The sequence below is a fragment of the Martes martes genome (assembly GCF_963455335.1).
Source record: "Martes martes genome assembly, chromosome: 1".
Classification (NCBI taxonomy): Eukaryota; Metazoa; Chordata; class Mammalia; order Carnivora; family Mustelidae; genus Martes; species Martes martes.
This window is the reverse complement of record NC_137888.1, coordinates 116,324,812-116,598,637: the sequence shown is the minus strand read 5'-3', so window position 1 is coordinate 116,598,637 and position 273,826 is coordinate 116,324,812. Positions and strand designations below refer to the sequence as shown.

The window sequence follows — 273,826 nt, the reverse complement described above, 5'->3', positions numbered from 1 at the left end:
TTTCAGAAGAATAGGAATTAATTCTTTAAATGTTTGGTAGAATTCCCCTGGGAAGCCATCTGGCCCTGGGCTCTTGTTCATTGGGAGATTTTTGATAATTGCAATCTCTTTGCTGGTTATGGGTCTGTTCGGGTTTTCTATTTCTTCCTGGCTCAGTTTTGGTAGCTTATATGTCTCTAGAAATGTATCCATTTCTTCCAGATTGTCAAATTTGCTGGCGTGTAGTTGCTCATAATATGTTCTTATAATTGTATTTCTTTGGTGTTGGTTGTGATCTCTCCTCTTTCATTCATGATTTTATTTATTTGGGTCCTTTCTCTTTTCTTTTTGATAAGTCTGGCCAGGGGTTTATCAATCTTATTAATTCTTTCAGCTCCTAGTTTCGTAGATTTATTCTATTGGTTTTGTTTGTTTGTTTGTTTGTTTGTTTCTATTTCATTGATTTCTGCTCTGATCTTTATGATTTCTCTTCCCCTGTTGGGTTTAGGCTTTCTTTGTTGTTCTTTCTCCAGCTCCTTTAGGTGTAGGGTTAGGTTGTGTGTTTGAGATCTTTCTTGTTTCTTGAGAAAGGCTTGTATCACTACATATTTTCCTCTCAGGACCACCTTTGCTGTGTCCCACAGATTTTGAACAGTTGTTTTTTCATTATCATTTGTTTCCATGAGTTTTTTCAATTCTTCTTTAATTTCCTGGTTGACCCATTCATTCTTTTTTTTTTTTTTTAAGATTTTATTTATTTATTTGACAGAGAGAAATCACAAGTAGGCAGAGAGGCAGGCAGAGGGGGGGGGGGGGAAGCAGGCTCCCTCCTGAGCAGAGAGCCCGATGCGGGACCCGATCCCAGGACCCTGAGATCATGACCCGAGCTGAAGGCAGTGGCTTAACCCACTGACCCACGCAGGCACCCCAGACCCATTCATTCTTTAGTAGGATGCTCTTTAGCCTCCATGTATTTGGGTTCTTTCCAAATTTCCTCCTGTGATTGAGTTCTAGCTTCAGAGCATTGTGGTCTGAAAACATGCAGGGAATGATCCCAATCTTTTGGTACTGGTTGAGACCTGAGTTGTGACCCAGGATGTGATCTATTCTGGAGAATGTTCCGTGTGCACTAGAGAAGAATGTGTATTCTGTTGCTTTGGGATGGAATGTTCTGAATAGATGTGTGATGTCCATCTGGTCCAGTGTGTCATTTAAGACCTTTATTTCCGGGGCGCCTGGGTGGCTCAGTGGGTTAAAATCTCTGCCTTTGACTCGGGTCATGATCCTAGGGTCCTGGGATCCAGCCCTGCATCGGGCTCTCTGCTTGGCCAGAAGCCTGCTTCCTCCTCTCTCTCTGCCTGCCTGCCTGCCTGCCTGCTTGTGATCTCTGTCTGTCAAATAAATAAATAAAATCTTAAAAAAAAAAAAAAAAGACCTTTATTTCCTTGTTGATCTTTTGCTTGGATGACCTGTCCATTTCAGTGAGGGGGCGGTGTTAACGTCCCCTACTATTATTGTATTATTGTCGATGTGTTTCTTTGATTTTGTTATTAATTGGTTTATGTAGTTGGCTGCTCCTATGTTAGGGGCATAGATATTTAAAATTGTTATATATTCTTGTTGGACGGACTCTTTGAGTATGATATAGTGTCCTTCCTCATCTCTTATTATAGTCTTTGGTTTAAAATCTAATTTATCTGATATAAGGATTGCCACCCCAGCTTTTTTTTTATGTCCATTAGCATGGTAAATTGTTTTCCACCCCCTCACTTTAAATCTGGTGGTGTCTTTGGGTCTAAAATGAGTTTCTTGTAGACAGCATATTGATGGGTTTTGTTTTTTTCATCCATTCTGATATCCTGTGTCTTTTGATTGGGACATTTAGCCCATTTACATTCAGGGTAACTATTGAGAGATATGAATTGAGTGCCACTGTATTGCCTGTAAGGTGTCTGTTACTGTATATTGTCTCTGGTCTACTACTTTTAGGCTCTCTCTTTGCTTAAAAGATGCCTTTCAATATTTCCTGTAGAGTTGGTTTGTTGTTTACAACTCTTTTAGTTTTTGTTTGTCCTGGAAGCTTTTTATCTCTCCTTCTATTTTCAATGATAACCTAGCTGGATATAGTATTCTTGGCTGCATGTTTTTCTCATTTAGTGCTCTGAATATATCATGCCAGTTCTTTCTGGCCTGCCAGGTCTCTGTGGATAAGTATGCTGAATGACGTAATTTTTAAAACTTTTTTTCTTTTTTTTTTTTTTTTTTTTTTTTTTTTAAAGATTTTATTTATTTATTTGACAGAGATCACAAGTAGGCAGAGAGGCAGGCAGAGAGAGGGAGAGGGGAGCAGGCTCTCCGCTGAGCAGAGAGTCCGATGCGGGGCTCGATCCCAGGACCCTGAGATCATGACCTGAGCCGAAGGCAGCGGCCCAACCCACTGAGCCACCCAGGCGCCCCTAAAACTTTTTTTCTTTTTCATTAAATGCTTCTTAATGAATGTGTAGTCCTTTGAACAGTGAAAAAAAAAAAAGCCCATCATTTTTTTCCAGTTTTATTGAGGTATAGCTGACAACGCAAAATTGCATATATTTAGGGAGTACAATTTGATATACATATACACTGTGAGATAGTTTCCACAATTAAGCTACTTAACATATCTCTCTCCTCCCGTAGTTGCCATCATCTTCTGGTAGTGAGAATACTTCTGTTCTACCCTCTTAGCAAATCTCAAATATATGAAACAATCTTACTAACCGTAGTCATATTGCTGTACATTAGATCTCCAGGTCTTATTCATCTTGCAGAACTGAAATTCTGTACCCCTTGACCAACATTTTCCTGTTTCCCTCCACCACATTTTTTAAACCATGAAAAAAGAAAGTGATTATTTATTTAAAAACAAACCCTGGCTTTCTCACTTCCATATTATGTCTATTTCTGCTACACAATGAGGCATATCATTCTCTTATGCTGATCACAATGCAGATTATAGATTCTTGCAAATAACCAACTCGTGCTCAACACATACACTCTGTCATGGACTGCGTGTACATTGTTTCAGTCAATTCTCACAACGACGCAGTAAGTTAAGTACTCATGTAATCATCACGCCCAACATACAGCTGAGAAAACTTAGAGTGGTTAGGAATTTGCCCAATGAGTAAGGTGTACAAGGTAGAATTTGAATCCAGGTCAACTGACTCCAGAGTCCACGCTGGCTTGGGCTCAGAGGAAGCACAAGACCTGAGAGCTGCATGGTTGACCAGCTGGCTAATACTCAAGGTTCACAGGGATGGCAGAAGAGTAGGTTAGCAGGTCTGGAGTGTCTCTGCCTGGCAACCACACAGGCCACAGCCTACTTGGGGGCTTCTTGGTCCTCTCCCACCCACTCCACCATGGCACAACCACTGTGGAGCTATGGATTGGAGTGGAGCCTTTCCTTCCTCCTCAGCCAAAAGTCCCCTGCTTCCACAGAGAGAGAGAGAGAATGGGGAAGAGGAGCCTTGGCTGACGGGTTCTGTGCTTTTTACAACATTGTGGGTGGGTCTCCCTGGAGCTGAGCTACCTGCAGGTCTGGTGGCTGGTAGCACTGTCACTAAATTTTTAGCATCATGCCCCTGCCTTCACTGAGGGACAATAATGGAAAATCACATGAAACAATACTGATTGAGCTTATCGTAGGAGATGTGAAGGAAGACGGCCTTCAACACTTCTCACACAATGGCTATCTTTTGAGGCTCTGGGAATTTTTCTAGGGCTTTAGGACCAGAAAAGACTGACTTTGTTCTGATCAACTGGGTCAATCAGATTTTTTTTTTTAAGATTTTATTTATTTATTTGACAGACACAAGTAGGCAGAGAGGCAGGCAGAGAGAGAGGAGGAAGCAGGCTCCCTGCTGAGCAGAGAGCCCGATGCGGGGCTCGATCCCAGGACCCTGGGATCATGACCCGAGCTGAAGGCAGAGGCTTTAACCACTGAGCCACCCAGGCGCCCCAATCAGATTTTTGATCTTGTTTTTTGTTGTTTTTTTTTTACTCAAGTATAACATACATATACTAAAGTTAACAGACCTTCAGTGTAGGACTATTAAAATGCTCATGCATACTTAAACTTGTGTAATCAGCTTCTGATTCACAACACAGAACATTGCCAGCACCCGGGAGCCTCCTGCCCACCACCTCTCAGTCAGGAAGTAGCCGTCCCACAAACATAACCACTCTTCTGACTTCTTCCATTGTGGGTTTGCTTTTACCGCAGGGGAGCTGCTGGGAATCTGGTGCCTGATTGTGTTTCTTTCTCTGACATAGCCCCAGAAAGTTAGAATCAATTCTGGGGCGCTCTGCCAGTGACTGTGCAGGACTGTAGGGCGTACATTTTTTAGATAGGGGCCCTATCCATCTGGTTTTGTCTTATGTCCACCTCATTCTCCATAGGACCAAATGGTTAAAACAACAGACTCGGAACCAGTCCAACCTTCTGTGTTGCGGTTCACCAGTCTCTCCCCATCCTGCTGCCCGACCCCTGCAGGTAGTAATCCCAAGGACCTTTTCAATAAACTTCCTGTGTGCAAATCTCCCTCTTGGTCTGTTTCCCCAACAGCCTACATGCAACAGTTGTCCTCACCTATAAGATAATAGGACCTACTTCACAGGGTTGTTCTGAGGGTTAATAAAATATGTGAAATAATTAGCTTGGTACACAGCCTAGAGTAGGACTAAATAAATGGTAGCTAATATAGTAATTTAAAAGTTGTATTTACCTCCATGGCCACCTCAAATCCTTGTTTTGGAAGGACATAGAGGTAAAACAAGTATAAAGATAAAACTCTGAGGTAGTCCAGACCTTTCCCTGTGCAGTTACGCGGGGCATTCTTTTCCTATCAAAACACAAGCAAACAAACAAACAAAAAACACTACAGAGGTAATGGAAATGTAATCAGAAGGGTGCTCGGTAGAATGGACTCAGGACAAGGGAAGTCTCTCTCTAGAGATTACCCACACCTGAAGAGACCTGCCTCATGTCATCCCCATGGAAAGGGTCACCCAGCTCCAGAAGCTTCTCATTGTAGGACTGGCTGAAGCCTGTGCTCCAGCTGTGGGCCCCAGGCCAACCTCTTCAACCCTGCTGCCTTCCCCTTCCCTGCAGATGTTAGTTGTGAGGACATCTTTAATGACGTCCTGTGTGCAAATCTTCATCTTAGTCTTCTTCCCAGACCCCCTTCCTGCAACAACTGCATGGTTTGATTATTAAATGTCCCCGTCTCTGACAGTTTAAGAGGTTTGTCTTCACACTGGCCATGTACCCTCCTGGGTCCCTTATAGGACACCATCTCCTTCAGACTTGGTAATCTGTAGAAAATGACCAAAGCTAGAGACGGGGAGAAAATACAAAATAAGTCCTAATGTTTCCTCCGCTCCTACCCAAGTGAAAAAAATTTTTTAACAATCCCACAAACCACAGAAGAGGAACAATCCAAATCACACTTCTCAGAAGTATTTGCCATTAAAGTTGCTTCATTCTGTAAGGCTCCTTAGTAAAAACTGAGTTTTTGTTTTTGCCCTGACATCTCAAGTTAAGCAAAGAGGAAAAACCCACTGGCTGTGCTGAGCAAAAAAAGGGGCAAAAATCTTCAAGACTAATCAAAATTTTAAAATATTTTTTAAAGATTATTTGTTTATTTATTTATCTTTATTTTTATTTTTATTTTTTTAAGATTTTCTTTATTTATTTGACAGAGAGAAAGACACAGCAAAAGCCAGAACACAAGTAGGAGGAGCGGGAGGAGCAGGGTTTCTGCTGAGCAGGGAGCAGATCCCAGGACCGTGGGATCATGACCTGAGCCGAAGGCAGATGCTTAACCACTGAGCCACCCAGACACATGGATTTTTTTATTTTTAAGTAATCTGTACACCCAATGTGGGGCTTGAACTCACAACCCTGAGACCAAGTCATGTGCTCCACCTACTGAGCCAGCCAGGTGCACCCAAATTTTAAATTTTAGTAATAATGAGTTCCTTAATGGAGCCCTAACTGCAGGGATTTAAGGAAAGAGGGAAACACACAGGGGTAAAATTCCAGGTTGCAAAGTGAAGCTCAGGCCTTGAAAACACTAGGAGAACTAATGCCCATATGCCTGGGTAACTTGCAGGTCACTGATTCAGCTGCAGAGATTAGAGAGAATGCATGTAAATCTATGGAACTCAGGAAGGACTATTCTACATTTCCAAGGAGGGTCCTCAGAAGTCCTTGACGCAGTTTGTAACTGTGTACACATACAAAGTGCCAACACATCTTTTAAATGTGTACTTTAGGGGCAGCCTGGGAGGCCCAGTTGGTTAAGCAACTGCTGTCGGCTCAGGTCATGATCCCAGGGTCCTGGGATCAAGCCCTGCATCAGGCTCCCTGCTCAAAGAGTGGGGTGGGGGGTGCTTCTCCCCCTTCCTCTGCCTACTGCTCCTCCTGCCTGTGCTCTCCTGCTCTCTCTCTCTGTCAAATAAATAAATAAAATCTTTTTAAAAAAATAAATAAATGTGTGTTTTACCACTTTGGGGGCCATAGTCATATTAATAGTAATTCAATTGGGCAAAATTCTCTCCAGTGTGTATTATTGGGGTGCAGAGCAGGTGCTGGTAAGTGGAGGAGCAGCCGAGAGAAGCTCTCTTCTCATTGGGAACGGCTGTTTCCTCTGGTCCTGTAGTCTACGTGGCCAGTTTTAGCTTTCTTTATTTTTAGAGAGACATGGTCTTGGGTCTGTTGTTTAAAAAAATTTTTTTTTATTTACGTATTTGAGAGAGAGACTGAGCATGAGCAGGGAAAGGGGCAGAAATAGAGGAAGGGAAGAAGTAGTCTCCCCACTTAGCAGGGAGACTGACTCGGAGCCCGATCCCAAGACCATGAGAGAATGACCTGAGCTGCTGGCAGCCACTTAACCAACTGAGCCACCCAGGTGTCCTGGTCTTGGGTCTGTTGACCAAGCTTGTCACGATAATCTGTTGTCAGATAAGAGATGTTCTAGATTTCCAACTGACACTGTTCATGACAGACACAAAGTTTCATGCATAAAACTACTCTAGTTATCAAGATCACATTGGTTTTATTTTGACATAATTTAACGTTATTATTTGCTTTGACTCTTACCAGGAGCAAATATTCATTCACTCTTGTATATGCTCCCAAATGTGTTACTCCTTAAGTAGAAGAGCATATCAGTCATTCCTCTGCACTACATACTTTATTACATATCAACATGGGCTTTCTTTTTTAAGAATTTATTGGTCAGCATTGCCTCTATCTCACTTTGTTTTTGTTGGTTGTTTAAAAAAAAAAAAACCTTCAGGCATGCCTGGGTGGCTCAGGGGATTAAAGCCTCTGCCTTCAGGTCAGGTCATGATCCCAGGGTCCTGGGATGGAGCCTTGAGTCATGTTCCCTGCTCAGCGGGGAGCCTGCTTCCCTGCCTCTCTGCCTGCTTGGGATCTCTGTCAAATAAATAAATTAAATCTTTAAAAAAAAAACACCCTTCAGATTTATGCCCATAATTATATTCATTTGCCCACTTAGGAAGAAAGATCCTTAGTGCTCAATCTTATCCCTCCCCATAATGTAAAAATGCACGAACTGAGGTCCAGTGAGTTCCCTTGAAGAGGGGTAGTTCCTGTTATGAGATTTTTAGAAATATTGTGTTTATTGGTAGGATTAATAGTGTCTACTTTTTTTTCCTGGTGATGACTTTTAAATAATAGCATCATCTTACATAGATAAAGCGGGACTTGGGATTTCACTGAATGGAGCAGAGATTGCAAACACAACCCAAGGAAGGGAAAGACCAGGGATCCCTATTGAGAACCCTGGGGCTTCATGCTGTGAGACTGTCTTGCTGTCACTTAGAATTTATGCACTGCATTGATAATTATTTGTACTTTTTTTTTTTAAGATTTTATTTATTTATTTGACAGAGAGAAATCACAAGTAGGCAGAGAGGCAGGCAAAGAGAGAGGGAGAAGCAGGCTGCCCGCTGAACAGAGAGCCCGATGCGGGGCTCGATCCCAGGACCCTGAGATCATGACCTGAGCCGAACGAAGGCAGAGGCTCAACCCACTGAGCCACCCAGGCACCCCTGTTTGTACTTTTTTTTTTTAATGGCAACATTCCTAATGTCTATCTATAAGGAATGCATCCACATCATGCATACTATATATAACTATATATATACACTATATATATAGTGTGTATGTGTATATATATGTATATATAGTATATATATACACTATATATAGTGTATATGTATATATATATACACTATATATAGTGTATATATACTATATATAGTATATATATACTATATATACACTATATATAGTGTATATATAGTATATATATACTATATATAGTATATATACACTATATACTATATATATACACTATATACTATATATATAGTGTATATATAGTATATATATACTATATATACTATATATATATACTATATAACTATATAACTATTCAAGAGAATAAGGTAGAACTCAAAGCACTCCAAATCACATCCAAGATAGATGTATTCAAAAAAGCAAGTTGCAACATGGTTGCCTTGTTGGGGGGGTGGTGTTCAGGAAGTGGGGATAGTGGGAACTGACTGGAAAGGGACATGAGAAACCTTCTGGGGGATGGAAATGTTACTATCTCATTTTGAGTGGTGGTTGTATGGATGTGTCCATTTGTGTTCTAAAAGAGGAAATAGAAATATTTTTTCCTTACACATACTTAAAAATAATTTCTGAAAGGACACATAAGAGATTATGGATAATGATCAGCTCTAGGGAATGGGTCAAGTTAGAAAAGAGGGAAAGAGAAATTTGTTTTTCAATTTGTAGCTTTCTGTACTGTTGGAGATGTTTTCTTTCCCTTTGTAAGTGCCATTTGTTTTGTATGAAGAGTCTGGCTGCAAAGGCCTTCCAGAAGCCTTTGCTGAAACCCTCATTATAGTGACTTTATAATAAAAGGAATTTTTCATAATGGATGAGAAAGATCTCCCCTAACTATCACCCTTCCACAAATTCAAACATAATGGACTATTGGCTTTGAGTGGTTAATCTAGAGTGGCAATGGTAGGTTGACGGTAAGCCAATTATTTGGACCTAATGACTGAAACATGGTTTCATGTTTTCATGTTTAAAATCCAATTGATTTTAACCATGTTTATCCCGAGGTTTGGCAGCATCTAGGCATGTGAAGCATTTAGTTGTTCATAGACGCTTCTCTCTGCTTGTGGAAAAGTAGAGGATCATTGTAGGATCTTAAGAAAAATTTCTGGACCATAGCATAGAAAGGTAAGTTACCAAATAGGACGTGAATGAGAACACAAGGCTCATCACACTGTGCTTACCAGACTCATTCCACACTCGATCTTAGCCAAAAGGCCAAGAAGCGATTACGACTCATTTCAAAGGAAATGAGTTTGGGAGTCCCCAGTGGCCCACAGAACCTACATGAACTATATATATATATATATATATATATATATATATACCCATGTGAAAACAATCAATCAGGAAGCTAAAAAATATGTGGTGTTCTCCTTAACAGTAAATTCTTAATTAATTACTCAGAACTTTAGTAATTTGCAGTTTCCTTCTTTTTTTTCCTATACAGGACCTACTTCTATCTAGATAGACCCACAGTAGATGCTAAATAAAATCTTGTAAAATTTAACTGGAAGAAGTAAACCTGGTTTGTATAGTTCCTATGTGTGTTTAGAGACCACACACATACAATGTCTACAACTTAGTATACCTTATATCATGCTCAAAAAAACCCAAAAACAAACCCCCCCCAAAACCAAAAAACCCATACAAAAGACCTTTAGCTTGATTAAAGATATAAACATAAAAGGCCAAACTAGAAAGCAATATCAGAAACCATCTTTATGACTTTGGAATAGGAAATGAGTTTTTAAATATGCTGTGGAAAAGGGCAAATCATAAAAGAAAATATTGCTAAATTCTATTCCATTAAAATTAAGAATTTACTTTTATTAAAAAATTCCATAAAGAAAGCAAAAAACAAACCACAGATATATCGCTAAACTATATAGCCAACAGAAGGGCCTGGGTGGCTCAATGGGTTAAGCATCAGCCTTTGGTTCAGGTCATGAATCTGGGGTCCTGCGATCGAGCCTCATGTCAGGCTCCCCCTGCTCATGTGCTCTCTCTCTTTTTCTCTCTCTCAAACAAATAAATAAAATCTTAAAAAAAATAAACTGTGTAACCAACATATTTTATTTTATTTATTTATTTATTTTAAAGATTTTATTTATTTATTTGACAGACAGAAATCACAAGTAGGCAGAGAGGCAGGCAGAGAGAGAGGAGGAAGCAGGCTGCCCGCCAAGCAGAGAACCCGATGTGGGGCTCGATCCCAGGACCCCGAGATCATGACCTGAGCCGAAGGCAGAGGCCTCAACCCACTGAGCCACCCAGGCACCCCTGTAACCAACATATTATTTGTATATAAAAATATATATGTTGTAATGCATTAAATCATTTATATGTGTGTAGATACTATTTTAAGAACATATTTTACAGTTAAAAAAATCAAGAAAGACAAAATGCAGACTTGGAGCTGGAGGGAACCTGGCCTAGGTCTGAGTCCCTGAATCTCCTCAGCCTCAGTTTCGTCATGTTCTACGTGACCTTCATAGTTCTGCCCTTGTAGGGCTCCCAGAGCTTGCTTGCTTTCTTCTCCTGGAGTTTTAAATGTCAGTATCTGTAGAGCAGCTGACACATGGCAAGAGTGCAACAAATGGTTAATGATTACAACTATAAATAAATAATAGTGTCAGAGTAGGACTGGAATCAAATTCAGCTCCTGATCCAAAACAGGATCGTTCCCGAACCCATGGCTGGAGTTAAGTGGCCTTGGCTGCGGAGGGAAGGAGTAAGCGGGGACTGATGGATGGAACTTGCCCACTAGGCTGCCTCTTGCGTAGCCGATGCCGTCTGCTCCCGACTTACAGCTCCAGACGACACCTCACAGTGAGTCTCCTCAGAAAGCCACCATCTGGGCCAGGCCTGGAGTGGGGGGAGGGGAGGCAGGAGGGCTGGATCCTGAGGGTGGACTCCAGCAAAAACATTCAGGGCAGAGAGTCACCTTACATTTTTACATTGGAGCAACCAAATGTAAAACTCAAGAGCCCCTGACTCAGCTGCACGGAGACCAGGAGCTCTTCCTCTTATTCTAAACCGGTTTAGGTCCTGAGAGAAACTCTTGGCCTATTCTTAAATTGTCTATTTTGCTAATAACACAGCAAACTGCCAAGATAATGCAAAAATGAAAAACAAGGGACTGATGGAAGGAAGAAAGGAAAGAAGGAAGGAAAAAAGAAAGGGAAAGGAAGGAAGGAAGAAAGAAAGAAAGAAAGAAAGAAAAGAGAGGGAGAGAGAAAGGAAGGAAGGAAGGGAGGAGAGAGAGGGAAAGAGAAAGAGAAAGAAAGAGAGAGAAAGTAAGTAAGGAAGAAAGAAAGAGAAAGAAAGAAAGAAAGGAAGAAAGAAAAAGAAAGAAAGAGGAAGGAAGGAGGAAAAGAAAAGGGGGGGGGAGGGAGGAAGAAAGAGGGAGGAAGGAAGGCAGGTGGGCTTGAATGACTCTTGTTTCAATCCTGATAGAGGAGACAATCAGGGCCAGACCAGCTGGGAAAGCCCAGGGCCCCAGGGGCACCTGGCTCTGGAAGGACCAGAATCAAAAATGCCCCCTCCCTGCGGGGACTGTGGAGCCAGGGGTCCCTCCTCTGGATCCTTGTCATAGGAAGCTCAGTGTTTCGTGGCTGGGGTGGACGGAGAGGATGCACGGTGGAGGCTGGAGCAAGTGGCTTCCATGAAATGAGCAGCTAGCTCCGTTCACACCACAAATAAGCCCGTTCTTATCTGATCCTCTATCTGTACTGTTTATTCCAAAAGTATAGTCACTATGACCCTTTCATTCTAGGGCTGTTTGAGGAATCCTTTGTTTGTACAATGAGAGCTTAGGTCAAGGGAGTTTGGTTCCTCTCCAAAACACTGAGAGAAAAATGGGCTTATTGTACGTGGCCCAAGCAACTGGCCCAAAGGGCACAGGCCATACAGTCCTAGTGCCCCATGGAACATGGTTCTTGGTGGTGGGAGGGGGAGGAGGTGCAGTGGCCCCATTCACATTGTCCCATGCTTAACAGTCAAGGGCTCAGAGAATCAGGTAGAGTCCGTAGAAACCAGGAGTGGGAGCCACTCTGGATCTGCTGGCTGTTGCTTGGCAGCAGGCTTCAGCTGGAACCAAGAGAGGCCCAGAGCTGACACTCAAGCAGACGCTCTTCCTCTCTTGTGCCCATGCAACCCTCACTCTGACTGCCCCCTTGGCCCCCAGCCTAGGCAGCCCCTGCGCAGAGCAAGGTCAGACATGTGCAAGGGGGAAGAGGCATCCAGACCAGGCCTCCTGAAATGGCAGCTGGTCAAAAAGTCAGGAAGCCAGAAGGCAAAGGAAGGAAAGCATCAGTTTCTCAAAGTCTGCATGGCAAAATGAGTACAGGGCCGCTTGGGGGAATTTCATGAGAGGAAGTTGATCCATAGGGGCATGATCTGGTAATTTCCTTCCTGTAAGCTGCTATTTTTATTTTTTAGATTTTATTTATTTATTTGAGAGAGAGAGAAAGAGAGAGTGCGCAAGTGGGGGGAGGGGCAGAGGGAGAGGGAGGGAGAAGCAGACTCTCCACTGAGCAGGGAGCCCGATGCAGGGCTGGATCCCAGGACCCCACCCCAATCATGACCTGAGCCAAGGGCAGATGCTTAACTGACTGAGTCACCCAGGCGCCCGTTCTTCTAGTCTTTATCCAAACCACAAAGCATTGCCTCATGTGCCTGGGAAGAACTTGCTGTATCAGGGAAATACACGGCAATATCATTCCCAGCATTTAAAGGTCTTTTTTTTTTTTTAAGATTTTATTTATTTATTTGACAGACAGAGAGATCTCAAGTAGGCAGAGAGGCAGGCAGAGAGAGATGGGGGAGCAGGCTCCCTGCTGAGCAGAGAGCCCGATGCGGGGCTCGATCCCAGAACCCTGAGATCATGACCTGAGCCGAAGGCAGAGGCTCAACCCACTGAGCCACCCAGGCGCCCCTAAAGGTCTTTTCATTTCAGATCTTCATTTATCTCTTCCAGGTCATTAAAGTAGGACCTAAAGAATTATCCTCCCCCTCCAGAGACCCGTCCCTGGTTCCCAGTCAGCTGAGCACTAATGTCAAGCCCCAAAGACAAAACAATAGGTTACACATTCAAATGGATATTTTGGGGAGGTACAACAAAAATCTGGAACTTTCATTAGAATATCTGTAGAATTATTTCTCATTTTGCTCACAATGAATAATTTCCATGATGGTTAAATTTAGAAGTGATTCCCACGGGGCACTATTCAAAGATAAACTCATCTTTACTTGGAGAAGTTAGGTAGCTCTGGAACGGTGTTGTTCAACAGATGTATTGTATAATTTAATATGTAATTTTACAGCTTCCAGTAGCCACATTTACAATAAAATTAAAAAACACAGAATGGGTGAAATTAATTGTAGTAAAGTATGCTATTTCACCCAACACACCTAAAATATTATAATTTCAACATGTATCCACATAATAATAATGAAATATTTTGCATTCTTTTTGTCATACAAAGTCTCAGAATCTTTTTTTAAATTTTTAAAAATTTTTTAAAGATTTTATTGATTTATTTTGAGAGAGAGAGAGAGCATGAGCAGAGGGAGAGGGAGAAGCAGGCTCCCTGCTCAGCAAGGAGCCTGATGCAGGACTCTACCCCAGGACCCCGGGATCATGAACTGAGTCAAAGGCAGACACTTAACTGACTGAGCCACCCAGGCGTCCCAAAGTCTCAAAATCCGGTAAGTATTTTACACTTGCAGCATATGTCAACTCAGAGTAGCCATATCGCAAAGGTTCACAGCCACAGCAGCTGGCTAGCGGTAACCGTATCAGACGGCGTCGGTTTAGTATAGTTTGACCTTCCTGGTCCTTTCTTTCTTTCTTTTTTTTTTTTTTTAAAGATTTTATTTATTTGACAGAGATCACAAGTAGGCAGAGAGGCAGGCAGAGAGAGAGAGGAAGGGAAGCAGACTCCCTGCTGAGCAGAGAGCCCGACTGGGGGCTCGACCCCAAAACCTTGAGATTATGACCTGAGCCGAAGGCAGAGGCTTTAACCCACTGATCCACCCAGGCGCCCCTTCCTGGTCCTTTCTAACTGAACCCCCGTTTGGTGAATCAGGAATATATATTTTACTGAGCAGAGAGAATTCATCCTAGAGAACTTCCCTCATTTGACAACTAATCCTTTGTGAACCCAGACATAGAAAATGAGCTGTTTGAGCTACACAAATATTTAGTGGCAGCGTCAAGGATTTCCTGGCTCCTAGAGCAAGTGGAACCATTTGAGCCAATTAAGTAAAGTACAGTCATCTATTTTAAAAATGTTACTGGGGAAAATAAATAAATAAATAAATAAATAATGTTACTGGAGAGAATGAATGAGTGAATGATTCCCATTCCCGCTCGCTTGGCTGAGGGTTTTAGTTGCCTTCAACTTCTCAGAATTACTCACCCCTGCAGCCTGTCCCGTGACTGTCTCCGAGGCAGGGTGGGCAGCCCTGAAGATGGCCTTTAGGGGAAGGTGCCTTGAACTCTGTGTGAAAGAGGAATTTGTGGCAGGTCACCCTCGGGCTAAGCTAAAGGTTCTACAAAGAGGCACCACCCATTCCCTGTTCCAGGCAAATTCAACACAAGACCACGGTCTCCCATGTGCCCCCAACTGTTGGATTCAACCCTGAGAATGAGAAACTGAAGTCACATCCACACAGACTTGCAGGAAGCAGGAGGCAGGCTGGGCAGGCCCTGGGGCCAGGCATCCCCAGTGGCTCCAGAAGCCCTGGCCTCAAGACCAAGAGGGCCAGCAGATCCTGGCTGCAAAGGGGCGAAACCCCTCCACTTGGGGATGTCCTTGGTACTCATTTCAGGGGCCCGTCTCAGTGCTCCTCAAACTTTAGTGCTCACCTGAATCCTGAGGATCTTGCTAAAACGAAGATTCTGCCTCAGTAGGCTAAGGGTCAGGCCTTGGGTTCAGCCTTCCTAACCATTTCCCACGTGACAGTTACTGTTAGTCCAAAGACCACACATAATAGCCAGTGCCTGAGGAGGCCCAGACAGGCTGCACACGGCTGGGTTATTTCTCCCCACCGAGATCTCTGGAACCAGTGCTAATGAATGCCAACAAAGCGCAACCATTGCTCTCAGTCTTAACACTAACTCATTCCATCTTCACAGCAGCGCGATGAGCTGGTGACGATTATTCTCATTGTTTTTATTTGTGGAAAAGGAAACCAAAGCACAGAGAGAGAGGAAGGGGAGGCGAGGACACTGGGGCTTGAACCCATGGCCTGGGCTGCCCTGCATGTAAGGGCCCGGTAACGCAAGCAAGTCTTGACAGACTCTGAGGCCGCGGAACGTTCTCTCAGCTAGGAGCTGACAAATACGTCTGCAGTCTCGCAGCAGAATCCTGTCAAACTGCGACGAGCTCGCCAGAGTTTGTTTCAAAATACACAGAAGCCATCCCCTCACCAGCCTGGGCCCACGAAATACTTATCTTCAAATGACTTCAAAGCTTGTTTGTTGTTGTTATTTTTTTTTAAATAAAAGTTTAGTTTCTTAGGAATTCTGAAAGGGTATTAAAAGTAATCAGTGTGGGCTTAAGGAATTTTATCTTTAACTTCCTCACTCTGGGGGGACGGCCCTATTCATATGCTTCAAACGTTGATCCCTCTTCTCTTTGTTTAAGGGGAGGCAGGGCTTTGTCATCCTGTTGGGCCTGGGTTCTCCTTTGTTCTCTGTTGAATCCATGGCCATTTATGGTTATGACTGGAGTTGAGGATGGCGGGGCTGAGCGCTAGTCCTAGGAACAGGCTTACTGCATTCCAGGTGGCCGTGTGGCCTGTCGGCTAATACCTCTTCTCAGGGCTCAGTTTCCTCATTCGTGCCACGAAGTGTCTGGCTGGATGCTCTGACATGCTAGCACGAGAGACATGTTCTTTCTCGATTAGCAACAATTGTGCCTTGGATAAACCACATTGCCTATGATACTGCCGCTGCCTCCTCACGTCTCAGCCTCTGTGTGAGTGACCCCTCTGACCTGCGTCTTCCTTCTTGCCTCCATGCCTTTTACATGCGTATCTTCCTGCCTGGCATGCCCCCGCCTTCCCGGCCTGCCTAGCAGACTCCTATTCATCTTCAAGACCCTCCTCAGTGGTGTCTTCTAAGAAGCTTGTTAGGACCCATTTGGGTAAAACAAGTCACCCACCCTCTGTGCTTCCTGCTGACCACAAGGAGCTTTCTTTTTTTTTTTTTTTAATTTTTTTTAGATTTTATTTATTTATTTGACAGACAGAGATCACAAGTAGGCAGAGAAGCAGGCAGAGAGAGAGGGGGAAACAGGCTCCCCGCCGAGCAGAGAGCCCGATGCGGGGCTCGATTCCAGGACCCTGGGATCATGACCTGAGCCGAAGGGAGAGGCTTCAACCCACTGAGCCACCCAGGTGCCCCGACAAGGAGCTTTCATTTAATCCATTTGTAGACACTCAATTGCAAGTAACAGAACATCTGACTAATGGTGGCTTACACAATAGAAACATTTCATCAGCTCTCAGACAAGAGATGGTGGGCTCTTCAGGGTTGGTTCAGCAGTTCCACGCTGTCCTCCAGGACCTAGGCTCCTTCCCTTCTGTCATCCTTGGGACACTGGGTGTGTCTCACCTCATGGCCACAAGATAGCGGCTGGAGCTCCAAGCCTCACGTCTTCACACCTCGGCATCCAAGAAGGAAGAATGAGGGGTGGGATAAAATGGGTCTTTGAGTTCCCCGCTTGCTCTTGGCCAGCTAATGGCTGTTCTTTCCTCCGCCTGATTCCTGTACTCATCAGACGCTCCACTCCTAACTGCTCAACCAGACCAGGCACACTTAAATACCTACTCTCAAGACCTGACCCTGCAAGTACCTCAGCTGAAAGACCTCTTTTGTCCTTTTAAAAAAAAAAGTCACTGGGACGCCTGGGTGGCTCAGTTGGTTAAGCGGCTGCCTTCGGCTCAGGTCATGATCCCAGAGTCCTGGGATCGAGTCCCACATCGGGCTCCTTGCTCCGCGGGGAGCCTGCTTCTCCCTCTCCCTCTGCCTCTGCCTACCACTCTGTCTGCCTGTGCTCGCTCGCTCACTCTAACAAATAAATAAATTAAAAAAAAAAAATCACTCCCACAGTTTGAAAATCTTGAAAAGTTCTGACTGGTCATTTATTCCCTTTTGAATAGCTCTGTTGTACGTGTGGCTTTTACTGTGAGCCACCTCAAATAGGTTTTGGAAGTGGGTGTGGTATAAATAATAAATACGTGAATGAATATCTGGAAGTGTGGCTGTTTTTATTTTGTCTTGGGAGAAGGTGGTTACCTCTGCGATAAGTCCCTCTGGCTAAGCGTCAACAGGATGGCTTGGTCCCTGTCTAGAAGCTGCCCGCTGGTGCAGGGCATAGGGCCAGTAGTGGGCGGAGGTGGGGGGGGCCACCTGGGACTTGAGCTTCCTTTGGCATGCCCCTCGTTGGGCGCAGAGCGTGGATTTTGGAGAGAGAGAAAGTCTGAGGCCTCATTGCTGACTTCAGAGTAACCGCCTCCGTGATGCAAGGATCCGTCTCTGTGGGCCTCAGTTTCCCAAGTGTATGACAGGGGTTTGGACCATTTGGCCTCAAGAAGCTCTTCCCACTTGGCTGACAAATACACGTTGGGGAGGAGATCTGGGAAGTACTTCCCGGAGAGGTGGAACTGTGCATTAGGGGGTTGTAGGAACAGGCAGCGGGGTCCTTGACCCCTTTTCCTCTCAACCTCTGTGGCCTTGGCTTCCCACAGGAGCTGTTAAGAGGGTTCCCTGCCCTCTTGCCTGTTTTAGAAGGATGGGCTTCCTCCTCCCTGCATTGAAGGACTCAGTGACAGAGTCCATGCCACTCTTGCTCTGTGCTCCCAACTTGGGGACTGCCCCTTCCAGCCTCAACCAAGACAGGACAGGCAGAGAGGGAGGGAAGGAGCACCCAGTGGGAACGCCAGGGGCGATGGATACCTCCCAGGTGCCTTGGGCTCCCCAGGGGACTCCTAAGGCAGAGAGAACAGCAGCGGAGGCCAGAACCAGGTGCCCTAGTAGAGGTGGGGAGGGCCTCACATTTCCCGGGAGTCTCTGTCCTTGCCTCCCCATCCCGCATGGCAGGGCCAGACTTGCTGAATCATACTGAAGCAGGATGGGAAGGGAAGGGCTCTGAGAAGTGTCCATTATAAAAGTTTTGTCTCCCCACCTCGTCTGCCTGGCCTCTCCTCCCCTGGGGTGTGGCTTGTGGTGGCCTGGCTTTTCGGGGCAGCCAGGGATGGGCACCTCACTCCCTCTGACCCTGGGCCCTGCCTCCCCTGCTGCTTTGGCCACAGCCCAAGAGGAAAGAGCCTCACCCAGGACTAGCATATCCAGGAATCCAGGCCCTTCACCAGCGTTCTTGAACACGGCTGGTCTTTACCAGTTTACCAGTTTACCAGTTCTGGTCTTTACCAAGTAGTGGGCGAGCTTCCCTCTCTGTCTCTCTCCAGGCTGAGAGGAAAGCCCCGGATTCCTGAGGGGTGGATTACTCAGTTTTGGAACAACTTAGAGCCTTCGATCATAGAATACGCTCCAGTCTCCCCAGCACCTCCATACTTAACCATTTCATTTAGTCTCTTGAGCAAGTCAGTGAGAGGCATACTATCATCACTGTCCCCATTTTATAGCTGAGCATATCCAGGCTCCAAGAGAATATTCATTTTCTGTTGTTGCTGTAACACGTCAACACAAATTTAGGGGCACCTGGGTGGCTCAGTCGGTTAAGCGTCTGCCTTCGGCTCAGGTCATGATCCCAGGGTCCTGGTATTGAGTCCCACATCAGGCTCAGTGGAAGGCCTGCTTCTCCCTCTCCCACTCCCCCTGCTTGTGTTCCTGCTCTTGCTATCTCTGTCAAATAAATAAATAATAAAATCTTAAACACACACACACAGAGGTAACAGCTCAAAACCACACAAATGCATTATCTCAGCGTTCTGTGGGTCAGATGTCGGGGTAGAGCTTGGCTCAGCTTGTTCTCAGCTTTGGGCTTCGCAATACTGAAGTCAGCTGTCAGCAGGGCTGTGTTCCTTTCTGGAGGTTTGGAAGATGAATCTGTGTCCAAGCTCAGGCCAGCAGTTGGCAGAATTGGGTCCCATGTGGTGTTGGATGAGGGACTGGTTGGTGTCCCTACAGGCTGTCAGCTCCGGGTCCTTCTCAGCCTCTGGAGTGGCCTGTGTTCCTTGGTTTGTAGCTCTCTTCCTCCATCTCCAAAACCAGCAACCATGGTGGAGCCCCTCTCTGACCCCGCCTCAGGCCTCATCTGCCTTCCTCCTTCAGTCAGAGAAAGTTCTCTGTGTTTGAGGGCTCATGTGATTAGATTGGGCCCACCAGGATGGTCCAGGACAATGTCCCCACATCAGGGCCTGTAGCTGTTCTTTTTTTTTTTTTTTTAAGATTGTATTCATTTATGTGACACGAGAGAGAGAGACAGAGCAAGCACATGCGCACAAGAAGGGGGAGCGGGAGGCAGAGGGTGAGCAGGCTTCCCGAGGAGCAGGGAGCTAGGGCCTGTAGCCTTCATCACATCAGCAAAGTCTCCCTTGCCAAATCAGGTAGCGCATTCCCAGTTCTGGGGATTAGGGCCTGTGTATCTTTGGGGATCATTTTCTTCCTACCACAAAAAAGTTTCCAAAGCTATTGCTCAGCTAAGCATTGGCAGCTGTGGAACCTGAACCCACATCCTCTGTCTACAAAACATTTACTTTTCCCACCACATCCCAGCTGTCTTGGGAACTTCCAGAGCATCGTTGAATTCATCCCATTTCTTCCAGGTGAGACACACCCAACTGGGCCCAAGAAGAAAAATATCACCAGAGAGAAGGATTCTCTCCCTCCGCCCTCCACCCACTGGACTCTTGTCAGGGGTACCTCACTCCCTGAGATTGTCCTGGATTGTCTGAGAAGTTCTCAGAGATCACACCTAGCTGGCCTAAGATGGGGCCTAAGGCAAGCCGAGGGCATCTCTGCCTGTTTATCTTAGAAGTCTCCAGAAGGGCCCTGCATACATAGAGTGTGTGTGCACAGCACACACTTCCTCCCCACTGCAGACCAGGAAGAGTGAGAAAATGAGCTGGAGATTCCAAAACAAACCGGGAGCTCAGGCTTTGGTGGACATTTTCCACCCTACTTCTGCCTCTGGCCTCAAGTAAAAGTATACTCATTCTTCCCCATCAGTAATTTCCTCCTAGAAACAGAAATCTTTTGTTTATTCATTCCATGCCTATTTTTGCATACCTGCTAAGTGCAGGGCACCGTTCTAGAGATCCATTCGTAAGCAAAAGGGACAGAGATCTCTGCTCTCCTGGAGCCTACACTCTGGGTGGTAGGCTCTGGACAGTTAAAAAAATAATAATAATAATAAATGAGCTCATTACGTAGCACATTAGAAGGCCATAGAGCTATTGAAAAAGGAGCATAGAGCAGAAACAGGGGTGCTGGTGGGAATGCAGATCGCAGTATTAAGTATGGCTACAAAGTGGGCCTCACTGAGAAGGGGAAGTTTGAGCTTGAGGTAAGAGAGGTGACTTGAGGTAAGAGAGGTGGCCAAATAGGTACCTGAGTTGAGAGTGTTCCAGGTAGAGGACACAGTTATGCAAAGGCCTAGCATACTTGATGTATTGGAAGAACGGTAAGGAGCCCAGTGGAGCCGTAGAAGATGGCCTTGTAAGGAATGGATTTAACTTTTTTTTTTTTTTAAAGATTTTACTTATTTGAGAAAGAGAGAGAGAGAGAGCACAAACTGTTGGGGGGGAGGGGGCGGGTGGTGCCCAGGGAGAAGAAGACTCCTAGCTGAGCAGGTATCTCAGTGATACAGGGCTCTATCCCAGGACCCTGGGATCATGACCTGAGCTGAAGTCAGATGCTGAACCCACTGAGCCACCCAGGCACCCCAGAATGGGTTTAATTTTGAGTGAAGTAGGAAACCACCCAGAGGTTTTTGATCAGGGGAACATCTTATAGAAAGAGTTTGCATTTCCATGGAGGGCTGATGCAGGGAGCCAATTAGAAGGTAAAGGTTTGGGGATTATGATAATAAACCAGAGGCAAATGGCTGCCATGGGAGGAGAGGTTTTATGCTCTGTGTAGTGTAGCCTCGGGGGAAGTAAGGGAAGCTGAGGAAGGTGGGTGTTGGCCTCAGGCTAGCTCAGTGGGATAAGGTAGGTGGGTTTGGGCCTGTGTAGACTTCACTAGTGGAGCCCGTCTAGGGCCCTGTGTCAACCTGAAGGCCTTGGCAGTTACCTCAAGCTGACTGGCGAGGACAGAGATGGAGACTCTCCAGGGTCTCACCGTCTGAGAGGGCCACATAAATGGCTCAGCATCCAAGCCAAAAGGTGGGAACCACCTGGTCCCAACTCAGAGAATCGGCAACAGGTCAACCTGTGTAAGGGGTATCCCTCCAGCTTTTCCTGTGTGGGTTACCAGCAACAAAGCCAAGCAAAATCACAACTGTCTCTCTGAAGCTGTGGGAGAGATCCCACAGAGCCAGACCCGGACAGTGGAAATGGTGAGGAGCCTGTCCTGTGAAATGAAGGATGTGGCCTCATGAAGCGGGTCGTGGCGTTCCTTCCTGCAGGGCGCTGTCTTGATTATGTTAATAAACAAGGAAACATAGTTACGGGGGATTTTATGGTTTGTTTTTTGTTTTGTTTTTAGTTTTTTTTTTTTTTTTTTTTTTTTTACAGAGAGGGAAAGAGAGAGAGCACAGGGAGGGGGAGCGGCAGGCAGAGGGAGAAGCAGGCTCCCCCATGAGCAGGGAGCCCGGCATGGGACTCAACTCTAGGACCCTGGGATCATGACCTGAGCCAAAGGCAGACGCTTAACCCACTGAGCCACCCAGGCCCCTGGATTTTACATTCTTAATCCCAACTCTGTGCCTTTCCCCTCCATGTGTTGTTCACCAGGATAATTCAGGCACTGTTGAGAGACTGGTTCCTTGAGGGTTTTCAGGACAGAGGAGACCAGGGGAAAGAGGTATCTACATTCCAGTCAGCAGTCATCTTGGGGGGGCCAAGCCCTGTCTGGGGACCTGGGCCCAAACGACGAGACCAGGAGGCCTTTCTCTAGGGACTCTGGGGGTGTTGTACTCTTGATGGCAAATGAAGAGATCAGGATCCCACGGACAGGACATGGCGTGATGCCAGTATGCCAATGAAGATGAACTGAAGTATAGAAGGAAAATTAACTAAAAAACAATATTTCAGGCATGCGAGTTTATTGACCATATTTTTCTTCCTCACATATACATTTATATTTATTTACTTTTTAAGGGCAGAAAAACTTTATTTATTTTTTACATTTATTTATTTCTAAGTAATCTCTATACCCAGTGTGGGGCTCAGACTCATGACCCTGAGATCAAGAGTCACATGAACCAGCCAGGCACTCCGATACATTTTTATACCTTTTGAGTATTTTATAATCAGAGGAAAACAATGAAAATATTATATTTATAATTATAGTGGCAGAACACTTAACTTGATGTAAGGAAGAACTCCCTAGAGGGGGACTGATAGAAAGGGGGTCCCTAGGGAGGAGGCTCTGCCACCCGTCTGTCCCTGTGAGGGTCAGACACCCTAGTGCCTAGAAGGCCTGGCACTTGCTCCGAGGCCTGGAGCAGAGCTGTTGACCTCTACCCAAAGCTGGCACCCTCCGACGTCCCCTGGGGTCCTGAAATCAATTTTGCATTTCTAATCCCATTATCCCTCCACCTGGCAGGCTATGCCTTGAGTTGAGTGTAAGGAACAAACACTGAACTGATTAGAGTCAGTTGACTGGGTTTCAATAACCTGCTGTGTTTGGAGAGGATTTTATTTCCTCTGAGGATACATGGGGACTGAGGTTTCTCCCCTGGGAATATTGCTCCCTGGGGATCCCATGTGCTTTTTTTTTCTCTTTAGTCAACTCACATCTGTCAGATCACACTACTAAACTCCAGCTCTAGAGGATAGTCTAGATCTTATTTATTCTTATTTGCTTTATATTTTTATTATCCACACCAGTTGTATTTATTGCAGAAAATTTTTCAAAAATAAGCAGAAAAAAAAAGACACAAATTATCTGTAGGCTCACCAGTGAGAGAAAAACCAATCTATTTTTGTCTCATACTTAAATATAAAATAGTCAAAATTAAATAATATCAAACACATTGGTAATTTTTTTATAAGATATTATTTATTTATTTGTCTCAGAGAAAGCGTAAGACCACAAGCAGGGGGAAAGGCAGGCAGAAGGAAAAGCAGGCTCCTTGGACTTGATCCCAGGACCCTAGGATCATGACCTGAGCCAAAGCAGACACTAACAGACTGAGCCACCCAGTTGTCCCTGGAAATGCAGGTCCCCACATGCATGTTAATGAGTACATACTATTGTATCATGTGACTCAGTCACTGGGGACCATTCCCCTGTGGTTGGGCAGGCTTTTACAGCTGCCGTCCTCATCAACACCGCTGTGTTTGATACCCTTGGACTCACCTTTGCTCTCACTTGCCATTATTTGCTGAGGCCAAATTATACTTCTCTGTTGATATGTCTTCCTTCCTTTGTTACATGGAGACCCTGGGTTGTTATGCATATCACAAGATAGAACAGTGCCTGGTGCATACAGAGAGCTCAGTAGATGTGTGTGGAATGAATGAATGAATGAGTGAATCAATAGAGGTAAGGGTCTCACCATCCTCAGCACTGTTCAGATCCATGGGGAGCTCTGAGCCCATATCCAGGAAGGTGGGTTTCTCCCCAGGCACTTCAATTTGCTACCTAGGAGGGAATAGGAGACTAGAGAAGTTAGGGAGCTCACTCTGCCACACAGCAAGCCGCCTGGCAGAGCTACCCAGAGACCCAGCCCAGAGGCACAGCACACAGGTTTAGAGCAGAGTCCTGCCTTTGGCTCTGCCCTTGACCCACTCTGCGACCTTGGCCAAGTTATCCAAAGCTCTACGAGTCAGGTGTTTTTTTTTTGTTTTTAAGATTTTATTTATTTATTTGACACACAGAAAGAGAGATCACAAGCAGGCGGCAGAGCAGCAGTCAGAGAGGGGGAAGCAGGCTCCCCGACGATCAGAGAGCTCCCACGTGGGACTCGATTCTAGGACCCTGAGATCATGACCTGAGCTGAAGGCAGAGACCTAACCCACTGAGCCACCCGGGTGCCCTTGAGTCAGGTTTTAAATCTAGGAAATGGAAATAGTAGCACCGCCTGGCTGACTCGCGAGGATTACGTTGAGATAGTGTATAAGAGCTGCATAAGAGCTGGGCGGGAAGGCAGGCTCCGCCCAGGGGAGCTGCTGGCCAGGACCGCCGTTCCTGCGGAGCCTTGAGCGTCAGGGCCGCCCTGGGCTGGGTGAGCTGTGGTTCACCTGGCTGCCTGGCAGGGCTCCCCCAGGGCGCCGGGCGGGAGGCGGAGGCCGGGCAGGAGGGCAGGAGAGGGAGGAGTCGCACGTGGGTGTGTTTTCCACGTTGTTTCACATGTCTACCCACATCCTGACTTCTCTTTAAAAAGAACAGTTGTAAAAACAATATAGAGACATTAAAGGAAATTTTAAAGTAAAAGCAAACACCTATGATCTCAGCGTTCTAACTCGAAATTGTTGTTTTCTTTCTGTCCAGTCCTTCCTGTTTGGCTAAACGCAGGCATACCTGATATTGCTGTGCCTCTGGTGATTTAGGTTGTGTTATGCATGTCACTTAACATTTTAAATATAAATGCTCCTTCATTATCCTATAGTCTTCATATATGGAATTATTTTCATAGATTTTATTTGTCAGGGAGAGAGAGCACAAGCAGAGGCAGAGGGAGAAGCAGGCTCCCCGCTGAGCAGGAAGCCCCAAGTGGGACTCGATCCGATGACCCCAGGATCATGACCTGAGCGGAAGACAGATGCCTAACGACTGAGCCACCCAGGTGCCCCTTCATATACAGAATTTTTTTTTTTTTAAGATTTTATTTATTTATTTATTTGACAGACAGAAATCACAAGTAGGCAGAGAGGCAGGCAGAGGGAGAGAGAGAAGGAAGCAGGCCCCCCGCTGAGCAGAGAGCCCAATATGGGGCTTGATCCCAGGACCCTGGGATCATGACCTGAGCCGAAGGCAGAGGCTTTAACCCACCGAGCCACCCAGGCGCCCCCATATACAGAATTTTTAATGGCAGCCTGATCTTCCACCAGGTTGATGAAGCTACATTTAGTTATTCATTTTCTTTTCACAATTTTATTTTTCAGTCATCTTTTTACCCAAAGTGGGGCTTGAACTCACAACCCCGAGATCCCCTCCACTGAGAGTCACATACTCCACTCACTGAGCCAGCCAGGTGCCCCTAGTTGCTCATTTTCTTAATGCTGGATATTTAGTTTGCTTATTTTTTCCTCTTAAAGAGAAACCTATATTTGTTTATAGCTTTTTAATGCTTTATGGTTATATTCCTCCCCAGTGGAACCATTTACACTGTGCTAGGAGTATGTAAGCACACTTTTACCAACTCTGCAGAGAGATTTTGGGGTGTTGGTAATATGATTGACTCTTGTTAGATTAATCTGGTGTGGTGAGGTATTTATATTTAAATTCCCCTTGAATGAAATTTAGTTCGTATTCCTTGCTCATAATCATTCTCAATTAGCTGTTTATGAACCTACTCTTGTGTCTTTGCTGCATCCTTTTTCTCCAGTCTGTCTTTTCTTTTTTTTTATTATGTTTTTAATAAATGATAAAAGCAATACATGCTCATGGTGGAAAATTTGAAAAATAGAGTATTAAAATGAAAGTCTTCATTTAGAATTAACCTTTGTTATCCTATTTCAAAACCAAATGTAAAATATATTTCTGAGTCATTTGGGAAGTAAGAGCATGGACTGGTTGTTAGATGATGTTAAGGGATGGTTATTAATTTGGGTGGGCATGTAATAACAAGACACATATGTAGCTTTATCTTTATTTTTACTAGTCTTTTTAGGAACTTTAAAAAAATTATTTATTTATTTATTTGCTGGAGAGGGAGAGAACACAAGCAGGCGGAGAGCAGGCAGAGGGAGAAGCAGGCTTTCCACTGAACAAGGAGCCGGACGTGGGACTTGATTCCAGAATCCTGGGATCATAATCGGAGCCAAAGGCAGACAAAAACCACCTGAGCCACCCAGGTGTCCCTAAGTATATAATTAAAAAAATTAGCTTAACAGTTCAGATGCTTCCTGGGGCACTGACAGGAAATTGCGTGTGAACTCTCAGATTTGCTTTTAAACACCCCAGAACCAAACAAACAAACAAAAGACTGGAGAAAATTAGATAAAACCGAATGGGCAGAATGTTAATATTTGTTGAGACCGGGTGATGGATGCATAGGCATTCATTTCATTGTTCCCTCTGCCTTTGACTATCTCTGAAATCTTGTGGGATGAAAAGTCTAAGGACCTATTTTCTCAGGAGGTCTTGCAGGCTCCCCTACCTAAAATTCTCACCCCATATCAGTGACTCTCATTTTGTATTTTTCATCCCCGATTTTTGTTTTCTTTCCATAGTCCCCAGTGACTGGCTCCTCAAGTAACTGTGGAACAAAAAACAAAATCACTGCTAACAGTTTAAAATTACAGATATTCATTTTAACTTAAATTTAACAGAAGGAAGAAAGATACTGTAGTAGGATGAGGGAGTTGCTGAACATCAGGTCGTGGTTCCTCAAGGACCCTTTTAAAATTAAAAAAAAAAAAAAAATTTGGGCGCCTGGGTGGCTTAGTTGGTTGGGCGACTGCCTTCAGTTCAGGTCATGATCCCAGAGTCCTGGGATCGAGTCCCACATCGGGCTCCCTGCTCCATGGAGAGTCTGCTTCTCCCTCTGACCTCCTCTCTCATATTGTCTTCTCTGTCAAATAAATAAATAAAATCTTTAAAAAAAATTTTTTTTTAAATCTGTAAAAATCATCGAGGTTGGAGATGTTAGATCTTTTTCCTTTTCTCTCTGCTCATTTACTTTTTTAAAAAGATTTTATTTACTTATTTGACAGAGAGAGAGATCACAAGTAGTCAGAGAGGCAGGCAGAGAGAAAGGGGGGAAGCAGGCTCCCTGCTGAGCAGGGAGCCCGATGCGGGGTTTGATCCCAGGACCCTGAGACCATGACCTGAGCCATAGGCAGAGGCTTAAACCCACTAAGCCACCCAGGCATCCCCTCTGTTCATTTATTTTTACTTTTCATTTTTTTAAAGTAATCTCTACGCCTACAATGGGGCTTGAACTCACAACCTCAAGATCAAGTGTCAGAAGCTCAGCGGCACCTGGGTGGCTCAGTTGTTAAGCATCTGCCTTTGGCTCAGGTCATGATCTCAGGGTCCTGGGATTGAGCCCCTGCATCCGGCTTCCTGCTCAGTGGGAAGCCTGCTTCTTCCTCTCCCACTGCCCTCTCCGCCTTGTGTTTCCTCTCTCTCTCTCTCTGTCAAATAAATAAATAAATAAAGTAAAGTAAAAAGAGTCACATGCTCTACCGACCCAGCCACCCAGGGACCCCTCTGCTCATGGCTGGCTTTCTTTCTTTCTTTCTTTCAAGATTTATTTATTTATTTATTTATTTGAGAGAGAGAGCAAGCGCGCGCACACAGAGGGAGAGGGAGAGAAAGAAGCAGACTCCCTGCTCAGCAGGGAGCCCCACGCAGGGCTGGATCCCAGGACTCTAAGATCATGACCCGAGCTAAAAGCAGATGCTTAATGGAGTGAGCCACCCAGGCATCCTTCTGCTCCTTTCTTAATGGGCCTATATTTAGATTTCCAGGCAGTAAGACTTAATAACTGCTTCATCAACATCAGAATAAATATCACTAATATATTTTTTGAATATTTATTTATTTATTTGGCAGACTGAAAGAGAACACAAGCAGCGGGAGTGGCAGGCAGAGGGAAAAGCAGGCTCCCCACTGAGCAGGGAACCTGGTGCGGTGCGGAACTTGATCCCAGGACACTGAGATCATGACCTGAGCCGAAGGCAGACCCTTAACTGACTGAGCCACCCAGGCACCCAATACCACTAATATTTAAAGAAACAAACACATCTTACTATATATATTTTGTTTTTACTTTCACATATACCAAGAACAAAGTGGAAAACAATGCCTACTTTTAGAATGAACTCTCAGGGCACCTGGCTAGCACAGTCAGTGAAGTATGTGACTTTCTTGATCTTGGGGTTGTAAGTCTGAGCCCCACTTTGGGTGTAGAGATCACTTAAAAATAAGATCGGGGGACACCTGGGTGGCTCAGTTGGTTGAGCGGCTGCCTTCGGCTCGGGTCATGATCCCAGCGTCCTGGGATCGAGTCCCACATTGGGCTCCTTGCTCGGCAGGGAGCCTGCTTCTCCCTCTGCCTCTGCCTGCCACTCTGTCTGCTTGTGCTCACTCGCTCTCTCTCCCTCTCTCTCTCTGACAAGTAAATAAATAAAATCTTTAAAAAAAAAAAAAAAAAGATCGGGGCCCCTGGGTGGCTCAGTTGGTTAAGCGTCTGCTTTTGGCTCAGGTCGTGATCCCAGGGTGCTAGGATGGAGCCCCACGTCAGGCTCCTTGCTCAGCAGGGGGCCTGCTTCTCCCTCTCCCTCTCCTGCTCCCCCTGCCTGTGTGTTCTCTCTCTGTCAAATAACTAAACAAAATCTTTAAAATAAATAAATAATTAGTTAATTTTAAAAAATAAGATCTTAAAAAAAGGAATAGACTCTCTAGACAAAACAAATATGGAAAGGCTGATCTATGAACAAAATATTCTATCAAATACCCTAGTTGAGGGGAGAAAGCCACCTGTTGTGAAGAAATGATTAGAGCTACTGTATTTCCTTTGCGGTTCTTTTTATGTCTTTTTAAAAGACTCTATTATAGGCTATCAGTCGCCAGCCAGCCTGGAAACAGACGTACATGGGCAGACCTCGTCAAGAAGCAGGAGGAAAATGCCCTCTTGTTCCTACCTTGGACCAGCTTCCTCCACCTTCTTTCCCACCTTGGTGATCTGAGTCTTCCCAAAGGGACTTCTGGCTTCGCCCTCCCTCCTCTGCTCCCTCCGCTCCTTCCCTCATCAACACACTGGTTTCCAGCTCTGGGGGTCAGGCTCACCCAAGAAGCTATAAAAACAGACACTACCCCTGCCTCCCGGGGCCTCGTCTTTGCAGATTCTGACCCTGTCGGTCTGCATGGAAGTTGGGGGTTTGTCTTTTGCGAAGCCCTCTCTGTAATTCTGAGGACATCATCCCATCAGTGTCTTTCATGCCTCATTCCGCACCCCAGGATGTACCACGGCATCTGGCAAATGGTAGGTGCTTAATAATTCGTGACAAATGAACTGAAGAACCAATGTTTTAAGGTCCTTGTACATGTGTGTGGAAGCCAGCGTCTCCTCTTTGGATTTCCACAACCATCTTGTGAGGCGGAGAATGCGGTGGGCGGTTCCCGTTGCACAGAGGCTGAGAAGTGAAGGAGGCTCCGGAGGGTCACCCATGGAGGGACGGGAGGCTTAGGGTGAGGGGCAGAGTTTAAGGAGGGGAGAAAGGAATTCCGGTCCCCATTTCTTGGTGGGTAGAGGGGAGCAGAGGCAAGGGGGGGAAAAGGAAAACGAAGAGAAGGGACCAGAAAAGAAGTAGAGGAAGGTTAGAGGAGCCTGAAAGTATGGAAATGGAACAAGATGACCCCCCCCCCACCAAAAAACAAAAAAAACAACAAAAAAAACACAGGAGAAGTAAGACTTCAGTGTAGGCACAGGTGGAGACCAGACAGGATTATGAGGAGGCGGGCCGGAGCCACTTTCTCATGGGGCGGGGCCGGCGGTGGGGGGGCGAGGGGGGGCAGAAGGAGACTGAGTAGCTCCAGAGAAAAGGGCTCAGAGGGTGTGAGGCCACAAAACCTATTTCTGGGGTAGGCATGTCCCCCAGTGTGATGTTTTCCTTGGGGTTAAAGCTCTTGGGCCCAATGTCACCATGGGAAACACATCCTTCTGCTGACTATGGCCTCTGCCCTCTGGCCGCCTCCTCTAGGACTGTGTGTTTAGGCAGCCGCAGTGCATTTTTAGAACAATTTTTAACTTGCAGGCTGTACCTGTGGAACCAGAATGTCTGGTCAAGACCAGTTACATAATACCCTCGGCCCTGCTGGGTGCCAAGGGCAACAGCAGCTTGGCCCCATGCAGGTGTCGGCTATGCCTCGTCAGAGAGCGCAGGAGACAAAAGCAAGGGATCCCCTTCCCACCTGGAGATCTGAGCCCCCATTCCTGGAGCAGGAAAGCTGAGTGGGACAGGACCCTGTGTGAATTTTCTATCCAGGAGCCCTGAGAATGCAGCTCTGTTCTGGTCTAAGGCTTCCTGAAGGATTTAGGTTAAATAGAAGAAAGAACTTTGCCATTGAGGTCGGCAAAATATGCGTCACATGGAGGTTTCTTCTGTCCCTAACTAAAGATAATCTGTGATGAATAAAGTAGGCATGCCCCGAGCAGAGGGGTGGACTATATGACTTCTGGAAGACCATCCCACCGAGAGTTCACGTCGTGCTGGTTAAAACCGCGGGCCAGGACACCCAGATCTTAGTACCTAATGCCCAGCTGGCAAAAAGATCACATTTCAAAAAAAGATGTGCAGAATTAAGTTGAGGAACTAAGCTCATTGCCACCTCCCCAGGACAGGCCTGAGCAGAGGGAAGGAGGAAATGCAGACAGCCATCAGGACGGCTGGAATGCACGTTCCAGAAACAGCCTGGGGCCCACAGAAGCCAGAGAGGTGGGTGGGAGATGGAATCCCAGCAAGCCAGGGCACACTCTGCCCAGCAGCTGGCCCAACCTCCTCATTTCATAGGTAGAAGACTGAAAAGTGAATCATTTGCTCAAAATCACGTAGAGAGGGAGAAGGTGATGACGCTGGCAGATCAGTGACAGTTAGGTCAAGGCTTTCATGAACTTCAGAAGGGCGAAGGTGAGTCTCACTCTGACAGCTGCTGGAGTGGGTTCGGGGGAAGATTTGAGAAACCCCTGGAGAGTTCTCAGCCCTGGGTCTGGAGCTGAGCCTTGGCTGCAAGTCACAGATGGGGAGGCAAGAACAAGCAAGAAGAACAACCAACAGGACTCAGACATGCACCTTCTGGGGCCAAAGAAGGGGCCCAGAGGGCTGGTGGACATCTCTACCCCGACCTCTCTTCCTAGGCTCCCAAGGTTACTGGCCAGCCCCGCCAACTCCACCACGAAGCAGGAGCAAGGCACATCTGGCTCACCACTAGCCAATCAACAGACATCCGTGGGGTCCCCTCCCTCCACTCACTCCTCTTTCCCCGTCATTTCCTCCCCTCCATTCATGCAGACAGGCTGGATCAGTTTCCACTGACACTGTAAAGGCCCCCTTGGTCACGTTTACCTCACTCCAGATGTGGCCCACATTCATCTGGGCACCTGCCACAGCCTCCTCACTGGTCCCCTGCTTCCCACCTCTGCCCTGCCATCCTCCTCCACGTAGCCAGCAACTAGAGGGTGCTCAAACACAAATCCGGTCATCGCACTCTCCTGAAAAGCTGGGCCTGGCTCCCCAGAGCCTCCAGGATAAAGCACCAGCTCCCTGGGAGAGCAGGCAAGTCCTTCGGGAATGGGTCTTTCCCCTGTTAGCCTTGCATCATACCCTCAGCTGTGTTGTTTCCAGAACCCACCAAGACTTTTCACACATCTGACTTTTATACATACTTTTCCTTTGCCTGGGATGCTCTAATACCTCCTGGTCCACCTGGGATATCTCCCACTCATCTTTCAAGTCTCAATCCAAAGCTGCTGCTTCTGGGAAGCCCTCCCTGATCTCCTCAGGCAGAGGCTGGCATTTCTTCTCTGCAGCTCCTGCGACAGCCCGCACTGGCCTCTCCCAGTACTCGGTGCATATGTGCTAATTACCCATTTGCCTATTGTGGTAGACGGGCTCTGGTAGGATGGTTTGCCATGATCCTTGCCTCTTGGGGTCTCTCCTGTGTAATGCCCTCCCCTCGAGTGTGAGCTCAGCTCAGTAACCTCCGTGTAACGACGAGAATCCAGCAAAAGTTAAGAGATATCTTTTCGGAGATTGGTTTCAAAGGACTGTCTGTGGCTTTTGACTTGGTTGCCTTCCCTCCATCTCTCTCTCTGTCTCTTAGAGACCTCTCATTCTGGAGGAAGCCAACTGCCACTTGGCATAGTCCGAGGGTGGGGCCCATGAGGTAAGGAACAGAGGTCTCTAGCCAACAGTCAGTAAGGACTTGAGGTGAGTCCATGGCCACCTGAGTGATGTGGAAGCAGATTCTTCCTCAGTCAAGCCTCTGAGGTGACTTTGGTGCCTCGTGACACTTGGCTGGTTTTACTGTGGGACACTCTGAGTCAGAGGCACCTGGCTGAGTTGTCCCCAGGGGCCTGCCCCATAGAAACTGACATAACAAATGATTGTTGTTTTAAGCTTTTAACTTTTGGGGAAATTTGTTACACAGATACCCAATATACGTCTTCTCCACTGGCCTTAGATGTCCTTGGGACTGATGTATTCATCTTTGGATCAGCTAGGGCAGCTCACTGGGGACAACGAAAAGATACTACAAGTTTTGAGGATGAAAAAAAAATTGAAATAATTTAAATAAAGGTTACATAAGAAAGGCTCCTGAATCAGAACAGCATCAGCCTTCTCCACAGCAATCCTGGAAGTTAGAATGTAATGGAACCAGGTCTTCAAAATTCTGAGGGAAATGATATCCGGCCCCCAGTGATGAAGTGGGAGAGTGAAACATTGTCAGAAAAGATCTAAAAAATTTACCTTCTGTGCGCCCATCCGTTGTCTCAGGAAGCTACGCAAGGGTGTGCTCTGACAAAACAAAGATGTAAACCAAGAAAGAAGAAAGAATGGGATTCAGGAGCTGAGAGCCAATAAAGGGAGGAGCAAAGGGACTGTCGAGCTGATGGTGAGGGAAGAGCCCAGAAAAGCAGCTGTGGCTGAGGCCTGGAGGGGGAAGTGTCCAGACCCAAGTAGGTCATCCCCCTGACCAAGGGATGGTTCTGCTCAGGAAGACACAACTCTGAGACCAGCTAGTGTAACGGGCATATTGATTGGAGATTTATACAGAGATCGGGGAGTGGTTGGGATTGAATGGGTAACAGATATATGGAATACTAAGCAAATGAGAAAAGCAAGGTCATTATTAACTCCAGCAAAAACAATATGTTGTACAGGAAAAAGTAATCATAGTATACTAGGTAAGCCGTGAATAGAGTTTACAAAGTGAAAGTTGATCTAAAGATCTAAAGAAAATTACAACGTAACTAAATTGGGAGGAAGGGGGGATGGGAAGTGTATTGTGTGGTGGGGACAGGGAAAGCCAAATAAGCTAAATCCTAATCTTCCATAATGGGAAGTCAATTAGCTGGAATTAGCTGGAGAAGTGGTAAGTGATTGCCTCTGAGGAGTTGGAAATGGGGTCTGAGTTGCAAGAGATAACTTCTGCGTAACAAGTCTTACAGAACTACTTAACTCATCAAACTATGCGTAAGTATAATGCTTTTAAAAATTAAACTTAAAGTCTGCCGGGGCGCCCGGGTGGCTCAGATGGTTAGGCATCTGCCTTCAACTCGGGTCAAGATCTCCAGATACTGGGATGGAGCTCTGGTCACTGCTTGGCAGGGAGTTGGCTTCTCCCTCTCCCTCTGCCCACTCATGCTTGCACACTCTCTCACTCTCTGGTGAAAAAATAAAATCTTTAAAAATTAAAAAAAAAAAAGTCTACCACAATTTCTACATATAGAAGATGCTCTGTAAGCATCAACCATTACTATCTCCTCCATATGATGTCTTCATCAGACAGCTTGCCTTACTCACAGGTGGATGTGATGTGTTAGGACACTTGGCTGCAGATGATGAAGCCTAATCTCAAACTGGTGAACTCATACAAGGGGATTGTATTGCATCATGTCACAAATAAGCTTCAGTCATGGCTGGATCCAGGTGTTTACATGGCGCCAGCAGATATCTTTCTGTCTCCATTTCTTGGCTCTCTGTCCGTGTTGACCTCATTCTCAAGCTAGCTCCTCTCACACCTTGTTAAGCTGGTCTCCCGCACCAGCTCTCCAGGTTTAGATCCTGCCAGCTTCGTGAGCCTAGCAGAAAGAGAGGGTCTCTTCCTGGTAGTTGCAACAAAATGCCTGGGATGGACACTCACTGATCTGGCTTGGGTCACATGCCCATCCCTAAACAGATTAGTATGGCCGAAGGGATAGCACATTGTGGCCAAGCCTGAGCCATATGCCCACCCCTCGAACCATGGACAAAGCGAGGTTGAAATGGTCTCGAAAAGGAAATCTAGGTGTTGCTACTAGAAAAAGGATGAATGCTGTAAAACAAACAGTTGTGCCCTCACCTGAAGCCTGGGGACCCCTGCTTGCCATCACCAGTGAGGAGCTGTGAGTTAGGAACCTCCTCCTAGAATACTATATAACTAACTGGCCTGGGTCCCTCTGCTTCACAAGAGCCATTCGGTATTTAAAGACATGTCCCATGTTCCCACATCTTCCTGTCTCCAGGGAAACAAGCCAAGATCACCCAGTTTTCCTTGCATGACCGTTTCTAGACGCCTCACCTTCCTGGCTCTCTTTCCCTGGATGCTGAGTGTGTCAAATACTAAAACATGGTACCCAGACTTGAATGAAGCTCCTGACCAGCCCAAATGTCCATGGGCGACCCGTGCATTAGCTTTTGCCTTGACTGCAATGCATTGTTGGCTCACAGTCAGCTTCGGCCAATGCCTTTCAGTACGTGAGCTGGGAGCTGTCGTTAAGCCAGGGGTTCCTCATTCTGCATTCGTGCAGCTGGTTCTTTGAACCTAATGAAGCGAATTTGTCTTTGCTAAATCCCAGCTTATAAAGTTTGGCTCATTATTGTAGTTTGTTGACATGTTTTTGAATACAGATCCTATCTTCGACACTGAGCATCTCTCCAGGTTTTGCAAAATCCACCTATTTGACTGGCAGACCCATTCTTGATTTTCATCCCAGAGGATAGATAATAGGATAAATCAGGGTCAGGGATAAAGCCCTCTGTCCTACTACCCAAGTCCACATGATATCTTGTGGTTTTGCAATCAGCTATGGAGCAACCAAGTTGTTTCAGTTGTTTTAGTTTCCTAGGGCTACCAAAACACATTACCACAAACTGGGTAGCTTCAAACAACAGAAATTCATTCACGCACAGTTCTGGAGGCCAGAGGTCCTAAGTTGTGTCAGTAGGGCCACGCTTCCTCTGAAGACTCTAGAGAAGAACCCTTCCTTGCCTCTTGCTAGCCTTCCTTGGTTGTTGGCAATCCTTCACATTCCTTGGCTTTCGCCGCATCCCTCCATCTCTGCCTCCATCTTTATGTGCCATTCTTCCCTCCGTGTGTGTCTTCTGTGTGTTTCTGTGTCCAAATTTGCCTCTTCTTGTATGATACGAGTCAGTGGATTTAGTGCTCACCCTGTTCCAGTATGAGTTCATCCTGACTAGATTACATCCACAAAGACCCTATTTCCAAATAATGTCACACTCACAGGTACCAGGGTGAGGACTCCCAACATATCTTTTTGGGGGACCCAGTTCAACCTATGACACAAGTGGTATCAGGCTTCATCTCCCACATCTCCATCTTGACCTCCAAGCTCTATAGAGCATCACTATCAGAAGCTTTGCCCCAATCCAGATGGCCACGGGAGGCCATGCGCCCAACCCCCATAAGCAGTCAACCTGATCTACTCACACTGTCTGGGGTGGTGGTTGCCGCCCGGAGCTGTGTATGGGCTATCCGGTCCCTTTCCACTTTTTCAGAGATTCTGATTGACTCTCCATCTGGAGAAGGCCAAGATCTCCTGGGGGGCAGGGGTAGAAAGAGGTAGTTGGAGGAGGGAGGCCATAGAGTGGCAAGATGAGGAGCTTGGATTTTGGAAAGAGACAGACCTGCGACTTTGGGCCAGCTTATTCATTCCGTTGCAATCCATTTTGCTCACCTGTAACATGTGAGTGATAAAATTTACCATCCTTAGGAGGATGAAATGACAGCCCAGGATAGAAGTTCCTGCCGCTGCTGTTGCTCCTGTTAACTGCTGGGGATCTGGGCCGATCTAAATCCAGATCTTCGGTTTCCCCTGAGGCATGTTCCTTGACCGGCTAAACCCTTTTCAGGCTTCCGCACCTGAAAAAATGAGAAACCTGACTCTCAGGGTGTTGTGAGCTCTGAGCAGACCCAGGGCAGAGCCCGGGGCACAGTCAAAGTGGTACTGATCTTTGCTGCTTTCCCTTCCCCTCTTCTCCTGTGAACAAAGGAAGCAATGTTCGTCTGACATGACCTATTCTCAGGAAACTCAGGTGGCTCCCTTACAATCACTCTGTTTTCTCTGCCCTTGGGGATAGAGACCTTGGATTTTATTTTGAGCCTATCTTTGTAAAGGCTCTAAATTGTTTTTAGAGGGGTGCCTGGGTGGCTCAGTGGGCTAAGCCTCTGCATTCGGCTCAGGTCATGATCTCAGGGTCCTGGAATCGAGCCCCGCATCAGGCTTTCTGCTCAGCGGGAAGCCTGCTTTCCCCTCTCTCTCTGCCTGCCTCTGCCTACTACTGATCTCTGCCATATAAATAAATAAAATCTTAAGAAAAAAAGTTTTTAGAAACAAAATGATAATATTATATAGATAGATAGCCAGATAGATAGATACACATATACCTATATTTCTCCACCAGGCCACTTGGTTCTTTAGGAAGCCGTCTTGAGTTACTATTTTTATCTTCATGCCCATTTTCCCCAGGCAGCAAGTGAAGGCAGGGGGTTCAAAATGGCTCTGGTGGCCAGGTCCTTTCTAGGGGTGATAGGGGTTGAACAGGGCTTCGACCCACACCCTCAGACTCCAAGTCCTATCCTTTGCCTTTACACACAAAAGATTAGATTTCTTTTTTCTTTTCTTTAATTTTTTTTAAAGATTTTATTTATTTATTTGACAGACAGAGATCACAAGTAGGCAGAGAGGGAGAGAGGAGGAAGCAGGCTCCCTGCTGTGCAGAGAGCCCGATGCTGGGCTGGATCCCAGGACCCCGAGATCATGACCTGAGCCGAAGGCAGAGACTTTAACCCACTGAGCCACCCAGGCGCCCCAAAAGATTAGATTTCTAAAAAAGAATTACATATGTAATTAAATAAGCTGAATTACATATGTAAACTAATTTTCTTAAAAAAAAAATCTGAACATTACTGGTAAACCTGAAGTTTCTTTTTCTGTCACTTTCCACCAGAACTTGTCCTTGTCTCCACATCCCCAGGGGTAACTATTATTTATGGGTTTGATGTGCATGGCCCAGAACTTCAGAAAACAGAGACATTTCCATTCCTTTATTTCTATACAAACCTATACAAAATATATTGTATTGTGTTTGGGGGGGTTGTTTTCACGGAGATGGTATCGTGTATCACACATGGTTTGGCAACTTGGATTTTTTTACCCCACAGCACATTTTGAGAGTTCTCCCGTTGAAATACCTACATCTGGTTTGTTCCTTTGGCCTGTGGTATTCCGCTCAAAGGAGCTATGCTTAGTGGACTGACCCTTCTCCACCAGGTGGTAACCTTCTGCCCCACCCCATTTCCCACTGCTTCTGAAGCCTGGAGGCTTTGTGGATAAGTCCTGAGGCACTTTTCAGGAAGGCTCTTGGGCTCACACTGGAAAGGTCAGAATCCTGGGGCATTCACTTTGAAAGCAGGACCACCTGCAGACCGTAACTGTCTGGGTTCAAGATCAAGGACTTCCCCCACAGGCCACCTGCTGCAGAAGTAGGAATGCCCGGGCAGAGCCCAGGGAGCTTGCTGCAAACTTCGGGCCAGGCTTCCACAGCTCAGCTTGCCAACAGGACCTGCTAACAGTGGGAGATAAAAAGAGAAGTACAATAAACACGATAACTAGGCTGTTATTGAGTGAAACCCCGCAGTAAAATAATAAAAACAAACTAACTGACTACAGTGCAAACAGAAAAACAAAGAGAGATTAGAGAGGCTTTTTTGACGAGGCCTTGATCTAAATTAGGACTCACCAAAAACAAGGCCTGAGGTGGGTGGCAGGGAGCACCTCCCCATGGGAGTACTTCCTTTATCCTGCAAGAATTCATCCTTCCTCCTGGAATCAAGGCTGGGGTCCTACTGAGCCATCGTCCTTCTTAGGGCCCACTGCAGTGAACTCCCAGCCCAAACTTCTTCCAGTTCGGTGGCTGTATATTTGAATCACCCAGAAAGATTTAAAAAACAAAGAAACAAACAATTTCCCAGTGGTTGGGGGCAAATGGCTTGGGGGCGTGGGGACTGTGAATTCACACCACATTAACTGAGAGTTCTTGCAGATTTCCATGGTGTAAATACCCCTCCCATGGCCCATTTAAGTGGCCAAGCTGGTTGACCAACAGGCTTGGAAATTCATTCATTCAGTTTAGTGGCATCAACTGAGAACTCTTTGCAGCTTTTCTTGCTTTCTAAGAATTTCCAATATACATTATGATCACTGAAAAATCACCAATCAAATTTCAATGTTATTTATAGCCAAATAATTTGTAAAGCAACTTTCTTAAATCCCTTGCAGAAAGTTTACAGCAGAAAATATTCAACGTGGGCTGTAGGCACGTCTTATTCTGTTTGATATGATACGTGGGGGCTTCCACAAGAAAGTATTTCCAGGGCCTACAGAAAGAACACAAGAGAGAAGGGAGTCCCCACTGCAGGGAGGTGGACTAGAGAAGAAGCAGCTCTCTGGCTACAGGAATCCTCACAAGACCCTTTCACACTGAAGGAAGCTTCCAAGATTCTGAGATTCTAAAGTAACCTGCTCAAGGTCAAATGGTCAGGTCTTTCTCAACTCAGGACTCCTGAGCCCAAAAGGAAGCCTCTTTCCAAAACATACTGGGGCCTTCCTCATGGAGTCTGAGACCTCGACTCAGGTCTGGGAGCTTTAAAGTTGGGGTATTCCCTCCCTTTGCCCCTTTCTTGACCTTCAGCCCTTCCCTGCAGGGGTTGACCTGGCAGACTGCAAGTTCATCCCACCTGAGCCATGAGTGCACAAGGTGGGGACAGTGAGCCCATAGCCTCCTGCCACCCAGAAGAAAATCTTAATTACCCATTTCCCAGCCACACCCCTGCAAGGCTTTCCAGAGCAGGAGAGGTGTAAGGACCTATTTTATGTTTATATTTTGTCAAGAGGCTTTCCTTGAGGTTAAACAAAACCTTGTTGTTTAGCCCTTAAACTGTCCTTGCTTCCCTTCCCCCAGGGGATTCACTTAAAGGCGGTCTGGAAACCAGCTCCAGGTAACAATGCCCAGATACAAAGGTGGGTCAGGCCAAGTGGAGACATCCCATCAGTAGGGGGTTGCATACTGTCTCCCTAGCTACCAAGGAGTATGGGCCCCCGCCCTTTGGGAACCCTTTTGGCGCCAATCCTAATCAAGATGTAATAGGCTGATTCAAATGTCTACTAGGGTAAATTATAATTCAATTGGTCACCTAGCATCACTGTGGAGTTTCCTGTGTGTGTTACAATCTCATTGGTCACCTGTGCGTGGCCAGGCCCAACCGCATGGCCTTTGCCCTTAAAAGCTAGACTGTGAAACAGAGAAAGGTCGCCCTCTCTTGCAAGAGGTGTGGCCCCGAACGTTCGGTTAGATTCTTGATGCTTGGCGCGAAATAAAGCTTTGCTTGACCTTCGCTTTGTATCAGTCTCGCTCCTTTAATCACGGACCCGTTATTGGGGCATAACAGAGGTACCTGCGGGGCAGGGGTCAGGGAAGCCGGGAAAGCTTTCAGACCATCTATAAGGGTGAGGAGACAAGCCTGTGTGGTTGGGAGCCTGAGCTGCTGATCCCCAGGGCTCCCAGGTCATATAACCCGGTCGGTCGGCCAGGCAGGTAGCTGTTCCTACAAAGATGGGGGGATTCCCCACACCTTGCAATGAGCTATGCCCCCCAGGAGCTCCTTACGGACCCCCCCCCCCTTTCAGTGGCAAAACTACCGTCCAGGGCCTTTTCCTGCGCGGGGGAAGGTTGGGGACTCCCTGCATGGTCAAGGTCTCCTCAGACAAAGTGCAGCATTGTCTCAGTAGGAGTGAGCCGAGCAGAGAAAACAGTTGATTCCCTTGGGTATCAACTACTCTGGCCAGTTCTGCACTTGCTCAAGGCAGGGTGGGGCCCAGAGAGGTAGCCCCAAATAGCCCTCAGGGTGGCCTGGGAGTTCTGGCTTCCAAGGTCAGCGTTGCAGCTGAGAATCCTGGAGAGGCTCTGCTCTGTGCCCTCCTTGGCATGTGTCCCCGGGGAAGGCCAGCTGGGCTTAGCGAGGAGGAAGAAAGGGCAGGCTTCTGGGGCCCTGGTGAGGGTGTCTGCTCCCCGAGGCAGCCTCTCCTGACTCTAAAATTCTATGTGGATTAAGAACACTCCATCTGGCAGGAGCAGATGGAATCAGGCGGGAGCATAATCAGGACACTGGATTTCAGATCTGGGGCTCTCCCTATATCAAGAAGAAAAATATAAAAGACAAAAAGGCCAGGAGAGAGGTGTATGATGAGCGTGTGTGTGTTTGCGTGTGTGTGTGTGTGTGTGTGTGTGTGTGTGTGTGTGGTGTTTATGTGCCACATGATGTGGGGAGGGGATGCTGACTCAGTGCATGTGATAGGAAGGTGATTTTGCAAGGAGCAGATTCATTAAGGGAAATGGGAAATTGAAGTCAGGAGATGAGGGAACCTAACAGTGGTGCAAAAGAGGAGCAGAGAAAGATAGCGATGCCCTCCAGGCTCCCAGAGCACAACCCAGTCTGACAAAAGTCTGCATAAGGAGCGGAGAGATCCTGCTGATGCAGAGTTCCTTGAAGGCCTAAGGGCGTCCCCTCCCTCCCTGACCAAGAGTGAGAGCAGCCGGAAGTGCCCTCAGTCAGTCAGTCAGTCAGTCGAGAACAGGGCTTCGAGCAACACAAAACCTGACTTGCAGGTACTTGAACAAATAGGGTTTCTTTGTTTCACAGAGGGAAATAGCTGAAAGCGGCTGGGTCTGGTGCTCAGTAGCGTTGGGGCTGGCGTCTCTATGGTTCTCTTGGCTCTTCCTGTGGAAATAGTTACTCCGGTTTCAAATATCAGGAACCTTTTCGAAGTAGAGAGAAAGAAGGGAACGGAGCCAGGTAGCCTGTCCCAGGAGGCTCCTTCCATTTGTGTCCCACTGGCCGGAACTGGTCACATGGTCACCCCCAGTCACAGGCACACTGGGAACACAGAGCGCAGGCTTGTCAAGGGTGAGCCAAGGCAGGGAGCCGCTCCTAGGGAAGAAGGGGAAATGGATATTGGGCAGGTAGGCACGCCCAGACCTGAGACCCTGAATGGCAAACATTTTCAGAAAAGACTAAATTAATATTCCCGAGCAGAGCTGAAAGAGTCTCCAGAAAACAGTGAGGCCCCTCATCGAGAATGGCCGTGTAAGACCCTGGAGGCCATCACTTCAGTCATCACTAACTGTCTCTTTTAATCTACACAGTAACCACCTGAAGTAACTGCTCTTACTGCTCCCACACTGCAGACCAGGAGGGAGAGTTTCCTGCTTTGCACATCAACACTTTGCAGGAATACATCTGAGCCAAGCTCTCACAGGCTCTAATGCAACTACTCCTCAGCCTTAGGGTCCTAAACTGTTTGCTCCTATTAGAAGCTGTACTCCTTCACTAAATTACTGACCTCCAACCCTTCCCCAGGATCAAAACACCAGGAACGAGGCCTTTGAAGTCAAACAGACCCGTGTGCAAATCTGCCCTCCTCTATTTATCGTCATGGGGCTCTGGGCAAGCTACTGGGCTCTCCAGTCCTCCCAAACCTTGAGAGGCCACAGGATTAAACAGATGGTAGCTTAGGGCACCCAGTGCAGTGCCAGGTTTTAATAATATCCACGCCTTGCTAGATAGACACACAGCCATGTGGAAATTCAGCCATGGACCCCCTCTGGTTTCTCCTATTTCCCCCACTCTTTCCTGACAAAATCAAACTCTGTCATCGGAATCTTCTGTTTGGGTTTCCTTTGCCACTAAACACGGACTTGGCTCGAAGTCCCCCGCAGCTCCTTCAGTTGACACTCACCGAGCACCTACCACACGCCGGGCCCTCTGGCGGGTGGGAGGCCTGGTCCTGACCCACGGGGAGTTTCTGGTCCAGCTGCAGGCTGGCATGTGCAGGCGAATAATTCTAAAACAAGGCAGGACATAGTGAGAGATGTGCCGTGATCATTCAGGACACAGGGAATTTAGAGGTGGCAGAGGCCATCCCGGCGTGGTGTGGTCTTACCATTCCTTCCCTAAGGAACAGCTCTCCAGGGCTGCTGTGGAAAAGGGGCCACCAGAGCTGGCTGTATAACTTGCAGGGCCCTTATAAAAAAAAAATAAATAAATAAAGTTTCACCAACAGCGGGGCCTTAAAGTGAGTGTGGGGCTATTTGGAACACAGGGCCCTTTGTGGCATACGGGTCACAGGACCATGGGGCCAGCCCTTGGGGCCACCATTCCATGACCCCCATGCTGGCCTGTCAGATGCCACAGAGACAGCAGCTGCCGCCTCTGGGAGAGGTGGGCACAGGGTAGACCCTGTGGGAGATGGGCCCGCAGACCTCCTCCAAGCTAGTGACCATGTGTCATGGCTCCTTACTTCTGCCTGAGGAGACTCATTTCTGTCTGATAGGAGTCACTGGGGGTGACGAAGGGTTTCCACAAGCTGAAATGGACAGCAGTTTCCCCTCCATGAGAAAGAGGTGCCCTGTGATTGTCTCAGGGTGGTTGACAATGGCCTGTCCTTCGCCGTGTCTCCTGCCTCACCACAAACCACCGGCAGAAGGTTCAGGAGCCAGGAAAAGGGATAGGAGCCCTTGATACTAGCAATCCCAAATAAAGAAAGTTCCAGAGACACTCTGTTCTCAGAGACAAATGCCATGGGCAGAAACTGAAATAGGGCATGTAATGAACAATATTGTACACATAAATATTCATTTGGTACCAGCATAAAAGTGAGGAAGCAAGTGATGTCCTTGGACTGGTTGGGCTCTCCAGAGGTCAACTAGGCCTTCCCTCTGCCTCCAGCTATTCCAGGGCAAAAACAGAAAGTTCTGTGATGCTCCCCATCACTAGGACGTCAGTCACCTGGGAGGCCATCTCACAGGTGTGGGGATGCCCAGGGCTGACATGGCTGCTTCCTGCCCACTGCTCTGCTGCCCACTTATGACTTATTCTGACCCTCCTCTGAGCCTAGGAACAGATCCTTGTCAATGCCCAGTTTGGCTGAGGACCTCTATTTCCGTGCACTGCCTTTGGGAGCAGCTCTGAATGGGGGGCATCCCAGCCCCACTCCTTTTGCTTCAGCCCTAGACGTTAGGCCAGAAGGACACAAGGCTAGGCCTGGGATTCTCCTGGCACTGATGCCAGAAGTAAGGAAACCAGAAGTGTGTGCTGGTGAACCGTGCTGCACTTGCCCGGTTAGGCCCGAATTCAGCCCTTTAAACACCACGGAAACTGGGGCTTTGTAATGAGCCTCTATGTATCCCCTATGTGCCAAGCCCAGGAATCAGCATCTAGCACTCAGAGGGTAGAGGCAGAATTCCAGCTTGGCCTGCACTCTTTAAAAATACTTTGGGGCTACTATCCAAAAACTGGAAAATAACACGTGCCAGAATGGAGAGAAATTGGAAGCCTTGTGTACTGTTGGTGGAAAGTAAGATGGTGCAGCCACTGTGGAAAACAGCATGGTGGTTCCTTGGAACATGAAAATTGCCATGTGATCCATCAATCCCACTTCTGGGTACGTATCCCAACGAACTGAAACTGGGGTCTTGAAGAGATACGCGTATATCCATGTTCATAGCGGTAATATTCACAATAGCCAAAAGTTGCAAGCAACTCAAACATCCATTTACAGACAAGTGGATAAACCAAATGTTGCAGACACATACAATGGAATATTATTCAGCCTTAAAAAGGAATTTTGATATATGCTATGCTACAACAAAGAAGAGCCTGGGGGACATTATGCTAAGTGAAATACACCAGTCACGAAAGGGCAAATATTGTATGAATCCATTTAGATGAGGTACCTGGAGGAGTCAAGTTTATAGACAGTAGAACAGTGGTTGTCAGATGTGGGAATGAAATGTTCTTGTTTACTGGGCACAGGGTTTCAGTTTTGCAAGATGAAAGTGTTCTAGAGATTGTTTACACAACAATGTGAATGTACTTAACACTGCTGAACTAAACCAACAATCTTAAAATTTATATGGAACCACGAAAGACCTTGAAGAGCCAAAGCAACCTTGAAAAAGAAAAACAAAACTGGAGGTATCACAATTCCAGATTTTAAGTTACAATACCAGGCAGTAGTAATTAAAACAGTATAGTACTGGCATAAAAATAGACACATAGATCAATAAAATAGAACAGAAAAAAGAATTAAACCCACAATTATATGGTCAGTTAATCTTCAAGTAAAGAAGAATGAATACCCAATGGGAAAAAGATAGTCTCTTCATCAAATGGTGCTGGGAAAACTGGACAACCACGTGCAAAAGAATGAAACTGGACCATTTTCTTGCACCATACATGAAAAGAAACTCAGAAAGGACTAAAGATCTAAATGTGAAACCTGAAACCATAAAAATCCTTGAAGAGAGCACAAGCAGTAATTTCTCTGTTATTGGTCCTAGCAACACTTTTCTAGATATGTCTCCCGAGGCAAGGGAAATAAAAGCAAAAATAGACTATTGGGACTACATCAAAATAAAAAGTTCCTGCACAGCAAAGGAAACCATCAACAAAACTAGAAGGCAACCTATGGAATGGGAGAAGATATTTGGAAATGACATTTTTTAAAAGATTTATTTATTTATTTTAAAGAGAGAGAGAGAGCACGCACAGGAGCACAAATGGGGGAGGGCCACTAGGAGAGGGAGAAAGAGAATCCTCAAGCAGACTCCCAACTGAGTGAGGAGCCCAGTGCAGGGTTTGACTCGGTGCTCAATCTCAGAAGCCCAAGATCATGACCTGAGCCAAAACCAAGTCAGCTGCCTAACTGATTCAGGTACCCAGGTACCCCTGCAAATGACATTCCTGATAAAGGGTTAGTATCCAAAGTATATAAAGAACTGCTACAATTCAACACCCCCCCCAAAAATAATCCAATTTAAAAATGGGCAGATGATATGAACAGACACACCTCCAAAAAAGACGTACAGATGGCCAACAGACACATGAAAAGTTGCTCATCATCCCTAATCATCAGGGAAATGCAAATTAAAATTATCTATGAGATATCACCTCACATCTGTCAGACTGGCTAAAATAAAAACCACAAGAAACAAGTGTTGGTGAGGACATGGAGAAGAAGGAACGCTGTGCACCATTGGACAGAATGCAAATTGGTGCAGCCACAGTGGAAAACAGTATGACGATTCCTCAAAAAATTTAAAAATTAGAGCTAACTTACGATCCAGAAATAACACTGCTGGGTATTTGCCCCCCAAAAAGGAAAACACTAATTCAAAGAGATACATGCACTATGTTTATAGCACCGTTATTTACAATGGAAGCATGGGTAAAGAAGATGTGGTACATATGTACAATGGAATATTTTTCAGCAATAAAAAAGAACAAAATCTTGCGATTTGCAACAACATGGATGGAGTTAGAAAGAATAATAGTAAGAGAAAGAAGTCAGTCAGAGAAAGACAAATACCATATGATCTCACTCATATGTGAAGTTTATGAAACAAAACAAACGAGCCAAGGGAAAAAAGAGACAAACCAAGAAACAGACTCGAACCTGTAGAAAATAAACTGATGGCTACCAGAGGGAACGTGGAGTGGGGATGGGGGTTGGAGGAAAGAAAGGATGGGGTAAAGAGTGCACCTATCATGATAAAAAATAAAGTAAAATAAACGTAACAACAGCAAAACAAACAAAGAAACAAAAAAACCCACTACTGAACCCTACCCTGAGAAGTGGTTTAGATGATAGATTTTATGTTATGTGTGTTTTATCACTATTAAAAGTATTTGACACTTATTAAAAAGAAAAAATCTTAACAACATTTTGTTGTTTTTCTGCATATAAATGAAATATTCATTAAAATTCTTGAACTTATAGAAAAGTCTAAAAAGGGAGTCCCTGGGTGGCTCAGTCGTTGGGCCTCTGCCTTCGGTTCAGGTCATGATGCTAGGGTCCCGGGATCGAGCCCCAAGTCGGGTTCTTTACTTAGCAGGGAGTCTGCTTCTCCCTCTCCCTCTCCCCCTGCTTGTGTTCCCTCTCTCACTATGTCTCTCTTTGTCAAATAAATAAATAAAATCTTAAAAAAAAAGGTCTAAAGAGACAAAGATGTAATATATCCCATACATTATGTGAAAACACTCAGAATGAAATAAAAATTACCATAGCCCCACTCCCCAGAGACAATTGCTGCTAATAACATGATCTACTTCCTTCTGTATGTTGACTATATACATGTGCATACACCTGTTTGTCCATCTACAACTTATTATCATTCAACAAGTATAACTCTATATGCTACCTTTACACTTGATGCATTATAAATACTTCCAAAATCTTCTATAACATGACTTTCATTTATTTTTAAAAAAGATTTTATTTATTTATTTGAGAGAGAAAGAGAATGAGAGAGAGCGAGCACAAGGGGGGAAGGGAGAAACAGACCCCACTCCCACCCCAAGCAGGGAGCCCGATGTGGGACTCGATCCCCGGACTCCAGGATCATGACCTGAGCTGAAGGCTGTCGCTCAACCAACTGAGCCATCCAGGTGCCCTAACACGACTTTTAATGGCTTCCTGATATTTAATCATATGGACAAAACAAAATTTATTCAATAATGTTCTATTTCTGAACATTTAGGTTGTTTGTAGTTCTTTAATATTTTAAGCAATACTGTGATAAACATCTTTATCCGTGTACTGTTGTCCATATTTCCGGTCATTTCCTTAGAATCATTCCACATAGGTGAAGTTACTGAGTTAAAGACTGGGAGTGTCGAGAGCGGTGGTGGTGCCCACTCCCTGGGCCGCCTCAGACAGCCCTGTGTGGGCTCACAGCATGAGGGCTGGCCCGGGGTTCCACCCTGTGCTTCCCGGGCTCCTAAGACCGGAGAAGTTCTCTCCTGGCACTTCTGCTAGATTTGACTCCTGCAGGTGCTGGGGAACTAGGTGCTCTGGGATTTCAGCGAAGTAAAGCAGGACCTCTGTGTCTCTATGGGCTAACTTTGTAGGTTCAAATGACATCTGACAACAAATCCAGAATCTGTGTGGGAAGGAACTTAGAGATGGCCTCATCCAGCCCTGTCGTTTTACACAGCAAGGAAATTAGGTGCACAAGGAAGATAATACTCCCTTTGCTTGATGGACGAACTGAGTTAAAACTGAACTTGGTCTATCACCCAGGGGAGGTTTCGGGTCACAGCAGAGAGTAAATTCTCCAGCTCTCTGCACTGAGTGCCAGGTTCCACAACAGCTGTGGGGTCAGCTGGGGCCATCTTTTGACAGCCTGAGTGACAACCGCCTCATGAGCACTCAGGAGGAGCTAGTAAAACTCTCCAGGACAGTGGCTCAGACCCTTCTACAGTCAGCTCAGAAAACCGGGTCTCCGGTTTATAACAAAGGCCGCCCTTTCGTGGGCGGGCACGTGGGTACGTGATCTGCCCTTGGCCGGGGAGAGGCAGACAGGACCCCTGTGTGAGACATGGAGTGGGGAAGGAGAAGGACAGGAGGCCACCTTCGCTGAGCACCTGTGTGTGTGCCGGGCCCTGTGCTGGGCACCCACCTTATTTCCCCAGTCCTTATTACCACCCTAGGAAGTGGGCATGAGCCTCGTTTTGCAGATGAGTCTCAGTAATGGTAAAGAACTTGACTGAAGGTCAAACTGATAGCAAATGCAGTCAGGAGTCCAGCCCACGTTGACCATCCAACAACTGCAGTGTTCTTTTTTTTCTTCAAAGGCTTGTTTACTTATTTTATTTATTTTTGTTTTTTAAATTATAATAATTTTTTAAATTGAAATACAGTCGACACACCATAGTACATTTGTTTCAGGTGTACAGCATAGTCCTCTGACAACTCCATACGTTATGTTCTATTCACCACGAGTATAGCCACCGTCTGTCACCGTACGGTGCTGTCACAAAACCCTGAGTATATTCCATATGCTGGACCTTTCCTCCTCGTGAGACATTCATTCCATAACAGCTGCAGTGTTCGGACCACACCACTCATTACTCGTGAGGACCTTGAATACACTTCGGCATATAATAGACACGTGACCACACACGTGTCTGGAAACTGGTTTCATATCGCAGCAAGAGGGCAAGTGAGAGGGGAGGACAGTCGAGTACGTCAAGAGGTAGCAGTGAGGTCTCTTCTAGCTCCAAGCTCCAGGAATCACAGAATTCTGGTAGTAGAAGGACCAGCCTCTAGCACCCAAGGGCCCCAAGGACGACCACAAGAAACAGGCCGCCAGTGGGGAAGGACAAAGCATGGTGCTGGCGTTCGGGGACCTTGGTGCCACTGCCAGCTGAGCCGGGCCAGCTGCATCAGCCTGGCTGAACCACTTCATCTCTCTGAACCCAGCTCTTCCCAGGTAAGCTGGAGAAACCACCCTCATTGTCCCCCAGACACCATCCCATTCCACTACAGCAAAAGTCCTCCAAAGTGTAGTCGACACTGTCCTCCAAGTCCTTTCTTTCTGATTCTATTTAAAACTGTGCGCTTATTATGAATTACTTCCCAAATAAAAACCACATATATAACCTGTTTTCAAGAATATTCAAACAAACTTATGCACCTGCCAGTCAACTTAAGACGTGGAGGATCCCGAGGTATCTGAGGTCCCAAGGCACCCCAGGATGCCTACTGCTCCAGATGTAGCAGATGTCATTCTCTTTTCTCCATTGAACTTTTTTTTTTTTTAAGATTTTATTTATTTATTTGACAGAGCGAGATGACAAGTAGGCAAAGAAGCAAGCAGAGAGGAGGAAGCAGGCTCCCCGCTGAGCAGAGAGCCCGATGCAGGGCTCGATCCCAGGACTCTGAGATCATGACCTGAGCCAAAGGCAGAGACTTTAACCCACTGAGCCACCTAGGTGCCCCTCTCCATTGAACTTTTAAGTATTTATGTTTCCCTCAACTTTTCATAAATGGTCTCTCGTTATATGTATTCTGCTGCTTTTTATTTGGCATGGATTGAATTGTGCCTCCCCTGCAAAAGACCGTGGTGAGTCCTATCCCCAATACTGCAGAATGTGACCTTTTCCGGGAGATATGGCCTTGATGGAGGTCTTCAGGGCGGCCCTACTCCCAACATGAAGGGTGTCCTTATAAAAAGGGGACATTTGGACCCCGAGGCACGCATACGGGGAGAACGTCCCGTGAAGCCTGGAGTTTTGGCTGCCACAAGCCAAGGACCGTGGGACGCGTCAGTCCCTGGGGTCTTCAGAGCGAACATGGCCCCACCAGCGCCTTGATCTTGAACTTCTGGCCTCCAGGACTGGGAGAGAATATGTTTCTGGGTCTAAGCCACCCTGTCTGCAGTGCTTTGTTACGGCAGCCCCAGGAAACGAATACGCCATTCAGTACAATATTCTAGAAATGCGCTTGTTAGTGAATGAGGCTGAGGGTTCTTCATTCTCTCTCGTTCCATTGGATGACAGACCGCAATTTATCCATGGACTTTGAAAAGCTATAGCGCTTGCTTGTAGGCTTTCTGACATGGCAAACGGTGGCCGCCTGGAAACTCCCGCACCTCGTGCCCTACCAGAAGTGCCACTTGGGTCTTGACCCAACAGCAGCAATCAGAGCAGCAGCATGCCCAGCAAGACTATCCTCACCATTAAAAATCCTTTGCCGATTCAGAGGGTGTAAAACGGTATTTCCTAGTGTCTTCAATTTGCATTTTCCTGATTCCTAAGGAAGTTGAGCATCTCTTTATATGTTTTCTGACCATGTTTTCTCTTGCATACCCCTGGTGGTGGATGTGTTCCTTGTCTTCTTTTCTTACTTATTTCCAGTGCTAGGTGTATTCTGGACTCTGATCCTGCATGGATTTATGTGTTGCAAATACAGTCTCTTATTTTGCAACTTTTTGCTTTATGTATAGCATCTTTTTTTTTAATTATTTAATTTTTTATTTGACAGAGAGAGAAATCACAAGTAGGCAGAGAGGCAGGCAGATAGGAAGGGAGAAGCAGGCTCCCCGCTGAGCAGAGAGCCCGACGTGGGGCTCGATCCCAGGACCCTGGGATCATGACCTGAGCCGAAGGCAGAGGCTTAACCCACTGAGCCACCCAGGCGCCCCTATGTACAGCATCTTTTGAGGAACAGAAGCTATATTCACTTTATATTTTTCCTTTTAAAGAGGCTTTTTTTTCTTTTTAAGCTGCAGACCTTTATTATATGTATATTTTGAGAGAGAGAGAGTATGTTCAGGTTGGAGCAGGCAGAGGGAGAGGGAGAGAGAATCATAAGAAGGCTCCATGCACAGTGCAAAGCCCAATGTGGGGCTCGATCTCATGACCTTGAGATCATGACCTGAGCCAAAAAGCAAGAGTCAGACACTTAACTGACTGAGCCACCCAGGCACACCTAAACAGACTATTTTTAAGGGCAGTTTTAAGTTTACAGCAAAAGTACAGAGTAGAAAGCGGAGACAGTTCCCATACAGCTGAGGCCCTTACACACTGAGAGCCCCCTCTCCCCTGCTACCAACAGCTCTGCCAGAGTGGTACATTTGTTACAATCCTTTTACCTACATGGACACATCATTATCAGCTTTTTGTTGTAATGGAGTAGAATGAATTCATCTTTTTTTTTTTTTAAGATTTTTTTTATTTTTTATTTTTGCTACAGGGAGAGAGAGAGCCCACGGGAGCATGATGCGGGGGAGGAGCAGAGGGAGAAGCAGATTCCCCACTGAGCAAGGAGCCCAATGTGGGGCTCCATCCCAGGATCCTGGGATCATGACCCAAGCTGAAGGTAGATGCTTAATCGGCTGAGCCACCCAGGCGCCCCCCTATCTTTTTCTTAACAGTGCTTCCAAGAAATTCTTTGCACCCCAACGCCCCAGATGTATTCTCCTACACTCCCTGCTTGAGGGTGTATCTTTGCTTGCCGTGTCGGTAGTGGAGCTGGGACTGATTTTTTTTTTTTTTTTTTTTTTTTTTTTAGCTGGGACTGATTTTTGAGGCAACTGTGGGGCAGAGGTCTGAAATGGACAGGAGCCCCTGCCCTGCTTTTCTCCCAAGGTCATTGTGAAGGTCAGAGGATGCGTGTGTGAGAGGGCTCTGAGGACCTTGAAATAATGTACGCATATGGGTATCATCATGCTAATTTGATGGAGGGGGGGAGCCATTGACAGAAGGCTCCCGCCCTCAATTTGCTAATACATTGGTGGCACATTAGACTGCTGCCAATAGGCCGGCAGAAACCCAGCTGCTGTCCCCCTTCTGAGGCTGGAGGACACGTGTGGCCTTTGCAAGAAAGCAAATTCCAGTAAAATGGCCCCGTTGGTCTCCCCCTCCACCCACACTGCCCGCTGCATCTGCCACCGTCCATTACCGAACGAGGTTGCAAATACAGCCTGAGTCATAGAGAAAAGATTAAATTACACTCAGGAAATCCTGCTCACCAAAGCGCTGGAGTAATGAGATTCAGAAAGACCTTTGTCAAAAGAAGCACGAAGCAAGCGTGGGTGCCCACAGGGAGCCTGCTGCACCTCCCTCACCATCCGGCCACTCCACCCCAGCTCCTGCTCCACCTGCAGAAGCAACAAGAGCTCCAGACAGGGCTGTGGCACTTGCCACCGGGGACCCCTGCAGCCTTCCCAGAAGAGGCTACAGAACCCCAGGAGGGCTGAGGCCAACTTCAGAGAGCTGGAAGGTTCTGGAGGAGGCAGATCTGTGTGAGGGAGGGCGGTGGAGGCAGAGGGCTGAGAGCTGGAGGGAGGAAAGGAGCAGGCTCCCTGGGGAGCCGGCCCTGCCTGAGAGCGGAAGCCCAGCGGCTGGAGGAAACTGACAAGATCAAGCGCAGCGTTTGGCCTAGAGTAGGTGGTACTATTCGCGCTCCTTGAAGAGCACGGCGACAGAGCCGGAGCGTAGGCGGCGCTCGGGCGGGGTGCCGCCGCGCAGGCCCGGGACACTGGCCGGAAATCCCCAGTTCCAGGCAGCACTGGCGATAGGACCGCAGGCAGGGAAGGACAGGAACAGGGCCCGGGGAAATGTTTGTGGGCAGTGAACCGAACCTTGATTGCGTGGTGGTTTCCTAGATGTACACGTGTGGCAAAACTCATCAGATTGTACACTTCAAATATGTCCCGTTTAGTCAGTTGTATCTCTAAATAGGTGTTCAAAATTACATGGAGCACCTGGGTGGCTCAGTGGGTTAAAGCCTCTGCCTTTGGCTCAGGTCATGATCTCAGGGTCCTGGGATCAAGCCCCGCAGCCAGCTCTCTGCTTGGTAGGGCGCCTGCTTCTCTCTCTCTCTCTGCCTGCCTCTCTGCCTACTTGTGATCTCTGTCAAATAAATAAATAAAATCTTAGATTAAAAAACAAAAAATTACACAGCGAGGGGGTGCCCTGGGTGGCTCAGGTCATGATCTCAGGGTTGTGAGATGGAGCCCCAGCAACAGGCTCCCCTTCCCTCTGCCCCCACCCCTACTATTTCTCGTGTCTTTGCACGCGGAATCTCTCTAAATAAATAAATAGGTTTCTTTTTAAAAATTACAAAACAGGGGCGCCTGGGTGGCTCAGTGGGTTAAAGCCTCTGCTTTCGGCTCAGGTCATGATCCCAGGGTCCTGGGATCGAGGCCCGCATCGGGCTCTCTGCTCAGCAGGAAGCCTGCTTCCTCCTTTCTCTCTGCCTGCCTCTCTGCCTACTTGTGGTCTCTGTCTGTCAAATAAATAAATAAAATCTTTTAAAAAAATTACAAAACAGTGGGGTGGTAATTTTTATTACATGTGCATATGGATAGACACAAGAAAAATTGGAAGGCTATTCCCCAAAATGTTAACAGTGGTTCGTTCTGGACGGTGGGATGACAGAGGACTTTCATTTTTCGCTTTTGTGTTTTTCTATACTTAACAAATTTTCCAAAATAGATACATTTCACTTTTGTAGTCAGGAGGAAAACGTGTTTACTTCGAAATAAGAGCAATCTCTAAATTGCAGGGACCTTGAGGAGACTGGCAGCAGGGGAGCCAAAGAATGGGTGTGGGGGGGCGGGAGTGCTTCCTGGCAGGAACCAACAACCAGCCTTGGGCTGAAAAAGCCAGTCCCGGGTCGGGGAGGTGGCACCTGGGTCACAGCTCTGCCACGTGCTTGCTGAGTGGCCCAGAGCTATGTACTGGACCAATGGTGCCTCAGTTTCCCCAGTGATGTTATGCAGAAGACTGTGAGGTGTCCAAAGGTGGCTGAGGGATTCGGTGGCCCCTACAGGTGGCCCCCGGCAGCCTCTCCACGGCACAGCCAGCCGAGACTGGGTGAACTGCAGCTACTATTCTCCCCCAACCCCATCTCAGCTTGCAGATATTAAAAAGAATAGAACTGACTTAAGAAAAGCTTGCTTGCTTGCTTTCTTTCTTTCTTACTTTCCTTCTTTCTTACTTAAGACAAAAATAAACAGAGTTGAGTAATCTCTGAAACCAAAAGCTAGTTCTGGAATTAAAGGTTTTTTGAGGTTTCTCTTAACTGGTACCAGAAATCTTTATCTCTTAGCCAACAGTAACCACCATTGTGCCCTCCTCCCACCCGCCCACAAGTGTGCCCCTCCCGTCCCACCTGCACATGTCCCCTCCCTGGTCCTCGCATGAAATAAGCCGGGTCACTCCTCCTAGAGCTGCTTTTCCAGGACTGCTTACCCTGCCCTTCTCTTACCTGTTCCTTCCCTGCAGACCCCAGGAGTAACCTGTGCCCTCCCCGCCTCCAGGCCCAGGCCGCTCTCTGGCATGGCCTCCCCTTCAGGGGTCCAGATGCTATCCTTAACTGCCTAGTCTTGTGCACTGGACGCCCAGAGCCTCAGGTGCCTCATCTGTCTACGCGGACTGACGCCCGCTGCAACCCCCCAGCGCCAGCTGTGCCCACAGCCTCCCCGGGAAGAGGAAGCCCTCCCTGACACTGTCCTCCACCTGACAGTGGCTCCAGCCCCTGGGAACAGTCATGCACTGGTTATGACCATCCCTCCATGGCCAGTCATCTTCAAATCTTACTGGAAGTGGCTTACAGCTGACTGGTCACTTCGGTTCCTCAAGCAAGCTTTCCCTGTCCTGCCCCTCAGGGGCTGCAGGTCCCTTGAGGCCAAGGCCGCCTCATTCATCTTTCGTCCCCTCCCTGTTCCTTTTCGCCCAAAAGATCCCATTCCTTGCATAGCGCTGGGTCAAGTGTGCTCAGTACTTGTTTGTTCCTTTCACTTGAACCTGTGTTTACGTCTCGGGAAACTGTGGCCACGAGTCACAGCTATTAAGCACTTGGTGACAACAACAAAGGTGGACAGGTCAGCTACATGTCATTCCAAAGGTGAGGGCACATCCTAAGAGTTTTGTTTTTTGGGTTTTTTTTGTTTTCGTTTTTGTTTTTGTTTTTTTTTTAAGATTTTATTTACTTATTTGGCAGACAGAAATCACAAGTAGGCACAGAGGCAGGCAGAGGAGGAGGGGGAAGCAGGCTCCCTGCTGAGCAGAAAGCCCGATGCAGGCCTCGATCCCAGGACCCTGAGATCATGACCTGAGCCGAAGGTAGATGCTTATCCCGCTGAGCCACCCAGGCACCCACCCCCACTTTTTAAAAAAAAAGATTTTATTTATTATTTATTTGACAGAGAGAGACACACAGTGGGAGAGGGAGAAGCAGGTTTCCTGCGGAGAAGGGAGCCCGATGTGGGGCTCAATCCCAGGACCCCAGAATCATGACCTGAGCTGAAGGCAGACACTTAACTGAGCCACCCCGGCGCCCTACATCCTAGGAGTTTTTTAAGAGGCACTGGGACAAAAGGTCTGTGATGGTTCTTCAAGCAGGAAGGTCCCTGACCCTGAGTCACTCATGGTGTGTGTGTGGGGGGGGCTGTGTAAGTACAGTGTCTGTGTGTCTGGGTGGGTGGGTGTGTTGGATGCATTTGCACAGTTTGTAGCTGTCCTTTGACTCAAATTCTTCTCACCTACCACCATTTCTGGTTTTAGAAGCCTGCTGGAGGCCAATTGGAGGCCACACCAGTGGTAAAAGAACTCAGTGTGTGTTACTTTGTTCCTCCTCCTCACTCTGGGTTCGGAATTCTGGTGGTGGCCAGCCCGGCAGGTCTCTGCCTGCCTTTTGTCTCTGCCTGGTTCTCCTTCGGATCGTCCCCCCTCCCTAAGCCCCAATCAACCTCTCTATCTGTCTTGCCACAGGCATGAGGTCAGCCAGTCTGATGCAACCGTTTCTGGTTGGAGGATGAGCCCCTGCCGGGCATAGCTCACCATTGCAGTGGCGCACTCTGAACTGTCAAGAACCATCTGCCCGGGCTCCGCGGCCCCTGGCTCAATGGTCCTGTGGGGAGCCCTCTCCCCAGGCCCTGCAACCCCACTGAAGCTCACCTCACCTCTGTGCACCTGTTTCTGTCTCTGGAAAAGGAGTCAAGAATGCATCCTCTCAGGACAGTTGTGAGCATCAGAGGGAAAAGAGCATTTCCCAGACTTGAGTCAGTTTCCCGTCACAGGTGTTTCCATACCACACATTACCTGCTCTACTTCCTACTTGGTATTAGTCACCAAATCAACTTTAAATCACCTCACTTTGTAAAAAAAAAAATGTACTCTGCTAAAGAACACAGAGCCTGGGAGGGGGTGAGGGGATGGGGTAACTGGGTGATTTAATGAGCACTGGGTGTTATATAAGATTGATGAATCACGGACCTCTATCTCTGAAACTAATAACACACTATATGTTAATTAATTGAATTTAAATTTAAAAAACATTTTTAAAAAAAGAACACAGAGCCCATGGAATAGGTTAATATATGTAGCCTCGCTTATTCCTTTTAAATGATCCTTTTTTTTTTTTTTTTTTTAAAGATTTTGCTCTGGGAGACCTTAAGCTAACAGATGGGCCGCCGAAGACCACACCCACTCTGGGCAGGTGTGCAGTGGCTGTGGGCATGGGGACCTATGCCTAGAGGAGTCACTGCCCCCCCTGGAGAGCAAGGACCAGGCCCTCACTGCTCTGCTGGGAGAGAGGGACCACGCAGGGGACAAGGACCCCGAGGGCCTCACTGTGAAGGGAGAGGTCAGCTCATCCTGGCAGTCCCGCAGTGAAGCCACTGCCCGAGCACATACCTTCTGACAATCAGTGCCTGGGAAACAAGGGCTGGTTGCTGAGAGCAGACAAGAGGGTGAGGGCAGATTTGCCCTTCATTATAGCTCTTGTCTCTAGCGCTGTGTGGCCAGGCAAAGCCCAACTCTATGACTCCTGAGATCGGTGTGGCCTGTCCTAACCAGGACTTAAGTAAGCGTCTGGGGACTGTGGCCCACCTGGGTGGCTCAGTTGGTTCAACATCTGACTTCAGCTCAGGTCATGAACTCAGGGTCATGGGATCAAGTCGCACATAGGGTTCCCTGCCCAGCGGGGAGTCTGCTCCTCCCTCTGCCTCTGCTCCTCCCCCTGCTTGGGCTCTCTCCCTCTCTTTCAAATAAATAAATAAAATCTTAAAAAAAAAAAGTTTGGGGACTGGAGCTTTATCTCTTTAAAAACAAGTCAATTAAGTGGTGCAATGGGGGCATGCATGTAATAATTTCTTAACTGTGCTCTGTGCCTTCAGCCTAGAAAGTACTTTCACACTTTCTGCTTGGTACCTCCCTGACACCTTCTGAAGTAGTCAAAGCAACTCCAGGACGGATGCCCCAGTTCACACATGAAAATTCTGGGGTTCAGAGAGGCTAACACCTGATCCCCCAGGACAGTATGCAGTGGTGAACAGTGTGGGATGTTTACAAAGCTCCCATTATGGGCTGGCACATTTCCACACCTTACCTCATTTAATCCTTAGAACATTCCTATGAAGTATGGACTATGAGCCAAGTAAGGTTAGGAATCCCACCCAAGATGTCGCAGATTTGAATTTGTTAAGAATTACAGGCAATGTCCAACTAGATTATATTCCAAGATGTGGTCTAAAGGCACTTTCCCACTGAAACAGGATTCTTATGGTATTTAAGGACTCAGGCCAGTCCAAGGAGGGCCAATTAACCCACAGTCCTCCAGATTCCCGAACAAATGCAATGAATATTCATTCAAAAACTATTACTATAGTGCCAGTAGTCAAAACAAAAAAGTGATGGCATTTGATAAGAAAGTACTTTTAATTTATCTTGAATGCCTGCCTAAAATCTGAGGCCAGAGAGGAGAATGGACATAATATCCCCTGCCCTCCTCTTTTATAATTTAAAGAAAGAATGGTGGTATGAGGGAGGGGGGCAAGGGAGCAGGCTGGGGGGAAAGGATAGTCAGTTGACCAAATAGGGAAGTTGTGAAAGGAAGAAGCAGGTCCCTAAAGCCAGGTCAGCATGAGGGGGATGGCAGGACGGTGGGGGACCTTAAATTCTCTCCCTTCAGGAGGCTGCTTTCATCACGGCAAGATGACAGAAGGTGCTGGACCTGCTGACTGCTGGGGAGTCTGGTGGACTCAGAGGCCTGAGAACAAAGAGGGGAACAGCAATTCTGCCTGTGGGATTTTCTAGGGGAGACAATCGGGTTTCCAATGGGTGTAATCAGAAAAGGATTTTACCCACTGCCACCACACACAACATTCTGGCAGGGAGTCAGGAGTGGGGTCCGACAGGCAGCTGGGGATCCCCCTCTGCCCTCAGAAGGACAGCCTGGGACTCTGGCTGCTGTCCACTCAGATGCGGGGACAGCCACTCACAGCTGCACAACCGGACCTGGTGCTCTACCCTCGAGCCTCACCTACGCCTCCAGGAAACAAAGGTGATACTCCAGCCTCCCCACCAGGGCTGCTGTGGAGAATGAATGACTCAGACAGTGAGTGTCTGGCACAACGGGGACACACAAACAATGCATTACCCCTGGTCTGGCTGAAGCCCTCATTTCCTGAGCAAGATTTCGGGGCCACTGAGGCTGTGAGGGCAGCTGCTCTGTCACAACCCCCTTTGTAGAAGTCAGGAGGCCATAGGTGGAGGGCCCGGGAGGCCCTTCGTGCTTCAGAATGGGTGTTAAAGAAATGAGAGGAGTGATTGTAATATGAGATCAGAGCCTGGCAGCTGAGCAGGCTGAGGGCCACTGCGTCCTATCTGTGGAGCCCTCCAGAAGAGGGGCCTGCATGGGGGTGGCTGCCGATCCTCCCGTAGAGCAGAGCGGCCCCAGCCAAATCAGCTAAACTACCCATAACCCTCCAGGCCCCTCAGGTAACAGCAGAGCTGGAAGGAGCCACGGACTTTCTGGTTCCACAGCCTCATTTCTCAGATGAGAGAAGAAGCTCAGAGAGGGGCAGTGCTTTCTGTAGTCACACAGCCCCACAGAGGAAGAGCTGGCTTGAGGTATCCAGGGTCCTAACCCCCAGACTGGCAGCCAGAACCCCCCAATGAGGAAATACTTGCTTGTTCACCACAAGCATTTGATGACCTTGCTTCTAGTCTCTTAAAAATACATATATAAAATTGAGGGGCGGGGCGCCTGGGTGGCTCAGTGGGTTAAAGCCTCTGCCTTCGGCTCTGGTCATGATCTCAGGGTCTTGGGATCGAGCCCCGAATCTGGCTCTCTGCTCGGTGGGGAACCTGCTTCCTCCTCTCTCTCTGCCTGCCTCTCTGCCTACTTGTGATCTCTATCTGTCAAATAAATAAAATAAATTAAAAAAAAAAATTGAGGGGCACTTGCGTGCCTCAGTCAGTTAGGCGTCTGCCTTTGGCTCAGGTCATGGCCCCAGGGTCCTGGGATTGAGCCCTATATTGGGCTCCCTGCTCAGCAGGGGAGTCTGCTTCTCCCTCTCCCTCTGCCCCTGCAATTGCTCTCTCTCTTTCTAAATAAATAAAAATTACATATATATATATATATATATATATAACATATGTATGTAAAATTGAAAATTAACAATTATACCATACATAAACACATTTTAAAATTTATTTTATTTTTCATTTTTTTAAAAAGATTTTATTTATCTATTTGAGAGAGAGAGAGAGACACAGCGAGAGAGGGAACACAAGCAGGGGGAGTGGGAGAGGGAGAAGCAGGCTTCCCGCTGAGCAGGGAGCCCTACTCGGGGCATGATCCCAGGACCCTGGGATCATGACTTGAGCCAAAGGCAGCCGCTTAACCGACTGAGCCACCCAGGGGCCCCACATGAACACATTCTTTTTTAAAATCAATTTCATTACCTCCTGGATACATTGTAGTTATTCAGTATTTGCTGGATAAATTTTTATCCCAGCTCTTCTCTAGATGACAACACTAACCACTTGATTGGTTTCCCCTCCAGAAGCTCCTTCACCCAGGGCCCTCCCTCCCCCACTCCACCCAGGCCTGTCATGGGGTCCCTATCACAGCAGGGACTCTGGGGGCATAAAGGGCCAATGAGGCTGCTCAGAGGTTTCCTCCCACTCTGCTCCTCTCTTGGTCGAGGGCAGGTATGGACTGGCCCAAAAGGGACACCTTTTGGATTAGGCTTGGGAAGAGGCTGGGACACCCAGACGCCCTCTCCCAGGATCCAGGCCCTCGAACCCGGCTCAGCTGTTCCCTCATCTAACAAAGTGCTCCCCTTACTCAATGGCTGATTTTGTCTTTGCTTTCTCTCCTTTCTCCGCTGTGCTGGCCATGCAAAGACCCGGAGCCTCTGGTAGGACCCCAAGGGAATCATTCCGTCAGAAAATTAAGGCCAATCCAATGAGGGAGAATCCTTTTACAATGTATACAGATGGTAAATTATTGTTTTATGCTTTAAATATCTTATCATTTTATCTGTCAACTATACCCCAGTAAAGCTGGAAAACAGAAAATAAATCAAGGCCAGAGCCTGGGGCATTGACAAGGCCCAGGACTGTTGAAGGCAAGGGCATGAGTTCTGCAAGAGGAGGGCACAGGACAGAGCCTGGTAGGAGGTGAGAGCAAGAGTCCTGGAGCAGGAGTCAGGAGGAGAGTCAGGAGTGTCTGATCCCTGACGTCAAGGATAGAGAGTTTTCAAGAAAGAGGGTATGATAACAGTGCCAGTGCAGCTGAGGACAGAGGTAAGTTACCTCCACTTCCTGAGCTGGATGGACACAGACCCTCCCTGGAACAAGCTTAGGGCCAGGCTGTGGCCAGAGGCCCTCTGGCTGGAACTGGTATTTCGGAAACCTCAGGGTGAGGCTAGATGGGTGAGCCTAGGAGGGTGTGTGCCCACCAGCAAAACCCAGGGACACGTGCCCGGGACCCTACTGGCCAGAAACAGGGTGGGACGGAAACTAACCAAATTGCTCCTTTAAAGCCACGTGAAATTTATGTCTCAGTAATGTTTGATTTTTGGCTTCTCTTTCCTGCAGCAGGATATTTAAAGAAAACAAATCTTTAAAAGCTTCAGCTCCAAAGCAAAGAGCCCTCTGTGTGCCTACTTCTGGTCTCTGCATTAGGAACAAACCTCCTTCACTCTTTGGTCTGAATTGTGTCTAAGGCAGATGGAGTCTCTTGGCCAAGATGTGTGCAGCCCAAGTCTCTGCCATGGCGTCAGAGTGAGCCTGGCGCAACCAGACCATGAGACCTTCCAGAGGCTTCCACTCCAGGGCACCCTGAAGCCAGGGGCCCAGAGGGACTGACAGATGGTACCAGCAGGAACAGAGAGGAGAGGGCCCCATCCCTGCCTCAAACCCATGTCGGGCCAGCTCTCTCCCTAGAGACAGACACTTGGTGGGGAAGTCACCTGAGGAAGGTGGCCCAGGCTTTGTCTGGGATTTAAAAAGAGGTGGCCCATTTTTGGCTTTGGTCATTTCCAAATGATCCAAATCCAGAGCAAGAAAAGGAGGCCCAAGGAGGGGAAAGGGAGACAATACTGGAGCCCAAGTGTGGCCCTCCTACTGTTCCGTTCCCAGTGACCCCATAACCACTCGGTTATGGCCTGTGCAAAGCAGTGAGCATCACAGAGCAAGCCCACAGTGCGGTCAGGTCGCTTTCATTGCCCTTTGGCAGATGTGGGAACGGGCTCTGAGAGGCCAGAGGCTTTCCACGGCCACGTGACCAGAAGCAGCAGGGCCTGCCTTCCAGCCCAGCTCTCCTAACGCCCAGTCTGTGTCCTCTCCACAGCGTACTACTGCCCAGCCAGCAAAAGGGCAGGAAGGACAGCCTTTCCATTTTTGTCAGTGGCTGAGGAACAGCTATCTAGTGAACACCAGGCAGGGGACTTTTCCAGAGCAGGTGGCCAAGGGTCCTGCCCAGGGCTCAGTACCCTTGGTGGGTGACCTAATGCACCCCCCCAGGAGTCATTCAGTAAGCCCTGCCAGGGGTCCTAGGCTTGTCCCCAGACCAGGGACCCCCCCTTTCTGGTCAGAGTTATTGACTTCTAGGAGGTCAGGGCAAGATTAGTTCTAAGGAGCCTCCAGAAAATTCTGTCCTGGCAGATAGGGAGATGGAAGCCCGAGGACCATCCAGGGTCATGTCCACAAAAGTAACAGCAGCACCTTCCACCCAAGCTGTTCTGAGGAGTAAATGAGATCATGCAAGCAAAGCACTTCCCCAACAGTGGGCACTCTGGGGGATACTGCGAGGGGTGCTGTCATTGTGATCTTGCCCACCAGAGCCGAGCTACTGGGCCTCCAGGAGAAGAAAGAGTGCCTCCCTGTTTATTGTCCGGGCCTCTAACCTACGGTGGGGTGGTGGAAAGGCTCAGAGGCAGGAGGTCTGGCACCCAGCCTCACCTGGCCTCTACCCCACTGTGTGATCTGGGGGAGGCCTTGCTGACCCCACTCCCCACCACCACCTAGTGCCTTGGTTTTCCTCTGAGAAATAAGCTGGATTTTCAGGAAGGACTCTTCCAGTTTGTGAACCTCCAGTTTGTGAACCTGAAGCAGCAAAACCACCCTGACCAGGAAGCTTCAAGAGCATGTGCCTGGCTGGGAGGAGGAAGACTGGGTTGGAGAGGGACAAAGCTGCCCTGTGCCTGCGAGGCCTCTGGCCTGGCCCAGAGCTCTGTGGGTGTCCACACCCAGACCCAGAGGTTTCCAAGAATCACAGTTAAAAGGTATTACTTGGAAGTTGCCAGACGGTTAACTTTGTGTTCCTGGAAGCTGTGGTCCAGGAACGACTGGGGGGTAGAGGGGTGGCGGGGACAGGGAGAGGGAAAGGGAGAAGAGAGAGGGGAAAGGAGTAGGCAGAGGAGGAACAAGGGAGAGAGCAGTGGGAGGGGAAAGGTGCGAAGTGGGAGCAGAGACTGAGGCGAGACAGAGAGGCTGCAGGGAGAGGGGAGAGCAGGCAGGAGCCGGAGGACTGGCTGGACCCAGGGCTCAGATGACCATGGCTTTTGACCACCTTCAGCCTGGGACCCTGGCCAGTCCCAAAATAGAAGCAACATTATGTTTTCTCTTTTTTCCAAATCTTTTTTTTTTAAAGATTTATTTATTTATTTATTTGGCAGAGAGAGTAGGAGCACAGAGACCTGTGGGCAGAACAGGCAGAGCGAGAAGCAGGTTCCCTGCTGAGCAAGGAGCCCGATGGGGACTCGATCCCAGGACTCTGGGATCGTGACCTGAGCCGAAGGCAGATGCTTAACCAACTGAGCCACCCAGGCGTCCCAACATTATGTTTTCTGAAGAGGAAACTCCCTCACCGTGTGGGAAGGCCAAACCTTTGGGTGGTCAGCCTCCTGTTCCCTTGAAGACCAGAGGAGCCTCCTTCTGAGGTAATGTCAGGAGGCCCACAGTAGCCTACCATGACGTCATGGGTCACGGTGTGATGTCATTCCCTCACCTTACCTCATCACGCAGGACTTTTATATCTCACACCGGAAGGCAGACAGAGACCACACTCATACCTTTGATTACAGGATGCAGCTAGAATTGTTCCAGTTTATTTTTAGTTGTTCATCTCTTACTGTAGCTCATTTACACATTAAACATCACTGTGGTGTATATGGGGCTCAGTGCTGACCATGGTCTCAGGCCTCCACTGGGGGGCTCAGAGCAGACCCCCGCAGATGAGGAGGACTTCTGGAACAAGCTGAAATCATAGAGAACCGCCTAGAGCAGCACAGTGCAATGGGAGAGGCTGACAGGGGTTTGGCTCGGCCACTTAGAAGAGGTGTCACCCCAAGGAGCTGGACTGTTGGCTCGGTGCTGGTTCCCTCATCTCTAGAACAAGCATGACGACTGCAGAGGGTTGTGGGGACCAGAGAAGCACGTGGGAACCCCCGCACAGGCCAGGCTGTGGGCGGTGCTGATGAAGGTTTCGTCCCCCACGACAGTACCCCTCAGATCTTCAGCCCCGCACACTCCAGGCACAGGAACTGAAGGACAGGATGTGGGCACAGGTGGAGTGTCCCCTGGGTGCTAGTCACTTCACCCAGGTACCCGGGAGGTCAGCCAGTGAGGGGTCTGGGCTCTGCGACGTGGTAGGATTCTGGGCCCTGATCCTACACTGTGGCAACCTACTCTGCCCCATCCGCCCCTACCGCACCCTTACCCACCAGCAGGGCCCTCTTGGGTGGGGTGGGGTGGGCAGGGCTGGGCTGGGCGGCATTATCACTCCCAGCACAGGGCTGGACACAGTTAAGCGGGGCCTTCTTATCGGCTCCCCAGGCCCTGTGCTGAAATGTGCTGCTGGGCTCTGGGGTTTGGGGGCTGGAAGGTGGGGCCCGGTGGTGGCTGCCCAGCTCCTTGCTCCTTTGGAATAGTCCCTGGGAGCAGGAACGGGAGAGGCAGCCCCGCAGGCAGACAGAATGCTGCCTGGCTTGGACGCCATGTCATCTTAGGCAATCCCGTCCTTCTCTAGTGCCCATCTGTGAAATTGGGGTGGAGGGGCAGCTGGATAAGGTGACCCCTGAGTCCCCTGCAGCTCTAAAGAGTTAGGATCTTGTGACCAAGCCCTGTGACGTAGCCATGATGATCATTCTATTTAAAGACCAGTCACAGGAAGCCAGGCAGAGGGAAAAGACTCACTCCCATAGGGTACTAGTTGATAGCAGAGCTGAGGGACACCCAGCCCAGTGCTCTTCCCACCCCACACACCCTGACCTTCTAGAAGGCCCATGGAGGAAAGGTTTGGAGATGAGGAAAGGTCGGCTGCTTCTGGACTCCCCATCCCAGGTCTGAACCCCTCCATCAGTTTCCAAGTGTAGAATGGGGACATCTCAGAGGGGCTCCAGACACACGGGTACCTGGCACCCTAAAGGGTGGGAGGTCACTCCTTGGCTCCTGTCCAGAGAAGGGAGGAATGGCAGGGCTTCTTGGGTGTGTGGAGAACTGGCCCCATAATTGGGCCCAGATAATACCCCTGCTCTTATCAGGGGGCCAAGGGCTCCAAGGGGTGTGTCTGAGAATCAAGGGCAATTTCAGCAAAAAATGGGGAGGGGGCAGAGAGGGAAGGTGGGTGCAGGGCAGCCAAGGTTTCCAGCCTGGAAGGAAAGACTCTGAGGGCAGGTCTAAGGTAGGGGAAAGGTGTGTGTGTGGGTGTGTGGGGGGGGTAGTCAGAAGAAGGGGAAACTAGGTCCACTTCCCTTGAGGAGCAGAGAAGCCTGATCCAAGAGGCTTCCCTAAGAAATCCTAAATATCTCAGATTAGGAGGGATGAGAAAGACCCAGAATCTATGTCCCAGGGTAGGAAGGGTTATGGCCACCTTTGAGAACCTGAGAAAAGTTATGTCCTTGCCCAATGGGGAAATTGAGGCCCAGGCTTTCCAGGAGATGACCCACACTTGGCTTAAGACTTGGAAGGCTCTGCCAGACAGTGGGTGAGTCCCCTGTACAGCTGGAGGCAGGGACCCAGCAGGTCCACTCCTTATGACCAGCCACCAGGCCCTGAACGGGGCAGAGCAGCAGAGAGACAGGCAGTGGGGTGAAGCAGGACCAGGCCTCCCCAGACTGTGGGGCCCAAACTTCTTAGCCCTCTGTGGACCTGGGGCTCTAGGCAGGCACCACTGGGTGCCCAACCAGCTCCCTGAATATCTCCCCATCCATGCCTTGGCCCAGGCTCCTGGTTTCTATTCCTCTCTGCCTCAGGCTCAGACCATCCTGAGAACTCCCATCTGGGAGCAGGGCTGTGCCTCTCCTCGCTGCTGGGCAGCCTGGGCTCAGCTGTGCCCTCTGGAACCACCCAGACAGGGGACAAACACAGATTTGGACTCACATCCACATCTGGGGTTGGGGGCTCACAAGGCCTCATGCCTTCTTCCCCTTACCGTGCAACAACCATGGACTGCGGGCCTCCCAGACAGACAAGTCTGCTCCAGCTTTACTTGCACAAGAGTTTTAAACATGGCCACAGGAGCCATTTACAACAGAGCCAAAGCCAGGCTGCCTTTTCATATGCCATTGAGTACCCTGCACCCCTCCCAAAGCCCAAGAACCAGAGTTAAGCAGGGGTGAGAGCTGAGAAAAGGCTTGAACACCGAGGGGGCTTGGAATGGAGAGACCCTAAGACCAGAGCAAAGGGAACAAGAAAGTGCCAGAGCCCCAAAGGTCGAGGAAAAACATTCCGGGTGGGAGCGAGAAGGAAGGGCAGCACTGAGAGAGACTCCACATACGGAGAACTGGAGTCATGACCTCTCCAGGCTGGGCTGACACCCCCAAAGGATGGGCTCCTGCCCACCCCCACCCCCAGGTATGAGCACGTGCACACAGGCACACCCTTCCACAGGCCCCTCAGGTGTTCATCTGATCCTTTGGTGACATTCCTTCCTCTCACCTTCCCTACACCCTGATTTCACCTGGATACAAGGTTGGCAGGAAGCAGTGGGGCTGGTGCCATTCCTCGACCTCCTCAGGTAACAGTTCTGAAACTTCCGGGGTGGGGGCAGGATCACATGGGGCACTTGACAAAAATTCAGGCTGAGATGCCTGCCCTCCCCCCCTCCCAGAGATTCTGAATCAGTGGTCTGGGGACCCAGGTAATCCTGAGAAAGTGGTCCTTGGAGAAATGCTGGGTGGTCTGTGAGCTGTTGGGTGGAGAAAACAGCCATAACCACACAGGCTGCATTCATTGTGTGCCTACTGTGTACCTGATGTTTGGCCTGAGCCCCCTCATTTTATCCTTTGAGAGCCTTCCAGGAAGTTAGCATCATTTCTATTCCCAAAGCCACACACTGGCCTCCAGAAAGAAACCACAGTTTGAGGTGGTTTCCTCTTCCCCCACCCACCCCTGCACCCCTTTACAACCCCCAGGGGCTTGCAGACTCACAGGGCCTGGGACCCATGCCAGGGACAGGACCAAAATCAGCATATGACTCCCCAACAGGAGAGAGCGACCAGGGTGACACCCGCTGGCAAGAAAGACTGCGGAATTGTACTGTGATGGAGAACACCGCTACCCCTCCACCCCTCAGGGATGAGGCAGCAAGTGGGGGGACCCACTCCCAGCCTGAGTGCCGCCCAACCCACGGGGGAGGCTTCAGTGTTCCCAGACGGGACGGGCCGGCTTGGCGAATTCCCAGGCGACGGGCGCCCCCTGCAGCCGGACAGGGGTGCGGCAGGGCAGAGGCAGGGGACGTCGCTGGGGCTGACATCCCTAGGACCTCTGGGGTCGCTGGGCTTTCTCTTACAACGCTCTGGTCCTTACGGTCCCCTCATTTTAAGGATGAGAGAAGTGTTGAGTGTCTTGCCCAAGGTCGCAGAACCAGCCAGTATGGGACCCTGGCTCCTCTCTCCCAGAGCCTTTGTCCCGGCCCCTCGGAGCCCCCCTGACCCTCAAGCTCCCTGGCCCCCAGGACAGACAGTGCAGGAGGGCCATCGTAGGAGGCAGGCAACGGATATTTAATGGGCTTTGGTGGGGCTCACAACACTCCCGCCAGGGGAGTGGACAAGGGCAGAGCACAGACAGGCCTCCATGCGGGACTCAGGAGATGAGGTTCAGGTGCAGGGGCTCCTGGGACCGCCGGGTATGAGGGGGCGAGCGAAAGACAGAGCCTCGTCTGGGGCAGTCCCGCAACAGGGGCAGCACTGGGCCTGGGTGGAGCTAAACACAGAGTGGAGGGATGGGGGCTCTCCCCAGGCCCCTGCCCCACAGCTCACGACCCACCAGGTGGGGAGCAAGAAAACAGTTCCAGCCACCCTCCCCCTAGACAGACCAAAGGGAGTGGGCTGGCACCCCAGAATGTCGCTGCAGGAGCCCTGGGGGAGGCTGGGGTTACCCACCCCCACTTCATTCCTAATGGTCGGCTTCCATGTGTTTCCTATGTTGGGCTTTGGAGTAAAAGTTGTCTTTAAGTAAAGGAATCCCCCCTCAGATTTATGAACCCCTGGACTAGTCTCAGTCCTTACTAATAGCTGAGGAAACGGACGCCTAGAAAGGGTAAGTGACAGGCCCAAGGCCTACTAGCAAGTGAGCGGTGTGGTCTTTTCCCTTCCTGTCTCCAGGGGTCCCTGCTGTATTCTGGAGGCCTGTGACTTGACTTCCAGCCCTGCTCAGGTCTCTGATGCCCCTCCCTCAAGTTCCGAGTGTTCCAGCTTCAGGGCCAGCCCAATATGGGGGGGATCCCCCCAACACCTGTAAAATCCACAGACACCCTCTCCCAACACGCACACACTCGAGCACACTCCTCACCTCCTGGAGGGCTGGAGCCTCACCACTCCCTGGGGGACCCTTCCCTGGTTTGTAGAGACTCAGAGGTTGGAGCTGGGGACCAGGCACAGGGGCTGGGGTGGCTGGGGGACTGAGCACCGAGGTGCACATTGGGAAGTGAAGGTTCTGCATGGGCGCCCAGTCAGACCCCACCATTCTCTGTAGCCAGACAGCTTTGGCCATGTACCTAGGGAGCAACAAGCCAGATGGAAGGGGTTGTGGCCCTCTTGGCCTGGTTCCCCTCAGCTTGGGGAGCACACAGCCCAAGGCTTGGCCCTGCAGAGAGCTGGGATCAGTCTCAGCCAGGCTGTAGTGTCCCTCCACCCCATTCCTTGGGTGAAGAACCCACAAAGGCGAGGAACTGGGGGGTTCCAGAGGCTCTCACAATGCCCTGGGTAAAAACCCCGAAAGAAGAACAGGGAGTATAAGGGCCTGGGAGCTGGGCTAAGGGGCCAGGGGTGATGACCAGGCTTTATCCTGCCCCCCCCCACCTCAGCCCCAGGAGCCACCCCTCAGGCCCCTAGTCTGCCAACTCACTTGGGTCCCAGCGGTGCACAAATTGTTAAATACCAGTTGCTGGCGCAGCCGTGGTCGAAGGGGTTGTATCCTTGCAGGTATCGGCACTGGAGGGAGGCAAGGGCCGGAAGAGGAACTCAGATCCTGCAGGACTGGGCAGGCAACCCCCCTGGCCCTTCCTGAACCGTCACGTCAGCTCAGCTTAGGGCGGCAGCAAGACTCCAAGGGCAGAGAAGCAGAGAGAGGGAGCCCCAGCCTCCTCCAGCCCACCCACCCCTGAGTAGCTCTCTCTAGGCAACCCGGGCACTGCGCCCCTTCTCCTGCCTTCTCAGGGGTCCTCCCTGATCAACCGTACCCCTTTTGCAGTATCCTCCCTTTTTCTGTTTCTTTTGTCCCCTGCACATCCCCCTGCTACCTCCCTCCAGATAATACTTTCTGATCTTCCTTTTGTTGCTAAACTGCTCTAAAGATAGTTCCATGTCCCTCCCCCACCTCCCTACTTTCCCACGTCTCATTTTTTTTCCCAAACTGGTGTCACGGCTGAATTTCACTATCTAGAAGAGCAGTTGCCTGGGGCACAATCAGATTTCCTTAACAAAATAACTTGGCCCTGGAAGTCTGCGCCAAAGTCCCAGAGCATCTGTACAGCAAAGGTCAAGCCCAAAGGTCAAGTCCTCCCCTGGACACTCTTTAACCAAGTCTTCCCCTTCCCTCCCTCTACCCATCAGCTTTGCCTTCCTCCTCCTCTTCCCCAGCACAAGCTGATTTTCATGCTAACTTCAAGAGCCTTCTCTACAAAATGTCTGTCATGACGGAAAGTGGCCCAGGGCCACCTTTGCCCACCACCAGCTCCCCTAAGTCCCATGTCCCTGTCACGATGATGTTGACCTTCAACACTATTTTCCACCAAAAGGAGCCAGGACTCCATGCAGGGCAGGTGACCCTATGGAAGGAAAAGTCCAGACACCTCCACAATGTCCCACTGTAGCCAAAAAGCAACACTAACCATCGCAATACTTTGAGTTCTTGCCTACTTTAATATGTTTAAAGCATTCAAGTAAGGGAAACTGGTATTCTATCTGCAATTTTAATTAAATGGTTAGAAGAGTTGGGTTACATTTACCATTAGAATTTTAAATTTAGAGAAATAAATTTTGATTTATTAGATATATATGAGGCATACAAACATGTTGACTTGTTCAATGCGTGAAGGAGGGATAGATAATTGCCTAATAAACTCATCAGAACTTGCTAACAAAGGGCAGCCCTTTCCTCTCCCCCAGAAGAGCCTCTCAGATGTGAACGGAATCCAGCAACTCAGAAGTTCCCTGACTATCCTCTCTCACTGGCTCCAGACCCAGTTCTCCTGCTCCAAATCCATGCCTCGAATGCTCTCCCACTCCACAGGATGGTAACCAAATTGGGCATCTTCTCGTCCGTCTCCTGCTCAGCTCCCTGCTGCCTCTGCTCTCTGCCCTTCTTCCCCAGGGATCAGGGCATCAGGCTTTCCTCGCTCTCTCGCTCCCTCCCTCCCTCTCTCCCAAAGCAGTATCAATTCCTTTGGGTGAAGATTCCCTCATTTGCTAATAACTGTTCTGGGGCCTCAGCAATGCCCTAGGCACTGCACTGGGCACTGAGGACACACCACCACCGACAAAGCCAGCCTTAACTTTCAGGCGGCTGGCGAGTGGTCAGGGCAGCCCAGAGAGGGGATAGGGGAGCAGAGCAGGCAGCTGATGCCAAGACTCCAGGGGGCAGGTAGAACAGCAGCAGCCCTGGAAAGCAGAGAGCCAGGACCTGAGAGGCTGGGCAAGGGCCACGGCGCATGCATGTGGGACCATGCTGGTGTGGGAAAAGATGAGTCTTAGGACTGCCACTGGCCACTTGGTGAGCATGATGTTAGTGAGACAGTGAGCAGAGGCAGGGCTGCAGTGGGCTGGGGAAGGGGAAAGTGAGCACAGCCAACTCGTTCAAGAAATACTCCTCTGCTGGAGGGGAGAGCACAGCAGCCGGAAGCGAGGCCTGTCATGTTAAGGACTGTTTGTTTTAAGATCAGAGAGACTCGAACATGTGTAAATGATGAAGGGAAGGAATGATAACAACAGCAATGCTCTATTGGGCATTTGCTTGTACCAGGCACTGTTGTATGTGTTGTACACAAATCAACCCGTGCTGCTCCCTTTTACAGATGGGGAAACTGAAGCACCAGGTGGCCAAGTGACAGACCCAAGATCTCCCTGCTGATAGAAAGCTGTGGTTTGAATTTATGTACACTGGCTGCAGAGCTCTTCCTATCAACCCCCAAGCAAGTAGCCGTGGGAGATGTGGTTTGTGGATGGAGGTAGTAAGGGAATGAATGCCTGAAATGGGTTCTGGAGGTAACGGGAAAGAGCCCTGAATGAATGAATCACATTCATTGCAGAGTGCAGTGACTCACAGAGTACAGACCACATATAGATTTCTTAAGACTAGAGATCATAGGTTGGGAGAGCCCCATTCTGAGCAGTGGTGCAAGGACGGGCCGATGGGCTGACTGGGGACTAGAAGAACCATGGGACGTGGGAAGGGAGAATGCTGCCCTGGAAAGGCTGAAATGATGGTCTGAAGTTGGGGAGAGAAGGCATGCAGACCACAGGAGGTAATGAGTAAGGGCTAATGGGTAAGAGCGGAGGAGTCACAGGTGGGCTGGGAGCCAAACGGGGATAGGCTTGAGTGATTGAGTGCTGACTGTAGGGATGGGAGGTGGTGGGCAAGCAGGGTTCCCCTGTCCTTTCAGCTGTCTCCCTGTTTCCAGCCCTCCCTCATCAATGTGGCCAACTACAGCCTTCCTAAAACAACCTTTAGTTGGGGTGCCTGGCTGGCTCAGTCGGAAGAGCATGTGACTCTTGATCGCAGAGTCTCAGGGTTGTGAGTTCAAACCCCACATATCATGTGGAGCCTACTTAAGGGAAAAAACAACACCCCAACATTTAGTCAGGTCATTGTTCTGCTAAAGGCATACTACGGCAAGGATCTTCACTTTTTTTTTTTTTTAAGATTGTATTTATTTATTTGACAGACAGAGATCACAAGTAGGCAGAGAGGCAGGCAGAAAGGGGGAAGCAGGCTGGGGGTTTGATCCCAGGACCCCGGGATCATGACCTGAGCCGAAGGCAGAGGCTTTAACCCACTGAGCCACCCAGGCACCCCAAGGATGTTCACTTTTATCACTCCTACTCAACACTGTACTGGAAATCCAAGACAGTGCAGTAAGAAGAAAAAAGAAAGAAAGCCATCCAAGTTGGACAGGAAGAAATAAAACTGTCCTTATTCATAGATGACATGATTTTCTATGTAGAATCAATAAAAAAAGCTATTTGGACAAGTGAATCCAGCAAAATCCAAGATTCAAGACCAATAAACAAAAATCTCCTGTATTTTCTTAAAATAATAAATAGAAATGAAATTTTAGAACACATTTATAATAGCACATGAATACTTAGAAAAGATCTAACACAAGATCTATATACTGAAAATTACTAAACACTGATGATAGAAATCAAATAAGTAAATATATGGAAAGGGGCTCCTGGGTTCAAAAAATCAATATTGTTAAGGTATCGATTTTCCTAATTGACTTATAGGTTCAATGTAATCCAAATAAAAGTCCCAGTGATCTTTTTTTTTTCTTTTTGAGAATTAAGCTGATTCTAAAAGTTATATGGCAAATAAAAGGAACTAGGATAACCAAAAGAACTCTGAAAAAGAACAAATCTGGAGAACTCACACTGTGTGATTTCAAGACGTAATGCAAACCTAATAATCAAGACAGTGTGGTATTGACAAAAGAATAGGGAGTCCAGAAATACACCCACAACTATTTAGTCAACTGATTTTTGACAAATGTTCAAAAGTAACTCAATGGAAGAAGGATATTCTTTTCAACAAATGATGCGGGAACAACCCTTATGCAAAAGTAATAAATCTTGACCCAACACTTGCCTCACATACAAAATTTAACCCAAAATGAATCCTAGGCCTAAATATAAAATTCAAAAACTATAAAACTTCTGGAAGAAATATGGGAAAACCTTTGTGACACTGGGTTAGGCAAAGCGTTCTTTCTTTCTTTCTTTCTTTTTTTAAAAGATTTTATTTATTTATTTGACAGAGCGAGAGAGAGAGAGACAACTGGAGAGGGAACACAAGCAGGGGGAGTGGGAGAGGGAGAAGCAGGTTTCCCTGCCAAGCAAGGAGCCCATGACCCTGGGATCATGACCTGAGTGGAAGGCAGACACTTAACAACTGAGCCACCCAGGCCCTTCTAGTCAAAGCTTTCTTAATTACAACACCAAAAGCACCGTCTATAGAAGAAAAAAACCTACAGTGCATTTCGTCCAAATATAAAACGTCTCATCTTTGGAAAACACTGCTTGAAAATTGAGATGACAAGCCACAGACTGGGAGAAAATATTTGCAAAACACTTATCTGAATCCCGAGTATATCAAGAATTCATAGAACTCAATAATTTCAAAAAACCCAATTTTTTTTTAAATGAGCAAAAGACTGGAACAGACATTTAATCAAAGATATGCAAGGGATATCCTTCAGTAGGGGAACAGATAAACAAAAGGTAGTCTATCCACAGGACGCAATAGGAGATAGCACTAAAAAGAAAGAAACTACTGGTATGGGCAGCAGCAGGGACGGTTCGCTATTGCCCAGTGGAAGAAGCCCGCTCAAAAGGCTCTGATTCCATGTATACCAATCTCTGGAAAAGGAAAAACTGCAGGGATAGAAAGATCAGTGGTTGCCAGGGTCTGCGGGCAGGGAGAGAAACTGACTACAAAAGACCAGGAGGGAGTTTTTGGGGGGTGATGGAACCGTTATAAACCTTGATCATGGTGGTGGTTACAGGACCAGACTGTATGCTTTTCAAAATTCACAGAAATGCACTGAAACGGATGAATTTTACTGTATTTAAGAAAAGGGGAAAAAATCCTTTCTTGGTTCCCAGGCTTCCCCTGAACCAAGACTCCATTCTCCACTTGACTTTCTGAGCCTTTTCATTCTGGCCAATCCCAAGCAGTACACTTTCCCACGGCACCTGCTCCAGCGGGCGCTGTGTCCTCACCATCCTACCCACATCCTATCCACATCCCACAGGCTTGCAGGCTCCCTTGCCTTCCTGCGGGCAGCACCCCTAACCTGCACTGTTCTCACCCGCCCCCACCCCCACCCCGATTTTCTGCACGTCCAAAACCATTGCACGCAGCGTCCTACTCCGCACGGTGGTCCTCACTGAACTTGAGTCCCTCTGTGAGTCTGTTACTCAACGTAGGGCAGGCCCTTCCTCGTGGCGTTCACCGCTGTCTGGCGGGTGTTATTCTGATTTCAGGGTCCTTTTCCACAGAAGCGCAGGATGTAGCCTTATTCACCTCCTCACCCGTCGCTCAAAATGAAGCCCACGAGGCCTAGCACACAGTAGGCCCCGGATGCAGTGCACCCGGGAGGTAGGGTGACCCCCGAGCAGCGGAGGAGGGAGGTGCATCTAGGTCTAGAAGGGTAACTGAGGCACCTTCGAGGGAGGTCAGCCGGTCAGGGACGGGGCGGTGGACAAGGAGCGTTAGGGGCAGAGGTTCCGAGGCACAAGTTGACCACCCACAACCCTGTATCCCGGCGCCCAGCTCGGCCTCGCGTACCTTGCCCTCGTAGGAGCGCTCGGCCGCGCTCACTGACTTGGCCTGGATCAGCAGCAGCAGGAAGAGCGGCACCAGGAAGCCGACGGCGGGTACAGCCACCAAGATGCTGCGCACCAGCTAAGGAGCAGCATCGCGGACCCTCCTCCCTGGCCACGCCCCCGCCCCGCCCCCGCCCCAACTCCGCCCTAACAGCCCCGCCCACTCCCAACGCTCCGTGCCCCCGTACACCTCAACCCACTCTGCTGTCTAGGCCCCGTGACACCGTCAGCACTTCCCACCATGACCCTGCTGTAGATTCTCGACTCTCCGCAGTCCCTCCTAGCCCCGCCCATCTCCCTGGCCCTACCCACCCCCGCCTATCCCAGTGGGTTCTTCAGCGCCAGTAGCTCTGCCCCCGTGACCCCGCCCCCGGTCAACCCCCCGCGCCCCCCACTGTTCTCTACGTGGGTACCCGGGGAGGATACGCCATGGCTTTGTCCATGGAGAAGGGCAGGTGGGTCGTGCGCACCAGGAAGATCAGGCAGGTCACCAGCATGGCACCCGAGTAGAGAAATAAGGACAGGACCAGCAGCATGAAGAAGCGGAAGTTGCGGTGACCAATGCAGTTATTGACCCATTTGCAGTGGTGGTCAAAGTCCTGGGTAAGAGGGAGGGGAGCAGGCCTCGAGGACCGGACCTCTGGACCAGTCTCCATCGCCCCCAAATCTGAGGCTTTACCCACCCCCCAACTCCCGTTCCCAAAGTCCACCTGCCGTGGCCCCTCAAACCAAACTGGGTCTCATCCCTAGGGAGAACCCCAGCCACAAAGTCCCTAGCGCTAGCATTTCTGTCAGAGCGCTGTTAGGTCTCTGTGGCTCACAAGATCATGCATCAAGAGGCCTTTAAGACAAAGCCTGTCTGATCTGGGGACACATCCTGGTGTAACTGTGGGCTGGACATAGGATATCTCTGGGCTTCTGTTTCCTACATCCACTGAGGATAATAATACCCTTGCTCAGCCCGCTTCCCAGGGTTGTGAGGACCAGACAAAACAGCACCTTTATAAACCTTTGCAGCTGTGCACATGACACAGACAAGCACTCAGAGCCCAGGAGACCCAGACAAGAAGAGGACAGGTGAAGCTTTCCTGGCCAGGCCTCCAGCTAGCCTGACGGCCTTGGGCAGCTAGAGTCAGCAAGCCTGGGGTAAGACAGTAGTGTCTTTTTCCCCCTGGCCTGACCAGGCCCAGCACAGGTGTGGATGCCTCTGTGGGTGTCTGCACCTGCTCAGGCAAAGGCCAGCCTCCCTGGGCAGGTGCATGTGCAGAGGAAGTGACCTGCATGAGTGACCCAAAGTGGTTGGGCTTTACTGCCCCTCTTGGCCTTTAGCAGTGCCAGAAGTGGTTTCAGGCTTTCCACTGGCCCCCGTGTGAGGGGGCGGGGTGGTGGGTTGCGGGTGGGCGAGTCAAGAGAGGCACTCACTTCTACACAGATGTTGCACCAAGGACAGTGGTAGGTCCGGGGCGGGCGGTGGAAGCAGCACTTTTGGCACCACTGCAGGCGGAAGGCCCTGTGGTTCACCCACACCACCTGCACCATCATGGGGCCCTGTTCGTTGGAGCCTGGCATGGGAAGAGGATTGGACAGCAGCAGGAGGCCCTTCCATCAGTCTGCTGCTCCGGGGGGTAGGGAGGCCAGCCCCAGGTCGTTACTGGGCTCCAGGAAGTGTGGGGAAGAGGTGGGTGAGGATATCCCTCGTCTCCATTGAGCAGGCCGCCCAAGCGCAGAGAGCCGGACATTCAAAGGCAAGGTAAGTTTCCAGCCAGAAGTGTTCTGTGAGGACTCAGCCCTTTGAAACTGTGACTGATGCTTTAATGGAGGGAGAACTGAGTTGTTTCAAAGAGCTGGCTTCTCTTCCTGGCCTGCCCGGGCCCTCCCACACAAGGTGGCTGGAAAACCTCCAGAAATTTTTTTCCACGTCTCCATGGCTGGAACAATGAAGTGCCATAGGCACTTGAGGGGCAAATGAGGAGGTGCGGTGAAAAGGTCCTGAGGCCTAAAGAGGGGAGACGGAGGGGCCCTTCAGGAGGGGCTGCCTCCTTCTCCCAGGGGCCAGCGTCTCACCTTGATGCAAGATGCCGGGGTCTGAGAAATTGAGCGAAACCAGACTGAAGATGGTGAGGACACAGAGGAGGCCTGTGACGAGGGGAAAGGCCCACTCCCCGTTCTGGGCCAGCCACCTGCAACTGAAACCAGAGCAGGGCTTGGCCCTGATCCACAGTGGCCTGAAGCTCCCCCCGAGACCCACTGATCCTGTCCACTTGGTCAGAACCCACATACCTTGAACCCCACTCTAAATCTCCTGGCTCGTGACAGATCCTTAGTGACTCCACAAAATGTCACCCAGTGTTGGGAGCGACCTGCAGCTCCCAGAGGCACCAAGCGCTGTACTGCCTGTGTGTTTGCACTTTTGGTTCCCTGGGCCCTGACTATCCTGCCTCCTCTCGCCCCTCTTGGGCACTTCCACTGCCTCCGCACTGTCATTATCTGTGTTCCTTTCTGTCTCTGTAGGAAACCTGCAGCTTGTGTGGGAGGGAGACTCACGGGAATGCGAAGAAGAGGCCACTGAAAACCACCAGCAGCACGACATTGAAGGCGGCAAACAGGCTGGGGAGGATCCATGGAAGAGGAGCCTGAGGCGGGGGATGGGGCTCCTTCAAGAGCGGCATGGCTGGACCTCCCGCGCCGGCAGGGGAGATCAGAGCCACTAGGCTCCCTCGCCCCTGCTGTCTCCAGGAGCCCCATGGCCACAGCAGCCTCGGAAGCTACAGCCCAGAGTGGAAGGAAAGAAGTCCCAGTGTGACATCACAGAGGTTGAGAAGGATGGAGGCCAGGGCCCCCCAGCAGAACTGTCTGTGGCCTGTGACGGGCACGGCCCACAACAAACCTACCTCCCACCCCTGCCCCATGCTTGTGCCAGGGACTGAGAGCTCCTGCCCCTGTGAGGTCTCCTGACATGAAAATGGAGAAACGTGTGGGGAGAAGGTGGGTGAGTCTGATCATCCTCTCAGGCTCGAGGCTAATTGGAGTAGACGGTGCCCATCGTACATCCTATCTCCATTTTCTTCCTTTCTGTTATTACAAAATTCCACTTTCAGTGGGGGAGGGGCAGCTAAATAATTTCCCAGCTTCCCTCATTTCCAGAGTTGGCTTCATGACACAATTCTGGTCAAAGAGATGTAAGTGGATGTCTGCTGAGGGTTTCTAGAAAAGCTTTGCTCAGTCCCTTTCTTCTGGTCTTGAGCCTGGATGTGTTGGCTGAAGGTATTATCTTGGACCTGTTAGGCAGCATGGCGACATGCTACACAGACGGCGTTGACATTGTTGAGTCACTGCCCAGACCTGAACTAGGCTCCCTCTGATCTGCTTATTATGTGAGAAGATAACTGAGTTTTCTGTTACGTACAGCTGACATTTGTCATTTGTTTTAGCTGTGGAGCATCTGAACCCCTCTGTGCAGAGAGGACACCCTGCACTGCACCTCTTCATGAAGGGCAAAGACCGTTCCCCATCCCAACTGGAGCTAAAACTGCCAGAAACTCACATTCAAAGCCTCTCCTGCAGCGAGGGCATAGCTCTGTGATCCGGCGCCACCAATTAGCCTCAGAACTGACACCAATCAAGTGGGAGTCTTCTGCACATATTTTCAGAGCCCCTGTGTGTTGAACGGCCATTTAAAATGTCACTTTAATTCCAACAGTGATTGTATTCTTCTTCAAAAAGTAATTCCGGGGCGCCTGGGTGGCTCAGTGGGTTAAGCCTGTGCATTCGGCTCAGGTCATGATCTCAGGGTCCTGGGATCGAGCCCCGCATCGGGCTTTCTGCTCGGCAGGGAGCCTGCTTCCCCCTCTCTCTCTGCCTGCCTCTCTGCCTACTTGTGATCTCTCTCTCTGTGTCAAATAAATAAATAAAATCTTTAAAAAAAAATAATTCTGGGGGCGCCTGGGTGGCACTGTTGGTTCAGCATCTGGCTCTTGGTTCCCGCATCCAGCTCTGCTGAGCGTGAAGTCGGCTTGCGATTCTCTCTCCCCCTCCTCCCGCCCCCTCCTGCTTCATGCTCTCTCCTCTCTCTCTAAAATAAGTAAATAAATCTTTAAAAAATAAATGTAATTCCAAAAGTCCTACTTTGAATTGTACTAAATAACTGGAACATTTTGAGGAAATTAATTTGGTTAAAATCAGAGCAATGCACAGTTATTGTTACATTTTCTTACCTATACAGTTTTTCTTCATGACTTTCAAATTAATGGGTAATAATTAGTGTTGTAAGTAAGAATACGATCTTATAAGGGGCACTTGGGCTGGCTCAGTCAAAAGAGCATGCAACTCTTGATCTCAGGGTCATGAGTTTGGGTCCCACTTGGGATGTAGAGATTATTTAAATAAATACAACATTTAAAAAAATACTATCTTATATTTGATTGTATTTCAAATATTAAGGTTTAGGGCACCTGGGTGGCTCAGTCGGTTAAACATCTGTCTTTGGCTCAGGTCATGATCCCAAAGCCATGGGATCGAGTCCCATATGGGGCTTCTTTCTCAGCAGGGAGCCTGCTTTTCCCTCTGCCTGCTGCTCCCCAGCTTGTGTGCGTGCGCTCTCTCTGACAAATAAATAAATAAAATCTTTTTTAAAAATTAAGGTTTAAAGTTTTAGAAATTTTCATTTGTCATAATTTAACTTTATATGTATGTACATTTAAAATTACTACATATTGATACATATTAGTGTTAGTTAATTTTTGGAGGTGCCTAGGTGGCTCAGTCGGTTAAGTGTCTGGCTTCAGCTCAAGTCATGACCCCAGGGTTCTGGGATTGAGTCCCACCTTGGGCTCCCTGCTCAGTAGAGAGCCTGCTTCTCCCTCTCCCTCTGCCCCTCCCCACTGCTTGTAATCTCTCTCTCAAATAAATAAACAAAATCTTTAAAAAAATTAAAAATAAAATTAATTTTTCCTTTTTGTTCTTTCTTTAAAGATTTTATTTATTTATTTGACAGAGAGAGAAACAGAGAGAGGGAATACAAGCAGAGGCAGAGCCCCAATAAAATTAATTTTTTAAAAGATTTTATTTATTTATTTGACAGAGAGAGATCACAAGTAGGCAGAGCAGCAGGCAGAGAGAAGGGGGGAAGCAGGCTCCCCGCTGAGCAGAGAGCCAGATTCGGGGCTGGATCCCAGGACCCTGAGATCATGACCTGAGCCAAAGGCAGAGTTTCAACCCACTGAGCCACCCAGGCGCCCCAATAAATAAAATCTTAAAAAAAAACAAAAAAAAAACCTCCCAACAAACAAGAGCCCAGGGCCAGACAGCTTCCCAGGGGAATTCTACCAAACATTTAAAGAAGAATTAATACTTTCTCTTCTGAAGCTGTTTCAAAGAATAGAAATGGAAGGAAAACTTCCAACCCCTTCTATGAGGCCAGCCATTATCTTGACCCCCAAAGCCAGACAAAGACCCCACCAAAAAGGAGAATTACAGTCCAGTCTCCTTGATGAACACAGATGCAAAAATTCTCACAAGATACTAGCCAATAGGATCCAACAGTACATTAAAAGGATTATTCACAGGGCGCCTGGGTGGCTCAGTGGGTTAATGCCTCTGCCTTCGGCTCAGGTCATGATCTCAGGGTCCTGGTATCAAGCCCCGCATCAGGCTCTCTGCTCAGGGGGGAGCCTGTTTTCCTTCCTCTCTCTCTGCCTGTCTCTCTGCCTACTTGTGATCTGCCTGTCAAATAAATAAATAAAATTAAAAAAAAAAAAGGATTATTCACCACGACCAAGTGGGATTTATTCCTGGGCTGCAAGGTTGTTGCAACACTCGCAAATCAATCAATGTGATGCACTACATTAATAAAAGAACAAGAACCATATGATACTCTCAATAGATGCTGAAAAAGCATTTGACAAAGTACAGCATCCTTTCTTGATTAAAACTCTCTACAGTGTAGGGACAGAGGGAACACACTTCAATATCATAAAAACTATATATGAAAAGCCCACAGCCCATTCTCAATAGGGAAAAACTGAGAGCTTTTCCCCTAAGGTCAGGAACACAACAGGGATGTCTACCAACACCACTGTTGTTCAACATAGTACTAGAAGTCCTAGCCTCAGTGATCAGACAACAAAAAGAAATAAAAGGCATCCGAATCAGTAAAGAAGAAGACAAACTCTCACTCTTTGCAGATGACATGATACTCTATGTGAAAAACTCAAAAGACTCCACTCCAAAACTGCTAGAACTCATACAGGAATTCAGCAAAGTGGCAGGATATAAAATCACTGCACAGAAATCAGTTGCATTTCTATACACCAACGAAGAGATAGAAGAAAGAGAAATTAAGGAGTCAGTCCCATCTACAATTGTACCCAAAACCATAAGATACTTAGGAATAAACCTAACCAAACAGGCAAAGGACCTGTAGTCAGAACACTATAGAGCGTTTATGAAAGAAATTGAGGAAGACACAAAGAAATGAAAAATGTTCCATGCTCATGGATTGGAAGAACAAATACTGTTAAAATGTCCATGCTACCCAGAGCAATATATACATTCAATGCAATCCCTATCAAAATGCCATCAATTTTTGCGACACCTGGGTGCCTTGGCCAGTAAAGCGTCTGCCTTCAGCTCAGGTCGTGATCCCAGTGTCCTGGGATCCAGCCCTACATTGGTCTCCCTGCTCAGTGGGGAGCCTGTTTCTCTCTCTCCCTCTGCAGCTCCCGCTGTTTGTACTCTCTCTCTCAAATAAATAAATATAATCTTTAAAAAAAATCATCAACTTTTTTCACAGAGCTAGAACAAATAATCCTAAAATTTGTGTGGAAATAGAAAAGACCCAAACAGCCAAAAGATTGTTAAAAAAGAAAACCAAAGTTGGTGACATCATAATTCTGGACTTCAAGCTCTATTAAAATGCTATAATTATCAAGACAGTGTGGTCCTGGCACAAAAACAGACCCATAGATCAATGGAACGGAATAGAGAACCCAGAAATGGACCCTCAACTCTATGGTCAACTAATCTTCAATGAAGCAGGAAAGAATGTCCATTGAAAAAAAGATAGTCTCTTCAACAAATGGTGTTGGGAAAATTGGACAGCACATGCAGAAGAATGAAACTGGACCAATTCCTTACACCACACAAAAAAATAGACTCAAAATGGATGAAAGACTTAAATGTGAAACATGAATCCATCAAAAAGAACTCCAGGCAGCAACCTCTGTGACCTCGGCCACAGCAATTTCTTGCTAGACACGTCTCCAAAGGTAAGGGAAGCAAAGGCAAAAATGAACTATTGGAACTTCACCAAGATCAAAAGCTTTTGCACAGCAAAGGAAACGGTCAACAAAACCAAAAGACAACTGACAGAATGGGAGAAGATATTTACAAATGTCTTATCAGATAAAGGGCTAGTATCCAAAATCTATAAAGAACTTTTAAAACTCAACACCCAAAAAATGAATAATCCAATCAAGAAATGGGCAGAAGACATGAACAGACATTTCTCCAAAGAAGACATCCAAATGGCCAACAGACACATGGAAAAATGTCTAACATCACTCGGCATCAGGGTAATACAAATCAAAGCCACAATGAGATACCACCTCACACTGGTCAGAATGGCTAAAATTAATGAGTCAGGAAATGACAGATGTTGGCGAGGATGTGGGGAAAGAGGAGCCCTCCTACACTGTTGGTGGGAATGCAAGCTGGTGCAGCCACTCTGGAAAACAGTATGGAGGTTCCTCAAATAGTTGAAAATAGAGCTACCCTACAACCCAGCAACTGCACTACTGGGTATTTACAACAAAAATAAAATGTAGTAATTTGAAGTGGCTCCTGGACCCCACTGTTTATTGCAGCAATGTCCACCAGAGCCAAACTATGGAAAGAGCCCAGATGTCCATTGACTAATGAATGGATAAAGAAGATGTGGTGTATATATACAATGGAATATTACTTAGCCACCAAAAAAAAGAGAGAGAGAAATCTTGCCATATGCAGCAACATGGATGGAACTAGAGGGTATTATTCTAAGCAAAATAAGTCAATTGGAGAAAGACAATTATCATATGATCTCACTGATATGTGGAATTTATGAAATAAAGCAGAGGACCATAGGGGAAGGTAGGGAAAAATAAAGCAAGACAAAATCAGAGAGGGAGACAAACCATAAGAGACTCTTTTTTTTTTTTTTTTTTAAGATTATATCCATTAGACAGACACACAGAGATCACAAGTAGGCAGAGAGGCAGGCAGAGAGAGAGGGGGAAGCAGGCTCCCTGCTGAGCAGAGAGCCCGATGCGGGACTTGATCCTAGGACCCTGAGATCATGACCTGAGCCGAAGGCAGAGGCTTAACCCACTGAACCACCCAGACGCCCTCCATAAGAGACTCTTAATCATAGGAAACAGAGGATTGCTGGAGGGGAGGTAGAGAGGGCGTTGGGGTAACTGTGTGATGGACATCAAGGAGGGCCCATGATGTCATGAGCACTGGATGTTATATAAGACTGATGAATCTCTGACCTCTATCTCTGAAACTAATAATACACTTTATGTATTATTATATATAATTAAGTGAATTTAAATAAAAAATAATTTTTTAAAAAATTAAGTATTCTTATACACCTGGAAGTCATTTTCTTGTAGCTGTTTCGTGAATTGCCCTTTTACATTTTGGTTCACTCACATCTCAATGTGGAAGTACTGGGGTATTTTTCTCTTTCTTCTAGAGTGATAACATAAATTTTACCATTTTAACCACTTTTTAGTATCCAGTTATGCAGCATTAAGTAAATTCACCATGTTGTGCAACCGTTACCACCATCCTTTCTAGGCTTTTTTTCATCATCCCAAACAGAAACTCTGTACCCACTGACCAGTAACTCCCCACTCCCCCAATTCCCAGCACCTGGTAACTACTGTCTCTATGAATTTGACTGTTTTAGGGACCACATATAAGAGGATTCACACAGTATCTGTCCTTTTACGTCTGGCTTCTTCCCCTCAGCATAATGTCCTCAGGTCCATTATTGGCCTCCAGCAGTCCTGAAAGTTGGTATGTTGTAGCAGGTGTCAGACTCCCCTTCTTTTTGGGGGCTGTGTAATATTTCATTGTATGTACTTGCCTCATTTGGTTTCTCTATACATCTACTGATGGACATTTAGGTTGTTTCCACCTTTGAGCTGTTGTGAATAATGCTTCTATGAACATGGGGGTGCAAATCTCTATTCAAGCCGCCATTTTCTTTAAGGTACATATCCAGAAGTGGAGTTGCTGGATCATAGGTAATCTTATATATAATTTGGGGAGGAACTGCTATACTATTTTCTACAGCAGCTGTACTGTTTTACATTCTCACCAAGGTACACTAGGTTCTAATTTCTCCAAACCTTGCTTAGACTTTTTTTTCTTTCTTTTTTTTTTTTTAAATAATATCCCTCCTACTATGTGTCAAGTGACATCTCATTTTGCTTTTGGTAGAAGCGTTGGGCTTTTCTTTCTGATTTGTAGGAGCTCCTTTATATTAAAAAATTTGACAGTGTTTCTGGTAAATATGTTTCCAGTCTGTTGTTTGCCTTTTGATTTTGTGTGTAATTTTTAAAAAGATTTATTTATTTATTTGGGAGAGGGAGAGTGTGAGCATGTGAGAGCAGGGGAAGGGCAGAGGGAGAGAGAGAGGATCTCAAGCAGACTTTGTGCTGAGTGTGGAGCCTGACGTGGGGCTCAATCTCATGACCCCAAGATCATGACTTGAGCCGAATCAAGAGTCAGGCACTTAACCTACTTAGCCACTCAGGCGCTCCTCTTGTGTGCAATTTTTGATGTAAAACTTTTTTTTTCTATGTAATCAAATCTATTCAGCATTTCCTTAGCACCACTTTACCTTACTTCAAAGTTTCCCCCTCTCCTTCTATCTGATGAATACTTAACTGCATTTCTCGTTTTCTTTTCCATTTCATTTTCTAATCTGAAATTAATGTAGGGGTAAGATAGAAGGTAAAGGCCTAAGGTGTCTTTTTCTCACATCATTGTCATCAATGATTCCAGCATTAGTTTTGAGTAAGCCTTCTTTTCTCTCTCACAGCAGATTCTGACTTCTTCATATATGCCCAAATCTGTGGGTGGCACTGTGAGGGGCCTCCCAGAGCCCTCTCAGGAATGAAGAACTTATCCCCCAGCTGCCAAAAGCTGGCTTCAGCTTTGGGCAGTGCCTCCCCTCACGAAAATTACCTCACCAAGGTCCCACCTCCTTCCATAGCAGTTTGCACCCAAGAAGTAATAGACACGAAGTAGAAAGGCCCAGACACTTTGCCCCAGTGCAGGAAAATTCTGAAGGGCTATCTGGCCCCTGTGTGACCTACAGGTTGGCTGACGCTGTTGTTGGGCCCTTTGCCACAGACTGACTTCTCTGCTCAGTTCTGCTTCCTTTCCTTCACTTTTGTAGGCATTGATGCCAAAATTATTCCCTAACAAGCATCCTGCATGCTGATCTCTAGAGTCTGTTGCAAACTTTTAAAAAAATTTATTTATTGAATTTAGCACCATATATTTTGATGTTGCTAGTTTTAGAATCCAGGGGCTTTTTGCATTCTCAGTTTCCATTATTTGCATCCCCAAATTTATGATGCTATGTAGTAAACAAAAAACCCCCACAGAAATGTTAACTAATAAATAAGAAATGAGGCCTCACTCAATCATCACCTTTCATTCAAACTAGCATCTTCCTTTTCCTCAACCGCAATGCAAAACAATGCCAAGCGCAGGTACAACGAAAGTTTATTACAAAGATTTAAAAATCTTGCAAAAGAAGCCAAATTTTATGAGGTAGATAGAAGTGATATTACAATACCTTTTTAGCCACCCCAAAAGTCACCAACCAAAAAGAAGCTAGTCTAAAACAGCTGAAAGTTGAAGGAGAGAAAATCAACAAGGCTGACAATCTAGTAGGCTCTTAAAAAAAAAAAAAAGGCCTATAACTTCACTGAAAAATCCTATCTGACATGAAAAAAATGAACACCAGCCCTTCCCAAACTCTTTCAAGACATAGAAGAGGAAAGAACACTTCTTAATTCATTCTATGGTGTTTTCACCATGAAACCAAAGCCAGTTGAAGACATCACAAAACCCCCCTACAGACCAATATCCTTTATGAGCACAGAGGCAAAATCCTCAGCAAAATACTGGCAAACTGACCCCAGCAGTATATTAAAAAGATTATACATCATGAGCAACTGGGATTTTTTTTTTTAAAGATTTTACTTTTTTTTTTTTTTTTTAATTTGACGGACAGAGATCACAAGTAGGCAGAGAGATAGGGGGAAGCAGGCTCCCCGCTGAGCAGAGAGCCCGACTCGGGGCTCAATCCCAGGACCCTGAGATCATGACCTAAGCCGAAGGCAGAGGCTTTAACCCACTGAGCCACCCAGGTGCCCCTAGCAACTGGGATTAATCCCAGGAACCTGAGAGCTGTTCAATGTATACAAATCAGCCAATGTACTCCCCCACAGTAATTGAGAGAAAGAAAAACATATATGGTTGTCTTAATGCAAAAAAGGCATTTGGCAAAATCTAATACTACTCCATGATTAAAACACTCCAATACTAGGAATAGAAAGGACCTTTCTCAAATAAAGGGCATTTATGAAAAACGCATAGCTAACATCATTCTTAATGGTGAAAGACTGAAAGCTTTCCTTGTAAGATCAGGAACAAGACAAGTATGCTTGCTTTTGTCACTTTTGTTTAACATTATACTGAAGTTCTAGCCATGAGCAATTAGGTTTAAAAAAAAAAAGTAATAAAAGCATCCACACTGCGGGCGCTTATGTGGCTCAGTTGGTTAAGCGCGCCCGCCTTCAGCTCAGGTCATGATCCCAGGTCTCTCTCACACACAAAATAAAATAAAAATAAATAAAATTATTTTTTAAAAAAAGCACCCACACTGCAAATCTCCATTTGCAGATGATACAATTTTGTATATAGTTAACAGAATACACACAGACACACATAATCAGAGCTAGTAAATTAGTTCAGGAAAGTAGTAGAATTATTCTAACAGCTAGAAAATGGAAACAACCCGAGTTCCCACAACTGATGAATGGCTAAACAAAATACGGCATATCCACACAATGGAATATTATTCAGCTATAAGAAGGAGTCAGGGACCAGTACACACTGCACCACAGACAAACCTTGAAAACATGCTGAATAAAAAAAGTCAGGGACGCCCGGGTGTCTCAGTGGGTTAAGCCTCTGTCTTCGGCCCAGGTCATGGTCTCAGGGTCCTGGGATCAAGCCCCGCATCCGGCTCTCTGCTCAGGGGGGAGCCTGTTTCCCCTTCTCCCTCTGCCTGCTTCTCTCCTTACTTGTGCTCTCTCTCTCTGTCAAATAAATAAATCTTAAAAAAAAAAAAAAAAAGTCAGGCATGAAACACCACGTATTGTAATGACAAGTGTCTGTTCAGGTACATGTTCGGAATTGGACCAAATCAATCAATAGAGAGAGAAGTAGATTAGTGGTTGCGGAGAATGGGAAGAAGGAAGAATTGGGAAGTAGGAGGTTTCTTTCTGGACTAATGGAAATATTCTGCAATTAGATAAATGGTGATAGTTACACAACATTATGAATACACTAAAATCACTGAATTATATACTTTACAATGACTAAAAAGGTGAGTTTTATGTTATGTGAATTTTATCTCAATGAGGCATTTTTTAAAAAAGAGAGAATGGCCTTTAAATATCAAATGATTGAGGATCTCTAAGGAAAACTGATTAAATTTATGGGTATTTTTATATTTGGATTTTTCAAAAATGGTCCTTACACTGAGAGAGCCAAAATTGAAGTGACAGGCGTCCTATCAGGCAATCATATAATTTGGTGAGAGTAATTAAGCCAAAAAAATGGAATGAAGAATGATTCATTCCTCTTGGGTCTAAAATTCAGTGTTTGACAGCAAGCTGTCCAAAATTAGCAAGAGAAGAATCTGATTGGCTAGTCCAGCTCATCTTCTCTGGCCATACCTTAGCTTGGGATGGGCTGGCTTTGAGTCAGGCCATCATTGCCCTCGACTAATCGTGGGTGACACTGCCCAGAAGATAGCCACCTAGCGACTCTGGGTGGGGCCGCAGTACTCCCTCAGAGCTATAAAATCCTCCCTCTCACGAACACACCATTATTTCTCTCTTCATCCTCATCCAACCTAAGAATCAGCCAGTCTCCCCCGGGCCTCCCAGCCCCTGCTGCCCAGAGTGTCCACCCAGCCGCCTTCCCTTCCTGACTCCCTCTCGCTCTTCATTCCCCCTTTTCTGCCTCCTGCAGTTCTGTCCTGAAGAAGTTTCAGAGAACATCCTCAGTGCCCAGTTACCTGCTCTGAGGAAGTCTAAAGTTCAGGGCTTGAGACAATTAAGCTCAAGGCCTCTCACCAGGCTAGAGATGAATGACCCAGGGGGCATTCCTGTCACATGACTGAGGCCGCTGAGTCAGCCTGTGTCTGTCAGGGTGGGACCAAGGCAAGTGACCCTGGTCAATGCCCTTGTATTCCTTGTGCCGTCACTTCCACCTCAGGAGATAACTGGGTCCCCGAGACTCCTGGATCCCTGCGCCGTCCTGTCCCGAGAGTTGTACTTTAGGAGGAGGATGGAAGAGGGACAGAACCGTGCTTGGCCCTGGGGAGACATTTTCAATGTACGGGGATAGCAGTAGAGAGTCCTCTTGGTACCACCAATAACTACTTCCTCTGACTGTAGCTCCTCACTATCCCAGAATCCATTCTGTTGACCCTCTCACGGGCCCTTTTCTTACTTTCAAAATTCTTACCTGAAGCTCAACAGACCTCCTGACCTAGGTCCCTTTTGCCTCTCTCCACACTCTCATGGCTTTCTATCCAACCTGGCGTCAGAACTTCTGTGAGCCTCAGTTTCTTCATCTGTAAAATGGGAATAAAGACAGTACTCACCTTCCAAGAGCAGTTATAAAATTTCAACAAGATAAGGTACATACTGCATTTTCTACAGCGCCTGGGGCACACATTTGCAGCAGCTGTCACTGAGCTTTCCTGAGTTTATCAGTCACGTGACCACTTCTAAAGCGCTCTCACTCCGTATGTATCAGGCCCTGGGCCAGGAACCCTGGGGTACTGTGCTTGGGCTCAAATGGCTTTAAATCTACTTGGAGAGAAGAGAGATCACTAATCAATTAAAAAGTTGAGAAACATATAATTTGGCACAGCTTTCTAGAAGCTGTCCAAATGCTTGGAAGTCTTACTCGGAAGCTCTTGTGTCTTAAGTGCCTCTGCATCTTTGCTGCATCTTTGGCTGCTGTTTGGTAGGATAAGCCCCTCACCAAGATGAGGAAGGCTGAGATTTGGGAAACCCACATGGGCCTCATCTGGCTTTTCCAGCTCATTCTCCCTTTTACACGCCAGACCAAAGTGTCAGCGCAGAGAGGGAGCTGGCCTTGACTCTCCCGTCTCCAGGGGACCAGAGATCAAGTTCCAGCCAGGTTCTGGGAGACCTGGGTTTGCTGACTGGTAGTATTGCAGGGAGGATAGAGAACTTTATTCGACCACCACCCTAGAAGACTCCTTAGAGGGGATGTGGGGTCAGGGCTGGCAGGTAGCAAAGGGTGTCCAAAGGCATTGGTGGGAGGGAGGAAGGAAGGACAACACCTAGGGAGAGGGAGGAGTCAGGAACCAGGGAACTCAGCCAGCCAAGAGGATCAAATTCCTCTGGGGTGAACTCTGAGATAAGCTCTAGGGACCTGTGGGCACGGGCAGCCTGAGAACAGAGAGGCAGAGGAGAAGATCCTGCCATTGTACCTACACGTGGCCGTGGTCCTTGCTCTGACAAAGGCCAGCGGGCAGAAAGCCTCGTGGGAGCCACCTCCCTCAGGGCCCCCACCTGCCTGCCCTTCCTTGCCCCTCAGTGCTTGCTGGGAAGGCCATAGAGGGAGAGAAGACGATGGATCCAGACAGGACTCAGATAAAACTTGACCCCAGGTGAGTGAGGGTGGCAGGCCCAGAGCCAGGAACCGGTTGCTAAGCAGTGGAGGCCCCTAGCATGCTGGCTTGGCCCTATCTCCCTCCCAGGGCCTTTGGCTCCCAGGACACAGAATGGGGCAGTTGAACAATGGTTTGGCTGGCCCTGAGGTCAGTGTGATCCTTCAGAGCCTTGGCTTTGCACTCAATGGGGAAGAGAAAAATCCCAAAGCTGGGAGCCGTGAGGGGCAGGCACAGAGCTGTGGACCCATCCCTGGTACTTAGGGTCCACTCTTTCTCTGAGGCCCTGCCCCTTTTCTCTTGTCAGTGCCCGACCTGCTGCCCCAGTGGAAGTGGAGAGAGTGGGCACCGAAGGCAGTCCTGCCTAGAGCCTTGGGACACTTGTCTTATACACTAGCCTGGGCTCATTTGCCATTTCCTCTAAGAATTGGGGCATCGAGGGGAAATGTACAAGCTCCCTGAACTCAGGAGTGTTTGAGGGAGTGTGAGATAATTGATATTCCTTCTGGTGCCTCCCCCCACCTGCCTCCCCAAGTCACCATGTTCTGAACACAGGCTGGTGTCTCTACAGGTACACAGCAGATCTTCTGGAGTTACTGAAAACCAATTACAGCATCTCGTCTGCCTGCTTCTCTCACGCTCCCACTGCAGCCCAGCTTCTAAGAGGTGAGTCAGGGGCCCTCCCCAGAGGGAGCTGAGAGGAGAAATGAGCATCCCAGCAGGGAGCCAGGACACCTGAGTGATGCTGATGAAAGGTGGTCCTGAGCCAGCCCGCCTGTAGAGCATCTATCTGTCATGGTTAAGGCCTTAGGGAAGAGCAACTCTTCAAGGATCCAAGATGCCAGAAAAGGGGCATGGTAGCCTAGCCAGGGAGAAAAAGATGCATGCTGGACCCCCGCACAGATCCCAGCCTCAAAGCTCATGCAAGTTGGGAACACCGGCCTGGAGTATTGTTCAAACCCCAGAGCCAACCAGGGATTCAAGATGGCGCCTGTATGATCCAAGCCCCAGAGAATCCCCCTTGGAGCCTGCACAAGAGCCTCTGGGAAAGGGTCTCTGTCATTCTAGAGGGGTGGTCGCTATGAATTATGTCCTTAAAACTTAGGCGAGCCTGTAGAAGTATTCCAACAATGTTGGCCAACTAGATCTTATACTGAATTGCTTTGAAAATGAAAAGCAGAAGACAGGTCTCAGTTTATTCCCTGGCCACCTATATGACAACCAAATGATCCTAGCTTTTTTATAGCAAATGTGGCTCCTATCCCTATTTCATTTTGTTTTCCTACTGCATGATTAACCACCTCTTAGACATTGATGAAGAGGAGTCTGTGTCTCTATGGTATCTTTTTTAATATAAAGATTTATTTATTCATTTGAGGGAGAGAGCATGAGTGTGGTGGTGAGGGGCAGAGGGAGAGGGAAAAGCAGACTCCCTACTGATCAGGGAGCCCAATTCGGGGCCTGATCCAATGACCTGGGGATCACAACCTGAGCCCAAGGAAGACACTTAACCAACTGAGCCCCCAGGGACCCCCTCTATGGTATCTTTAATGTTTTTGCCTAACCTCCTTCCTGATATGGTCACTTCAGTGAGTAGACTTTCTGACCACACAGGATGTGGTCAGCATGGATCAGGAGGCAGACAGACATGTGCTTGGACAATGTTCAGCCTGGTTTCAGAGCGAAAGACAACACTCTCCAGAGTGTCCAGAGAGACTTTGCAACTGCTCTGGGGTTCGTGCTGGTAGCCAGCTGCTCTGTCCAGCTCCAGGAACCTCTCGTTCAGAGTGCAGCTGGTGGGACAAGTGTTCCATTAGCAGTTTGCCAACCAGACGCAATTTTGTCCCCCAAGGAACTTCTGGTAATGCGCAGAGACTGTTTCAGTGGCCCCGACTAGAGGGCGCCACCGGCATCTAGTGGGGGAAAGGCCAGGGATGCTGCCCTGAACTCAAAGGCAAGTCCTCAACCACAAGGAGTTACTTTGAACAAAGTGTCCATGGTGCTGAGATTGAGAAACCCAGCTTCACACAGGAAAAATCGATCTCACATTGCTTTGCGACAGATGTGCAAATAGAAGCCCCAAGGATCTTCAAAGAAGGGAGACCGTGCTGGGTCTGGTAGCCCAGCGCTCTGCCTCGTTCCCAGGGGGAATGCCGGAGAGCGGAGAGCAGGCGGTGCGCGTTGCTGGGGTGGGATGGAGACAGAAGGGGCAGGCACGATCCGCGGACCCCGAGAACCTTGGTCCGGCAGGGTTCCAGGTCGCTGGTGGAGAAGCAGGGGACAACCGAGAGGGCTGGGCAGGTGAGGTGGGGCGTGATGAGTTCAGGCGGGGGAGTTGCACTTTATCCTGCGGACGGAAGGAGCGGGGGAGGGCTCCGAGATTGGGAGGGGCTGGACCCGGCTGCAAAATCATTAATCAGTAAACGGGATGGACTTCGGGGAAGAAGGGCCTCGAGAAGCCGGGCTGTGCGTTGGAGATTATCGCCCCAGCCCAGCATGGGGAACATGAGTCTGAGCCCGAACGGTGTCAGGGAAGGGAGCAGGGGTTGGAAAACGAAGGCAAGCCCAAGAAAGAGCGGGCTGCCTGGGAGATAGCTAGACCGGGCGAGTGAAGGAAAAGATCCCCCAACCACCCCGCTGGGGATCGGGACAGGGTGAGGGCAGCGGCGATGACCCCGAGAAACAGGAAAGCCCCAAAGAGGCTTTGCTCTGAGGACGTGGCAAAACCCTTCCTCCTTCGCCTGTAAACTGTTGCTCCTTAAACTTGGCTGCCAAGGAGCTCTTGGGGGAGAACTACCGAATCTGTTTTTGAAATGCCTGTGGTATGATTGCGATTTTTTTAAAAATTTTTTTTAAATTTTTTATTTACTTATTTGACAGACAGATCACAAGTAGGCAGAGAGGCAGGCAGAGATAGGAGGGGAAGCAGGCCTCCCGCTGAGCAGAGAGCCCGATGCGGGGCTCGACCCCAGCACCCTGGGATCATGACCCGAGCCAAAGGCAGAGGCTTCAACCCACTGGGCCACCCAGGCGCCCCCATGATTGCGATTTTTAAATGGACCGATCCAAACATTTCTGTGAAAGAGTGATGAGCCAGGAAAAGCCAAGCCAATTTTGAAAACATGTGTGGAGGGCACCTGCTCTACCAAGGGTTAAGACTTAGAATGAGGAGCGCCTTGGTGGCTCAGTGGGTTGAGCCTCTGCCTTCAGCTCGGGTCATGGTCCCAGGGTCCTGGGATCGAGCCCCGCATTGGGCTCTCTGCTCAGCGGGGAGCCTGCTTCCCCCTCTCTCTCTGCCTGCCTCTCTGCCTACTTGTGATCTCTGTCAAATGAATAAATAAAAAATCTTAAAAAAAAAAAAAAGACTTAGAATGAGACTAAGCAGTGAACAATAAAGTGCAAAGGGCCTAACAAGTAGAAACGTGGAACCGAACAGGCGCCCAGAAATAGCGCCTGCTTGGGCATGGGCTCTGTGAAGTGATGCCCCTGCCCACCCCCCACCCCCTCCGTGGGCAGAACGGAATCTTCAAGAAGTCATCTGGACAATGTATTTGTCCCTGGGGGGGGGGGGGGCTCCGTGTGAAAATAGCTCCAGTGTAGCTTTAATCCAGACAGCTTAAATACCTAAATGTAAAATACAAACGTTTTTTACAAAAGGCAATATAGAAAGATATCTTTCTGTTTGCTCTTTTATTTTTATTTTTGAAACTTTTGTGATTTTAAAATCATTTTTGATGGCTATGATGAAATGCTAGTTAAAAATGTACACAATTTTATAGTATAATTGCAGTAATACAATAGGTATGCACTTTAACCCGGGTGTTTTTTAAAGCTACCTTTTATTGAACAAATACTACGTGCGAGATGCTGTGCTAAGAGGTTAGTGAGAGGATGAATAAGCTGTCCAAGGTCAAGAGCAAGCACTAAGTGGGATTTTACTTGGAACTCAGGTGTCTCTGACTCCAGAGCCTATGCTCTTAACGCCCTTGAAGACAAACACGCAAAAATGAAAATAACTTCTGATTAGGAACTAGCTGGAATTATGGGGGATACTCTTTCAAGGTTTTAATGCTCGAATATTGTTTTCATTACTTTAAAAAAAAAAGTCATCCTCTTTATTGGAGACACGGTGGGAAATTTGCTAGTTGCTAAAGGTGTAAATGTATTCAAAATGGTCAGTTAGACAAGCTTTTCCCAAAGTGTGTTTCTTGGAATATGAATCTCAAGTAGTGCCTCATGAACACAGAATCTATTTAAAAAAAAAGTTTTATAAAAGTTATATTCTATAACCTCCACTAGGAAATTACAGTATAAAGCAGATTAAAAACTTGAGTATGGGAAGAAACAGGTTTAACTTTAAGGCATCTCCATAAAGCCTCTGGCCATAGAACATTTTTGTCCCATATCTATTAAGATGCAGAAAATAAGGTAGGGGACAATCTCCAAAGAAGATAAATGAGTTTCATGGAGAGCAGTAGTGTCAGAATCTATGGATGCTGAGAAACTTCTCTCTTTCTTAGCTTTTGGGCTGTGGCAGTGAATACAAGAGCCTAAAGATACTATAAGTAGGAGAAAGAATATAGACTGTCAAAGCCAGAAGTTACAAGAGACTGCAAATCATGTCTGTACTGAAGAGTCACATATGTCCCCAGCCCACCTTCACAAACTTAAACAAATTGTTAGGGTTGCGTCTCATTCTTCATATCGCTCCACATTCCCTCCCATAGCTGTGGGAACGCACACCAAGAGTCAGCCTGTGAAATGGTTAAGAGTATGGGCTTAGCCAGAAACCCCTGGGTTTCAATCCCAGCCTGGTAACTTCCAGGTTGTGTGACCATGGGTAAGGTGCTTAAACTCTAAGCTTAGTTTCCTGGAAAAGCCTATAAAATGGAGATGACAATAGGAATTCACATGGGTTATTTCTTTCATTCAACAAATAGCCAAAGTTGTTGTTCCACGCACTCGGGAGATGGAACAGAGAACAAAGCTTGACAAAGTCCCTGCCTTGCAGGACTTTACAAGGGTGGGGGGGGGGAGGGGTAGGCAGCAGAAAATAGGCAAGTAAATAAATATGTAAATAACCTCACTGTGGGAGAGAGATGGGGCACTCAGGGAAAGCTGGCGAAGGAGGGGCATTTGAACGGGGATCTCAGTGAGGAGAAGCCAGCCATTGGGAGCTAGGGAGAAAAACTGAATGGGCAGAAACCGAGCGCCACCAAGTTCTGGAGGTGGCACAGCTGACATGGTCATTGGGAGGCTGAAGGGGTGTAGGAGTGGTAGGGAAATCCCAAACCTCAGTAAACAGAGCCCAGCGAAGCTATGGTGTTTGACACATGGGGGAACACAGGGTGTGGGAGAGGGTGAGGGATCAGTGCCAGAGACCCAGGGTCAGAGGCCGTAAGGGGGACTGTGGTTCTGGGAGTCAAGGTGGACCAGATTTTCAAAGAGGAGGGAGCAGTTGAGTCAGTGAAGACTGGGATAGCCTTGAATAGCTTTTGAAAGGGCTCTTTTTACTCTCAGCTCTCCCTGAGCTGGGGGAAGACAAGGGACAAGCAGGGGTGGGCAAGTCTTGCCAACAGCGGCCTCTAGCAGTGACTCTGCCTTCCCACAATGGACATTGGTTTTGAGAAATCTACTGAATTGGGACACCTGGGTGGCTTAGTTGATTGAGTGTGGGACTCTTGATTTCGGGTCATGTCGTGATCTTGGGGTAGTGATCTCAGGGTTGTGAGATTGAGCCCTGGAGGGGTGGGGGGAGCTCCACATTCAGTGGAGGGGTGGGGAGAGGATTCTGCTTGGGATTCTTCTCTCTCTCTCCCTCTGCCCCTCCCCCTGCTCGTGTGCTCTCTGTCTCTCAGCCCTGAACTTCTTCCATTCTCCGTGTAATTATGTCAATATTTTTAGTTGGTTATCTTTATAGATTTATTATTCCTTTAGATAACTTCTTATTCCACCAACCAGGGGCAGTACTTCCTGACTTTGCACTTTGTAAGATAAAGATATTGTGCCCCACTCTTTCCTTCAATTCTTTTCTACCTTTCTCTCCCCAAACATGGTTTAATTTTATTTTATTTTATTTTTAAAGATTTATTTATTTATTTGACAGACAGAGATCACAAGTAGGCAGAGAGGCAGGCAGAGAGAGAGGAGGAAGCAGCCTCCCCGCTGAGTGGAGAGCCTGATGCAGGGATCGATACCAGGACCCTGGGACCATGACCCGAGCCGAAGGCAGAGGCTTTAACCCATTGAGTCACCCAGGTGCCCCAATTTTATAAATAACCAAACATGGTTATTAATTTTGCAATCTTCTTTGTCGACATGAGACCTTTTTTTTAGGTATAAATTATATACAGTAAAGGGTAATGATCCCAAATGATATTGTGATGCATTTTTGCTTGTGTGTACATCTGTGAAACCACCACCTAGACAAAAAAATAGAACATTTCCAGCAACCAGTAGCGTCTCTTGTACTCCCGCCCCAGTTACTATCCCTCCTGAGACCACTACTTAGATCTCTACCACCTCTATAGATCATTTTTCCCCATTCTTCAATTTGTAGAAACAAAATCAAACAGTATATACTCTTGTCTCTGGCTTCCATCACTTATCATTAAAGATTAATCTGTTTTGTTGCATGTATCAGTTTTTGTTGGTTTTTTTTTGTTTTTTGTTTTTTTGTTTTGTTTTTGTTTTTGTTTTTGTTTTTTTGCTGTGTGATACTCTATTGTGGGAATGTATCACAATTTACAGCATGGGTTTGGAGCACCTGGAATTGAGTCTGGTGTTGGGCTCCCTGCTCAGCTGGGAGCCTGCTTCTCCCTCTTCCTCTGCTGCTTGTGCTCTCTCTCTCTCTCTGTCAAATAAATAAAATAAAAAATCTTTTAAAAAATAAACAACATGGGTTTGAACTGTGCAGCTCCTCCACCTATATGAGGATTTTTTTCCCCAATAAATATAGGTACGGTGCTGTAAATATATATATTCTCTTCCTTGTGATTTTCTCTTTTTTAATAAAGATTTTATTTTTAAGTAATCTCTACACCCAGCGTAGGGCTCAAACTCACAACACAGAGACCAAAAGTTGCATGCTCCACCGACTGAGCCAGCCAGGTGTCCTTTATGATTTTTTATTTCATTTTTAAATTTATTTTTATTTTTTATTAACATATAATGTATTATTTGTTTCAGGGGTACAGGTCTGTGATTCATCAGTCGTACACAATTCACAGCGTTCACCATAGCATACCTTCTCCAATGTCCCAGACACCCCATCCCTCCTACCCCCCTCCATTCCAGCAACCCTCAGTTTATTTCCTATGGTTAAGAGTCTCTTATGATTTGTCTCCCTGTCTGGTTTCATCTTGTTTCATTTTTTTCCTCTCTTCCCCCATGATCCTCTGCCTTGTCTCTCATATTGCACGTATCAGGGAGATCATATGATAATTGTCTTTCTCTGACTGACTTATTTTGCTTAGTCTGAGCTTGTCTTTTCAATGGTTTCTTTTTTTTAAATTATTTTTTATTTTTATTTTATTTATTTTATATTTATTTCATTTTATTTTATTTATTTTATATTTATTTTATTTATTTCACAGACAGAGATCACAAGTCAGACAGAGATTGCAGGAGGCAGAGAGTCAGGCAGAGAGAGAGGGGGAAGCAGGGTCCCTGCCGAGCAGAGAGCCCGATGCGGGGCTCGATCCCAGGACCCTGGGATCATGACCTGAGCCGAAGGCAGAGGCTTTAACCCACTGAGCCACCCAGGCGCCCCCAATGGTTTCTTTTGACCAATGAAAATATTTAATTTTAAGAAAGTCCAATTTATCAATTTTTAAATTCATGGGTTATGCTTTTGTGTCCTATTTTAAAAGATCTTTGCCTATCTTTTTTTTTTTTTTTTTAAGATTTTACTTATTTATTTGACAGACAGAACATAAGTAGGCAGAGAGGCAGGCAGAGGGAGAGGAAGAAACAGGCTCCCCACTGAGCAGAGAGCCCGATGTGGGGCTCAATCCCAGGACCCTGAGATCATGATCTGAGCTGAAGGCAGCCACTTAACTGACTGAGCCACCCAGGCACCCCAGATCTTTGCCTATCTTAAAGTCATGAAGATCTACTTCTCTGTTTTCCTCTAAAAACGTTGTTTTAACTTTCACACTTAGGTGTTTTTGGATGATGTGAGGGAGGGGTCAATGTCTTTTTTTATCCACCAAAGGATATCCAGTTAACCCAGAAGACTTTCTTGAAAAAACATCCTTTTTCCCATAAATTGTAGTGGAGTCTTTTGTCATAAACCAGATGACCATACATTTGTGAATCTGTTAATACATTTTTTGTTTTTTTAATTGAGTGCTAATAAGTTTTTTAAAAATATTACACATTCTTCACTAAGATTTTGAAGAAGCATCTCCGAGGGTAGGATCTGGACAGCTAGTTTTTAACAACTACTCAAATGATTGCAGTAAACACTGAGGAAAGCTACTGAACTACATTTAATTTAAGACTAATTATGAGGCCAATACGAGTCAAATGTCCCTGGAGTCTTTAAGGGTATCCATTTCTCTTTTGTTAAAATCCCTCCCTAATGTCCCAGTTTTGTGACATAATTTTTGAAATCAAATTTAAACAGCCCTAAAGTATACCATTAATTACATTCTGCTTTAATTATGATGTTAATTGGTCCACATCTGCTAGCATGACACCTATCACGGGAAATAGTAAAGTTGACTAGGCACAACCAACCTCCTACTTCAAAATTTTTGCTAATAAAGTAAAAACTTGTTTGGTGTCTATATCCTGGTTGAGGTAAACCTAACCATACCTAGAATTATCTGGTCTAGTCTCTCATCCATGCAAAGGAATGACTACTTTTTAGCTACATGTTGGATACTTTAAGTCTAAGAAAATGCCGTTCTTCTGCATGAGTGGGAGCCTAGACCACATAATTCTAGATACATTAAAGCCATTTAGATCCAAATAAAGAAGCCCGTATCTTCTGCCCCTCAGTCCTTGACTTCAGCTCAGGAGAATCTGCGCTCTCTTTCCACTTTAGCACTGGGCCCTGCAGAAATTGCCCTCACAGTCATCATGACCTTGCTTGCCCTGGGCTCAGTCATCATCTTCCTGGAGGATGCTGTCTACCTGTACAAGAACACCCGGTGTCCCATCAAGAGGACCACCCTGCTCTGGAGCAGCTCTGCACCCACGGTGAGGGCCTTGTAGCTGCCCTTTGGGAGGGACTAAACAAGACTAAACAATTAGAGGAATTTTGAGAATTCCTCTAAACTCAGCAATCCAAGTCAGCAGACGGTTGCCTGCTTCTACGCACTTAGAATGGGGGGTTGTAATTTCTGACTGCAGTCAGGACCCCATGCTTGGAAAGCCAATAAGTAGTGGGACAGCGAGTTTGAATTCTTAGAGCCAGGAGACAGGTAGAGAAACTGCTCAGCCCACCAGCATCCCTACTCACTACTTCTGGCCACAGTATTACTGTTAAAAGAAATATCCCTTCCTGTAGAGGAAAGCAGTGGTTCCTCAGAGGGGAAAGAGGGAAACTATTTTTTCCCCATAGGGACATACTCAGCTCAACCCCTACATTGTAGACCTTTTTAACTCACCCTCACAGACATTATATAGGTCTCTGGCTTGCTCCCAGGCCCTAAGACTGGACTTCCATTTCTTTGTAAGGTTTGTGTGTGTGTGTGTCTGGGGTGCAGAATGGAGCCCTTGAGGTCCTTTTCTACCAGAGGACACCTGCCTGGGCCGTCTCAAGTCATTAGAGATGCTCTAGTAACATGCGATGTTGAAAAGGAAGGGTTGGAGCTTGACCCAATTCCTCCTAAGGATGAACTTACCTACACTACTCCAGGGGTATAGGATGAGATAATCTTCAAATGAGCACCAGACTTAATGCGACCTACTGTCTCTAACCCTAGATATAGAAGGAAATGACCACTGAATTTAAAAAAAAAAAAAAAAAGAACCTTAAAAAATTAGTTGCCTTTTATTTAAAATTAACTATTTTTCCAGCCAACCATTTGAAGTAATGACACCCCAACTGTTCAGGTTTTGCTTCCTTGAGCCCTTGCCATAAAATGTTTGAGAGAGTGAGCACAAAGACTCCCTTCTCGCCGCTAACAGCTTCTCGCTCCTCTCCAAGTAGGTCGTGTCTGTGTTCTGCTGTTTTGGTCTCTGGATCCCTCGTTCACTCATGCTCGTCGAAATGGCCATCACCTCGTGAGTGTCCTGCCCCACCTCCAGCTCTGAGCTGGTTACCCTTTTGCTCCCCACTCACCCAGGGCCCAGGACTCCAGGGTCCACATTTTCTTTTAACCCATATCCCTTCTATAAATCCCTGAAAACCAATTGATTGTGAATCTAGCCCCTTTCAACTTGTGCTCATCAGGTCCCTTGAACTTCTGGTTCTGTTCATCCTCAGTCAACCATTTTGTTCCTACAGGCCCCAATTCCCCTCTTCCTCAGCCCCGGACCCTCCCCTCTCTCTCCCTCTTGCCGGGCCACATATTCTGAATACCTGGTCCCTACTGTGTCCCCCTCAGTGAGCCCCACCTCTGTTGCACCCTTTGTAGTCTGGTATCCCCTCAGCAGGCTGCCACTTCCCCGCTGTGAGGCTCACCTCTGTTCCCACTCCAGGTTTTACGCAGTGTACTTTTACCTGCTGATGAGGGTCATGGTGGAAGGCTTTGGTGGGAAGGAGGCAGTAATGAGGACACTGAAGGACACTCCGATGATGGTCCACACAGGCCCATGCTGCTGCTGCTGCCCCTGCTGCCCCCCACTCATGCTCACCAGGTGAGGTGGGAGCAAGAGGCTTCCTCAAGGAACAGGTTAGCCTCTTCCTGCATTCTCCCAAGAGCCTCTCTGGCTCTCTCAGCCCTGCTTCAAGTCTCTTGGAATCAGGCAGGTATGGAACAAAGCCAGTGATGAGAGGGTGGGCATCTCATAACCACCACCCACACATTGGGCACCCACCCAGGGGTGAGGAGAGCAGAGGAAGGAGAACTCCAATTTCCATCCCTTAAGCTCACTGCTGCCCACAAACTTTAGCCACTTGGAGCAAAGTGGACTTTGGGCTACTTACTTGTCCCTTTTGCCCATTTTGGTTAATGAGATTGGGATCAACATTCTGATAGTTCTTGCCCAAAAGGCAGCATTCTGGTCTGGGGGATGAGTGGGAGACAAGAAGAGAGTTTCCAATGCTCTCAACATTCTGGCTTCTTCCCATGCCCCCATCCATCTAGCCATTTTGGTGTCTATTATGGCAGCCAAGCCTCAGCTCAGGAGCCTAGTGAAGGACCTGGAAGGTGTTCTTGAGGTAGGCAGTTTGTGGATTCATGTTCCTAACCCTCTTCTTCCTTCAGGAAGAAGCTTCAGCTGCTGATGTTGGGCCCGTTCCAGTATGCCTTCTTCAAGATAACACTGAGCCTCGTGGGCCTGTTTCTCATCCCCGATGGCATCTTTGACCCAGCAGACGTAAGCCAGGAGTAAGGGGCAGCAAAGTCTAAGACTCACTTAGTACCTCTGAGCTCTAGAAGGAAGAGCTGGAGCCAACATCCGCTGCAACAGGGCCCCACAGGCAGGGTAGCCCCAGCAATAGTGTGGCCATGGAAAAGTAGAGGCTTGGAGACTGGTGGGGAGAGGAGAGTGGAACAGGCCAAAGTTTTGGGGCTTTTTTTTTTTTTTTTTATTACCTTTCCCACTATGGAAGAGGAGAAATAAAAGGAGGAGAAAAGGCTCACCTCCCTCACTGACTACTTTTTGATCTGCCACCAGATTTCTGAGGAAAGCACAGCTCTGTGGATCAACACTTTCCTCGGTGTGTCTACCCTGTTGGCTCTCTGGGCCCTGGCCATCATTTTCCGTCAAGCCAAGATGCACCTGGGCGAGCAGAATATAGGAGCCAAATTTGTCCTCTTTCAGGTAACTACACCCTGGGAAAGAAAAGATGGTTAATATTAGAGCTACCAACAACTGGGGTTAGGAGGTGAGACTAATAAAAGACCGAAAGTGGGTCTGGGAATCTTCTTAAGGCTAGGTTTCCTATGAGATTTAGAAAATGATTCCTGTCCCTTCCCAGTTTTTGCTTTTCTGTGCTGTAATAGCTTCCTAGCACCACCCTCAAAAAGGATCACAAACTGGGTGGCTTAAAACAACAAAAATTTCTTGTCTCACAGTTCTGGAGGCTAGAAGTCCAAAATCAAGGGGTCAGCCAGGCCACGCTCCCTCTGAAACCTATAGGGGAGAATTCTTCCTTGCCTTTTCCTAACTTCTGGTGGTTGGCCAGCGATCACCAGCTAGCAGCTGCATCATGGATTTTGTCTCCATATGACATGGCACGTGTCATGTGTCTTCTGTCTCTTTTCTTCTTCTTAGAAGGACAACAGTATATGGGAATAAGGATCATCCAGCACAATGTCATCTTAATGATACCTAATCAGTTAACCAAAATGATGATGCTATTTCCAAATAAGATCACATTCTGAGATACTGGGGGTTGGGACTTCAAAATATTACTTTAGGGACCCACTTCAACTCATAAAACATGTATTATCAACCTTAAAATCTTCTACCTTTACTTTTTCCTACCCAATACTTTCTAAAGCTCTTTAATTCATCACTACCAGGAGCATCAGCGATATCATAGTTGTGAACTACTTTCACCACATGTTTGGGACTTTTCATACATTTACATCTAAATTCTCACAATAATCTTAGGAGTCATTATTATTCCTATTGTGCAAATGAGGCCCAGAGATGTCTTCGGGCTTGCTCGAAGGCATGTAGTTATGGGGCCAGAATTTAAGTCTAGATCTAACTCTCAAATCCACATTCTTTCTTCTCATCACGCCGCCTCTTCACCTGCACGCCTCTCTCGAAGTTCTCCGCAAGGCACATTTTTTCACTTTTACACTTTCCATTTTCTAAAGCCCAGAGCACTTCCACCAAATGCAATGATTTCTAGCCCAATCTTGTTTTCCTTCTCTCTCCACTCTTTCTGTCTCCTCGCTAGGCCCTTTTCCTATTCCCACAGTATAGTGACTGCTTTGTAGTTAACAGTGTGATTTCACATAAATTCTCACTTGATCTAAGCAGATGCCTCCAAGATGTGGATTTCTGGGCGAACAGTAGGTAGAATTGAAGACGAGATGGGCCAGAAGAGCCTGAAATGAGTCAGGAACTGAAAAGGCAGAAAGGATCTGGGCCGCAGAAGCATTTAGGGTCATGCCACAGGCTAAAAGCCCTGTGACTGCCGGGCCTGCCCGTGACTATCGGGGGATGCCTGCCCTGAAGAGGCTGATTCTTCAGGAAAGAGCACTCGGGGGGACAGGTGTTGATGAAGCCTCTGGACAGAGACTTTCTTTTTCTTCTTTTTTTCCTCATTGTATCAAAATATACATAAAACTTACCATTTTAACTATTTTTAAGTGTAGAGTTCAGTGGCATTATGTGCATTCACACTGTTGTGCAATCATCACCACCATCCATTTCCAGACTTTTTTCACCTTCCACGCAGACTCTGTACCTATTGAACATTAATTCCCCTTTCCCCCTTTCCCCCAGGGCCTGGCACTGTGGAGATTTTTCAAAGGGTGCTTTCCTTCATGGCCAATTGCCCATCATTTTAGGAGCAGGGAATCTCAGGTCCTTGAGCCAGATGGAAATAGTCTTCTCTAACCACCCACCCTGTTCATCCACTGAGTGCTCATTAGTAGCCATGGCTGAGATAGGGAAATAAACATGGACCCCTAATCAGTTCTTGTTTCTTGTCACAAATTCTCATAAAATATTGGGTAGAAGACAAGATTATAATTTGCCTAAGGATTACAAGTCCACAAAACTTTACTTAAGTGAGTTTCAACCCTCTGTAACTGCCAGATCAAAAGGTCAGCTGAATGCACCATGGAAGGCCAAGCACAGCAGTGCGCCGACTGGCCTCAGTGCCACGGGTGCTGGGCCTCTCCTGCCCTTGCTTCTCTTCTGTTCTGCAGGTGCTCCTCATCCTGACTGCCCTGCAGCCATCCATCTTCTCAGTCTTGGCCAACAGTGGGCAGATTGCTTGTTCACCTCCCTTTTCCTCTAAAATCAGGTCTCAAGGTGAGCACAGAAGAGTTCCTCTCTCATTCCAGAATGGGTGAGAAGGGAGGGTCAGGGAAGAGAGGACCTTAGAACAGAGGTTGGGCCAGCCTGGCTTCTGCTCAGAATACTCAGAATGGGATCTCCGAGAAGTCTTAGTGGGGTTTTAAGGAGATGGTGACTTCTCTGACCACACAGAGGAGAGCTGCAATCCCACAGCTTGAGGCCAACCCTGATGGCCAACCCAGGAAGCCATAGGTTCAATTCCCAGCTTCTGGGAGAGGAATGGGTGTGGTCTGAAAGCTGGTCATGCTGATGGGGCGCCTGGGTGGCTTAGTTGGTTAAGCACATCTGACTCTTGATGTCTGCTTGGGTCATGATCTCAGGGTTGAAGGCTCGAGCTCCACATCAGGCTCCATACTAAGCATGGAACCTGCTTGGGATTCTCTCTGTCCCTCTGCCCCTCCCCACTGCTTACTCTCTCTCTCTCAAAAAAAAAAAAAAAAAAAAAAAAAGGAACATCATGCTCATAAAACATGCAAAAGAAATGGGGTTTAATGCCAGCCTCAGACTGCAGAAGGTGGAGAGTCAAGTTCCGGTTTTGGCTTTACCATTAATCTGCTACATTATTTATGACAACTTACTATCTCTAGACATGGTTTGAGGACAAATTGGAGAAAGTTTTGCTGAACTCACATGCCAGGGCTGCTAGTGGGATACCATCTCTACAATTTAGGATAACTTACATTATATTTCACTCCATGCTGCAGTTATGAATTGCCACCTCCTCGTACTGGAGACTTTTCTAATGACTGTGCTGACACGCATGTACTACCGAAGGAAAGACAACAAGGTTGGATACGAACCTTTTTCTTCCTCAGACCTGGATTTGACTTCAAATTCCAAAGTGGACATTGAAAGAGACACTGTACACATTAAATGGGCACAAGATTTCCTCACTGCCCCTCAACCTTGACCACAGGGGGATGGATTCCATTTCCAGAACAAGCTGACAGATTACATTTGACTATAGGAGATGAAGAATTATGGAATAGAATGCAATTATTTTGGACCTTGCCTGGAGAAGGTATTTTAAGTTTTATAATAAACAGGATAGAGCTTAAAATTCTACTGTTGGGTACATTGCCTCTGTGGGTGACACTATTAGCCCGCGAAGCTTGTATATTGAAAGGTCACTCTGAGTTTTCCCAAAGCCAGTGAAAGGGGGGAAAGTATGTGGTAGTTTGCCTGTTATAAGAACAGGAGTAGAAATCAACCAGGCAAACCCTTACGATTATTGTGGCATTATTTACAATAACCAAAATATGGAAGCAACCTAAGTGTCCATCAACAGAAGAACGGATAAGGAAAATGTCATATAGCTATACTATGGAATATTATACAGCCATAAAAAGGAGACCATGCCATTTGAGACAACATGGATGGACCTAGAGGGTATTACGCTAAGTGAAATAAGTCAAACTGAAAAAGGCAAATACCATATGATTCCACTCATAAATGGAATCTAAAAGGAAATGAATAAACAAATGAAAAGCAGAATCAGAACTATAAATACAGAGAACTGATGGTCCAGAGATGGGGTGAGGGGTTGGGCAAAATGGGCCAAGAGGAGTGGGAGATATGGGCCTTCAGCTGTGGAAGGAGTTCGTCACAAGAACAAAAAGAGCATAAGGAATACAGTCAATGAGGGGCACCGAGGTGTCTCAGTTGATTAAGCATCTGACTCTTGAGTTTGGCTCAGGTCATGATCTCAAGCCCTGTGTCGGGCTCTGCGCTCAGTGCAAAGTCTACTTAAGATTCTTTCTCCCTCTCCCTCTGCCCATGCACACCTTCTCTCACTCTCTCTCTCAAATAAATAAATAAAATCTTTTAAAAAAAGGAATACAGTGAATGATATTGTAATAGCAATGTAATGGGACAGATGGTAGCAATACTTGTGGTGAACAAAGCATAATGTATAAACTTGCCAAACCACTAAGTTGTACACCTGAAACTAATGTAACAGGGTATGTCAACAACAACAACAACAACAACAAAAGAACTCAACCACGCAAAAATAGTACAAACCTGAAGTCTCAGAAGAAACCAGGCTTCTGAAGATCAGATGGAAGGTATTCTTTCCCTTACAGATGTGTCATTAGTGCACTGATGACATTAGACCTCATAGATCTGGATCAGCCTCCCTTAAAGGGACAATGGCTTTTTGAGCCTTCTATGCAAAGCTACAAAAGGATTTCCCTCATAATATGGTCATGGAACAATTTTGAGGAGACAAATTAGGATGCAAAAGCAAAAGAACTGCGGGTATAGGTAAAAGTCCCAAATACATCAAACATCTTATACACATGTATACCAGGTCATAAACACAGGAAATGGTACATTAGGTAAAACCACTTTGCCTTTATTTGGCTAAATGACAAAGGCCCAAATAACTGGAACAAATTAATAACACTCACATAGGAAAACAATATATTGAACACCGATTGAGGAAAACACCCTGTGGATGCTGGCACTGCGGATGGGGCTAACATTCATACCAAGGCCAGCGTTTCTTCCCAACATACCTTTTTCTTTTCAGGATCCTCCATACAAAGCAACTCAACCAATCAAGTCTCTGTGTTTAAAATAGTCAGTGCCCCCTGAAGAAGGGTGGGAAAGCTCTCTTTAAACCTAAAGGAACACAACCTGAGTCATCCTAGTGTTAAACCTAGCACTTTGTTTTCTACCCCAATCTGAGTATTAACATAAAACTTTGGCAGACAGAAAATCTTTCCTCTTTATTTTAGAGAAAATTAACATTTAATAGTATAATCCCAAGAATATGTTCTACTTATTTGGAAAAATAGAAGCTAGGGACCACTCTTTATCCCATGACAATTTATTCTATGAGAGAAAACAAGAACATCATTGTATGACTTTGAAAAATACAACCTTTAAAAATACTTACATTGGTAAGCTTAAAAAAAATACCATTAGTTAAAACCATTATTAAGGGAGCTTTTTTCCCTACCTGTTACTAGTTCAACTTCTGGTGAAAGGGTGTGCTGACAGAAAATGCAGAACCTATGGCTTTTAGGGAATTAAAGAAAAGCAGCAAAATATAATTGATTTGGAAAGATTTTAGATAGATCTAAAACACGGTCAAAAAGGCAATGAGCTCCAGAATAACAAAAGCTACCCACAAATCAAGATAATCCAGAGAAACCAAAGCACTGTGAAGAATCATCACAGGGAGAATATCCAGAGGCTGCCTGACCAGTTGTGTGGTCTACAAGTAAAATAAGAAAAATCTAACTCAGGTGCTACGTTATCGGCAATCAGATAAAGTCAAAAGTTCTCTTGACCTCCTTCATATTTTTTCTTATTTAGGATCTTCAACGTCCTCATATCCCCAACCTTCTTACCCAAGCCTCAGCGAAATAATGCTCTTTGGCTCTAATTATCAGAAACAGCGCAGCAGTACAAAGGATCTCTTTCCACTCCTCAAAAGTTTCAACCTCTCTTCCTTACTGCTACTGAGTCTAGTGTATGAAAACAGCAAACTTTCTGCCCAGACATCCCAAGATAACTAAAGTAGCACCTCCTCAGCATTCTGAGGAGCACGGAATGTCTCCGTTCTTCCCTCTTACAGACTGGGCTCTGAAGCCAACCAGTGTTTAAGGCTCACCCACCTCTGCTACATTTGGCTTATTGCTTAGTGTGTGGGATTCAGGGAAATAGCAATTAATATTAATATTAGAAATCAATCTTAACAGTTAATATTAAAATTAATAATAGCAGATTTACAGATCACAGGCACGGTCATGGTAGGCAAACCACTAACTTCATTTAATTAGGCACAAATGATCAAATAATACATCATCCCGACAGCTTCCCTCCACCCATCCTTGTCCAGCACCTAGGATCCCATTTACCCCAAAGTAGCTAATATGCCACACCATAAATTTTCATCTTCAAGTCAAAATTACTTCAAGATGCACTAGTGTTAGGAGACTGAGGCCACAGAGGCTCGTCAAAAGGGGTGAGAGGGCTTTCCAAGCACATGTGCATATGCTGGACCTGGCAGTCTCGGAGAACTTACCAGCAGAGCGGTTATATTCCAAGGGCAGGGAATGCCAAAAGTAACCCACTGACAGAGCAGAGGAAGAGATCCCAGACAGTATACTTGAGAGGAGTGACACACAGGGTACAAAACCACATTCTGAGCATCTCCCTTGCCAAATACACTTGGTCAGTATGTACCTTGAAGGAATAGGTAGGTGACCTTCAGTGATTTCATCATCTTTCTATACCAAGGAGAATAAGACAGAAGTAGGCAAATCCCCAAAGAAGGAAGACTAAAGCAGAAAAGTTAAAATACGTGATCCTATGAAGCTTGTTAATGGAGGAAAACAAGAACTTGAACTGTTGCAAAAAAAGGATTCCAAGCCAAAGCTCATGTAAACCATATCTGATAGCAAAAAGAGCACTTCATGAGAAGAGTCAGAAATGTAGTTTTTATAAGTCATCATGACAAGAGATTTCCCTCTCTTTGTCTCTACTCTGCTATACTCCGCCTCTCTGGGTGATCAGGAGTTATAAGAAACCAGGTAGTCCTGCTGTGCAAGCAGGCAGTGATTCTACCCTGATCCTCAGGCAGAAGAGCAGGTTTTACCAGAAAATATTTAGGGAGGAGACTATGAGATGCTCACAGCCTTAGCACTGGGGCAAGCAAAGATAAAATGTGGTTTTCTTAGCTGAAAACACCAAAACTCTACCCCCACAAGGGGTATTTATGAGTGACAGGGTGGGGCCTGGACATAAGCAATTTTCCCCTGAACCCAGCTACAGGATTACTGAAGATGATGGTCTCCTCGGTCACGTAGGGGTACAGTGCTAGAGGCTTAGAATGAGCTCACGCTCAACTGCAAGTGTTAAGCTTCAGCATCTCTGATGTGGGATGTAAGTGCTGAATCCTCCTGGGCAACCTAACAGGAGCAGTGGGACCATAACCAAGAGGCACACGTGGGAAAGGGAGAGAACCTGCCATTTTCTTGTAATGTTCTATGGCCTGCTGGAGGGGCAGCAGAAGGAAGTCCCAACCAGCTGCAACTCTCAGAGGAAAAGAAACACCACCTGGAGCATTAGTTCCAGTCAAGAACATTCTTAAGAAGGACAGAGTTCAAGATAAGGCTTTAGGAAGTGGGGGGGGTGTTTCTTTATGCTTTTGTGTTTAAATTCTGTGCAAATCTCTCTAAATATTCGGTATGGCTTTGAACAACATGGATTAACAGATCATGTTCAAACTGCAGACATTTACAAAGTATCCTCTGTAAAAAGCTAGGTAATAAGCATCGAAATAGCAGGGCCAGGGACTTACTCACAGATGGGAAAATTAACCTAACCTGACCCTATATAGGATTGAGTATTGTCCCACTGCCCTCCCCAATCACAATAAATCTGGAAGTGTTCCTGCCTTCAAAGGTAGACTGTAGGAAAGAGATTGACGAGAGCTCCCAAATAATTGGGTGAGAGTTTTCTGAGAAGATGAACACAGCAGGAAAACCGTAGCTGATGCCATGTGGTCTGGTTTCATCCCCATCAGTGTCTTCCATGGACCCCATTGGGTCCAACAAGAAACTCCTCAGGGAGTAAGAAAAGTTAGGCTCAGATCTCCTTCTTCTCACAGCCAGCCACATTAACACACGTGCCAGCAGTACATTTAGGGGATTTGTGACTGAGTTTACTTAGCTTTTAGCTTTTTTGTTAAGGACACCAAAATTGTGCTATTTCCCCTGCCCCCTGAAATCATTCATCAGCATGGCTCATTGCTTGAAGGGCTCGGCAAGCCACTCTGCCTCTGAACAGAAGGCAAACACTATAGTGTATCAGGAAGAAAAGGCCTCTGAGTAATATACCACTTCCTTCTGCCCACTCCTCAGGGGCAAAAAATTAGTTCTACTTACAACATTTGAAAGACTAATTTTTAAAAAATTAATAAAAATGACAATTTCCCTGTCAAAATCACATGAACATAAACAGTAAAGCAAAGTCTGTAGGGAGGGTATATGGATGCAGAACAGGTTTCTGAGGTGCAGTCAGCCTCCTTCTTGGTGTGGATGGGTGATGTCTCCTGGAGAATAGGCTGTCGGATCCCATCCTAGGTCCTCCTGCCCCAACTTTCTTTCCTTTGTAGCTGTCCTTAGGTTTAGTGTTGGAATCACAATTTGAAATTCAACAGAGAGCTTCTGAAGGTGATGGGACAGAGGGAGGGGACAGGAAAGAAGGGATGAAAACTTAGTCTTCTTCATCCTCACTGATATCATAGGCTGCAGCCTTGTGCCTGGAGAGGTTTGCTGGGGAGGAAGGCGGGGAAGTCTTGCCAGAGAAGGGCCATCGGAAAGACGGGGATGGGGAGCGTTCCCGAGTGGGGCTGCTGCTGGGACTCTGCTTTGGACTGATGGCCTGCAGCATCCGGCCTTTACCCTCTTTCAGCATGTGTTTCTGGGGAGACCAAAAGGAAGAATTAGAAGAAACCTAGGGATCCTACTAAATCACCACTGGAGGATCTGAGACTTTAAATTATCATGAGTGCCCTGTGCAATGCCAAAAGTGACCAAATACACTAAGGGAGGGATACACCTAAAATTTTAAGCAATTTCCTCCCTAAAATAGTCCATGCTATGCTTCTTATCTAAGGGTTCCTACCTGTTATCCACAGTCACCCAATTCTCGATGACTATGTCAAAGGAATTCTTAAATGGCTACTTGGTCCAGAGTCTAGGCTCCAGGCAAAAACAAAGGAACTCACTCAGACGAAAGGGTACCTATTCTAGTGTGAGAGCTCTCTGAAAAGGAAATTCTATATTCTCCCTAAATAATCTGTTCTGGTATCAAATACTTTCACAGTTACATGCTTCTTGATAACCTAAGGCTCACTTGCTAAACAACTACACTCACCATCTATTCGGCTTAAAGAGACCTTGTTACTCCTCAAGGACAGAACTCTCACCTCACCCAGCAGCTCTGCAGCAGCTGTTTGTACTGGAGGCAGCTTTCTTTCTACTGTTCTTTGTTCTTTCCTTTCCTTTTTATCTAAAACTATAATATAAAAGCAAACTGGGAAAGGTCATTTGCTTATCACCAGATTTGGAGGTTGACAGAGAGCTGGCAATATTATTTAGGAGAATGTGTAACCTCTTTCTGTAATGAGTTTAAACAACTTTTTGGGGACAGTTGAAATATAGTTCTGCCCAGTATCAGGAACAGATTAGATAACTACTTAATGTTGATGTCCCTTTCTATAATGCTATAATTCTTCACACAGCATGAATTTTCCTGAAATTTCCTAAACTGTCTACCAGGAAAGAACATACCAGAGCTCCTTCTGGACCAAACATTTCCAGGAAACTTCCAATGAATTCTCGGGATTTCTCCTCCCATTTCTGAATGAGATCAATGCTTTTTTCCTCCACCTTCTGAACAAATTCTTTTGACTTTTCTTCCACGTCTTTCACTTTCTTCTTTACTTTGTCAACCCGCTCCTGCAAGTGGTATTTCTTCTCCTAAGTAAAGAAATAATTGTTTTAAGATATAATACTCACTCTGACCTCCATTCCAAAGGGAGAAGAAAAAAAAAGTTTCAGCACGTTACTGACACGATTTCCAGTCGTCAGAATTTCACTTCACCCTAATCTCTTGTATCTCTAGCATAGTAACAGATTAAATATACTCTGGATGGTCATCTTATATGAAAGTGTGATAATTCAAACATTATAGAAGCCTGGATTAAACTAAAGATATAGAGTATGCTCAGTAACCACTGGGCATATAGCCAAATGAAGTCAGATTTTTTAAGACTATATTAAAACTGATGTACTATATGTTGGCTAACTGAACATAATAATTAAAAAAAAAACATAAACTTGGAATATAAACATGCCCAACATAACCCAAACCCCATTCTAGATGAAGATATGTAAGGAGCCACAGGATTACTGCACAATATTGCCAAGAATAAGACAACTCTCATAGGTTGAAGTAGTGGATCTTTTACTAAATTTGTTTATGGTATTGATGTTTTCCTGCTATCACTGGCTTATTCTATGATTTTAGAAGAGCTTTTTGTTCTATTTTTTAGTATTTAGAGGTCTGTTTGCTCATCTGCAAAATGAAGATACCCTATGGTCCTACCAGCTTCCCTGAACAGAAGGGAAAATGGTATGGGTCGAGGGGAGGTTTAGCCAAAGGAAAAGTATTTTCATAATTTCCAGATCATAAAGGGGAACGGGAATATGTTTAGTATTTTTAAACACCTGAAAAAGATTCTGTGGTAGGTGGTTAACAACAGCTAGGGTTTATCTGCAAAGCTAAACATATTTGATGAAGCCATTTCACCTATTCATTATTCACACAACTGGCAGCAGGTAAGGAAGCATGGTAAACTACTAGTACAGAAGATATATTAGCAGCTTTCTTTTTTTAAAATCAACTTTATTAAGATACAATTTATATACAAAATGTATAGCTCTTTGTTTCTAAAAGGCAATATTAAACTAAGTAAACTACGCTTTCATAAATCAAATTTTAAAACCGAGGTCCATATGCCCTGAGAAATTGCATGCAAAATGTTGTGTGTGCCACTATCCACACAGGGACAGGATCCATAGCTTTCATTAGATTTTCCAAAGACCATCCAATCAAAAAAAAAAAAAAAAGGTATGAACTGCGGTTTTAAATATATTTGATACAAATACTGTACTATGTTAAGTAACATATTCTTATTTAATTGGCTGTGTATTTTTATATCAATGTGTTGACTGATACTAGACCATAAAGGCAGAGAATGCCTCTGTTTTATTCTCTTTGTAAAGCTTAGCGCAGTGTAATCAGCAAAGAGGCACTCATTGAATTTTGGAGGCGACAGTTACAGCAGACAGAAAAGCAACTTTAGCTCAGATGAGGTAGGAGGTAAACGTGTGTCCTATAGGGCCAGGGAACTCTGGGATGAAGCTGGAACTCACATTGATAAAGCTGACATTGAGCTCCTTTGCCGTGTAGCCCCTCTGTAGATTCCGTCTGGCATACACATCATAGTCCCGGACAATTCGGGTGATGATGTCTGATGTGGAGATACCTTCTGTCCTCTGTGTTGGTGCAAACATACCTAATCCAAGAACACACACATACACTGTGACATTCTGGTTAACTCAGGCCATAGGACTAGATGGAAACTGTGAGCAACATTCTTTTTCTCAAAAAATGATCTTCTATTACTAAGTGAAGTCTGGAGATATTGACATACAGGAGGAAGACTGAATCAAAGGCTAGGGGTAAGGAAAGGAAGAACTATATAGTCCTAATATTAAAAAAATATATATATGGGCCTGGGAGTTTCCTAAAATTAAAATAGGTATCAAAAGTAGATGCTTAGGGACGCCTGGGTGGCTCAGTCTGTTAAGCCTCTTCTTTTGGCTCAGGTCATGATCCTAGGGTCCTGGGATCGAGTCCCACATTGGGCTCCTTGCTCAGCGGGGAGCCTACTTCTCCCTCTGCTGGCTGCTCCCCCTGCTTGTGCTCTTTCTCTCTCTCTCGGACAAACAAACAAAATCTTAAAAAAAAAAAAAAAAAAAAAAGTAGATGCTTAGACTGCGAATTGATGGATATCAGTGCTATGCTCACCTAAACCTCTTATCTGAAGTGTGACTGAAAGTAGATATTGAATTTCTAAGTGCATAAATTTTCCTTTGTTAACGTAGCAATGTCATTGATTCTCTGTTGCTGCCCCTGAGACTTCATAAAGTGAGGATGTAGATCAGCTTACTTACCTGCTTCCTTGATGTGCTTATAAACATCATCGCTCCCAGCAGAAGAATAAGGGATGTCATCATGGGCTACAAAATCAATCTGAAATAGGGAAACATCATTTAAAACTGAGGATCAATGACATCAGAAAGAACCAGTAAATATTCCCCCAGAAAATACTCTCCCAGATTCAGAATAAAGGACAAGGAGAGGCCAGGCCTCAAGTGGACTTTTTTTCTTTATCTCTCTTTGCCTTGCTTCATAAATTCTGTGATTCGTTCATAAACTATACAATTTAATTTTTTAATCTATTTTTCACTCATAAATATGAAGTTGACCAGTTTCTTTTTTTTTAGCTAACTCTCCTGGTCTACTGGAAGTGCTACCCTTACACTGCACACGAGTCACCATGCTGTAGTAAACACGACTGGAGGATTTGCTGGTGTGTTAGTGAGTGGAGCTGAGGAAATCTCCCCATCCTCCTGGGTCTATAAAGATTGGTCAAATAAGGTTTCTAAAAATATGCATAAGAGGTCACTTCTTCCTTAGCTGGTTTCTCTTTCAGACCATGAGATGAGTGGGAATATAAAAATAGCAACCAAGAGCCCTTTTACTAGAACAGATACATCTATACTCCTGAGGAATGTGAAACTCAAAGCCATAAAAGCCATAAAAGACATTTAGGTCTTGGGCTCTATCATTTTACTACTGTCAATACCTCTTTCAACAGTGAGAAGAGATCAATAGCATGGGATCAATAATCTTTCAGAGAGATATGCTAACCTTACTTATTTAGTCATTCCTACATAGGCCATATGCCCTTTACTAATGTAATTGCTAATACGACTATACCTAATTCCCAGAAGCCAGTAGTGTGAAGCATGCCTATCAGGACTGTGTCAGAGACTCTCAGCTAACATCCTGATTACCTATGAACAATTTGTCAGGGATTGATAGGCTGCAAAGTGAAAATAAGAATGGTGGGATCAGGAGTCAACATGACGGAGAAGTTACAGGCTGAGACGACATCAGGTAGCAGGAGATCAGCTAGATAGCTTATCTAACCATTGCAAACACCTACAAATCCAACGGGAAATCGAAGAGAAGAAGAGCAACAATTCTAGAAACAGAAAATTGATCACTTTCTGAAAGGTAGGACCTGCGGAGAAGTGAATCCAAAATGACGGGAAGATAGACCCCGAGGGGAGGGGCCAGCTCCCGGCAAGCGGCGGAGCAACGGAGAACAAAATCAGGACTTTTAAAAGTCTGCTCCACTGAGGGACATCGCTCCAGAGGCTAAACCGGGGAGAAGCCCACGCGGGGTCAGTGTAACCCCAGGTCCCGCGGGGTCACAGAAGGACCGGGGGTGTCTGAGTGTCGCAGAGCTTGCAGGTATTAGAGCAGGGAAGCCGGCTACAGCGACAAAGCCGAGGAGTGAGCTATCAGCTCAGGGTTACCTTGAACCGGGCATAGGCTGGGTAAGCTCGGAGCGCAGCCGGAGGCCAGGGAGATGGAGTGACTGAGCACTTTTCTCCAAGCGCGTGGTTGGAGGCCAAAGAGACGGAAGCGACCGAGCGCTTTTCTCCCAAGCACAACCGATTGAGCGCTTTTCTCCAAGCGCGACCAGAGGCCAGGGAGACAGGGGCGTTTGGGCGCTTTTCTCTGAGGGTGCACTGAGGAGCGGGACCCCGAGCTCTTGGCTCCTCTGGGCCAGAGATTGGGAGGCCGCCATTTTCATTCCCGTCCTCCGGAACTCTATGGAAAGCACTCAGGGAACAAAAGCTCCCAAAAGCAAACCCGAGCAGATTACTTAGCCCAGCCCCTGGTAAGGGCAGTGCAATTCCGCCTGGGGCAAAGACACTTGAGAACCACTACAACAGGCCCCTCCCCCAGAAGATCAACAAGAAACCCAGCCAAGACCAACTTCACTCACCAAGGAGAACAGTGGAATTCCAGAGGAGGAGAAAGCAAATCTTATCTGAACAAAATGACAAGGCAGAAAAACTCACCACAAAAAAAAGAACAAGAGGCAGTACCGAAGGCTGGGGACCTAATCAATACAGACATTGGTAACATGACAGATCTAGACTTCAGAATGACGATTCTCAAGGTTCTAGCCGGGCTCGAAAAAGGCATAGAAGATATCAGAGAAACCCTCTCCGGAGAGATAAAAGTCCTTTCTGGAGAAATAAAAGAACTAAAATCTAACCAAGTTGAAATCAAAAAAGCTATTAATGAGGTGCAATAAAAAATGGAAGCTCCTACTGCTAGGATAAATGAGGCAGAAGAAAGAATTAGTGACATAGAAGACCAAATGACAGAGAATAAAGAGCTGAGCAAAAGAGAGACAAACAAATACTGGACCACGAGGAGAGAATTCGAGAGATAAGTGACACCATAAGGCGACACAACATTAGAATAATTGGGATTCCAGATGAAGAATAAAGAGAGAGGGGAGCAGAAGGTATATTGGAGAGAATTACTGGAGAGAATTTCCCTAATATGGCAAAGGGAACAAACATCAAAATCCAGGAGATGCAAAGAACGCCCCTCAAAATCAATAAAAATAGGTCCACACCCCATCACCTGATAGTAAAATTTACAAGTCTTAGAGACAAAGAGAAAATCCTGAAAGCAGCCCGGGAAAAGAAGTCTGTAACATACAAGGGTAAAAACATTAGATTGGCAGCAGACTTATCCACAGAGACCTGGCAGGCCAGAAAGAACTGGCATGATATATTCAGAGCACTAAACGAGAAAAACATCCAGCCAAGAATACTATATCCAGCTAGGCCATCATTGAAAATAGAAGGAGAGATAAAGAGCTTCCAGGACAAACAAAAACTGAAAGAATTTGCAAACACCAAACCAGCTCTACAGGAAATATTGAAAGGGGTCCTCTAAGCAAAGAGAGACCCTAGAAGTAGTAGATCAGAAAGAAACAGAGACAATATACAGTAACAGTCACCTTACAGGCAAGACAATGGCAATAAATTCATATCTCTCCATAGTTACCCTGAATGTTAATGGGCTAAATGCCCCAATCAAAAGACACAGGGTATCAGAATGGATAAAAAAGCAAAACCCATCAATATGTTGCCTACAAGAAACTCATTTTAGACCCGAAGACACCTCCAGATTTAAAGTGATGGGGTGGAAAACAATGTACCATGCTAATGGACATCAGAAGAAAGCTGGGGTGGCAATCCTTATATCAGATCAATTAGATTTTAAGCCAAAGACTATAATAAGAAATGAGGAAGGACACTATATCATACTCAAAGGGTCTGTCCAACAAGAAGACCTAACAATTTTAAATATCTATGCCCCTAACATGGGAGCAGCGAACTATATAAACCAATTAATAACAAAATCAAAGAAATACATCGACAATAATACAATAAAAGTAGGGGACTTTAACACTCCCCTCAATGAAATGGACAGATCATCTAAGCAAAAGGTCAACAAGGAAATAAAGGCCTTAAATGACACACTGGATCAGATGGACATCACAGATATATTCAGAACATTCCATCCCAAAATAACAGAGTACACATTCTTCTCTAGTGCACACAGAACATTCTCTGGAATAGACCACATCCTGGGTCATAAATCAGGTCTCAACTGGTATCAAAAGGCTGGGATCATTCCCTGCATATTTTCAGACCACAATGCTCTGAAGCTAAAACTCAATCACAAGAGGAAATTTCGAAAGAACCCAAATACATGGAGACTAAACAGCATCCTTCTAAAAAATGAATGGGTTAACCAGGAAATTAAAGAAGAATTGAAAAAATTCATGGAAACAAATGATAATGAAAACACAACGGTTCAAAATCTGTGGGACACAGCAAAGGCAGTCCTGAGAGGAAAATATATAGCAGCACAAGCCTTTCTCAAGAAACAAGAAAGGTCTCAAATACACAACCTAACCCTACACCTAAAGGAGCTGGAGAAAAAACAACAAAGAAAGCCTAAACCCATCAGGAGAAGAGAAATCATAAAGATCAGAGCAGAAATCAATAAAATAGAAACCAAAAAAACAATAGAACAAATCAATGAAACCAGGAGCTGGTTCTTTGAAAGAATTAATAAGATTGATAAACCCCTGGCCAGACTTATCAAAAAGAAAAGAGAAAGGACCCAAATAAATAAAATCATGAATGAAAGAGGAGAGATCACAACCAACACCAAAGAAATACAAACAATTATAAGAACATACTATGAGCAACTCTACACCAACAAATTCGACAATCTGGAAGAAATGGATACATTTCTAGAGACATATAAACTACCACAACTGAACCAGGAAGAAACAGAAAACCTGAACAGACCCATAACCAATAGGGAGATTGAAACAGTCATCAAAAATATCCAAACAAACAAAAGTCCAGGGCTACACGGCTTCCCAGGGGAATTCTACCAAACATTTAAAGAAGAATTAATTCCTATTCTTCTGAAACTGTTCCAAAAAATAGAAATGGAAGGAAAACTTCCAAACTCATTTTATGAGGCCAGCATCACCTTGATCCCCAAACCAGACAAAGATCTCATCAAAAAAGAGAATTACAGACCAATATCCTTGATGAACACATGCGAAAATTCTCACCAAAATACTGGCCAATAGAATCCAACAGTACATTAAAAGGATTATTCACCACGACCAAGTGGGATTTATTCCAGGGCTGCAAGGTTGGTTCAACATCCACAAATCAATCAATGTGATACAATACATTAATAAAAGAAAGAACAAGAACCATATGATACTCTCAATAGATGCTGAAAGATCATTTGACAAAGTACAGCATCCCTTCCTGATTAAAACTCTTCAAAGTGTAGGGATAGAGGGCACATACCTCAATATTATCAAAGCCATCTATGAAAAACCCACTGCAAATATCATTCTCAATGGAGAAAAACTGAAAGCTTTTCCGCTAAGGTCAGGAACACAACAGGGATGTCCGTTATCACCACTGCTATTCAACATAGTACTAGAAGTCCTAGCTTCAGCAATCAGACAACAAAAAGAAATTAAAGGCATCCAAATCGGCAAAGAGGAAGTCAAACTATCACTCTTTGCAGATGATATGATACTGTATGTGGAAAACCCAAAAGGCTCCACTCCAAAACTGCTAGAACTTGTACAGGAATTCAGTAAAGTGTCAGAATATAAAGTCAATGCACAGAAATCAGTTGCATTTCTTTACACTAACAACAAGACAGAAGAAAGAGAAATTAAGGAGTCAATCCCATTTACAATTGCACCCAAAACCATAAGATACCTAGGAATAAACCTAACGAAAGAGGCAAAGAATCTATACTCAGAAAACTATAAAGTACTCATGAAAGAAATTGAGGAAGACACAAAGAAATGGAAAAATGTTCCATGCTAATGGATTGGAAGAACAAATATTGTGAAAATGTCTATGCTACCTAAAGCAATCTACACATTTAATGCAATCCCTATCAAAATCCCATCCATTTTTTTCAAAGAAATAGAACAAATAATCCTAAAATTTATGGAACCAGAAAAGACCTCGAATAGCTAGAGGAATATTGAAAAAGCAAGCCAAAGTTGGTGGCATCACAATTCCAGACTTCAAGCTCTATTACAAAGCTGTCATCATCAAGACAATATGGTACTGGCACAAAAACAGACACATATATCAATGGAACAGAACAGAGAGCCCAGATATAGACCCTCAACTCTATGGTCAACTAATCTTCAACAAAGCAGAAAGGAATGTCCAATGGAAAAAAGACAGCCTCTTCAACAAATGGTGTTGGGAAAATTGAACAACCACATGCAGAAAAATGAAATTGGACTATTTCTTCATACCACACACAAAAAGAGACTCAAAATGGATGAAGGACCTCAATGTGAGAAAGGAATCCATCAAAATCCTTGAGGAGAACACAGGCAGCAACCTCTTTGACCTCAACCACAGCAACTTCTTCCTAGAAACATCGCCAAAGGCAACAGAAGCACGGGCAAAAATGAACTACTGGGATTTCATCAAGATCAAAAGCTTTTGCACAGCAAAGGAAACAGTTAACAAAACCAAAAGACAACTGACAGAATGGGAGAAGATATTTGCAAACGACATATCAGATAAAGGACTAGTATCCAAAATCTATAAAGAGCTTAGCAAACTCAACCCCCAAAGAACAAATAATCCAATCAAGAAATGAGCAGAGGACATGAACAGACATTTCTGCAAAGAAGACATCCAAATAGCCAACAGACACATGAAAAAATGCTCCACATCTCCACAATGAGATACCACCTCACGCCAGCCAGAATGGCTAAAATTAACAAGTCAAGAAATGACAGATGCTGGCGAGGATGCGGAGAGAGGGGAACCCTCCTACACTGTTGGTGGGAATGCAACCTGGTGCAACCACTCTGGAAAACAGTGTGGAGGTTCCTCAAAAAACTGAAAATAGAGCTACCCTATGACCCAGAGATTGCACTACTGGGTATATATCCTAAAGATACAAATGTGGTGCTCCGAAGGGGCACGTGCACCCGAATGTTTATAGCAGCAATGTCCACAGTAGCCAAACTATGGAAAGAACCTAGATGTCCATCAACAGATGAATGGATAAAGAAGATGTGGTATATATATACAATGGAATACTATGCAGCCACCAAAAGAAATGAAATCTTGCCATTTGTGACAACGTGGATGGAACTAGAGGGTATTATGCTTAGTGAAATAAGTCAATCGGAGAAAGACATCTATCATATGATCTCCCTGATATGAGGAAGGGGAGATGTAACATGGGGAGTTTAGGGGGTAGGAAAAGAAAAAATGAAAGAAGATGGGATTGGGAGGGAGACAAACCATAAAAGACTCAATCTCAAAAAACAGACTGAGGGTTGCTGGGGGGAGGGTGGTGGGGATATGGACATGGGGAGGGTGTATGCTATGATGAGTGCTGTGAAATGTGTAAACCTGGCGATTCACAGACCTGTACCCCTGGGGATAAAAATACATTATATGTTTATTTAAAAATTTAAAAATTAAATTAAAAAAATTGAAAAAAAAAAAAAAAGAAAAGAAGGATCGTGGCCAAGTAAGACTGCTGGCTGAGGATTCACTGTTAACAAAGAGAAAAGGGAAGTTAAAAGTTCCTCTGACCTCTTCTGCCTGAACCTGCCTGGCTCTGGTTGCTGAAAATAATCTTATTCACCACCTTTAGTACCACACTGGCTTGCAAGTACTGATATAGAAAAGCTAGAGAACTATAAAAGGTCTGTCCTAATCCCAAATAGTTTTAACAGATACCCTTTAGCTTCAGGCCTACCCCCAAGTATTGCTTTTAAAGCACTTTGGCTACTTTTGTTCTTTTTGCCTCACTGAACAGCTCACCTTTGACATTCCACATACTCCTGCTGAGAACTGACAATATACTTGCTGGTTTCTCAAGCTTGGGGACCTCAACCTGACCTGATAAACTCTTCTCACCTTTTATACCCACCTTTTTATTTATTTATTTTTTATTCTATAGGACTGGTATATTAGGAGGATGGACACATTCATAGTGTGGGGGTATAAAAATCACTTAACTGAAGAGTTCAGTTTCTAGCCCTGCTACTGTGTATCCTGGACCAGGTTTTTTGGTTTCTCTGGCTCTATTCTCATATGTAAAGTAGAAAGAATAGCTACCCAATAAGATTGTTTTGGGGAGCAAATGAAATATTATGGATATAAAAGTGCTTATAAACCACCAAACGCCATACAAATGTCAGGGATGATCATTATTAGTAGTAATATCCTCTGTGTGAAATTTATATAGAGCACAGAAGTAAAAAAAGGCTAGTGGAAAACTACCCCAAATCCCAGAAGTCTTGAGAGTTGAGGGAATTCCAGAACAAGGGATGGGGACGTGTGTTCAGTTTCTTACCCGGTGTTCTGCCAGGAACTCTGGTGTCAAGGTCCAGGGGGCATTCCTCACCACCTCATCCACATAGCGGCAGTGCTGCACTGCATCATAGCGCTCATTTTCATTCATCACCGTGAAGCCTTTGAAGTTGTGCGTAAGCTCATCACTGCAAACTGAGTTCACCACACCACAGAGTTGTAAGTCAAAGTCCTCTTTTCTTAACCATTCCTCAGTCACCAACCTTTCCCATTTCCTATGACTATAACCAATCTTCCCACCAGAAAAGAATTTCCTGGGTACAGCTCAGTCTGAGTAACATTGCTTTTCCTAATCCAAGATACACCTTCAGGACCAAGTACTCACTAAAAAGTATGTTCACACTTTGGAGAGAAGATACAACAAGGGCCTAAAATCTTTGGCTTTGAAATTAACCTCCTGTGAATTTCTGCATCACTTAAGTTTTTAAAAATGTTTTCATGTATTTTCACAAGACTGTACTGGACCACATAACATTTGCTTAACAGACTTTTGCACTTCAGTTGATTCAAAATGATAAACAGGGCTGCCTGGGTGGCTCAGTCAGCTGAGCATTTGATGCTTGGTTTCAGCTTAGGTCATGGTCTCAGGGCTCTGGGATCAAGCCCTGTGTCAGGCACCATGCACAGCACAGGCTGCTTGTCCTGCTCCCTCCCTCACTGCTTACCCACCTCCCACCCCCCTCCCACACACTCTCTCTCAAATAAATAAATAAAACCTTAAAAAAAAAAAAAAAAGACAAACTGAAATCTAGAATAAATGCTGTTTTTAAGTAGGCAATAGGGGTCACTGTTGCTCCCAAAACTGCAGAAACTCAGCTAAAAACACTGAGATAAAAACTGGACCTCTCAGGTCAGAGTGCTTGGAGCTTTTCTCGCCAGATTTATATAACTCATATACTTCATGTTTTAGAGAAGCTGTTCCATATCTCTCATTTAAAAACCAAAACAAGGGGCCCCTGGGTGGCTCAGTGGGTTAAGCCTTTGCCTTTGGCTCAGGTCATGATCTTACGGTCTTGGAGTCAAGCCCCGCAACGGGCTCTCTGCTCAGCAGGAAGCCGGCTTCCCCCTCTCTCTCTGCCTGCCTCTCTGCCTACTTGTGACCTCTCTTTCTGTCAAATAAATAAATAAATAATCTTTAAAAAAATAAAAACAAATAAAAACCAAAACAAGAGCCAGTATTCATGTTACAATAGGAGAAAAAGGCAACTATAATTTTTTTTTTTCTCCTGGAAAGCACCTAAAGTCATCAGATGTTTTCTTACCTCCTACAATGAGGTATGTATTAGGGAAAAGGTTCTTTGCTTGCATCAGAGCCCGGGCATGACCACAGTGAAATAAGTCAAATATTCCATCAGCATAAACTCTCACAGGCCGATCACCTAAATCCAAAGGAAAGAATTTATCACAAAAACACACTGATTCAATACCTTATATTTGACGAATGGAAATAACACTGTGTTCCATCTTTGCATATCCCTCTCTCAAGGTGCTCTCTGGATATTCACTCTAATGGAAGGGTGGGTTGGGGCTGTGAGGAATAACATCACAGACTTCTTTGGCTCCAGAGACACTTTTGACATCACATCCATTGACTCTGTTAGTCTGATTTCATCAAACTGCTCATGGAACTGATTTCATGATTGCTTTTTCTTGAAGTTATTTTAGAAGTAAATGGGAAGGGGCGGCTGGGTGGCTCAGTCAGTTAAGTGTCTGTCTTTTGCTCAGGTCATTATCTTAGGGTCCTAGGATTGAGCCCCGCATGAGGTTCTGCCCAGCGGGGAGCCTGCTTCTCTCTCTCCCTCTGCCACTTGTGTTCTCTTGCTTGCTCTCTCATTTTCAGGCTGCTTGATTACTGATAACTAAGCTTTGCTTTGAAAATAAACCTCCCTCCAATTGCCCGGTGAGTAAGAAGTGATCCATAGGGGTGAGACAAAGAAGGTAAAAGGGGTGAAGGTAAGTATCAGTTACCAATTTATTGCTTCTCAGTCCTAGTCACCCTCAATACCCACTCTGTGATAACAGATGGGATTCCTTCAAGGGATTTCTCCCTGACAGTGAGCATGATATTATACTTTCTCAGTAGAGGGCGATATACTAAGTATTTGAGAGTCAAATATAAATCCTACAGGACTGGGACGCCTGGGTGGCTCAGTTGGTTAAGCGGCTGCCTTCGGCTCAGGTCATGATCCCAGGGTCCTGGGATCGAGTCCCACATCGGGCTCCTTGCTCGGCAGGGAGCCTGCTTCTCCCTCTGCCTCTGCCTGCCTCTCTCTCTGCCTGTGCTCACTCTCTCTGACAAATTAAAAAAAAAAAAAAAAAAAAAAAAATCTTTAAATCCTACAGGACTTTATATTAGTGCTTTTCCTTTTTTCTCCATTAGTGAGAATAACAGAGACCAGATTGTCAATTTATTTTTAGTGGTAGCGGACTATGAAAGAAATGCCAAGAAATGACTTCTTGGAGGTACAAGACTAATACCACACACACTGAGAATGGAATTGACATTAACAGTTCCTCATGCTTCAAATAATAAACCTAACAAGTCCTAGAAACATATTCCCATATGTGAATAAAAGAAGAGTATTTAACTATAGAGGCAGAAAATAACAGTAGGAACAGCTATATCATTCTGGGAAAGGGGGGGGGGCTCATCAGATATACCATACCGAAGGGAGGGGTAAGACACATCTGCCTCCTTGAGGACAATGAAACAAAGAGGAGAAAACTGGTTCTCAGGTTTGTGGACATTTCTTTCCAGATAGCTTTATCCATAAATAAGTAGCTTTTAAACTGAGAAATTATACACTGGTGATAGAAATATAAATTGGTACAACTTTTAAGGGCAATTAGAGGGGTGCCTCAGCAGGGAGTCTGCTTCTCCCTTCCCCTACTTGTGCATGTGCACAGTATATGCATGCTCTCTCTCAAATAAATAAATAAAATATTTTTTAAAAAGGCAATTAGACAATATCTATTAAAAGACAAATAAATGCTTTTACTTTTTTTCTGGAAAGCACCTAAAGTCATCAGATGTTTTCTTATCTCCTACAATGGCCCAGCTATTCCAATTCTAGAAATGTATTTCACAGATAGATTTGTAAATATGTATGTTACTCAATGCAGCATAGTATGTAATAATAAAATTTTGGAAACAGCCTAAATTTCAATGGAAGGACTGAATGTACCATGATATACCCACTAAAAGGGTGGGAGGAAGGGATACTGGGTGGCTGTGAGATAATGGTAATAGGAAGACATTTCATTCCATGCCCTGTTTGTACTTTATGAATGTTAGGCCATGGGAATGTACTGATTTTATAATACAGGAAATAAACTTTTTCAATAAAATAGATATGCCAGTACAATGAAAAACAAATAATATAATAGATTTAAGAGTCAGAAAAATTATAGCTCCAACTTAACTACCAGCCTCCTTCCTCTGCAATCTTAACCTTTTTAAGACTCAGTTTCCTCATCCCTAAAACAAAGCAAAAGAAAACATAATCTGAGGAGCATAATGTCTTCTACATCCTAGAAATCATAACCATGAAGTAACTAACAAAGCACAGAATACAAAAATTAAGAATATTTGTCGTTTCTTTGACATTAGCATACAGCTGGGTAAAGCAAGATGAGGGGGATTTAGCTCCATAAACACATTTCCAGGATGGTGCAAAGAGTAAAGAATGCTGTTGATCAACTGGCTGTTTGCCAGGGTTAATCATCCGGTTATCAAGCCAAGTCACCACCAAACCCTTTCTCAGACCAAACTCCAGATGTGCTTCTTGCCCTCTTCAGTCTTTCCCCAGCCTCCTAAACTCTCAATTCCCCATGACTTACCCCCAAGTCTTTGGCAAACCCAGACTAACAGAGTAACCAAATGGCCAGAAGAGACCACCGTTGAATGAGAAAATGTGGGAACAAAGCACAAGTTATTCATTCTTTTACCAAGTGCCTACTGGCCAGGATGACCAAATCCTGATTCATATGTTGTCTCAGCATATTATTAAGAGCAACCCCCTTTCACTTTCAAAATGGTCCTGATTTGTATTCTAAATTATAGTCCTTGCATCACTGTTGGCTAAATAAATACATGTTCTCCTTTAGGCAGAACCAACCTGTGTTTCAATTTTTTTATATATTTTTGATATATCCATCTTTTGATATATTCTCTCAAATACCTATCACCAAAACTTCTGTCCTGACACATTCCACTGCCCTTCAGACTTTGCCTTTTTTCCCCCTTTCTCTTAGAAAACATACTGCTGACTTTTTTCTTTCATCTTCCAAAAGAAATAAGCTTTTCATCTCTTCAGCCATATTTGTTTTTTCTCTGGGTAGTGAGTTTTCTCCTAGATTATACCAACGTCTTTCTTGTATTCCCTTAACCTCCCTAGTGAAAACATGGTATGTGGTGGGGAAGGATGCCCCTTGTACTAGTTATTGGTTGAAAATTCATTAATTGTGGCATGTGTAGATTCTTTATTGGTTTACTCCTTGTCCAACACTGGCATGAATAGTCACGTGGTTATTTCATATAAGACGTAACAGACGGAATGCGATATAGGAGAACTAGAGACCAAATTAGACCTGCAAACTTTATAGGCTAATTTGTGATTCTTTGTTCCACCTAAAATGCAATCAGATTGCCAATGGCCTTCTATTATTTATAACTAATGTCTACAAAGAGCAGCATCACTCCAGGGTGAAAAGAACACAAAGATGGAAAAACTTAGGCTTTAGTTTCAGTTCTATCACTAATTATTTGTTTTACTATAGGGGAACTTTCACTTCTTAGTTTCTGTGGACTTCAATTTCTTCATGTGTACAATGAAGAGATGATAAAGTAGATAATCTGAAAAAAATGACTTATAAAATTCTATTCTAAAATTGTTAAAAAATTAAATTAGTTGGTGCTTATTAATTATAAGCTTCAAAACTTGGGAATAGTACACATGCACACACAAACATTTTATGTACCACAGGTGGTTTGTGGACAGATTAGCAATAAGCAGGGTAATATAGCTAATGTAATCAGATCTGAGTGAGGTACCACATTCTGAATGTGTGTTATCAGAGAGAACATGAAAATATCTTGCCTTCAACAGGTCTACTATCACATCTGAATGTGATCCTTGAACTGTTTGATGGCATTTTGAAATTTGACCTGCTGCCACTACACCATTTTGTTGTCATTTTACCCTACCCCACTGGCCTGCTTATTACTCAAGGGGAGTATTAAGAGTTAAAAACAAGAGTAAAACAACAATATAATGAAACATTTACTTACAAGGAGTTCCTCTGCTGGCTTCTTCCATAGTTACCCTGACATAGGGCTTACTAAAGTCAACCTCAATTTCATCAGAAAAAGGAGCTGGCTGCTGTAAGCCCTTAAGAAGAGGAAAGTGAAGGAAAACAAAGTTAAGTTCCATGGTACAGACTGAAATACTCAAAAAATGGCAGATTTAAAGAACAATCAGTTGGGTCCCTGGGTGGCTGAGTGGGTTAAATAAGCCTCTGCCTTCGGCTCAGGTCATGATCCCAGGATCCTGGGATCGAGCCCCGCATCGGGCTCTCTGCTCAGCAGGGAGCCTGCTTCCCCCGCACCCCGCCCCTCTGCCTGCCTCTCTGCCTACTTGTGATCTCTGTCTGTCAAATAAATAAATAAAATCTTAAAAAAAAAAAAAAGAACAATCAGTTATTCAATATACTGGTGACTAAATTCCTCCTAAATCACGTAACAAAAGAAAAAAAAGGCATTTCAAAATGGCAAGTGATAGTTGCAACCTTTTATCAAATGGTTCATGATATGTAAATCATGATATGAAATCATGATATGAAAGATAAATGTCTTACTGGTGATTTCAGGGTAATATTGAGCGAGGTGGCTGGGAAACTAGGCACAGTCCCAACTAACTGGGTCCTAAATAACGGCTCCTCCACTATCTGGCAGAACACATGACCCTGTTCTATGTGATGAAACTGCCAAAGTTCTTAAGCACATTTTCATACCACTTCAACTAGAGGACTGGCTAGGCAAATAGCTCCTGTATGCTTTACCAATTATGATTATCACTGTATAATGCTTTACACTGTAAGTATGCTCTAATGCTCACAATAGCCCTGTGAGGCAAGAAGTACAGTAATTCTCAATTTAAAGATGAGGAAAACAGGTTCAAAGAAATTATATGAATTATATGCAATTACTCAGAGGCAAAGCTGAAATAAGAATACAGGAATGCTCTTTCCTCTACAGAGGAAAGTCTTACTTAAGAGTTTTTGTTAATACTCTTAAGTATTTTATTCTATTTGTTGCTATTGTGAAGGGAACTGTTTTTCTTAACTTTATTTTTGGATTGTTCCTTGCTAGTATATAAAAATGCAAATTGATTTATAAATGCAAATGTGTCTGTGTGTATAATTTCAGATGATTTTTGTATATTGATTGTGGCCCTGTGACTTTGCTAAACTCAATTATTAGTTGAAGCACTTTGGTAGATTCCTTAGGATTTTCTACATATGAGATCATGTCATCTATGACTAAAGATGTTCTACTTCTTTCCAATCTGGATGCCTTTAACTTCCTTTTTATTATCCCTTATTGCCTTAGGTGGAATCTCTAGCACAATGGTGAACAGAAGTAACAAGGACAAATATCTTAGGGGTGAAGTATGCAATCTTTTACCATTAAACATTATGTTAACTGTAGGTTTTTTTGTGGATGCCATTTATCAACTGAGGAATTGCCCTCCTTTTTGCAATTTGTTGAGAGTTTTTATAATAAATAGGTGTTGGATTTTATCATATACCTTTTCTGCATTACTGAAACAATCAAATTCTGGTTTTGTCTTTTGTTACTTATGGTGTATTAGATTAATTGATTTTAGGATGTCAAACCAACCTTGCATTCCAGAGTGAAATCCCCCTTGGTCTATATAAATCTTTTTACACGTTCCTAGATTTGTTAATATATTGTTAAGGATTTTTGCATTTAAGTTTGTGAGAAATTTTTAACTATGGTTTCCTTTTTCTGTGCTTTTTTCTCCCCTGGGTTTGATGTTTGGTTTCATAAAATGGGATAGAAAGTATTCTCTATTTTCTGAAACTGTTCAGAATAGGAAACTATTTCTTCCTTAAATATTTGGAAGAATTCATCAATCAAGCAGCTGGGACTGGTCTTGTCTTTGTGGGAAGATTTTTAAAAATTAATTCAATTTTTTTTTTAACTTGGGGTAAGTCCACTCAGATTTTCTATTTCATTTTGGGTTAGTCTTGATAATTTGTCTCTTTCTAGGAATGTCTATTTTATTTAAATTGTCAATTTTTTTGACATTCAGTTGTTTATAACATTCCCTTATAATTCTTTTAATTTCTGTTGGGCTATAGTAATGTTTGGTTAGAATTTTACATTCTAAATAGATTACATCATGATTGGGGTGAATCCAGGGACTGGGAAGACATTGTTTTGTTTTGTTTTCAGATAAGGACGGACTTTTTACAATTAGGTTTTAGATTTATTTATTTATTTGAGAGAGAGAGTATGAGGAGAGGGAGAGGGAGAGGGGTAGAATCCTCAAGTAGACTCCCGCCCTGGGTACAGAACCTGACTCAGGGTTCACCATGAGATCATAACCTAAGATAAACTAAGAGTTGGATGCTCAACTGACTGAGACACCCAAGTGGTGTCCTTTAAGACTAGGTTTTAAAATTAAAATGCATTTCTTTTTGAGGCACCTGGGTGGCTCAGTTGGTTGGGTGTCCAACTCTTGATTTCAGTTCAGGTCATGATCTCAGGATTGTAAGCAGGGAGCCTGCTTAAGATTCTCTCTCCTCCTCTTTCTCTGCCCCTCCCCACTGTATGTTTGCTCTCTCTCTCTAAAAATAAATAAATCTTTTTAAAAAAATGTCTTTTTACAAATCACTTCTATAATTAGCTTAGTTTAAGATATGCTAAAGCTGGGGTCCTGGGTGGCTCAGTGGGTTAAGCCTCTGCCTTCGGCTCAGGTCATGATCTCAGGGTCCTGGGATGGAGACTGCTCTGCTCTGCGGGGAGCCTGCTTCTCCCCTCTCTCTGCCTGCCTCTCTGCCTATTTGTGATCTCTCTCTCGGTGTCAAAAAAAAAAAAAAAAGATATGCTAAAGCTATAAAGATAAAACATTCATTTTTAGGGGACATGGGTACATATGTGTGCTATCCTTTTTAAGAACATTTTTTAAAGGAGATAAGAATAGACCAATGACCCAAATATACAATTTTCTGTAGTTAACACAGATTTCTCTAGGATTAAAGAAGACAATTTATCCTCTAGAAGTTACTACTCAAAGAGTTGCTTAACAGTAGTTTGTGTTTCTAAAAGCATATGCTGGGGCACCTGGGTGGCTCAGTGGGTTAAAGCCTCTACCTTCAGTTCAGGTCAGGATCCCAGAGTCCTGGGATTGAGCCCCGCATCAGGCCCTCTGCTCAGCGGGGAGCCTGCTTCCTCCTCTCTCTGCCTGTCTCTCTGCCTACTTGTGATCCCTGTCAAATAAATAAGTAAAATCTTTAAAAAAATTTTTTAAAAAAAGCATATGCTTTTCACAAAATAATACATAATTTATGATTCTATCTATATAAAGTTCAAAAACAGGTGAAGCTAATCTATAATGACTAGGAAGCCACAGGAAAAGGAGGAAATTTAGATAAAGTGGATACTGACAAGAAGGGATGTTAGAGTCTTCTGGGATTACTGCTGATTACGTGTGTGTGTGTGTGTATGTAGATATATATATGTAGATATCTATATATATATATATATAGATATATATATATATATAGATATCTACATATATATATAGATATATATATATCTGCAGAGAGAGAGAGATATATATATAAACATATTGAGCTGTACACTTAAGGTTTGTGCACTCTACTGTATGTAAGTTATACCTCAAGCAACAAAGGACATTTGGGCATAAAAAGGAATGCAGTACTGATACATGCTACAACAGGAATCCTGAAATCTTGAAAACATTATGCTAAGTGAAAGAAGCTCGCCACAAAAGACCACTAATTGTATGATTCCATTTATATATAATGTCCAGAATAAAAAAATTTATACAGAAAGTAAATTAGTGGTTATACAGGGCTTGGAGGATTAGGGAGAAAGGGAGAGTGACTGCTAATGGGTACTAGGCTTCTCTCTGGGGTGACAGAAATGTTCTAAAGTAGATTATATGATGGTTGTCCACTCTGAATATTCTAAAAACCATTCCTTGCACACTTTAAATGGGTATGTACATTACAATTGTATATGAATTATATCAATAGTTTATATATATTTATATATAAAAACAGGTAAAAATCTATAAAACAAATAGAAAAAAAGTGTTTATTAACAATAGTACATATAGATCAAAGACAAGCTTTACTGTGTCTCTTAAAGTTATTACCAGTGGTGTACTGGAGTTGGTTGTTAAATATTCAGGAATTTTGTGGGCCAGTTATTAAATCATTGTAATCTGATCTCAGCCACAGAAATCAGCAAATGTTACATATCAGAGGGTTTTTTCCCCCTCAGTGAGCCAGTTTACTAGGACACCACTGGTTATCTTGTATACTTAGAAAGAGACCAGTTCAGAGGTTATTATAGGGAGAAGAAAATAGACTTACAGATTTTTCCACTAATGTTGCAGTGGGAGTAGAAAGGGTGGCAGACTTTGTAAAGGAGGAATGGGTAGAATATGGTAAAAAGAAAAAATATTGTCACAAGAAAAAAGAGGCATTTACAATGAATTTTTGAACTGAAAATAAGATTGTAGTACCAGTAGTATAGTAGCAGGAATAGGGATTTTTTAAAAAAAGGAGCTGAGATCAAAGAAAATGAGAACTGAGATGTCTTTGAATTTGGAGATTCAAATGACTATTAGAGACCTTCTAGAATATATTAATAAAAGAACACCAGTGCCTTTAAGAAAATTGGAAGAAAAGGAAAAAAGTAGTAATAATCTCTCATTAGATATGGTATCTATAAAAGGAATGAGAAAAACTGAAAGATACCTAGAGGAGACAGAAAGAACAAGTGATTTTTTTTTTTTAAAGTTAAGGACATCTGTACATATCCAAGACAGAGGAAAAGAAGCCAGAGGCTGAAAATACTGGAGAAGGAAAAACAGAAGAGTCTAGAGAAATGGTACAGAATGGCTTCAAAGGAAAGCAGGGGGGAAAGTACTAGCTTTAGAAATAAGAAGTTTCATCCTTTTCTAAAAGCAGAAAGGAAGGTGATAAAAGGACAATGTTAGATGTAAAGAGGAAAGACACACAAATTTATATCCAATGTCCTCAACTGGTATAGTAAGGACACGAAATGTCCTTTAACAAATAGGGAGGTTGGAATGAGACTGAAAGCTTGAGGAAGGTAGAAAATACGTGGAATAGCTATTGTGGGAAATGTACCAGAGGATCGGCAAATGACTAATGGAACTATTGAGCACTTAACTAAACCCAGATCAAGCTAGAAACATTAATCTAGAGAAGGTCAAGTTAACAGGTCTAGGTAGAGAAACTGAAAAATCTATGGTTAGGCCATTGAAAATGGAAGGCAGGCAGAAGTGGGAAGTGAAGAAAAGGCAAAAGGATCTAGACATTTCTCCAAAGAAGATATATTAATGCTCAAAAAAACCCATGGAAAGATGCTCAACAATGTTAGTCATCATGGAAATGCAAATGAAAACCACAATGATACCACTTCACACCCACTAGGATGGCTATGAGCAAAAACACCGCAATAACAGTGATGGCAAGAATGTGGAGAAACCGGAACTTTCACACGCTGCTGCTGTGAATGTAAACTGGTGCCCAACTCTGGAAAACAGTTCTTCAAAATGTTAAACACAGAATACCATATGATCCAGAAATTACACTCCTGGGTATATAACCAAAAGGATGGAAACAAAGATTTTATTATTATTTCTTTAAGTAGGCTCTACGCCCAACATGGGGCTTGAATTCAGGACCTCAAGATCAAAAATCACAGTCCTGTGAGACTGACTGGGCCAGCCAGGTGCCCCTGAAAACATATATATATATGTCTTTGAATTTGGAGATTCAAATGACTATATATATATATATATATATATATATATATATATATTTAAAAACCTGTACATGAATAATGTTCATAAAAGCATTATTTATAATAGCCAAAAAGTGGAAACAATCCAAATGTGCATCAACTGATGAATGGATAAACAAAATGGTATGTCTATATGTAATATAAAAAGGAGTGCAGTATTAATACATGCTACCACCTGGATGGACCTTGAAAACAATGTTAAATATAAGAAGCCAGATAAAAAAGGCCACATGCTTCAAGATTCCATTTATATGAAATGTCCAAAACAGACAAAGACCTAGAGAAAAGTAGATTAGTGGTTGCCAGGGAATAGGCTGAGGGGATGGGGAGGTGATTGCTAATAGATATGGGGCTTCTCTTTGTGGTGATGAAAATGTTCTGGAATTAGATAGTGGTGATCGTTGTGTAACATTGTGAAGACACTAAAAAACCACTGAATTGTACATTTTTAATGGTTTAAACAGTGAATTTTATGTTATATTAATTTAATCTCAATTTAAAAAGATACATTAAAGTATCCTATATTTCAAGGCACCTGGGTGGCTGTCAATTAAGTGTCCAACCCTTGATTTTGGCTCAGCTTATGATCTCAGGGTCCTGGGATCAAGCCCTGTGTCAGGCTCCATGGTCAGCACAGAGTTCTGCTTGGGATTCTCTCTCTCCCTTTCCCTTTGCCCCTCCCCCCACTCAAGCATGCCCACACTCCTCTTTCTTTCTCTAAAACAAATAAAATAAAATCCTTAAAAAAAAAAAAAGTGTCCCTTTACAATTGTTTCTTAAATCTTCCCTGTATACTGTGTATGTACCAAGGCAGAAAGCAAATGCAGGTATCCCTCCTGGATGGGGTTTCAATTCTTCCTAAGTATAGAAAATGAAACCTAAAGTTCTTCAACTATAACAGACCAGCAAAATCTCTCTCTCCAGAATTGCCTCCAGTTAGATGAATAGTATTTCTAAAAATATCTGTCTAAAAACAGCATCTCTAGAAACTAAGCCTTATAAAAGTAGGACTAAGTATTTCTACCTTTATTCTCCTAAAACACACCTCCTTCATTTTAATCTTAATGGAATCCTACAGAATATTATTTTCAAGTCATTCTACTATCTGATCATGAAGCATAAGTGAAAGGGCATGGATTTAGAACTTGAAAAAACTTAGATCTAAATCCCTACTCTCGGCATGCCTGGGCGGCTCAGTAGGTTAAACGTCTGCTTTCAGCTCAGGTCATGATCCCAGGGTCCTGGGATTGAGTCCCACATCACGGGCTCCTTGCTCAGTGGAGAGCCTGCTGTTCCCCCTGCTTGTGGACTCTCTCTCTCTGTGACATAATAAGTAAATAAATAATTTAAAAAAAATTTTTTCAAATAAAATAAGTAAAAAAATAATAAATATTTATTTCAAAAAAAATAAATAAATCCTAACTCCATCACTTAATAGCTGTGAAATCACAGCTTTCATTTTCTCTTAAATGGAATATAATACCTGCCCCACAAGGTGGCTACAAGGATTAAATAAAAGAGCATATGTAAAGCAACTAGTGCAATGTTTCACCTATAGTGGCACTCAACAAATTTAGGTCGTCATCAACAATGTGAGCTCATTTTCTCTCCCATTCTATGGCACACAGGTTTCATTATGCCAACAAAATTAACTAAATTGTATTAATCTAAGAGATTAGATTCTAGGTGCCATATCACTTCTAATTCTATACAAATTATAACTAATACTATTATAATGATTAATAATCATCATCTCCAAATTGTGAATGATTTTCTGAATACAATACCGCTTTCATAGAAACTTTTTCCTGATTATATCTACATATATTAACTCACTATTCTTCAAAATTCCACTGAAAGAGATGACATTCTGGTGTCCTTAAGAATAAGGAATGGAGGGGTGCCTGGGTGGCTCAGTGGGTTAAGGCCTCCTGCCATCAGCTCAGGTCATGATCCCAGGGTCCTGGGATCGAGCCCTGCATCGGTCTCTCTGCTCAGTGGGGAGCCTGTTTCCTCCTCTCTCTCTGCCTGCCTTTCTGCCTACTTGTGATCTCTGTCAAATAAATAAATAAATAAATAAATCTTTAAAAAAAAAAAAGGAATGGAGATAAATCAGATTATGACTAGAACTTGATATTGGCTTCCCAGTACTCTGCTTCCAAGGATTCTTAAACATTTTTTAGCAGAAACTTTCACAATGACACAGAGAAACATTTCACTTTTACCCAAACATGCTGCACAAATGTTAACAGGTCTTATTGAGATCCATTCCCCCCCCCCATAATGCTAAGGGAAAGGCTGTGAAGTCAAGAGGAATACTATGTGGTGTGAGAAAGAAGGCATAAGGAACAAAGCAAAAAGATTCCACGCCCTGGGGATGGGAAGAAGGAAGGGAGGGAGGGAGGAGGAAGAAAGGAACAAACCAAAGAAAAGAAAAAAGGAGTAAGGGGGAAGGGGGGAGAGGGGGAGAGAAGGAAGGAAGGAAGAAGAAAAGAAAAGCAGTAATTCTCCAACTCCTACTGCCATTTCAGTGAAGGTAAACAATGAGTTCATGCATCTAATCACTATTTGGATGTCTCCTAGATCTTCTAAGTTGAACTTGTACTAAATTAAAATCATCTTTCTCCTAATTTATCTTTCTGTATTTCTACTTCAAGTAAGAAGCACCCCATTTATACAATCTACCTAGGACTGAAATCTAGGAGTCATCTTTAACACCTCTTATCCTTTACATCCTGATGTCCAAGGATTGTCTATTTTACCCCTTAAAAACTTAAAATTGTAGTTTAAGGTCTCATTATCTCCAGCCTGGATCATTACAACAATCTCACAACTAGTCCTTTGGTTTCTGTCAATCCCTGTTTCAACTAATCCTTTCCAAAACAATCAGAATGATCTTCTAAATTACAAATCTGATCACATTATCCACAGGATAAAGTTCAAACTCCTAAGCACAGCACACAAGATTCTTCATAACCAGCCCCTTGCTTACCTTATCTATTCCAGATTTTTATCCCGAACTTTATTTTTTTTTTAAGATTTTATTTATTTATTTGACAGACCGAGATCACTAGTAGGCAGAGAGGCAGGCAGAGAGAGAGGGGGAAGCAGGCTCCCTGCTGGGCAGAGAGCCTGATGTGGGGCTCGATCCCAGGACCCTGAGATCATGACCTGAGCTGAAGGCAGAGGCTTAACTCACTGAGCCACCGAGGCACCCTGGAGTTGTTTTTTTTTTTTTTGGAGCCCAACATGGAACTTGAACTCGTAATCATGAGATCAAGACCTGACCTGAGCTGAGATCAAGTGTCAGACACCTAACCAACTGAACCACCCAGATGCCCCTTGTCCATTTCTTGAATTCTTATTTATCCTTCAAAGTTCAACTCAGAAATAATCTCCTCAGTGAAGCTTTTCCAAAACCACTGTCCCCACCTCTAGAGATCAAAGTTGATCTGTTGCTCCCCTAGACAGCCATTGTCTTCTTTCTTCTATTTAGCTCTTTCATTTTGTTGGGTTTTTTTGTTTGTTTTTTGTTTTTTGTTTTTGTTTTAAAAGAGAGAGAACATGCAAGCAGGGGAGGGGCTGAGTGAAAAGGAGAAAGAATTCTAAGCAGGCTCCCTACTCAGCACAGAGCCTGTGTGGAGCTCAACCTCACAACCCTGATATTATGACCTGAGCCGAAATCTAGAGTCAGATGCTTAACTGACTGAGCTGCCTAGGCGCCACTCTTTCAGACCTTATTTATCTATTTCCCCTATTTGTCTGTGAGCTTTTTTTTTTTTTTTAGATCTTTCTTTCTTTCTTTGAGAGAGAGAGAGTGAGCATACAGAGGGAAAGGGAAAGGGAGAAACAGACTCCCTGCTGAGCAGAGAGCCTGATTCAGGGCTCAATCCCAGGACCCTGTAATCATGACCTGAGCCAAAGGCAGAGGCTTTAACCCACTGAGCCACCCAGGCACTCCATCTGTGAACTTCTCAAGGGCAAGGTCATCTTTTCATCTTTGCATCTCTAATGCATAGCAACTGGCAAACAGATGTTCTCAATATGAGATTGTGAAATCTCCATTAGCAGACCTGTTGCCAATTTGTGATTTATTTATACATATGATAAATATTAAAATAGGCTAAAAGTCTTATTCTTCATAAATATATTTTTTTAAGATTTTATTTATTTATTTATTTGACAGACAGAAATCACAAGCAGGCAGAGAGAAAGGAAGGGAAGCAGACTCCCCATCGAGCCAAGAACCCGACGCGGGGCCCGATCCCAGGACCCCGAGACCACGACCTGAGCTGAAGGCAGAGGCCCTAACCCACTGAGCCACCCAGGTGCCCCTCTTCATAAATATTTTTGTGATTCTTTTTTATTGTACCTTTAGAAACATCTGTATCAGTAAATTCCTTATACTTAAAAACAAACTAGCCATAACGTTATACCTTAATTTTTCCTCCTTAATTATTTTCTCTCTTCTTTCCAATTCATTCTGACCCACCGCCCCAGCTACTAATACTTGGTTACGCTTCCAACTTCTTTCCCCCTTTCAAGGAAAAAACAACATCAAAAACCTCTTCGGAGGGGTGCCTGGGTGGCTCAGTGGGTTAAAGCCTCTGCCTTCGGCTCAGGTCACGATTCCAGGGTCCTGGGATCGAGTCCCGCATCGGGCTCTCTGCCCAGCAGGGAGCCTGCTTCCTCCTCTCTCTCACTCTCTGCCTGTCTCCCTGCCTACTTGTGATCTCTGTCAAATAAATAAATAAAATCTTAAAAAAAAAACCCAAAACCAAAAACCTCTTCAGAGCTCTGAGCTATAGAGCGCCATATTAGGCTCACATCTCTCAAAAGGAAGGTCTTATTTATCTTTATACTCCTATCACCTACTGACCATGCTGGCACATTGTGTGTGATAAAATCTTGTTTGCTCAACTCAAATGTCAACTAATGAGTGGATAAGTAAAATGTGGTATGTGGTGAAATATTATTTGTTAACAAAAAGAAATCAAGTACAAATACATGCTACAACATTAATGAATCTTAAAAACATGCTCAACATTAATGAATCTTGAAAAAATGCTCAGTGAAAAGAAACTGGCCACAAGACTATGTATTGTACGTATACGATTTATATGTAATGTTCAGAATAGGAAAATTCTATAGAGACCTGAAGAGTGATTTCCAGAGGCTGGAAGTAAGGAGGTAATGGGAAGTGACTGCGAATGGGGATGGGACTCTTTTGGGGGGTGACGAAAATATTCTAAAATTGGTTGTGGTGATGGTTGCACTATTCTAAATATACCCCAAACCACTGAACTGTACAGTTTAAATGGGTGGATTATATGGTCTCACTAGAACTGTTATTAAAAAAAAAGGAAAAAAAATCTTGTTTTGCTTTTGCTACAGAGCTAAAAAGGGGTCAGAGATAGAATGTACAAGTGTACAATAGAGATGACAGACAAGTTTTGTTAGCAGACACTCCTCACTGGGGTTGGTACAGCCTGTTGGGCAAGTGAATCTTTGATCATTAGCGCATGCTAAATAGCCAGTGTGTACCAGAGAGGAATGTGGAATAAGTAGGAAGTCACTCAGCTGATTTGTGACATGAATATATAAAGCAAAGTAATTTAAAGCATTGAAATTCCTCAATTCTAAGGCCCAAGAAATTTAAGTGTTTTAAGAGCCCATTCCACTAAGACTGGCTTCCTTTGCTCTATCCCTGGCTATTGTGACTGGCAACAAGTATCACCCACTTGGTTACAACTTGCCCTACTCCAACACTAATTGCTGAACTGGTGCTTACCATCATCTCCTTAACCTCAATTCTTTGAGAAGCATTCAGAAATTAACAATGGCCCGTTTTGTTTACTGCTGAGTCATTTTCTGAGTATACTTGCTACAGTGTAGAGAATAATGGTCCTCCAAAGATGTCTACATGTTATTCTCTAGAACCTGTGATTATAGTACCTTACATGGCAAAAGGGCTTTGCAGATATGATTAAATTAAATCATTTTGAGGGCGCCTGGGTGGCTTAGTGGGTTAAGTCTCTGCCTTGGGCTCAGGTCATGATCTCAGGGTCCTGGGATCGAGCCCCGCATTGGGCTCTCTGCTCAGCAGGGAGCCTGCTTCCTCCTCTCCCTCTGTCTGCTGCTCTGCCTATTTGTGATCTCTCTCTGTCAAATAAATAAAATCTTTAAAAAAAAAATGTTTTGAAACAGGGTGACTATTCTGGATTATTCAGGTATGTTCAATGTAATCATAAGGGTCTCTGTAAGTGAATGAGAGAGGAAGAAAAGTCAGAATCAGCAGAGATGTGATGATAGAAGCAGTAATCAGAGTAATGTGATTGCTGGCTGGCACCACGAGCAAAGTAATGGTGGCAGCCTCTCAAAGCTGGAAAAGACAATAAAACAGATTCTCTCTTAGAACCTCCAGCCCTATCAATACTTTGATTTTAGCCCTCTGAAACCCATTTCAGACTTCTGACCTCCAGAACTATAAGATAGTATATCTGTATAGTTTTAGGCCACTAAATTTGTGGCAATGTGTTAAGCAGCAATAGAAAACTAATACACTTGCCCCTACCATCAACATCATCATCAATATCAGGCCCGAAGCATATATCTCCTATTGGGGGAATCAAGTTGCTTTTACTGCTCAAGATAAGAGTACTGCTTTGGAACAAATGTTAATTGTGTCAGAGTAAAAGTATTTTTCCCTTTGTACTACATGAAGCTCCAGAACTAAAAGTGGAAACTGCAGTTTGATCAATGGCTAATGGTCAATATAGGTAAAGAAAACACAGAAACATACAATCCTTTCACTGGAATTTTAAAACATGGATTTCATAATATTATATATCAATAATAACCTCAATTGTGTATGTGGTCTTTGACATGTTTTTTAGGGGAAGCTTAAAGAAGTGTAACAAACCAAGATAGGATGAGCAGTTTGGAACATCAGAGGCTTGGCAGTAGTTAGCAAATACGAGATAATGTCCCAGGGATAAAGGAACACAGGTAGGCAGTAACAGAAAAAGGCTCTCATCTAAGATATAACCAGTAATAGAGTGAAGGAATGAAGTGGAGGAAAAAAAAAGACACAGAAAACTAAACACTATGAGGTGACACTAAGATCAGATGGCTGCTCCAATTTCTCTATTCCATTAGTTTTAATTTGATCTTTAGTCTAATATATATACAACTTCCAAATTTTTCTAACATTCTTTTTTTTCTAACATTCTTTTTCCAGTTCCAATGTAAAGTTCTTGCAACTGAGCAATGAGCTACAATTTGATAAGAGAGCATAACATTTCTAGCAACTGTGAAAATATTATTCACACCTACTATTCATTCTTTCCATTATTTAAGAAGACTTGTCATACTGATATCATCAATTTTTTATCAGTTTCTACCCTCCCCTTGCCAGGTTAAGTGTTCAACAAAGAAATCTCTTCCTTACAACTGCACAGCGTGGCATTTTTGAAGAAATTCCATCTTCTTCTGCTGCCCCGTTGGGTCCAGGTACCTCTTTTCTCCTCTTTCTTGTGTTCGTTTTGGCTGAACTCTGTGCATCCATCTTCTTTTAACTGGTCATAGAAAGTGAAAAAGAATTTTTTTCTCATTGAAGTGGAGAAAAAGTCTGTCACCAGTATTTCAGAGATGTTAACAGAGATACACTCAGCAAAAGATCAATTCCATAGCACACATTTCACAACATGAGCCAAATGCATCTGGCAAAAACAACGAAGCTTCAATAAACATGTGCTTTAGTAGAAATACTGAAATGCCTCTCTGGAACAACGGCCACAATTAATCACCTGACCTTGGAAATTATTACCCTGACCAATGTAGCCTGTATACTAACTGCTAATTCCATATCCTGACTGAATGTAAAAATTCTAATAACTTGGAGAAAGTTAGTTATACAGACTTTTACCACCACCCCTTATAACATCCCTAGGACATCTGGGGACATAACAAGTACAAGGAAGTGTGAAAGGTACGTTCTCGTGCAGATGGGGGAAAAAAGGAGCTTTTTAAAAAAGAGACAACAATCACCAATTCCTGGCTTAACAAAGCTGGATTTTTCTAAAACTATAAATGCTCTGTAGGTTTCACACACCTTCCACATGGTTAGAGCTACGAAAATTGTGTAGTGTACTTTATCTTTTAAGTGTCCTTCCTCTTACTTTTCTTTTTTTTTTCCTCTTACTTTTCTAATACCCATTTTCCCTTCCTTTTTCAGAGTCAGCACTGTAAGCTTGTTCAGAGCCCATAACTATTAAAACCCCACCCAAGCTTCTCCTTGCCCCCAGTGAAAACTTAGTTATTACTGTCTCACTTAGCAGAGAACTTCTAGCAACTAGCTACCACAGAAAAGTTCTAAATATATGAGGTGTCATGTTTAGATGTTGGCTTATGCTACCTCTCCTACACCCAGCAAGGATATCTGCATTTTTCTTAGGTATCATAATTTGCAAAAATAATGATGTAATTTTAGGCATCAGCCAGAAATTGGGGACAGAAGAACTTTAATGTTCAATTGCCATCTCTGCCAAGACATGATACCATGAAAGGTAGAAGAAAGATCCTTAGAGCAGAGATGAAAAACAAAACAAATGCCAGACAGAAAGAGGACATTCTACTCCACCTCACTGCCTCTAATAACCTCTCTTGAATAAGATGTTCATCTAAACAACCGCAATTGTGCTTTACTTTCTTTCCCCCAGCTAAAGTGGCAATGAGACAAGATCTACAGGAAACCTGACCTAATTCTTAGAGACGAAAGATGACACCCAGGAGTCCTGGCTAAGTATTAGGCTGACATGAAAAATGTCACAGTCTAAAGTGAAAGATGAACACCACCCAGAAACTTCCTTTCATCACAAACCCAAATTAAAACGGAATAAGGGTACTATACATTTAACAAGTTTTCTAGTGATAATGAGAGCTTTTCTTCATTATTATTAATTTTTCTTTCAAAATATTCAAAGGTTATATTACTATTCCCACCTCACTCGAGACTACTAAAAATAACTAATCAGAAGTGCTGAGATGGTTCAGCCAGTTAAACATCTGCCTTTGGCTCAGGTCATGATCCTGGGGTCCTGGGATCAAGCCCCACGTCATCAGAATCTCTGCTTGGTGGGAAGCCCACTCCCTCTGCCCCTCTGCTTGTGCTTGCTCTCTCTCTCTCTCTCAAATAAATCAATAAATAAAATCTTAAAAAAAAAAAAACTAAAAAAACCCCACCTAATCAGTCCAATTAGTGACCATTTCTAATTTGCATATAATAGGACTTTGTTTAAGTACCTGTTAACTTCTCAGGGTAAGCAAAAAAAATCCATTATAAGAAATGAAATCAGCAATCTTGTGTCAGGCAGTTGAAAGTCAGGTAGTCACTAGTACTGGGAACTTACTGTGTATAGGGTACTATAACATATTTTTTTAAGTAAAAACTACTTTCTCAAGAAGACTTCAATTCAACTGAAGAAACCACATGTTAATGATACAAAAATGCTCCTTAGGATTCTCAAACCACTGGGGGAAAATTTGTTTAAAAACAGGATTATTTGGGGCGCCTGGGTGGCTCAGCAGGTTAAAGCCTCTGCCTTTGGCTCAGGTCATGATCCCAGGGTCCTGGGATCGAGCCCCACATTGGGCTCTCCGCTCAGCAGAAGCCTGCTTCTCTTCCTCTCTCTCTCTGCCTGCCTCTCTGCCTACTTGTGATCTCTGTCGGTCAAATAAATAAATAAAATCGTTTAAAAAAAACCAAAAAACAGGATATTTACAGAGTCTCAAAGTATCTCCTGAAGGGTCTGTGGACAAAAGGATGAGACCTATACAAAGCGAAGGTCAAGTAAAGCTTTATTTTGCGCCAAGCATCGAGAACCAAACCGACCGGCCGGGGCCACCTCTTACAGAGAAGGCGACCCCTCCCTGCCTTACAGACTAACTTTTATAGAGCAAAGGCCATGTGGTTGAGCCTGGCCACACAGAGGTGGCCAATGAGATTGTAACACACAGAGAAAGCTGCACAGTCATGCTAGGTCACACACGGGTGGCCAATTGAATTACAATTTACCCTATAGTAGCTATTTGAACTAGCCTATCACCTTGGTCAGGATTGGCGCCCAAAAGGCGCCCAAAAGGCAGGGCCCACATTCTTTGGTAGTCAGGGAGATAGTATGTGCGCTTTGCTGATTGGATGTCTCCACCTGGCCTGACTTGTCCTTGCATTCTGGGCTCTGTTATCTCTCCCTGACCTGACATATCCTGGTATATGGGCTCTTTTATCAGGGGCTGGTCGGCCATATTTTACCGATTTCCCAGACCCGTTTCTATGTGAGTCCCTCTGGGGGGCAGGGTCAATCTAAGTTCACTGCATATACAACAAAATGGCTGTTCTACCAAGGTGGGGCTGCTCCCGCTAAGTAGGCCCTTACGGATCTCCAAGTATATTGAAGCAACCCTTATAGATTACTTATTAATTACAAAGGTAAGAGTTACTTTTAGAGTGAAAAAATCTCTTTGCTAAGTGATCAGAGTTAATTAACATCACCAATAATGCCTCCTGGTGTGAGGCACTGAGGACATATTACCTGCCAAAAAGCATACCCTGTATGAGTTTATGAGGAACAAGCAAACAAACCTCAATTAAAGGACATTCTACAAAACAACAGGCCAGTTATTCTTCAAAAAGTGTCAATCATGAAAAACAATGAAAGGCTGAGGGATTGTTCCAAAGAAAAGACAACTAAATTTCATTTCTAGATTGGGGGAGAAATTGTTATAAAGGATAGTTATTAAGACGATCAGTAAAATTTGAATACCGACTGTGTATCAAATCATAATACACATCAATGTTAAAATACAGTTGATAATTACATTGTGTTATGTAAAAGACTGTCCTTGTTTTTAGGAGAAAAAGCTGAAGTACCTGGGGATAAAGGTTTCTGCAATTAACCCTTAGCAGAAGCAGAAGAAGAAGTAGCAGAAGCAGGATAAGCAGAGGTGGTAGTAGTAGAAGCAGAAGGAGAAGCAGCAGAAGAAGAAGAAAAAAAAGAAGAAGAAGCAGAAGCAGGAAAAGGAGAAGTGGAAGCCGAAGCAGCAGCAGAAGAAGAAGCAGAAGCAGAAGAAAAAGGAGGAGGAGAAGCAGAAGCAATAGAAGAAGAAGCAAAAGAAGAAGAAGGAGGAGGAGGTGGAGGAGGAGAAGCAGCAAAAGAAACAGCAGAAGAAGAAGGAGAAAAAGGAGAAGCAGAAGCAGAAGAGAAAGAAGGAGGAGGAAAAGCAGAAGTAGAAGCAGAACAAAAGAAGAAGAAGACGCACAAGAAGCAGAAGCAGCAGAAACGGGAGAAAACAGAAGCAGAAGAAAAAGGAGGAGAAGCAGCAGCAGAAGAAGAAAGGAGGAGGAGGGGATGAGAAGGAAGGGGAGAAGAAAGAAGAAAATTGTGTATATTATCTTACATAAAAAAAAACAACAACACAGTAAAGTAGGGGCGCCTGGGTGGCTCTCAGATAAGCATCCAACTTTTGATTCCAGCTCAGGCCATGATTTCACAGGCCTTGGGATTAAGCCCCCATCTCGGGCTCCACGCTCAACAGGGGATTTGCTTTAAGATTCTCTCCCTCTGTCCCTACCCTGACTGGTGTGCTCTCAAATAAATAAACTTTTTTTTTTAATTTAAAAAATAAAAAATTAAAAAAATTAAAGCAAATAGGCCAAAATGTTACCAATCTATGAAACTAGATGGGGCATAAAGGAGTTAATTTTAATATTCTTATAACTTTTCTATAGGCTTTACATTTTTTCAAATAAAAAGTTCAATTTTTAAAACATTTTTTTTAAAGATTTTATTTATTTATTTGACAGACAGAGATCACAAGTAGGCAGAGAAGCAGGCAGAGAGAGAGGAAGGGAAGCAGGCTCCCCGCTGAGCAGAGAGCCCGATGTGGGGCTTGATCCCAGGACCCTGGGATCATGACCTGAGCCGAAGGCAGAGGCCCCAACCCACTGAGCCACCCAGGCGCCCCTTTAAAACATTTTTTAACAGGGGCACTTAGGTGGCTTAGTCACTTAAGCGTCTGCCTTCGGCTCAGGTCATGATCCCAGGGTCCTGGGATCGAGTCCATATCGGGCTCCTAGCTCAGTAGGGAGCCTGCTTCTCCCTCTGCCTGCTGCTCCCCCCTGCTTGTGCATGCACTTCTCTGACAGATAATATCTTTAAAAAAATTTTTTTTAATGTTCTGTAACAATTTTCCACTCATTTAAGTCTCATATAAGACTGTCTTTCAGGTTCTCTAGAAATTGATTCCTTTTCTTTCCTAACTCTTTGAATTAGTATGAATGATACAAATATTCCAAGAAGTATATGTTTTAGTAATTTAAACACCTTGCAAGGAAGTAAGATCATAACAGCAACAGTCATAATAATGGCTCTCTTTTTTTGAATACTTACTATGTGCCAGGCACTATACTAGGTACTTTATATGCATTACTCTCATTTAACCTATATGACATGAGATGCAGGTACTAATAGCCCCAACTTACAAATGAGAAAACTAAGGAACAGGGAAGCTAAGTAACCTATCCAAGAGATCACAAAGCTAGCTGTGGAAGAGCCAGGATTTAAATCCAGACTTGTCTAATTCCAAAGTCGTTACCACTATATTCTTCTGTCTCCCGGAAATCCAAGATTTTTAAAAAGAAGCTGTTTCATCATCAATACTGCTACTTCTGTCAAGAACATTCTCTCTATAGCATGGGTCCCTTAAGTTCTTGCAGACTTAAGTCCTAACTGCACAGTAGAAGAAAAGGTCACAGTACTTAAAGGTAAACAAGGTCTCAGGACCAATTGAATAGAACTGATGTGGCTATTGGTCTCATTCAGAGTCAGCCCAATTTGTCAGCTGTACAGATGTGTAGATTTTTCCTATTGGATAGTTTTGCCAGGATTTTCTTGCAAACTTTCAACTTAAGCAATAAAGATTTCTTTAATCTCAAGACACCTGGGTGATTCAGTTGGTTGGGTGTCTGCCTTCAGCTCAGGTTGTGATCCTGGGGTCCTGGGATCAAGCCCTGTGTTGGGCTCTCTGCTTGGTGGTGAGCCACTTTCTTCCTCTCCCTCTGCCTGACACTGCCTATTTGTGTTCTCTCAGTCAAATAAATAAATAAATAAAATCTTAAAAAAAAAAAAAAAAGATTTCTTTCATCTCTGTTCCTCCCTCTTCTGACATTACAAATAGGTGTCATTGTAAAAGCACCTGTACTTTTCATTCATGATACAAAACAGTTTTAAGGGTACCATAATAAATAAATAAATAAATATTATATTGGATTTCAACAATTATTTTCTATAACTTCAAGTTAAAATTCCTTAATGTTTAATAGAAAAATACTTAACACATCCAAAGACATGTTTATATGAATTTCTTCAGAAGTCTTTGCTCTTTGTCAGGGGTGGGAGAGTGGAAAGGTATGTGTGCTATAATATTTTTATAGCTTTACTGAAGTATAATTGAGACAATAAACTGTATTTAAAGTGTATGATTTAATGAGTTTTAACATATCTACACATCTGTGAATCATTGAAATTAAGATAATCAACATTACTACCACTCTCAGGTTTCTTCATACCACATTAGAATCCATCCCTCCCTCCCCGACTTCAACTTTGCTTTATTTTTTTGTTTGTCTATTTGTTTTTTATACTGTGGCAAAATATATGTAACATAAGATTTGCTTTGCTTTCTAACTGCTTACTTCTTAAAGTACTGAACCATCTTGTCATACGATTCAACTTAACTAGACAAAAACATGGTGGATATTATCATACTAGAAAGAAGCAAAGGCTCGCCTTCTAAGAGTTAAAATACTGCCAGTGTGGTTTAAATATATTTGAAAGCCAAATTGGTATCCGGGGTAATTGGACCTTGTGATACCCATTCTATTCCACTAGATTAAAAAGTCATACAAAAATATAAAATATCACAATAAGGACTCAAGACAAGAGAAAGGATTTGTATGATTAGCTTATTAAAGCTAAAGTAAAATTCACAAACCTAGAAGGGATCAAGTGGTTACTGTGGTTACAGTGGTTACTGTTGTTATGAACATGTTATAAAGCCCTTTGGCAAATAACAGTAATACTAGTATATTTTACCTGTATTTCAATTGAGTACATATAACAAAATCCCTCCATCTGCCTTATATAAGCACCTTTAATCAAATGTCTAAGGCAGTGTTTCTCAGTATTTTTTATCCATGCTCCCATTTCAAGAAATACAGAAATTTTAACCTCACTCCATCAGCATAGTGTAATGATGTTACGAGTTCAGGCCCTAAAATCAGATTACCTAAGTATGAATCCCTTCTCTACTACTTACCAGCCATAAGAACTTGGACAAATTCCTTAATTGCCAGAGTTGCATCACCCAACAAATGAGATTCAAATGGAGTGATCCATGTAAGCCTTAGTTCAGTGCCAGGCACAAAGTAAGTACTTGTAAGCATTAGCTGCTATATTATTTAGAAGCAGTAGTTGTCATCATCTGCCTTAAAGTTTGCCTTCGTGTGTATCCCCTATATCCAAAAAGATTTTGTCAAGTTTTCCCCCAGGATTACTATTATGAAAAGTATACTTTTTTAAAAAAAAGTTTTTTTTTAAAGATTTTTCTTTATTTATTCGACAGACAAAGATCACAAGTAGGCAGAGAGTCAGGCAGAGAGAGAGGGGGAAGCAGGCTCCCTGCTGAGGAGAGAGCCCGATGTGGGGCTCCATCCCAGGACCCTGAGATCATGACCTGAGCCGAAGGCAGAGGCTTAACCCACTGAGCTACCCAGGCACCCCCCAAAAAGATTTTATTTATATATTTAAGAAAGAGAGAGAGGGGGCTAGGGGAAGGGCAGAGGGAGAAGATGACTCACCACTGAGCAGGGAGCCTTCTACATTTCATGGTGTCGTGTCCTGACAGAGATGGCAATTGATCATTAAAACTAAGGCACAGATGATAAGGCCACACAGCTAGTAAGTAGTGAAGCTGGAAATCAAATTCAGTAAACCTGGCTGCAGACTACAAACTCCTAATCACTACAGTATATAATACGAAACAATACCATACTATTACAAGAAGATACCTGGTAATTATGTCTAAATATCTGAATGCCTGGGCAAACATCCAGACAACAAAAAATGGATCACTGGATGGAAGAGGAAGAGTTATAAATGTTAACTGAACATAATAAAACCCTTTTTAGGAATAAGAGTTATCTGAAACAGGACTGGGTTACCTCAAGAGGCATTTCATTTTGGCACACCAGAACATTCAAGCAGAGGTTGTTTAGAAACATACTTATTCATTTTGTTGGTCACTATCCTGTTAAAGTCCATCTTGGTTGATCTTTTTGTTTATTCCAATCTGTTAAAATAATTTCAAATCTTGAATGCCATCTATAATATTAGCTATTTACCATAATTTTATGAAATCTATAATCCATCTCCATCCAAGTCACTGCTGAAAATACTGACCAGGGTATGTCACCATACACCAATGTGACCTACCACTAGATTCCTCCGCCCTGCTCGCGCTCTCTCTCGCACGCTCCTTCTATCTCAAATAAAATCTTACGGGGGAAAAAAAACCAACCCAGGATAGAGAATATATTTAAATATCTTAATGATTAGTATTCACTCAGATGTAAATCTGTTTTATTGCATTATCACAAAATCCACATTTCTCTATCACAATACCAAAGATTATGATAATAGTGATGATAATAATTATAGCTAACATTTATTTAGCATACTTCCTACATGCCAGGAAGTTTTAACCTTTGCATATGTTAAATAACTTAGTCCTCACAACAATCCTATAAGTTAAGTAATACTATTATCCCTATTTTGAAGATGAGGAAATTGAGGCACAGCTAAGTTAAATGACCAAGGTCATCTAGGACAGGATTTGAACCTAGGCATTTTGACTCTAGGGTCTGTGTACTTAACAGCACCACTATGCTGCCTAGTATATAAAATGGTCGTACATGAATTTAATCAAAACCATGTATTACACTATCAGGAATTTAATTTCATCTTTCATAAACAATGGGCTCCCTTCTCACTGGGCCTATCAATAGCAAAATACTCAAGAACTCTAGCAGACTTATTTTGGTTTGGGCCAGAGTAGAAGAGTAGAAAGGACACTAGACTAGGAATCATATCATATAAACTGGGATTTAATTCTAGCTCCTTCCAGGACCTTAACTCTAGGTAAGAGTTTATCTATGTGATTAGGGAAGGCTCTAATAAAATATAGTTAATTTCTAAGTCATCCTAAGGATCAAATGAGAAATTAGACTATAAATTCCCTTAGGTAGCAGATATTTGTTGTTTGTCTTCCCACTGTTCAATCCTCCTGCTCTGAAAAGAGCCCATTTTTATTTGTGAGCTTTCATTTGGTCTATGTAAGCTTCAACCTCAAATCTTAGCATCAGATCACACGTATGAAACTTTAATCAATCAGCATATCACCTTCCCCTGGCCACAGATTGGAGGAGGGAGGGAAAATGGACAGTAATAGGTGACCTAAGTCAGTTGAATCAAGAGTACTTTTCAGAACTCACCAGATGGAAATGCTTGGATGAAAATTATCACTTCTCCTTGGGGACCTGAACCTAGAGAGACATGGCTTTGGGAAGCATCCTGTGACAATCTAGTGGCGATCCTACCACCAGAAGAAGAGACTTTTTTGAAAGCACTGACACAGAGAAAGCAAGCTGATGATGGGGAGAATTTAGATCCTTGTTTAACTGTGCCAACCAATACATTCATTCCCCTTTTTGGTTAAATTAGTTAAACTGCATTTCTTATCACTTGTAACCACAAAAATCACAGTTGGTGCATTTAATATTTAGCAATGAGCTCTGGCACATAGTAGGCACACTCAATTACTATTTCAATAAATATACTAAGTACAGAAAACCACTTTTGAAATTTTGAAAAGCACTTATACATTACTGTTTTCTTTTGATGGAAAGGAGTCAAGTTCTTGTCAGTTTATAAGTGTATCAAAGATGGCACAACAAAGCTCCCATCTGGTTAAAAGTATTTTTCCTTATCTGGTTACACTCTTCCTTATCTGGTTACATACAGTTCTTCTATTTTCTAAAGATGACTTTTGCATACTACACTGTATTTTACATTACACTTTAAACTGAACATTACACATTAGACTGAAACTCAGGTCTTAAGATCCTATGGATTTGAAACAAATATACTGAATACGTTTGGTGTTTAATACAAAACACTTCTGTATCTTATCCACTTTCTGAGGAAATGGAGAACACCAAGATCACATTCTTCAACAATAATTCTAAAAGAATTTTGAAATCATAAAAAGATTAACTCTCATGCCTTTTTTCCTCTAAAACTACTATTATTTTTAAAACTTTGACTCTACAGATCTCCCAAGAGACCATATTTCACTGGCTCTCTCTCTTTTTTTTTTAGATTTTATTCATTTCACAGACAGAGATCACAAGTAGGCAGAGAGGCAGGGAAGCAGGCTCCCTGCTGAGCAGAGAGCCCGATGCGGGGCTCAATCCCAGGACCCCGGGATCATGACCTGAGCCAAAGGCAGAGGCTTTAACCCACTGAGACACTCAGGCGCCCCACTTGCTCTCTCTTAGACCAACCTCATGTTCCCTCACATCTACTAACTTATACACCATGAAAGCATATAGAATAATTTAACTCTGAGTGCCTTACTGGAAAAAATTACCAGTTCCCCAAAAGTTACAAAAGATGCCTGACATATCAGGTTTGCCACTGAGAAAAGGTATGTGGGAGGATGAGAGCATACTGAGAATAGTAAACACATGTTGGCTTTTAGTTCATTATACTGAAACTTAGCTATTCCTAAAACCGTATCACCTTTACAACATTCACAATTGCCCCGTTCCTCCAACAATGAGGAACAATACTTCCCAAACTCTCTATTTATGATACCCGTACCTCTGTAATCAACCAACACCATTAAGTAAAGGTACAGTGATTTCCCTGGGAAAGGGGGAAGCTTTAAACATCTACATTCAAGTGAGGAAAAAAAACCAAACACATACATGGCTGCCTTAACATAACAGGCTGTCCAGAAGGTGATAAGGTTGGAAAAAGATGGTACCTCTTCAGAACCAATATAGTGTAAGATCAGAATGGGGATGGGGAGTAGAGAATTACCTAATACTCTGTAGGTGGATCCTGGCTTCCAGCCATAGCATCCGTATTAATTAAGCTAGGGTAAGTCAGAATGAAAGTAGTTGGAGATAGGATACAGAGCCTCTGTCTTCAACTCATTAGGGTATGCCAAGGCTTCCTGTTTCCTTAACAGTTTATCCTACAAAAAAGTTTCTTTGTAAAATGAAATTATAACAAAAGAGAGCTAAAGGGAGCTGATAGCATGTGTAAGGCCTGATCTAACATTGGTACCTTTACAGTCCCTAGTAACCTATCTTTAGTCAAAATCCCCACTAATGTACAAATCTAAATACAGACATAATGGCCACTACCACCAGACCACCACTACGCCTATTATGCAAATTAGGGTCTTTAAATTGCTTTCAAAATACAGAATGTAGTATCTGTGCCTGTGATTTTTACTCAGATTCACAAAATCTGGCTCCATTTCTGCTGACTCACCTCCCAGAACACACTGCTTGCCTTGTTCTTCAATGTTTCAATAAATGCCTGCTTGGATGCATCAATTTTGCTACTAAGAAAGTACAGAGAAGTGAAAATGTGTGTGAGGTGGGAAGGGTGGCAGTGAGGAGATAACTGAGGATAAACGTAGTAAAGTGTTTTTTCCAATCTATGTGTCCTAACGGAGACAAAATCTGGGTACTGGTATGTATACGCTTGTGTTTTAAACATGACAATCTCCTGCAACTGTAGTTTTTTTTTTTTTTTTAATTTACTTATTTGACAGATAGAGATCACAAGTAAGGAGAGAGGCAGGCAGAGAGAGAGGAAGGGAAGCAGGCTCCCTGCTGAGCAGAGAGCCCCATGTGGGGCTTGATCCCAGGACCCTGGGATCATGACCTGAGCCGAAGGCAGAGGCTTTAACTCACTGAGACACCCAGGCGCCCCTGCAACTGTAGTTTTAAGGACTCCCACCCCCACCCCTTCTATTCTACTTCCTTATTACTAAGAGATCTAGTAAGCATCTCAGGGTGATGAGATGTTCCTAACCTATGCAACAAATTACATAATAACAAACTGCAAGCACATACATTCTTCAAGTTTCAAAAACTGAATTCAAATTTGACAAAGCACTACAGGGACTATCTGCAAAAAAAAAGGAGACATGAATTTTTCCTTTGCATTCTATTCCTGCTTCTCCCATCTCTGGGACATTGTCTTCCTCAGTAAAATCATATGCTCAGTAATTTCCTATTGGCATACCAATGTCCAGTTTCAAAGTTGAATGAGCAAGCATACTTTATACTTGGGATCTTTACCTGTTTCCACCACTGTGGAGCTTAATAAACTGGTGCTCTTAAGAGGTAAGCTCTGTGGGGCTAATATGTTATTAGTTGTTTATGTGTTTAAAAAAATTATATGTTATATGTTTAAAAAAATTATTATATGTTAAAAAAAAAAGAGGCAAGCTCTGTGAACTTCTAGGTCAAAGTGCATCTAATACTCTTGGCATTAATCATGTCATCTGCTGTACACTCAGGCCTTTCCAAAGAGAAGAATGCAGTCATGTCATCCCTGTGCAAAGACCTCTAAAGTTGGAGGGAAGATATATTTAACCCACAGTGGGGAGGAGGGACTGGGTTCAAGAACCAGCAGACCTCACAGGCCAAAAATGGCCCACTGACTGCTTTTGAAATTAAAGTTTTATTGGAACACGACTATGCTCATTCACTGATATACTGTCTATGGCTGCTTTTGTGCTATAACTGCACAGTTGCATAGTTGGCAATAGACACTGTATGACTTGTAAAGTTCAATATTTACTATCCAATATTTACTCTCTGGTCCTTTTGGAAAAAAAAGTTTGCCAAGTTTGCCAAGAAAGTTGGCATCTCTTATACTAAATGAAGAACCACTTTTATCATTAATTAGATAGCAAATCCTACCTAGATTATGCAAACAGTAAAGTAGAAGTCAGTGCTAGGAATATGATTTCAAGAAATTGTACTGTAACTTTCTGATATAGGACTACAGCAGTTTATGTCACTAATCTGTATATATGACCACACTACACAGAATAAGTCATAAGTATGCCTGATTTGGGAAATTCTAAATAAAAAGGTAAAGACCACAATATAACCACATTAACAGACTAGTTTTAAACCAGAGCTCAATGTTATGCCTCAATATTTGAGGCTACTAAATTGCCACATCTAAGATCTTAGTTTTGAACTTGATCTCTTCCCTCTAATTTCTTCAGAGAAACCTTTATTCAACAGACACTGAGTGGGCACTTACACTGTGCCAGACCCTGGGTTCACCACAGAACAAAATAAAGGTTGTATTTGGGCCTCACCACACAACAGAATATTTCAGGAAAGAGATTATCCTAAAAACCACAAGGAACATTTGTACTAATTTTTATGGTTGAATAATTTTGCGCTCCTACCATTCCACTACAAAATTCAGTGAGTAGGGACGCCTGGGTGGCTCAGTTGGTTAAGCAACTGCCTTCGGCTCAGGTCATGATCCCAGGGTCCTGGGATCGAGTCCCGCATCGGGCTCCTTGCTCAGCGGGGAGCCTGCTTCTCTCGCTGCCTCTGCCTGCCTCTCTGCCTGCTTGTGTATACTCTCTCTCTGACAAATAAATAAATAAATAAAATCTTCAAAATTCAGTGAGTAAACACTGTGTTTAGATTCTGCTTTTCCTAGAGTGGGTTATGGAATTTGTTTATCTAAGACAGGGTCTATGGCAGATTCAGGGAAGTCTGGAATTTGGACAAAAAAGAATTATATTTTCATTTTTACTAACCTCTGGCAAATTCACAATTTCCTTCAATTATGAACATAAGCTACAACAGTAATAGATTGTCAATAATAGAAATCTTAGATACTTTCAGATAACATCACACTAATTAAAAATATCTTGAAACACTATTTAAATATATGATCATTTTTAAATTATTATGGTTATAAGATTCACTAATAAACATTATTTATGATGTTAATAAAAAGCATATATAATATTATATTACACACTTTATTTTATATATATATATTTTTAAGTAAGCCTCACACTGAGCATGGAGCACAACTTGGGGCTTGAACTCACAATCCTGAGATCAAGAGTTAGATACTCAAAGGACTGAGCCACCCAGGAGTCCCTCATATCGCACATTTCAAAAGCATTTTGGTAACTTTATTTCAACATAGTTTCCTTTTTGTTTTATGTATTTAATTCTTTGCTTGGTATAATAATATTATTCCAAAAGGGAATCCACGAGGTTTCACCATACTGCCAAAGGGGCCCATGGCACAAAAAAAGATTAAGATTTCTACTCTAGGGCCAAAAAATAAACAAAGATAATCACACCTAGGATAATTCCCTTTAAATTAAAATAAGAAAATCTACTTAAAAAACAAAACAAAAAACCTATTTTCTGTTAAATGCCACACACCCATTTTGTTCTCTAGCATAGAGCAAAGACCATATGTCACTATTTTTTTTACCGGCCTTCACTTCAAAATTGGTTTGCAAATAGTTGTGAGTGTGATATAACAGCCTGGCAGACCAAGGGGATCCCCGGCTCATTGGCAGTCATTCTAGTACAAATAAAGAAAGCTTCAAACTAATGTAACTTTTAACAATAGAGTTATCAAAAGAAAGGGAAAAAAAAACAAAAACCAAAAAAATCCAGGTATATATCTACCTACTAATTTGGTTTGCAAATAGTAAAATACAAGCAATTAAATTATTTATGTTAATGAAGTAATGTATGTAAACAAACATAGTGCCAAATATTTTTTAGAGACTCACAAACAGTTCTCTTTTTTTTCTTCTTGAGTGGAGCTATGGCACATACTGCAAAATAGAGTACGTAAAAATGTGTATATTCCCTGAATTTCTTGACTGAATTATAGAAGAGGGAGTTCTCTAACAGAAAAGCCAAAAGATCTGACTTCAGATCAGTTATGCAAATACGTGAAAAGTAAAGCGTAAGAAAATTATAATTATTACTATTTTGTCATTACTCAACATTAATAAAGATAGCAAATTATTATGCTTGCTTTTTCTATAAGTATTTTTTAAATCAATTTTTATCAGCATTTATAACATGGAAAAGTTATTTAGCTCCCTCAGAGAATCATGTCTAACCTATAGGTTAGACAGCTCCATAGGGGAATCATGAATGGAGTCAGGTGGTTTACAAACTCCATGAGACTGTATACAAAATTTGGTGAGGATGCCTATGTTTCTGATGATTAAAGACTGTTTAAGCAGAAAACCAGTTACCTCTGCCATAGTTACAAAAGCTAAAACAAGAGAAAGCAAACAGTTCTTCCCTTAGTCACAGAGTGAGTTAGTGTTAACATCAGATAAGTAAACTGGGATTTCTAAATCTAAGGCTCTGACTAGATTATTCTCCCTAAGGGATCACATATCCAAAGAAAAGGACCCCAAGAAAAACAAAACCTCACCTATTTATGGGAAGAAAAATCATAGGCTAAGAAAGGAATAAAGTTCATTCTTTATCAATCAGGCCATTACACTGGTTTTTGAAGGGAATTTGCAAAGCAGGGTAGGTCAAAAGAATCCTTTCATTCAACAAACACAAAGGACCCCAGAGGCAGTGCTGCAGTCTCCAAGCCTAAATGTCTTCTAAGTCAGTTATCTTGAAGCATATACAACTGACCTTTGAACAACACAGAGGTTAGGGGCACTGTTCCCCAACACACACACTTGAAAATCTGCTTATAACTTTTGACCCTTCAAAACAAACCTACTGTTGACTGGAAGACTTACCAATAACACTGATAGTTGATTAACATATTTTGTATATTATATGTATTATTTACCATATTCTGACAAGGAATACAAGGAAGCTAAAGAAAAGAAAATGTTATTAAGAAAATCATAAGGGGGCTGAGGGCCTGGGTGGCTCAGTTGGTTAAGTGTTTGCCTTTGGCTCAGGTCATGGTCCCTTGGGTCCTAAGATCAAGCCCCACATTGGGATCCCTGCTCAGCAAGGAGTCTCCTTCTCCCTCTCCTCCTCCTCTTGCGTGTGATCTCTCACTCTCTCAAATAAATCAATAAACAAAATCTTTTTTTTTTTTTTTAAAGAAAATCAATTAAGCATCTGAATCTTGATTTTGGCTCAGGTCACGTTCTCAGGATTGTAAGATGAAGTCCCGCTTCAGCTCCAAGCTAAGTGTGGAGCCTGTTTTAAGATTCTTTCTCTCCCTCTGCCCCTCCCCCTTTCTCTCTTAAAAAAAAAAAAAAAAAAAGAAAATCATAGGAAAGAAAAAATACATTTATAGTATATATTGTATTTATCAGAAAAAAAATTCACATGTATGTGGACCCATGCAGCTCAAACATGTGTTGCTCAAGGGTCAACTGTATTCTGTTACAGAAATTCTTGAGTAGTTCCTTTCAGTTATGTATAAGTGTAAGCCAAGTAAACATCTAATGTTTTAGAAAAAGGTGTAACTAGCCATTTTTTGACTAAACAAAGCCTCTCCCCCATCATTCACAACTCAATACCATACCATTCAAGAAACTTTCTGAACTACCTTCCTCTATCAAAAAGTATATGTGTGTAGGAGGTGAGGGTCCCTATTACGTTATCAGATAATTGCAGCATCAGATAGGCTAAAATTACCTCAAACTTCTTCTATTTTTTTTTTAAAGATTTTATTTATTTATTTGACAGACATAGATCACAAGTAGGCAAAGAGGCAGGCAGAGGGGAGGGGGGAAGCAGGCTCCCCGCTGAGCAGAGAGCCCGATGCAGGGCTCGATCCCAGGACCCTGGGACCATGACCTGAGCCAAAGACAGAGGCTTTAACCCACTGAGCCACCCAGGCGCCCCTCAAACTTCTTCTATTAAATATTGTTTAAAAAATCACTGGGTATACAATCAGTAGCACCTTCTACAAAAGTCTGTAGAGAGGAGGTAGTGAAACTCATTTTAGTTCATTTCATCTGCATTGCTAACAGCATTGCTAACAGGAATGGGGATCAGTAGGGGATAAAACCACCAGCTAAAACATTATCTGAATTTACTCACGGCATGGTATTATTCCCAGTATGCCAGTGTTGGCCTCTAGTACATAAATCATGGAGCTGGATAGCTAAATACACCAAAGCCTCTCCCATATGGTATTCTAGTCACCACTGTTGACTTTCCTAGCATCATCCTTTCTTCCACATTATGGTCACCATCTGCTTACCACTGATTATTGCACCAATTCCACTCTCAACCAATATCTTTTTACCAGCAATTCATGGTGCTTACAGAATCACTAAATATCAAGATTGAAAAGAACCCTAAAGTCTGTATTGGCAGAATGTTTTCTGTCTCTATCTTCAGTTCCCTTCTTAAGCCTTGTTCCTACCCTCCTCAAAGCTTCCCCTTTCTTGATGTCTATTCCTAGCAGTTTTTCCTATCACAAACCCCTATATCCTCACTGCTTCTATAAATATCACTGTCCCTATTTCAATATGTTAAGTTCTGGTTCTACAACTGAGATCTTGAGTTTCAATCTTCAGTCATAACCAGTCACCTCAATTACATTTGGGAAGCCTTCTCCAATTAAGTCAATCTGATGGAGCCTATCCCCCCTTCACCCCTGCCCCAGCCATAGAGCCAGTCTTTGAACTTCTAAACAGTCCCCTAAACAAAGAATCATGGCATTTTAGACCTGAAAGAAAACTCAGAAATAACTGAGTTTAAACATTTTTACTACATTTCATACATTTTAGGATATATGAAATCAATTTTACATCATCATCTCATACATACATAATTGAAACAAGTTTCATGAAACAATACTATGTGAACACACTGAAAATTTCTATTGTATTCCATTAAAAGAAATTCAGATGCTATCCACTAAAGGGATTTCGTAACCCAATAATAACATGGAACCCCTAGTCTAGTAAACATTAGTCCAAACTTCCCATTCACTGATGAAAACCCTGGAGCTGATAGGGTGCCTGGATGTCTTAGTCCTTATGAGTCTGCCTTCGGTTCAGGTCATGATCCTGGGGTCCTGGAATTAAGCCCCAAGTCAGGCTCCCTGCTCAGCAGGAACCCTGATGCTCCCTCTCCCTCTCCCTTGGCTTGTGCTCCCTCTCTCAACGACACTATCAAGTAAATAAATAAAATCTTGAAAAAAGAAAGAAAGAAAAAAAAAAAACCTGGAGCTGGGCTTTGAGGTAAGTTTTCCAGCCACAAGACGTTTGTCCATAAAGTTAAACTCAGGTCTCATAAGTGCCACCCATACTACACACCTTCCCTGCCCAGTCATGACCGCTCAACCACACCCCGTGCCCAAACACAACCCTGCAGTACCATGTCCAGGCACCGAACCCACACTGTTGTCCAAGTCAGCCCCTCAAAGTTACTGCTCCTGAGTCAAAGATCCACCCCCGCTCCCCGTCCCCGGCCACTGCTTCAGGTTCCCTTAGATCGGATTCCCTGCACAGTCACTATCCCTCCACCCGGAGTCTCCTCCTGGGCACTGTCTCAGACTTTCTCGGTCATAGTCCTCTCCGAGGTCAGAGTCCCTTCGCATTCACCGCTCCTGGGTCGCACACTCCTCGCAAGCAGCTACCTCTCGGTCACAGTCCCCTCGCTGTCACTGCCCAGGGTCACAGCAGCCTCGTAACCCCTCCTCGCACTCCCCTCACTGTCACTGACCCAATCTTCAGTCAGTCTCCTGGCGGTCCTAGCCACACAGCGTGTCCTTTCAGAGACAGCCGCGAGGAGATGCACACACCGGATCCTCACCTGGAGCTCACGCTCGGCGGGCCGGAGTCCCGGCGGCTTTCTCCCGGGCGCCGCGTCACGGACAAGGGAAGTTGAAGAGGTTGCGGGGAGACGCCCGGGAAAGGCAGCTGACGGAACAGCGGCCCGGAAGTCCCGCCTACTGCCCGCCTTCTTGTCAATCCGACTACGACATTTCCCTGAAAACCATGACCCCTGACTCAGTAGTTCCGCCCTCCAAAGGGATGGCGTGGCTGAACAGAGAACGCCGGACGCAAGAGATGAGGTGGCTAAGGGCCATTCACCATGCTGCGGGAGTTTGGGGTGAAGACGCCTCCTCGTGGGGAGTTACGGCCGTGGACTGTCGCGCGTGCTCGCTGCCAGTCGGGGAGGACCTGTCCTCTCCGGCCTTTCCGCCCCGTCCCGGGCGTCTGGCGCAGGGCAGGTGGCCGTGACGCCTTCCGCCGGAGACCCCTCGGCCTGCGGCTGCTTCACCCCAGCGCCAACTTTGCCCTACTTGGTCACGAAGGGAGAATTCCTGTCCGTCCGCCCAGCCCTGTGGTGACCTGTAGCTGGTCCCAAACCCTCGTTTCCGTTATTTCTGACCCAGGTTGGCTCACCGAAAAATTATCAGCCGAGGTCTAGTTGAGCAGGAGCCGAGTCAAGTGAGGCCAGCTGGTAGGAAACCACATGTAGTAGGGTATCTGGTAGAGAAAAGTTTTCCTTTGCTAGAATGAACCTTTGGAGGGGTCACTTTTGATTCCACAGATACAAGACAGGCAAATACCCAATGGTAAGGTAGGAGAATGTAAAAGAACTTTAAATATATTTATTATTGTTTTTTGTCTACATGCTTGACTTGAAAGTGGCTGAGAAGAAAAGTGGGTGGATACACTCAAGACTGTGCTGAGGAGCCCCCAGGGAGAAACAGGATTTAAATTTTAACCCTTTCTCTGTTGAATTTCAAATAGTTACTTGAACGTGGCTTGGAAACTAAGGTGCTCCCAATAAGGGCTGCTAGATGGAAAAGACGCCAGGGGCTACAACGGGGAACATCACTATAAAGAGAGTGGGAGCTTGGATAGTAACCAAAATAATCTCCAAGTTTCAAAGGAAGGACCGATTTCATACACAACTTGGACACTCTGTCTGACACTATGGCAGACCCAGGAGAAAATGAATGTGCATTTCACCTAATAAGCTGTGTAAGGTATAAGATGGCAATAGCAAAGCAGAAACAATGGATAGGAGATAAAGACAACAATTTAGAATGTACCAAAAAACCTTTATGCACAAATAAAGTCATGCCAGTGTTATTTATAATAGTGAAAATTTATAATCAATCCCTTAATAAGGAAATGGCAACAGTTACCAATGGTATAACCTAGTGGAGTGAATGCAGCTATTAAATTATGCTTATGAAAATCATAATGGAAATAAAATGACATTAAACACTGTGCATGACATTATGAGAAGTGAAAAATCAGGGTACAAAATTGTGTATATGATTTTTTAAAACCCTGAAAATAAAAACACACTGGTAGAAAATATACCCAAATATTTACAATTGGTTATGTTTGAACAATTGAAATATGAATTTCCCCCACTTTCCAAATACAATTAAGAACATATTACAACAAAATCAAAGCACTAAAATATAAGGCCTAAAACTTGATAGACTCAGTTGCCAAAATGCCAAATTATCTTTATTTTGTTGAGATATTTAACAATATAAAAAAGTTTATATTTCTTCGTGGTCATATTTTTACCCAACTTTTCAAAGATTCAATAGTAGAAACAGCCGAATGCCGCTACAACACAGAATAAACTGTCCTAAAAAGCAAACAAAACAAAACACACACAAATCCAGAATGTTAGTACTAATGAAGGGCTAAGGGGCAGCAAAGGCAATTGAAATGAACATCATCTCAGATCTTTGCCAGTTTTCAGTCACAAAGGTTTTTCCTTCAATATACAAAGGGTTTCCAGAATATAGCTCTAAAGTTGCTTGCTTCAGGATAACTACAAAATTGCTTGCTCAAAGGGTAGGATGAGTAAAGAATTAGACTTTCTGAAGGTAGAAGTAAAATGCAAACTAATGAACCTCATGTAATTCATTTCCATAAAATGAGTAGTCCCATTTTTCCTGATTTATCACAGAAATAACAATATGAAATGTTCTGAGTAAATGCATAATGATACTATATCACAGATAAAAATAACAGCATCTTGGGGTGGCTCAGTCAGTTAAGCATGGACTCTTGATTTTTGACTCAGGTCATCATCCCAAGACCATGATGAAGCCCCACCTTGGGCTCTGTGCTCAGCAGGGAGTCTGCTCAGCAGGGAGTCTGCTCAAGATTCTCTCTCTTCCTCTCCTTCTGCTCCTCCTCCTATGCATTCTCATTCTCTCTCAAATAAATAAATCTTAAAAAAACATAACAGCACCTTGACATAAATTCTGGGTCAGGGCAAATGGCATCTGGGTGTTTATTCTTAATTGATAAAATCCATTTATCTATCTTTTAACTCAATCACAGTTAAACTTGTTAAAACACTTTTTAGGTAATTATTAGAGGAGTTCCACCTACCTCAGTGACTCCTGAAACCAGCAAATCTCACCTCCAGCCTGGTACTACTGAGAGAAAACAATCTAAACTCAAGTACCTGATTACTAACAAAGCAAAATTCTTTGGTTAAGCCCAGGTCCCTGTATCCTTGGGTGGGAGAACCATGAGCTGTGTTCTACAATCGTGCTATCTGTGGTGAGAAACCTGTTTGTTTTTTTTTTAATTGTCCAGGCCTTATGGACTGATACTTTTGTAAAATACAATAAAAATTAGTAAGTGGGAAAATGAAATGAAAAAAGAAACATACAAAATACAGCCTAAACTTTTTACTATTAGATTTATCAATATAAAATTACTTTGTCCAATTACTGTAAGAGTTTTTAAACTCGTATACTCTATGTACTTCTCTTATGAAGGATCTGTGACCACACAGCTTAAGGACTGGCAATGGTCTATGGATTCCACTTTGGCTGTTCTACAGCACCTCCCAGAGTTCACCATGCCTGTCTTATTCAAAATTTTATCCCTCGCACCTCCAGGGGAGGCTGGCACCTAATGGGAGTTCAGATTATTTGCTGAATGATTGAATTGCGTTGTATAAGGGCTCAGTAACTCCAAAAAGCAGGAAAAACCATCACCTTAGCTTGACCCTTCCCCTAGAGAGCTGATAAATGGGATTTACATAGTACTTCCTACTATTCAGCCCTTGTTCCCTAAGGGAGTTGAACATAAAATAAAACTTTGGTAGGACCATAGAATTTTAGAGCTAAAACATATCTTAAGATGACATCAACACAAGCAACTTCCAAACCTGGCAGTAAGCATAATCATGTGGGTAACTTTTTTAAAAATTCAGATTCACTGATTTAACACCAGACTTATTTGATCAGAATCTACTTGAGTAGGGTCTTGGCATCTGTACTTTAAACAAGTCCCCCCAAATTATTTTTTGGCAACCACAGCTGTTCTTTGGGAAAATCTAGTACAGCTTCCTAATGTTACTTGATACATTCAGAGAAAAGTCCAATGACACCTGAAGCCATTCAATTAGAAAGTTACCGAGCTGGAAATGGAACCCCTCTCCTAATTCACTCAGCCAAGTTTCTGTTCTATTCTACTTTATTTATTTTTTAAAAAAGATTTTATTTATTTATTTGACAGACAGAGATCACAAGTAGGCAGAGAGGCAGGCAGAGAGAGAGGAAGGGAAGCAGGCTCCCTGCTGAGCAGAGAGCCCAATGTGGGGCTTGATCCCAGGACCCTGGGACTATGACCTGAGCCAAAGGCAGAGGCTTTAACCCACTGAGCCACCCAGGAGCCCCTATTCTACTATACTTTAATTCTGAGTCTACTAATTCACAACCTAGGGATCATTTCTGGAAGCAAGTATAACAACATATGATTAAAATATATAAAACATTCAGCCAATAATGTACCAGTGTTTAAATGAAATCTCTTTTTAAAAATTTCTCTTTTGCTTAGTTTTGAGAAATAGTTTTAAGATAAAATAATTAATTTTATTACTGAATGAAAATCACCTTTGCTCATGAATCCCTGCCACCCCAATTTCTTTTGTTTTTTTGTTTTGTTTTGTTTTGTTTTGTTTTAAGATTTTATTTGAGAGAGAGAGAGAGAGCACGAGTTGGCGGCAAAGGCAGAGGGAGAAGGAGAAGCAGACTCCCTGATGAGCAGGGAGCCTAATGCACGATTTGATCCCAGGACCCTGAGATGATGACCTGAGCCAAAGGCAGATGCTTAACCAAGTGAGCCACTCAAACACCCCCCTGCCAACCCAATTTCTTTATAGTTAGCCAAGTGCCACATGTCTGTTAGCACTAAATAAATAACATGATATTCTCAAAATCAAGCTTGTAAAGAGTTATATCATTTGTACACCTACAAGTCTCCCTTTGGGCAACACATTAGATTTCTTCTGCTTTAGTAACACAGTAAAGGAACAGTAAAGGCATTTCATCCAGGAGTCAAAGACAGACATCTAAAACTAAAGTGTCCTCATATCTTAATAATATTAATTTGACTTGGAATGTCCACATGTCCTTGGAAAGGAAAAAGAGGCTTTCAAATAGACTTACATTCATGAAAACATCATAAGTGTAGTTGTCAGTGTCAGCATCCCAGAAACAGCGAGCAGCCATGCTGAAAAGTCAAAGAATGAAGAATTATAAATACTATAACAAGGATCTGAACTATATCTATTTGCCATGAGCAAAAGTTTTCTTGGATACATTTTTTAATTTAAATTCAATTAGCCAACATATAATACATCATTAGTTTTTGATGCAGTGTTCAATGATTTATTAGTTGCATATAACACCCAGCACTCATCAGATCATGTGCCCTCCTTAATGCCCATCACCCAGTTACCCTTTCTCCCCTACCCCCCTCCCTTCCACAACCCCCAGTTTGTTTGTTTGTTTTTTAAGATTTTTATTTATTTTATTTATTATTATTATTTTTAAATTTTATTTATTTATTTGACAGACAGAGATCACAAGTAGACAGAGAGGCGGGCAGAGACAAAGGAGGAAGCCAGCCCCCCGCCAAGCAGAAAGCCCGATGTGGGGCTCAATCCCAGGACTCTGGGATCATGACCTGAGCCAAAGGCAGAGGCTTTAATCCACTGAGCCACCCGGGCGCCCCAAGATTTTTATTTATTTTAGAGAGAAAGAGCACAAATTGGGAGGAGAGAGAGAAGCAGGCTCTCCGCTGAGCTAAGAGCCTGATGTGGGGCTCGAACCCAGGATCCTGGGATCATGACCTGAGCCAAAGCCAGATGTTTAACCAACTGAGCCACCCAGGAGCCCCAACCGTCAGTTTGTTTCTCGGAGTCAAAAGTTTCTCATGGTTTGTCTCCCTCTCTGATTTCTTCTCTCTCAGTTTTCCCTCCCTTCCCCCACAGTCTTCTGTGCTATATCTTTGATACATTCTTATAGATGAGTGCTTCCAAACCTTTTCACAGGTTGCCACATAGAAAATCCTATTTGTACAGCAGAATATACTGGATAAACTAGAAGGGACTGAAATCATAGATGTAACTGGAGGTGACAGCCCAGGGACTCTTAACAACCCCAGACTCTGACCAGCTGCCTGAGAGCTTAAGTGGTCAATACCTTGAGTCTTTGGTGTTTTGGGTGGGAAGTTGTTATAGATTACTTCAGCCAAGATATTTTTGTGTAAATTTTAGAGGAAATACTATCTAAGACTTATGACTGAAATCTTGCACAGTAATATAAAAAAGTAGGTCTGGAAAAGACCTAATAGATTATTTTGTCCACTGTGATCATTTTGTAGAGTTCCAGAAAAGAAAGGGACAAACTCTGAACTAGAACTCAATCTAACTAGTTCTAAACCCAGTATTCTCTCTATAGAATTGCTACACTGCCTCTGAATTCTCAAATTAACCATTATCTCCCCAAATCTTGAGAAAGATAGAATGTTAGGCAAAATAAAAGTCAGTTAAAAAATGGAAACAATTTGGGGTGCCTGGGTGGCTCAGTGGTTTGAGCCTCTGCCTTCAGCTCAGGTCATGATCTCAGGGTCCTGGGATCGAGCCCCGCATCAGGCTCTCTGCTCAGTGGCAAGCCTGCTTCCCCCTCTCTCTCTGCCTACTTGTGATCTCTGTCAAATAAATAAAAAAAATCTTTAAAAAAAAATGGAAACAATTTTATGGGGCACCTGCCTGGCTCAGTTGGTGGAGTATAAGACTCTTCATCTTGGGGTTGTGGGTTCAAGACCCATGTTGGGTAGAGAGATTACTTAAAAATAAAAATTTTAAAATAAATAAATAAATAATGGAAATAACTGAAATGCACAGTAGTAAGTGGTAGAGGAAATCATGGTATTTTATGGCAATGAAATTCTATGTAGCCATTAAAAAGATATTTTACCAAAAAACTTACAAAAACATTTACAAAATTTACAAAAAATGAATACAATGTTAAGTGAAAAAATTACAAATTCTTTTACATTTTTAATAAATGTATGTATGAGTCATCATTAAAATTTATTGAGCACTTTGTACCAGCCACTGGTCTAAGTGCTTTACATGTATTGACTCACTCAATCCTATGAAGTCGGTACTATTTTTTTTTAATTTTTTCTTTTTAAGATTTTATTTATTTATTTGACAGACAGAGATCACAAGTAGGCAGAGAGGCAGGCAGAGAGAGAGGAGGTAGCAGGCTTCCTGCTGAGCAGAAGAGCCCGATGTGGGGCTCGATCCCAGGACCCTGGGATCATGACCTGAGCCGAAGGCAGAGGCTTTAACCCACTGAGTCACCCAGGCGCCCCAAAGTCAGTACTATTTTTTAAAAAGATTTCATTTATTTATTTCAGAGAGAGAGAGAGAGAGCAGGGAGAGGACCAAAAGGAGAGGGACAAGCAGACTCAGAGCTGAGTGCAGAGCACTACACAAGGGGTTGGATCCCAGGACCCTGAGATCACTACCTGAGCTGAAATCAAGAGTCAGCCACTTAACTGACCGAGCCACCCTGGTGCTCCTGCTATACTATTAAACCCATTTAATAAATATGGAAACTTATTTATCAGACAAAGTAAGTAAACTTGCCAAGGTCAAACAAATAGTGACAAAGCTGTCCTTGAACCTAAGCAGTTCAACTTCAGGTTATAGAGAAAGATACACATATATCCTAATGATATTGTTTTTTGGTGTTTTTTTAAACTAGGCTTCATGACCAGTGTGAAGCCCAACATGGGGCTTGAACTCACAACCCTGTGATCAAGATGTAAGCTATCAAGAGTTGGATATGCCTAATTGACTGAGCGACCCAGGTACCCCAAATTCATTTTGGGAAGTGTTTGGTTTTTTTTTAATAGAAAGTTTTGCATAGACGAACTCTCCAATCCTAATATTTCACACTTTAAGTCAAAAAAGTTCTACCTATTTCTAAACTGCAACAGTAACAAATGTGAAATAAAATTAACCTTAATTTATCACCAATAAGGATTTATTTAGCAACTACTATATGTCCAAAAAGAATAAAACCTGTCTCAATCCTCAATCCCTCAATTTAATTAGGTGAAAAAATTAACACATAAAAAGAATAAGTTAATGTATAGTTGATGCTAATTTACAGGTTCTCAGGATTCAAAAGAATTGTAAAGCCTGTCTAGTCCAAGTCCAGTCATGTAACATTTAAACTAAATTTGTAGAAGTGCTACAGAAATTAGAGAATTTAGACAGGAGAAAAAAACAAAACAAACAGAAAACAGTTCATGAAGGAAGTGGTAGTTAAACTGAGTAGAACCAAGTGAAGGCAGGAATATAAAAATTTACTTGACAAATATTTGTTGAGGGTCTGTTATATATGAAGGAAGTGCTAGGAGCAAATGATACAAAGATGCATAAAACACAATCTTGCCTTCAAAGTGCAGTTTATATTTACACCATTTGCCAATAAAAAGAACCAGAGCTCCTCAGGGAAATGATCAATTCCAAGTGTAGGGCTAGAAATGTGTAAGATAAACCTGAGACTTCTGGGTCACACCCAAAGTTTTGCATAGACAAACTCTCTTGTCTTGGACCCAAAGACGAACTTTGGGTCACACCCAAAGCCTGGGCTATACAGAAAGAAAAAAATGCTATATTTTAGTATATATATTTGTGTCAAAAAGACTCAGGTATGATGGAACACTGTGTAACAGGCCAGTGTTCCCACCAAGATTAATTAGCAAGGCTGGATAAAATGAATCACAATGCAGCTGGAGTAAGACTAGGGGAGACAAAATTCCAGAAAGAGGTGAACTGCAAGGAGGTAAACTGATATCCTGCATCGGAATTCTCCCTGAGGCATTTGCCAAATCCAGGCACAGAATTAGAAGCTAAAAATCCAGGCTTTGCCCCTCTAGAACACCAGTTACTCAGGGAAAAAGAAACCAGCAAGACTTGCGGAGCTATGGAGATAAAATTAGACACTTGAAGGACCAAAAGGAGAAAGTGGAACTGAGCCTGTCACATGGTAGGTTTTCCCCTTAAGACATGTGCTGAATTATGAAACTGAAAGCCAAGTGTGGTAGGCAAAATTATGGCCCTCTCAGCAAACATATCTATGTCCTAATCCCCAAAACCTGTGAATATGTTACCTTATATGGCAAAAAATAAAATAAAAAGAATTTTACAGATATATGATTAAGGATTCTGAGATGGGAAGAGTACCCTGGATTATCCAGGTGGGTTCAATGTCATCAAAAGAGTCCTTATAAAAGAAAGGTGGTGAGAGAGTCAGAGAAATATTTGAAGATGCTATGCTGCTGGCTTTGAGGATGGAGGAAGGGTTTATAAGCTAAAGAATGCAGGCAATTTCTAGAAGCTGGAGGAGGCAAAGGAGTGGATTCTCCTCTACAACCTCCAGAAGGAATGCAGTCCTTCTAATACCTTGATTTTAGCTGAATGAAACGCATTTTGGATTTATGATCTCCAGAAATATAAAATAATATTTTTATGCCACTGTGTCTGCGATAAATTTTTTAAGCTTATTTACTTACTTATTTATTTATTGGCATCTCTACACCCAATGTGAGGCTCAAACTCAAACTGCGAGATCAAGAGTCGCACTCTCTTCCAACTGAACCAGCTAGGTGCCCGTGATAATTTTTTGCAGCAGCAATAGGAAACCAATACACTAAGGAAAAAACGTTGAACTAAAGAGTAGTTTCATACTGAGGAAACAAATATAAAAGTCAGTACCTGGTGGGGGTGGAGTCTCAATGAACATTTCAGGTTTTTAGTTGAAAGATCTGGAGGGCTACATTCAAGAAAGAAGGGTGAACTGAAGGTAGAGAGAGTCTCAAATCAAAATTGCCACCTAATCTAAACTCTGCTTAGCCCCTGACTGGATTAAGGTAAGCGGTCCATAGTCTTCCTGAATGGAAAAGGAAAGAGTAAACTCTTTCTGGAAGAAAAAAATATTATCTGGAGGTTCTACAGTTTTTTCACACAATGTCCAAGATTTAAACCAGGCATGCTGAGAGACAGAGTCACATAAAGGATTACCAAGGGAAAAAAAAAAAAGTCAGTGGAAACAGAATCACACATGATCCAGATAGGAGAATAAGCAGACAATGATTTTAAAGTAACTGCTATGACCAAAATGTAAAAAGGGAGGAGAGAGGGAAGATGAAGAACATAGATAAAAAATAATTTCACTGGCCTCACTGACTGCTCCTGGCGGGTCCAGGAGGTGAGGCAGCATGCATGGTGCTAAGGTTGGTCAGAGCTGTGACCAGAGCATTTGTGAAATGCACAAAAGTGCAAAGACTGAAGAAGAGGAACATGAGGACACTCTGGATTAATTGAATTACAGCTGCCTCCCAGGAACACGGCTTGAAGTATCCAGTATTCACTGTCAATTTAATGACGTGCCAAGTGGAGCTCAACAGTAAAGTACTTGTGGGTCTAGACATCTGTGAACCAAAGACTCTTAAATCTGTGGCTGCTTTGACCAAAAGGTGGTGACAGGTAGGATTTGCTGCTGCCTTGGGCCATAGGATGGAGCCTGAAAGCATATTCCCCAGAGTGGTGCAGTACCACTGAGGTACACTGCCTGCCCTTTCCAGTTGAGTGTCTTAAGAAAAGGTTTTTTTTCCCCCCTGATGATCACAATAACTAAAATAGCGGCCAAAAACTACTTGTGAACAATATGTAAGTTTGATCAGCAATTATCTTAATTTACATCTTAGTAACAGACATGAAAGAAAGGCCCCTTCTTCCCTCATCAGGGCAGATTCAGAAATCTCTTACACAAATTCTTCAAATAAAGCTCATGTCTGTGTGTCTGGGTGCCTCAGTTGATTTCACTAACAAATTAGAATCTATAAATCAAATGGGTATTCTAGACCTGAAAAACATAATAACTGATATTAAGAATTTAGTCAGTGGACTGAATAACAGATTAGACACAACAGAAAAGAGAATTAGTCAACTGAAAGGTCAATAGAAAAATATCCAAAAGGAAGCACAGAGAGAAAAAACAAAAACCTAGAGAAGAGCATAAGAGACCTGTGGAATACAGTAAAAAGAACATTTCAATCCAAATATAGGTAATTGGAGTCCAAAAAGAACAACAGAGCAGAAGCAATATTTAGAAAGTTAATAGCCATACCTATTGCCCAGATGTTAGTTTCTAATGCCATTCTCCAATAAAATGAACCAGAGCTCCTTGAGAAAATGGCTAATTATAGGGCTGGCATTGGGAATGAATATGATGAAGCATCCTATAGTGCCAGTAAGTAAGGAAATGCTCAAAAAACCCCACAATAGGGGCACCTAGGTGGCTTAGTTGGTTAAGTACCTGACTTTTGATTTCGGCTCAGGTCATAATCTAGGGATTGTGAGATCAAGCTCTGCGTCATTCAGTGTAGAGTCTGCTTAAGGATTCTCTCTTTCTCCCTTTCCCTCGATCCACCCACCCACTCACACTCTCTTGCTCTCTTTGTCTCTCAAATAAATAAATCTTAAAAAAAAAACACCAAAACCCACAATAGTAGGGTATGCCCAAGGGACACAAGAGGCAACTGAAAGAGTTGCCAATGGCCAAAGTTGGAACATTGAGCAATAAAATAAATAAGGTAGCACTAGATTATAATCTAAAGTACAAAACTCCTGTAAATAATAAACAAACAAGCAAACAAATAAAAAATAAGAAAGATACAATTAGCAAATGCCAGACTGTAGGAAACTCTACAGGACAACCCCATTTCTTCAACAATTAAATGGCAAGGTAAAAAAGAGAGAAAGAGAAAGAAAGTAATAGATTAAAAGAAATTTAAGAGACATATTGTTTAAAAGCAGTGGGTGGCCTTTATCTGGATCCTGCTCTGAACAAGCTGTAAAAAAGAATATAAACACGTAATTATGTGCATACAAATTCACATACATACACAGCTGATCCTTGAACAACTTGGGTTTGAACTGTACAGATCCACTTATGTGCAGATGTTTTTACAATAAATAGAGTACCATAAATATATTTTCTCTTCCTTTTGATTTTTTATTTTATTTTATTTTATTTTTTTAAGATTTTATTTATTTGACAGAGAAAGAGATCACAAGTAGGCAGAGAGGCAGGCAGAGAGAGAGCGGGAAGCAGGCTCCCTGCTGAGCAGAGAGCCCAATGCGGGGCTTGATCCCAGGACCCTGGGATCATGACCTGAGCCTAAGGCAGAGGCTTTAACCCACTGAGCCACCCAGGCGCCTAAGGCAGAGGCTTTAACCCACTGAGCCACCCAGGCGCCCCCCCTTTTGATTTTTTAAATAACACTTAGTAACATTTTCTTTTCACTAGCTTATTTTGTTGTAAGTGTATAATATCTTTATAAAATATGTGTTAATTGACTGTTTATGTTATCAGTAAGGTTTCCAGTCAACAATGAGCTATTAATAGCTAAGGTTTTGGGGAGTCAAAGCTATGTGCAGATATAAAAAGTTATTTTTGACTGTGCAGGGGTTGAGAAGCCTAACCCCCATACTGTGCACAAGAGTAAACACTATTGTATAATATTAAGGATCGATAACATTTTAGATGTGATGATATATTATTATGTTAAAAAGGGATATTGTATATTAGAGATATTGTATACTGTTGTGTTTACAAATGAAATGGTACAATGACTGGAATTTGCTTCAAAATAATCTGGTGGGACAGGGAGAGTAGGTACAGGTATAATTAAAACAACATCCAGATGTGCTGACAAACTCTGAAGCTAAGTAATAGAAAAATGGGAGTTCCTTAGTCCCTGTATGGAATTTTAGATGATAAAATTTTTTAAAAAGGAGGAGGGTGACCTTGAATGCTACGCTTTAGAGTTTGGCCTTATCACGTTTTACAAAGTGAATCATAACCAGTTTCAGGAGTTTATATTTGACAGGGTTTAAAATAAACTCTGAAAAGTTTATGGCAAGAAAATGAGGCATGCTTCTGAAAGACCGGTCTAGTATACAAAATGAACTGTAGAGGAAAGAGACCAGAGTCTGGCAATGCTGATAAAGGGCTGCTAAGGAAGCCTGGCCTCCAGATTACAGTGCATGTGGGGGGAGAGAGTAACGGCTCAACATGACAAAAGAGGATTTCGAGGTTTTAAGCCAGAGTTAATAAAAGCTTTGCAATACTGGGAAAGACAGAGAAATTAAAATGGCAGGCAGACCGAAGGAGAAGAAGGGAGAAGAAATTTGCAACTGTATTTGAACATGTTGAATCTGAGCTAATAGAGTAGTGAGGTATTTCTTTATATCACTGAGGTGAGAAAATATCTGGAAGCCTTTTGAGCAAATGGCAGGGGGCACCATGGTGAGGATTACTGTGCCAGAAGTCAGAAGGCCAGGCTGTATTAGTTTATCTGACACCAGCCAGATACATAATTTAGAGTAAATCATACTGATCCTCATAAGTGTCATCTGTAAATTAAGGGGAGCAGACACTAGAAAATATCCATAGTCCCTTCCAAATCTAACATTCTATAGTAAAAATTCTCAGGGATAATATCTACAAGGTATTCTTAAAATTCATTCAACAAATACTTTAATACTTTCTTGTAAAATATACTCGGTACTGGGGTGCCTGGGTGGCTCAGTGGGTTAAAGCCTCTGCCTTCGGCTCAGGCCATGATCCCAGGGTCCTGGGATGGAGCCCCACATCAGGCTGTCTGCTCAGCGGGGAGCCTGCTTCCTCCTCTCTCTCTCTGCCTGCCTCTCTGCCTGCTTGTGGTCTCTGTCTGTCGAATGAATAAATAAAATCTTAAAAAAATAAAATAAAATAAAATATACTCAGTACTGTTTGCAAAAGAAAACAGGAGCTTAACACTCGGGCATAGGGAAAGACAGGGAATACACATTTTGAACTCACCAGTACATGAATGACAGTTTGAGGTCATGAGAATGAATGAGCTAATTGAAAAAGCAGTGGGAAGAGCAAAAGAACAAGAACTGAGCCTTAAAGAAAGCTCAGAGCTGGCGATGTAGGGGAGAAAGAGGAACCAGGAAAGGAAAGAGAAAAACAGAAGAGAAACAAGTTAGATAAGTGACATCAGGGCCAAAATAAACTGGAATGAATATTAAGAAATAGAAGCACAGGAGGCCCCTGCGTGGCTCAGGTGGTTGAGCATCTGCTCTTGCCTCAGGTTCTGGGACCAAGCCCCATATAAAGTCTGCTTCTCCCTCTGCCCCTCTTCCCACTCATCCTTGCAAGCACTCTCTCTCTCTCTCTTTCTCTCTCTCTGAAATGGGTAAATAAAATCTTTTTTAAAAAATTATTTAAAAAAAGAAATAGAAGCCCAGGCCAAGAACAAGAGCTAAGAAAGGACTACTAGATATGCTAATAAGGAGGTCTTAGACAGTTTTAAAGAAATTAATTTGGAATGACAGGAACAAAAGCCAGGCAAGAAGGAATTTAAGGAAAAAAAAAAAAGAAGGAACTGAGGAAGAAACATACACATAGTTCCATACTGGACTTAGGAGCACATATACATAAACCCTAAAAGACCTACTGGCCTACAGATACTAGGAAAAGTGAGAAGTGAGTTACCTTGCAGAGCTCACCCACACTGTCAACCATACTGTTCTGTGCCAGGATCTTTTTGGTTCACAGCTGCATTTTGTTATACTGTCCTTTCCTCTCACTCTTACACAGATACAATCTTACTGAATTGTCAGGATGAATACCTAAGAAGAAACATTTAAGAGTAAAAACAAGAAGGAAAAACCAACTACTCACAATACTCCTTCACCTCTTTGTTCTCCAATCACTACTTGTACCACCATTTTGTATCGGTCAAATCCCATTTCTAGAAAAAATAAGAGAGTTATCTATAAGTAAAAGTGGTAAAGTTATTTAATGAAGGTAAATTTGCCTAGAAAGGAACACAGGCATTCAGTTCACAAGCGCTGGCTGACTAGGATGATAAGCTTGGGAGTCAGAAAGACGTGAGGACAAATCTTACTTTGGTAAGTAAGTCAGTCAGCTTGCCAAGTGTGTAACCTCAGACAAGCTGTTCACCTTTTTGGCATAAGTCTTCCTCATCGGTTCAATAGGAATATTATTACCTACCTCCTGGGGGATGTTGCGAGGTGAGACGAGATAAGATACAGTACATTGATCTTAAAAATAAAACTGTCAGTTATTTTACCAGCAAAAAATGGGTTTATTCGAGAAGGGCAGAGAATTGTAATTCAGGACAGGAAAGCTATAGTAAAACCACAGGTAAGTACAGAGAACAAAAAAGAAGCTGGTTCTTTTATAGAGGAAAAGGAGGATGTTGGGAGGACTGTTATAAACAAAAAGTCCACTGAAGTAAACCAGGAGTTGGAAATGTAGTGGCTTTTCATTGCCGGAATCGTTGACAGTCTCTCATCCGCAGGGCTGTTGCTGGGCAAGGAGAAAATCTCTTCCTCCTGCTGGGATAGTAAAAGTATAGGGTCTTCCGGTCCGGCTGATAAGATGTGGAACGGTATTAGAGCTCCCCCTTCTGGCCTCCCAACTCCATTTTAGTGAATATTAATTTTCTACCTTTTTCTTCCTCTACTAATTTTCAGAAGTAATAAATAAAGCATCTAGAACAGTACTGATACACACTAGTTTCTCAATAGATTTCAGCTTCCTTCCTTTCTCTCCTACTCTAAGTCATGTAGTGTTAAGTTGCCAAAACGTATAGATAAATAAGATAAATAAGACACTATTCTTGGGACACCTGCGTGGCTCAGTTGGTTGAGCATCTGCCTCTGCTCAGGTCACAATCCTGGGCTCCTGGGATCAAGCCACACATCAGGTTCCTTGCTCGGCAGGGAGCCTGCTTCTCCCTCTGTCTGCTGCTCTCCCTGCTTATGCACGCTCTCTCTCTCTCTTTCTGACAAATAAATAAACAAAATCTTAAGAAAAAAAAGAGACTCTTGCCTTAAAGAACACAGAGTAGTTGGGAAGGCAAACACAAAGAATAAAATGAAAAAGCAATATATTAATAATTCCAAGAGGAGCATGTGTAAGATACACAGGAACACAGAGCTGGAAGCTCCTTCCTTTGTCTAGATAGTGGGGAAGCGGTGACCAGAAGAGACGTCTTGGAGGATGTGATAAATGAAATGAGTCTTGAAAGAAAAGTAGGAATTTACCAGACAATGTCTCCATTCTATGGAGAGGGAACAGCATGTGCAAAGGCATAGAGTATGGAGCATCAGAAAACCATAAGCTGTTCAGTAAGGTAGAAAAGAAAACAACATACGATTCTGGAGTATAATTGTATGGCCCATCACAACTCTGCTGCTTCCCCAGAAAATACACTGTTAAAGCAGCAAAGTCCTGAAAATTCTTACTAACACCAAATCTGAAGAGAATGGGCATCTTTATCTTCCCCCTTTTCTAAGCAAGGAATAGTGAAAACAGTTGAAGGCGGGAAAAAGGGAAAGTAAATGGACAAAGTTGAAACACAGCCAACTCTGTTTGATCAAAGTAAAGGCTCCAGGACTACATAGTAAATTAGACAAATAATATGAAGACTACAGTTCCCCTTCCAGGTGAGACACTACCCTTAATTCAGGATACTTAACAAAATCTCAGGAGACAGAGCCCAAAACAGTGCACACAGCTCTACAGAGCTTCCTCCTTTCTCTACCCATTTCTCTTCCTCCTTTTCTGATACCCAAGGAGCTAGAATATTAAATACCTAGCCCTTCAATTGTAGTTCTGAGGGAAAAAATAAAATAATCTCAGATATGGTGGATGAGTACCAATCACCCACACTGTGTTGGAACAATTATGAAAAGAGCAAATGAAAAGACCTGAAAATCACACATCAGAGTAAAACAGAAAGAAGCTGACCGGCAATATGCAATAATGCAGCAAGAAAAACAAAGAAAAGAATAACAAGAAACAAACAAAATATTGTTTAAAAGACAAAAATAAAAACAAAAAAAAACCCTCAACCTAGGAAATAATATAAACCAAGGAACAAAGAGAAATTCTTCACAACTGATTCACAGTATAGAGCAACATAAGCTCATAAATTCAACAAAATAAGAACTCAATCAGATTATAAACAACAGAAAGATGAAAATGAAGATCGCAGCCATAAGACAAACTGAATACTCATACAGTATCAGTACAGACCTAATAAATTTTAAAAATGGTAAGGGACAGAACAGACACAAATGAAAACTGAACTACTGGCTTAAGATAATTACAAGTAAACATTACAGGAAAGGGAAGAAAGTATGGCAAAGAAAAGCTAATAGATATGGAAGATAAAGATGATTCAACATATCAGTATTTGTTGTCCTGTGACCTAATGAATGGAACAGTAAATGTTTTCAGAGATACAAGAAAATTTTCCTGATATGAAAAGAAATCCACAGATTGAAAGATATAAAATGCTCCCTTATCAAGCAATATTCTAAAAAAGCTATTGAGCATCAAGGTTAAGGATGAGATTCTTTAGGCAGAGGACATCAAGTGGCCTTAGATTTCTCTACAGTAACATTCAATGCCAGAAGACAATGAAACAAAATCTACAAGATTCTCAGGAAAATAAGTTATTACCTCAAAATACTATATACATCCAAAATATATTCTAATTTAAAGGCAAAAGGCAGACATCCTCAAACATTAAAGAACAAAGAGAATGTAGCATTTCTCAGCCCTTTCTGAAAAAACTTAAAATCTCATTGGATAAGAAACTGAACCAAAATGGCATGATAAAAGGACTAAATAGTGAGCAATCATTCCATTTAAATATAGAATGAATGCAAAAAAAAATACACATATATGTGTATATATACAGAATGAATGCTATATCACTACGCAAAATAGGCCCAAAGTATCCCATTGTTATTAAGGCATTTATCTGTATATAAACACAGAAAAGATGTCTGATATGATGTTCGCCTAATATTAATGGTTATCATTAAATATTGATATTTAAATACTGATATTTAATGTGGTGGTGGCATGTGGGATGATTTTCTAATTTTATTTATTTTTCTACACTGTTTAAATTTATTTATAATGGACATATATCTTTTTCACAGTAACAACAAACTGTCATTAAAAAGTAAAAATGGGGGGGGGTGCCTGGGTGGCTCAGTGGGTTGGGCCTCTGCCTTTGGCTCAGGTCATGGTCTCAGGGTCCTGGGATCAAGCCCCGAGATGGGCTCTCTGCTCGGTGGGGAGCCTGCTTCCCCCTCTCTCTCTGCCTGCCTCTCTGCCTACTTGTGATCTCTCTCTCTCTCTGTCAAATAAATAAATAAAATCTTTAAAAAAAAAAAAAAGTAATAATAGGGGCACCTGGTGGTTCAGTTGGTTAAATGTCTGCCTTCCGCTCAGGTTATGATTTCAGGGTCCAAAGATCAAGCTCCGAGTCAGGCTCCCTGCTCAGTGGGGAGTCTGCTTTTCCCTCTCCCTCTGTGCCTCTCCCCACGCATCCTCTTTCTCTCAAATAAATAAAAAATCTTTTTTAAAAAGTAAAAATAAAAATGTTAATATACAAACAGTAGTTAATTCTGGGTGATAGAAATACACAGAATTGTTATTTTCTTCTTTGTACTCATATATTTTTTAGTTTCTAAAAATTAAAGCAAATTAAGAAAAAAGAAAAAAGTACATCAAAATATTAAATAGTAACTACCTTTGGGTAATGGAATTTTATATAATTTTAAAAATTTAAATGTGTACTTTTCTAAATGGTCTAGGTTAGTACAATGAAAATGTATTACTGTTACATAGACATTTTCTTCCCTCCAAAAAATGTTCTAGTTTTAAAAAGGTAGAGAGAAAGGACTTTTCAGATGGTATAATATTATGAACAAAAGAGGGGCACCCGGGTGGTGCAGTCAGTTAAGCATCTGACTCTTAGTTTCAGTTCAGGTCATGATTTCATGTTCATGAGATCGAGCCCCACCTCCAGCTCCACACTGAGCACTGAGTCAGCTTAAAGACTCTCTCCCTCTCCCTCTGCCCTGACCTCCTCCCCAGCACATGCACACACACACACACACTCTATCTCTCAAATAAATAAATAAATCTTTTAAAAAGAGAGAGAGAAAGACAAAGAGAATGGGGAGAAAAAGCATGAGGTATGTTCTATAGATATAGAGCTCTCTATATCTATAGAACATACCTCATGCTGAGTGGAGAGCTGAGTCTGGTGACTAGTTAAGGACTCAGCTGGAGAGATGGGCTGAGGTCAGATGGTGAGGGTATGAATGACAGACAGGCTAAGGAACTGATATGTTGGTGAGAAAAACAACCAAGAATGATGGGAGAAAGGAATCCTTGTAAATCCTGATCTTTCTCATACTGGAATGTCCCAGATACTGCATGCATACAATGTTTTACTTCATATCTTTAACTTCCCCACTATCTGGAAAGGCCTACAAGAGTAAAAGTTACCAAATAATTGAGAGGACTAGACATTGAAGAAAAATTGTGTTTAAAAGAATCCACAGCTTATGCCCATTGTTTAAAGATAGGGAAGGAGACAAACGAGTAAAATTGAATGTCTATTTCCAAGTATCTATTTCCAAGTATCACCACAAATTACCTTTTAATTTGTCTTTAATGGTTTCTGATAAACGTTTCGTGAGCTGAGGCATTTCTTCTGGAGAGTACTCAGCATTTGCTAGCTCCTCCTTAAGAACAGCATGGATACATTCTTTAACCACAGAAGGTCTGAACCTAAATGAAACAGTGTTAAGACATCTAATTGGTAACTCCAAAATTTCAACTTACTTTCACAGCTCAACTGCCCACAGCTTTTTGTCACTACAACAATTTAATTCCTCTTTTTCATACTTTTTATCATCAAAGTGGCATACACAACTTAAGAAAACAAGTCATATTCTTGATGTATATCTACAGACTGGACCTTTCCCCTGAACTTCAGACCACATATTCCAGCACATATTCCATCTGGATGTCTAATGGACAACTCAAAAGTTCATACATCCAACAGTGAGCTTCTGACTGTCTCCTCTCTCCAAAATTATATCGGTCAATGGAATCTCCATCCTTCCAGTTGCTCAGGCCAAGAACCTTGAAGTCAGGCTTGTTGACTTTCTCTCTCACAAACCACACCCTGGTTCATAAGCAAATTTTATCAGTTTTACCTTCAGAATAATCTAAAATTCAATCACTCTCTCCACCGCACTGCCACCAGTTTGCTCCAAGCTACCTCCTGCCTGGGTTACACCAGCTTCACACAAGTCTCTGTCTCTGCCTTTGCCCCCATATCCTGTGGGACATAGCAACTAGACTGGTCCTGTTAAAATATATGTTGGATCAAGGCACTTCTCTGTTCAAAATATCCCAAATGTTTGGGGTGCTTGGGTGGCTCAGTCAGTTAAGCGTCTGCCTTCAGCTCAGGTCATGATCTCAGGGTCCTGGGATCAAGCCCCCTGCTCAGCAGGGAATCTGCTTCTTCCTCTCCCTCTGCCCCTCCCCCTTGCTCATGCTTGTTGTCTCTCTCCCTCTCTGTTTCTCAAATAAATAAAATCTTTTTAAAAAAAATATCCCAAATGCTTCTCACCTCACTCAGAGTAAAAGCAACATCCTGTCACTTGCGCAGCCCCATATGACCTACCCTATCAAACTCTCTGATTTCGTTTTCTACTACTTTCCTGCCAGTTCTCTCCACTCTGGTCACACTGATCTTCCCTATGTTCTTTGACCACACCAGGCATGACCACCTCAGTGCTTTTGCACTTGCTGTTAACCTCTGCCTGAAGTTCAAATCTCATTCTATATGCATTGCTACCTCCCTCACTTCTTTCAAGTCTTTATTCAAAAGTCACTTTCCCTAGCCACCTTCTCTAAAACTTCAAATTGCCCTCCTATCACATCACTTTATATCTCACCTCCTGGTACTCATTACTATCCCTATGAGAGATATATACTATATATATACTATATCTATCTATCTATCTATATATGTAGGTGTGTGTGTGTGTGTGTATACACACACACACACACATATACTATAGAGTTATATATATACACTATATACTATATAGTTCACTTATGTATTTATCTTGTTTGTTGTCCTTCTACCCAGCTAGAACATAAGCTCTATGAGGGCAGGGATTTCTCACTGCTTTGTTCACTGTCATCTTCCCACTTCTTAGAAGAGCACCCAGCACATAGTAGACAATAAATACTTTTGGAAGGAATGGATTATTGAATAAATGAAGACAGAGGAAAAAATCTCCCCTAATTTCACCACCCTGAAATATGTTCACATTTTAGTTGTATTTATCATATATTAAAACACTAGTTTTATTTTCTGGGCTATATATTCTATTAGCTGATTTGTCTATTGTGTGCCAAGTGACCAGAATGTTTTAGGTTTTGAGCTTATAATGCAGTATAATATTTGGTAGCCCTAGTGGTGGTGTGGGGTTTTTGGGGGCGGGGTTTTTTGGGGTGGGGTTCCTTTTTTTAATTCAAATTCTGAAGCAACCCTTATTACTTTTTAACAGTATTTTCTTTGCTCTCTTGCCTGGTTATTCTCACAGATGAACTTTAGAATCATCGACAGATTTCCAGGATTTGATCTGTTCTAAAAGGAGTTTTCCTATTACAAATATACTATATTTGGCTCTTTCCCTTAAGCCTTTCTCATTTTCAGTGAAATGTCAAAAGTTTTCTTCAAACAAATCACAAATAATCTTAGAGGATTATTCCTACATAATATATGTTAATTTTGTTCTGCTTTTGTTCTGTTTTGTAACAGAAATGCAGGCAAATGGCGTTCTATGCATTTAGAAACTTTTACCAAGATAACTGAACATACCTTTTTTGATGTCCACTCTACCCACCAGAAAACTGCATGAAATGTATCACATTATAACCAGAGTTCCTGGCTTCCAGTATTTGCGAAGCATTTGATTCAGCAATCTGGTTTCAAGCAACAGCGGGGCTTTCTTTTCTTTTCTTTTCTTTTTTTTAATCTTGTGAAAATGAAGTGAGTGTTGGACCCTATAGCCCTAGCCGACTGTCCTCTGCACTAGACTGTGTAATTCTGGGAAGGCATCTCGGTGGTGGGCCAAGAACATCCGGATGATACCTAGGTAAGACTCTGAATGCATACAGGTCCCACTCCCTGCAGAGGAGTAAGCGTATTCTGGCACCCATATGCACACCTTAACCCTGGAAAATGGCTGAATGGAATTCGATGCAAGGCGTTTCTTTCCTGCTCATCTATTCCACCCCTCCTTTTCTCTGCCCACATCCCGGGTCTCCTAGAGCCAACCATTCCCACTGCGCTAGCCTTAGGTGCTCCCGACGCCCTAACGCTGCAACTGTAGGTCGGGTCCACAGCTGTCCAGAGCAGCTGGAGACTCAAGAAAGATAGCATTCCACCCTCTCGGCTTGCCCCTTCCTCTCTAGTCCCGGCCCGCCTCCTCCCCCGCTCGCCACTAGGTCTCCAGACCACCCCACACTCCTTCCCTCCCTGCTGGACTCGAACCCAATACCTTCCTCGGTACCAAACCCACTCCGCCCCTCCTCCAGTCCCTCCTCTGCCACCTCCATCCCCCTCCCCAGCCACCTCCTTCTCCAGTCCCGCCCTGCGTCTCCAGCCCCGCTCCTCCTTCTCCAGTCCCGCCCCGCCCACCCCGCGGATCCCCGTGCGCTTTCCCCACGCGCAGGCTGCCAGGCGGCCTCTGTCGACCTGACCCAGCAGCTCGTAGGACACCCGCACCACAGCTCGTCCGTTACCCGCCTTTGCTGGAAAATGGGCCGCAGAATATAGGTATTCTCGGACTCCCCTGCGTTCTTCTCAGTCTCAGGCAACCCGTCGGCTGTGCCCGGAGTGAAGGACGCAGGGGTGGACGAAGTCATGGCTAGGGCTTCTTGGCTTAGTGTATCGCGATGAAGGCCTGGCGGATTGCGGCAGGGAGCTGGGAAACCGTCGCCAGGGCAACAGGGCCTCGGTGAGCTCTGATGTGACGCGGCTGCGCGCTCCCAGCAGAGCGGCCCTCCCCCGCGCCTGCGCACTGGCTGCCGGGTGGGACCTGATCTAGGGAGGGCACCTAAGGCTGGTGCAGCCCTATGGGGACTTGAAAGCGCTTTAACGCGTGTCAGGTTTTATTAACCGCGCAGCAATTTTAAGACATTGACGCGGAATCTGAGGCCCATAGGGTCCAAGCATATGAGGCTATTGAGCGGGAGGGCCCTGACTCTAAATAAAGGGTCTTCGCGCTGTAGCCTGTGGGCAAGTGCTGCCTTCATTTCTTTAGGCGTGACTTTTGAACGGATATGTATATATTTTTAAAAGATTTTATTTATTTATTTGACAGAGAGAGAGATAGTGAGAGACGGAACACAAACAGGGGGAGCGGGAGAGGGAGAAGCAGGCTTCTAGCTGAGCTGGGAGCTCCATGCGGGATTGATCCCAGGACCCTAGGATCATGTCCTGAGCCGAAGGCAGATGCCCAAAAACTGAGGCACCCAGATTTTTAAACGATCGAAAAAAATAAAAAGATTATTTCATGACACGTGAAACCTACACGTGAAATTAAAATTTCAGTATCCTGGAAGTTCTTTTGTAGCAAAGCTATGCTCACTTGCCTGTTGTGTCGCCACTTTTGCGCTGTTATTGGTAGACTTCAGCAACTGCAACAGGAACCATATGGCCCTTAAGGTCTAAACTTTTATCTGACCCTTTACATAAAAAATTAGCAGTGCCGGGACGCCTGGGTGGCTCAGTTGGTTAAGCGGCTGCCTTCGGCTCAGGTCATGATCCCAGCATCCTGGGATGAGTCCCACATCGGGCTCCTTGCTCCGCAGGAAGCCTGCTTCTCCGTCTGCCACTCTGTCTGCCTGTGCTCGCTCTCTCTCTCTCTCTCTCTCTGACAAATAAATAAATAAAATCTTTAAAAAAAAAAAATTAGCAGTGCCCTGCCCTAGTCCATAACTGCCAAGCACAGTTCCTCACCCTTGGATCCAGAGCAAAATTCAGAAATGTGCAGATTTCACGTGTATTCCTCAGTTATGAGCACCAGTTTCTGGTCCTGTTTTGGAAAACCATATTATCCTGGCCTCTGTCAGCTTCAAAAACTAGGAAAGGGAGTGGCTGGGTGGCCAAGTCAGTTAAGCCTGCGCCTTCAGTTCAGGTCACGATTCCAGGGTTATGGGATCGAATCCCATATCAGGCTCCCTGCTCAGCAGGGAAGTCTGCTTTTCCTTTTCCCTATTCCCCCGACCCCCCTCTCCTGCACTCTCTCTCCCTATCTTGCTCACTCACACACAGACTCTCTCAAATAAAAAAATGGGATCTTAAAAAAAAAAAAATAGGAAAAGAAATTCCCCCAACATCTATCCAGGCTTCCTATTGGTTGGGTTAACAAATTGCAAAACTTCCTCCTCTAAGATGGAAAGGGAGTAGTTTCTATAAACATATACCTGTGCAAATTCCAGTAGAGACTAACTAATTTTACTATTCCAGGTTTTGGCTTACAACATGTTTTCTTGGTAGTATAGCCTAGATTGGTTTCCCTGAGTCCCATAAACTCATAGGAACTTCACCTTCCCAGTCTGCCCTCCACAGTGTCCCCAGAATGGCTTTCCTTTGTGACTGCTCTGCTTGAAATCTTTCGGTGGTTCCTTATGACCATCTCCCCAGCATTTACTACAAATAAAACCTTTCATGATCTGGCTGGGTTGCTGAACCCTCCTCCTGGCCCTGGCCCGCAGAATGGGGTCTGCGCAAGGGCCATGGGGCTAAGTGTGCACCCACATCAGCTCAGCGCTGCTTCAACCATGCCCTCTTTACCTTCCCCTTGGTTCAGCAGCACCAGCCCCATCTTTGGCTGGGATCATGTATCCACAGACTAGCCTGGCACAGAAATCCAATGTCTCCTAGGGGCAGATAGCGTTTTATTCCTTGCTGTTTCACCAGCCTTAAGAAATCATATTCCTACTATGCAGATTTTCTCTCCCCTTTCATGGTTTCTTCAGTTAGATGTCTCTCATTCTATCTACTACAGTCCAACTGAAACCACAGAAGATCAGATGTGTAATTTAATTCAGTAAAAATTTTATTATTCCGGGGCGCCTGGGTGGCTCAGTGGGTTAAGCCGCTGCCTTCGGCTCAGGTCATGATCTCAGGGTCCTGGGATCGAGTCCCATATCGGGCTCTCTGCTCAGCAGGAAGCCTGCTTCTCTCCCTCTCTCTCTTTGCCTGCCTCTCTGCTTACTTGTGATCTCTCTCTGTCAACTAAATAAAATAAATCTTTAAAAAAAAAAAATTTTAGGGAGGGAGACAAACCATAAAAGACTCAATCTCAAGAAACAGACTGAGGGTTGCGGGGGGGAAGGGGGACGGGAGAGGGTGGTGGGGAAATGGACATTGGGGAGGGTATGGGCTATGATGAGTGCTGTGAAATGTGTAAACCAGATGATTCACAGACCTGTACCCCTGGGGATAAAAATACATTATATGTTTATTAAAATAAAAAATTAAAAAAAAAAAATTTTATTATTCCATCCGTGCTAGGGGCTAGAGATACAAAAGTGAATAAAACCCAGGCCTTGCCCTAAAGAGTGAACAGATTTGGCTGGGGAGCAATGGGCTAAATAGAGTGCCAGCTGCCATAACAGAAACCTGAAGGACAACCTATTCCCAAGATGGGCTTACTTTTCTTTTTTTAAAGATTTTATTTATTTATTTGAGTGAAAGAGACCAAGAGAGAGCATGAGGCGGGGACAGTCAGAGGGAGCAGCACTCATCCTGGGACTGGATCCTGGGACTGGATCCTGGGACTTCAGGATCATAACCTGAGCCGAAAGCAGTTGCTTAACCAACTGCGCCACCCAGGTGCCCCAAGGGCATATTTTTCTCGAGCAGGAACATAAACAAGGCAACGTCCTCCTCATTCCATGATGATATTCCAGAAGGCATATACCAGGTAACGGACAGATGACTTTTTTTCTTAACAAAATGTTAACACTATCCTGATGAACAGATTAACATAAGCCCCTCTGCCCCAAACCTGGTTGGAGGCCAAGACAAGACCTCAATGTGGCTTTCATTTGAGGAGAAAAAAAACCAGGGCGAAAGCCCATTCTGAGTGTGAGGTAGTCCTGGGATGAAGGCAGAAGGAAGGGGATGCAGGTGTCCTCTGGAATCCGAAAAGGCAGGTGTGGAGGACTATGGAGCCCATAGTGGAATGAACACAGAACTCCCTCTGCATTCCCCTCCCCGTCCCTGGTTTCCTCTCCTTTCCCCTCCCCTCCTCCCCCTGGTAACAGAGGAATTCCTGTATTCTGGAGGCATCTGGTGCTTCAGCGGCTCCTCCCTGACCTGAGGACCATGGAGGGGATACAACAGCAACTGGGCCCACACTTTCCCTTCCTGGCTTTGTCCCCTCTGTGGCTCCAGAGCCCATGGTTCCCTAACTCATTCCCTGGACCTGTCCACTACATCTACAAACAATTTAAATATCCTAATTTAATATTTAATTTAATAGGATATTTAAATATCCTAATTTAATTTTAATTGTCAGTGCCCATCTTCCTATTTCTTCCCAGGCTGCCTGCTTCATCCTGTTCCCCGCCCATCAGAATTTCCCGCACGGATCTCCTTCACCCCACTACTGACTCTACTCACCATCCAGCACTAGCTCCTGACCAAGATCTTGAAGTGCAGTAAAGAGAGGTGCTCTGTTCTCACGTCCCATATGAGAAACCACTGTGGCACCACAGTTCTCCATCACGTGTGTCCCCTCCATGCCTCGGAGTGTGCTGTTTCCTCTGCTGGGGAATCCCTTCCTCCCCTCTTCGCTGGGCTGTTTCAAGAACCAGCTCAGACGCAAGGGGCACCTTCCTTGATCTCTCACAGACCCTCTTCTTGGAGTTTCACTATTCCTCTGAACTCTCTCTGTGTCCTGTTGACCTCTAACATGGCCCTCACCATAGGATATTTAAACTGTTTGTAGATGTGTTTGTTCCTCTACCCTGATCATGAGCTCTTCAAGGACAAGGCAGGGTCCTAGGTCAAGGATTATGCCTCAGTCATCTGTATACTGTGCACACAACAGTATATAGTAGAAACTCCAGTGTATAGCACTGAACCGCACCGAACACTAAAGAAGAGAATATTGGTGAATTAATCAGCTCAGGCTGCCATAACAAAATAGTACTGACTGAATGGGCTGAGACCACACGCATTTATTTTTCTAATAAATCATGAATGTGAAGATACCAATAAGGCTGGCTTCTATTGAGGGCCCTCTCCTTGGCTTGCAGGTGGCCACCTTCTGGCTGTGTCCTCACAGGGCCTCTTCTACTGTGCTTGTGTGTAAAGAGAGATCTGGTACCTCATCCTCTTCTTGTAAGGATTAGGGTCCTACCTTTATGACCTCATTTAACCTTAATTACCTTCTTAAAGGTTCTATCTACAAATATAGTCACATTGGGGCTTAGGGCTTCCACCTATGAGATTTGAGGGCACACAATTCCATCCATAACAACTGGTGAACTTGAATTTAGAAGATAAGAGCTCAGGTGCTGACTCTACCTGAACCCAGGTGAGTGCTTTTAGGCAGCAAGTCCCTTATGCTCTAGGAGCCTCAACTTTCATATCTGTGACATGTGGCCAGTTTTATGGAGTTGTTAAGAGGCTGAAATGAGACCACACAGCTGGAGGACATTTGACGGACTGTAAGTTCCTGCACAATAATAATGACCTAATCATTCCTTCTACTGATATATCATCTTGCAGTTTACAATGTGATTTAAAATGCATATATCACTCAACACGTGTGCAAGGAATCATTGCCATTATTATCACTACAGGAATACCTAAAACGGTAAGTTTGTTTATAATCCATTCTGCAGAAGAGATTCAAGGTCTGTTCAGAGGAAAACTCTCACGCGTGAAAGGACATTCCCTATCACTTGTCACAGAGGCTGCAGAAAAGACCCAGGAAGCTGTTGAAAAAATGAGTGACCACCAAGAGAATCTGGAGGAGGCTGATGCATAGAAGCATGGAGAAGAAGGACACGTGCCAAATGACAGCTTTAGAAGGCTCCAGGCACACAGAGTTCCAGAGGGAGTCGTCATACAAATAATTCCTATCCAAAAAAAAAGGAGACCAGGGGTTGAGGAATAAGTAAGAAAAGCCAAGTAAGCAACTCAATAGAAACCTGGCCCCCTTTCCCCCCAGCCAAGGTCATAGGCCTAGATTTCTGAGGGTGACATTTGCTGTATTGGCAAAATGCTGAGCACCAGAGATGGGAGATGCTAGAACGTGTGGCCATGAGGAGTTTGTAGTCCATCTGTGTGTCTTTCTGTCTGTCTTTGTCTCTCTGAAAAGATTGAAAACCCAAGTCTCCATCCATTTACCTGTTATGCAAGTCTTGGAATGGGTAACCATATTTCCAATCTTGTGTCTGATTGAAGGATGAGACGTCAAACATGCAAAATGGACCATCTTTCAGGGCTACTCCGGAAGTGATAAAGCAAATCAAGGCTCCAAGAAAAGCCAGGCTACCAGACAGCAGAGCAGTGAACATCTGTAGATGGGGGGAAGAAGCCATGAGGTGAGATGGGGTCATGACCAGGTGATGGGGTGATCTGGACAAGCCTAACTTCTCTGGCTCTCAGGCTTTCCTCGTCATACCATGTGGGCATAATGCTGCCCCTGGCAGCTCCTTTAAAGGACACCCAAGGCAGGGTGGCTGATGAGGGGTCGGTGGGTAGAGCCAGGAAGTGGTGGGAAAGAAAGCACTGAGAAGGCGGGAAGCAGTGGCACTTGGACCTGAGTCTCCCTGACCCAGGGAAGCTCTCTCCAGAGCTTCTCAACAGGTTGGCTTCAAAAACTTTTACACTCAGGGGCCACTGGGTGGCTCAGTTGGTTATTGACTCTTGATTTCAGCTCAGGTCATGGTCTCAGTGTCGTGAGATGGAGCCCCATGTCAGGCTCCACACTGGGCATGGAGTCTGCTTAATATTCTCCCTCTCCCTCTACCCCCCCCCCCACCACATGCTCGAGTGCATGCTCTCTTTCTCTCTCTCTCAAATAAATAAACTTTAAAAAAAGTTTTACATAGCCTCTGGGTAGAAGGGTTGGATGGTCATTGCATGCCCATTTCTTTTTTACTATTTAAAAAAAATTTTTTTAAAGATTTTATTTATTTATTTGAGAGAGCACAAGCAGGGAGAGCACCAGGGACAGGGAGAGGGAGAAGTAGGCTCCCCGCTGAGCAGGAAGCAGGATTCGGAAGTTGATCCCAGGAGCCTGGGATCATGACCTGAGCAGAAGGCAGACTCTTAACCGACTGAGCCACCCAGGTGCCCCGCATGCCCATTTCTGACTCTTTTAAGGGAAAGCTGTATTTTCAACAGTTCCTAACAACTAACGGCAATTCCACTCTTTCTTAAATCAAGCATGAAGGAAACAAGGGAAGAAAGAGGGAAGGAGGTAGGAAAGAAGGGAGGGAGGGGGACAGGGACAGAGAGGAACTTCAGTCAGCTTGGAACGGTCCCCTGTTCTCTCATTGCACTTAGTCTCCCCAAAGATAACAATGAGTTCACTTCCTAGGCAAGAGTCTAGCTTGCTTTTAAATTGGCTTCTTTCTCAGACTACTAGGTCGTTTTCTCCCTTCGAAAGAATGCGTATTTTAAAAATTTAAATAAAACATATACACAGTTCTTATATAGAATCATGGAGTCCTCTTCCCACAATGTCAAGCTGGTTTGGAGCTTGGAGGGGCCAATGAAACGCTCAAGATGGGGTCCTGGCCCCGGCAGCATGACATCACCTGAAAACTTGCTAGAAATGCACAACTTCCCGCTTCACCCCACCTTCTGAACCAGAAAAGTTGGGGCTGGAGCACCTGGGTGGCTCAATCAGTTAAGCATCCAACTCTCACTTTCAGCTCAGGTCATGATCTCAGGGCTGTGAGATCCAGCCCTGCATCAGGCTCTGCACTGGGTGTGGATCCTGCTTGGGAGTCTCTCTCTCCCTGTCTCTCTGCTACTCCACGCCCTCTAAAAATAAATAAATAAATAAAGTCAACTCTCCTGTCTCTCCAACCTTCTCCTTTCCTCAGACAATATGGCCTTAAAAAGAAAGAAAGAGAGAGAGAGAGAGAGAGAGAGAGAAGGAAGGGAGGGAGGAAGGGAGGAAAGAAGGAAGGAAGGAAAATAAATAAATCTGGGGGTGGGGCAAGCAATCTGTTTTAACAAACCCTACAGGGATTCTGATACACACACAAGTCTGAGAACCACTCACTCACGGAGGGGAAAACCAGAGGAGACTGAGAGAAGATACTGAATGAAGTGCATGGGTATTGATACTTAATTCTTTAACATATAATTCTGAATCAGTGGGGTTCCCAATATGTGGGTTGCAGATACCAAAGTAGGTGGTAGAGTTACTGTAAGGAGGCCACAAATTCATATGTCTGAGACTGAATAAGTAACGTATCTTATACTATACATGTACTGAAATTTTTCAGGTATATATAAATGTTGCTGTAACTGATAAGTGCAAATTTACTCTGGGCCCAAGTTTAATTTTCTGTAAAATGGAGGGCTTAGGCTAGAATCTAGTCATTAGATAATTTCTGGAAACCTTCTAATTCTAAGAAAAATTAAACAAAATAACCAGGAAATTTCCTTCCTTCCTTTCTTTCTTTCTTTCTTTCTTTCTTTCTTTCTTTCTCGTTCTTTTTTTCTTTCTTCTTTCTCTCTCTCTCTCTCTCTTTCTTTCTTTCTAGTAGACTCCACACCCAACATGGGGCTTGAACTCATGACCCAGAGACTGAGTGCATGCTCTACCCACTGAGCCAGCCAGGTGCCCCAGGAAATTTTCTATCAGTGACACATGACTACAGCACACTTAATTCATGTCCATTTTGTTCAATAGGCTAAAAATCATAGTTAATAGACATGTTTGGCTCAATAAACACTCCCTTAACTTGAGACTGTTCACTCCCATTTTATAGATGAGGATCTGAGGCTCAGAAAGATTAATGAACTTGCCCAATGGCTTAGGTTTACTAAGGAGTACAGTCAGGACCTGACATCAAGCCCCAAAACTGAAGTTGCCTCTTTACCACTCTGCCTGTAGAGTAATGGAGTGTGGGAACATTCTAAGTATTAGAAGAGTAGAATCTGGTGCTTACACTTCGGCAGGGCCCACTCTTACTGAAGCAGCCATATCTCCAGCCCATGAAGGAGATGAGGGTAGCTGCAGTGAGTACCTGGGAGAGGAGAGAAGAATGGTAAGAAGAGATTGGGTTGATTACTATTGAAATAGATCATTTGGGCACCTCACATGGTTTTGATAATCCTATCTTTCCCAGAGGGTTTGGCTTTGACTGTCAAGGACCCAGTTGGATGACTAGCCTGATCTGACTTTCTGGATGGCAACATTTATACCCAGCCTTCTAGTCCCAAGCCAAAGTTCAGCAACAAGTCTTCCTAGAGTCCCCTATTCCTTGGAATTGCTATAGACCCAAGACCAGCTTGCTAGATAAAGTTTGTTTTTTTTTTTTAAGATTTTATCTTTAAGGGGCACCTGGGTGGCTCAGTTGGTTAAGCATCTGCCTTGGGCTCAGGTCATGATTCCAGGGTCCTGAGATTGAGTCCCACATCGGGCTCCCTGCTCAGCGGGGAATCTGCTTCTCCCTCTCCCTCTGCCTGCTGCTCTGCTTACTTGTGCTCTCTCTCTATCTCTCTGTCAAATAAATAAATAAAATCTTTTAAAAAAAGATTTTATCTTTAAGTAATCTCTATGCCCAATGTGGGGTTTAAACTCACAACCCTGAGATCAAGAGTCACATGCTTTACCCACTGAGCCAGGCAGGCGCCCCCAAGACCAAGCATTCTTGCAAACAAAACAAAACACTGCTGTTCTGCCACCTCCCTGCTCCACCCTGAAGGGTATTTGGGGAGTTCACACCCAAGAAACTCCAAACACTTACCATGAGTCCTCCTCCCCAGAGCCCAGAGCCCAGCATGGCATGCCTGCCAATGAGGCCCCTTAACAGGTAGGTCACATCCCAGTTAGGGAAGAGGAGCACCAAGTTGGCTCCAGCAGCAAACAGGGCAGTAGTCCCAAGGCTCAGCCCCAGGATGCGGGAGCAGGTCCGTGAGCATGCCATCACATCAGGAGAGGACAGCATCCTGGAACCAATGGATGGAGAGTCATGGTAGCTCTGTTGCTGGAAGCATCAGGAAGGGGAACATGGATAGCAAGGGTAGGGTGGGGGAAACAGATCACAGATACTGTCACCTCCCTGGGTCAGATCAAGAAAAGCCAAAGAACTTGCTTAAAAATTTTGCCTTTTTAAAACAGTCTCCAATGGATAGAATTCAATTGCCCCATTTTCTGCCAACCCCCATCATATTTGCTTGTACCTCTATACAGCCAGTGATTATTTCTATCTGGGACAGGAAAAAAATGTTTAAAGGTATCACCCTCTCTCTTTAAAAGATGTCATTTTTTTTAAAAGATTTTATTTATTGGGGCACCTGGGTGGCTCAGTGAGTTAAGGCCTCTGCCTTTGGCTCAGGTCATGATCCCAGAGTCCTGGGATCAAGCCCTTCATTGGGCTCCCTGCTCAGTGGGGAGCCTGCTCCTCCCTCTCCAGCTCCCCCATGCTTGTATTCCCTCTCTTGCTATCTCTCTCTGTCATAAATAAATAAAATCTTTAAAAATATATTTATGGGTAAATTTAACAAAATATGTGCAAAACTTGTACAGTAAAAATAACAAAATATTGTTGAGAAAAATTAAAGACCTAAATAAATAAATGGAGAGATATGCCACATTCATGGATCAAAGGATTCACTATCATTAACATGTCAGTTCTCTCTAAATTGTTGTGTGGATTCAATACAATCTCAGTCAAAATCCTAGCAGAGTTTTGTTGTAGAAATTAACAAACTGGATCTAAATTAATATGGAAATGCAAAAGTCCTAGATTAGCCAAAATACTTTTGAAAAAAACAAAGTTGGAAGATTTACACCATGTGATTTCAAGAAAATTATAAAATTACAGTAAAGTTATAAAAAGTAAAGTGCTAGCATATAAAGACATACAGACCACTAGAACAGCCTAGAGAATTCAGAAATAGACATACACATATGAGCAAATGATTTTTGAAAAAACTATTATTTCAATAGGAAAAGGATAGTCTCAAACAGTGCCAGAACAATCTATATGCAAAACAAAAAAATACATACTGTGACTATTACTGCAAACCATATTCAATAATTAGTTAGAAATGAACCATAGGTCTAAACTTACTAAATTTCTAGAAGAAAGCAAAGGAAAAAGCATTGAGATCTTTTAATTTTTTTAAGATTTTATTTTTATTTTTTTTTTTAAAGATTTTATTTATTTATTTGACAGAGAGAGATCACAAGTAGGCAGAGAGGCATGCAGAGAGAGAGAGGAGGAAGCAGGCTCCCCGCGGAGCAGAGAGCCCGATGCGGGGCTCGATCCCAGGACCCTGGGATCATGACCTGAGCCGAAGGCAGAGGCTTTAATCCACTGAGCCACCCAGGCGCCCCAATTTTTTTAAGATTTTATTTTTAAGTAATCTCTACATCTAACATGGGGCTCAAGCCCACAACCCTGAGATCAAGAGTCACATGCTCCACAGACTGAGCTAACCAGGTGCCCCTGGGATCTTGAATTAGGTGATTTATTAGATAAAAGACAAAAGGTGCAACCCATAAAAAAGATAAACTATTTCAAAATTAATCTGCTCTTCAAAAGACACCATGGGGGGGTTACCTGTCTAGCTCAGTCAGTTAAGCATCCAACTCTTGATTTCGGCTCAGGTCAAGATCTCAGGGTTGCAGGATCAAGCCCTACACCTGGCTCCGAGCTGGGCATGGAGCCTGCTTAAGATTCTCTCTCTGTCTCTCCCTCTCAAAAACAAACAAACAAAACAAAACAAAAGAACACCATGAAGGAAACCACAGACTGAGAAAATACTCACAACATAAATTTTGCAAATAGGTATGTGAATGTGAATGCATACACATCTGATAACAGACTTGTAACTAGACTATTTGAAGAACTCTTAAAACTAGACTACATGAAGAACTCTTAAAACTCTATAAGACAAACAGCTTGATTTTTAAAATCAAGATATGAAAGATTTAAACAGACACCTCATTGCATCTCACAAAAGATATATGAATGACAGCTAAGAATATGAAAAGATGGGTGCGTGGGTGGCTCAGTGGGTTAAGTCTCTGCCTTCGGCTCAGGTCATGATCTCAGGGTCCTGGGATGGAGTCCCGAGTCAGGCTCTCTGCTCAGCAGGGAGCCTCCTTCCTCCTCTCTCTCTGCCTGCCTCTCTGCCTACTTGTAATTTTTCTTCTGTGTGTGAAATAAATAAATAAAATCTTTTTAAAAAATGATAAGATGCTCAACATCATTAACATAAAGAACCGCAGATTAAAACTAAAATAAGATCCTACTACACATCCACAAGAATTGTTTCAATTCAAAAGTTGGCCTCTACCGAGCGTTGGTGAAGATGTGCCGTAACCGGAACTCTCACAGGTAGCTAGTGAGAATCCAAATGGTACAAGCCGCTTTGTAAATTAGCTTAGCAGTTTCTTATGAAGTTAAACATTTACTTACCAAATGATCAGGTAATTCCACTTCTACATATTTATCCAAGAGAAATGAAAGCACATGTCCACACAAAGATTAGGAATTGAATGCCCATAGCAGCTTTATTCGTAATAACTACAAAAAAGAAATATGGAAACAACCTAAGTGTCCACCAGAAGATAAATGGATAAACAAATTATGGCATATGCACACAATGGAATATTATTCGCCATAAAAAGGAAAGAAGTTCTGAAACACGCCACGACATGGGTGAACCCTGAGAGCATGATGCTGAATGAAATAAGCCAGACACTGAAGGACAAATACTGTGTGATTTTGCTTCTGTGAAGTATCCAGAGTAGGCGCCTTCACAGAGACAGAAAGTAGATTAGCAGCTGCCAGGGACCAGGGATAGGGTTATGGGAAGTTACTGTTTAATGGTTACAGTTTGTTTGGGGTGATGAAAGAATTTTGGGAACAGATAGTGGTGATGGTTACACAGCATTTTGAGTGCGTTTAATGCTACTACTTTGGACACCTTAAAATGGTTAAAATAACAAATTTTATGATGTATACATTTTACCATGATAGAAAAATGAATAAAAAAAATAAGAAATAACTCAAATGTTCATCAATAAGTGAATAGATAAATTGTGGCCTATTCATGCGAATGAGTACCTCCAGGGGGCGCTCAAACAGACTAAGCGACTGGTGGACGAAACCACATGCTTGAATCTGAAAAGCATATGCTAAGCTACGGAAGCCAGAGAAAAACCACTACAGAAACAATCATACAGACTACTCACTGTAGGATTCTGTTTGTTTAAAGTTCTAGAAAAGGCAAGACTAGTGACAGGAAGATCAGTGGCTGCCCGGGGCGGGGAATGGGAGAGGGGATTCATATAAGGGCATTAGGAAACTTGCGGAGGTGATGGAAATGCGTTCTGTGTCTAGATTCTGGTAGTGAATACACTACTGTGTGACAAAGCTCACCAAGCTGGGCTCTGAAAATTGGTAAGTTGTATTGTGTTTCAATTATATATCAATGAAATGGGTTGAAAAATGAAATGTCTCCTTTAGGTGAGTTGTAAAATGCCTCTGCCACACCTTTATCTATAGCCATTTCTCCTTTTTACACTTTCACTGATATATGAACTTCTTGTCATTTTTCTTTTCTTTTTCTTTTTTTTTCTTTTTAAAAAAATTATTGGGGCACCTGGGTGGCTCGGTGGGTTAAGCCTCTGCCTTCAGCTCAGGTCATGATCTCAGGGTCCTGGGATCAAGCCCCGCATCAGGCTCTCTGCTCAGCAGGGAGCCTGCTTCCCCTACTCCCCACCCCTCTGCCCCGCCTGCCTCTCTGCCTACTTGTGATCTCTCTCTCTCTCTGTGTCAAATAAATTAAAAAATATATATTTATTTATCTATTTATTTGTTTTCTTGTCGTTTTTTTAAATGTGAATTACAATAGGATTGGTGATATTTGGGTAGACTTGTGTCAATACGGATCTGAAAAAAATCAGTGCCTTGACATCCCTGAGAAGTTGACTGTCGCTGCTTTTCAAGTCAGGTAAGTCTGTCTGACCTAAGACTCTTGACACTCCCCTCCCAACACATTACTTCATCCATAATCAGAAAATATGTGTGAACCAGACCCCCCATCTCTCTTTTACACATACATGTGTAATACAATATTTCAGAGTTTAAAGAATTAAACACAGTGTATATATTTGTACTTAGAAGCTGTATGGGAAAATTAACTCCCACGTAAATGCAACCAGCTTACAAAATATGTCATTACCGCTAATATTACTGAAGCCCTACATGTGCCTATCAATCCTACTATTTTCCTGGATTCTTTCTGAAAATGACTATCCTTCATTTTTATTTTTATCATACCTCTTTAAAAACAGTTTTACAACTTAAGAACTCAATTTTTAAAAAAAATATTTTATTTATTTATTTGACAGACAGAGATCACAAGTGGGCAGAGAGGCAGGCAGAGAGAGAGAGGGGGAAGCAGGCTCCCCGCCGAGCAGAGAGCCCAACGCGGGGCTCAATCCCAGGACCCCAAGACCATGACCTGAGCCGAAGGCAGAGACTTTAACCCACTGAGCCACCCAGGCACCCCAGTAACTCAATTTTTAGAAACCAAAATTTGATTAGTCTAGCGTTGTCCATTTGTCTTGTGGTAAAGAGACTGGTGCCAGACACAGCACTGAGCGGGCCTTTGAGGTGGTGGCGCGCTCCCACGCCCTGCCCCCATTCCCAGCCCCCACAGCCTTTGGTGATCTTTGCTTCCTCCATGCTCACCTCCTGCAACTCTTCCCAATGGAGAACTTCTGCTTCAGTTGCTAATATTTTACTGTGGAGAGTTGCCTTCACTGGGCGCCCTCTCCACAGGGTATTTGCTCTCTAAGCCATTTTTCTCACAGTGAATAAAAGAACTTGCCCCCGATGAAAGTAAGTTCAGGCCTCCAGGACAGGAGGGCATGCACTGGGGGAGTAGGGGAAGGAAATGAAGAAATAGAGACCCTTACCCCAGGGATACAAGGAGGCTAGAGGGAACTGTGGGGACCAGGAATCAGGAGGGATGCTGTGTTTCTCCCCAGAGCCCTCTCCCAGCTGGCCCACTACAGGAGGCCTCTTTTTTTTTTTTTTTTTTTTTTTTAAGATTTTGTTTATTTGAGAGAGAGAGAGAGCATGAAAGGGGTGAGGGGCAGAGGGAGAAGCTGGCTCCCTGATGAGCAGAGGGCCTGATGTGGGACTCGATCCTGGGACTCCAGGATCATGACCTGAGCCGAAGGCAGTTGCTTAACCAACTGAGCCACCCAGGTGCCCCCAGGAGGCCTCTTTTTCTGAAGTATTGGCTGCTTGGTCCTGGTTCTCTGGCCTTCAGGGGGATGAATAGGTCCTGCTGTCATGAGACAGAGCACCTGTAGGAAAACAATCCTCCCCACAGTCTGTCCACTAACCTTTGTGATATAAGTGCATGTCTGGGCAGCCTCCCTTCCCAGACTGTCCCATCATCGAGTGCAGGGCTCTCGATGTGTCTCTGTGTTGGAGCCAATGAATCAATCATGAGTGTTAGCAAGTAAACGACTTTAACCTACACCCCCTCCCAAATGACTGATATTTTCTCAGGGGCCCAAGTAAGGACCTGTGCACAGTCGGGCTTTCAAAGAAGGGCTGTAGACGGGCTGGGGGAGTTTTGTTCAGGAGTGCCTTTGGCCGCCTTCAAGTCATCCCACCTCTGAGTAAGGCCTATCTAGAAGTAGATAATCAAAACAAATCCCCCCCCCCCCAGCCCCGACAATCTCTTCTATGGAAATTTTTCCATCAGGAAAGAGTTTTATAAGGGAAACTAAAAAATATAATCACACAGAGGGAAAATTAAGAAGTTGAGCATGGGGGTGCCTGGGTGGCTCAGTTGGTTAAGCGCCTGCCTTCGGCTCATGTCATGATCCCAGGGTCCTGGGATCGAGCCCCGTATGGGGCTCCCTGCTCAGTGGGGAGCTTCCCCTGCTTGTGTTCCCTCTCTTGCTGTGCCTCTCTGTCATGAATAAATAAAATCTTTAAAAGAAGAAGAAAGAGGAGGAGGAAGAGGGGAAGAAGTTGTGGAGCATGGCCTTTGGGATGAGTGGAACTCAGAGAATCCTGACTGTTCCCTGATCTGCTAAAGCACTTTGCCACTCCCACTGATTCAAACTGGTTTGCATTTCACTTCCTCTCCTGCCTTTGTTCCTCAAGAAATCACAACATTCTGAGAAATGCTTCCACAAATGTAGCCAGGAGATTAGCCTAGAGGTTGGCTAATTTGATCTCTGAAGAGATAAGCAGGATCATAAGATAAAACCTTAAGACTGGGCTTCAGGGGAGGCCCTGTTCTGACCTGAGATCCTGGCTGGGTACCCAAGTCCTCGGCCAGATGACTAGGCAACAATAGGAGTGATCATCTAAGTCATGTGGAGGAAGAGACTGCAAATTCTTTGTATCCCTCTATACCTCACCCATCACCTAGACAGCCTTTTCTTTCTTCCCTTTGTCAGTCAATATCAATTAAGTATAAGTGACGGCTTTCTGCCAGTCCTCATGCCAGGAGCTGGAGACACCATTGGTGAATCAGAGACAGTGTCTTTTTTTTTTTTTAATTTTTTAAAATTTATTTATTTGTTAGAGAGAGAGAGCGAGCACAGGCAGACAGAGTGGCAGGCAGAGGCAGAGGGAGAAGCAGGCTCCCCGCCGAGCAAGGAGCCCGATGTGGGACTCCATCCCAGGACGCTGGGATCATGACCTGAGCCGAAGGCAGCCGCTTAACCAGCTGAGCCACCCAGGCGTCCCGACAGTGTCTTTTCTTGAGGAGCTGAAAGCCTAATGGGGCCACTGACAAGGCACCCAAGTGCTGAGCAGGGGTGTCCCACTGAAGGGGTCATGGAAGCATACCAAGGATCCCTTTATCTTGTCCGGTGGAAAACTTGCTGACCAAGCTCAAACCTCACTGACAACAAGGCATAAATTACACAGGCAAAGCTGGGGAGGGAAAGTATTCTAAGCAAGTGAAGAAGCCCAAAGGTGACCGATAGAGGCAAAGCAAAGGTACAGAATTTGCCTGAAGCCACACAACTGGTTGGAGGCAGAGCCGGGGCTCTTGTGAGTTGGAAGTCAGTGCTCTCAGCTGTTAGGCCCTGCTGTGCCCTTGGCCCTCTGCTCACTGGGCCTCTGGTCTCTGCTTACCTGCATCCAGGGGCAGGACTCAGGATGGGGGAGGAGGAAGCTGGAGAAGGGCCCAGTCTTCAGAGTAGGCCTGTGCTCCTGGCCCCACCAGAACTCCCGCAGGGCCAGTTTCAGGAACTCTCCAAGAGGGCAGGGAGCCTCGGGGTATATGTAGAGGGCAGCTGGAGGAGTGAGCCTGTGAGGCTGTGTGCGCCCCCACACCACTGCCCACAGGCCTCCACTGAGGGAGTTTTTCTCTTCTTGGAGAGCCCTCTCCTGATGACCCAACCTCTGCTCATTTTCATGTGACCCTAAGGAAGGAACCAGGAGACATGGCCTCGTGAGCTAAAATGTCTCAGTGAGTCAGACAAGCACTCGTGAGAAATACCTTATCTGCCCTTCTTTCCTGAAGCAGCAACACTTTTTCACACACAAGAGGCCCTTATCTGTTCTGCGCATTGCAGAATTGGGGCTCTTTGGAAAACCAGCCCTGAGCAGACCAGCCACCATTTTTTCCTTATCGCTCTCCGTACTTTGCTCTTAGCTGACTGGATGTATGGCCTGGTTTCCTTTGCTAGCCTTCTAACTTTTTTGTTCAAGGCCCAGGCCACCATCATCTTGTACCAGTCACACCAGAGTGCTGAGCATTTTGTGGTGTCCTCTGTATGGGAGATCTCTGACCCCCTTCTAACAAGTTCTTATTCAAGATCCAGTTCAATCATCCCTGGGGAAGTCTTCCCTGATTTCTTCACTCACAGTTAAGCACTACTTTCTCTAGATTCTCATTGCACTTTATTATTATTTTTTCTAAATGTAGGTATTATGGGGTGCCTGGGTGGCTCAGTTGTTAAGCATCTGCCTTCAGCTCAGGACATGATCCTGGGGTCCTGGGATTGAGCACCTTGTCGGCTCCCTGCCCAGCGGGAAGCCTGCTTCTCACTCTCCCACTCCCCCTGCTTGTGTTTCCTCTTTCTCTTGTCTCTCTCTGTCAAATAAATAAAAGTCTTTTTTAAAAATTAGATAAATAAATAAATAAATAAATAAATGTAGGTATTATATACATTCAGTAAAATACATAAATCTTAATTATTTTTTAAAGATCTTTTTTATTTTTAAGTCATCTCTACACCCAATGAAGGGGTTCAAGCTTACAACCCTGGTATGAAGAGTCACATGCTCCACCAACTGAGCCAGCAGGTGCCCCCACAAATCTTAACTATAAAACCTAGCGATGGGGCGCCTGGGTGGCTCAGTCAGTTAATCATCTGCCTCTGCCTCAGGTCATGATCTCAGGGTCCTGGGATCGAGCCTGGCATTGGGTTCCCTGTTCTTTGGGAGTCTGCTTCTCCCTCTTCCTGCTGCTCCCTCTGCTGTGCTCTCTCTCTCTCTCAAGTATGCTCTCTCTCAAATAAAAAAATAAAAAATCTTTAAAAAAAAAGTTAAGGGCGCCTGGGTGGCTCAGTGGGTTAAGCCTCTGCCTTCGGCCCAGGTCATGATCTCAGGGTCCTGGGATGGAGCCCCGCATCGGTCTCTCTACTCAGCAGGGAGCCTGTTCCCCCACCCCCACCCCACCCCCCGCCTGCCTCTCTGCCTACTTGTGATCTCTGTCTGTCAAATAAATAAATAAAATCTTTTTTTAAAAAAGTTAAAAAAAAAACCTAATGAATTTGTATATGTGCACCCAGGGTAACCATCATCATAGATCAAGATACAGGACATCTCCAAATCCCCAGAAGTTTCCCTCGTCATTATCCCTATTCCCAGTGTATCTATTTTGGCTTTTATCATTAACTAGCTTTTGGCTATCTTTGAATTTCATATAAATGGAATTATATAGTGTATAAAATTTTGTAGCTTTCTTCACTCAAGATTATATCTGTAAAATTCATCTATCATACAATTCATTCTGGTTTATTATTTCATTATATGACTATATTACAATTTATTCTACTGTTTTTTTTTTTTTTAAAGATTTTATTCATTTGACAGACAAAGATCACAAGTAGGCAGAGAGGCAGGCAGAGAGAGAGAGGAAGGGAAGCAGGCTCCCTGCTGAGCAGAGAGCCTGATGCGGGGCTTGATCCCAGGACCCTGAGATCATGACCTAAGCTGAAGGCAGAGGCTTTAACCCACTGAGCCACCCAGGCGCCCCCAATTTATTCTACTGTTGATGGACTTCTAGATTATTTTCATTTTTTGCCTATTATACATAATGTCCCTGTAAATGTTCTCATACGTGTCTTTTGGAAAATATACGCACTAATTTTTCTAGGGAATATACCTAGGAGTGGGATTGCTAAGTCATAGGGTAGATAGATATTTAATTCCAGTAAGTGATTTTGTCAGTAACCCAAAGTGGTCCTACCAATTTCCACTCCCAGGAGCAGTGTATGAGAGTTCTAGTTGCTTTCCATTCCCACTAACATTTTTAATTTTTGGTAATCCAGTGGTTTAGTAGTATCTCATCGTGGTTTTTGTTTTCATTTTCTTAATGAGTAAGTACTTTACCTGGCTATTTGGAGAACCTTTTTTGAGAAGTGCCTGCTCAAATCGTTTGCCCTGTTTTGATTGGTTCTTTGTCCTTTTCTTACTGGTTTGTGGGAGTTCTTTATAATTTCAGACATGAGACTTTCATCAGATATATGTATTTTGAATGTTTTCTCCTATCTGTGGTTTGGTTTTCCACTTTCTTAATGATGATGTCTTTTGATGAAGAGAAGAGAAATTTTAATTAAGTTCTATTTATCAGAACTTTTCCTTTATGGTCACTTTTTGGTATCCTGTTTAAAAAAATCTTTGCCCACTTCCCACTGTACTTGATTTACCTGTGCTGTTTATATGCCTCTGCTCCCACAGAGATCCCTGCGAGTAGAGGCTATATCTTACTCTGCTCTGTATACCCAGAACCCACCACAGAATTTAGGACATAGTAGGAGTTCAGGAGTCACTTGGCTAATGAATTAATTCATGCATTGGAGGAAGTAACACACATAATCTCTGTGCACAGAGATTTTACTTCTAATGATGAAAACAAGCAATACTGAGAAATCCCTTGATGCACACATATGAGAAGGGATCATTATAATGGGCTAATACATTTTTTTAAACTACCTATAAGCTGCTTTCTATGTATGCAGATGTGCCTGAAGCAAAACCTGGTAAGCAACTCTTGAAAAGTTCATTAAATAGAATCCAGTTTTCATTTTCATTGCAAAAGGGAATCCTTTACAGCCTAATGAATTCTTGTGTCTTTTCAGCTGAGTTTTGATAAAAGATACTAGGCTGAGTACTCACGAAGGTTTATAATAAAAAGAAATAATAAGAAACATTTATTCATCTTATAAAACACATTTACAAACAATCTCAGTAGATCCTTACAATAGACTTACAGCAAGTAAAATAAATGTTAGGTTAACTTTATTATGCAGATAAAGAGATTATAGCACAGAGAATTCGACTTACTCAGAGTAGTAGTGAATGAGGTTGGGGAAATGATCCTGTCGTCTGCACACTCTTCCCAGTGTCACATGTTGATGCTTGAGATATATATGTATATTTTTTCCCCCAACCCAGACTCCAACTATTTTAAGGTATTTCTTCTTGGAGGACGTTCTGTGGTGTTTTGGCACCCGAGGGACCTGAGTCTCAATTCCTGCTACAAATACCTATCAGCTAGGTGAACCTGGGTATTTCAATGAACCCCAATAATAATCTGGACCTCAGTTTTTCATTTATAAAATGATGCCTACCTTGGAGGTTTATTTTGAAAATGAAATAAGATGTGAGATGCCTAGGGACGCCTGGGTGGCTCAGTTGGTTAAGCGGCTGCCTTCGGCTCAGGTCATGATCCCAGCGTCCTGGGATCGAGTCCCACATCGGGCTCCTTGCTCTGCAGGGAGCCTGCTTCTCCCTCTGCCACTCTGTCTGCCTGTGCTCACTCTCTCTCTCTCTCTGACAAATAAATAAATAAAATCTTTAAAAAAAAAAAAAAAAAAGATGTGAGATGCCTAGACTGGGTTAGTCCTCTCCTGCTGTCCTTGGATCTCAGCTTAGCAAAAGGATTTTATATGAAGTATCTGTTAGAACATCTCGTACTTAGGTAATCAGAATAATCTGATGGCTGACTGCCAGATAGCACTCAGATTTTTAGAAAGTATCTCTGTTCCCAGCTCAATGGCTTATCTAACAGCAGACACTCTCATATGGAGATCATTAAAATGGTGTTTGTGGAGCAAGGGAAATGGTGGAACTGGGCTTTAACCCTGTAAAGGACCAAACTTCTTTCGGGCTTGTTAGCAGCTGGGGGTCTTTGTTCCTTAGGGTAAATGGGTGACAATTAATTCAATGGTTAGCCTTACAAACAAGGCTAACTATATTTCTTTTAGAAACTATATCCTTGCAATAGGCAGTTTTACTAAGTAAGGCCAGCTCTAGTTCAAGTTCTTCACCTCCCTGGGTTACACCTTTATGGTAACAGAGGCCTGCCTGACGAATGCCACCAAAGAACTAAATCATTACCTTTTTACAGATGTGTCAATAACCTTAGAATCTGGCTCCACTGGAGGCACCTGGGTGGCTCAGTTGATTATGCTTCTGACTCTTAATCTCAGCTCAGGTCTTGATTTCAGGGTCAGGAGTTCAAGACCCATGTTGGGCTCCACACTGGGTGTGGAGCCTACTTAAAGAAACAAACAGACAAAAAAGCTTGGCTTCACTAGAGACGCAGCTACTAGTTATCTAGTTATACTAGTCATACTTTGGTGGTGCTATCTCCAGGGAGAAGCAAATGGGAGTCTAGGAAGGGCACAAATTAAGAACGGGGCTTGGGTGGGAAAAGAATTTGCCTAGTACCATAAACCGAGACTGAAAGGCTTCTGAGAACAGGATAGACAGATGTTCCATTCTGAGGGATACTGTGGGTCTGGAGTTGGGATTTGAGCAAAGAATAGAGGAAGTTGAGAACATTTCACTGGAAGAAGGGAAGGGGAAAAGATGATGGCCATCAGGCCAGGGTTACCCAAATAAAAGTGACAGACTATCAGCTTCCTGTAGGTGGGCTCCAACCTCAACTTACCACTGACTAAACAAGAGAGCACATTCCCTTAATCGGAGGGAGAAAAAAAGGAACATAGGAGATGTTGAAAGAATTGCCATTTATACTAGTCCATTGAAGAGGAAGTGTTGTTTTTTCTTTATTAGCATAAAAATATTACAAACTTTAAGCCACTCCAATTAGGCTTCTGTTTCCAACAGCACACTGAGATGGTTCTTGGTATCCAATGACTTTTTGCATCTAACAAACACTTTACTGTCCTTCTTACTTGACCCCAAGACAGAATTAGACATAGCTGGCCACTAGATCCTTTTTGAAATTCTTGCTCTTGGCTCCCTTAACTCCCCTCGCCCGTCACTCTGGTGTTTCTCCTCCCTCACTGACTGCACCTCCTTGACTGGACCTCTTTCTGTTGCAGATCTCCAGACCTAGGTCCTGGACTCTCTTCTTTAACTTTCTCCTTCTCTAGGTGACCTCATTCTTTCTCAGGGGACTAAACGCCATCTGTGATGGTGATGATTTTTCAGTTCTCTAATTCCAGTCTACCTCTCCTCTAAGCTTCATACTTACACGTCCAACTTCCTATACTACTCCTACCCTTTGGAAGTTTCACAATGAACACATCCAAAATTATTTCTTCTCCACCAAACTTGCCTGATCACATCTTCCTGCTTCAGTAACGACACCGCAACCTCCCATGGCTGGAAATGAGTCATTCTCGATTGTGCTTTCCTTCATTCCCCCACATTTAAGTCTTTCCATTTCTACCTTCATAATGCATCTCTACTCTATACCCTCCTTCTCAGTTGCTCTGCCACTCTCTGGCCCAGGTGACTTGTTTTAGTTTGATCATTGCAACCGTCTCTACTCTTGCTCTCCTCCAGTTCACCGTCCACATAATAATGGCTTCTCATTACACTTGGAACACAAGCTGAGCTCCTTATCAAGGCCTAATAAGGCCTAGTATGATCTGGCTTTTACTTAACTTTATGCCACTCCCTTTGCTCACTATATGCCAGACCCGCATGCCTTCTCTAAATACCTCTAATACATCAGAAACTGTGCTGCTCCTCAGCCTCTGTAGTTGTTCTGCTTGGAAGTTTTCCTCCTACTCTTAGTATGGCCACCTTCTGTGCATCCTTCAGGTCTCAGGCTAAATATTAACTCCCCAGTATCTTTTTTTTTTTTTTAAAGATTTTATTTATTTATTTATTTGACAGACAGAGATCACAAGTAGGCAGAGAGGCAGGCAGAAAGAGCGGGGGAAGCAGGCTCCCAGCTGAGCAGAGAGCCCGATGTGGGGCTTGATCCCAGGACCCTGGGATCATGACCTGAGCCGGAGCAGAGGCTTTAATCCACTGAGCCACCCAAGCGCCCCTCCCCAGTATCTTATTAGCAGAATTCTTGGGGCATCTGGGTGGCACAGTCACTTAAGGGTCCAGCTCTTGTTTTTTTGTTTTTTTTGTTTTTTTTCCAGCTCTTGGTTTTGGCTCAGGTCTTGATCTCAGGGTGATGAGATGAAGCCCTGTTTTGGGCTCCATGTTCAGCAGTGTGCTGAAGACTCTCGCTGCCTCTCCTCCTTCCCCCCACTCTCTTATAAAGAAATAAATATTTTAAAAATGAAGAATTCTCTGCTTTTCTATTTTTTTCACAGTCTTTGAATCAATATTTTTTCAATATTTTTCATTTTCATTATCTGTATTCACTGAAAGTAAGTTCCCTGAGCACCGGGCTGTATATGTTTTGCTCATCGCTGTATTTCTATTATTTGGCACATAGTGAGGCTAGTTAAGGTTAAGGGTAAGTATTCTGTGGCTGGAGGAATGGGAAAGATACTCTCTCAGCCCGATTTAGTATTTATGCCCATCCCTTGGCCCATCCGCGTGGCCAGGGAGACAAGGTCTTGGAAGAAGATGGCAAGTCCCATCAGGGTATGTTGCTAAAACATGGGGATGAGGAATAGTTCCACCAAGAGGAAGAGGCACAGTTCCACAAACTGGTTCCTGGGATTCCTGTGAGCTAGTCAGTGATCTCAAGTTCTACAAAACAATAGAATCATATCTCCCGGCTTTTCTCCCATTAACTTAAAAATCCCTTTTTTCCTTGTTAAAGTTGGGTCCTTAGTCATTATTCCTGGTCTGAAAGACTTCATGCTGGAATTGCCCAAATATAAGTTATAGAATCCTACTTTCCTAAAAAGCTAACTCACCTAATGATTTCATGACGTGACCAACATTTACAGAGCAATTACCACCAATGTTCAACATACTACTAGTAGCAAACATTATTCTTGATAATGTGACTATAAATTAACCTATGTCAATATTTGTGTTCTAAACATGAGAATATGAGGGCAAGCTCTTGAAACCTGAATTATATTAATTAAATAATATCTAGGGAGTCTTACTTATCTCACAAAAACACCACCAAAAAAACTAATACTGAAAAGTTTTTGATTTTATTTCCAAGATCAAATATTACAACAGGACATTTACATGTATTTATAAAAAAATGCAGCAGTTGAATTTATAGATCAGAGGTTTCCTTGAGTTTGGTCCCTCTCTCAGCACAGTGAGCTGATGTCTTTAAAAGACTTATCCCACTCCCCTCCCTCCCCCACCCCAAATGCCCCACCCCAACCCCATTCAAGTTGCAGTACCAATATAAAGCAACTGGGTACAACACAGCAAGAATATTCACAATTTGGTACAGCCAAAATCAGAGGATCATCAACTGAAAGACCCTCTTTTCAGAAATATTTACCTATAGATTATGTGTACCTATAGATATACCACACCCAGTTATCTAAGATTTCCCTGGTTTTAGAGCAAGTGGAAGTTCCATTGAGTCTTAGCCAGCAGTTACAGCTCTGCTTTATCTAACGGCATGTTCTTCTCCTCTCCAAGTTTAGATTTTCTACTGCCTCCATTTGTCTTCAAATTTAAGGCTTTCCCTAGCACCTTAATTATCACTTACTAGATATACAGGAGGGTCTCTAGTGTGTTATGAACAAAAAAATTTAGCGGATGATCCAGTTGCCCCTTGCTCACTGGTCCCAAACCCTTCTTCCCATTTTTGAGAAGAGCTGCAGAAACAATTATCTCCTAGCACCATGGGATTAAAATCCCAGAAAACTGAGAACTATATGTGCATTTTAGGGAGCACTTGCTAGAAACACTACAATAGGAGCACTGTCTCTGTCCATTATCTTCTTGGATTCAGTAACAAAATTATACTACAGATTAGATCTCGAGCCTGTCCTGCATTAAAAATGCAAATCTCACTAAGACCACCACTTTGTCCAGAACAAGGATTCCCAGGGAATCTCTAAATACTGTTAGGAACTGCTTGTGAAACACTTTAAAGCAAACACCCCAAGCTGACTTCACTCGAGTCCCCAACCCACCCCCATCCCTATTCCCCAAACAAATTTCATTCCTTGATTAACCTCTCTGAATAAGACGGCAAGTGAGGTTTGGAAAATGACATGAAAAATGTTTAAAAAACACAATTAGTGAGGACATGCCAGAATCGGGACATTCCACGTGATTCAAAATGCATTATTCAAACTGAACTCGTACAAAGCATGCACAGAGCCTACAAACACTCCTGAGAGTATCCATGGAACAATCAATACCTACTCGAAAAAGGACTTTTCTTAAAGGGTTAAAAAAAAAAAAGACACCAGATGCTTAGAAGTTGTTAACAATCAAAAGGAAAACTGTTCTAGAAAAGTTTTTTTAAAGGAGTGAAAAAATTGTATCTAACAGATTCATGCCAAAGCTTGGATGAGAGCCCCTCAAAGTCTAACTATCACGTTAGCATCAGCTGGTACTCACTTCTCTATATCTAAGACTAGAGGATTATATCACAGCTTTACTGTCTGTTTCTCAGCAAGAGTTTTAAATAGCCTTTCCAAACTGAAGGGACAAACATGAGAAAAGTAACAAGGCCCAAGTCCCAAAATGGGTAAGATAAACAGTCCTCAGTACAAGCTTGCTACACTCATTAACTAGAAAGTGGAGGTCACATGCTACTTTCATTCTAATTAGCAGGTAAAAGGGGATTTTCTGGTGACAATGATTAACTTTATGTGAGGTTTAACTTACAGGGCAATAAATCATCAAAAAGTTATTGTTGAGATCATATATGATTAGGGTAAAAAATTTAATATTTTAAATCACACCGTTTAATTTATTGATATTTTCCATTATTAAGAACACAGAAATCTGAGAAAAACATACTATCAATTCATTTTGTTGAAAACATTAAGATACCCAACTGAGCATCAGCATTCCAATGTCACTAATTTGAAATAGACCCTAGTGACCTGTACTCTTCTAAAGCCAGCAAGTTTGACAAAAGGGAAAAAAAAGCAGAATGGCAGGAAATAGCTCCAGATCAAGAATCTCTCCCTTATTAGTTAAGAAGCTCATACGGAGTCCATGCAAAAAGCAAATAAAAAAGATTTTAAGAAAAGGAAAATAATTCCAGGTCAGAATTATCCAGTGATTTGAAATGCTTCCCATTTTATTTACCACATCTTATAAATGAATGATTCATGGTAGCCCAGTTAGACTAAAAACTTGCTTTGATACAGATAAAATTTTAATGTTCAGTCCCATGTAGCCTGACTATTCCTATTTGAAAACTTAAGTGACCCTGTAAGGGATATAAAATCTCAGGGCATTTTGATCTCTATACAGGAAATACCAATAAGCAAACAACAAAAATTTGTTGTGGCTAGCAAGTTAAGTACAACAAGGCAACCTCCTGTATTTAGAGATTAATGTGGGATTGTTCTTGGGCAAAATACTACCATTGGTATTTGTATCTCTAATCCAAGTAAATCTGGCCATCTCTTGAAAATACTTTTCAGAAATGTTAAATCATTTTATTGAAGTAGTTCATATTGGATTAGCCAACTCTACTTGGAGACCATATGGCAAAGAAAGGCTTGAACCAAAAATTATGTTTATGAGAATGACTGAGATTCTACATAGTTCAACAGCATTCCGCAGGCCAAAGAAAGGGGAGGGGTATCACGGTGCGAGCAATTCTATATTCGGAGTAAGAGAATTTTTAGGTAGAGAGAGCAAATGAGCTATAAAAACATTGCTTCAAATTGTTCTCTTATATATTAATGAAAAAAAATTTTAAATGTTACATATTCAAACTTAGCAATGGAATTTCTTAAACATAGCTAATTTCATTAAAAATCATGACTAATATTCAGTGAATGGATGTCCAAAAGAATCAAGAAGAGAGAGTGGCAAAGTAAAAGAGAAAGTAGGATGGAAAGATTTTCTAATTAATGGTCTCATCATCACATCCAAAAATTTAATCACAAGTTCATTTTATGGGAAAACTATCAAGGGGTATCATAATCTCTATTAAAAATATTCTTGATTCTAAGCTGTCTCTCTAGCTCAACACTCTAGCAGTGTTGACACACAGTTGAGTCAAAGACCAAAATAACCATCACTGAACTACTAAATTTCTATAGAACAGGAGAAATCAAGAGTGCTGTGGTGTTCTGTTGGTTATTTTCTGTACGAAAGAATATTCTCGCCACTACTCTAAACTGTGTACAATGCAATACCAAGTTCCAAGTCAAGGCAAGGCGAATCAATGAAGTTGAATATTCATAGGACACAGCTGTCTTTAAGTAGCCTTTTCATCAAGGCTTGTAATATTGGAAAACTGCCATGTTCATCAGAAGGGTTGGTTCTTCCTACCCTCATTTAGTTTTACACAAGGCATCACTTATTCATCAACCTGTATCCTATGATTTACTATTGAGTAGTTAAGTGAAAGAGGGCCAGAGAGAGAGAGAGAGAGAGAGAGAGAGAATATGAATGACATAATGGAGATATACTCTGGGAAAGAAGAAGTATTTTTGAAAGTCAGCCTAACTGAATCTTGAAAAAGTTTTTTCTGCCAAAACCAAGTGTGAATTCTACAACTTCTATAAATCAATTTCCTAACAACTGCTCAGCCAATAAAGTGCTTTGTTTAAGCACACAGGTAAAAATAAAATTTAACTCTGGTGTCAATGAAATATTTGGTTCTCATTGGTTACATTTTAGTCATACTTAACACTGATTAGAAACACAACATGATCTAGGGCCATACCACCCTTAACGCGCCCAACCTCATCTGATCTCGGAAGCTAAGCAGGGTCGGGCCTGGTTAGTACTTGGATGGGAGAAACACAGCATGAAGTTTTTAAAATTAATTAACTGTGTTTAAAAGATCATTACAAGATCTTGAACTATTATACTCTCCTTTCTGGAAATTTTAGTTATCACAGTGAGCTTAGATTAAGTTACTGGGCAAATAAAACCTGGACACAGATTAAAAAGCACAGGAACTGATTAACAAGAAAATTTTTAATTAGCCTAGGGACAATATAAAGAGGAGAAACTGAAGCATAAAATTTTAGAGTGGAAAGGACTTCAAAGATAATCTAATTCGGTGGTCTACAATCTGTGGGTTCCTAGAGTTTTTGCAAAGGGTCTGCAATTCCATACACACATCTACATTTTCTGCATCTATGGACTTAATGTTATTAATACTTAATCCCACAATTCCTCACTCTTGCCAAATTTTACTATTTTAAATCCTTTTACTTGAAAAGACTGAGAACTATTGATCTAGCCCAAGTCTCTATTACTGGCAGAGCTGTTACCCAAGTGCACTTATGCTTACATACTTGATTTGTACCTGGGGAGAGAAATTAAATCTTTCCTTCACTTTCCAATTGCTAGTAGCTTCCTCTGGTATTTTCCTAAGTGTCCAAGTGAGATCCTTGCTAGCTAAAATCTTAGTCGTAGGATCAATAATCCTTTCCTACTTGGGTGCTGGGTGTAACCTTACTGATAAACGTCATGCCCCAAGTCTAGTAATTACAAAAGGTGGAACTGAAGAATGAATACAGGTGAGTCAAAAACTTTGAGCTACAGTGTTTGCCACTTTTCAGTTTTATTTATTTATTATTTTGTGGACTTTCCTAGTGAAAGCCTACACAAGTCTTTCCCCTTTCTAAACTTTTATTGTAATTATAGTTCAGCACCAGAAAGGTAAGCATTTACATGTTCTTCGATTATCTCATGTGTAGTCTATCTTTCCAACTGGATAAAACAGAAGAAATCAGGTATTAGACTTCAAGATATTTCCAACCTTGATTAAGGGACTCAATATATACTTGTCGACTTTTCTAGAGTCGAGGAAGTAAAATGTTATAGGAGATCTAAAAACATACACACAGAGAGTTCAATAATCTGGTATGGGTGGGACAAAGAAAAGATAACTGTATCTTTCCCCAAAAATGGTTAAAAAAAGATAAAATTATTTTTTATCCTTTCCATTTATTCTTGGCAAATAATGCCACATATTTCTCTTTCACATTTTCATCAGTGCATCATTTTTTTAAAAAGCAATAATCAGTCCCTCAAAACAGTGGTGTAAATAAGAATTTATAGGTATAGTGCAAATCCCACAAGCCTTAAGGAAACGAAAACAAATGATAATTTACAGAGCCAAATAACAAGAAGATAACCTTTTGGGTAAACTGATTCCCTTGTTGTATGAGACAACAGCAAGGGAGTGAAAAAATCATGGACTCTGGATCCCAATTCTGATTTTGTCAATTACTAGCTGTGACATCCTGAACAGGTTCTCTAAACTTTAATTTTGTCCTACCTACAAAATGGGGAGAATATAGAATTTACATTTTGTAGAGTTCTTTGGAAGATTAAAGGAGAAAATGTACAGGAAATACCTAGCACATGCTAGTTACTCAAAATTAGTTCCCCATTCTTTCCCCATTTGGCTGTTCTCTCTCTTCTCTGGTTCCTTTCTAAATCAAATGCAAAAGGTGTTTTCTGTCACTTCTTTCCCCTACTAGTTTTCATTCCATCTCCCTGTATTTGTTTCTTGTCACTCTCACAGTCTATCTTGTCCTTTTCCTCCCCACCTTTTCTTTCCAGCTGTTTCCAATACCTACAAAGAACAACTATTTTTAACCAATCTTACTAGCTCATTTGAAATCTCTCCTCCACAGAGCAAAGGAATTTTCAGAGAAAATAAGACAAACTGGAGGAAGCTTACTCCTTTAGTGAATTAAGTTCATGAGTGAAGCTATTCTCCGTATTTACTCTTCCTGTGTACAATCCATAATCCCTCCCCCACAGGCCTCGATAGCAAGCCCAGGATAATTACACTTCTGCCTCAAAATAAAATAAAATCCTCTACATCTTGTACTCTAAACACACCAGCTGTATCTAAGTTGGATCAGTATCTCATGCCCTAAGTCTTTGATATGCTTACTTAAACCATTTTATATATACTCAGTCATCTCACAGTAATCCAAGTTGAAAAAGTCACTTTGGTTTCTCAGAAATGGATATGCCACGGCTGACGTCATCAAAAAGGTAGAACTACATCCTATCATTAATGAACATGTCTCAGGTTCTTGAGATATGTTTTATAAAGAGACGTTAGTAAGTGAAAGAATGAAAGAGTCCCACAGGGAAAATTCTTGACTTCACATTTTTGACAGATTTGGGCTTTAGCTGTGACTCTGCTGAGAGTGGAGATAGGTGCCATCAGAGCACCAAAGCTGGGCATACCCTCAGTTCTTACCCTGTGCCTCCCTGAATTTTTAGATTTCTGACCTTGTCTACTACCAACAGTTTTTTAACCCTCTACTGCACCTTTGCTAGTTTATAAGCTCTATTCCTCAGATAGCAAATATATTATCCAAGTTCAGAGATACAATTGAGGAATTAACATGAAAACCATGTTTCCTCAATAAATCAGAAGCTGCTAGTTACTCGAGAGCCTATGAAAAAACACCAAAATGGTATTATTCAGTCACCAATCTAAAGAGAGAACTTTGACTCAAGGTATAAATGAAATTGTAATTATATAAATATATTTATAAATATTTATACAATTATATACTTATACATAAGCACTTACACAGACTTAGAAAAAAATGTAAGAACATTAATTCAAAAGGACTCACTGAAGAATAAACAGAATTTTCCATGATTTCCTTGAGGAGATACATAACTCATTCTTTAGGAAGGGTCCCTCTAAATCCAACCATTAGAAACCATATTCTCTAATTGTGTACTAGGAACACATAACCATCTTTTTTTTAATCCCCTAGTTGCCAAGAGAATGATCTTAAAGTAGATGGGAACATAAAGGTCTCTGAGCAATAGCAATTTATGATCCTCAAGTAGAAGAATCAACTGATCCAAATCCCAATTGACAAAATAGGCCCATTCTGTATCACAAGGTTAAAGTTCTGATTTTTGCCACCAGGATCATTACTATCCCTTCAGAGGACCCTATTTAAAGCTCGAAACAAGAATTGGGCATACAGTAAAGGTGGTAAGTCAAACAGTATTATATAGATTCAGGATGGCCTCTTCTAAATCATACTGAAAAAAGCTTTCTCCAACTACATTTTGTTTGTGGCTTTGTTGGCAGAAAAAGCCCACATCATCTGAAGATTGCTGATAATCTTTTCTACCTCCCTTACTAAATGTTGTCTTATAAACTGAATTTACAGGTCTTCTCCTTACAGAGGCTTTCAGCTTTGATATCTTTTGCAAGAAAACAGTAGAGGAATTAAGTTCATTCACTCACCAGAGCCTTTTAGAAACTATTCCAACCAGGGGTAAAAAAATGAATCATTCTTTCTAACCGTAGGAACATGGTTAGCAACTCTCAGCTGCATCTTCTTCTTCCCCCCCCCCCCAGGACATACATAAGTATGCCTTAAAACACATAGGACAATCAGTAACCACAGTGGTTACAACTACAAGCCATTGTACTGCATGATTATTGAACAGCTGCCTTCCCATAGATCACCTGTGGACCCAAACAATGGAAGGGCCAAAGGAACTAATTTGCTGTACTGGCAAAAACAGCAAGTACCTTCCTATCCCAATCACCACAATAGCCTCACTAAATGTCCATTTGAGGACTAGCAGGATCAATAGAGTTTATAAAGTAATAATGAAGAAAGCTGTTTCAGGCTAAGATACTGAAAGCCACCCCACACTACTCACTCTACACTTAACACTCATTCTGCCAATAACACATACCATGGAAATAATTCTAGCTGGGAACATGGGACTCCATTGAAAAAAATTTTAAGTACAATGAGCAATAATTATAAGGGATGCTTTTTCCATGTAAACAGACCTAGGTATTTTTGTCACGTGATATTTCTTACATGAACAACAGAACAAAACATGTTATAGAATTTCTTTTCCCTACCAAAAATGGGGCTTACAAAAAGGGAAGGTTGTTCTTATTCTGAATCTAGCCATTCCTTTACCAAGAGAGTCTGAGGAGTAACATCATCATTTGATCCCAAAAAAATGCCGTGCAAGAGACCACTTATTGGAACACACATTTCCTGCTGCCAGTACTAGGAGGTCTAATCCTTACACTTCCATTTGGTCACCAGATTAGGTAAGAAAGAAAGAATAGTAGGAAAAAGAAGAAAACAGAAGAGGACTGAAAAGGTGGGGGAAGGAGGGAAAAGAGACTGAACACAGGAGAGAGCAAGAAATAAAAGAGAAGGCAGGTGACTTGCTTGCCCAACTTTGGCTCGAAGGTCCTATGAGCCAAAATGCATACTTAGTGACACGGTATCTCACAGGAAAGGGAAAAAAGGGGTAAGCTGAGAGAGGTCAGGCCATGATGTTAATTTCTTTCCTGTACAAAGACAGTCTCTTGAGGACAAAGGCCTGCCTCCTGTAATGTAATGTCATAGTCCAGATGAGAGAGTTTCCTTCGAGGGAAGTTGGTGAGAAGTTCAAAACGTTCATTTGGGTATCCTTTGGACTGGACGTGCTTCACCAAAGCCTATGAAAAATAAGAGAAAGACAAGGCTGTTAGATGGAAATAAAAAGAAAGAATATATTAAAGCCAAAAAAAAAGAGAATATTTTAAAGCATTAAGTATTTTATATTCATTTCTATCATATAAGATATGAAGTTATTCTTTTTTTTTTAAAGATTTTATTTATTTATTTGAGAAAGAATAAGCAAGAGAGACAGCAAAAGCTAGGGGAGGGGCAGTGGGGGGGGGAGAAGTGACTCTCCGCTGAGTAGGGAGCCTGATGTGGGGCTCAATCCCAGAACTCTGGGGATCATGACCTGAGCTGAAGGCAGATGCTTAATTGACTGAGCCACCCAGATACCCCAAGTTTAAGTTATGCTTTCACATAACCAAACCTTACTCTGTAGAAGAGCCAGTATAACTCTGGATGGGTAGATAATAAACCTGTATCTAATAATTTAGGGCCATTAAGTGATACTGAAATATACAGGAGTGTGTTTGTCTCCCAAATAAACTCAATTTCTATTTGTAAAATTATTGTCCTCTAACATTTTAACAATTTTTTTTAATCAAAGATACGTCCTTCAGTCTACCTACAAACATTCATGCCACCTGTATACTGAATCCCTTCTTGCCTTCTCAGAAACTGTGCCACTACGATATCCCCTTTTATAGGTACTTTCAATATCTCACTCAGTAGATGCTTCCCATCAGACTTAACCATCATGCTCAGTCTCTCCTTCAATTATTTTTTTCCCCTCTAATTATTGTCCACTCTCCCCCTCTAGCTTCACAACCAAACTTCTCAAAGAAGTAATCTAAACTTGTTCTATCCACAATCTCATCTCCCATTCCCACCCAAATACTAGACCAGGAAGACAGTTCTGGGTATCAGCACCAGTGACCAGAACCTTCTTGTACTTTAGTCATACAGTCTTGAATAATCAGATTAATTTTCTCCAGCCACAGCAAGTGGCTAGGTATGGACACCTGACCCAAGGGGGATTCACTCATAGTGGCTAGGTATGGACACCTGACCCAAGGGGGATTCACTCATAGGCTTAGGCAAGCTAGTCAGACCCATTCTCTTTTCCAGGAGTCAGAAACAGAGGAAAGCCCATTAGCTGTGGACTCTAGATGAAAAGGTCCTCAGCATCACTACGATGAACCATGTACAAGTCGAGAGTTAAACAAAAACCCCAGTATATAGAGAGAAGAATGGTGTGAAGCAGAATATCACAAAAGGGAAACAAAACAGGCCCCATGAGAGAAATACACAGAAAAACAATTTTGATTCTTAACCACTTTGCAGGTTCAGCTACTAGGACACCCAGGAACCCCACTGTAATCTTCACGTAACCCTGCTCCCCCTTTCCAGGTATAATTTCGTTGGGTTTCTATCCCATGCAGCCATGAAATAGAAAATCTTGACTGAACAAACCCTATGTGACTTGCCTAAGATAATTTAAGAAGGAAATAAAGTAATCCAAAGGTTCACCACAGTTTAAGTTTCCAGTTAGAGGCCAGACTGAATACCATCTATTTCAAAGAATCATAAAGCCAATTATGCCAATTAATTACTTTCTCTGCTTCGAGTAAACACCTCCAACTGGATATACTTACCAACAGTTTAGCTTGCTCTGGGAGAGTGATCTGTTCCCTTTTTCCATCTGGATACCGCAACATCAGCTGTGCTTTTGGTCCTAAATGAAGGGTTTAAAAAAAAGGAAAAAGATTGTAAGAGCTTAAGACAGAAGACTAACTTAAATAAATAAACCCCTTCAGTAACATCCAAGTTTTAAGTAAAGCAGGTCTAGAATATAACTTACCATTTACATCTATGCCCTCCACTATTCCATCTGGTTTTTCAGGTGACATTTCCAATATTTCTGAATCCACGGCTGGCAATCCTTGGTGGTTTGTGGCTGCTCCAGGCTCAGTTCTGGCTGGGGGTTCAGTCAGTGGCCTCCTATTCTCCTCTTTTCTATGCCCCAAATCTTTGTGGGGAGATTTTCTGGACTTGGCAAGATTCTCTATCTCCTCTTCTTCATCAGAGCCACAAACAGATATGAACTCCTCACTGCCAGAAAAAAGTTCAGATTCAGATTCTTCATCTGAGCGGCTATCCTGTTTTGTCTGTGTTGAATCAAAGTGTGTCTCTTGCAAGGAGGCTCTGATGGCAGCTTCTAGCTGGCTGTCTTCACTTGCATCTATAAGGCTCTCCTGAGAGACAGAGTCATAAAACATGGGTGGAAAGAAAAAGAAAACAGTTAAACAAAAAAAAACAGATAAAGTTAAACAGGTCATAAGAAATTTAACAGTTAAGGAGCCTGGGTGGCTCAGTTGGTTGAGCGTCTGTCTGCCTTTGGCTCAGGTCATGACCTGCATTCGGCTCCCTGCTCAGCAGGGAGCCTGCTTCTCCTTCTCTCCACTCCTCCTCTCTCTCTCAAATAAATAAAATCTTAAGAAAAAAACAAACAAAAAAAAGAAATGTAAGAGTCAGCTAGACAATATTACTCTCTGCTGAATGTATCTCTTTACTAAATTTTAAGCTATTTGAGTGCAACAACTTTACCTTACACAGCCAAGTTGGAATGTATTATTTTAAAAACAAAAATAAAAATCATCCTACCACCTGGCATACTGTGTGTTGTAAGCACAGGTTTCCTTTATAGCAAAATGAATAGAATCAAGAAAAGAGTTTATTCCCGGCCCAGAAAAATACAAAATTTAAGGTTTTAAAGATTTTATTTATTTATCTGACAGAGAGAAAGAAATCACAAGTAGGCAGAGAAGCAGGCAGAGAGAGGGGGAAGCAGGCTCCCTGCTGAGCAGAGAGCCAGATGTGGGGCTTGATCCCAGGACCCCGGATCATGACCTGAGCCAAAGGCAGAGGCTTTAACCCACTGAGCCACCCAAGCACCCCTCAAGATTTAAGGTTTTAAATATAAATCCAAAACACTAGTTTTTAAAATGACTCAACATAGAAAAGGATGTCTACCTTTCTCATTACTATTCTTCAACTAGCACTGCTTTGACACAAAGAAAGATACCAATAAACTCAGTAATCATCATTTTGCAAAAAATCTAACAGATCTTTAACATTCAAACCAAAACAAAACAGCATATAATGAATGGGAAAAGCCAACAACCATGTTTTCCTAAGATTAATTACAATGAAGGGTTTCACTGTGATCACAAGAATTGCAAATTTCAACAGTTTTCCCCCAGGTAAATTTGTCACAAATATCAGTAAACTGAGTCACAAAATATGGGTTGTCTCAGTGGAACTTATTTCGATCCCAACTCAAATTATTTTAAAAAAATTTTGTAAGGTAATCAAAAGTTGAACACTAGACATCTCATGATAGTAAGGAACTGCTGTTAATTTTTTAAGGGTGTGTTACTGGTACTGTGACTGTTTTAAAAAAATAAAGAGTCTATCTTTTTTTTTTTTTTTAAGATTTTATTCATTTATTTAATAGAGAAAGGGAAAGAGCACAAGCAGGGGGAGTGGCAGACAGAGGGAAAGGGAGAAAGAGACTCCTCAGAGAGCAGGGAGCCTGACGCAGGGCTCAATCCCAAGTCCCCAAGACCATGACCTGAGCTGAAAGAAGACAGACACTTAACTGACTGAACCACCCAGGTGCCCCAAGAGTCTCTATCTTTTAAAGATTTAATGAATAAAAAAATAAATTCTGAGATTTGTTTCAAAATAATGTGACTAGGATGAATCAAGACTAGCCACGTGCAATGATTACTGGAATTAGTTAATGGATACATAGAGGCTCAATAAATTCCTTCTACTTTTGAATATGGTGAAAAATTTCCACAATAAAAAGGTAAAAAAAAATGTATGGGTCGCTAACAAAAAACTAAAGGACCCTCAATTCGACCTTTACTATCTGCTAATCATAAAGCAAAAAGTTTAAGAAAAAAATGTTAAATAAACTTAAGGCTAGGGGCACCTGGGTGGCTCAGTGGGTTAAAGCCTCTGCCTTCGGCTTAGGTCATGATCCCAGGGTCCTGATGTGCCCACATCGCATCGGGCTCTCTGCTCAGCAGGGAGCCTGCTTCCCCACCTCTCTCTCACTGTCTACTTGTGATCTCTGTCTGTCAAATAAATAAATAAAATCTTAAAAAAAAAACAACAAAAAACTTAAGGCTAATCTACCACCAAAAAAGGGGCAAGTAAAACGCTCACATGATCTGCAATGGGTTTTAGGCGGACTGTAGGTTTACAATAATGACACTGCACAGCATGTAGCTTGATTTTTTAAAGACTGTTTTCATGGCAGACACTACTAGCTTCCTAACCAATATCCATTCTCCCCTGATTTCTTACTTACAGAATCCTAATTGTGTCTATAAAAGAAAACATGTCCAGCCAAAAAATTCCATTTATCAGTTTCCCTTGCAGCTAGGAAAAAAAAAAGTGTTATGGAGCTGAGAAAGCACTTACAGAGAAATTATAGAATTCAACACATGTAATAAAAAAGTCTGAAATTAATGACTAAGTTTCCCATCTTAAGTAAAAAAAGTACTCATACAGAAAAATAAAATTAAATTAAACCCAAACTACACAGAAGGAAAAAGAGAAAGCAAGAAATCAATGACCTAGAAAACAGAAGAAAAATCATTAAAACCAAAATCTGGTTGTTTAAAATATGTAAACCTGATAAGCCTCTAGCCAAACTGTCAGGAAAAAAAGAAACCACCAATTACCAACAACAGGATTAATAGGATTATTAAGGATTAATAACAATCACTACAAATACTATAGTCATTGAAGGAATAACAAGGAAATATAATGAACAACCTTATGTCAATACAGTCAACCTCTACAGTAAAAGGGACAAATCCACAGAAAGACAAAACCTACTAAAGCTCATTAAAGAATAAATGAGATTGCCTGGGTGGTACAGTGGGTTGTGTGTCTGACTCTGACTCGTTTCAACTTTGGTCATGATCCCAGGGTCCTGCGATTAAGCCCCTCATGAGGTTCTGCCCTCAGCGCAGTCTGCCTGAAACTCCCTCTTCCTCTCCCTCATCACCTCCCATGTCCCCACATTCTCGGGCTCTCTCCCAAATAAATAAATCTTAAAAAAAAAAAAAAAAAGGATAATTTAATCTTAAATGGTTCAGAACTGCTTTGTACCATAATTGCATCCTTCTGTAATTTTGAAACTGTTTTAAAATTTTAAACAATACTTTTATCTGCTGAAGACCTTCAATGTCACAAGAACAACAAAACTAGTGACCATTCTGAAGAAAACGAAATAAGACAATACATATTATCACTGTTATGAAAATTTATTTCCCTTAAAGATGTGGTAAATATCTTATAGCAAATTATTGTATCCTACCAACTCTGTGTGTAGTAATCAAACTTTCTATTATTAAAAAAAGAAAGAAAGCGATAACTGAGTAGTTCTTTATCCATTAATTGAGTCTGTAGGGCGCCTGGGGGGTTCAGTGGGTTAATCCTCTGCCTTCAGCTAAGGTCATGATCTCAGGGTCCTGGGATCAAGCCCCACATGGGGCTCTCTGCTCAGCAGGGAGCCTGCTTTCCCCCTTCTCTCTATGCCTGCCTCTCTGCTTACTTGTGATCTCTGTCAAATAAATAAACAAAATCTTAAAAAAAATTGAATCTGTAGTTTATTTTTTTATTGTTTTTAAAGATTTTATTTATTTATTTGACAGAGAGAGAGCATACGCAGGGGGAGCAGCAGGCAAAGAAGAGGGAGAAGCAGACTCCCTACTGAGCAGGGAGCCCTATGTGGAACTTGATCCCGGGACTGGACCTAGAGCTTTCTTTTTGGGGAGTTTTAAACTATAGATTCAGGGCACGTGGGTGGTTCAGTCAGTTAAGCCTCTGCCATTGGCTCAGGTCAAGATCCCGAGGGTCCTGGGATCAAGTCCCACACTGGGATTCCTGCTCACCAGGGAGTCTAGTTCTCCCTCTACCCTTTCCCCCTGCTTGTGACCTCTCTCTCTCTCAAATAAAATCTTAAAAAAAAAAAAAAAGAAATAATGTATCAATTTTATACAAACTCTTCCTGAAAACAGAAGTGAAATAAACACTTCCCAATTCATCGTGAGGCGAGCATTAACCTTATACCAAAACCAGTCAAAGATATTATGAGCAACACAAAACAAAAGACAAAGAAACTACAAACCAATATCCCTCATGAACACAGACCCAAGAATTCTTGACAAAATTTTAGCAAATCAAACCCAACGACACATAAGGAAGTAATGCACTGATAACCAAATGGGTTTTAGCCCAGGAATGCAAGTTTGGTTTAACATTAAAAAGTCAACCAACAGAATTCAATAAAAAAGAAAACCAGGGGCGCCTGGGTGGCTCAGTGGGTTAAGCCGCTGCCTTCGGCTCAGGTCATGATCTTGGGGTCCTGGGATCGAGTCCCGCGTTGGGCTCTCTGCTCAGCAGGGAGCCTGCTTCCCTCTCCCCCTCTCTCTGCCTGCCTCTCTGCCTACTTGTGATCTCTCTCTGTCAAATAAATAAATATAATCTTAAAAAAAAAAACAAAAACCAATGTACATCTGAACAGATGTAAAAAAATCTTCTGACAAAATTCCCTCATGATAACTCAGTACAGTAGGAAGAGAAGGAAACTTCCCTCAACCTGATAAACTATATAAGAAACAGCTACCATCAAAGTTAATGGTGAGAGAATGAATATTTTCACCCCACTACCAGATGCAAATCAAGGATGTCTAATCTCACTACCTCTATTTAACTTTGTACTAGAGGTCCTACCTAAAAAAAAGGTATAGAGAATGGAAAGGAAGAAATAAACGAAGTCTTCATATGCTGACAACACGATTATCTACACAGAAAATCCTAAGGGATCTACAAAAAAGTTACTAGAACTAATAAGTAAATTTAGCAAGGCTGCAAGCTACAAGGGCAATATACAAAAACTGTTAAACAGTGCTGAGAGAAATTTAAGACAAATAGAGAGATCATGGATTTGAATACTCAGTATTGTTAGGATGTCAATTTTCTCCAAAACGATCCATAAAGCCAATGTAAATCCAGTCAAAATCCCAGCAGCTTTCCTTGTGGAAAGTGACAAACTGATTCTAAAACTTATGTGGTTCTTGGGGTGCTTTGTCAGAAAAGTATGCCACTCTTGATCTCAGGGTTGTGAGTCTGAGCCCCACAGTGAGTGCAGAGATTACTAAAATAAATAAACTTAAAAATAAGTAAATAAACAAAGCTTATAGATTCTTCCCATGTTAAAAATAAAAAAAATTTTTAAATTAAAAAAAAAAAACTTGTATGGAAACATAAAGGACCTGAAATAAACAACTGTAAAGAACAAAGTTGAAAAATTTATACCATGCAATTTCAAGACTTATAAAGCTACAGTAATCATTAAGACAGAAAATATTTGTGTAAAGAAAGGTATATCAATGGAAAAGACTCCACACAATTATCATATGATCTCTCTGATATGGAGAATTGGAGAGGCACGGTGGGGGGTCGTGGGGGTTGGGGGGAAATGAAACAAGATGGGATTGGGAAGGAGACAAACCATAAGAGACTCTTAATCTCATGAAACAAATGAGGGGTTGGAGAGGTAGGGAGAAGGTGGCTGGATTATGGACAGTGGGGAGGGTATATGCTATGGTGAGTGCTGTGAAATTTATAAGCCTGATGATTCATAGATCTGTACACCTGAAACAAATAATACATTATATGTTAATAAAAATAATTAATAAAAAAGATTTCTTAGATAAGAGACAAAAAGCATGAAATATAAAAGTTTATAAACTGGATTTCATGAAAATTTTAAAATTTGCTCTTCAAAAGACTATTATGAAATGAGTAGGGACGCCTGGGTGGCTCAGTTGGTTAAGCAGCTGCCTTCGGCTCAGGTCATGATCCCAGCGTCTTCGGATCGAGACCCACATCGGGCTCCTTGCTCGGCAGGGAGCCTGCTTCTCTCTCTGTCTCTGCCTGCCACTCTGTCTGCCTGTGCTCGCTCTCGCTGTCTCTGACAAATAAATAAATAAATAAATAAATAAATCTTTAAAAAAAAAAAAAAAGAAATGAGTAAGTAACAGACTAGGAGAAAATATATGCAGACCATATACCCAACAAAGGCTTATTACCTAAGAAACTCCTATAACCCAGTAAGAGATATAAAACTCAATAAAAAAATGAGCCAGAGATCTGAGTAAACACTTAACCAAAAGAGAGAGAGCATAAAAGCACATGAAAAGGTCCTCATATCAAAAATCAAAACCTGTCAATTTTAAACAGGCTATTTATTGCACATTAACTATACTTCATAAAGCTATAACTTTTTTTTTTTAAGATGTTATTTTATTTTACAGAGAGAAAGAGAGAGCACATGAGCAAAAGCACGGGAGGAGCAGAGGGGGAGGGAAAAATGGAGAAGAATCCTAGGCAGACTGTGCTGAACACAAAGCCAGATGTGGGGCTTGATCTCATGATCCCAAGATCATGACCTGAGCTGAAACCAAGAGTTAATGCTTAACCAACTGAGCCACTCAGGTGCCCCTATAACTTTTTTTTAAATAAAATAAACTTAAGGGGTGCCTGGGTGGCTCAGTTGTTAAGCATCTGCCTTTAGCTCAGGTCATGATCCTGGAGTCCTGGGATTGAGCGCTGGGTCGGGTTCCCTGCTCAGCAGGAAGCCTGCTTCTCCTTCTCCGATTCCCCCTGCTAGTGTTCCTGCTCTCACTGTCTCTCTGTCAAATAAATAAATAAAATCTTAAAAATAAATAAAAATAAAAATAAACTTAAGGCTAACTTATCACACACACAAAAGCAAACAGATGTGCCCATATGACATGCAATGGCTTAGATGGACTACAGATAATAACACTGTGTACCACTGTAGGTGGATTTTAAAGAATGACACTATGATGGACAGTACTAGTTTCCTATCTCACATTCAGTCTTCTTTGCCTCCTTAACAGAACCTCAATAGTGTTTGTGCAAGGACATGTGTCCAGCTAAAGTAAGCAGAATTCTTATCTGTAGCTGTTTACTTTTGTATGAGGCACTACTGACTTCTTCCTTGTCCATGCTTGGATATAATGCCTGGGAGCACAGCATTTATACTGTGAACATGAAAACAAAAAGCCAATACTAAGAATAAAGGAGGGGATGGGGGCAGGAGGGGGGACCCGGTTCCCTGATGACATCCACAGGAGTCATATCCTAGACTGCCTATGCCAACTTCTTGTTAAGAAAACAAATGTCTTCCTTGTTTAAGACATTATTTGCTGGTGTTTCTCTTGCACACAGTTAATCATTCAATTTAGTTTCAGATGTGGGGACTGAGGTACTAGTTACCTGAATCACCCCTACGTATTTGTCCAATGTTATGGTTCCACTCTCCCACTAAAAGGCTTACTTTTTTAAGAGATTTGGTGAAGTAAAATCAATTTATGTTGTAATTCAGCAATTCACAAGCCCAGGGTCTGGTTTTTCAAAGTGTCAGCCTTACGACTACAAAGGATAAGAAACTCTCTCAAGGCAATTATAAAAACTCTCTGGGGTTTTTTATGCTTTAAAAAAGAATTTTACTTAAGGGGTACCTGGGTGGCTCAGTTGTTAAGTGTCTGCCTTCGGCTCAGGTCATGATCCCAAGGTCATAGGATCGAACCCTGCATTGTGCTCCCTGCTCTGTGGGGAGTCTGCTTCTCCCCCTCCCACTCCCTCTCCCTGTGATTCCCTCTCTGGCTGTCTCTCTCTCTCTCTCTCAAATAAATAAATAAAATATATATTAAAAAAAAGAATTTTAGGGGTGCCTGGGTGGCTCAGTGGGTTAAAGTCTCTGCCTTCAGCTCAGGTCATGATCTCGGGGTCCTGGGATCAAGCCCCACATTGGGCTCTCTGCTCAGCGGGGAGCCTGCTTCCCCCTCTCTCTGCCTGCCTCTCTGCCTACTTGTGATCTCTGTCTGTCAAATAAATAAACAAAATCTTAATAAATAAATAAATAAATAAAGAATTTTACTCAAGTAAAACTTCTCTGAGTAATGAGAAAAAGCAAACCCCCCCAAAAAAACAAAACAAAAAACAAAAAAACCCCCAAATACTGCATCTATAGATAAAGATGAAACAAGGTTTTAGTTCCGCAATACTGTGTCTACCCAAATAAAACTTCTGTAAGGGGGGAAAAAAGAACTCTACACCACTCCATGACAAGCACGCATAGCATTCATAGCATTTTGTGCCTGTGCGTACTTTACTCTAGGTGATAACTTAAGAACAGTACAACTGCATGATATGGATGGCTAAGTGATATCCTCTGAAATTAATTTTATTCTCACTGCCACCAAACCCAAATAGCTCCTATAACCAATCTGAGAGTCCCATATCTTTGAAGTTCTTTTACATGCCAGTAATCCTGATTCCAATTATCAAACAGGTCTGCCTCATAATAGCATATTATAGAAATTAAATATAGAAATAATCTCTAGGTGGGCTGGAGAGCCAGGTCCCAAAGCTATATAACCAATAAAAATGCCCAGCTATTTCACCATGAATGCTGTCTAGGAAAAATACCATTTCCACTGCTGCTGAGACTTGGATACCAAAAGTCCTGGCAGTGCTGCCCCTGAAGAACTGGACTCCTCTGTCACTGGGCTTGCCACAGGAGTTGTCCTGTCCACTGCTACACACATTGTTTACTTCTATATCCGGGTCTCAGGTCACATGCCTATACCCTAACTGCAAGGGAGACTGGGAATATGAATCTTATAATTTCACTTTACAGACTGAACTCTTATGTGGGAAATTATCCAAATATAAGGAGGGTGTCTAAGATGCCATACAGCTACAAACTAACTGTCCAAAACTTATATTACATTTACTCAAAACATTTTACACAACACATTTATATACAATTACACTTAACTGCCCATCACCACTTCTCAGTCATACTTACTGAACGGGCACATTTTTTGGGGGGACTGCTAGAAAGTCCATCCAGTTGCCCATGTTCACCCAGAAATCCTGTCACTTGATCCAAGAAAGAAGACACATCTAACTGGTGCCACTCTACTAGCTTCTGACCTAAAAATTAAAAACCAGGATATATAATAAAATCAACACTCTTTCTGAACATTCTCATTAAAGATTTCTTTGGCACATATATAATTAAAATTTGTATGGGAACATATACTCTACCCTTCACCAGCATAAGTTACATAGTGTCTTCATGAACTAGAGGATACATTAATTATAACCAACCTAAGAGACTTCCAACCATCATGGCAGGGGAGCTACGTTATCTGCTGATATCACTAATTGCCATTTAAGAAGAGATTCAGACAAAGCACTATCTATAGGAAATTCACTTAAAATAATAAAACTAGCTCTACCCTCTGCTTCTCTGGTGGGATTACAACCAGTAATTGAACAATCTTAATATTTTAAGGATAGGAAACCTAAGGGGATCCCTTATAAAAGGACAAGAAAGATAAAAAGCTATTCTTTGAAAGGACAGAACTGTACAAAAATATAAAACACTACCATCTCCCAAAGTTAACAGAAACAGACTCCTAAACACATACTTCACAGATATTTAAACATTTCTCAAGGGCATTAACAAAACCCCTTTATCTAAATTATTACAAATAACTGAAATTGAATCCAAGTCAAATATTAAAGATCAATTATTGAGAAAAAGAAAGATAAATGAAAGGCTAAAAACTATAAGCAGACATAAATCTTACCTGTCCGTGGATCCAGGATGGAAACATAGGGGAAATCCCCCAGCTTATAAAACTGTATGTATCTCTGACCTTCCTCACTGTCATGATAAACCTGTTAAATCATTGATATTAAAAAAAGGTCAGTTTTTAAAAATTAAGTGTCAACTACATCCTTGTTATATACCAACAGCAATTAATTATCCAAATACACCTTTGGTATGTGTTAGAATCTTACTACATTAAATAGAAAATGAAAGTGATCTGGTGTGAATCCCTCAACTTCTTGCCCTCAATCCCTCTGGAAACTTAACAGAAACATTAATCTGTTCTTCTTCCCTTCCCAATTTACTGCTCTTCCTGTTTATCTGTCCACCTATGTCATTCCTCTCAATTGTATGCATCTTAATAAATCACAATATATTGGGGCGCCTGGGTGGCTCAGTGGGTTAAAGCCTCTGCCTTCGGCTCAGGTCATGATCTCAGGGTCCTGGGATCGAGCCCCACATCGGGCTCTCTGCTCAGCAGGGAGCCTGCTCCCCACCCCCCTGCCTGTCTCTCTGTGTACTTGTGATCTCGGTCAAATAAATAAATTAAATAAAATCTTTAAAAAAGAAATCATAATATATTAAGATTATATGCTTGAGTTCCTAGCATAATGCTACACAAAGAGATAACCAATCAACAGATGCTGAGTAAAAGGTTACCATTCAGAAAAATCATACTGAATTTAGGGGCCTGCAACACATGAAAAGGCAAATTAACACCAATAGCATAACTTGCATTGGTTAAAGAATTAAGTTCATTCAGAAGTCTTTTATTTTCAGTTAACTTTTCATAAAATAAAAAATCAGGGCAAGGTCATCTAACTTTAGCCTGATGATTCATATAAAAAGCAAATATAATCAGCAAGACCCTAAGTGATAAGTCTAAGGACATTCAGATGGGAGTATTAAACTCAAGCTAAAATCCAGACCTTAGTCAATGTTTTTCCATTACTCCAAGAACTTCTCCATCTGCACTGTCAATTACAGTAGCCACTAGAACATGCAGTACTGAAGTACCTGAAACGTGGCTAGTTTGATACTGCTAAGTTTAAAATACACAACAAATCTTAAAGACTTAAACACCAACAAACAAAAACCCCCAATATTTTAATACTAATCTTGTATGACAGATAGTGAATCTTAAAAATATATTAAAAGTAATTCCACTTATTTCTTTTGACCTTTTTATTTATTTATTTTTTTAAAAGATTTTATTTATTTATTAGTCAGAGAGAGAGAGAGAGAGCGAGCGAGCGAGCGCACAGGCAGACAGAATGGCAAGCAGAGGCAGAGGGTGAAGCAGGCTCCCCGCCGAGCAAGGAGCCCGATGTGGGACTCGATCCCAGGACGCTGGGATCATGACCTGAGCCGAAGGCAGCCGCTTAACCGACTGAGCCAGCCAGGCGTCCCTCTTTTGACCCTTTTAAATGTGGCTACTAGAAAACTTTTTTTTTTTTTTTTAAAGATTTTATTTATTTATTTGAGTGAGAGAGAGAGAGCACAAGCAGGCAGAGTGGCAGGCAGAGGCAGAAGCAGGCTCCCTGGGGAGCAAGGGGCCCGATGTGGGACTCGATCCCAAGACACTGGGATCATGACCTGAGCCAAAGGCAGCCGCTTAACTGACTGAGCCACCCAGGCATCCCGCTACTAGAAAACTTTAAACTACTTATGTGGCTGTTATATTTCTCCTCAACAGTATAGTTGTACATTCGTTCAAATATATAAACTCCGGGCGCCTGGGTGGCTCAGTGGGTTAAAGCCTCTGCCTTTGGCTCAGGTCATGGTCCCAGGGTCCTGGGATCGGCCCAGCATCGGGCTCTCTGTTCAGCAGGGAGCCTGCTTCCCCTTCTCTCTCTCTGCCTACTTGTGATCTGTCAAATAAATAAATAAAATCTTTAAAAAAATATATACATATATAAACTCTTCTGAGATATGAGTATTATATGGTTTACATGGCATGGTTCTTTTTTTCCTCCTTCCCTTAGGAGTTCTTCATTGCTGCCCTTATTTTCACTTGCCCTTACTATTTCAGCCATTATAGGTGGTTTTATTTTTTCATAAGTCACAACTTAACTGTTATTAATTTTTCCCCATTTTATAACCTAATGCTTCTTCCCCAACATCCATACTATGGAAGTAAAATACCACAAAAGTTCTGATTAACTCTCCTCACCTGCCAGAAAATGAAATGTTCCCGGATAATATTCTTCACAGCTTCATTGCTCCATACATCACGATTGAGGCACTGGCATGCAAAGTCTTGTACATTTTGAATGTTTATCATTAGCCACTTATTTTGCATCTGGCCACACTCTTTGGCCTGTAATAATAAAGTAACATAACACTTGTTAGAAACACTTTCTACTTGGTAACTGGTATGTTTCAGAATTCAGAAGTTGTCTTCATAAATATTTTTTTCCTCAGTACAACATCTAGAGTTTTCAGTATCTATACAGTATTTACATTAATTTGCGTATGTGTATATAATTATACTCTCTCCATTTTCAAGCGTTCTTCAAATTTAAATTAACGCTTTTCATTTCTACATTGTTACTTAATTAATGACTAGATTTCTACTGTACATTTAAACATCTTTACCTAAAAAAGATTCCACAAACAAGGTAGACAAGTCACCTAATTATATTGTATCGTCTCTTCTGATCCCTATCCACAAATATCTCTCCTTTTAAACAGATGTAAGCAGTAGGTATTACTTTGTTGTTTTCTTTTCAATACTTCCATACATGTGTATACCTAACTTCAAAATGTATTTCCCATACACAGTTTCAAATGCCATTTCCATCCCAACTATCAGGCATGTGGTATCTTACAGAATCACCCTAAACACTTCATTAGAGCTGTTGTTATTCCTAAAGATGGATTTCAAAACATGAGATCACAGCATCACAGAATATTTCAGTATGATCTCCAAGGCTCTCTACTGTATGGTACAAATATCAATCATGAATGCGTACTTTTTGCTTCACAGTTCCTCATTACCACAAAGACCTATAAGATACTGCCAAATAGGAAAAGAATAGCAGGAAGGCAAATAGGCAAATGTTACCTCAAACCTCTGCATAAGATCCAAAATGAAAAGTACAGTTTTGAATAATTCTGTCCTAGAATAATATTCTTTCCCTATCAGTTTGACATGAGAAAATCTTAAGGATCAATTCACTCAGATTAATAACAACTGAAGAACATAAACATTTCGGAAGTATTATAAGATGTAAAACCAGGAATATCTTCTGTTTTAAGGCTTACACAATCTTGCAAATACTGTTAACTTGTTTTTTTTGTATGAATCCCCCCAAAACAATTTTCTAATATTCACTACTGATCCCATGAGTGAAAACCCAAGTTCTAAAAAGAAATATCCATGTATTGAGCCAGGAAGCTGTATTTAACTGGTTGAAGCCTTATTTTAAATTATAGTACAATAAGAATTTTATGTTCCTAGAAGTAATAATGCTATAATAATATACAATGTCTGGACAAAAGGTAAAAATCTTAACACAATCTCACTAAGTAGACGAATTGTATGAGTCAAGTACTGGAGGAAAGAGTGCACCATGGGACAACGATGAATCTTCCCTCTTGGAATCTATTAGGCTGTTCTGAGTCAATAGTCAAAAGCCGTTACAGGAAGACCCAAGGGCAAGTGTGGCTATACCAAACAGAGAGGTATGTGATGGGATTTATCATGACAAGGGGGAACAGTAAAGACTAACCTCTCCCTCAGTTCCAGACAGATCAGGAAAGTATGAAAAATAAGGATATAGAAGAAAAAATAATTTGTTTCAATAATAAATACATATCTACAAAGCCAAAAAGGAAATATTAAAATATGCCAGTACTTTCTTGTGAAAATGTTATTTTACCCACATTTATAGCAAGTACTTTCGAGATTAATAAATAAAGTACTCTTAGTGATTATGACTAGGTGCATGTGTAACTGAATGACAATTTTAACAAATAAATACGCATTTCCTATTAAAATAAGGAATATCAAGGAAATTGTTCTGATTCTTTCTGTACAATATACTCCAGATTGTGCTGTTCAATAATTTAACAAAGATTTAACAAGGGCCAATTACGTGCCAGAAACTCTTACAGGTACTATGGAACAGTAAATAAAACAAAGTTCCTGTGTTCACAGAACTTAAGGGCTAAGTAGAAAAATAAGAAAACCTAAGGGGCGCCTGGGTGGCTCAGTCGTTCATCATCCAACTCTTGATCATAGGCTTGTGCGTTCAAGCCCCGCAATGGACTCCATGCTGGGTGTGGAGCCTATTTGAAAAAAAAAAAAAAAAAAAAAAAAAGGACAAAAGAAAAAGCCAAAGAAAAAGAAAAAAAACCTAAGAAATGTTCCATTGCCCAGGTCAGATCATTCATCCGAAGTGCTTTGCTCACTCACCTCTAGCTACATTGTTTTCTTGGTTGTATCCAAACTAGGCCTAGGTCTTCCCAGTACCAGTTTCTTTCTTTCTTTTTTTTTTTTTTTAAGATTTTATTTATTTATTTGACAGAGATCACAAGTAGGCAGAGAGGGAGGCAGAGAGAGAGAGGGGAGCAGGCTCCCCGCCGAGCAGAGAGCCCGATGCGGGACTCGATCCCAGGATCCTGAGATCATGACCCGAGCCGAAGGCAGCGGCCCAACCCACTGAGCCACCCAGGTGCTCCCAGTACCAGTTTCTTTACACTTAACTCTTTTGTCTACTCTTCCCATGGACTTCCTGTAATTCACACTCCCTCACTCCATTCAGGTTTCTATCAAATCTCATCCTTTCATAATCTTCCCTCATTTTCCTATCTCCCATCCAAGTACTAACCAGGCCCGACCCTGCTTAGCTTCTGAGATCAGACGAGATTGGGTGCGTTCAGGGTGGTATGGCCGTAGACTCATTTTCCTATCTAAAATAGTTCTGGGGGCACCTGGGTGTCTCAGTTGGTTAAGCATCTGCCTTCGGCTCAGGTCATGATATTGAGTCCCAGGTTGAAGCCCTGCATCAGGCTCCCTGCTGGGTGGAGAGTTGCTTCTCCCTCTGACTCTCCCCACCTTGTGTGTGTGCTCTTTCAAATAAATAAAAATCTTTAAAAATAAAATAAAATCGTTCTGTCCGCTCAGAGTTATAAACTTAAAATGAAATTAATGAACTCAACCTTGCTTTCAATTTACCAGTAACAACACTTACACTTAATGGCCCTAAACAAAAAATAGCCCTCTCTCTCCTTCCCTCATTCTATTTTATTCTTTCTCCCAGCAACTACTATAACCTGAAATTCCTCCTCCTCTCTTTCTCTCTCCCCCTCACTCTCTCTCTCTGTATATACATATCAAAAATAGTTACTGAGTAAACAAGTGAATTAATCAGTCTCTCATTTGGTTACCTCTAATTATACTAAGAAAGTCCAGTTTCTAAACCTGTAAAACTGTGGCTCAAATACATCTAAGATAGTGCCCAAACCTATGGACACTGCCTGAGCAGCCAGTGTTCCTCTAATTTTTAACATTCACCTTCCTAATCTTCAGTGACTTAATTTTGCATATTACCTCCCCAATTTTCATAAAACTAATATACATCATTAGTCATAATTAAATGCCTACCTTTTGTGGGACTGTACTTAAAGATTTATAAACAATAAAGGTTAGTATTATCAGTGAATAAATGGACTGCTGTGAATAATACAGGTCATGAAATACAAAGAAAAAAGGTGATATAACTTAACAAAGTGAATCAAATGTCAGATAGTATCAAAAAAGATTCACATTTCCCCTCGAAGAACAAGCAGCAGAGTAACTGCTTTTATGAATCCAAAGTGATCAAATTAAACCAAGTTCATAGTTATTCCATTAAGCCCTAGAGCAACTCAGAAGCTACTAAAAAATGGAAAACATGGCAAAACAAACTCAGATCCTTTTTGTCTTTCATACTGCTGCTATTCTCTCTTAAGGCTGAACACCAGAACAGAAGAAAGGATAGGCATCTGCCATATTTAGAGCACTAGGCCAAGAAGAAAACATCTTTGAGTTGACTAATGAAGCATCAAAGACTCTGAACTCTAGTCTTACTTACATGACAAAAAGAAATGCTTGGGGCTTCAGGGTAGCTCAGTCAGTTAAGTGTCTGCCTTTGGCTTGGGTCATGGTCTGGGGTTCTAGGGTTGAGCCCCAGATCGCGCTCCAAGCTGGGCCTGCTTCTCCCTCTCTGTGCCTGCCCCTCCCAATGCTTGTGCTCTGTCTCTCCCTCTAACAGGTGAATAAAACCTGGAAGGAAGGCAGGCAGGCAGGCAGGCAGGCTTAGACAAATCACTATCATTTGGATTTTCTGTTACAAGCAGCCAAACACTTTTAGGTTTTACAATTAAGAAAATTAAAACTGAAGTACAGGCTTAGTTAAATTTTTAATCCTCAGTATTTCATTTAGGCTACTCTAAGTGTATGTCAAAGTACAAAATCTTTTAAAAAACAATCATGACTGGGGCGCCTGGGTGGCTCAGTGGGTTAAAGCCTCTGTCTTCAGCTCAGGTCATGATACTGGGGTCCTGGGATCGAGCCCCGCATAGGGCTCTCTGCTCGGCGGGGAGCCTGCTTCCCCCTCTCTCTCTGCCTGCCTCTCTAACTACTTGTGATCTCTGTCTGTCAAATGCATAGATAAAATCTTTGGAGCGCCTGTGAGTTAACCCCAGTGGGTTAAAGCCTCTGAGGCCTTTGGCTCGGGTCATGATCTCAGGGTCCCAGGATCGAGCCCCCAGTCGGGCTCTCTGCTCCATGGAGAGCCTGCTTCCTCCTCTCTTTCTCTGCCTGCCTCTCTGCCTACTTGTGATCTCTGTCTGTCAAATAAATAAATAAAATCTTAAAATAAATAAATAAATAGATAGATAGATAAAATCTTTAAAAAAATTAAATAATATAGGATCCCCATAGAAATATTGGCAAAAGATACCTACAATTCACAAATGGCCAATAAACACAGGCACACTATTCTCAGTAGTGATCAAAGAAACACAAACTAAAAAAAGTAAGATTTTTTAAAAAAAACTACGAAATGGCAAAAACTCTTAAGTGATATCACACAAGCATAATAAACGGATTTTATGAAACAATCTCAAATACTGCTGGTAGAAATACAAATCAGTGCAACCTTTTAGGTATTTCATATTTGTGTCATACTTATTAAGACGCCAATTCTCTGTATTCTGAAAATTTTTTTGTTCCTAGAAAGAAAAAAATGACACTGAAAATGCAAAAAGATTCATAGCTAAGGCTTACAATTTCCAAAAACTTACTGTTTCAAAGCTGCCTTTATGCATCAAGTCAATGGGTGGCCGGAAGAGATCTGCAAGGGTAGTTAGTTTCTTATCAATTGCTCCCCCGTTTCTTAATTCCTGTTCTTGCCGAACTGCAACACAAGAGGATAGAAAAGTTTTAGTTAGCCAGAAAATAAAAGCATGAATCTCAAAATATAAAAACATGCATCAACTGCAAGAATTACTGAACAACGTGCCTGACCTCATGCAAATGTAAATAGCTAATGCTGATTCTGAAACACATACAAAGCAAGGTGGGGAGACTCTTAAGACTTAGCGCTGCTCAAATCCAAATGTAAGGACAAAAGCTTTACAGTAGAGTCACCCAATCAAAATATTTCCTTCTCATATTCCAAGCAAACTTGAGCACAGGAGAAAATTTTCATCTCCATTTATCCAGTTCTGAAAGTGAGCCTAATGTATCTGTTGTTTCTAGCTACATTCCCAATCTTTAAAGATTCTGGTAGTGAGAGAGAAAGACCACCTCTTGTCACCTTCTCCTGGAAGGGTACAGACTTCCCTGGGTGACCTGAATCAGTCTGGGTTCCCCTTCAACTCTCTTCAAAGTTTTAAGACCTATCTGTGCTGCAATGAGCTCATTATAAATCAACTACAAAATCAAGCATGGTCCTATGGTTTTTCATATTCTCTAAACAAATCTCCTTTTCTTTAAGATTCCATGGCTAAATCACCACTGAATCCTCCAAAAGGATGCGCCAAGAATCTCATTCTAACTCACTTCACAGAAAGTTATAAACCTATCCCAAACAACTGTAGCCAAAATGTTAAAGAGTGGCTGCTTTGCGTAGTTTGGCTTTTTCCTCTTCTGTTTTTCAATCCCCTACAATAAGCATTTTCATTGCGATCATTCCTTTAACTGACAGATTTCAGGATTTCCTTTTTTCTACCAATTAGTCATTTATTCTTCTACAGTACAGTTGACATATAATATTTTTTTAGTTTCAGGTATAAAACATAGCGATTCAATAATTATATACATTACAAAATGCTCACCACTGTTAAACATAGTTACCCTTTATCACTATACAAGTTATTACAGTATTAACTATATTCCCAATGTTGTAGTTTTCATCACTGTGACTTATCTTATAATGGGAAGTTTATACCTCTTAATCCCCTTCATCTATTCTGCTTATCCTCCCACTCCTCTCTGGCAACAACCAATTTATTCTCTGTACTTAGGAGTCTCTTTATCACTTGTTTGTTCGTTTTGTTTTGTTCTTTAGATACCACATATATGTGTAATCATATGGTATTTTTCTTTGTCTGACTTATTTCATTTGGCATAATACCCTCAAGGTCCACAATGGTGCTATGAATGGCGAGGTTTCATTCTTTTCTGTGACTTAGTAATATTCCACCATGTAAATACCACATCTTCTCAATGCATTCATCTATTGATGGGACACTTACACTGCTTCCATAACCTGGCTACTGAAAATGTCGCAATAAACAAAGGGATGCATATTCGTTTTCTTAGGATAAATACCCAGAATTATAATTACTGGGTCATATGGTATTGCTAGTTTTAATTTTGCTGGGAACCTCCATATTGTTTTCCATAGTGGCTGCACCAATTTGCAATCCCATCAACAGTTCACAAGAGTTCCCCATTCTCTATATCTTTGCCAATACTTATTTCTTGTCTATTTCATACTAGCCATTCTGACTCATGTAAGATGTCAGGATCTTGAGGAAAACCATCTTTTTCTTTTATTATAGTCAGCATTTAAGTGCTCATTCAAAAGTTAATTTACTTTGTAAATTACCAGATTTCTTACATTTCTGCATCATTCTTATTATTTTTCTATCACCAGTTAGGTTAGCATTTGGAACAATTTAGCTCAAGGGGAAGTTAGTAACAATCACAGACTGAATTCATAATTTCCTTTTAAAATAGGGTCACTGGGGTGCCTGGGTGGCTCAGTGGGTTAGGGCCTCTGCCTTCAGCTCGGGTCATGGTCCCAGGGTCCTGGGATCGAGCCCCGAATCGGGCTCTCTGCTTGGCGGGCAGTGTGCTTCCCCCTCTCTCTCCGCCTGCATCTCTGCCTATTTGTGATCTCTCTCTCTCAAATGGATGAATAAAATCTTTAAAAAAATAAAATAAGGTGACTCCTCAAAGTAATTATGCCTGATATTAATCATCTTTTTCTTTTTAGGAAAAACTATATAAAACAAACCATGATCCTGACCTGTAGGAGAATATATGGGTGCTTTTCCATCTTGTGGTTTTCTATGTGGGAGAAAAAGCGGGGAGAAGAAAGAAAAGAGAGAGATAATAAACTGGTAAAAGATACCTACTAGTTTCAGTTTGAAAATCTCGGAAACCATCAAATATTGAACGTGCAGGCCGTCGTCTTTTAGGAGCTTTAGGAGGAAAAAAAACCAGAAATGATACAAAAATGTATACCTTAATTTGGAACAGTTCTAAAATCTTCCTTATCTATATGTATTTGTTTGAAAACGCTCATAGATTATAAAGGTGTCCTCCTTCAAAAACTATTTAAAAACTTTCAAGTCATTCATGTAAAATAAACTCAACCATCTTTAGCCCAACCATTCTGTTTTACAAATAAGAAAATTGAGACCCAGTTAAGAGATGTAACCAAACTTGTGTAAAAGAGAACAAAAAAGATTTTGAGAATGGTGACAAAGCTAAATACATGCTGCAAACATCTAATTCAAGTTAGCCTAAGGGGTTTCTGACTATCCTTTGGTGTAACACTTCAGTTGAGTTCCTATCTTCTAAACCATACTTAAGAACAACTTATTAGTTAATGGATACACATGTAGAATTATAAACACCAAAAACATTTTTAATTTTGGAAGAAAAATTTTTTTCCACAATTACACAATGGGTTAGTTGAAAGAAAAATAAACAGAACCAAGATCTTCTGATGCCCGATATAGTATCTATTACCCAATCCTTAAGTATTTTATAAAGTCTAAAAAAATAATAAAAATGTTATCTTCCTATATGTATAAGTTCAGATCATTTATATACATTATAACAAACAAGGACATTTAACAACTCCTTCAATATGGGTAAGAGTTATTAAATTGGCTTATGGCAGGGCACCTGGGTGGCTCAGTGGGCTGAGCCTCTGCCTTTGGCTCAGGTCGTGGTCTTGGAGTCCTGGGATCAAGCCCCACGTCGGCGGGCTCTCTGCATAGCGGGGAGGCTGCTTCCCTCTCTCTCTCTGCCTGCCTCTCTGCCTACTTGTGATCTCTGTCTGTCAAATAAATAAATCAACTCTTTTAATTAATAAATAAATAAATAAATAAATAGGCTAATGGCATGCCTGGCCAGCATGTAAACAGAACAATGCTTCATGTTAATAAATGATGAATAGCAGTAAGAGTAAACAGATAGAGTACAAAGTCCCCCACCCCATGTCAAAGTATCTTTCCCAAAAGTCTGTGCATGCCATTATATAATTTTATATCCAAGAATTAAGTAAAAAACAAAATGCAAAACTGAACATTAAAAAATCTCATTAAAAAAATATTTTCTTTACTTGAGAGAGTGCACGTGTGCGCACAAGCATGAGCAGGGGGAGGGGCAGAGGGAGAGGGAGAAGTAGGCTCCTGGCTGAGCAGGGAGCCCGATGTGAGTGAGGCTTGATCCCAGAACCCAGAACCCTGGGATCATGCTTAACTGACTGAGCCACCCAGGTGCCCCTAAAAATTGTCATTTTTGAAGTATTATCTGTATATAATTTATGTACACTTCTGTATTTTTTTAAAGATTTTATTTATTTATTTGACAGAGAGGGAGAACACAAGCAGGGGGAGTGTCAGGCAGAGACAGACAGAAGCAGGCTCCCGGCTAAGCAAGGAGCCCAAAGCAGGGCTTGATCCCAGGGCCCCACACATTTGCGAATTTATATTAAAGAACCACAAAATTATCTCAAGGAAAAGAGATCTGATTTAAAAAAGGAAAGTGGTGTCTGGGTAACTCAGGCAGTAAGCGTCTGCCTTGGGCTGAGGTCATGATTCCAGGGTCCTGGGACTAAGGTCCGCATTGAGCCTACTTCTCCCTTTCCCACTCCCCCTGCTTCTGTTCCCTCTCTCGCTGTCTCTCTTCTCTCTCTGTCAAATAAGTAAATAAAATCTGGCATGCCTGGGTGGCTCAGTGGGTTAAGCTTCTGCCTTTGGCTCAGTCATGATCTGAGGGTCCTGGGATCAAGTCCCAGGTTGGGCTCTCTGCTCAGCGGGGAGCCTGCTTCCCCCTCTCTGCCTGCCTCTCTGCCTACTTGTGATTTCTCTCTCTCTCTGTGTGTCCAATAAATGAATAAATAAATCTTTTTAAAAAAATAAAATCTAAAAAAAAAAGGAAAAAGAAACTTCCATGTTTTAGTTCTGTATTCAATTTTATTTATGCTGAAATTATTAAACTGAAAAATTTTAAATTTAAATATTGCACTTTCTCCTCCCTCTTTCCCTCCTTTCCTTTATAAAGCAGCAGCAAGGAATGTTATTCTTTCCAATCTTCTAATTTTTAATCAAGAGTTCCTACTTCAAATGTATATGTTTCTGGCAGGAATAACATGGCCTCTCAAAGAATACCCTCTTAAAACTCTTTAGCAAATACTTTTTAACCATAACAATTAGGAAAGTAAGGATACCTGAGGATAGGGTATAGAATGGCTGCCTAAACAGAGCATATGATTATTGGGGAGGTAGTACATACAAGATAATTTTCTTCTATTTTGAAACTGCCAAAGTCAGGCCACTCAATATTTCACACCTACCCACCTTTTTTCCACTTTAGCCTTTCTATATCAGGCACCTAATCTCCTGGGGGAGTCTCCTACTTCCTCTTTTGCAAACCTTGGACTCAACCCCTTTTATTTCTTGGGCTCATAACCTCCTCCCATTTGTTTCCTCCTAGTTTATGCTAAGTCTATCCAAGAACCTATCCTCAGGCCATACACAACGCCTCTAGTCCTAGGACCATTATTATAGGCATACCTCAGAGATAATGTAGGTTTGGTTCCAGACTACCCCAACAAAGCAAATATCACATTAAGACGAGTCAAATGAATTTCTGAGTTTCCCAGTGCGTATAAAAGTTACGTTTACACTAAAGTTGACCAATGAATAATACAGATTTGAACTGCACGGGTCTACTGACATGTGGGTATTTTCAATAAATACAGTATAGTACTGTAAATGTGTTTTCCTTATGATGTTTTAATAACTTTTTTCCAACTTACTTTATTGTTAATACAGTATATAATACATATAATATAGAAAGTATGTGTTCATTGACTGTTTACATTATTGGTTAAGACTTCCAGTCAGCTGCAGACTATTAGTTAAGTTTTGGAGTGGGCAAAGGGAGGTGAGGGGGGAGACAAAAGCTATATGAAAATTTCAACTGTCTGGGGTTCAGCTCCCCTAACCCCTGAGTTGTTCAAGGAACAACTGTATACTGTAGTCCATTATATGTGCAATATTGCTAAAAAATGCTAACCATCATTGGAGCTTTCAGCAAGTTGCAATCTTTTTGCTGGTGCAGGGCCTTGCCTCTATGTTGATGGCTGCTAGACTGATCATGGTGGTAGTTGCTGATGCTGCAGTGGCTGTGGCAACTTCCTAAGATAATGAAGTTTGCTGCATTAATGGACTCTTCTTTTCACAAATGATTTCTCTGTAGCATACGATGTCATTTGATAGCATTTTACCCACAGTAGAACTTCTTTCAAAACTGGAGCCAACCAAGCAGCACCTGGCCTTGCTCAGTCGGTGAAGCACATGACTCTTGATCTTGGGGTCGTGAGTCTGAGCCTCATACTGGGTGCAGAGATTATTTAATAAATAAATATATATATACATATATATTTTTTAATTGGAGTCAATCCTCTCAAACCTTGCTGGTGCTTTATCAACTAAGTTCATGTAATATTGTAAATCCTTTGTTGTCATTTCAACAATCTTCACAGCACCTTCACCAGTAGATTCCATCTCAAGAAACTATTCTCTTTGCTTATCCATAGGACGCAACTCCTTCACTAAAATTTTATCTAGAGATTGCAGCAATTCAGTGACATCTTCAAGCTCTACATCTAATTCCAGTTCTCTTGTTATTTCTACCCATATTGTACTCGCTTCCTCCAATGAAGTCTTGAACCCTCAAAGTCATTCATGAGGGCTGGAATCAACTTCTTCCAAACTCCTGCTAATGATGTTATTTTGACCCTTTCCCATGAATCGTGAATTGTTCTTAATGGCATCTAGAAGGTGAATCCTTTCTATGAGGTTTTCAATTTACACTGCCCAGATCCATCAAAAGAATCACTATATATGGCACTTACTGCTTTATAAGATGTATTTCTTTAATAATAAGACTTGAAAATAAAAAATTCTCCTTAATCTATGGGCTGCAGAATTGGATGCTGTGTTAGCAAACATGAAAACAACATTAATCTTATTGGACAATACCATCAGAGCTCTCAGATGACCAGGGGTATTGTCACTAAACAGTCATATTTTGAAAAGAATCTTTTTTTCTAAGCAGTAGGTTTCAACAGTGGGTTTAAAATACTCAGTAAAACATGCTGTACACAGATGTGTTGTCATCCAGGTTTTGTTGCTCCATTTGCAGGGCTCAGGCAGGGCAGATTTATCATAAAGCTTAAGGGCTCTAGGATTTTCAGAATGGTAAATGAGGGCCAGCTTGAACTTCAAGTCATCAGTTGCATTAGCCCCTAACAAGAGAGCCAGCCTGTCCTTGTAAGATTTGAAGCATCGACTTCTCCTCTCTAGCTATGGAAGTCCTAGCCAGCATCTTCTTCCAATAGAAGGCTATTTTGTCTACACTGAAAAATCTGTTGCTTAGTGTAGCCACCTTCATGGATTATCTGAGCTAGATCTTCTGGAGAACTTGCTGCAGCTTCAGTATCAGCACTTGCTGCTTCACTTTGCCCTTCTATGTCATGGAGACGGCATCTTCCCTTAAACCTCATGAACCAACCTCTGCTAACTTCAAATTTTTCTTCTACAGCTTCCTCACCTCTCTCAGCCTTCTAAGAATTGAAGAGTGTCTTACTCTGGATTAGACTTTGGCTTAAGGGAATGTTGTGGCTGGTGTGATCTTCCATCCTGACACTAAAACTTTCTCCTTATCAGCAAGCAACAGGTTGTTTCACTTTCTCATCATATGTGTGTTCAAAAGAGTAGCACTTCTCATTTCTTTCAGAAATTCTTCCTCTGCATTCACAACTTGGCTAACTGGCACAGGAAGCTTAGCTTTTGGCCTATCTCAGCTTTCAATATGCCTTCGTAACTAAGATTAATCATTTCTAGCTTTTGATTTAAAGTGAGAGACATGTAACTCTTCCTTTCACTTGGATACTTAAAGGACCTTATAGGGTTATTGACCAGCCTAATTTCAATATTGCTGTGTTTCAGGGAACAGAGAGAGTCCCAAAGAGAGACAGGGAATGGCTGGCTGGTGAATCACTCGTATCAAGTAAGTCCACCACCTTATATGGGTGTGGTTTATGGTGCCCCAAAACAATTATAATAGTACAATCAAAGATCATGGAATACAGATCATTGTAATATAGTAATAATGAAAACATTTGAAATATTTCAAGAATTACCAATATGTAACAAAGAGACATGAAGTGAGCAAATGCTGTTGGTAAAATGGCGCTGACAGACTTGTTCAACACAGGGTAGCCACAAACCATTTATCTGTAAAAAGCACAATATCTGTGAAGCACAATAAAACAAGGAATGCCTATACTCCCACCTGCCTGTTCAGTATGTGTTTCCTGACTCTTCCAAGCCATCTTCTATATAGCAAACATTAGTCCTTTGTATTCTCACTCTATTGCCCATGTAACAGGAATGCTGGTCGCTGAGGTCAATGAGGCTAAGCTACAAAATGCTAATAAAGATTCAAAAGGAGATCCATAGAATAGGCAAGTGGGACAGGTGGAGAATAAAAATTTAGTCAGAAGAGTGGCACTGCATCACATTTTCATAACACTCTGTTAATAACTGGCTTAAGAGAAGACATCTGGATTTTCAGATCTGCTCCTGCATTCAATCTGTTGTTATTCCTATAGCTGAAGTAAATGAAGGAAATTAAAAGTCAACCTGACTTAGATACGTAGTTGTAAAGGGGAGAAGTATTTTAATAGTATTTTGAGATCATTGTGAATATTTTCCTTTGATACTGCACCAAAACTCAACCAGCAGTAGTTTCTTAAAGGTTAACTGCAGCATGGAATCTAAAATCTTACCAATGAACTTTTCATTACCTGCTCCACTAAAACCCATTGGTCTATGCAGTAGGTAGTTTCTAGGATGGCCTCCAATTATCCCAATTTCCCAATATTCATAACCCGTGTGTGAATATCTTGAATATGGGCAGGATCAAATGGAATGTGGTAGAAGTGATGTGATGTGTTGTCACTTCTAAGAAAGATGGTGGCTTCTAAAATGTACTGTCTTCTCTTGCTCTCTCATTTGCTCTATGGTAAGGAACTGATGTCTCCAGCCAACCAACAGCCACAGTAAGCTTAGGAGATCCTCCTCAATTCAAGCTTTGAGATGATTATAGCTCCGGCTGACACCTTGATTATACCCTTGTGAACGACCCTAACCAAAGATACCCAGTTAAGCCACGCCTGGATTCCTGAACCACAGAAACTGTGAGATAACAAATGTTTGTTATTTCAGGAAGCTAAATTTTAGAAAAATCTGTTACATAGCAATAGATAACTAATCTATCTATTCAATTTATCTTATTGTCTGTTCTTTTAGCTATGCACAATTTTGTAATCTGGCACACTGGTCATTTGAAAATATGAGTTCCGGGGCCCCTGGGCAGATCTGTCAGTTAAGCATCCAACTCTTGATTTCTTTCGGCTCAGGTCACAACATCAGGGCTGTGAGATCAGCCCACATTGGGCTCTGCTCTGGGCACGGAGCCTGCTTAAGATTCTCTCTCTCTCTCTCTTTCTCTCTGTGTCTGTCCTTCCCCCACCCCCCACCCAAAAAAGAAAGAAAGAAAGAAAGAGAAAATATTTGTTCACTGAGTTATGCAAACATTCCAAACACCAACTTCATTATACAATAATAACAAAAAAATCAACATCTGTTATTGCTACCACTAATCTCATCAGAAAGCCTTTAAGTAATGGGAAGCTATCAAAGCTCCTAATTGTGGATATAAACTCTAAAATCCTAATTCTTCCCTGAAAGCTCTTTTTTTAATAACTGGTAACAAACAATGTCAGCTGTTTGTCTTAAAGCAGCAACAGATTTTTGTTCAGATTCAAGAAAATGTCTGCCAAATGCCTGAAGTCTAAACCATAGTTTGTCAGGAATCTTTCAAGTAAAAATAATGTTCCACAAAAAAAGCAGCTAGTTTAGCTCACAACTCAAACAACCGTACAAGTGCTTTTCCTTAAAGTAACCATACTACGTCAGTATGCAGAAGTGCTTTATGTACACACCCTATTTTGTAAAACAGAATAGTTTAAAAATGTGTACTCAGGAGTCAAGACTTAATGAAATTAATTTTTTACTGTTTCATCAAGAACATTAAGTAAAATAGGTTTATTTTTTTAAGAATTGTGAGTGTATGGCAGTGAAGAATTTACAGTTCGGTGCCACTACCCTGACTCAACTAAGATGCAACAGTCTGATCCATCATTGCCTCTGAACCATCAGTCCAAATGCCAAAGATGTAAAAAAGGCAAATAACGTCTTATAAAAATTATTATGAAAATAGTTTGCAGCTTAGACTCCCAGACCACACTTTTAGAATCACCCTTTAAATCAATTCTGTCCTAAGAAGAAAATAGTTCTCCAAAGACCTTTATCAGGTTATAGTAAGATCTAATAACAGAAATTAGGACTGACTTCCTAACTCTACATTCATTCCCATCCCTCTCTTCAATGTTTATTACACCAGAGGTAAAAGGAGGAAAGGGGTTTCAAATGAGAACTCTTTTGCCTCTTTACAACAGTTAAATAACAGAGAATTTATTTCCCATAATCTACCCCACTCAGAAATCCTGCCTTATTCCTTGTAATAAAGAAAAGATAAAGCTTCCAAGGGCATTACCCCTCAATTCCAATATCCATTCATAACATTTGTACGAAAAAAAAATGATGAACAATGCTTCATTACTTCTGGTATATTAACAGCACAATGACTGGCTGAATCAAAGTCCAGAAAGCCCATATTATACTTCAATATTCAGTTCTTACAGTTTTCTTCCTCCCATCTTTATTTCTGAATCTAGACAACATATTCTGTTATTTCTCACTAAACTCCAAACTGCCAAGTCAAAGACTGATCTTTAAAAAAAACTCTAAATTACGGTGTCTTTTCAAATTAAAACATAGCATTTATATCATTTTCTTCATCTTTTTTTTATAATTTATTTCTTCTCCTTTATTCAAGTTTACCTACAGAACTTTTTATTTCTCTGCATTACCGGTCTCAGTATGTACAATATACATTTCTATGGCTTTGCCCACCAAGATTATAACCTTATTTTCTATTTTTTTAACATACCAATTACAAAAGGTAAATAAGTGCTTATTAAACTAAAACTATAAATTTTCTTTTAATGTAATTAAATGTTACATTTTCTACTGTCTCTCTATGCATCCAGACTGATACCACAACTTTTTGTATGGATTAGGTATTACTTTCTCCTTTGTTCAAAACAGGAATGGCGCTTCTGGAAATTTAGAAAGAGTAAAGACAAGATGTATCAAGACAGTAAGGATGTGGCAGTCAAGTAAGTGCCCCTCAAAATAAGAAGTAATCGGAGTCTTTTATCTAATGATAGATTTGTTTCCATTATAAAGCAGTTATTTCTCTTTGCTAATGTTCCTTCTTTTGGCCTTCTACAACAAATATTTTAGTCTGTTTCTCTCCTTGGAAAGAAGCAACTGTGCAATTTTCCTTAAGGGAGTACAGAATTAAAAGATAAGAACTGACTCTACACTTAAAGTTAATAATCTCTGAGCAAGTCTTCACATCTTATGATAACTTCATTAAAACCCTAAAAATAACAACAGAGTCCAAGAAAACTAAGGAAAAAAGATGAACTTACCACCAAACAAAGGTTCTGGTTCCACCAATATTTCCTGTTTTTGAGGAATTGGGGCACGAACTTCTTCTCTATTAAAAGAAGTAGGAAAATATCAAAAGGAAAACTTTTTTGCTACATGTTCTCTCCGTAACTACTGTGAATGCATCCAAATTAACAAGTTATATGAACACCAAATTTAGTGACTCTTAGGAACCACGTTGTTAAATAATAGTTAGATGGTTTCCATACAGAGGTCAATTGGAGTGAAAGTATCTGGCATAGATGGCACAAATGATTTATAAAGAGAACAAACAGAAAAAGAAAAAATATTTTCCCTTTCCTCTTAAGTTCCCTACCCTAGATTCTTTACAGGAAAAGAAAGTGGGGGAGCTTACAAAAAAAAAAAAAAAATCAGACAAAAAATGAAAAAATATAGGCATAGTAAAGGTAGTACTATATTGCTACTACATCAAGCAATAGATCATTAAATCACATATACTAAAATAAGTTTATATGAACAAGCAGTAAATTTTATGCTAGTTTTGAAGATAGTTAACATAGGTATTACCTTGGATTATTTATTAAATAAACTCCAATATATACAGAACAGAAAAAGTCATTACTCATCTTTTAAAAGCCTATAAACTCTTCAAAGTTTACCTCCAGAGGATCTATTAATAACCCATTTCCTTCAGCAGAAAATACTCATTTAGAAATACTGTAAAAATGGTGTATGTTTCTTTAAATATCAGTTTATTTTATAGTTTTAACTCAAGTATTAATCTCTGCTGATTAATGTTCATAGCAAGGAAGAGTATGTTCCAAATTTATTACTGTCCTGCTCACAATGTTGATTTAAGTCAGACCTAATGTTTTCCATTCAGGTGTTTCTAATAATAACTGAGCTTAAGGCCCTATATTTGATATTTGATAGTTGGAACTCCAAAACATACTTTACGAAATAAAGTATGAATACTCATTTGTCAACAAAAACATCCTATAATCAAAGAACAACTAGATCGACTAAGAAATCTATAATTAGGCAAAGATGAAGGATAAAAGGTAGTTTAAAATTAAGTACATCAGTCACTGTTCACACATAAAATTTCAATAATCTGAAAGAAGAGACAATGGATCTATAGGAGGAAGCTCTATTAATCCTCTTTCATCAAAGAGAATTAGTCCATTTTCTTAATAAAACTAAGAATTTAAAAGACATCTTTTACCTAAATAATCTTTCCATGCTATACCTGATTTCACAGAATATATGTAATTACCTATATCTATAACAATTACTCAAAAAACAAACCTTAATCTGATGAAATACATCAATTAGCATATGGATTAAGGAGTAGTCCCTATACAGAAAAAATTGATTACTATATGTTTGAGGGTATCCGTTCCAAGATTGCTAGCTACCCAACAAAATGAAAGAATGAATCAGAAAAAAGAACTGTAAAGAGTGAAAATTATAGTTTAGGAATTAGGAGCCATTATCAAATGTTAATCAATTAGCAATACAAGCAATCTAAGTCAAATTATAATGTAATTCAGTAGGAAAAGACATTCACCTATCAAAATTATTATTTTTTTTTTAAAGTAGGCTCCACATCCAACGTGGGGCTTAAATTCGCGACCCTGAGATCAAGAGTTGCATGCTCTACTGACTGAGCCAGCCAGGCACCCCATATCAAAACTATCTTTAAACACAATTAAAAAAACATGTTTTATACAGGGATAACAGTTATATTCCCCCAAATCAGCCATGAATACCTGTTATTTCTGTAAGCTAAATCATTTCATATTGATTTCCATGAAAAATTTGAGGTATATTGGGGGGAATGGGACACCAACATCTGAAATAGTAGCCAACACTGATAGGAAAAAACTTTATGAGGTATTAATAATGATCTCTAAAGTTCACTCTTCATGTGGAAACAATCAGTACTCTAGAATCTGGAACTAGATCAATGAAAGAGGCAACTATGTCTTGAATGTCATTTGGCTTTTTAAATCTATCTCTACCTTAAAAATAATATCTATGTATGTCTTTAGTCTATTCCCTTAAACAGGGAGTTTCTCTTGTTTAGTATCTCATGTTGTAAACACTCAGAGTTATAAAGGGCTGTAAGCTTTAAAGTCTTATTTAAGGATCTGTTTAATTTCGCTTCAAAAGTCAATGGTTTTCCTTTAGGTAGCATTCATCTCTAGTATTTTCCAAAGACTTAGAATTTTACCCATAAGGTGTTCATTTCAAATTCTCATTACCAAATGTAAAGGGCAAAAAAACCCAAATTTGTTCACCATTTACTATCATTCCCTATAGAGTATGGTTCCATATGTTAAAGTGCTTCCAATGATTAACCATATGTAACTATCATTAAGGTATAAAGGACTAGAATTATTTTTCAAATAATTTTTGTGGCAACTCAAAACTCTCCTGAGACAATGTAAGAAAATTTAGAATTGGGAAATCTGAGCTTTAATTGGCTTTATTGCCATATCTGCTATGTACTTACTGTGTAGCCTAGGAAAATGGCTATGCTTTTGCTTCCTCATCTGTAAAATGTAGATAATAATGTCATCCTGTAAGGTTCTTTTGAAGATTAAATAACAGACATGACAGTGCTCTAGAGAATTTAAGGTATGTAAGCATAAAAATGTACCCGTGACACTTTTTCAGATGCTTTCAACTTTCAAGTTTTTCAAAACCAGAGAATTAACCTAAATGACAAAAAATGCAACTGCTCAACTTAGGCAAGGAGTAGCTCCTAATAATGAATAATAAATTCATACTCTGTGTGTGGTCTCACTGTGGAGACACTTGCTGAACTGGTACTGGGCTCTTCAGCAATTCCTCCACCATCCAAAAACATAGTGACTGCCATCTCCAGATTATTGTTGCAGGCTTCAAGCATATGTTTCCCTACACTTTCGCTTGCACCTGAAACAGCAAAAAGGGAAAAAGTTTAAAAAAAAAAAAAAAAAAGACAACTTCTTACTAAAGGTTCACATTAAAATACAGAATTCCCAAGCAAATTAATAGTACCTTTTCCCTTTTAGGATGAATGACTTCTTTTTAAAAACCTGTTTGTTTACTTTTACAATGTTAGCTGATTAGTAAATACACAAAGCTAGAAAAGAAACTATCGGCATTAAAACAGTGGTCCTGGGGCACCTGGGTGGCTCAGTGGGTTAAAGCCTCTGCCTTTGGCTCAGGGCATGATCCCAGGTCCTGGGATCGAGCCCCGCATTGGGCTCTCTGCTCGGCAGGGAGCCTGCTTCCTCCTCTCTCTCTCTCTGCCTGCCTCTCTGCCTACTTGTGATCTCTGTCTGTCAAATAAATAAATAAAATCTTTTTAAAAATTTTAAAAAAATAAAATAAAATAAAACAGTGGTCCTCCTTCATAATAAAACCAAACTAAATAAAGCATGTCTTTAAATGAACCAACTATATATTTGTTAAAAATTGAAAAAATGATAAGGAAAAATGAAAGACTACATTCTAGAAAGTTAGAAATATTTTGTTAAAAGAATGCATTTCAGTTAACATTTGTTTCCATCAAAAAGAAAGCATTTTTTTAAAAGATTTTATTTATTTATTTGACAGAGATCACAAGTAGGCAGAGAGGCAGGCAGAGAGAGAGAGGAGGAAGCAGGCTCCCCGAGGAACAGAGAGCCCGATGCGGGGCTCGATCCCAGGACCCTGGGATCATGACCTGAGCCGAAGGCAGAGGCTCTAACCCACTGAGCCACCCAGGCGCCCCAAGAAAGCATTTTTTTAATAACAAAGGGAGAGAAGTGAGACAGGACATACTGTCAAAACTATAACCAAGTCAAAATCTGGTAAGAAATGTCAACCTTCAGGGCCACCAGGGTGGCTCAGTCAGTTGTGTCCAACTGGATTTTGGCTCAGGTCGTCATCTCAGGATCATGAGATGAGGCCTTCATCCAGCTCAGCGCTGGTGTGGTGCCTGTTTAAGATTATCTCTTAAGCTCCCTCTGCTCCCCCACCCCAACTCTCGCTTCCTCTAAAAAAAAAAAAAAAAAAAAAAAAAAAAAAAAGTCAATCTTCATCATTCAGAACTGACCCTACACACATTTATTCATTTGTAAAGCCAATATAGTCATCAGATGCAATGTAAATTGGTAAAGCCCTTTACAGTAGCAATTTTACAACATTTATCAAAAAGCACTCCTTCTTTTGACCTAGTAATTTGGGTTCCTAGTCAAAAAAAGACTTTTTTAAAGATTTTTTTGAGCAAGTGCATATGCCCAAGTGTGGGAGTAGGGCAAGGGCCAGAGGGAGAGAATCTTCAAACAGAACTCCATGCAGAATGCAGAACCCCAAGGAGGGCTTGGTACCATGACCCATGAGATCATGACCTGAGCTGAAACCAAGAGCCAGATACCTACCAACCCAAGCACCCCAAAAGACTTATTCTTTTTTCTATTCCATATCAAAAACTACAAGCATAAATATGTCCATATACATGTCCAGTATAGTTTCAGTTAATACTGAAAAACTGGAAACATAAATGTCCAACAGTACTGGAATCTAAGCTGTAGAATCTATTTGATGGAACATTTATGATCATTACAAGGCATTGCAGGTTTTCCATCTGAAATGACTTTCCTTCTACCAGAATCATGTACCTTATAATTTCCTTCTAAAAGGGGTGTGTGTGTGTATGTGTGGTCTGAAAATGTCTTATTTTGTTGTCATTCCTGAAAGACAGTTTTACTGGACATTCTATTTTCAGGCTGACAGCTATTTTCTCTCAGTAGAGTAAAGACAGCATTCCAGTGTCCCCTGGCTTCTGTTGCTGCTGCTGGGAAATCAGCTGCTGTACCACAGAAAATATTTTTATAGCAATCTGTTGTTTCTCTCTAGTTGCTTTTAAGATTTTCTCTGTCTTTGGTCTTCTACAGTTTCACGCTAATTTGTCGTGGCTGATTTAACTATCTCCTTGGGTTTCACTGCACTTCCATCATGTAAGAATTGCTAACTTTTATCAATTCCAAAAAATTCTCAGCTATTTCTATTTAACAATTACCATACTCCTCCATTCACACTCATTTTTTCTGGAACTCCAATTAGATAAATGTTAGAACCCTTCACTCTATCCTGCGCCAGTCTGTTCTTTTTGTAGTTGTTGGCTGTTTTTTAATTTCTTCACTGGGTTTTTCACTTCAGTTCACTTTTTATAACCAGAAGTTCTGTTCTTGTTTTTTTCCTAATATGCCTAGCCATGTTTCAGAGACCCTTCCTTTATAGTCATATACTTTTCATTTCTTCAAACATATTGATCAAATTTATTGGAATTACTAAGACAAAACAAACTGTCTGCTGTCTGTGGGCGGTCATCCTCTCGTTTCTGTTGGCTCTTGTTCATGTGCCATGGATTTTGTGCATTTTGTGATTTTTTTTCCTGTGATCTTATGTGCCTTGGATTTTTAATTCTGTCGATTTTTGAAGCAAGGATTTGATCGATAAATTCTGCAAGGCACCTGTGGGCACTACCAAACAAAGACCATTTTATATTTTTTTAAGATTTCATTTATTTATTTGAAAGAGAGAGAACAAGCAGTGGGGAGAGACAGAGGGAGAGAGAGCAGACTCCCTGCGAGGCAGGAAGCCTGATGCATGGCGCAATCCCAGGACCCAGAGATCATGACCTGAGCTGAAATGCAGATGCTTAACCAACTGAGCCACCCAGGAGCCCTAACAAAGATTTTAAATACATTTTTAATACATTATTGACTTAAGTAATGTAAGACCTCATAGAAAATGTGATCCTATAAAGACCCTTGTTATAAATTCTCAGTGATTATCTCCTGCCACTCTCCAACTGCCAAGGTTGTAACAAAGTCTGTTTCATGAAAGGGAAGGGTCTCCTATCAGACTGTTTTCCTTAGGAAGACCACAGGCATTGTTTCCTGTTTCCTGGGCCCTATGAGGCTATCAAAGAAGAAGCTTAAAGCCATTTAATTTGGTTAGATTCCACCAAGGTAAAGACTTCCTTTAAATCTAGCTAACATCTGCATTCCCAATTTCATTTCATTTTTAGCCTCAGAGTATTCCTTACTTTCTCACCAGCCCAATGATATATTTTGGGAAAAAAAAAAAAAAAAACTTTTAAATACACATTTCACTTAGGATTTTTCTCAGCAAGAGGGTTATTCATGATCTCTCTCTAGTTTACCTCCACTGTCACAAATGGAAGTGCTGATTCTCCACTTAGTATCTTTCATTTGTCTTCTCTTTTCTATTAGTTCTTTTTTTTCAGGTTTTATTTTTTTATTTGTCAGAGAGAGAGAGAGCACGCATGTGCACAAGCAGGGGTAGCAACAGGCTCCCTGCTGAGCAAGGAGCCCAATGCAAGGCTCGATCCCAGGATCCTGGGATCATGACCTGAGCCAAAGGCAGAAACTTAACCGACTAAGCCACCCAGGCGTCCCTCTGCTATTAGGTTTTTTATTTTTATTTTGTAAGATTTTATTTGACAGACATAGAGCGAGAGAAGGAACACAAGTAGGGGGAGTGGGATAGGGAGAAGCAGGCTTCCCACAGAGCAGGTAGCCCGATGTGGGGCTTGATCTCAGGACCCCAGGGTCATGACCTGAGGCAAAGACAGACGCCTAATGACTGAACCTCCCAGGCGTTCCTCTACTCTAAGTTCTAAGGCCTTAAATGAAACCCACAATACTTTTTACTTAGATTACTACAAAAGACTCCTAATTGGTCATCATTCTATCTTTGATGTTGTTGCTGCAGCTATGCTCCAAAATACAAGTCTGATTCTCAGTCTCTCTCTCTCACAATCATACATCCACCTAAAAGTCTTCAACAGCTTTGAAAAAAAAAAGCCTTTTTAATGGCTCTCTGACACCACAGTATACAGTATAAATTCCAAAATCCTTATGATCTGGGAAGTCCTTCGTGATCAGGCCTCAGCTCATCTCTCTGGTTTTCCCTCTCCTCTTACCCATCCTACACCAATTCAGTATAGTCATACTGAATTACATGCTTGGAATGTCCTTATCCTCCTCATCTCCCCTTTATCTAGTTCATGCATGCTTGAGAACCACCCTGTTACTTTGTCAATCTGTGTGCTAAGCATTCTCCTCACTCCCATCCCTATGATACTCTTCTACTATATACGTGAATATACTACCAAGTAGTAAATGGTTTACTTTCTGGCTCCAAGGAAAGAGTAGAAGCTTCTTGAACACAGGGATTGGCTTTTGTCTTGGTATCCCCAGCACGCAGCACTGTGTCTGCTTGCATATGACCAATGTCTAATAAACTGAGTTAGAGCTATCTCACAGTACTTCAGTTCACCAGTTGATCTACCATGGAAAGGAAGATTGGGCTTCAGCCAAAATAACACTTTCATATCCTTTGAATTTTATACTGTGTGCATATGTTTAATCTTTAACTTTCATTTATAAAGCAATATGGTTACGCTGTGGAAATCACAAACAACAAATGGGTATTTAAGATCTATCCATGTTCTTAAGACTGAATTTCCAGAGAGAGCATCACACACAAATTTTAAAAGTGCTCTATCTCAAACAATGTAAAGTGAAAATCACATGCTCCAAAAAAACTGTCAGATGATGGAGCAGGTACTGCTTTCTCTGATAGCTGACAAAGACATATATCTAAGATGCCAGTGGAAAACACTGAACAAAATTATTTCATGAGGGGTGCTTGGCTGGCTCAGTAGGTAGAGCACATGACTCTTCACCTCGGGGTCATGAGTTCAAGCCCTATGTTGTGGGTAGAGTTTACTTAAAAAATTTTTTTTTGAAAAAAAATTATGTAATGAAACACAAGTGGAAAAACCATGAATACATAATATTAGGATTTAATGTCAAGTCAATTTTAAAAAAATTACAAAAAAGCATCTGATCATTTGACCTAAGTCCCTAGAAATTTGCATATTTATGTTAGTGAGAAATCTTTCTGGGAATTGGACAGAGAGTTGCCTTTCACATAGGATTTGCCATACATCTAGGTATACATATGGTCATTTTAGTTACACAGGCCCAGGGAGGCTTTTTCCTTTAAAAAGGCTTCATATAGGGCGCCTGGGTGGCTCAGTTGGTTAGGCAACTGCCTTCAGCTCAGGTCATGATCCCAGAGTCCTGGGATGGAGTCTGGCATCGGGCTCCCAGTTCCATGGGGAGTCTACTTCTCCCTCTGACCTTCTCCCCTCTCATGCTCTCTCTCTCTCTCTCTCTCAAATAAATAAATAAAAATCTTAAAAAAAAAAAAAAAAAGGTTTCGGGGCACCTGGGTGGCTCAGTGGGTTAGCCTCTGCCTTCGGCTCGGGTCATGATCCCAGGGTCCTGGGATCGAGCCCCACATTGGGCTCTCTGCTCAGCGGGGAGCCTGCTTCTCCCTCTCTCTCTGCCTGCCTCTCTGCCTACTTGTGATCTCTGTCTGTCAAATAAATAAATTAAATTTTAAAAAAAAAGGCTTCATATATTACTCAAATTTAAGAAAATTCCAACCCTTCTCTCTCCTTTCACTGAAAACATCCCATTAGTCAACCAACAATTCCTACGGTTTCCATGTAGTTGAAACCACTTTGACCCATCGTTTTTGCTCTATGTTCATTGCTATAGTCTTCGTTCAAGCTTAGGTCATGATCTCAGGGTCATGAAACTGAGCCCCGGGTTGCGTTGGGCTCCACACTCAGTGGGGAGCCTGCTTGAGATTCTCTCTCCCTCTTCTCTGCCCCTCCCCCTGCACACACTCACTCTCTCTCTTAATACATAAATCTTAAAAAAAAAAAAAAAATTCAAGGGCACCTGGGTGGCTCAGTCAGTTAAGCATCTGCCTTCAGCTCAGGTCATGATCCCAGGGTCCTGGGATTGAGTCCTGCATCAGGGTCTCTGCTCAGCAGGGAGCCTGTTTTTCCCTCTACCTCTCCCTCTGTCAGCTGCTCCCCCTGCCTGTTCTATCTCTCAGTGTCAAACAAATAAATAAAATCTTAAAAAAAAAAAATTTCAAAACACAGACAAATGCAACTTTTTGAGGGGAAGGAGGAGTTCAAATATCCCAATAGCCAACCTTAGGTAATGTTGGGCCAAAACCAGCACAAATTTGATGAACAATTTTGGGACTTATGTGCTTTCATATTATCTGTCATAAAACCTGAGGCTTTGTTTTAGTGCCTTCCTAATACCTTTACACTATATTTCTTAAATGCTAGTCTGAAAGTCCAATGTCTATTGTACTCCACTTTAATGTACTTATCTACACAGCAATTCTGAAAGTTAAAATGTTCCTATAGGTAGACCACTCTGGCTGCTTGTTCTAGCAGAGAGATGCACGAACTCTTACATTTGCCTCATAATGAACCCTAAAACCAGCTTCACAAGGCATCCACTAATCTTCTCAGAGAATTACATCACTGAATTCACATCATTTTTGGCTATCTTTCCAGGTGCTCAACATGCACAAAAGCACCATAAAAAGCACAAAGAATATGTTGGTAGGAGAGTAAAACTCCCTCTGCCATAATAGCAACCAATGCTGGCTGCTTTCACTTCTTCTGAAATGTGTCCACAAGGAAATTCAACTTAAAAATGACCACTGCATACAAATAGGTGTTGTCATCCTCTCTACCAACTTCCAACTATCAGAACTCCAACACAACTGACTGGGAACCCTTCAGAGAATTTGTGGGCTCTGAAGTAAAATTAAAAAAGGTATGAAAATCAGGAACTTGTAAAGCCAGTCCTCAGCCAAGCTCATCTGTCAACAATATGGTCTGCCTAAAAATCCTTTTCTAACTGCCTAAATTTTTTTTTCACTTTATTATGTTGCCTAAAATGCAACCACTGAAGAGATTTATTTAGGTTAACAAACATGCTTATTTTTATTTTTATTTATTTATTTATTTTTTTAGAGGTGCATGGCAAAGGGAGAGGGGGAGAGAGTCTTAAGCAAACCCTGCACTGAGTGCAGAGCCAGAGGCAGGGCTTGATCTCACAATCCTGAATCACGACCTGAACCAAAATCAGGAGTCAAGACGCCTAACCAACTGAGCCACATAGGTGCCCCACCTTTTATTAATTTCCTCATTAGATGTTGAGCTACTCCCTAAAACCCCATAAATTGAGGACAAAAATAAGAGATTAAGGGAGTTCGGTCAGGAAGAAAGAGATATGAGTAGCTTTAGCACCCAGGTGCCTTTTGGAGGAGAGCTAAGAAAGGCCTACAAGAAGTGCTGCACTGGGGTGGGAGGTACCTTAGAGCATGAAAAAGATAACTGGGTACCTGAGGATAGAGACACCAAACAGCTGGAATGAAGATATCAAATTTTTCCTCTGGCCAGTCCTATACACTGTAAGGAAGAAAAAACATTCTTCACGTTCCCTTCGGTTCCCAAGCTAGGGAGTATAGTATAGATATTAAAAGCACGGATACTACACAAATAAACCTGAGTTTGACTCCTAGTCAAGTTGTGTGACTTTGATCTAGTTACTGATTTCTCTAGCTCTCAGTTTCTTCAGTTATAAAATGGGGATATTACCAACTTCATGAAGTACTTGTGTAGATTAAGAAAATTCACATTAAAGAACTTGGAAAATAGGCAGGCAGAGTAAGACGTCTCACTTTTCTTTCCTTCACTCATCTGTCATACTATGAACATGTCCTTCACTCATGTTAAACACTCATTTTGGTTTATTTTTGTAAAGCAGGAATATAACAAAAAATATCACTCCAGAAAAAAAAAAGAATGCTATAAAGAATAAAACAACATCAACAGAGATCTGCTTTAAAGAAATGTGTAACTAAGCAGCATTCCAATATGACTGAAAAGCATCAGAAGGTGTTGTAGTGGCAGTAGAAAATTTAATAAAAGTACAAGTAAGTATTCCAAAATTTCCTAGGTCTACGGGTTTATTGAACTACAGATTAAAATAGAATTTACTAAAGGGATTCCACAGGGAGTGACTTTAAGACACAAAAATAAAGCTATTAATAAAGGAAATAATAACTGTGATATTTTGGGGGCAGATGGTGTCAATACTTGAGGCCCAGAATTGCCATCCTATTTATAATCCTTATTTAGCTATTTAACGCTAGAATCTAAGCTGTAGGCAGCATATGCCAGAGACAGCCCCATCATACCTCTGTTGACAATGTGACAGGATAACCTGCATCACTGGCACTTGCCAGGATAGTGACCTGTAAGAGTATTCAAAAAGAGGGGCGCCTGGGTGGCTCAGTGGGTTAAAGCCTCTGCCTTCAGCTCAGGTCATGATCCCAGGGTCCTGGGATCAAGCTCCGCATCAGGCTCTCTGCTCAGCGGGGAGCCTGCTTCCTCCTCTCTCTCTGCCTGCCTCTCTGCCTACTTGTGATCTCTGTCTGTCAAATAAATAAATAAAATCTTAAAAAAAAAAAAAAGAGTATTCAAAAAGAAAGAGGGGGGTGCCTGGGTGGCTCAGTGGGTCAAACCTCTGCCTTCGACTCAGGTCATGATCTCAGCATCCTGGGATCGAGCCCCACATCGGGCTCTCTGATCAGCAGAGAGCCTGCTTCCCCCTCTCTCTCTGCCTGCCTTTCTGCCTACTTGTGTTCTGTCAAATAAATAAATAAAATCTTTTAAAAAAAAAAGAAAGAAAGAAAGAGGGGTCTCTACCTATGAATTTTTTTTTTTTTAAAGGAAGCACATGCTAAATCCTGGCAAGACTCAAGAAGGTAGTATTTGAGAGGGGCCCAAGAAACAAAGTACACCATTCACTTTCTTAAATAAAGCCAAATTATCTGAGTCATCTTGCTTGTATAATCATTCTTAATGTATCGGTTGTATCACTTAGTGGATCATTTTAGAAACATAAGACAATGGAGAGATAATTAAAGGTTCTAGTGGTTCTTAATGTCGGGAAGTAGTAGAGCATTTAGTAATGTGAGAGACCATTTTTGGTGTTTCATGACTGGGGACTGGGGGAGCACAGCTGGCGTTTAGTGGAGAGAAGCCAGGGATACCATAGACTTTGAAAAATGCCTCCTCCTCCTCCAAAGACTGCTCACACCTTCATTTCAGACTTATGACCTCCAAAACTGTGAGAGAATAGATGTGTGTAAAGCCATGCAGTTTGTGCTAATTTGTTACAGTAGCCAAAGGAAATATATACAAGTACTAAATCTTCTGAAATGGATAGAACAGTCCTACACAACAAAAAAACTGTCCAAGCCAAAATGCCAATTACACTCCCAATGAACTAAATAGGAATATGAAGAAGTGAAGGTTAATTGAGAAGGCAGAAAAAAAGTGTGGAGAGCTAAATGATATAGGGGAAAGGAACAGTGATCAACAAGTTTAATCAAGTTGCAAGTTTTACCTATATATTCAGAGGTAATAACTATTTCTAATGGGCCAGCTATAGATAATTTGAACTTCTACCTTATTATACTCAGAATAAAAAAACGTATCTTTTTTTAAAGGGGGAGGGACTAATAACACAAGTTTGCAGATTTAAACTATCTGTACACTTGTTTAAATAGGCTTATTTTGAGGTCTCAATATTATAGGCAGCAACAGGATAGCTTAATCTAACCCTGCATCTTAGTGTGTTCAGGTTGGTCTAACAAAAATACTTTTGACTGGTTGGCTTAAATAACAAATACTTCTTTCTCACAGCACTGGAGGCTGGGAAGCCCAAGATGAAGGCTCCAGCTAACTTGGTATGTGGTACAGGCCTGCTTCCTGGTTCAAAGACAACTGTCTTGGGGTGCCTTGCTGGCTCAGTCAGTAGAGCATGCAACTCTTGATCTCGGGGTTGGGAGTTTGAGCCCTACACTGGATGTAAAGATTACTTAAGAAAATAAAAAATTTTGAGGTGCCTGCATGACTCAGTTGGTTAAACAACTGCCTTCAGTTCAGGTCATGATCCTGGAATCCCAGGATCTAGTCCCACATCAGGCTCCCTGCTCAGCAGGGAGTCTGCTTCTCCCTCACACCCTCCCCCTTCTCATGCTTTCTTTCTCTCTCATTCTCTCTCTCTCAAATAAAGAAAATATTCTTTTTCAAGTATATTTAAAAAAAAAAAAAAAGACAGTTGTCTTCTTACTGTGTCCTCACAGAAGGGGGATGAGAGGTCCCTGGGGTCTGTTTTTTAAGGATACTAGTCCCATTCTTAAGAGCTCCATCCTTTTGACCTAATCATCTCTCAAAGGCACCCACCTCCTGATACCACCACACTGAGGGTTTAGGATCTCAACATATAAAATTGGAGGAGGGAGGCACACAAAAATTCAATCTATAATCTATGGCAGGAGCTCCACTTTACTATTTCTCACTACATGAACCCTATTTATCCCTTATCTTTTTCTTCTTCCATCTGTTTTAGCCTGCTAATGGCACCAAAGTGCATTATTTAACCCAGCCTGTGGTATACAATTTACCAGTGGCCATTTCATTGCTGCTGCCTCTTAGTTCACACACTCTCCATTAATGACTTGATATAGGAAATAGCCCAAAACCTGTAATGCAGCCCACATCTCCACCACAGCTGGAAGAAAGAAATCAAGAGACCTTCCAAACTACAGTAGTTTCTTATGCCTATTCTTTATATCACTTTCAAGTGCCAAAAAAATCAGTCTCTCCACTACCTTCAAGGAACCAAAGTAGAGAAGTCAGAGAGAGAGAAAGAGAAAGAAAAGAAGAAAAGAAAAGAAAATGAGAAGAATCTCTCTATAGAGCCCTTATTATCCCAGAAGGATAGAAAATAGAAAAATTAGTCTTTCCACTACTTTCAAGGAACCAAAGTAGAGCAGTCAGAAAGAGAGAGAGAAAAGAAAAGAATCCCTCTATAGAGTCCTTATTATCCCAGAAGGATAGAGAACAGAAATGATAAAGACACAAAAGAGTCTGCTTTTTAGTTCTACCTTTCCCCCAGAAATGATAACAAAGTAAGTCAGACTGTCCACCTAGAAAACAGGAGTGAGTGATTTGCAAGAAGTAAGGTAAAACTTAACCTCATCAGTCTCCCATCCTTATGAAGTTTTTAAGCATTCAGGAATTGAAAACATTAAAAAAAAAAAATTTAAAAAACCCCTTATACCGAGAAAACTAAATTTAGGAAGTATAAGAGAAATGAAATGACTGAGTTAGGGGACAGATCAACAAAGCTAATTTTTGTTGGATCAACAAAAGGAAACTATAGTGAGGGTAGTAGTAATATGGTGAAAAATGCATAGGCCTAGGAGTAGACACCAGAAATCTAGTCCCTGTTCGGCCATTACCTAAGACTGTGCTACCCAAAGTGTGAACCTCAGACCAGCTATTTCTAGTCCATGACAAGATTAAAAGAAATTACAGTGTAAGCATTTAGAAACTTTTATAACGACAGAGTAATTTTATGTCTGTGGAATCTAATAATCAAAAGTTCAGGCTTGAAAGATTTATGGATGGCAAATTATCATATGAAAAAATGCCCAATATCATTAGTCACTAGGGAAATGCAAATTAAAACTATAATACTATACCATTACACACCTATTAAAATGACTACAAAAAATTAAAAATACCAAATGAAGAAAAAATACAGTAAAAATAAAACAATAATAAAAAAATAAAAATACCAAATGGGCAACTGAACTCTCATACATTGCTGATGGCAATGGTAATTGTGACCCTGGAAAACAGTTTGGCAATTTCTTAAAGTTATATACCTAGCATATAATCCAATTATACCATTCTAGGTATTTATCCAAGGGAAATGAAAACTTACATTCACACAATTGTATGCTAATGTTTTTAGCAGCTTTATTTATAATCTCCCAAACTGAAAACAGCACAATTATCCATTCACTTAATAAATGGATAAACAAATTGTAGCATATCCATTCAATGGTATACTATTCACCAACAAAAAGGAAGGAACTAGTCATACCACAACGATATGAATGAATCTCAAATGCAGTATGCTAAGTGAAAGAAGCCAGACTCAAAAGGCTACATACTGTGATTCCATTTATATGACATTCTGGAAAAGAAAAACAATAGACAAAAAGATTAGGCTATAGATGGGGGGAGGGACTGACTACAAAGGGGCAGGAGGAATTTTCTGAGGATGACAGGACTATTTTGCAACCTCACTGTGGTTACAGAATTGTACACATTTATCAACATTCAACACACAATAAAAAGGGCAGATTTTACTGTATGCAAATTATACCTTAATTTTAAAAAGTATTTGGGTTTATCTTTTATTTTTTTTCATTTTTCAAGCAATTAATTTTTATTGTATTTTATACAAGTACTGGTCCATGAAGACTGAAAATTTAAAAAAAAAAGGTGGACCTTTACTCCAAAAATAGATTGATGAGCACGGTCCTGGACATATAACCCTAAGTCATTTTACTTCTCATTTTATTAACTCAGAAATTGGTCAAGATGGTTTTTAAGATATCTTCCACCAGAGTGCGTCTGGGCCACTCAGTCAGTTGAGAGCTGGGCGCACTCTTGATTTTCCCTCAGGTCATGATCTCAGGGTTGTGAAATCCAGCTCGACATCTGGCTCTACGCTAGTCATGGAGCCTGCTTAAGATTCTCTCTCCCTGGGGCGCCTGGGTGGCTCAGTGGGTTAAAGCCGCTGCCTTCGGCTCAGGTCATGATCCCGGCGTCCTGGGATCGAGCCCCGCATCGGGCTCTCTGCTCAGCAGGGAGTCTGCTTCCTCCCTTCTCTCTCTGCCTGCCTCTCTGCCTACTTGTGATCTGTCTGTCAAATAAATAAATAAAATCTTTAAAAAAAAAAAAAAAAAAAAAAAAAAAGATTCTCTCTCCCTCTCTTCCACTGCCCCTCCCACCCTCCTAAAAAATCTATGAATATTCAATGATTTCTGGTTTCAGGTGCCTGCATAATATCAGACTTACTGCCAAACTCCTGATGTTGGAAGTACCATTGCATTCTCCTAGTTTTCCTCTGAGATGTTTGGTTTCTTTATACTTTCTTCTTTGCACTGTGTCAGATGTTAGTGTTCCTTCAGCTTTGTGTCCTGGAGCCTACTGTTTTGTCACAGTACACTCTCTCCTACAAGATGCTATTCACATGTACAGCTCAACAGCCATCACTATAACTCCTCAGATATCACTCTTTCTAGACCCAGTCATCTGCTTATTGAATAGTCCACTTGAAGTCTCAGAGGCAGCAACTTATCTGAAACTGAACTAACCATCTTCTTCCCAAACCTGTTCTACTGTTCCACAATCTTCACCAATAGCACCATTATATACCTAGATGTCCAAAACAGAATCCGAGGCTTCATTCTGACTCCTCTGACTTCTTCCCGTAGCTTTGTTCCCTTATCTTCCACTTTTCTGCCACAAACTTAATTCAGTAAGGACACGAGTGTCTTTCTTGGATTAAAGCAACAGCCTTCAGGACGCCTGGGTGGCTCAGTTGGTTAAGTGGCTGCCTTCAGCTCAGATCATGATCCCAGCATCCTGGGATTGAGTCCCACATCAGGCTCCTTGCTCGGCAGGGAGCCTGCTTCTCTCTCTGCCTCTCTGCCTGCCTGTGTTCGCACGCACTCACGTGCGCTCTCTCTCTCTGACAAATAAATAAATAAAATCTTTTTAAAAAAAAAAAAACAACAACAAAGTAAAAGCAACAGCCTTCTACTGATCTTGATACCTACTTGTTTTCCACTATAGCTAAGCAGCTCTTTCTAAAAAATCTAAATCTGGTTATGTTACTCCCCCAACTAAAATTTTCATTGACTCCACACTACACTCAGAATAAAGCCAAGATTTAACATGGGTTACAAAGCCCTTCCTAATCTGGCACCCACCCACTTGTATCTTCAGCTCAGTTTACTGCGTCTCCCATTAGCTATGCCCTATTCATTCAGAATGATCATCAACTCCCCAAATCTACTGTCTCTTCTTTCTTGTCTCTATATGTGTGTATATCTGTCCCTCTCTCCTCCAGACCTTTGTACATGTTCCTTCTGTCAGAAACATCTCTCCTCTTTTTTCTTTCTTTCTCTCTTTTATTTAAGTTCATTAGCCATCTCCTTTAAGTTTTAGCTAAGAAATTATTTCTTTTGGGAAACCTTTCTTTACCTCCATCTTTTGTGCTCCCATAATAGCTACCTACCATTCTCCCATTGTATTATAATACCTATTTATGTGTCTGTATTCCCATTAACCTTTATGCTTTTTGGTTAAAGCACCTTGTCTTAACAGACACCTTGTCTTGCCCATAGTAGTATTCCCAGGACCTGAACCATACCAGGTACACAGTAGTCTATCAATGCTGAATTTAGTGGTAAGATTCCATTCACACTCCACATCAGGCTCAGTGGAGAGCCTGCTTCTCCCTTTGCCTGCTCTGCCTGTTGCTCCCCTGCTTGCGTGCACTCTCTCTCTGACAAATAAATAAATAAAATCTTAAAAAAAAAATCTGATAGGGCTTTTGAAAGTAGTCAACAGTCATTCAAACCCAAGTATGATGAATATCAAGGGAGATCAAACTGTGTAATACCATAAAATGTAGTAGACTATAAAGTAACAGGACTGGTTTTCTATGCAACTTCAAATGACTCTAATATCAATCGTAAAGGTATACAGTTTCTCAATGTGAATATTACAAAGACTAACTTCTCTTGGCTACTTGCTTATCAGAGTTTGATCACAGAAAAAATATTTATGATGTAATATTAATTGAAAATCTTTGAATTCTAAATTATGTATACTATGATCCACAATGTAAAAATAAGAAAAAATAATAAGAAAAATAAAAGTAAGTATGGGACGTCTCAGTGGTTCAATGGGTTAAGCATCTGCCTTCGGCTCAGGTCACGATCCCAGGGTCCAGGATCCCAGGGTCCAGGATTGAGTCCCGCACCAGGCCCCTTACTCAGCAAGGAGCCTGCTTCTCCCTCTGCCTGCCACTCCCCCTGCTTGTGTTCACTCTCTCTGACAAATAAATAAAATCTTTAAAAAATAAAAATAAAAGTATGCAAACAAGAATTGGAAGATAATATGTAAAATAAATAATACTGCTGTTGTGAGAGGCGCCTGGGTGGTTCAGTTAGTTGGGCATCTGCCTTCAGCTCAGGTCATGATCCGGGGTCCTGGGATGGAGCCGGCATCAGGCTCCCTGCTTGGCAGGGAATCTGCTTCTCCCTCTCCTTCTGCCTGCCACTCCCCCTGCTTATACTCTCTCTGTCAAATAAATAAAATCTTAAAAAAAAATATTGCGGTTATGAAAGATTAGTTTTTACTTTTTTCAAAATCATTTCATGTTATGATTTTTGTGCGTGTGTGATTTAAGTTTTTTTTTTTTTAAATCAAGAGTCAGGGTGCCTGGCTGGCTCAGTCAGTACAGCATATAACTTTTAATCTCAGGGTTGCAAGTTCAAGCCCCACATTGGGCATGGAGCCTACTTAAAAATATATAAATAAAAATAGGGGCGCCTGGGTGGCTCAGTCCATTAAGTGTCTGCTTTGGCTCCAGTCATATCTCAGGGTCCTGGGATGGAGCCCTGCCCCGGGGAGTCTGATTCTCCCTCTCCCTCTGACCCTCCTCCCTGCTCGTGTTTGTACACGTATGCTCTCTCTCAAATAAATAAAAATCTTTATATAAATAAAAATAAAATTTTAAAAAATCAGTCATTACACCTAAAGCTAATACAATATTGTGTTAACTATACTCAAGTAAAAATAAGAAAAAAAATCCATCATTACTTAATATTCACACATCATATAGAGAGATCTGTTCTATTTAATGAGAAATAAGACTTAAAATTCTTTCAGTTTTCTGTTCTATTTTTAAATGCCACAGAAAAGGTAAGGCTCACATTTTTAAAAATGCATTGCTTTCACCATAATGTTGAGCTTACAGATAAGTAAAATCTTTTTGAAATCACAGCAAAAGCTCTTAAGGTCAATTTAATTCATTCAACAATGAATAAATATCAAATGCCCTTTTATCATAAAAACTACAATTTAAAACATGTGGACAGAACCCCAAACTTTCTTTTTTAAAATATGTGAAAAAGACTAAAGGAGTTAATCATGTGTTTCTAACAATCACTGTCTTGTTAAAAAAAAAAAAAATCTCCGAATTTATTATTTTTTTAAAGTTTTTTTTTTTATTTAAGTAATCTCTACACCCAATATGGGACTCGAACTCATGACCCTGAGCTCAAGAGTCGCATGCTCTTCTGACTGAGCCTGCCAGGAGCCCCAGAATCCCCAGAATTATTAATAGATATTCATAATACATTAAGAACAATCTAAGGTATTTTCCCTTTTGCAGACTTCCAGATACCATTGTCTACTAAGGGTCTCCAACCTGATTCAGGAACAGAAAGGCCTGTGGCCAGGAAACAAGCCATGTAAGTTAGCAGACAGAAACAGAATTTAAAGCAAGTGAGACGTTTTATCTCACACTTCGGGTTTTGTCCATATCTAACAAAAACGCTGAATTAGAAAAAATAATGTGAGGTTCTGAGTTCCTGAAGGGGTGGTCGTTAACATAAAAACGGTCTGAGATCCTGAAGTGGAGGTAATTAACATAAAAAACTGAAATTAAATAGGTGGCATCTTAAACCAACTCTAGAAAAATCTAAAGATTAATAATAATTCCTTCTATATCTGATTCACTACAAAGATTTTTCTATAAAAAGGTAATGCTGCCAATATTAACTTATATACACAGTAATTTTCTAATTTTCCCAGTAAGAACAATCTGCTTAGACACTGGGAAATGCATTACATCCTTAACAGTCCAATCACAAAAATTTTAATATATTAAGAAAAGTTGATCATTATACTCCTCATCCTAATTTTACTGCAATTTTACTTTGCCAATTTTGACGTGATGTTTCATGCCCAGCAGCCAGATAACGTATCAAACGTCTAGTTGTCATTGCAGAGCAAAAGATAAAACTAGCTTTAAATTATAAAACATCAACGCGCATACAACTGTCTGGTTAGAACAACATAAAATTTTACTTAATCAGATCTTACATGTCAAACTCTAGGTACATTAACAGTAGAAACATTCTCTGCACCTAAAAAATAACGAGATTAAGTACAGATCTACTCAGAGAGGGAACTAACATTCTAACCTCCTTCCAAAATGACAAACTAGAACGGCAAAATTACACTCAGGCACATGGAGTACTCTTCTCTCAAATCACTCCACAGAGAACTTCATCATTTGCTCCGCCCTCTAATAACTCATGCAAAAAAAGTTCAGCACCATCAGAGAGAAACAAGGCATAGAGAATTCATAGAATGGCTTAGGGCCTTTCCTCCAGGCGGTAAGAGGATCTGCGTGTGCCCTTTTCAGGGGTCCAAAGGGAAAGAATAACCGAGGATTTGGGGGATGCTGACACCCAAAAACTGACTTTCTCTCAAAGAAGTTTCTGCCGCCATCCCTATTTAATCAGCAGGAGGCTCCGGCGCCATCGTCCCAGTCTTTATGATTTTATTATGGGGAGGTGGGAAACGACACCCAGGATTCCTCCAGGCCTTCCCTATTAAGGTTGGGGGGGTCCCCCTCATTCTTCTCTTAAAACCTCTGGCTTAAAGGTACTCCTCAGCAACCCCCCTTCTAGCGGCCTATCCCCCAGGATCGGTAAAGGCACTGCCGAACCCACCAGTCTCGCCGTTAAGGCGGGAGGGCCCGAGCACGCCAGGGCCACGGCGATGGCTCTGAGGGGCCCAGAAAGGGGAAGGGCAGGCCAGGGACTGGGGGAGAATGACCTGGCCGAGGAAGAATGGAAAAAGGAGCTGAGAGATGCACTGCACCCCAGAGCTGCACAGAGAAGAGAAGGTGATGAAGGAGGAGGAGGGCGGTGGCCCGGGTGCGGCCCCCCACCTCTCCCGCCCCCAGGTCCCCGGGCCGGCGGGGGCGGATGAGATCGGCCCATTCCCCGGGTCTCGACTGACAAGGGGGCGTTGGGGGTAGTGGGGATGTCTCCCTCCACACTGTGAGGAGACCGAGAACGAGGTATGGGGTGCGCGGGGGGGCTGTCTCCCGCCTGAACCCGGAGACCCGACGCCGTCGTCGCCTCTTCCTCAGAAGGGAGGACGGGAGCTGTGGGTAAAGCCCGAGGGAGAAATGCATGAAGGTAAGGGGAAGCCCGGGGCGGAACGGCCGTCCGCTCCAGACCCCACTCTCCACCTTCCGGTAACCGCGTCTCTTACCGGTGATGGCGGTGAACTGCTGAATTAACCCCTTCAGCGCCGAGGACGCCGCGGAGCCCCCGTGGGCAGCCATCTTACCGCCGCCGCCGCTGCCGCCGAACAACAACACAGACACACACGGACCGCCCTCCCCCACCTCACCGCGCGGTTTGCGCATGCTCATTGACCGCCCCCCAGCTCCGCCCCTCCCGCCCCGCCCCCCTCGCGGCGATCGGCGCAGGCGCACTTCTAGACCGGTCCGGGAGCGCTCTCTGCTTTCCCGGTTGGTTGGCTGCCCGGTTGCTGCCTCCCGGCAGCATCCTTTACAACCTCTGGTTCCTTCCTATTCAAGCTCCAAGACCAGTCTCACAGGCGCGTTATCTGTTCCTGGTTTCCGCAATAAACTTCGGGCTCGGCAGGTAGTAGGTTCTTTGCGTTTCAACTTCACAAGTTTTATTGACAGACCCAACTGCCGATGACAGTTTTTCCTCCTTTTTTTTTTTTTTTTTTGCAGCTCCATGGTCCTCTACTAGGTTTTCTGCAGCTCCTGTCAAAATACAAATCCTACACTCATTGCACTGAAGCGTCTTTCGCACCTGCTCCCCAACCCCTAAACTAATTGCCTAGCTAACCTAGTGCGACGACCCACCCAACAAAAGTAAAATACCAGAACCCTTCGTGCCAATAAAGCACTGGGTGCAGAGTCTGACATATAGCAGATCTAAATAAATGATTGTCCAGTCCACTTTCCTTAAATAAATTTGTCAACCCATGTCTCCCTTCAAGGTCTCACTTCGTTTCCTCACCTATAAAACGAGGAGGTGTCATTTAGGTAAAAATAAAAAGTATTTTTGTATATACAGTGTGTATATATAAACAGAGAGAGAGAGAGAGAGAGAGAGAGCGGGCACTGGAAAGTTGTACTCAAGAGGATGCTGATGACCCCTAGAGAGGGAAGCAATAAAGGGATGGAAAAGGGACTTTGAGTGCTTTTTATCCTTTATTTTTATAAAGATTTTATTTATTTATTTTAGAGAGAGAGTGTTTACAGGTGAGTTGGGGGAGGGCAGAAGGAGAGGGGCAGGCAAACTCCCTGAGAGCTGAAAGAGTGTGGCTGGATCTCATGACCCTGAGGTCTTGACCTGAGAGCAGAAATCAAGAGTGGGAGGCTCAACCCACAGAGCCATCCAGTTGCCCCATCTTTTATTTGTAAACAAAGATAATATTAGTACATTCCTTATATTTTTAAAACAATTATAGGGGTGCACTCAAAATTGATGATCCCTCCCTTTATTTACGAGAATAAAATTAAGGAGACTTAATTTAGGTTCTAACTTCCCAACCACATGCATTTTGCATCTACTTAAGAAAATGGCCCAGTAAAACATGAGAGGAGTCATCTGGAGAACTAACCCATCCTCAGAGTATGTAAATGTGCAGTTGGGGTAAATTAAGAAATAACCAAGTCAAATCAAGATAACTATAAGGTTATAGCTTCAGAAAGATATGACTGATATCTTATGATTGGAGATATGATTGATAGGATATCAGAAAACGGACTCCTCGGGGGGTGGGAGGTCGGAGGGACCAGGTGACGGGTATTAGGGAGGGCACGGATTGCATGGTGAAAAAACAGTGAATACTGTTACGCTGAAAAGAAATAAAAATAAAAAAAAAAAAAAAGAAAAAGAAAACGGACTCCTGATCAAGAGTATTGTCAACTAAATGACAAAGATTGGTACTAGCATCTCCAGGTTGCTGCAATTCTCTGGGTGTGTTGGGGACTCCTAAGAACCAGTCATAGATTTGGGAAGCTGTTTGGCTCACACTGATACAGAAGTACAAAAAAGGAGAGGAAAACAAAGGCAAGAAACAGTGTGACCTCTTTATTATTTTTTTTTTTTTGAGAGTGAGTAAAGTGATAAGAATTTTATTAAGTGAGGGTACAGGAAAAGCTCTCAGGAGTGAGAGGAGTCCTGCCAGGGTCGCCCTTACTTACTGTTTTATTAAAGTTTGTTTGTTTGTTTGTTTGTTTTTAAGTAATCTCTATACCCAATGTGGGACTTGAACTCACAACTCTGGGATCAAGAGTTGCACACTCCATGGGGTGCCTGGGTGGCTGTGAGTCAGTTAAGCATCTGACTCTTGATTTCAGCTCAGGTCGTGATCTCAGGCTCAGGAGATGGAGCCAGTAAGCCATGCTTACCATGGAGTCAGCTTCAGACTCTCTCTGTCTCCTTTGGATACCTGGGTGGCTCAGTCAGCTGGGTGTCTGCCTTTGGCTTGGGGCATAATCCCAGGGTTCTGGGATTGAGTCCTGCATGGGGCTTCCTGCACGGAGGGGAGCCTGCCTCTCTGCCTGCTCTGCCTGCTCCTCCCTCTGCTTGTGCTCTCTCTCTGACAAATAAATAAATAAAATCTTAAAAAAAAAAAAAAAAGACTCTCTGTCTCCCGCTGCCCCTCCTCCCTGCACTTTCTTCCTCCCACCCAAATAAATAAACCTTCATTTTTTCCTTTAAATTTTTTCTTTTTTTAAAAACGATTTTATTTATTTATTTGAGAGAGTGAGAGAGAGAATGACCCGGGGTGGGGAGGTGGCAGAGGCAGATGGAAAGGGAGAAGCTGAGCAGGGAGCCCAACAGGGGTCTCAATCCCAGGACCCTGGGATCATGACCTGAGCCGAAGGCAGACACTTAATGACTGAGCCACCCAGGTGCCCCAAGAAAGTATATTTAAATACATTCTCCAAATCATAGAAAATATTTTTTAAATTGGACTATCCTCAGAAAAGAAACTGCAAAAATATTATATATTGAATAATGAAAAATTTAAAAAAATTTAAGAATATTTGAGAGAAAGAAATAGAGATAGTGAGAGAGAGCACAAGCAGGGAGGAGAGGGAGAAAGAGGCTCAGGGAGCCTGACATGGAGCTCAATCCCAGGACCCCAGGACCATGACCCAAGGCAGATGCTCAACTAAGTCACCCAGGCACTCTGAAAAATTAAAAAATTTTAATAATAAAGGGTAAATATCCCAAAGCTAAACATCAGTTACTATTTGAATTATCTCACCAAATTACACTAGGATTTGTTTTTAATTTTAGGTCTAGTTTTAAAACAATCTGTAACATGTTACTGTACTTTAATGGAATGACAGTAAATGAGCTAGAAGAAATAGTCAACATAATCTGATTCAACACTAGCATTTTACCATGACTCTTCCGAGATTCAGAGTTTGAGAGAGTTGTTTAAGGTTACAAAACAGTAGGGTAGAGCCTAGAATCCCAATTCCTTGAATCCTGGACAAATGTACTATACTTTGATTGTAAATGACAATATTTCTTTTGTTTAAAAAACAGATAACTATATTAGACAGCTTTTAAAAATTCAACTGTTGACACAAGACATAAAAAAAATGTAAGGATAAAGATTGAAGGATAAAGTAAAAAAGATATACAGAGGTAGTATTAAGAAAATGAAAGCTGGAGTAGCTGTATTAATTTCAGACAAAATAAATTTTAAAGTAAAATATATCATCAGAGATAGAGTCACTATATAATGGCAAAAAGAACAAGTAACCAGAAACATAAAATAATTCTAAACCTGTATATACCCAATAATATTGTCTCAAGGGTGTATAAAAAAATTAATGTTTAAAGAAGAAATTTGAGGGGCGCCTGGGTGGCTCAGTGGGTTAAAGCCTCTGCCTTCAGCCTAGGTCAGGATCCCAGGGTCCTGGGATCAAGCCCCACATAAGGCTCTCTGCTCAGTGGAGAGCCTGCTTCCTCCTCTCTCTCTCTCTGCCTGCCTCTCTGCCACCTGTGATCTCTGTCTGTCAAATAAATAAATAAAATCTAAAAAAAAAAAGAAGAAGAAGAAATTTGACATATGCAATTATATAACCCTCTTCTCTCAGGCAAAAGTAGTAAAGATACAGAAAATACTTATTCTATTCAAGTATATGTGGAATAAAATAAAAATTGACCACAAGTCTCAACAAATGTCAAATAACCATTATAATATAGAACATGTTTTCTGAATACATATGGGTTAAATTAGAAATTATTTTAAAACAATAACTTAAAAAGAAACTCATATACCTGGAAAGTTAAAAACAAACTTCTAAATAACTCTTGTACCAAAGACAAAATAAAAATGGTGTCTCCTCCGGAGTACCAATAGATAACAGATGTCATTCAAATGATTTATAAAAGAACACATTTTAAAGGTGTAGGGTAGGTGGGATATGTGGGAATCAAGGGTCACTGGAGGATCTGGGACCTGCAACAGCAGAATAGTCACAACCTGTAGGTCCAAAGGGATAAGAGAGGTCTTACCAGAATCCGAAAGGACAGTGAATCATATTTGTAGAGCAGGCCACCTTTTCCCAAGCATGACCTCTCAAAGGTTGTAATCAAGCTGAGGCAATCTCAAAGAAGAGACCAGGGAAAGAAATATTCTGACCTTGCTCTCCTCTTATTTTATCTCCTGCCAGGAATCCCCACTGGGGACAGAGGGCACAGCAGCCCACTGATGTCCATATAGGCAGCCTGTGGGCCAGAAAAAAGGGTAGAGAAGGGAGGAAGAGAGTAGGTTTGGAGGGGCAAAGGGAAGTTGATAGGCACTAAGGGAAAGTGGAAAGTATTTAAAACTGAATGATCATGGCAACATATATCAATATTTGTGGGATAGAGTTTTCACAGTACCTAAAGGAAAAGTATGTAAACTTAAATGTTTATATTAGAGAAGATTAGAAAATGAGTAGTTCTACATCTATTGAAGTAGTTAGCTGGGTAGTGCAGTTGGTTAGGCATCCAACTCTTGGTTCCAGCTCGACTCATGATCTCAGGGTTGTGGGATTGAGCCCCACCTCGGGCTCTGCACTCATGGCAGAGTCTGCTTGTCCTTCCTCTGCTCCTCTCCACACTCACATTTTCTCTCTCTCTCTCTCTCTCTCAGATAAATAAATGAAATCTTTTTGTAAAATGTTACTAATGGATCAACAGGGTAAACCTAGGGAAATTTGAAGGGGAAAATGCAGGAATCAATAAAGAGAAGGAAAAAAAGAGGATCCACACACCAAACTCTAAATCTGTGAAATAACAAGTAAAATTTAAATCCTTTGGCAAATTATATTAAGAAAGAAAAGAAAAAGACAAACAATATTGAAATAATGAAAAAATGGAACATAGCAGATACAGCAGCAATTTTAAAAATAAAGGAATATTATGAACAATTTTAAGCCAACGAATTAGGAAATGAATAAATGGCAGCTTCCTGGAAAAATAAAATTTGCCAAAACTGATTCAACTATGAGTAGACTTATGACAATTAAGCTACCACTCAAATAAACAGCCAGACCCAGATGATTTTATAGGTGATTTCTATCAAAAAAATAAGAGACAGATAATCCTAATATGCAATTATTATGCATAAATAATACACAAATATTCTAGAGAGAGAAACAAAGGGGACAAACAGCTCCTTCTATGAGGTTAGGAGAACCTTATTATCAAAACCAAACAAAGCAGCAGATGAGAGCTCAGTCTCACTTAAGGTTACAAAAACAAAAATATTAAACAAAAATTTAGAAAGCCAGTTACACACACATGCACATGCATACACGTATATATTTTTTAATGGGTCTATCTCGGGAATACAAGCATAATTTTACAGTAAAAAGATCTTTCAATGTAATTCATAATGGTGGAACGAATAAGAGAAGCCATTTGATTGATTTGATGAGATGCAGAAAAACCAATGATATAAATCAATATCCCTTCACAAAACAACAAAAAATACTTAATCTAAGTAGAGAAAGAAACTTCTTCTACCTAATAAAATAAATTTACCAAAAGCACAGAGTAAACAGCATTATACTTAATGATAAAACATTTAAAGTATGCACTCTATCCCTATTTCTAGTCAACCAGTACACCGGAAATTCTAGCCTTAGCAGTAAGACAAGAAAGAATATGGGGTGCGTGGGTGGCCCAATCGGTTAAGTGTCTGCCTTCGGCTCAGGCCTTTTTTTTTTCAAGATTCTGTTTATTTATTTGTCAGAGAGATAGAGAGAGAGAGCGCGCACAAGCAGAGGGAGTGGCAGGCAGAGAGAGAAGCAGATTCCCCACTGAGCAAGGAGCCTGATCCAGGCTCTATCTCAAGACCCTGGGATCATGACCTGGATTGAAGGCAGACACTTAACGGACTGAGCCACCCAGGTGTCCCTCAGCTCAGGTCATGATCCCACGTGGTCCGCTGTCCAGGTCCCTGCTCAGTGGGGAGTCTGCTTCTCCCTCTCCTTCTACCTCTCCCCCTTGCTCATGCTCTCTCTCTTGCATGCTATCTCTCAAATAAATAAAATCTTTTAAAAAGAGAAAAAGACGGGGGCCTGGGTGGCTCAGTTGATTGAGCGGCTGCCTTCAGTTCAGGTCATGGTCCTGGATCCCACATCGGCCTCCCTGCTCAGCAGGGGGTCTGCTTCTCCCTCTGACCTTCCTCCTCTCATGCTTACTCTCTCTCTCTCTCTCTCTCTCTCTCTCAAATAAATAAAGAGAGCCTTTCCGGCGGTGACGACCTCCCCACGAGGACATGCCCCTCGAGAAGGACCTCCTGCACCCGTCCTCGGAAGAGGAGAAGAGGAAGCACAAGAAGAAGCGCCTGGTGCAGAGCCCCAACTCCTACTTCATGGACGTGAAGTGTCCGGGATGCTACAAAATCACCACCGTCTTCAGCCACACACAAACGGTTGTTCTGTGTGTCGGCTGCTCCACTGTCCTCTGCCAGTCCACGGGAGGAAAGGCGAGGCTTACAGAAGGATGCTCCTTCAGGCGGAAGCAGCACTAAAAGCACCTGGAATCAAGATGAGTGGGACACTACCCCAATAAACAGATTTTTGACACAAATAAATAAATAAATAAAGAGAGAGAGAGAAAAAGACTGTGTAAAAGAATTTTAAAAGAAATTAAAAAGTATTATTATAGATTATATGGGTACACAGAAAATCTAAGAGAACCAACAGACAAGTTTTAGAATCCATAAAAGAGTTCAGGTATATTTCTGGATATAAAACCAACATACACATTTTATTTTATTTTACTTTATTTTAGTTGGCTTCATGCTCGACATGGGGCTTGAATTTACCACCCAAGATCAAGAGTCACATGCTCCACTGACTGAGCTAGCCAGGTGCCCCCCTCCCCAGTATACATATTTTAAAACTGTATTCCTAAACATGAGGAGCAAATAGTTTGAAGCTGCAATTAAAAAAAAATCCATAATACCAGCTAAGAATGTTTACATGAAGTATGTATCTAAGCATAGATTTAACAAAAATGTACAGTTTCATGAGGAAAATTATAAAATTTTATTGATAACATTTTCTATAAGCATTAATTAAAGAAATCTATATTAATGTATGGGAAGACTCAATATTACAAAGATGTCAATTTTGTATATATTAATCAATAAATTCAATGTTATTCCAATCAAAATACCACAGTTTCTCAAATATTTTAATAAGGTGATTTTAAAAGTCAAGAACAAAGCATCAACAATAGTCAAGACACTTTTGAAGTAGAAGAACAAGGGGGAGTTTTACCCCACTAGATCCCAAGAATTATTGTAAAAGTATAGTAACTGAGTGTGTGAGGAAATGGTCGGAGATAGACAAATAGAGTACAGAGAGTCTGGACAGGGACACAAACATCTGTGATAGAAGTGACCACAAATCAGTGAAGGAAAGGATAGACTAACCCATCCATGACCCCGGTACAAATAAAATTCGTTCTCAACTCCACATAAAATACAAAAATAAATTACAGATTTATTAAAGATTTAATTAAGAAGAGCGAAACTTGACAACCTGCAGAAGAGAACATAGGGGTCTATGGGAAAGACTTGAAGTAGAACTGTTCCGCCAACTTAAGGAGGTGATGCCATGTACATTTGGTGCTCCAGGGGGCGCCATTCCTGAGGAACACAAAGTGATTGCAGGAAAGCCTTCCAGTGGATCACAAAAGTCCTGATTAAGGAAGGGAAAGATTTCTGAGAAGATATAAAATTACAAGTCATAAAGGGAAAAAGTGATCAATTTGACGACATCAAATTATAAATGTCTGTAATGTAAGCGGTGAGGCTGGAACTTAAACGCAAACAAAAATGAGCTCACAAAACTGCTGGGAAGTGGTGTGTGTGTAACTGTAAAAAGAAAATCCAAAGAATGAAAATATTTCGGTCATTTTTTTCGGTGTCTTTCAGGTGGACCCAGTATTACACTATCGAAAAAGTGTATTATCGTGAGACAGGCATTAAGTCATTTAGGATACTATGTAGTAAATCAGGAAATCCCAACCTGGCTGGCTTAAATAACAAGGAAAGTTAGGGCAGGGTCTCTGTCCCAGTATCACAGGGCTCCAGCTCTGCTTGTCTTGACTTCCCCCTCATCTGGCTGAGCTTTGTCCTCTGCTGAAAGCAAGATAGCAACAACAGTTCCAAACATCACACTCAGATATAATAACAGCCAGGGAAAGGGGTCCCTGGGTGGCTGAGTGGGTTAAAGCCTCTGCCTTCGGCTCAGGTCATGATCCCAGGGTTCTGGGATCAAGTCCCGCATTGGGGTCTCTGCTCAGCAGGGAGCCTGCTTCCCCCACCCCTCTCTCTCTGCCTGCCTCTCTGCCTACTTGTGATCTCTGTCAAATAAATAAATAAAATCTTAAAAAAAAGATCCAGGGAAGGAACTACTTACTTTATCTCTTCTAACAGGTCTTTTTTTTTTTTTTTAATTGAGAAACATTTTCTAGAAGTCCCTTGGAAGGCTTTCCTTCAAAATTTATCAGTCTGAATTGAGTCACAATTTTGTTCCTAAAGCCGTCCCTGCCAAGGGATGTGAGATAAACATAACTGGTTTAGTAAAGCATATGGTGTTGTGGAGGAAGGTGGATGCCTCCTTAAAGTCTGGTGCTTTTAGGAAGAAAGACGGAAGGGGATGGATGTTAATTAGGCAATCAGAATCTGCTCCATTCATAAAGCTTCACTCTAACACGATGAAATGTTCCTCCACTACCTTTACCTAGAACCATCTGAGTGATAATTAACCTGTCAACAGGCTTCTTGATAGCAGGAAAGTGGTGAAGAGTATGTTGATCACTGGAAACTTCGATCTTCTCATACAAGACTTAAAAATTGGTGTAGGGTTGGAGTTTTCTATTCCTATGGCTTTTACTATTTGCAGAATGTTCTATAAATGAAATTACACAGGTTATACCTTTGAGTCCAGCTTCTTGCACTTAGAGTAATGTATTTCTGAGTCATGCATGTTCCTCCTGTGTCAGTATTTCATTCCTTTTTATTGCTGACTAAAATTTCATAGTAAGGATGTACCACAGTCTGTTTATCCAGTCATCAGTTGAAGGTCTTTTGGGTTGTTTCCAGTTAGGGGGAATTATGAATAAAGCGGATACAAACCCATGTATATGTTGTTGTGTAAACATTAGTTTTCACTTCTTTTGGAAAAATACCTAGGTATAGAATTGTTGGGTTGTATGGTGAATGTATAACTTTATAAGAATCTGATAAACTGTCCAGGGATTATTTTT

At 42.6% G+C, this 273,826-nt stretch overlaps 7 protein-coding genes across 9 annotated transcripts; 2 read left to right on the top strand and 5 right to left on the bottom strand.

Moving 5' to 3' along the window:
• Window positions 1-67,220: 67,220 nt before the first annotated feature.
• Window positions 67,221-76,851, bottom strand: ZDHHC19 (zDHHC palmitoyltransferase 19; the record flags this gene model as incomplete). The annotated part of the gene is made up of 8 exons (XM_080806089.1): window positions 67,221-67,340; window positions 67,929-68,133; window positions 68,484-68,569; window positions 74,145-74,250; window positions 74,609-74,781; window positions 75,605-75,744; window positions 76,247-76,368; window positions 76,727-76,851. The coding sequence occupies 8 exons, from the start codon at window positions 76,849-76,851 to the stop codon at window positions 67,221-67,223; spliced, it is 1,077 nt and encodes a 358-aa protein (XP_080662215.1).
• A 12,297-nt stretch (window positions 76,852-89,148) lies between these two features.
• SLC51A (solute carrier family 51 member A) lies at window positions 89,149-104,256 on the top strand (the record flags this gene model as incomplete). The annotated part of the gene is made up of 9 exons (XM_080805977.1): window positions 89,149-89,186; window positions 89,758-89,852; window positions 98,239-98,393; window positions 99,349-99,422; window positions 99,840-99,998; window positions 100,568-100,679; window positions 100,980-101,126; window positions 103,196-103,301; window positions 104,051-104,256. The coding sequence occupies 9 exons, from the start codon at window positions 89,149-89,151 to the stop codon at window positions 104,254-104,256; spliced, it is 1,092 nt and encodes a 363-aa protein (XP_080662103.1).
• Window positions 104,257-105,683: 1,427 nt separating this feature from the next.
• PCYT1A (phosphate cytidylyltransferase 1A, choline) lies at window positions 105,684-158,221 on the bottom strand. 2 transcript variants are annotated; one of them, XM_080815561.1, is made up of 9 exons: window positions 158,101-158,221; window positions 139,576-139,702; window positions 126,303-126,402; window positions 122,275-122,391; window positions 120,996-121,147; window positions 113,108-113,186; window positions 112,304-112,446; window positions 110,657-110,845; window positions 105,684-109,784 (listed from the first exon to the last, which is right to left on the bottom strand). In XM_080815561.1, exons 2-9 carry the CDS (start codon window positions 139,690-139,692, stop codon window positions 109,578-109,580), a joined length of 1,104 nt encoding a protein of 367 aa, XP_080671687.1. In that variant the 5' UTR covers window positions 139,693-139,702; window positions 158,101-158,221; the 3' UTR covers window positions 105,684-109,577. The 2 variants fall into 2 exon arrangements, with proteins under 2 accessions (XP_080671687.1, XP_080671688.1); XM_080815562.1 differs by lacking the exon at window positions 158,101-158,221 and adding an exon at window positions 158,011-158,030.
• Window positions 158,222-159,344: 1,123 nt separating this feature from the next.
• On the bottom strand, window positions 159,345-180,646 carry DYNLT2B (dynein light chain Tctex-type 2B). The gene is made up of 5 exons (XM_080815548.1): window positions 180,384-180,646; window positions 177,207-177,340; window positions 172,394-172,463; window positions 162,740-162,803; window positions 159,345-159,909 (listed from the first exon to the last, which is right to left on the bottom strand). The coding sequence occupies exons 1-5, from the start codon at window positions 180,500-180,502 to the stop codon at window positions 159,862-159,864; spliced, it is 435 nt and encodes a 144-aa protein (XP_080671674.1). The 5' UTR covers window positions 180,503-180,646; the 3' UTR covers window positions 159,345-159,861.
• A 4,910-nt stretch (window positions 180,647-185,556) lies between these two features.
• TM4SF19 (transmembrane 4 L six family member 19) lies at window positions 185,557-189,796 on the bottom strand (the record flags this gene model as incomplete). 2 transcript variants are annotated; one of them, XM_080826044.1, is made up of 4 exons in its annotated part: window positions 185,557-185,737; window positions 186,009-186,178; window positions 188,795-188,872; window positions 189,596-189,796. In XM_080826044.1, 4 exons carry the CDS (start codon window positions 189,794-189,796, stop codon window positions 185,557-185,559), a joined length of 630 nt encoding a protein of 209 aa, XP_080682170.1. The 2 variants fall into 2 exon arrangements, with proteins under 2 accessions (XP_080682170.1, XP_080682171.1); XM_080826045.1 differs by lacking the exon at window positions 188,795-188,872.
• A 22,374-nt stretch (window positions 189,797-212,170) lies between these two features.
• On the bottom strand, window positions 212,171-264,373 carry UBXN7 (UBX domain protein 7). The gene is made up of 11 exons (XM_080796209.1): window positions 264,252-264,373; window positions 245,854-246,001; window positions 243,079-243,146; window positions 234,287-234,352; window positions 231,944-232,056; window positions 226,824-226,970; window positions 224,628-224,718; window positions 223,838-223,965; window positions 214,712-215,105; window positions 214,506-214,585; window positions 212,171-212,906 (listed from the first exon to the last, which is right to left on the bottom strand). Exons 1-11 carry the CDS (start codon window positions 264,322-264,324, stop codon window positions 212,745-212,747), a joined length of 1,470 nt encoding a protein of 489 aa, XP_080652335.1. The 5' UTR covers window positions 264,325-264,373; the 3' UTR covers window positions 212,171-212,744.
• A 6,431-nt stretch (window positions 264,374-270,804) lies between these two features.
• Window positions 270,805-271,077, top strand: LOC308338177 (small ribosomal subunit protein eS27-like). The gene has a single exon (XM_080796191.1). It carries the CDS (start codon window positions 270,822-270,824, stop codon window positions 271,074-271,076), a length of 255 nt encoding a protein of 84 aa, XP_080652317.1. The 5' UTR covers window positions 270,805-270,821; the 3' UTR covers window position 271,077.
• Window positions 271,078-273,826: the final 2,749 nt, after the last annotated feature.

Bases quoted from the DNA above. Each gene is read 5' to 3' on its own strand.
- LOC308338177 (XM_080796191.1), top strand. From the start codon at position 270,822: ATGCCCCTCGAGAAGGACCTCCTGCACCCGTCCTCGGAAGAGGAGAAG.
- DYNLT2B (XM_080815548.1), bottom strand. From the start codon at position 180,502: ATGACTTCGTCCACCCCTGCGTCCTTCACTCCGGGCACAGCCGACGGG. The intron at 172,464-177,206 runs GTAATTTGTGGT...TATTTTTTCTAG, and splicing joins CATTAAAGACAAATTAAAAG to AAATGGGATTTGACCGATAC. The intron at 162,804-172,393 runs GTGAGTAGTTGG...TTGACTTTTCAG, and splicing joins CAAAGAGGTGAAGGAGTATT to CATGGCTGCTCGCTGTTTCT.
- PCYT1A (XM_080815561.1), bottom strand. From the start codon at position 139,692: ATGGATGCACAGAGTTCAGCCAAAACGAACACAAGAAAGAGGAGAAAA. The intron at 126,403-139,575 runs GTAAGGAAGAGA...CCTCTTCTTAAG, and splicing joins AAATGCCACGCTGTGCAGTT to GGCTTACAGCAGCCAGCTCC. The intron at 110,846-112,303 runs GTGAGTTCCAGC...TTCTTTACTTAG, and splicing joins TCAATGTCAGCTTTATCAAT to GAGAAGAAATACCACTTGCA.
- UBXN7 (XM_080796209.1), bottom strand. From the start codon at position 264,324: ATGGCTGCCCACGGGGGCTCCGCGGCGTCCTCGGCGCTGAAGGGGTTA. The intron at 243,147-245,853 runs GTATGAATTTAT...TTCTTTTAATAG, and splicing joins ACAGTGAGACCACACACAGA to AGAAGAAGTTCGTGCCCCAA. The intron at 215,106-223,837 runs GTAAGTATGACT...TCTGTCTCTCAG, and splicing joins CCAAAAAATGTGCCCGTTCA to GAGAGCCTTATAGATGCAAG.